We start from the raw sequence: 288,358 nt of genomic DNA, 5'->3' as shown, positions 1-288,358 counted from the left end.
TACTGGTAGTAGTATAAATATAATAAGTGATAAACTGTATAAACTATTATTAGAGAATAAGATTGTAAAGTGTTACCAGTTATCTAACCTGACATGTATGAGTGCTGAAAATAAAAAAATGTCCGTAATCGGCAGTGTAAATATAAAAATTAAAATAGATATGTTCACCTGGAAAGTGGAATTTCTTATAGTGAAGGACTTAGTCCAAAAGGCAATTTTAGGAGCGAACTTTATAAAACATTCTGGTTTGTTAATAGACTTGAAAAATAATTGTTGTCGATTTGACTTTAATGTAGAGAAGTGTATAAAATTTGTGCAAAGTATTACAGTAGCGTGTATGAACACCAATCACACTTATAAAATAGGATGCGAAGAGGCCAGTAATGAAATAATAAAAATTATAAAGGAATTTCTAACGGTATTTATCGACAAAATTGGTAAAACTCTAGATTATGAGTATAAATTAAAAGTTAAAGATCATGAACCCGTAAAACTTAGACCATATCCATTGAATCCACCTAAACAATTAAAAATAAAAAAAATTATTGACGAATTATTGGAACAGGACATTATTCAACCAAGTGTGAGTCAGTACTCGAGTCCAGCCTTTTTAGTAGGTAAGGAAGATGGAAAATCGGAAAGATTAGTAGTTAATTACAAGGAGTTAAACAAGAAGTTGGAAGGAGTGAGTTATCCTATAGGCGACATGCACGAACTATATTACCATTTGAAGGGAAACAATTATTACTCAGTAATAGACTTAACCAAAAGTTTTTATCAAATAAGTTTAGCGAAGGAAAGCCAGGAGTTAACTACGTTCTCGGTACCTTTCGGAAGTTACAGCTTTTAAACAATTCCTTTTGGATTATTAATTGGAAGTGGGGTCTTGTCGTCATTTATGAATAAAATCTTAGGAGAATTGAGATTTACTTGCACTCTCGCCTTTTTGGGACGATATTATTGTGTATTCGAAGACATTGGAGGAACATTATATACATTTGAAACACGTGTTAGAGTGTTTAAAGAAAAATAATCTTACTGTGAATCCGGAGAAAGTAAAATTTTGTTATAATGAAATTAAATTTCTGGGACATTTGGTTTCCAAAGACACTATAAGAATGGACCCTGACCGTACACGGACGTTATTAGAATCTCCGAGACCCCGGGACAAGAAGGGTATTGCGAGGTTCATAGGGATGACTAGTTATTTCTCTAAGTTTATTCCAAATTATGCGGAAATAGCTCATCCACTCAATGAAATGAGGAAGAAGTCGCCCAAAATTATGTGGGACCAAAAATGTCAGGAATCGTTCGATAAACTGAAACGAGCGGTTAACCGTCCCCCCGTGTTAGCCATCCCTGACTTCAACAAGGAGTTCACAGTCCAATGCGACGCGAGTGATAAGGCCCTCGGTTCCTGTTTATTACAGGAAGCGGATAATGGACATTTAAAACCGGTGGCCTATTATTCGAGGAAATTTAATGAAAGTGAGGTGAAACTTACTACCTATCAAAAGGAAGCTTTGGCAGTAGTCTGTTCAATAAATAAGTTCCGTAATTTCCTAGAAATGAGACCATTCAACTTAGTGACCGACAACTCAGCATTGGCTTGGGTATTGTCCCACTTTCATAAGTTAGGAAAATTAGGGCGCTGGGTGGAGGTTATATTGTCTCTACCATTTAAAATTTCGCATGTTAAAGGTAATCAGAACCCAGTAGTGGACTATTTATCTAGATTATTTTAAGATAGTGAAGTTGACAACAATGTGTTTACATGAACTAGAAAAATTAGTGAATAAGGACAAGATGAACGATAACTCTTTAAAAATGAACAATGAAACTGTAAATAATAAGGACTTAGTAATAAGAAAGGAAACAGTGTCTATAAATAGTATAAGTACGATGCCTTTTAGCTTTATGGACTTAAAAACGCATCAGAAGCAGGATGTAAATATAACTAAAATTATGGAGGGTGTATTGAACTATACCAATAGTGATGTTTACAGTGTGGAAAAAGGGGTATTGTTTTATGTGAACAATAAAAACAATTCGAAAAGGATCTATTTACCTGAGCACTTATTCAAGGTTGTATACGAGTATTATCACAACTCATTGTCTGGCTGTCACTTCGGCATTTTTAAAAACACAACAGAAAATAAATTAAAGGTTTTATCACCCTAAACTAAGTGATTATGTGAAGAATAATATAAAATGTTGTGAAGTATGTTTGAAAGCAAAAGGTAGCAACTGGAGGGACCAAGGACCTTTGAACAGCAATCTGAGCAGTCGTCCAATGCAGAAGTTATATATGGATATTTATGGGCCATTACCTGCATCTTCCAATCGAATGCAATACATCCTGATAGCAGTAGATGACTTCGCCAAATATAATTGGATAATGCCACTCAGGAAATGCACCTCAGGTAATGTAATTAATGCATTAGAAAATAATATTTTCAAAAATTTTTCTTTGCCTGAAGAATTCGTGACGGATAATGGAACATATTTTGTCAGCGAGGAATTCAAAAATTATTTGTTTAATTTGGGCATAAAACAAAGGACCATTATACCTTATACTCCTCAAGGAAATAAAAGTGAAAGGCAAATTCGAAATTTAAATCAAATTCTGACAGCTTATTATCATGACTGTAAAAAGAATTGGGACAAGGATTTGTGCCATGTGCAAATGGCCCTAAATACTTGTCACAATGAAAGCATAAAGTCGTCTGCATTTGAATAAATATTCAGTTTCAAAGCAAATGATGGTTTGTCACTAAAATGGCAAATTAAAGATATTTGTGATGAAAAATGGAGCAAAGATAAGAATGCAAAGATGGTTGAAGCTATTCAAAATTTAAAAAGACAAAATGAGCTGAATTCGAGAAGAAACCGATACAACCGAAATCACTGGCAATTAAAAATGTATGATGTAGTCTATTGTAGAATTACAAATCAGCGATATAAGCTAGATCTGAAATATGAGGGACCATTCAGAATAATTTCAATTATTAGCTCCAACTCATATGTAGTTCAGAATTTAAAAGAATTGAATGAGTTCCGTAGAATACACTTGCAGGATGTGAAACCCACTGGGGAAAGAAGAATGCATGTTTGAATATAACAAAACAAAATAATTACCGAGGGGTAAATAATTTGAATTACAAAAAAAAAATTAAAAAAGGAACTGATTAAAAATTATGACGAATTAAATTAGTTGTAAGAATGAAGAAAAACTATATTAGATGTACGCTGTATGTATGTATGTTTGATTTGAGAAATTTCAGTGACAAGGAAGGTTAAATTAAAATATATTGAACAATTGAGGAAATTCTACAGCCCTGTTAAATTGTAAATATTAACTTGAATTGTAATCTTGTAAAAATGTATTTTAAACATGAAGAAACCTCAAGAGGAATAAAAAGTTTATAATTTGGATAAAAGGGCACAGGTGAAGTAAACAGTTGCGATAACTACATGGTTTGGGAGAGGAGGAGTGTATTAAAACAATTCAGTATTTATTTTTCTGAATAATGCACAAATCCGAAACTCATGGTCCGTAATTAATGTTATTAACATGTGTTATTTATGTTTGTATGTGAATTAATAACTAACACGAATGTTGGAATATTAATTTAAACTTGTTAGTCTGATAAAATTTATGCCAAGGAAGAGGGGAACAAAAAAAGACTGTTATGTCTATGATAAACAATGGTATAGGTAAAAATAATAAAATAAGAACTAACACCCCCGTCTGGGGATATGTTTTAATTCTATATGAAGCTGCGTCAACCAGTGAATGGGCGAGCCAAGGACACACAGTCGTGCAGGGCGAAGGTTCCAAGGACGACCCAACTGATAACAGACCGGACCTGCAATAAACATCCCAGAACAACAATCACCGTCTTCCTCGTTCGACCCATTGTGAAGGATTATCTGGATGGACTATCTTTGTGGTAGGACTTAGAATTGTAAAAAGGTAGGTGGCAATTGGACTCTTAATATTTGCCATAGTTTAGGTCAAGGTTTCTATTGGGGAAACTTAATTGTTTAAGTTTTCAAAAACAATCTGATAATGTATGGACTCTTTTAAAAAGAATTTATAATAATTAACGCTTGGTTAAAATAACTTGACAACTAGTATGCTGCCTCTTCTTACAACTATTTATAAAAAATAAATTAAAACAAATATTATAAATAAAAAAAAAAGGTTTTGTAGATTTTATGATGCATGTTAAGGCTAGGTGGAAATGCAATTTCTAAAGGATGTGAGATAAATTCTTAGATTTAAGTATAAAACTTGGCAGATACCAAGCGCTTTAAGGGGGAGTGTGTATACCAATTACATGGTATACTTTAAATAAAAATAAAAATTTAATAAATAAAATTTCAAATTAAAAATATTAGCAAAAAAAAGGACAAAAATCTTATTTTAGAATTGTAAATGGATAGGGAATAAAAAGGTAAATTTATATTGTAATCCAGCGGCAGGCACAACGCGCTTGGAATCTGGTCTAGACCTGACTTGATGGCAGTGAATGCTAAACAATAGTTTACAGTGGACTCAATCTTTTGTTAGGGGGCGAACCTGCGTTGAGAGAGATTTAAACAGGCCTGCAGGAACAGGAGCGTAGTCGGTGCAGGCCGAGAAACCACGCTCTGCTACCATTCCGAGTTGAGAAGCGATAGAGTAAAGTCTTTTAGTGCGAGTTTAAAACTAGTGTCGGGCGTAGGATCCGTCGGTATAAATTATTTTAATACCGAACTCCAAGACCTTCACGACCAAAGAGCTAAGTACTTTTGACTGAATTATTAAAATTTTCTAAATTTGAAATTTGCAAAATTAAGAAATGAATTAAATTGAAATTGGAATTGAAACTTTGAAATTAACGATCCAATTCTGTTGAGTGAGGACTATAATATATATAAATTGTAAAGGAGTAATTTATTTAAAGTCGAACGTAAAATTTCATTGAAATTAAAGGGATTGTAGTAAAAAATTAAGAGCTGCAGGTGCTGCACCATATCCTGTAGGAACTTGTGAAAAATTCCTGTTGAGAACTGTTTAGTTTGTTTGAGAATTTTATTTGAAAGAAGTTTATAATTATTATTTTATTAGTTTTGAGAAGAAGCCTATTAATTTATTTCATTCAAATTTATTCAAGAATATTATTTTACTTTATATTTTATACACACGTATTTAGCGGACAGTGAGCCCATATTAAATCGAAAGTGCCATGCCAAAGGAAGTAGTAATTTTAACCTGTTGTTCTAAACATTGATTTGGTGGAATACAAGGTTAATAATTGACATTTGAGTTGATTTAATATAAACCTGAATAAAAAAAGGGGTGCAGTTTTAATTTCCACCAGTATCTAATTAAATCTTATGTGTTCGAGACTATTTAGGGTCATCATAATAAAAAAAAAAAATTTTGTATATTAACATTCAGTATATTTATCTAAGCAAAACCCCTTCGAATGTCATAGTTATTGTGCATTGTCATTGCGTTTAGGTTTGATATTTAATTTTAAGAAGGGATTTATAAAAACCCAAAATTTTTCTTTTAAGAAACAATGAAATAAAGTCTGGAAATGTTTTGTAGAAGAAGGGCCGTAGCTGCAGTTTATGTAGAAAACTTAATCTACCTTTGAGATAAATGTAGCCTAATGATAACCCATTAATGAAATAATGGAGTTGTAAAACTATTATAATTTAAAACGTATTTCGCACTCTATAAGCAAAATGATTTTCATAACTCAGTTAATTAATAGAATAATTTGAATTCTATAAAGTTAGGAGTACTCCATTCCAATAACAGTCTTTAACAGTAGTCACATAACAGGCTTCGTTCGCTTCGACAATCCGAAAAGTTTTAATTATATAAATAAGGTGCCTTGCATGTTTCCAGATGTTTAATCTTTTATTCCGATAGATAATCTTGAGATTCAAGAAGATCAAGATAAGTTATAGCTCTTTCGATTAACTTAGAAGTTATCTATCTAGAATTTATATATGGTAAACATTTGTATAATCGAATAACGAAAGTTCCTCTGAAAACCAGTAGCACTAGACTTATGCTAGAAAAGTAAAAATTGCTGAATCGCATTCTTTGTTATTTTAAAAGTTCGAAGGATTTTTTACACTGTAGTACCACGATGGTCGAGTGGATAACCGATTTTGAGTTTGGGTATCAATGGGTTTTCTACTTGGCAGAGGGTGCAAAGAAAGAGTTGTATCACATCCAGTATTTACAGGGGTTTCCCATTCCGAATAAATAATTAATACTGTTGAAAATAACAATTAATCAAAGAATATAGCTTCAAAATGAATTAGATATTAAAAAAACCTTTTCTCGTAAATTTCATTAAATTTATTAATGAGATAAAAAAGGTTGCATGACGTGTTTCTTAAATAACATTTTACCAATTATAGTTCTATTTTGTAGTATATGGCGGATTGTATAGTACCAAGAAACTGAATACCGTATGCGTAGGTAGACAAGAGAGATTGTTCTTAGGAATTCATAGCTAAATAGGCCTGTTTGTTTTCGGGAAGAAGCCAATATGAAACTGCTTAAAAATCCATCGTCCCTTGCTTGACTTCTCACATTGAATACATCCGAAAAAACCTATTCCTACAATATGTTGTACAAAGATAACAAAGGAATTTAATGTTCAGTGTTGAACCAGTTGGTATGTATCGGTTACTGATGTACATGTTATAGTAAGTCGTCACAGGACGCCTGGTGATCATGATAAGAGTCAGAATATACTATTTAACATATTTTTAGATGCTATTTGGACTTCTAGACGCCTATATGAATAAAATATATTCCCCAAATGCTGGGTGCAATGCTCCGGAGATATTGGTCTACTGGGGACAGTATTTTACTTCAGAGAAACTCCATGCGGACTGACCGACTTCATAGAAACTCAACGATTCTAGTTGATGATTAGTTATTTCGGCTATTCATCTTAAAACAAAGAAAGACCATTGACATAGTAGAAGAGGTTGAAGACCTGCAGGGTTTTTTAAGAAACGATTCGCCGCACCGGTCATATTGGTGATGAAACGTTTATAACGGTATAAAGGTTCAAACAGATGTGTCGTCGCTGCGGTCCGCCCTGTCACTACGTCACGGCTGTGGTAGGGCTATCTCTCTCATGTGAATTTAGTTCAGATGGAAACAAGATGATCAGCCCAGTTGCAGGAAATTTGAGGTAGCACAGTCACATGCTAAATTCAAGAGAGTTAGAAAGGTTATTCCTTTTCTCTTCTCTTCCGTTTATTTACATTTTTATTGGTAGATACATTAAAAAAATGAACTAGGAATATGTATGCAAAGTTCAAATCAGGTAGTGCCAAACATATCTTGTCACATACGTATGGAATTTAAAATTACATAAAATTCATAAATTGTCATAAACTATACTCCGCGGTCCCAATTTAATTTTTTATTTTATATTAAATTAGATCCTTTAAATTATTTGAAATGGTTTATTTGCCAGTAAATATCCGCGGTTACACTTTAAGTACATAACATAGGTAAAGGAAAGTAAAGAAATCACAATTAAGTGGTGCATTAATTATAAAACCTTAGACAGAGAAAAAGAGTGTTTAGTCGGAATCTTACACAGCGCAAGAGTCTCTCTCTATCTTTCTCTTTCCCGCCCGCATTCACTAACGTCGTCATAACTCAATCCTCCTTATTGCAGAGTAAACTCCTTTCCTTCTGAAATAATGTCTTGAAATAAAGTAAGGTAGGATAGGTTAGACAGTGACCATCTTTTGAAAACAAATAAAGTACTTCCTTATTGTCGCATTTTTTATAACATACCGACCAAACAATGAGCTTCCCTGAATAGATCCTTATAGTTTTCGTTTGATTACATATATAGGTTTCATTGCTCTATTTGATAATAAGTTCAGTTATTAACAAACATTTTGAGTTATTTGTCCTAATATCATAAGGAAATCAATAAAAACTCGAAAGACACGCTATTGTAGTAAAATTTTAAACTCAATGACGTATTTTTATAGTTTATTGAAATAATTGTCCTTTTCATGTTTGATATAAAAGGAAAAGTTGATCCCGTTATCTCTAACTCAGACTCAAAAAGACTGTTCTATATATGGTTGCATTGTAATGTGTAGTTTGGATTGTAAGTTTAGATGTTTTACACACAACAAAACGTTTACGTACTTTTTGTCTTTTTTTTTCATTTCAATTTTTTATTTTGTATTGAGCATGCCAATTGTTTATCTTCCTCCAACTACATTTTAAGCTGAATTCATGATACTGACTTTATCATGGTGCTCACAAGGTGCTTTCCTATAGCTAAAATGTAGCTCAATCTACGTCTTATTATAACTCTCAAAACACCTGATTCTTCCTGCTTGAAGCATGAGTTTATTGGAGGGGACGTAATATTTTAAAGTTATAATTTTACTATATCCTACCCATGACTACATCTATAAACACTAAAACTTTAATACACTATAAGGTATACATGTGAATTTATTAAATATGTTGAATTTAGAACAACATAAAATCTGCGTTTAAAATATTAATCCGACGGCAAGTGGAAGCCGAAATCGAGTTTTCATAAAAGTGCCAAGATTTATGACTTTTAACCCGGATTCTAAAACTTATGACATGATGTTAATGAGTGGAAATTTATATTTTAATAAAAATTCCAGTTCATACATTCTGATAAAATGAGAGACAAAAAGCTCTGCTCTGCTATGTCATTGCACTTGGACGTATAGAAAGTAAGCATTCGTCAATTGATACAAACAAACATGGAATCTTGATGAGTTTTTGACACCCACACGCTTTTAGAATCAGAAAATAATCATACAAAACCTAGAACACTAAGGATCTGCCCCCCATCAAAGAAACACGTTGTCTAAAATATTTAAAGTTTTCCCAATTACAGTGATCTGGAACAGGCATATTTTTCTACGGAATGAACTGTGGCTGATAAAAATTGCTCCAACTTAGTATATTTGGAAGATGATGTGTATATGGCAGTAAAAGCAATATCCATCCTAACATAAATACCTTTGATATCAACATAAAATGCTTATTTGTCACATTTTTCAATGTGTAAATATTTATTAATTACAATTTGCACACATTTTGGAAAAGGTGCCTCTGCCTATGACAATTATAGTGATGCAAGTATCAGTACCGATCTCGCTCTTAACAAATTGCAGTGTCCATTAGCAGATTCCAAGGTTTGGAGTTAAACTCAAAATAATAATTAATGTTGGAAATACACACGCTTTGTTCCTCAACTAAACCAATTAAAGTTTACATTAAACAGGTTGTATGTCTATTTTGTTTTTCTATACTGAATTTTAAATAAATTATAATCTAGGTTTATTATTCACTACTATCTGATAAATATTTTATTATATGCACTGAGGCACTTAATACACAGTCCAAACAGTTTTTTTGTGATTTACACAGTTCTCAGTGATTTTTGTTCTGATGAGTACTAAGAAAATTGTTTTTACTTTTCTCATCTTTTTTAAAGCACGCAACGTTGATTTGTTGATAAAAGCCTACTTTACTGAACTCACTTGAACATTAAGAATATGTTAAAATAACGAATTTTCCATTAAAGATAATTCAAACAAATCAGTATATGAAAGTAAAATTATTTCACGTGAAGTATCTATTATAGTTCACAGGAATAAAGCTCGTAGAAAGCCCGACGATAAAGTGATAGAGATGTGATTAATTATGCCGCCCTTGATAAGGTACGAAAATGGATGATTCTTCGGTATTGATTAAGCGTTGAAGTACAATAAAGTAATTGATTACGGAATCGTTCAAACTTCTTCAATGGGGTTTACAGACTAAAAATATTCTCTTGTAAACAAAACTTTATCTTTTTATTCCGACGTAATTACAAGTAACAAATTGTATACTTCAGCTGAAGTTAACACCGAAGGGTCAGATTACTTCTGTAGTTTGGAAACAAAATTGGCTTACTCATGAACTATGTTTTTTCATATAGAAAATAATTTTAAAAATTAGTACAGAATGTAGAATCTCCTAAAATGTGACGTATTTAAGCGTTTGTGGTGGAATAACCACGAGGGTTCGAGAAGATTGATGATATATTCGTTTCAGCTTTTATTCCACTAGTTATTAGTAGTTGAAATGTTCTTATTGACTTCATATTTGTCGATATCTCAAAAATAGTTAAAGAAACAAAAGATTTAGGTTCAGTTTAGATTAGTCTAGGAATATGTTTTTCTTTAGGTTCATAAATAACGTAGGTATTTTAAAAGTTTAACAACCTTTATAATGAAATCTAATGTCGTACTGGATTGGTCAATGCATCACGGCGAGATATTAATAAGGTGCTTTTGTACGATCAGGTTTGAACGTTTCTGGAAAAATGTGTGTAATGTAAACGAACCATTCACATGCATTCGGTTTTATTTATTTAAGTTATGCAATGCTATTGTGAGTTCACTTCTCTTAGTGCAGCGTTTGGAATGTGAGGCTGCCACAGACTAAATTCCTGGGATCTGGAGTTATGTTCGTCTGAAGGATTTAAACAGATCGGTGACGAAGAAGCTCAACAAAATGAAAGCTCTTTACATCTTTTCGATGTCAGAGCACGTATACTCAAAATATAATGTAACCTAGGTGAAGATATATTCTTTTTGTTTCTCGTGAATGAAGAAAATCTGACGCTCTAGAAAGACAGAGTTTGTAAAAACGAATAGGACTCTCTTATCGACCATAAGTACATGTAATAATGTAATATAGTCTGTATCACGTTATTACGGTTGTATCGCAATGGTCGAGAGACTATCACCGGTCAAATGGAAGCCATTATACGCGAACTGGGTCACCGAGCCTAAACGTTATGTGTAAGAATAACTATGTTATAATGGCCTAATAACTGGGAGACAGCATAAATATTACAAGTGTCCTGGCAACCACATCTTAAAGTCTGTAGTCTATTGTTGTCAATGTGTTTTATAACAAAATCTCATGAGGAAATTATTATAATGCTCATTTCCCCCCTCGCTACAACAGTGTAGACAATTTTTGGACTAAAAGAATCCTGCCCCTCTTTCTTCTTCCACTAACTACCCTTAAAGGTCCTGACTGCAGGTATTTGTTTGATAACTGATATATTTGTAATCATTAATTGTTGATGTAACTGTTTTTTTAAATGTATATAACTTATATTTTAATTTAAACAAACTCTCCAATAATATAAAGTTTTTATTTTTGTGAGGCCTTTCGTACTCAATAACAATGACTATTGTTATTATTACTTTTATTCAGTTGTGTGAGTCCGAAGATGTACTTATTGAGTACGAAAGATCTCACAAAAATAAAAACTTTATATTATTGGAGAGTTTGTTTAAATTAATATATAATTTCCAATATGACAAGAGCTTCAAGAATGTATATAACTTGTTAAATTTTTCTATAAGTTCGGATATGTGACATACAGTAATCTAGTAAGCTCGATAGCTTAACAAATAACTACCAACACCGGTAACGTATTTTCGTTTTCAAGTAGGGTTTTACACAAGTTTTCTTTTCAATCATTTCTTAAATTTTTTAAATGATTCTTGCGGAACAATTTGCAAGCTCTCCATAAATATAATACACGTTTCTATATTATATTTTTTAGATAAATCTTTAGGTTTAATAGCAGCTAGCGAGCAAATAAAGCACGCATTCGACGTTCAACCCCAAGTCTGACCGGGCGCAGCCCTTGTGTATCCAAACAACGGTCACTTTTGATGGTCATGAATTTGTTATGGTTAAATGTAATATTTTGAACTTATAATTCAAAAATCCTACAAAAAATATGGTATCGAATGAAAAGAAGACTTAAACCTATAAAGTTTTATAGCATTAACAAGAAAGATGTTTGTAAATTAGTAATAAGTAATGAAATATAACGGAAAGTAACACACAAAAATGTTACAACTTTCAAATAGATATATAAAGAACTTCTTTCGGCGTTAAGTTTTGAGGAATGCATTCAAATGTTCGAACATGAACACAGATTACCCACCATTGATTTTTAATAGTGCTTGTTCTATTGATCCAGCAACGGGTACTATTAACAGAACATATTGTTCTGAATGAGATAATTAAGGCTAATTCTGTGCAGTAGATATATTTACGTATTGGTAATGGGAAAAGAGTTATAGTAATATTAATGTTAGTAATACTATATAGTTGTAAATTCTAAAACTGGTTCCTTGTTCACGAAGCCGAACAACGTATCATGTGACGATGTCTGCTCCAATGAACTGATTTGTTCTGCCCCGGCGCGAACCTGTCACTCGTCTCAGAGATATTCTCGCTCCGAGTGGTATTAGCTGGTTTCACCAGAATATAATTCCAGATTTTATAATATAATTAAGGTTCAATTCCGTAATTTTCAGACAATTTTCTATTTGAAACATATTAAACCTCCCTGCATATTTAAGAAATACAATTAGACGTAAAAAAAAGTTGTCTTGTAATATATCGACCTAACCAATTAAATTTTTATTAGTAATAAGAATTCCATTGGATTTGAAGATTCGCATTGTTAAGTTATGCATTTCATATAATGACGTCTTTCCAATAAAAATAAATTAATGTTTATATAATTATTCCGCTGTAGTATGTCGTAACCTCCTGGACACCGCAACTCTAATTTAGTTGGCGTAAAAAGTAGTTGTACATGCGTACAAATGTAACTGGCTAAAATTGATCAGATATATAAATGTAAAAGCACGTTAATTACGCCTACTTATGGCAGGGAAGACAATAATTCTAAGACATCTGACAGACGAATTACCCTCTTTATAAATGAAGGCTTTACAAGCCCCAACTCAATTCTCAAGCGTTCTTTCGTCGAGTATTAAAAAAGAGCTATGTTTATTCGGACAGTTGAAAGTTAATTATTTCGGATTATGGTTCTTATAAATTTATTTTACAACTCTTTAAACACAAGAGAGATAAATGTATGCACAGTAAAACGTAAAGTAATATATTATAAGGAAAATGTGTTATATGCAGTAAAGTTGAGATACGCCGCAGAAAAGTTTGTAATTAATTACTTGTAAACTAAATTCTAGGTCAATAAAAATCATTAAAATTGATTTCTTAACCAATGCTGAAAACCAAATTAAAAAAATAAACAATGGTTCAAGAAGTCACACACATCAACACAAAACAGTCGAGTAGATGAATGTACACTATAATAAATAACACCCGCCTGACAGTGCAAGCCGTATAACATGGTAATAAGTCCCCTAGGGCTGCAGCGCAGTTGTTACACCTGACAAGCTTTCCCGATACTTCCAACTGTGTTTCATGCCATCCTTTGTTCAGTATAAACGTAATCGATCAAAGAGGTCTCTTAGAATTAAAATATATAGTTAAATATTCCTATTTCGTAACAAGGAAAAAAGTATACTTGATCTAAAACTACAGTGGCTGTACAAAAAAGTATACGATAATACTACAAGTAGCAAATCTAGACAAGTTCCTTCGTACTGATATTTATAACAATTTTAGAATGCTCTGTGCTCACAGCACTTTCATTTCATTTCCTCATCAACCTCCTCCTTTATAGTAGCCTAACAAGATTGACCGATTTTAGAAAAAGTTTCATTTTTAGTAATAGTTTCAACCCAGGGAAACGATATCATTTTAGAGCAAAATTATCCACAGTCTTATACCATTTGAATGCCTAGATCGGAGCAGGTAAAAAGCCAAATATTATACTTAATACATACATGAAAATATCTTGAATGTTAGGATTGCCAAATTTAAAATTTAATATATATCATTAAATTTAATCCAAGTGTATTTATTATTTATTAAATTATAATGTAGTATTGCTTCTTGAAATGTACCGTGCTTGCAATGGTATATTATTAGTTATGTCAGAATTTATATTAAAAATTAGTTGTGATAGACAGAAAATATATATTTTATTTAACAAACGTCAAAGTATTCCAGATGACGCAGCGTTGAAACTTTATTCATAATTATAATTAGAACGTAGGAGTTCGTAAGATAATTATTGTGTAAGCAAAGTTCTGACACGTTGTGAACTGAAAGACTTTGATGTTTGTTACGACATCGGCCGTGTTGGCCTAGTGATGTATTTGTTATTACATGTTATTGTACTGGTAAACAGTACTTACATAAAGGGATACCTATAAAATTATGTATTATATTTAGAGTACATTTAAAAACAACTATGCTTTCATCATGCAGATGTAAAAAACAAGCACATTCGGCTAATATGGTTAATCGAGAGATGCTTCAAGTCCTTATACATTTGCTTGAACGATATCATTACAAATATGGATACAGATAATGCCATTTTACAGTTTAACACCTCTTAACTCTATTGGAATGTGATATCCTAACTAATAATAGACGGAGATATTAATTATGACCAGAATTAGAATTAATCAGATCTCGTGATGAAGAATCCAATTACACCATTTGTATAAACGGTATGTGTAGATAATTTTTGTAATGCTTCTTATCTGAGGTTTAAGACGTACTTCAATACTGAAAGGGTTACTTGGAATTCCGGTGTTTGGGTGGTATTTTGTTTTTTTTGCAATAAGTTGGGATAGAGTTCGGGACGCGATTCACCATTATCTGCTCGGTTATTTAACAACAGGTACCGCTGTTTCTCTTCTTTTGTAGGGTATTGGTAAATAGTATTAAAATTCCTATTGTGATTTTAATTAGTTTTCTTATCTTACCAAAAAATAGAGAACTAGTAATTAGAACGTATTCTTGAAAGAACACATTTATAACATTTTCGTCAATCCAAATCCAAGAGTGTCACTTCATCTCGGTGCGACGACGATGTCAAGCTATTGTTTTTAAAACAACTGCATTCAATTATATAATAAAATTTCATAATCATACCATATCAATATGTCCAATGCGCCTTTGCAACCGTATGTTTTTACACCTATTAAAATACTTGTTTAACATCCATTTGTTTTAATGGGTAAAGTTTCCAGTAACAACATGATTTTACTATTGTGTTGATCGCTGATGCAGTATTAGTTTTCCTGGCAGCATCTGGTTTGAGGCTCGTGCAGATGGAGACAGTAACATTTTTATTTTCTTGCAATTTCTTCTCTCCTTCAGTTCACCCTAAATGTCGTCGACACTTATCTCGAGACGCTGCTGGGGAAAATTGAGTTGAAGAAATATAGCTTTGTAATGCGCAACGTTAATCTCCGGGCTATTGCTGGTATGAAGTCTTCCTTCATTCATTTGGTAAAGGTTTTATTTCAGGCATAGAATAGGTTTTATCACCTATGAACAGTTTGAATCTGTCAGTTATATCTAGATGTAACATGGCCCAAAATATGGATATAACATATGTACAAAGTTTCGCATCTTATATCCTCACAACAATCTGACTTCTAGGTAAGTTTATTTGACTGCAATTCTTTAATGTATTGAAAGTGTGTTTCCCACCCGTTGAGCGAAAAAAGGACTTAAGCGAATTTTATAATGAAAAGAGTTAAAATATGAGTAACTTGCGTTGAGAATATTTTTTTTTATATTGAAGAACCATCTGTTACGAAAAGGAAACCGAATAGTGTACTTAATGTCAAAGGAGTTGGCTAAAGTTATATTCAGGAGTTTTGCTCTTAATGCAAAATTCTAAAGACAGTTTCATACAGCTGCAGGAGCGCGTAAGGTTGAAGTATTGAACACTGACATAATGGATGAGTGGCAAATGGGGGCTGTTTTATATTAACTACTTAAAAAAAGGTAGTTTTAAGAAGATACTTTTAACTTATTGGAGAGCCCAAGAAAACCGTGAGTATGCGCGGGGTTATACAAGGTATGGTCGCAGTGACCGTTCTGTAGCTGGGTTGTTTTTAAAAAAATAGCTGAGTGCTTTAAAGCTTAAAAAACTATTCTTTATAAAGAAAATTAGATTAAATTTTTAACGGAGTTAATCATGTAGTAGTTTACATTAACAGTTCACGTGCATTGATTCTGTAGTAAAAGAATGGAACGAAATCAGCAAACCAGTGGCAGCTACGTTTACTCCGAAAACGAGCCCTCATTATTTTTTTATGATATAGCGGTGGGAGAATGAAAGTAATGTAACATCGTACAGGTTATTAGTGTTTTTCAACGAATAGCTCAGTTCAGTTAATCCTATCTGAATTTGTATGCAGTGTTGTTTCGTAAAAACTAGTAGTAAATTGATTCCTGATAATAGGATCTTTGAATGTCTCTTTAAAAAAATCCTGCTTTATAGATAATTTATTTACTGAAATTATAGTATCTAGAACGATTCGTCGTTATCTGTGACCCACGATTAAACTAATGTAGATGCCGAAAGACATTTCAACGTATTCTCATGTATTTAGTCTTACTGTGGTAGATTTGTTTTTCAAATAGTTTACGTTACATGGTAGCGATTTATCAAATAATAAAGGATAAGTCTGAGTTTTAGAATATGCATTTCTATATGAGAGAATGCCTGATTTCTCAATATTAGAATATATATCCCGATCCGATCATTAGGAGTACTTGTATTGCGAAAATAGTTGCATTAATTTGAAAAGTTTCAATAAATGATTTGGCAATTTTTCATGGAATATAAAATTTTCATTGAGCTAGTATTGGGTATAAAGGCTTATATTTAATTCGGCTTATTTTCAGAGAGTCTCATATTTTTTCAACTGTGGCATAGGGAGGCAAAAAAAACTATTTTACAAAATTTTAACTGATTATTTGCTTCTCACAGTAAAATTATAAACGGATTTTTTCTATTATTATAAAAACTTATATTTAGTTCTGATTAACCCCCACTAAAATATCAAATATGAAAAACAGAAACGATATGAATTGAAATTAATAGTGTCAGCAAATAAATTGTGTAAATATTGTGAGCTTCCCTATATAATATCGACAAAGGATTCTTATTTATAACCTAGAAATGTATAGGAGCATAGAAAATACTTTTATATCGGCAGTATATTCATTACATTAAAATTAGTAATTGTCTTGTTACATTAACAATTTCAGTACAATTTGTATTCAGATCTGAGTCATTAGTTCAGATTGGACGAAACACTTGAATGGAAGCTGCGTTTTATATAACCCGCAGTACATTTTAGATGAGAGACATTGTATTTTAGCCATGCTTTGGAAGTTAGTGGATTGTCAATATTATCTAGAACATCATCTACGATGTTTATTTACACAATTCGTTTATATTTCATAATGCTATAAAGATGTTAGTTAAAGGATGACAATGAAATGGTAGAATAAAAAGAATATAACAATAAAATTCAGAATGAACAATACGTGCATTACTGTTACAACATTCAAATAAATGTATATACGTAGTGGAAAAGCCAACAAGATGAATAATATGAATGACACGTTTAGATGTAAGGCTATATTTTAAAATGGATACTTATACCGAATTTTTATATTAATTCACCCATTGAATAATTGAAACCACTGCTTCAATATCAGTGTAAAAATATGTGTTTATGGTAAAATACAAACAAAAAAATATTAAAAATGAGATATTAATCGACTAATAATATAAACTGTTATACAAGACGTATTAATAGTTAAAAAACTACCGTATATTTATAATAATTATATAAGTTATTGAAAGTGCTTTTGACTCATAATGATCCCACCAAGGTATGTAATAATAAAAAAAAATACGTAAATGGGTTTACTATATTATTTTGTTAACGTATTTGATGTATTTTATAGGAATAGTGCTATTAGCAAACTGTAATTTAACAGGAGAATAGAGTACTTGGATAACTCAATACCCAGTGTATTACACTTTATCCATGTAAACAGTGTTAACAGTGGGACATATTTCTTGTTTAAGGTCCATATATGTTCAGCCAGTTCGCAATATATCTGTCACGTTTACGTGTTTTTGCAAATTGAGATTTACAATTTCCGTAACACTGTAAAACCCTGCTTTATAAAGGTATACACCGAATCTTGTGTTGATTTATTTTTTTTGTTGTTGGTGTGTAACATGACATTTAATAATACATATTACCAATAATTGTAAAACGATCATACTATATAGGCATCTAAAATGAATAAACACTGTATTCAATTAAAATAGAAATATTTTATAATAGTAATAAAGCTTTACTGCAGGAAGAAAATGTATAAAAAACATACTAGCGTCAAAGGAACAATGGTATATGTGCCGTTATCAAATTCTAACGTTTATAACACAATACATTCATTCTCTCAGTTTATTATTATTAGGATTCAGATTTATGTTGAGTAGCCATTTTATTCAACGGTGTTTGGTTAGGTAGTCATCAACAGAGTAACTCACATCTGAAATTAAAGTAGTGGAATCGGTCTTCTGTTTGAATAATTTGTTTCAATTTTAAAAAAAATAGTCATAGTTTTTTACGATACCATTTAAGAAAACAGGAAATGCAGAAAAGCTTTAAAAAGAGACGAACTTTGTATAATATGATGAGATCATGATGAGAGGTTACATGTTTTTTTATTAAAATATTACCATATTAATTTAAAATAAAATAACTACAGTATTTTTTAAATGGTACAAAACTATAAATATATAGTTCCTTCATCAATGTACGTAATTCGTCGTAGAAAGTAAAACAACATATTTATATTGTTCATGTCTTGAAGAATGGTTATATTTAAAAGGGTTGAGGACTTTAAAATAAAAATAATGTATTGTCCTAAAAAACATTTATTGTAAGGGGCAACTTTGAAGGCGTTTTTGGACTAGACTAGCCTGCTAACTGATATTTCCAATGTTTCTATTCCATTGATGATCTGACATCACCGATCCGCTTAAGACGTTGTACTCGTACTACTCGTACTAAGGATATTCTGTCATTGTAATCTTACAGCTATTCCTACTTATTTTCTGTAACTATGACTCGTCAATACCCAATCGTGCCAATAATCCTGTAAACAAAATGTATTCGAGAAGCAGTAACTCTGAATCCCGGAGCATTGAGAAGCCCGTAACACCAAATCACCGGAGCATTTCCGAAGGTATCACAATTATCTGAAACGCAATCTTGAAATGATAATAGCAGTTTTTCGTCGTCTTTTAAATAATTTAATTTAAATATATTTCTGTTGTAAATTGCCTTCATCACTGCTCATCAGATCGAATTTCATATGAAAAGTGAGGGGTAATAAAAAAGGTAAAAAGTGGCCCAGATTTAAAGAGTGTTATGTTTTTTTTTTTTAAGAGGTATTGTTTTTTAAGATTCCAACCTTCGGAGGATGCCTCACATCGTATCCTTCATGTTAAATAGTTATAAATCTAGGTATGTATTACCAATGATGTAGTGGATTTTTTCAAGAACCACATCGTCTAAGAATATAAAAATGTTCTGACTATTTTTCTTTCATTTCATGCTGGGTCAAGAGAGAAATTTAATGATATTTAATATTCACTCCAATGTTCTAGATTGATCTCAGAAAACACAAAATTGAGCACAAGAGATTACTATTAAGCAGGAGTTTTTTTTTAATATTGAGAAACCTTTTAAGGAAATACAGTTAGAACATCAGCGCGCTGATTCACTTGTTCGATTGGATTGCATGAGTTTACATTTCATTTTAAATAAATTAGTAATAATAGCCGTTGAAAATAAAAATAATCCATAAGAAGCATTGTAAAAATAATAACTTTATTGACTACTTCAAATGTATGAAGTATTAGTAATTTGTAGGGAAAAAACCATATACAATTCGTGTGTAACTTATACAACAGTGTGTTCATCATGACGCACACCATCAGAGTGTTTAGACAGGTTTATACCTGTACATGATCTTAGTACATGTTCCTGTACACAGTGTATGTCGACAATGTCTAACAAGTTGTATAATTGTATATAATTTGGTTTTATTCCTCCTAATCCAAAACTGATCAAAACTGATCGGAACTTCGGACTTATAAAAGTTTTCAAAAATAGCACCACCCAATTCTGTTCCAGAACCACTTTCTTGTATAAATTCGATCTTTTCGAAGTTCTAAAGCTAAATATTAGCAATATTTATAATTGATGAAAAACAATACTTTTTTTGAATTCAAAGTTTATATATTTTGAACTATAGATAGATTGCTACTGTTAAAGCAATAATAAATAATTGTGTTTGGAAAATTTTTTAAACCCAAAAAGTAGTTATCAGACCTGCTCTGCAGCTGCATTACATAATTGCTTGATTATTGGAATTGTCAATATCATGAGCTATCTTAACAAATCAGTCTATTCTAGTAACATTAATGTAAATAAAATAATAAAAAATATGTATAGTTTTAAGAAATGCATATTTGTAAATTGTATAGCTTAGCTACAAATAAATGTTAGATCACTGCTGTTAATAATACTACGGGTTGAGTTCCGAATAACAGATGTGGTTAACATTCCCAATAGCCTAATTAACTATCCAGTATATGAATATACAATATAACTAGTTATGGCACCACAGTGAATTTCCCTAGTTTATTGTGCTTAATTAGTGAATTTCCCTGATATTGGGTGCATAATCAATATTAAAATTAGATAATTAACCAGCCAGATCATATTAGGTAATTATACGCTATTATCGCCTACCTACTTGTTTATTATTGTGAAAACAATAATAGTTTAATTACACTACAATTCATCAACACTTATGACATCAACATATCGATGAATCTGGAGAGAATGTTACCTAACTTAAAATACAGTAAAATACACGTATAACGGTAGCAGGAAAAGTTAAAAATCAAATTTATAAATATAAAATATAGATATATATAGTATATATATATATAGAAATAAGTTATCGATATTTTACATATTATTATATACAGTAACAGGCTATATTTATAAATAATATATACTGACGAGAAGACATGAATAACTTATAAGATCCCATTATATACACTACACTGAATGTAATACGCTACTTTTAACTAAAAAGTACCCTATTAATGATTGTCTACACAATATCATGCGAGTGTGTTAAGTAATGTATATCAATGCATTCATCAATAAAATATATAGAAACTGTTTTGGAGCTCATTCTAATATGTAAAAGTCATGAAAAAAGTTTATATAAATATGGAATTGGAAATGCTACATTACGGCTAGCGAAAGATTTTCGCGGGTTTCTACTTACCATGAAAACGATATCTTCCTGAAAATCTGGTAAGGTAGATTTAAAGAAGCGATTTCAATAATTTATTATGGTTTTTGACCTGATTAGTCGAGCGAATAATAAAACAGATCCCTAACAGCAAATTAAAAGTAGTGTTTGAGAAAACCAGTGTATAAATGAAAAATATGGAGTGAAGAAAACACATTTTTCAAATTTGGGTAACAAATAAATTTGTTATTTCACCAAGAAAAATACCATAAAAAGTTTAAGTAAGTAAACTTTGTAGAAAATGTTATTATATAATGAAAAAATATTTAAATAAAGTTAAAAAAAAGCGATAGATAGATGTTTGATACATTAACAATAACAGCAGCATTTACATCCAGGTGACCAATGCCCATTGCTTGGATGTATGTTGAATTTAGTTAAAAACTTAATAACGACATTTTTTAAGTAAATTTAATTTACCGATGAGTCACAGTTCACTCGTGATAGTATCAACAATTTTCGAAAACAACATTCTCACACTCGTGGGCCTGGGAGATCCCACATGCATCACAATTTTTGAACGTAACTTTCAACAGCTTTTTGCATTAACGTATGTATTAATTATTCATGAATCAGCTGATTAGGCAGTTTATTTTTTCAAGAGCACTGAGCACTTAACAAGTCAGACACACTTACAGTTCATTAAGAAGAACTTTAATAACTTTGCATGAAGATGTTCCTCTTGCAACGCGAAACCAGCTGTACTTTAAACGTAATGGCGCTTTGCCACATTTTTGAAAAATTGTTTCCACCAACCGAAATCGAATACTTAAATCAATACCCAAATAAATGGACTAATCGTAGAGTTTCTAGATGCTGGCCACCCAGGTACCAGAATCAGATATACGCCGTATACATTTTTGCAATGGGGATGGAGGAAGAAGAAAGTTTTCGAGGTCAAAGTATAATTCCCGTCAGTGTGCTACTTAAACGTATATGACATCATAATATGACATTACTGACCACCACGAGGTGTGTTAAACATTGTTAATTAATGTCAGATCGAGACGCAACGATGTTGTGCCAGCGGAAGAATTTAGTTTTTAACTTTCTCTCGATACCTCTGATGAGCATTTTATGATTAATATTGATATTTGCACTGTTTTAATAATAAAAATAAAGTGTAATTATCTTGTCCACACTAGTACTTGATTAAAGAAATGACAGAAGCTAGACAAGTCCAATCAACAATAGGCCACTCCATAAAATCATCGTTGACTCAGTTAACATAAATTTGAAAATAATTTTCAACGTTATGAAAAGTGTAAAGGATATAATGTAAATTATTTAGAAATTATACTTCTTAGCAGTTCGATACCTCCTCGGTTATGATGAGGGAGTAAGTTGCAACGAGCAGTCAGTAAACACCTATTCACCACGACCATCTGAGCCCGACTTTACAGATAAATACGACATTTACTCAATGAAATACTCTTAGCGGTCGTACTGTCCTACTCCCAGCCCTATTTATGACGTTGGAGCAGAAAAATAACTGGTATATACAGGAATGGTGGGAAGTTGCTGGCGCCACAATTCCTGCATTTAAATACCAGTTTGGGATAGAATAGAAAATAAATGAAAAAACAACCGTTTTGTAAGTCACTATTAAGAATTTGGTTAATTTTCCTTCGTATGTGCAATGTTTTTGTTATTTATAATTATGAAGTTCGTTCGTTTTTTTACTATATTGTATGTTAAAACAATGTTCATACGATCCAACGCATCATGTTTTGGACACTTGAGTTCTGGATATGTGAAATAAACAATACTTCCTCTGAAACTACACAATAATTTTGACATTTGAGTGGAGATTAAAGTATAAATCAAACCATGTAACCTAATCAAACCTACAGAAACGTCAACGACTAAATCTAAGCTGTTAAGAGAAGATTTAAGGTTATTATCCTGTCTCAACGGTCTAGATGTCATCTTTGATTACTGTGCTGCCGCCGTTATAAACGTGAAATGGCTCCATAGAAAACGACAAACAAGTACCATTACCCTTTAAACTTAACTTCCGGTTTACGACGCTTCACACTCTTTATTACTAATAAGACCGGATGTATGTAGTCATTGTTACTGCTTGTTGTTTTAAATCAATTTATCATGGAATAGTATGAATATGAAATGAGATCACTTCTCTGTTTATCCGATAATATTTAAACCAAGAAGACTGTCAAACTTTACTTTAAAATATTCAGTATGCAAATAATGTTCACTGTATAGCATAATACTATATTTTTTCTGTTGACTACTTGTTTCATTGTGAAATCTCTGTAAATAAAATGAAATATAACGTAAAAATGTAAAATGTGTCCCCAAAAGTGGTCCAGGTTGGCATATTAATCTACCTATAGAATATACGAGGACCGTTTTTTTCAATCTCCAATCTCACGCTACGACGGCTAGACACATGGCAGGTTCCGCAGATTATCGATCTTCCCCGAACAACATTTAATATGTCGAATTCAAGTAGTCGATTTGGACTGAGTTGAAGTCGCATAAACATAGACGCCCCTATTGATTTTCACGATTTACACGCCAAATTTAAAATTTAGAAGTATTATTTGTTTTCTCCAAGGCCGAAGGGATTAGTGCAGCAGAAATCCATTGAAACTATATACAGTGATTTACGGAGACGTACGGTCGTGAGTGATGGTGTGCGTGAATCGCGTCAAAAGCCTTAAAATTCCGATTGTAAAATTCAAGGATTAATTCGAGAAATGTTAAAGCTGATAAAAGCGGCAAAATTCTCCTAGTTTCACTGTAAAACACCTTAAATCTTCACTATTCGGTGCGAGAAATTAAAAGAAGCGGCAATGTTTTTATGCGAACTGTAGCTCGGCAGAAACTGGCACTGAACAAATGTTGTTGCCGGAATATTTGCGCGGATCGAATGCCCACTCGAGCGGACCTGCCACATATCTGGCTATCATTGCGTGGGATCCGGAGGTGAGGTTGATAAAAACGGCCCTCGTATTATTTATACTGAACTAATTGTTGTTTAAGATTAATATATTTACCTACTTTAATTTAATTACTGCTGACTCCTATTAAGTAAATTTAAGTAAATTTAAATTTAAGATCTTATTTTAAAAAAATCAATTATTTGACGAATTGACGATATATTTTTATTTTTTGTTAAACATAGTATTGGCTGGCAAATGAAAATTATTATTAACGTTATAATATATTAAATGTTTATAACTATGCTCCCACTTATAAATGCTTGTCTGAAAATCTGAAAGAGTATAATAATTAACAGAAAAAGTTGAGTATTGTAGCTAGCAACATCCAACTAAGGGTTCCTCACTAACTAGTCGACAATTTATTAATTGTCAGAGTGTCAACTCTTGCTGATGGTGTTGTAGATCTGCAATGTTGATATAATCAAGTTGTCCGGTCCCGGGTTCACAAATCGAAGACAGAACAGTTTGCAAACGAACCGCAAGAAACACTGCCTACTACCCAAGAGTTCACTGGCTTTACTTTCTTTATTGTTGAATGCATTAGATTGTCTTGCTGGTTTAAAACTAAAACTGAATGTTACTTTTTATTCAATCCACATACATGTCTGTCTACATCAGTTGAGAACTTACAGAGGGATTGCTGCTTGATATTGTAACGATTATAAACGTGTGAAGAATTATATAAGTAAATTTATCTAGTGATGCGAAAAGTGAGTTATTAATTTGATAGTCAATAACTTGTTTAATATAAGGCAGGAGTAAGCCAGACTTACGTGTCGCGTACAAGCCTAGCTGAGTTGCAAAATATCAAAAATCAATAGTTCTTTTCATTCCTTCGTGATGATGTCCTTCAGACAGGTAGACATATGTTAACATATAAACAATCATAAGAAAAAAGAGGTTTTTGCCACATCCTGTCAGACAATAAAGGATTGATTTAACGACGGACGCTGTGCCATATTCCATCGTTCGATATATGTCACCATTGCACTCATCATTCTTTTATATGATATGTAATAAATTAATATTCTTGCAAACATTTAAAATCTAAAAAACAAAATATTTTTCAACAAATATCATACTACGTGACATGTTCAAATTTTGTATTTTAAGTGAAGTTTAATTGTCGTGTTTAAATAATTACAGTTCAGTTGAGCTTAGGAAAGATACTGCAATGTAAAAGGCACTAATGTTTTAAAACAACCGACTTTTAAATTACTTACATTAAGAACATAAAACCAATATTTAAAATACTTTTATTATTTTGTGAGGCTTTATTCCGATATCAAGGATATCTTCTTCAGACACATGACAAAAGATGTGTCTGAAAGAAGATATCCTTGATATCGAAAGGCCTCACAAAAATAATAAAAGAATTAAATATTGGTTTTTATGTTTTAATGTAAGTTAAGTTATCAGTACCAATATAAGCTCCATCTACAAAACCGACTTTTAAACTCATATTTGTTCTGTTTACTGTATGCATAAGGTACATGTTAAATTCAGTTCCATTTCACCTTCCGCTTTGTTCAGTGTTAAATATCTGGCGCTGTTACAGAATAGGTTTTATAGTGAATCTGGTGTTGTCGTCCATATGAAAAGATCCAAAAAAGTCGGCCGTTGAGGAAGCTCAAAAACTCTTAACTATGATCACACCAATAATTAATATGTACCTAAATTCTACGTTTTAATTCAGATTAAAGATTCCAAAAAGCCTCATCCTTTATTATATTATTAAGCGAGATTGAAACTGAGAAAACACTTAAGGACTTTGGTTTTAGGATTACTCTCACACTGGACTAAACTAGTTTTAGTTGTTATTGAAATGTTTTGAAAGCTTACTACATAAAAATAATTATAGAATAATGGAGACATAGTTTCCGGTTTTCACGGGTACTAATAAGCAAGATTCCACTCTCTAACCAAGTCTCAAAAATCAGCTTTAAATATGTAAACCTTAATAAAAACACAAATTCACAAGGTTGGACTATCTTTCAGTGACTAATCGACTTATCTTAGGAGAATAACGAATATAATTCAAAAGAAATATTTCCTTACGATGTCCTTTTTGTCAATACGAAATTGCGTGCGAAGCCCACGAGTAACTCCTAGTGTATATAATTTTCAATAAACATTTGAATCACAAAAATTGTACTTGCTCCGCCGGGAGTTCGAACACGGATCTCTCACTTGCCGGGTGAATGTGCTAACCATTATACCCACCAGAGCGCATTTTACTTTTTCCGATTCCAGTTATTTTGGTATTTGGCCGTATCTGTTCAACATATGTGTTTAAATGAGGAAACTAAAATGTGATTGTGGAAGACACAAATACCTGTACAAACGCCTTTTATTTAAATTAAATTGTATAAATGGCAATAGCCTTATTTAAGTTTTCAATAAAATTAATCTTAATTTTCAATAGCCTGCAACGTTCTCCCCCTAGGGGAATTTGTGCAAATGTCCGGTATCACTCAGTGGAGAAAGGGGGTGGTCCCTTGACAGCGCGCCGTAAGTGTAAAGGGTAACCTACGAATTAAGTAACTTCTTCTTCTTTAAGGTTGCTCGGTGAGGGAAAGGGCGCCACCTTGTTGTAGACAGGTAACAGGCAGGGCTCCAACACAGGAAGAGTACCCCTGCTCCAAGGAAAGTACCAATCAGGCTCCCTACTACCATCAACACCTAAAGCTATTTTTTTTTTGTCAACCAGGCCTTTGGATTACACAGATAGTTGTATTGAAATATTCTGAATATAAGGTTAAATATAGGGACCGCCCTAATACTTATGCGAGGTTATCTAAATCCCAGTTACTAGGACTGAACAAAAGAAAAACAAAACACTCAAATGTTTGTAATTAAACTAATTATTTATGTGCAGGAAATTGTATGACATTATCACAAAGTAATCCAGCCTTACAGTAATGTAAAATGCTTTAGACAGAAAATAATCCAACAACAAACATAGCGAAGATACAATTGTTACCCACTTATTAGAGAGAATTACAAATGGCTAAATGAACTCTATTTATGGTAGAGGGAGCGCTCCAACTTCCTCAAAATCAACATTCAACATACAATAAATAAATACAAATAAACACATGCAATAAAATGGCCTAGACATGTAAAATAAATAGACTACGACAAGTAAGTAAATATACTAAAGATACACTATATACATGCCCACTAAGGTGTGCAGGTATAACGTCTGGAGGGTAGCGTTGAACCAAAATTTTTAAGGGGCTCCTTCCACAAATACAAAGGCTCCTGGTCCAGAATTAGACATCAGTCCGCGTCCGACTCACTGAATCCATAAGAGCACTCTTGTGAAATAATCCCAAGTCTGTTAACTCACCAACTGGGATGTCACAAACACAAAAGGCCCTACTACGTCCGGTTCCAGAGACCGTGGCTCCGGAAGAGAGCGGATTCCGCGGTGCGGATAGTGGTAGGTGTAAGGCGGCACGGGCTAGGAATGCAGTTCCCAGTGTCAGGGTTAGTGCTTAGAGCCTGTGAGTACCCACATTAGCGGCTCGGGCCAATAAGTCCACCAGTGCTCCGGGCGAGTGTCAGTCCAGAAGTGTACCCATACCAAATCCCAAAAAAGCCCTGATTAATATGAGATTTCATAAGCCAACAGAGAACAACATCCGATAACAACAGTTCTCAGTCAGCAATTGAAATGGACATTTACATTCAAATGAAAAACAACAATGAAAAACATTTATAAAAAATAAACACATTACGGTATTTAGTTTAGTCGTTTGAAGCAAATGAAATGAATCTGTTGATGCTAGAATGTCCTCTTCTCCAGCTTGATTAAAGCAACAATACTCTAAGGTTAATGAATCCACCTGTAATTTATCGCAACTTCTTCCGCTATAGAAATCCATAGAGGGATATCTGTAAGCTTGACTGTTCATATTCAAAGGGCTAATAAAACACAGTCGAAAATTATATAAACAGTTAAAGTAGTACCCTACAATGTTACACAATATGATTTAACATAATAGCAAGTATAATTAAACAAAAATTGAATTTATAAATTTAATGTGATAGTCAAAGGGACTAATTATTAATAGCTTGAGGTGAATAATTTTTACCTTGACTTTTTTTATATTACAGCAATAAACATTGATAACAACATTAAGAAGAAAAACGGTTGAAACTACTTATTGTTAACATGAAACTGTGACACATCAAAATTAGGACTGTTACAACGGTCTGTTTACAAAATATAAAAAAAAAAATGTCAATCATGGGTTGTTATTTATCATAGCCGACTTAGTAATGTTATCTTTATTGATAATTAAATTACTTACTTTACTATAAAAAAGAAATTAATTTTCTTTCTTCTTCGATTAAAACATTTTAAAACATTGTGCAGTTATAACAGTATCAGAGTTGTGACATTAATTCTCAACTATTATGTACTATTTATAAGTTTACCTCTTTTCTCTTAAGAAATGTTGTCAACATAGGTTAAGCGTAATTGGTTTTGGATAACAAATACTTTTAAAACAAATTATTAGGTAAGATGGTATTAAACTATTAAAGAGTATATGCCACGTTTATTAGCTTTACACAGTTTCAACTTCAAACCCTAAACAGTTTTTCCAAAGGCTCAGTTTGAGATTGATTTCTATACATTCTCGAGTAGTGTTTTTAAACTATTAAAAATTAGTATATTGAATTCACTTTAAGAGTGACGAGTAACTAAGGAAAATATATGGTAGTAGTTTCACCCTTGGCCAATTTATTAGTCGGCTTCCCGACAATCCAGCGAAGATATGAAGGGCTCCGTAGACACACACAGCACTCGACGCAATCCAGTCACTCGCATAGCTTCACTCCCACTAAATCAAATCCCCCCACCAGCTGTTTGTTTATAAGATTCACCTGCCGCAGCGTGGTCGTCCCGGGTCGATGTCGGTGAACAGTTCCAACACGGAGATAAAAGGTTTACTCAATGGGCTATTCTTTTAATGCATGAACCAGGCAAGAGTGGGAACGTACGGGCAATTGGTATAATTGGTACAATTGTGCGCGCGCGCTACGACATTGATGAAATTGAAATTATTTATATAATGATTAGAGTGATCAGTTCTACATTATTAATACCATATGGAACCTCACCATAAACTGCCATACTACGTCACAAAATACCCCCCATGCCTGTAGAAAATTTCCCAAATTTTCATTCACTTGATGGAACCTTTTGAGGTCAGCCCACATGCCAATTATTCCCGATGACGTTTACACTATTCATATCAGCCAGGGTGTGAATACCAAAAGGAGATACTTTCCTCAGCCACCAAAAAGGAGTCCTAACATATATTTAGTTGTTGGCTAGCAGTTGGTTCGCTGAGAAAATTACTTTGTTGCTCGTCCGACTGTGTGGGTAATTCCTTTTGAGGGACGACCATCACCCACATTCGGTAGTGTACAGGGTCTATCTCTACGAAGGTTATAGCGACGAGCTCATCCGTCCATGGCGCATGTCTTTAACCTATCAGCAACCTCTTGATAAATGGTGCTTTCAGCTCTTGTAAGCTTTGTCACCATTAATGCCTTGAATCTTTCTGGAGAAGGTCACCCGGACAGAGAGCCATCCTACAAGAACCTCAAATCCTGCACCAGCAGTGGGCGGAGTTTCTCAGCCCGAAGTTCCAGTGAAACGCTGGCGAATACTGTGTAGTCTCGTGGTACGACTGTTCCTAAGAGCAAAATCCTAGCTTAGGTATGTACTTGTCCCTTATTCTCGGTGGTTGTCTTTTCATGACGTATTGCCACTTAACATAGTAACAATGTCCCGATTCACCTCTACCTACGTGCCCGGATTGGCTTGGGGATGGCGACTGGCGTATTAAAAATAAAGGATCTTTGATGTCTATTACTGGTTTTTGCAAGGTTGGTCATCGGCTTTCCGATGAATTCTGAGCACATTATCGCATATAAATGTAAGGCCGGAGACGCCATAAACCATGAAAATAATCATCCTCTAAGTGTTTGGAGACCAACTCTCGCTGTAACAGCATCGCAATGGGACGCAAAACAGAATACTTAGTGAAAAGTCAAAATCGGTGATGACTAACAGATACACTTTAAATCCCGTTCAATGACCGAGGTAATTGGTCCCTATTTAAGTCATGCAAAGCAATTCATTAGCCAGGGAGCGTTCACAACCACGTTGTGTTCCCTATCACACCAGAACAGTTGGAGTTGTTGTGGTCGTATTTTTATGCGCTGACAGACATCACATAGAGCAAACGTAGATAATAAGCGCCACATCCTTCCGACCAATCTTGGGCCCCAGTATATAACGCTGCTGCATCCGGTTTTGTAGGTTTTCAGAAGACGCCCATTGGTGGCCTATGCGGTTGGTTATAATCGTGTACCATTCGGCCGAGAGTTTGAGAGACGAAGATCTTTCGGATAACCAATCTTGGGGGGGGGGTGGGGGGGGGGGGGGGTGGGGGGGGGGGGGGGTGGGGGGGGGGGGGGGTGGGGGGGGGGGGGGGTGGGGGGGGGGGGGGGTGGGGGGGGATGAGATGGTGGGGAGTTCAAAATTTTTAAATATAAAGACCCATTAAGTGACACCTCATTTGAAAGGTATTGATAGAATAAGAATGCTTGCACAAGTCTGTATCTCAATTCTACGAAGAAATACTCTTCACAATGATACTGACTTAAGCCATTCTTTGTCACAGGTATGGAAGCACTAGTTGGAGTCTAGCTCTTCAGCACTAAGCTCAGTCTGTCCAACCTGTTGATGGTCACAATGTTTTCACTCCTCACTCATTCAGATTTATATGATAGCTGCTCAAGTCTGGATCTCAATTCTACAAGGGAACACTCTTCACAATGATACTGACTTAAGCCATTCTTTGTCACAGGTCTGGGAACACTAGTTGGAGTCTGGCTCCTCAGCACTGTGCTGGGTCTGTCTAATATGTTAGCAGTCACACTGCTGTTTACTTCCTACTCTCTTCGATCTTTCTTGATGGCTGAGTCAACCAATAGCGCTGAATTCTACATGGCAGCTACTGTGGGCAGCTTCGTTTGGTGCCATTCTCCTCTCATACGTGCCGAGCTTAGCTGCTTGGTGCCCAAGCATGATATAGGTGACAACTTGTATTTAATAAATGAGTAATTAACAACAAACAATCTGGTTGTTATTTTATAAGAGAAAAACAAAAGGTTTGAAGTTGTATTATAGTTTGAATAGTAGTTTCAAAAAACTAAGATTTAATTTCCTATTTTACTTTTTATAAAAACATTTTTTTGCAAATCGAGTTATAAAGAGCATTAAAACTAATTTCTACTAACTAAATCTATATCCGGTTGTTGCGTGTTAACAATCATATACATTATAATCTGTTAAATTAAGAATTTAATAGTGAGGTGAATCATCATTAATAAAACTAAAATAAACTGAATAAAACACACAATATCAGCTATGTGCACTTAATTATGCCTCATAGCCATTTTCCATTCATAACTTTATTGAAGAAAGGCTATAATGCAGCTAGGAAAAATTAAAATATGCATATTGGAAGAGTATCAAATCAAAACCTTTTTACTGAAAGATATTATTTGACAATTAAAATTTGTAGGTACAGAAAACCATATTCTGCCTTGTTGCTGAAATGAGGAGATCGAATTTTATCTACTTTGCATTAAGAGATTAATCTAATTTTTTTCCTTAAAAATTACTAAGTATTCTTGTCACAGGAAAAAAGTTTCTATATTATTAATTATCTATGGGAGTTCCATACGGCCTAGATATTGTATATAGATATTAAGAAGCAAATATTTTCCTAAACACTAATTGTAGTATATTATGGAACAAAATTCTATAACGCTTCTCCTTTAATGTGATTAAAGTATTGTAAGTAATAAAATCTTTTAATTTAGAGAGAAAATGTTATAGAGCCTTAGTGGTTCGATCTGACAAGCCACCTCACATAATCTTTTGTGGTTTATAGTAATTTCTTCATGGATTTTTGTTTTGTTTTCATCAGGTGGAGTATAAATTATGAAATATTAGTTCTTTCCAGGAGTACAAATATGTTTATTGGTAGTCAAAATACACAGTTTCACATATGGCTTAGGTTTCACATTTGCCACACACCTGACAATATCTGGCCCACAAAGCGACCTCCAAAGGACAAATGATTACCATTTGTCAATTTCTATATAAAGATATAGAACCTTCAAAATTAACTTATTCAAAAAGTATTGTGTATAAAGATGGACTCACAGAAAGAAAAAAATCTATTTTTGTTCTCACCTAATGGAAGAGACTCCGATAAACTCTCAGCCAATTAAATCTCACTAACCTAAATTTTATAAATAATAATTTTATTACAATATTTTCTTTTAAATCTTCTATGTACAAACATACAATAACAACGAGCGTGGCTGCTGCTTGGATGGGTGACTGCTGAGCGATCCTGTCCTTGCAAGCAGCCCGTCTGCCTCTGCCCAACCATTGGTGGTGGTTCGGAAGTCACCTTTAAGCCGTTGGTGCCCAGGTTAAGTGTTAGAGAGGGCTTCTTAGCCCTAACTTCACCTGGTAAAATAAGACATCTTTACTTTACAATAACTTGTGTCTTCAAAACCAAGTAGATAAAAAAAACTGCATTATCCAATGACAAACATCTATTGACTTTCAGATGGCAGAAGATATTTCCACTGTTTAACACCAAATACTTGTATAGGTAAAACTGAGAGTTTACAATATTATAATGCTGTATACTGCATATTATATCACTGTTATCCAGTTCTGAGCTATTTTCCAAATTTCAACATTTTTGGTCTTCATAAAGCTAGTTGAAAAAGCAATAAAATATTTGCATTTAACAGACAAGGGAGAGAGTTAAAAGTGACATTTGAAACTTTTGAACTACCTTACATGAGATTCAACCTCCAACCACTCATCAGTAATTTGAGCAACAAAAAATAGTAATATAGATTCCTTTACCATTTCACTAGCTATCAAGGTGACACAGTTTAAACTAAAATATCCAAACTTTGTATAAGACCAATCCAACACAATAAGTTTATCAGATGTGTTAATAAATTATTAGCGTTCAACATATATATACTCTATTTACATACTTTTGGTTTGTGTTTTTTTCTCGTAACCAAAATGGCTACCCATAAGATCAATGTAACTAGATTCATTTTTTGAGAGTAATTAATCAATACTTCTAATTCTAGAGAACGTAGAGATATAGCTTTTCACATCACATTTCAACCCTAGGTCAACTCGTTCAACACTTCTCATGCGTAAAGACACAAAAATTGAATTTCAGTCATCAGCAACTGGCGGGAGAGGCTTCGCTGTATTCTCAGCCAATAATACAAAATTCAAATCAAAAATTACTTATGACAGTTGTTTTATATATAAAGCAATTTTGTATTATATTATATATATATATATATATTTATATATATATATATATATATATATATATATATATATATATATATATATATATATATATATATATATATATATATATATATATATGGCATACTGACCATCATCTGCTTTGAAGCCATACATTTCATTGCTTGAAGAATGCTGAGTAATTATCTGTGATGGCATCCAAATTTTATGTTTCAAAATAATATGCAGCTTGACAAATTCTGACATTTTAACAGTGACAATTTCCTCAGTTCTTAGCCTAGCCATGTTCCTTACAATGAAATGGGTAAAATTAATAAATTAAGACTGTTTGAGCCCCCCACTTCCTTGTTTCATTTAAAAACTAATAAATAAGTCCATTTATATTTTTGTAAGTAAAGAAATGAATTCTTTATACTTTATAATGATCCACATTATATAATTCTATTCTAAATTACAGGTAAGATGTTTGCAGTAGCAGCATTCTTGCAGTCTCTGTCCCCGATGGCATCTACACCTCTCTACACCTCAATATACGAGCTTACATTCCGGAACAAACCCGGAGCAGTGTTTATGTTCTCTTGTTTTCTCTCTGCTGTCAATTCAATGCTAACTGCGTAAGTTATTTTAAACTTAATAAATTCTCTGTTTACTTCTGTTATAATTTTCTTGTTAGATAATAAATAATAAACAATATCAGGATACTCCTTCTGGCACAACCAAGAGTAAGGAAGATTTCATGCAAGATGTTATGTAGGAATATTATATAAATGTTTATTAATCATATCACTTGTGATTTAATACTGAATTTATCATCTGAATATACATTAACAGTGCACTCAATAAAAATTCATTCCTATGAGTATTAATGGCTGGCACGATGACATAATAACATTTTTTTAAACGGCTTCAAATCTTGAAAAAATGTATTTTTGGCATATATAGTTAGGCATTACGTAAAACTGCAGCAACTTTCACTCCTATTTTTTTCTCTTAAGAGAGTATTTATAGAAACAATCTGCTGCAGATAACACACAAGTAAAGGGTATTGCCAGTAAATCATCTTAGATTGTATAAGTAGAGTTTGGTTAACAAAATATATTAAAACAAATTAAATTGAAAAGTAAACTATTTCTTTGCATCATATTCATAAACAGTAATTTTATTTGTTAATCATAAATTACCCTTTAATTTATGTGTGAATCACATAGCAGTACTTTTCATTTTTTCTAAGATTTTTATTTTAAGATGATGGACTAAAAAATTATTTATACATATGAATTCATAGTTCATTCAGCTGGTTACATTTGTATTTGATCGCTTGTAAAACATTTATTAGCGATGATTAACTGACATTAGTACAATGATAAGCAAACTCATATTGCACCACATGTAGAACTATACTCATACTTCTATCTTTGAGATAAGTACCACAATAATTAGAGGTTGCATTGAAGTTAATAGAAGTGTACTTAAATCATGTAAATGTTACAGTAGAGTAACCACTTTATCTCCCTTACTAATAATATTAATCCACAGCCAAAGATGAAATTTCCGTAATAAAATACTTAAGTTGATAAATATTATGTATTGCTTTAATTTTAAGTATTATCACAATATTAAATACTATGGTTTTATAAAATAAACATAATGATGTTATAACTTTAATGATAAATAAATAGGTACTGTGATATGTTTTTATGTATGGATTTTATTTTATGCATATTGAAAAATTAGATTTTAACAAAAAGGAATATGTGTTTACAAAGAAAGATATCTGCTAATAACAATTATTCCCCTCTCTCAATCAAAGCTGCTTGACTTTAGTCTCGTAGTTCTCATAGCATGAATTTCAGTCATTTAGAAAAAGTTGCAGACTTGTTTTTTGGTCTGAGATTGGTATTTCAGATGAGTATTTCAACAGCAAACCTTTCAAAACCAGTTTCTATTGTTATAGTCTAGTGTGTCTTGGTTATAAGGTTCCAAGATTAGTATACACTAAAAATATGGTACTCTACTTTGTCAAAAGAGTTCTAAATGTTGTAGGATTTTTTTTTAGTTCTAAATGTTGTAGGATTTTACTACATGTTTTGGAACAAAAGTTCCATTATCAGGTGGTTTAAAAATTGTTCACCTGGTCATGATCATGTGTGTGTGGTAGGTCTGCCGTCTTGATGTTTGTTTGTTGTTTTCTATCTAATTATTTTGTTGTTGTGTGTATAATATATTACTGTAGCTTTTGACTTTGACAACACCATGTGGAACTCTATCACATTTTTAACCACCTGATGAAGAAACTTTTATTCTGAAACCTAGTAGTGGATACCTATAACATTCATAAATGTTTGTCAAGGCATAGCACCATATTTTTAGTTAATTATACAGCTATAACATTACTGTCCTCAAGAACTTTCAAAGGCTGATTCTCTTGTTACAGATTTGTGTTTATCGGTCAAAAACTAGTAGGTGATGAATGTTACAACACCGAATCTCCACCAGAACAAATTATTGAAAATGTTGATTGATTGATCTGTGATATTTAAGTACATATGTATTAGTAGTAATGTATTATTGTTATGTTACTGTGATGTTAAATTATGAATTATACTAGACTATTTATTTTCATACAAATATTTTTAATGTATGTCGACTGTTTTTGTATTTCTTACCTTTCCTTTTCCTTTCTACGAAATACTACTAATATATAAGCAGTTTGAATTCAGTGTTTTAATTATTGGCTGAGCTTTAGCAAAACCTATCACTCGTGGGAATAGAAAAATTTCTGCCTGTCTGTCCACATGATACCTCGAAAACGAACTGTCCTATAGAGTTGAAGCTTCATTTGTATTTGAGAAACACTGAGTTCGATGATGGCATGTGTCACTCTATGGGATTGGGTTGAGTATTGGCCAATATTTTCATATTGGTCTTATAAGTAAACATGATGGCAACAAGGAATAGCAGAGTAATTAAATTTGTAAACAAGCTCAATAATACACCCACAAGAGACACACTCATGTGACATATTATTAGCACATGTAGCCTATCACAACAGTACAGTATCATTTTATAATGACAGTGAGTAAACTTTTTTATTTAAAACATTTTTATAAAACCAAATTAAATAAAACAATCTGAAAATATCATCTTGCAAGATAATGTCGAGTAGGATTTTATACCCTATGTAGACTTTAAATGTTGCATGAAACTTCATTTCTACAAGAAGAGTTCTATGATGCATAATTTTTTAGTCAACTTCTTTTTTTATGATTGCATATCTGTATACCTGTTTGCAGGACAACTCAAGAATGAAATGAGTTATAGATTTTAAATTTTGCATGTAATCTCAGCGAACCCTGTTACAACACATGGTAAAGTAAATTACCTTGCTTTAATTTAAATTGTATACTACAAAATTATTGTACACATTTTTTTTATTTTTTCTAATTTGTAACAGCGATTCGATTCATACCATTGCATCTTTAAGATTTACAGCAAGGCATTTTTAACAATACTGTGTTTTATGACGAATTTCAAGCTTTAGGATTAAAATGTTTTAAACACAGTTAATACTAAGGATTTTTTACTAACAAATAATTTAATTCACTGGATTTCCATAAACTTTTTAAATTATGGATATTTGCTATATATACTCTTGTTGTAAAGCACCAATTGTCCATCATCCCAAATAGGCAGAGTAGAGTGGATCTAATTGCATCATCATAAGTGAATTATTACGCTTATTGCATGGGTAGACAAGCTGCAAGTACATTCAGTGCTCCAGAGATAGAGGAGCAAGGAAATGTTTCAACAAAAATAGTAACTGAAGTTTCAGATAGACTCAGCATGGAGTCTATACTAACTGACTATACAAATTATAGCATGTCACAATGTGTTGCCCAAGTCACATAGTACTAAGAAAATTAGTAAAGCATATTACAGTACTTTCAGGATATTTTAATTTTCTCACAACTCATAGAAACGGAATTTCTAGCAATGTGAAGATACTCCAACACACGCAATGTTTGATCTAATATCAGTAATCAAATGCATAAAATTATACAATGATCCATCAAAATACAATTTCACATCTCCATTCCTTCAACTTCAATCACATTCTCCTCTCTTAGAATTTGTCTGCAAATTTCTCAATTTTATTGTTGCCACATAAGCCTATCTTAGATTTTATAGGTTATGCTTTTTGAATCAACCTTATTTCTCTATTGTTATATTTCAAAGCCCAGGATACATGTTTCTCAATTACCCAAAATTCCCCAATTACAATTTTGATATTTTAAAGGGTTATTTTTACTTATTCCTACATCTCAGTGAAAATTCAACTAAAGAATGAAAACAACCGGAAGAACATTTGCAGATTTGTCTACAGCAACAGCTCTAATGAACAAGCTAACGAAATAAGGTCTTCAAACAAGGAAAGAATCTAATAAGCCACTTTCGTGTAATGCAAAACAGTTCTAAACATTGTACATGCTGAACGTTTTGCGACGGCTTTATATCTCATTACTGGATTAAAGATAACCGATGTCATTCTGTTATGGATTTTTAGAATACTCCTGGCATAACCTTACTTGGCTAAATAGACGATCCGAGAAGGGTACAGAATTGTCTTTCCTCTGAGTATATCTATGAACAGAGGTGATGTTTTTGTACGTATGGTTTCATTTTCTCACACCTTTTAATATATTCTGTAAGCAATTCTTTCCTTTAGTAAATTAGTAAAAAATTCTAAAATAATTAATGCAAATACAAAAGAGAAAAAAGAAACCCCTTCTCACACTTAAGTCTATTTATGATCTTGGTGCTACAACACATATTCCCCAGGTTAAGTGTTAGAGAGGGCTTCTTAGCCCTAACTTCGCCTGGTAAAATAAGACATTCTTTACTTTTTTTACATATCAATAACACCCCAAGAAAGGCTTCTCCTCAATTTATGTATATTTTTGAATGTTTGGTTTTATGTAGTTATTTATGTAATTTGTGTGGTTTCTCTGCCATGCAACGTGAAACCCGATATTCGTTTTTAGAATGCGCCTGCTTGCATATGCAAATATAGATTTAGTTCTAACTTGATTGCTCGCTCCCCTAAGAGGGTGGATAGAGTATATATGTGTGTAGGCTTTGCTGCAGGATGTTGGATCTAAAAAGAGACACAATAAACTTTGAGGTTCCAACTGAGAGTAATATAGCAGACCCTGGACAGTAAAAGGGACAAGGTCGCTGCCGTGAACAAGCCGACTAAAGATGTGCTGAGCTCTAGAGCTTCGGTGCGAAGTTAACGACACTGACAGGGATGCAGAAAGTTCCTCAAACCAAGGAATCCTCAAAGCAATCTATACTATTATATAAACATTTAATAGTGTCTCTTTGTATGACATACATTGCATGTGTATGTGTGTGTTACTCAATCTTGCAAAAACTACTGGACCCATTGTATTGAAATGTTATATGGACTTTCTTATAGTGTCCCTGATAACACAAATTTCTATTTTAAAAATCCCTCCGGCGGTTTTTTCCCACTGGCCTTATAATTCCCTTAACACTCCATTACCCATTATATTTATACACTTTTGGCTTCATCAGTAGATATTAAATGAGTGTTTTAATCACCTGGCAAAGTCATGAATAATAAGTATAATAATAGTAATAGGGTACTGAACGTTTGTTGTTCTTCATCTGTCAAAGTCAGTTACACTTTACAAATATCATGTTACCTGCAGAAGCTTTTCTTTTTCTGTTTCTGGATTTTAATCGACATCACTATAATTACATCATATTTATTTATCTCATCATAATTATCGACATAATGTATTACATCATAAGTGTGTTAACTGAAAAACTAAGGACTTCGACATCAATTTTTTTCTGTTACTCTGGATTTCTCCACTCTGGCCTAAAATAGTTCAATTCGTTGGAGCTATTCAATTAAATATTATGAAAATATTAAATCATTTCAAGAAATTTCAGATGTACTTATAAAATCCAATTTCACTTTTCTAGTACAGGTGCTCATCTTTAAACTTAAATTTAAAATGGATCAAGAGATTGAAATATCTTTTAGTGACTAATTTTCAGAAGCAGTTTTAGGAGATTAGAAAGATTAGCAGAAACTTGAAGGAAGATTAGCAAAAGTAGTTTCTGCAACAGTCCGAGCCAAATTCGTTATCTGCGGAATCCAGTAGAAAGTATAAAAGGCTTCAGTCACCGTCACATCCAAGTGTGACTGACTACAGAGGAATGGGATTGAATCCACTTTTTATGTGCCGGCAGGTAAGCTAGAGTGGCTACAGGCAGAAGTCATTCGTTGCTTGTACCTGATGCCAAATATTTCACTATATAATATAAGACGTATTCTTGCCACGAGAAAATGTTCCCTTTGTGGGAGGGTCAGAACTAAGCCAGAAAATTGTTAAAGAATAAGGCTCCTCTAAATCGTTTACCAAAGTTAACCTCTTTTCCATGAGTTTTTTTATGAGATTATTTGTTTATCATCACTGTGTAGGATCCTGACTTAGAAAGGTCAGATGTATGTTCCGATACTTTAGTTCCACTATTATTTCATTACCAAACACAAATAAGCTCACCATGTGTTACGGATGCATTTGAGTGAGCTGCAGCGAGGAAATCTTTAACAGCTGCAATTTATTACAATACAAAAGCATGGCCGATTTCCAGGATGAACTAGACAATACAGAGTACTTTTTTCGCCCTATAGTCAGAGAGTTGATCGTCACCGGTGATTCAATGTTCAGGGATCGACTTTAAAATGCAGATGACGAACGCAGGTTGTGGGACCATCCTCACTTTGAGGTTATTATTTTGGATATCATTACTGTGGTGGTAAACCAAAAAACCTTTCTCGTATAGGTGAACACTGATTGATTCCTACTACCATACTGACCATCATGTATCACCTTCGTTCTCGCAGCAAAAAATGTATATATTCAATCGGCGTTGCACACCTTTCCTGACTTAAGAGCTTGAGTATTTCAGGTTCAATGAGGTCCTTCTGGCGGACTTTATCATAAGTAAAAATATTTTTGCTAAATCATGTATTTTAATCGGCGATAGTATTCCAAATATTTCAGTAAGTTGTTCGAGTTTTAATCTTTACTCCATAAAACTAAGAAAGTGTTAGGAGGAGTTTTTCACCGTGGGGGATATTTGTGGAAAAACTTAACATATCGAAACTCCGTCTACATTCATACAAACACATGGTTTAAAGTTTTTAGAAACGAAATTTTAACTCGTATGCGTCATCTATTTAATTATATGGGCAATTTTAAAAGATACAAGATATATGTTTTTTGTTTAAGATAGAAATCTATTTTTCACTGTGTTTCCCTTAAACATGGGGAAAATTTATCTTTCAAATACCGGAAGATTTACGTGTAAACTCAAGATAATGTAAGTTATCCCTTAGATGTTTACTTTTTAAATTTAAAGCCTCAGTGCCTATAACCATTCGATAGAATAAATATGTACGCGTTACAAGAGGAACAAGAAACATCCCTTGATATGGTACATATCATAATTCTAGATCACGAATAAAAGGAAGAAATTCCATATAAAACGAACTGGGATGATAACACAGGTTTAGGGGATATGACTAAATACCGTACTGTGTGTTAGTATGTTATTCAACATAATGTGGACCCCGATCTAGGTAGCGTTTAAGTAGAAACTTATCAAGGCTTCAAAAATATTAGTTCAAAGTAGTGTAAGTTGTTCATATTTTTCATAATGTTCGCGAGTAGTCCAATCAGCTGAATACGAGTCCAATCAGCTGCATAGTTCAGCTGTTTATCATTTAATGGTTTAAAACGCAGTCCGAGTCCGTAAGTTTGTATCAAAAATTATCTATTTAGTGGTTCACTTTAGCAGAAAGCAAAAAGTAGTGAAAGAACGTAAATCTGTGGTATAGGATACATAGTAGAGATATTTTAAAGTTTTCTAAATTGTAAAATAGAAGTGTAATTTTGTTAATTTTTAAATATACACAAGGAATCTAAATTGTATCCATTACATTGCCTCACAGTGAGAAATGGAAGAGGAAGATAAGGTAAAATAAAACACCGGGGTACTATAAACTAAAACATGTTAGGCCTAGGCTAGCTTATAAAATTATATCAATGTTTTAAAAAGACACATATCATGGTTACCAAAAGTCAATGGAATATATTATTGAGACTATTTTAATTAATTGTTCAATATATTTTTCTTGTGTTGTGTAATAACTTGCAAAAGACAGTATATTTTTACCTGTGAGAATATACCTAAAGAATATCCTTAAATATAAAAGTAGCTTAACCAAACATTACCTTTGATTAGTTGTGTTAAGAAATTCACTGTTCGTTCAAGGAATACATTCCAACTAAACTCTCAGCAATAAGAAAATAATCATTTTGTATATATCATATCCGTATCAATTACAGATGTAAACAATTGTATGTGTTCCCTCTTTTCATTCTTTGATATAAAAACCCGGTTCCGCTTATCGTACCCTACCCAAATATAACTAAAGTATTATTATTTCCTATAATCTTAATGACGTATGTTTATTTTAGATATAAAAAGTATATTATCACTATAATACAATTACTGCAGTATTATTATTAGCGGCCACTACCACAATCGAATCATGATGATCAAATCATTGATATCCATGAGTATTGATCCTAGATATTCATGACTATCTAAAAATAGAAAAAACAAAGTATCAAACCAAATTACTTAATAGATATTTCAAATCACAATATAGTTCCATTGCAGATGAGCAGTATAAGTTTCAGTAACAGGTTATTCAGTGGTAATCTATTACTGGGATAGTGTTGTTTCAGTAACAGCCAGGCTGATTGATTTGGTGTTCTCATAACGACTTTCTGGTTTTATGTTATTTGATAACCAGTACAAGCCACGGCCATTTTGTACAAGCAATGAGACTAGGAATGGAAATATGACACTAAGGAATGTTATTATGCAATATAAGTAGGTTTAGATTAGCTTATCATAAATATTTTACTAGTAGTACCAAAGTTAAAGATAACTTTTACAAGCGCTCACGTGATCTGAGCTTGAATTTGGGTACTATTTCAAGAGATGTTTTTCTTTTTTTGTCAGAAGTGCAGGGTAGACCCCACCGAAGCCGGTCAGTACTTTCCCGACCTCATATCATGTCCCAGAGCTGCAGTATAATAAGCAGCCACTAACACAATCAGGTCATGATTATCGAATGACATCAAATCATCGATAATCGTGACCATTTAAGGTCTGAAAGCAAAATGTCAACCAAATAACGTAATAGATATTTCAAAGAACAATATAGTTGTGATAGTGAAAACTATTTTAGAAATTAATGTCTAAATATAAATATAATTTATAAAATTACAACAAAACAAAACAATTACAGTACTTACCGATATCTTATATATTTTCAAGGATAAATGTGACTGCTTGTTAATCAAAGAAGATGTGTATGTCACTGTTCTTGCCGTCATTAGTCAACACATGATTTTAATTTTGAATTTATTTCCAAAAATGTTTGAATAAATTTTGAACTATGATGTCCAATTGAATACAGTTTTAGGTTTTTAAAATGTTAATATAGAGAAACTGTATTTTTATATGTAAGAGAAATAAATTTGTTTTTTAAATTGTAGCCTATAAAATAATTAAACGTTATTTAAAGTACTCTTGAGCTGTGTAGTACTAACTATTTCTTTACAGGGTAGACGTGTTTGAAAGCATTTAAGAAATACTCGAATAGATCACAAGCAGTAATCATAATTTCTCGTCAAAACATTCACAACATTATAATATAATGAATATCGATGATTCGATTGTCGTGGTGGCCGCTTATTATTCTGCAGCACAACTAGACCTAAAAGATTGAGTATTAACCAAACGAGAACAAAATATTATTGATTTTATTTAATAAACCTTACAAATCTCAATTAAATTTATTGCTCTGGTTGTTATCTTACTAAGTTTTTAGGTTAGAGTACAGTACAGGCTTTTATATCATAGCCTATTTTAATTAGTACCATTGATATTTTAAACCATGTATTTAGGCTACTTAATTTTAACAAATGCCATGGGCCTAACTAAATGCAATTTTAAACACTTACGTAAACATTAGCTAACATTTGATTTGAATGTAAATTTCATATAAAAATAATTGCAGTTACTGTTTTGTAATAAAATTAGATGTATTTGCTTTGAAATAATTTAAACTATATCTTACTTGGCTTCAATATGTTAGACTTATTGTCAAAATGCTTGGTATGCTATACACTAAGCTTAACATGTACATAGTAGCTATTTCCTATTTTTTGTTTTAATTATTTAAAACAAGAAACAATTCTCCTGTTTTAGGATGTTAAAAGCCGAAATGCTTAAGCGGCTTTTAATACTGGATTGCACAAAGTACATGTAATCGTATAATTGTTGTAATTTTGCAATCTGGGCATCCAAAATGAATTTAAATTAATTTTTTAGTTAGGCTACAATATAATTGGCCACCAAAACCATTGAATCATTAATATTTCCGATTAATGTAACAAACAATAAAAACTCAAAATAACGAACCGAATCACATTATAGATACAAGTTATAGTATAGGTCAGATATGCTGTTATATCTAAAAAAATATCAGTTCAGCCGCTATACATTGCAGATGGGTGGTCTGCCTCACTCTGTATATATGGCCTATAAATGTGTTTTTCTTTTTTTTAGGATTAAAACTGAATCATATTTAATACATCTATGTATCTGAGTCTCTGCAACATTCAAGTAATAGATTACATTTTTAGAATTATGTAAGTTTGAATAATTTTTACTCCCATTATGTTTATACTATGATCTGCGGTGATTTTAGGAAGTGCAACAAGTAATAAAAATCTTAGAACCTGTTATATATAATTTTAATGCTGTTTTAACATTGCTAATAACATTTTTCTATACTACTGAATTTGAAATTACATAAACCTATGTGGAAAACTATTTAAGTCAGAGATTATCATTTATAGGCTGTTTTATCAAAAACCATATATCATATATGGAAATGTTATATATCTGTTGATTAACCTTGTGATAAAGTATTGGTGATAGAGTGTTTCAAAGGAGGTCATGTGTGTACATTTTAGATTCTATTGAATTAATAAATTCTTAATTTCAAATATAAGAAACTGCATTTAAAGATTTTCTGAGAAAACACTTACAAATTTCATGCATACAGCATTATTAATTCAGTCCTAAGCATTTGCCTTGGTTTTTATTTTGCCTAATACATCACTATATTTTCAGAAATTAAACTTCTTTGGCCGAGACTTGTCCAAGATCCCATGTTTCCGCAGTAGTTGGTTGTATGGCATTTCCGGGGGCATTGGCACAGGCCTCCTGTACTTCCTGTTTACTAGCAAACCGAGAATCGCATCTCACGTGGGTTTCTCTGCAATGGTTGGCATCACTATGTCATATTGGTGAGTTACCAACCTACTGGTAATATATTAACTTTTATTTTGATGTTGGTTGTTGCACAAGAATAGGTGAGCTAATGCAACATTTATTTGATTCTGATCATTTTCAGTAACAAAACGTGACAGAAATATTTTTTAAGGGCTAATCTAAATTACATTGATTTATTTATTCCTGTAACACTCCAATAAAGGGCTTAATTTATGCAAGTTGGACCCAACTGCAGTAATTTTTTTCCAAATCACACCTTATTTTTGCAAGCTTTTACAAAAACTTCTTCCGAGTCTAGATAATACTTCATCAACATAATTCTTTTATTAAATTTAAAAAAGTAATTACACTAAAAAAAAACACCGGCCTGTACCTTTTACAATCACAACAACGTGTAGGTTTACATTCTTTATAACACATAATACAATCTTCAACTAGTCATTAGACACTACAGTTATGAACTTGGCACTAAAAACTATTTAACATTTTACACAAAGACATATCATCAAAACCACAATTATGGAAAAATAAAACTATATCAGACCGTATTGCATTGTAACAATTAACATGGGGACAAACCTTAAACAAACTGAGCCAATGTCAGTGATGCTCAATTATTTTGTAAATGATATCTCTGCCACACACACTTTAAATGACAGAGAGGTGTAAAAGATAGGCAACATACTCCATGAAGTGCTAATTCGTAATATTTCACCAAAATGCCAACAAGTTTCACCAACTAGGTGATGTCGGTGCAATCAATGAAATTCTACGTACCGCCACTGATGATATTTTTGGCACAGATAGTGTTCAAGGATCCATTATAAAAGGTTGACATCGGAATTCAAGTTATGAATGAATATGACCTGAATGACATGTACATTGAGTGAGAATGTTCTATGTATTGTGTTGTTACTGTTTAAGGTAATCTTTAGAAATTTACATAGCGATTAAATATGGGCTCTACTTAACTTTAGGTATTGGTCTCATTGTATTTACTGATTGATAAAGAAGACCACAAATTCTCACATTGTAATTAATGTTCCTTAACCTTCCAGCTGACAGGCATTCAAGCGTTGGTTAGCACACCATTATGACACTTTGCGCAAATTATTTGAGTTTTATAGTGTACAATTATAGGAATTGAACAAAATCTTAGAATGATACACCAGATTACTCAGAAGAATAAGCAAAATAATTAAAATGTGATTTACATAAATAATGATGATTAAAAATCAAAACGTTGTTATTCAGAAAATAGTTTTTAATATTATGTTGCTGTAAGTAATATACATAGGAATAATTTAAATGAGCTAAAAAACCTAGGAAATAATAAGATATAAATATTAACATGTAATACAAGGGCTGTCCGGAAACTATCCGATATTTGATGATTACTCCTTATATACTATTATCAGATTCAGCATACACTATCCTTCATTTCTACCTTTAATAAGTGGGCTGTCAATGTTCAATGTTTGTGTTTCTCCAGCCTTTATCAGATTATTTTTTCTAAGAAATTACAAAAGATGAAGATCAGCGTATTTGCATAAGCTTGTTTTCTCAGGAAAACGTGTGGAGATAATGTAAGTGATCAAGCAAGTCTTTGAGAGGGGAAGCTATATCCCTGACTGAATGTGCGGTTTAATCGTTTAAAAAAAAATGAGGTCTGATTTGGATGAAATTAATTCACGTTCTTTTCAGTCTTAATCAACGCGAACCACTGAAAACATTGAACTTGTGTGGTTAGCAAGCAACGAGGACTATCGCTTACCAATGTGCGAGTTGGGGGAAGATTTGGACATACCGTTGTTCTGTCCAAGGAAAAATAGATCCCAGGATGAACCTTGGTATTATATATAATGCACCGGCTTATTCCTATCACATGATTCAAAAATTTTTGGCTGAGCACCATACCACCCAGGTTCCACATCCTCTGTTTAGTCCAAATATGGCACCATGTAATTTCTTGTTGTTCCCGATATTAAAAAGGTTGTTTAAAGATACCAGATTTCAAACAGTTGAAGAGATAAAACTGAATGTGATGTGTCCGATGGAGAGTACTTTGAAGAAAATTAAAGTTTGGTTGTGATTGATAAGTTAGGCTTTTAGTTATATCCAAGTATTGGATACTTTCCAGACAGCCCTTGAATGTGCTATTCATAAATCTAGGAGAGGTACTCATTTAAACGTCGTAGAAGACATAGGGTGTGAAATTATAAAACTCGATTAAGTTAAAAGTAAGTTATAATCAATTATTTTGTTCACAAAATAAATTACAATTTAAACAATTTTTCAACTACACTGCAACTTTAAAAATTCATAACTTGGAAACTTGAGATTCAATTGAGACAAACATTTTTATACAAGATAGCCATAAATTACTGTTTTGGAGTATACCGTTTTAAAATGATATAAAAAAGTTATTAAATTACAATTTTAACCTTTATTCATGACCAAAATTTTTAATAATTAGACATCTGCCTCGTTAAAGTTGTTTTCTGGGGTGTTTAATTTTTAACACTGATTTCACTAAGAAGGTTTTGTTAGTATACTGTGGCTAGTGCCTGCTCATTTGAGCACGCAAACTGCCAGACTCCCCCGGGCAGCATGCCTAGTATTCCAAGATAAATATAGTTCATAGATGCAAATCATCCCAAGACCATATTTTTTAAAGTGTAAGAATGAATTTCTTTATTTGTTATTTTTATTTCCTTTGTTTAATGTATCATGTACAGAATGAATAAAAAGTCAGGACTCCGCCCTCTATTTTTGTCTAAAGTTTATATAAGATGTCCTTTGGGTTGTGGTGCAATGTGGAAAGAAAGTTTCATTTCATGATTTGGAACATTTTTGTGTCTCCCAAAAATGCAAGATTTTGGAGGCAACTCAACAATTTTAAATGTAAACCTCTCTTAAGTGACCCCTCATTTTGAAGAACATAAACAAACAAAAATAGTGAAGATCAAAGATTGCTATCTCTTTCCCATCCAAAATAAAAGTGAGTGTTACTAGAACAATATTTTTAATAACTCACACATGTTGCCAAGTTAAGTCAAATGTTCAAACTGTAGCCCTCCTACTACTTGCAGTGAGACAAGCGAAGTGTGAGCTCCTCTTTCACGTTTTGAAAAGTTTGAAGTGGTATTTGGTTGCAGGCTTAAAAAATCCTGTTTTTTAAATCTTCAACGTTTTCTACTGGTGTTTTGTGTTAATTATGGATTTAATGTGATCCTATGGAAAGAAGTCTTCTGTAGACCGCTCAGGCGATTCTATTAGATCACATCTACCAGTCTACTGACCACATAGTTGAGTTCCCAGGAAATGTCGTACAGCACGGTAAAAAATATGCTGGGGCACTATCCTACTGGAAGTGAATGATATCTTTTGTCAAATTAACCTTCATTTTCCCTAATAACAATAGTTATTGCGGAAAAATTTATTTTTGTAAGATTTGCAAATAAAGTTTTCCATTAAGACGCCCATTAATACAAAAATTGTCCCAGAATGTGATTTCCATAAATCCCAGCCCACACATTTACTTTTTCTGGATATTGGGTGCAGGATTCACAGGAAACATGGGAATTTTCTGTGTCCCAGTACCTGCAGCTGTGTTTGTTTAAAACCCCAATGACAAAAAACTGCGTTCATCACTAAACACGTTTTGAACACAGTGGATGAGCAGAAATTTTTATTCCCATATCCTCACAAAATTGTAGACGATGGTCTGGATCATCTTCATTTAATTCATGTACAAGCTATATTTTATAAGGGTGAAATTTACTTTTCTTCAGTAAGTGTACAACAGATCCTTGGGAAACATGATAAAGATCTGCTACTTGTGATGTGGTGGACTGCTGCAGGACTTCAATAAATTATGCAACAGTGTCAAACTGTTTGTTTTTACTTGAAGGAAGCCAACCTGATCATGAAGCGTTTGAGATGGATCCAGATACTTGAAACTTATTTACTAAAGATGTGCAACATCAAACCGCCTTTCTACCTCATGATAATTTTCATTCGAACCCCCGATAATGAATATCATTTCTACTTTAGCGTCTTGACTACGGGGTATTATTACTCATAGGCAGTAATAATTAAAGAAAATTATTTAAAACTAAGAATGACAAAGTTTTTGAGTGACACAAAAAATCATCAACTTAAACTTCCTTTCCACATTGCACCACTACCCAAAGGATATCTCCTTATATAAACTTTAGAAAGAAATAGAGGGGGGTCCTAACTTTTTACTCACCCTGTATAATAAGTTTTACATATGTATTTAAATATCCTGTGTAATTTAATGTAAATCTGGTTGGTTATCTGCAGGTTTGTCTGCCGGTATGAATGGTCTCGCAGGGTCCTGGAGCTCCAGAAGATGCAGGATTATGTGGAAAAGAGGGTGCTGATTGATGGGACTGAAATGGAAAAGTTGTATGAAGCAGAGGTAGCCAACGTTGGTCACTCCACCCAGAAGAACGTATAAATAAGTTCTCTGAAAGTCGTCACATCTAGTATTTCAATAGATTTATAGTGTATAGATCTTACGGATTGCAATTTGTGATATTCCAGATAATTATTGATTGCAAGAAGGATTTCCCTACAAAATATGTAGTTTGGACTACTTGGTAAAAAGTTGAAAAATGATAATTTTACAATATTTCACAAGCTTTGAACAAAAAATAAAGTGTAAAATCTAGTGCTTTTATTTTCAAAATTACTCTGTAATAAACATAATTATTTACCAAAAATGCATTAACTTCTCAAGTTTGTGTTTGATATTTAACTACTGAATGGGAAATAAAATGTGTTAAATGATACACATTTGACTTTTGTCAGTTAATATGTTAATTTGCTTTATAATATTTAAATCTAGTCCAAACTACAGTATAATTTTAGTTAAATTTCTCTTATCATATCAAGCAAAAAGTGCATTATTAATCAAATTTTAATAAATTTTGTAAAACACATTTTAATCAAATTTTATGAATATGATCTTTATAAAATATCAAACATAAGTCATTCAGAGTTAGTTGCAGTACGGGTATCTTCAAATATTTATTTTGGAGTTAATTTAGGGACATATACTTTTTTATAATAATGGTTGTGCTAATTGTTTTTTTCTGCATGAAAAAAGACTATCAATAATAAGGATGTATGGTACGTTGTGATAGGGTGGAAATTCTACCACGTTTTAAGAAAAATAACCCTGTAAAAGATGTGCAAATTATATAAAAACTAACTAAAGTCTTTTTTGAATGTTTTAATATCTTTCAAGTTTTTGTAACAAAATACAAATTTAAGTCAAAACCTTTGTTCAATTTCATATAAAAAAATTACAGTTGTGTTAGCTGAGACATACTGATATCAGAAGAATTCCATTTGTTTTGCAGGGCCTAGTTGAGTTTAGGTTGTATGCTATTAAAGTTTACTACTTGTGAGAAGTTACCATTAAAGTTGACATATTGATTGTTTGATATCTAGATCTAGATCATTCCAAAAATATTAGAAATAGAAAATTCTTCATTTCAAACCAGAAATGAATTGATGACTGATGCAGAATTAATAACAATATACTTTTCGTATAAATCATTGGTCTACAAATAGCTGAAAGACAACTTATAAAAAAGCCTTGTAATCTACATAACATTCATTGTTCATCAGTAAGTAGTTTATGTAGACTGATTAATCTTTACTTATGTAAGTGTTACTTGTATATCAACTAAACTACTGACAATACTTTGGATGGAAGTTTTTATAAAAAGTAATATATCCCTTTCTTATTCCGCATCAGTTGTTGTAAAATACTCATGTATTCTTAAAGGAAAGTAAGTTTTATAAATAAGTAGGAATAACCCTCCTCCAACCATTGTTGGTGTCTACTTCAATTTAATTATTCATATTCTTAGAATTTAAAGATATTTGTGAAAGATAATTTCAAAATACAGTACTTTATTTACAAAGTCTAGTAATTATATTTTGTGTGTGCTGTTTCAAATCTTCTGTATTTTTATGTTCATACTTACACTGCCACTGCCCGATACCAAGATCTCATTGGAACAGTTTGAATCTCCTTCATTCCCAAACACGAAATTCAAAGAGTTGATGAAGTAAATATTGGAATAATAATAATAATAAAATACTTTTTAAATATATTAAATAATATTATTATAATTAAATATATTTTAATTCTGTATTTTAATTGTTATTTGAATTGTAAGTATGATGTAATAAATTTTATATCACTTGGAGATGGTAAATATTGATAAAAATATATATTTTAAATAATTACATTAACATTTTCATGGAAAAAAATAATAGCCAAAAAGTATGTGTTTGAACTAAAGTAGATATAACAGTGTTACTCCAAAATGATTGATATGTAATCATGTACAGCTTGTGGTGCAATTTTTCCTAACCTTTTAAATAACTATTGCTTATATTGTAGTTGGAAAGTTCTATACTTATAAGAAGCTTGTGAAGGTCATACAGTTGTAGTGGGTTGACCAATTCATTATTAGTTAGTAAACATTGAATATGATGAGAACTGATAATGTTTACTAAAGTAGATGTGTATATTAAAATATAGTTGTCAGTAACACCTCAATTTAGATTTCATTATAAGATTAAACTTAACAGGTTGCACTGATCCTCACTCTGAATTCTATGATAATCATCAACTCGTGGGTATTTATTGCAGTTTACAAGAATAATAAATAGATTATCGAAGTTTCAAAACATTTTGTAATTCTTTTTTTGAAGTTTTAACTATAGATAATTTTTGAAAGAATAACAGATTTTCGATATTTGTCAATGTTATACATTACAAAAATAGTACACTATGTTTCAAAGATTAAAATGTACCTTTTCCATGTAAAAAACTATTTAAGACATATCAGGTCTGTAAAAATACCCAAACTCTCTTTGCTGGCTGATTATTACATGCTACTGAACATCTCAGACCACATATGAGGATATAATAGGGAGCTTTCCGAGACTACTACCAGGAATTTGCTGCGCTATGCTCAGTCAGTGAGTTACAGCACTCAGTATTTTATAGGTTATTACATATGCTTGCATCGCATTTCACTATGGCTGGTCTTGAGCAAACTGCCAAATCTAAAGACTTAATGGCCTTATGGTTGGTTATGAGGTTTGTATTTTGTGATATTAGATTAAATTGTGTTTAAAACAGGTTTAATTTTAAAATTTTTTAAATCGAAATCGTTGGACTGACTGACAGAAGTAACTGCTTCATATAACGGGCTGTGTTATATTTACATATAACATATATATACATAATTTATCAAGTATATGTATATATATATATATATATATATATATATATATATATATATATATATATAATTTCAATAAACATTGAATCACAAAAAGTACTTGCTCCGCCGGGACTCGAACCCGGATCTCTCACTTGCCGGGTGAATGTGCTACCATATATATATCTTGAAAAAGTATGTTTGCTAATTATTAAATGGTTATTTTTTATATTTTAAATAATATGAGACACTGTATTCCATTAAAATATGTATTAATTTTATACATATTTTTGTAATATTTTTAACATTTCGTATATTACAATGATCACTGACAAAGTAATATTTATACATTTTCATTACTATTTGTTTCTATAATTTTATCAGTATAATTTTCGTTACAATCTTGTATTACTAAAATAATTACTTAATTTTTATTGCCATGTTACTAAAAACTAAAAATGAAATGATGCGTTTATAATAATTGAAATAAGAAATTCTGAAATAAAATCTTGCGAATTATCTTGTAAACACAGCACCTATTGTTGTTCCATACCTCGTTGTACTTATTTTTGCTGTTTGACATTGTTAAATTTAATTTATCTTTTAAACAGTCAATTAATGGTTTTGACTTTCTTCAGCAAAATTTGCATTCAAATCTATTTTTAAGTCATTTGTTTTGTAAGGGAAGGCCTAATGTAATTCAGTAAAGGTTATAGTTATATTCAACAGAAGGACTGATATTCTTTCGGGACTAAATTACACTATGGCTTTGCTAGAAAATATGTAATCAATTTATTTTTAATCCTTTTTTAAATCTCGTCAGGACAAAACTAGTTGTGCACTGGAATAGGAATTAATAATGCTGAAATTCAATTTAGAAATCAATGATTTTTAAATACTGCTATTAACAGATGCAGTAAGTTAATAAATTTTATATTGGGTTCATTAATAAATAAATTAGTAGTTAGTAGATTATTCAAACCGATATTATACCATATATTTTAGTCTCTTTGCAATGACTGTTTGGCAGTGGAAGTTTTTTAGTGTGTTAAAGTTAACATAGCTACTAAAATCAGAGTATGAATTGATTATGTAAATTTTGGCAGCTTTTAAATAGGAGCTTAAGTAACCTAACCTGAAAAATTCTATAATGAAGGAAAACGGATAGATTTAGACGATACAATATTTCGGACAACATTTATGTCAATTATAATATGAGTATGTAGATCGAATAGTTGGAAAACAAATCATTGTAAAACACTACTAGATGAGAGAAGGGCCTCGTTATTTTCCTTACCGTATATAATGTTGCGTTATTGTTGATACATTTCTCTTACAGATTTTTCATTAACATCAACTTTTGTTAGTTCAGATCAGATGTTTATAAAACAGTTTGCTTATGTTTTCGTAAAGCTGTTATTTTACTTTGAAAGCATTTGGTAAACATAAGTATGCGTGACAGGAAACAAGGAGCGACAGTAACCTCTCACTTGCATGCCTGGAACGGAGAAACGCACTTCCTAATATCAAAATGATAGCCCCTAGCGGCTACAGAGCGAACAAGCGTGACATTCCGTGAAGCTAAACAAAGGTTTTTTCCCCCATGTAAAACATACATCCATAGCCATTTCAAAAATACTTTTGATTGAACTTGTTCTATGCAGAAACCCATTAAATGCTTATAAAAATATTAGCAACAAACTACATCTCTATAACATTTTTCGGTCAAATTTTATGAATGATAAATGTTTAATTTTAGGTACTATGCAATTGAAAATCACAAAAAAGATCTGATTTTGATAAATGCAGGATAAAGTCTACTTTATAAATATCTCTATAAAACCTTTTACATTTTCTAACATGTTTAATTTTAGATTTTTAAATCAAGTAAATTATGTAATTACATAACAAAAGGTTGTGTATTTTTTTCAATAAACAAAATGTTATGGATGCTGTACAAATTTTGATTACGTTTTAAACATTTGGAACAAAAGCTGTAGAAAAACATTTTTCATTTAAATGTTATTTAAAAATACTGTGTAAACTGTGAGCTGTCCTGTGGTAGTGAAGAAACAGCACAATACAATATTAAGTATCTAAAGGGAATATGTTTTGTTCTACTTTAGTGCTAGTTTTGAGTTTATGTATTAGATATAAGTTCAACCTTCCCTACAGTTCTTTTACAAAGATGATTTAATGGAATTTATTATTTACAGTTTACACACTTCTTTATTTCTTTGAAAAATTTGCAAATTTTTTCAAGTTAAAATTTGTCTTATACAATATGTTTTATATTAACATTTACAGTTACTCGATATAAAATTAATGTCAAATAAAAAATGTTCATTCATGGCATTTAATAAACATAGTATATATTGAATAATCCTAGTCCTACTCTGCTTATGCAAATTATTTTCCTTCTAAAATATTATCAAGTACATAGTTTTTCTCTAAAATATACTATATTGAAATAAATAATGGTTGTATCAGGTTGAAATAAAAGTTACTGGTCCTTCAATAATTTAAAATTATTGTACTAAATGTTTTAAATTGTAATTTATTTAGGTTATAAAGATCAGTTATATTGATCTTTATCTAATTATAAACGGTTTTTTTTTTTTTTTATTTGTTGTGTCAACTGTGTACAATTCAAGTGTTGAAAAGAAATGTGTATGCCTTTACAACGTGACTTTCATTTTAGTGTGTGTTGTCATTGTATAGTTTATGTATATATTATGTAGAATTTGTTATACAGTTGTAGTCTGAAATAAATGATTAATTGTTTTATGAATTTCTTCTCTAATTCACCTTAGTTTCAAACATGAATAAACTATATAATCATGAGCTAGGAATTCAAGATATATAAGTTCATCAAAGAAATTGATGTTAGTTGCATTCATTTGAATTTCTTCCTCCTGTACCAAACTGTAGAATGATTAACCAATTATTATAATATACATGGATTCTGACTCAACATCTATTTCGATCAGTACCACACTTGTAGAATTCATAGCTCACATTAACCCTTTTATTTGGTCGTCAAATTGTTTGTAATATTTTCTTGTAAATTTTTTAAAGTGACTGCTTTTTTCGTAAGGGTATACTGAAGAAGACGGAGGTGAAAATAGGGAAAATGCAAACTTTTATGAATATGTTATAAGTTAAGTATTAAATATAAATAAATTTAATGTTTTATTCTATTTACAATAAAATTGTCTACCATATAACATTATTTAATAGTCATTTCATTGGGTGTAAAATAAAAAACAATATTTTACTTTGTAATATTTTATTTTTTTTGTTTTTGTTTTCCATTAGTTTACTTTAAGAACAAAAAATAATTTTGCTGTCGGAAAAGGAAATATTTTACTTAAGTTTTAAATTGTATGTTGATTGGTTGAGAAAGGAGAGGAAAATTCACAAGAATACAGAATACAATCGCCTGTATACATCTGGATTAATGTGATGCGACAGCTGTTACGCGATTTGAAAAAGATGTGGATGATTTATAATATAACATGACGACAGAAATATTTGTATAACTGTCGTAGGATGTACTTTAGCATAGAAAATCATGATATTACTATGTTTTGTGGCTCTTAAACATTAAAACAAAAAGTGGGAAACTGATTCCCCATCCTTCTTTTTTGGCATGTCTAGTGTGGGCTACATGTAAGTATCTTAAAGACAAACTAATGGGTGCAACAAGAATTCAGTTTAAAACAAAGGAGAATGTTCATCAGTTTACAATTGAAAAGTCAAAAGTATTATGTGAAGCTTTGTTCACGTTTTGAAACGGAAATTAAAAAACCAACTCTGCTCAGGATTTTAATTGTAAAATAATTCTATTTACTAAATTCTAATAATTTTAATAACACAAAGTCTCAAATTTCTGTAACATAACACTAGTTATGTTATAACATATCCAAGCCTATATTTGTACTCATGGTGAACATAGATAGGGGGTGTAGTGTTCTGGAAGTGGTCATATCAATCAATCAACTATCCTTTATTTCCAAACAGACATATAACATGCATTGGATTGCGTCATAAATATTAAAAAAATACAAGTACAGTTTACATCTATACATATAGACTATTTACCAATAAATTCACTGCGGGTGTAGAAACATTGTTCTATTAAAAAAGCCTTCAGTGTTCTCTTAAAGACCATTTCATCATGTACATTCTTTAGGTCCACAGGAAGAGAATTATAAAAAATTACAGCATTATAAAAACAGTGATGTTTGAAAAAAGAGGTCGCATGGGACGGAATATTTAATTTGTTGCTATTTCTGAGGTAATGTCTGGACTGTGGAATTAGTGACTCGAAAATACCCTGGTTTTGCTTAAAAAATACCAATGTGTGGTAAATATATATATACTTGGAAAAGTAAGCAGATTGAACTTCTTAAAATGTGATTTGCAGGATTCTGATTGACGGATGCCAGCAATAGCTCTCACCGCTTTCTTCTGCAAAAGAAAGACATGTTTTGTTCTGCAATTTTCAAAACCCGAAATCTCAACAGCGTATGAAAGGTAGGGATAAACCAATGCAAAATATGACGTCAGAAGCACATCGGTTCCCGTGAAAGATGAAAGTCTACGAAGAACAAAAATACCAGCACAGACTACGTGCGACATGATTTACGTGAAAGGAGAAGGTAAGATTCCTATCAACAATTAGGCCTAAAAACTTGACCATCCGCTCAGAACAAACCTCTGCATCGCCAACCCAAACACTCAAAGAGTCATTGCGTCTTGATGAAATCGAAAAGTCTAGCAATGTAGTTTTATCAGCATTCACGGCCAAACCATTACTCTGAAACCACTGGACTATTGAATTACACTGAACAAACGTATTCATCTCCATATTGAAACGGCAAGACTCATCAATTACAAGTGATGTGTTGTCAGCAAACAAACACAACAAGCCCCTCGAAACACAACAGCTGAGGTCATTCACGTACAAAATAAAGAGGAAGGGTCCAAGTATGGAGCCCTGTGGCACACCCGTCTTGACAATCTGCTCGTCAGAAAAGCATCTTTTCCTAGTATTTACGTCAACGTATGGAATTTCCACAACTTGTCTACGCTGACTCAAGAAAGATTACAGCCATTGATTTGCCAAACCATGCACACCCACTCTGTCAAGCTTTTGCAAAATAAGTTCATGCGAAACCATGTCAAATGCTTTTCTCAAATCAAAAAAGATACCAGCATAAAAACTTTCCCTCATCAAGAGCTTTAACAACTTTATCCAAGAGAGCAAACGTTGCCTTCACAGTTGAGCCTCCCTTGACAAAACCAAACTGTTTGTCAAACAAAACGTTGTTACTCTCCAGGAAAGCCTTTAACCTTATCAAAACTGCCTTCTCAAACACCTTAGAAAATGTCGATCCGATTGAAATAGGCCTGAAATTATCAAGTTCCTCAACCAGCCCCCTTTTATGCAATGGCTTCACTATAGACAACTTTAAAATGTCAGGAAACACGACATTTTCAAACGAAAAATTTATCAAATGGGCAAGTGGCCTAACAAAATACTGTAAGTACATGATTTAAGAAGCTTCGATGATATATTGTCGAAGCCAGAAGAAGCCTTTGCTTTTATAGATCTGATGATGTCAGATACTTCCACTTCAGAAACAGGTGAAAAGAAAAATGAAGACACCCTTGCACTTGATTGTTGTTGAAGAAGAGACCACGATGTGGAAGATGAACTTGCATTCGACACATTAATGAAGAAATCATTGAATAAGTTGGAAACGTCTTTCGGATCCCTAACAATGCCTCCATTACTATTTTTGATGGTTCGAGGGATATCTGCTGAAACTCTTGCCTTACCTCTATACTCGTTCACTATGTCCCACACAGTCTTAACTTTATTTGAGGAAGTCTGCAGTAAATGTTTAACTTTAGATGACTTAGCTTCCCTCACACTAGCCCTAAATTGCCTCTTGAAAGAAATGTAGTGCTTCTCTCATCAGAAGAACTCAGGTCTTTACTTTTATAATACCAATGCACAACCAAATCACGTAGCTCAATTTGCTCCTGGGTTAAAGACACTGGCATTTGGAGAACGCCCACGAATCCGAACTCTTTTCTCAGGAAAAGCCTCAATGAAATAAAACTCTATAGAGGACATAAACAAGCTCATTTTATCATCCATTGTTCTAGCCGCATAAACATCATGCCATGTTTCCCCACCCAGAAGATGTCTAAAAATACGAAGATTTTCCTCTACAAATGATCGCTTAAGCATAAACTTAGGGCAACCAGGACCAGATAAACACCTGACATGTGAGATTTGTGCATGGTGATCGGACAAGGCATTTATCACGACAGAGCAACTGAAAATGTCTTCAGAAAGATCAGTATATACATGATCGATTAGGGACCGGGAGTTTTTAAATTCCCTCGTAAATGAAGTTACTTTATTGCTTAAATCGTGAGATGCCATCATGGATAAAAGCTTATCTACTTTTATGTCAGGAACAGAGAGATTAACATTTAACATAAGTTGAGCATAACAATCATGAATTTCAGGACTTCAGATAACCTACATGTGATAGGTTATCTTGGAAATCTTCTTTTCGAGAAATCCTTTGGACATATAGTCTGGCAGAAATGAAATATTTTCATGTCCTTGAGTAACAGACTTCATTATATTCAGCTAATTATTTTGGAAAACAGTTTTAAGTTACATAGCATGTTAGATAACTATGCCCCAGTTATCCAGAACACCATATTTACTGTTAAAAACATTTTTCGGAGGATCGCAGACTGAAAGGTTACTATAATAGTTCTAACCACATGTCACCTTGACTGTGATAGCATCAAATCAAGGAACTTGTTCTGGGCCCACTGTCTGTCTCGAGGGGGGAATGTTTCCAATTTCAGTGAAAATTATAGGAAAGATTTCATCATAAGGGGATGGATTCCAAGCATTTTGTTCTAGGAAAAGTATACATTGCTGTATTTTAGTATGATGCTTGACTGTAAGCTCTCTATTTATTATTTTTTATAAATTATTGATAATTTTAAAAATAACAAGATTGTAGACATTTTTCATTGTTGTACTAAAAAAAACCTAAACATTCTGAGAGCCAGTATCTGCTTTCTTCTTCAAATGATAGAATCCAAAACATAAGTTGAAGCATGCATAAAATTAAAAAAATAAAGAAACAGTTTTGAATGTGCCTCCCTCAATGGTCAAACTTTATTATAGGTATGTGGTATATCAAGAGATCTGAAACTTAAACTAAGGGGGGAAATCATTATTATACACATTATGTAACACTCATTGTAAAATGATCGCAATAAAGCTATTAAGAAGAAGAGATGTGCATTCTACCTTCCACTGTACCTGAAAGATCATTTATACCTTTAGAATAACATCTTTCAATATGCTCTTCAATAGAGAAGTATTTATGTGATGTTTATCCACAGAATATGTTTCTCTGACAAAGTATATGTATTCTGATCTTCATGGTTTAGAGTATTGTTATGGCACTGATTCAAGAATCCTAGGATGATAAGATAGGGTTACAGATTGTTTTGGACCGGATTTAATTAATATGTGATCCTGTCCCAAATTCTAATATATATACATATATATCTTTAGTAATATATAGAACACATATTTGTCCCAAATTAATGTTTCAGGGACCGAACCACAGTAGACTACTTGGATCTAATACTGATCCAGGTAGTATTTAACATTAATTATATCCAATACTAGCCTAGTTCCCTAAATTCAAGGAATGAGTAATAAAATATGGAAAATGTAAAGAAAACACAATATATAAACTGTATTTAAACGAGCCAAAAAATTGATAACTGCTTGAAACCAGTGAAGGACACAATTCCACTGTGTACGCCAGGAGTCTACAAAAACCATGTATGGATGTGGCTTAATCTACATTGGAAAGACAAATTTAGTTGTCCTAGATCAATATTCCAGAGACTGAACCACACTAGACTACTTGGATCAATCACTGATTGGCCTCTCATCTTTCAGGGATTTAGCAGCTCTAGTAGACTGCTGAAATGGTGTTGGCTCTGATCAGGGGTTTAATAGTGCCAGAATACCATTGTGCACTGTTTTTAGACAACCTGTCAATTGGACGCTTGTGTCTCAATAGCCAGAATAAATTAGTCATAGAATTGAACATGATAGTCTGAGTGTTAGTGTTTAACTACACAAAAACATCCAAATATTCTTTTATGATGGATTGCATAAATATATAATTTATTTATTTTACATTGTTTTATTCTGAAATGTAAAAAAAAAAAAAAAACAATAACTAATTCTTTTATCACTATCTCATTTATGTTAATTCCCTTTTCAGATCATAAAGAGAGTTTGAGGCGTCCATGGAAGGGGCTCTTTTTATTTGAATACAATCTCTTTTTATAGCTAGATCTGAAGTAAATCAAGTGGCACTGCTTAGCACTAGCTGATGTGGTGAATAAAGCAAGCATTAGTTGCAAAACTGATGGTTCTGGGTATCTTTTTAAATATCAGAGTGGCCTCTAATAATATAGACATGGGTTAGATAGCCATTGCGGTCCTAGACCATGACATTGATATCAGATCAGTGAGAAAATGAAGGTTCTATTATCTGGCAAAATGGCACTACCAGGCTCTTGTGCTTACTTTCAGTGCGAGTGTGTCCAAGAATTGCCATACAGTTGAAATTCTCTCGCGATATCTGCTATGGAACAGGTTTTAGACAATTTAGTCCTCAACAATTAATTGTTTTACTTGCTTTTTTTGGAATTAACCAAGAAGTCTTTGAGGCTAGCAGGAAAGATTGCTTTTACAGAAAGGCAATGACTGTTGGAGGGGGGGGGGAATAATGTCCCTTCCTACTGAAATAATCTGTAATTCAGGAAAGGACAATGGAAAAATATCTAATTTAATTCTACCATGTAGAAAAATCACTTGGACAGAATCATCTGTCAAGGCAAGTAGTTAATCGTCTCTGAGAACATGCTTGTGTGTATATATGATATTTAGGTATGATACCAAAGCTTTTAAGTAGTCTTTATGTCTCTGTGTTCAGGCATGTTCTTTGATTTGGAAACTTAAATTGGTAATACAGAGTGGCTGGTAGAGTAGTTATAAAGAGATAGCCAATTTGATCATTAGAGGTATTTTTGAGTTTTGAGCTGCTCTTGACAGTTGTGGACATTGTGGTCAGGAGGAATGTCTATAGTCTTCAACAGGAAAGATACTGGAATACTTCTGAATATGGTAATAAGTATCATAGGTAAATCATGGATATTGTAAGAGAAATGCATAACTCAAGACTGTTTTGGGCTGCTCTACAACAGGTTTCATGCAACTTCCAAGAGGGACCATAAGGAATTGTGACATAAATGGAAAGTGCCCTAGCATCACCAAGGTCTGCTATAGCAATTTTAAGAAATCCCAATCTATATACAATACTCTGTCTAATTGATCTAGGGACCTATATGACCTCCAACGGGGATATTACACATAACGTAATCATGATTGTAACATGAACATTGAAATGTTCCCTACCACCCAGACCAGTATGTGCCAGTGATTGTCATTTTCTTTTCTACTGTTATTTAAAAGAAAGAAAACGTACTTAAACAAACTAATATCCTTAATATGTGTTTTGACTGAATCTTCATTTACAGCAAATGCGTTATCGTTAGTTCTAAAAGTAAGATATCTTGATGTTGTAAGTCAAGTGAAAATTTATTATTAAAGGAGTGAAAATATCAATATCTTACCACCAAGTCACTCATTTTGTATGAGAAGTGTTTTATAGGTAACACACTGTACAGAAGCTTCAAGTTTAATTTTAAAATCCTGTAAGATTCCTACTTTGATTTGAACGTATCTTAAGTTTTAGATAACTTACTACTAACTTTTTTAATAGTGACTTCAATTCACTAACTTTTAATGTTTGTTGTTTAAGTTTATTTTCAAGGTCCTTGATATTATTAAGCAACAATACAGATAAAATGAAAATGAACTATGGTTCAATTGGGTGAAATCTTGTAGTCTAGAATCTTCACACTCATACAGCTCCTCCCTTAGGGATATGATTTTTTTTCTGAACTTCAGCTTCAAACTTCATTTTCATATTTGCAAAAATTATTTTCCAATACTGCATAATTTTATATGTATAATTAATTTTAACGAATAATTATTTCATAAATCATATACTGTACCAATATTCTGAACAATATTTTGCAAATTATCTACTCCAAACTGATCACTGAATTTTACATTTATTTCTGCAATTCTAGGATCAATTTGATTAATTTCCATATTAAAAAATAGGTTAAGATAATTGTTTCATGCAATTTATAACTAGCTGTTCCCTGCGGCTTCGCACGTTTTTTGTAAGCTTTGCTCGTGTATGAGCACTTCTGGTTCAAGTGAATTATATTGTCAACGCCGATGTAGAGTTTACCTTGTTGACACTATCAAGAAAATCTGCCAAAAGTGTATGTTTATAGCCATTGTATACGTACATGTACTTAATAATAAAGTGGTCTAACATTCAAGCTATAAGGCCAAACAGAAATTCATTTGAAAGACAAATATCCATAAAAACTTAGCGCCTTCACATACAGTACCGCTCAAATTAATTGGAACACAAGGTAAATGACTACGATTCTTAAATGAAACAATTTATTGACCACAAAAAATAAAAACAGCTCCCTAAGAATTAATATGTCCTCCTTTGTTTTTTATAACCTCTTCACATAGTTTTGGCATTGATTCTATGAGTTTTTTGCATATATTTTTTATTTCGTCATTATGGAACCATATTTAGATTATAGCAGTAATCGTGGATGCTTTTGCTGTACAATCTTCTTTAGCAATCCTTTTTTACAAATAGCCCATAGATTTTCGATTGGGTTTAAATCAGGTGAATTACCAGGTCCTAGACCATTATAGGACATACAGCCCCAACAATTTTTTTTTAGGTGGATGTTTGGGTTTTTGAAGGATGTGAGCTGATGTCTCAGCTTCATTCCCACTTCTACGGACAAAGTTAACTTTATGTCCCTGAACGAAAAAATGTGTTTCATCAGAGAAAAGGACGTTTTTCCACTGTTCAACAGAGAACTTCTTGTAGGTTATAGCCCACTGCATGCATTTCTTCTTCATTGCCACAGTAAGAAGCTGTTTTTCTTTGGTCGGTATGCTTTTCACCCAACTTCTACCAACCTTCTTTTAACAGTACTAACATGAATATTAACTCCACTTTTTTTTATTTCTTCAGCTATCTTCCTCTGAGACATACTTCCATACTGATGTAGCGTAATAATCTTGCTACGTGTTCTAGATGTGGTATCCATTAATTGAGTTATTGTAAAACTAAAATAAGTTTGTTAAACTAACACACAAACTTGCAACAATAATAAAAACTACAAATACTTCACTGAAAATTTGTACTCGTACACAAAGAATCAGATGTGCACTAATTGTTTGTGAGGTTAGGATGTAGTAAAACAAAATAAAAGTGCTATAGCAGTGATGCCAACTGTCGCATGATGAAAAGAGTGAAATTCCCTGTGTGTTCTAATTAATTTGAGCGGTACTGTAGTGTGTGGTTATTATACACAACTATCGCGTAATTGTAGTTAACAATGTGCAGGCGCTTTGATAACTTATATATTTTGCAGCCCCTCCTGGTGGTGAGTTACATCAATGGGCATAGCATATAAACCTTCTACATGGAAAAATACATATACATACAAATTTTCATAATGATCTGTCAAATAGTTTCTGAGTCTATAAAGGACAAAAACACAAACATTCATTTATATATATATATATATATATATATATATATATATATATATATATATATATATATATATATATATGTAGATTAATTAGTTACAATGATTGCAATAAGTTCACATTTGCATTGGTCAGAAGTAAATATTATTATAATTGTCTCTCAGGAATACAAGTAAGTTATACTATATTCTGTCAACTACATTGAACACTTGAAATCAGTGACATTGATAAGAATGAATACAGCCAAGGTTATGAACAGTTGAAGTCCAAAGATACCAGTCCAGTGGTAGCAAGGACAAAGTCACAACACATCTCAGGAGGTTAGCTCACTCAGACTCCTTTACTATCCTTATGTTTTGACCATCTTACCTCAGTTCTTACAGACCAGATTAAAAATAACCCAGATGTTATAGGAATATTTTTGTCAAAACGAAAGACAAACTATAGTAGTAAAAATTTTTGTTATAAGAAGCAACAACTGAACACACCTACACTTACAGGGGTTTCATTTATTGTAGTTATATTTTTGTGAAAGATGAGATGATCTCACTTAAAACTATGGTTTAGGCCAAATCTTATTCTGTTGAAAGAATAATAGGATTTCGGATATATGCCATCATTATATGTTACAAAATGTTAAACTACATTTTGAGGATTTATATTTACCCTCATCGACTGGTGTAAGAAATGTAATAAATAACAAAGAAATTTAATACTTAAAACCTTCAACTTGTGGCAATGGAACCCCCACTAAAAAAATGTAAAAAATCATACTCAACTACAGTTTGAAGTGCAGAGAGGAGAAAATGAACCCAGGCGTTATCACTGCACAAGATGCCATTCATGAGCACAAGTTACGAGCACGAGAAATCCAGAGTACTATCACATGTCACACCAGAACAGGAGAATGCATGAGACTACTTGGAATTAGGGTTTAGATAGCTTTTTCTATTGGTAGAGTGGATATTCCTTGCAAGTCTCTGGGTCATTATCAAACAAGTCTAATAACTTTAGTTTCAAGGAACTGCACCCACCACTAGCAACCAGCTTACAAAAAGTACTCAATGCTTGCAACAGACACAAATAAAAATCAACTTGATTCATACAAGCCTGCTATACCGGTGCCCTTGTAAGTGTTATGGTGACTACATCAGTGACCACGGAATAATGAAACTTAAAGAAATGTTTGATCCTGATTAAAGTTGGATTTCAAAATAACACAAATTTGTTTATTTAACTTTTTTGCTCAGTGAAAGTTTAGTAATTTTAGCAATTGTTTCTTTATGCCACCCCTGTTACAGTCGTCCTAGGCGGCCACAAAGTCTGCTTAATGGATCTGTTGTTCCTGTAAATTGAAAACATTTTACTTTCTTTTATGGGCTCAGGGTTATGGGAGATCTCCCATTTTAAACATATACTTATATGTGGTTTAAAATTTTAAAATGAGATTATTTAAGGATTTTGTACATTTACCATTATCAATTATTAAATGTTATAAAAATTAAAATTTTATGTTTTACAATCTGTTATTTATCCTCTCTTTCAGCGTTAATGTTAAAAATTAACAAATCAACTAAATATGGTGTTAGACACAACAAATTTATACTTGACAACAAGTAAGTTGTATGTCTAAAATTCAAAGTATACCTGAGACCCAGCACTAAAGTCAGTTGAAGTGCAAAGAAAATACCTCTTCATCATGGTGATATTGGGTGATATTGCAGCATCATGACATATCAGCACACTGCAGCAATACATGATACCCACATCACAGCATGTGAGTGGAGACCATGCTAGTGGCTACAGAAAAGTACATACAGATAGATCAAATATAAATCATCCATTTTACTTCTATCCATAAAATTCTACCTTCATTTGTTATACTCTTAATCAATAGAGTGTGTAATATGAAATTAATCACTACTATTAATTTATTATTAACTCAAATCAGCTATGGAGGAAATGACTAAAGAATCTCTATTAACAAATTCTCCAGTTTTCTCCATAAAATTGGAAGGCTGCCTTTCCAAAATCTCTCCAGTGCTTTCCTACATACGCCTGATCACTGCACAATGGAAATTTTACAGACAATAACAAATTTTAAGACCATAACAATATAAAAATATAGTTACATTATGAATATAATAAAGTTTTACTCGGTGATTAAAATTCAAAACCCACATCAAAATGTTCTGTAAGCGATTCACGAGATGACCCCTGGCCCAATACACAGTGCAGCTTTATATTGTAGCCTACTTGTATCACCTTATTTTCCATGCACTTAAGTCAGTAATTACGTCTGCAACATTAGTACACATAATTATAGTAGAGTCTCCAGACAGGTGACTAGAGCCTTGAATTTGCCGGTATGCAAAGAGACCAGGGATCGTTTCTTGACATAGTTAACTGTTGATAATCTTCAATTATTTGTTTGTACTTTCCATGAACACTTTTTTTTTTTTCCAGTAACATAAACAGGAATGAGGACTTTAAATCTCACTCATGAAAATATTTAGGTGGACTACTTGACTCTTTACAGCCCCTGTAGCTCTTATTTTACCTACTCATGATTTTATATACATGTATGGCTCTCTAAAAAAACTTAAAAAATGTATAATTTCCCTAAGTAGCCGAAATACTTGACCCAAACAAATTCGCCAAAACTGAGCATTCAGAGATAACCAAATCCATGCCAAATTATATGTACAAGTAAACTTGAATTTAAATTTTATATTCCAAGTTAAAAATATTTTATATTGCCCCATCTAAGGTAGAAAAAGTTGTAAAGTTAAATTAAAATCACATATTGAAAAGGCTGAAATGCTGTTTATAGGTATTTGAAGAAATTTATGAAATTGATGCCTAATGAGCAGAAATGGGATCACTATGTCACATCCAGGAAATTCTGAAAGAAAATGAATTCAGTTGTGGTAATCTTGGTCTACCAGTGCCATCTGAATACAGTTTAGAAATTTCACACACTCTAGATCAGTGGTTTCCAAACTTTTATGGTGCTGTACCATATAATATATTTTGAAACCGTTATGTACCATTGATATACCTTACAAATATACAACAGTAAACCATATATCTGTAAAAATATGCTATTTTTATTTCAATATTTTTTACTTGGATTTGGACTAGGGCATGGATTGATTGACTTATAATGATTGTGTTTATTTGTAATGTCTGATGAAATGGCGCTCAGTTTTAAACGCAAGTCATTCGCAACAGATGCCAGTCTATTTCTGTACTTGTTTTACAGATATATTAAGAAAGATAATTCAGCTTCACACAATTACAAAGTCGTGAAGGGTAGCAAATATTTTATTGCTCTATTTGCGATCTCACAGTAGCGTTTTTTAATCTAAAAGTCAATGAGAGTAGTTTGGTTAACAACTTCTTTCAGATTTGAATTGTTTAATTCAAACAATTTATCTTTTTTAGTTGTTTAAAAATGTCACTGATTACTATTTCGTGATATCACAAAATGTGTTTTTAATCCACAAATCAACATTGAAGTTTTCTGGGACATACGAGGTCCAATCAAAAAGTATCCTACCTTTTGGTGCAACGTAAAACTGAAGTTACCTGAAAAAAGCTGGCGTTAATTTTCTTCAAAATAAGCACCCTGAGAAGCAACACAACGATTCCAGCGACGTTTCCACTTCTGGAAGCAGTCTTGAAAATCACTTTTCGGCATCGCCATGAGATCAGCCGTCGTTTCTTTCATAATTGCTTCTCGACTTTCAAATCTGGTGCCTTTCAATGGTTTTTTGAGGTGGGGGAAGAGCCAAAAATCGCATGGAGCCATATCTGGAGAGTACGGAGGCTGAGGAGTGCCGTGTTTCGCCAAAAAAGTTTGAATGAGCTGGGAAGAATGAGCTGGCGCATTGTCGTGGTGTAGCCGCCAATTTTGAGACGCCCACAAGTCAGGTCTTTTGCGGCGAATCGCATCTCGGAGACGACGTTGGACACTTAAATAGTACTATGCATTCACAGTTTGACCCTCAGGGTGCAGTTTTGATTCATGGTGCACAACTCCACGGTGGTCGAAAAAAACAGTAAGCATCACTTTGACATTGCTTCGAACTTGCCTTGCTTTTTTTAGCCGAGGATCCTGGAGAGACTGCCATTGTGATGACTGAAATTTGGTCTCAGGGTCATATCCATAGACCCAACTTTCGTCTCCAGTTATTATCGATGTCAAAAAGTCCGCATCATCCTCACAACATTGCAGCATGTCCTCGGCAACATCCAATCGCCGTTGCTTGTGCTCGTCTGTCAGCAATTTTGGCACAAATTTTGCGGCTACCCGGCGCAATCCCAAGTCATCCGTTAAAATTGCTTCAGCTGATCCGAAACTGACATCTAACTCAGTACTTACTTCCTCCACAGTCATTCGACGATTTTCACAGATCAAAACTTTTGCTTTCTCGATGATTTCCGGAGTTCGACTTGTTTTTGGTCGGCCCGACCCGAACGCGCGTCACTTTCTGCCGAGGTTCGACCACTTTTGAAACGGTTATACCACTCTTTAATCTGCGTAACACTCATTGCCTCATTTTCGAATGCTAGCTGAATTTTCCGAATGGTCTCACTTTGTTTTTCCTCCGAGTTTCACGCAAAATTTAATGCAATAACGTTGTTCCACTTTTTTCCGTCATCTTCACAGTTAGAGAAAACCGATACGCGCACTTGACTTATCAGTACATACTGATCCGTCTCCGGCGAACCAGTCGGGGGATCAAGATAAGACTTTGTACCTTTCCTTATCATAGTAGGAACTATTGTGGCAACAAATCTTATCTCATTATTGGCAGCAGAAGCTGCGATACACGACGAGGTCGGATACTTTTTGATTGGACCTCGTACTTGCACAAATTTTGTTTGAACTCTTTACAATGTGCATTGATGTCACATAACAGTGTGTTACTAAAAACTACTAAAAAAGCTCTTTTCTTCTATAAAGGTTTCAAGTGAAGAGAATAATGAAACCTTTCCATTCTTATCTTCATCATCTGTAAAACTGATTTTTTTCAAAACATTAATCTTATCACATACTTAAAGTGGAGTATTGTATGTTCCTTAAAGGCTCCGGTTAAATCATTGAGCTTAGAGAAAATATCAGCCAAGTAAGCCAGTCTACAAAACCATAGTTCATCATTGAAACGATCTCGAAGCTCAAAATCTGTATCTGAAAATAAAATCAGTATCTCATGCAGTTATTCTAAAATTTTAGTCAAGACTTTACCTCTTGTCAGCCATCTGATTTCTGTGTGAAGCAGTAGTTGTTTGTGAAGACTGCTCATTTCTTCACATAAACTGTGAAAAGGGCATGAATTTAGAGCTCTACTCTTAATAAAGTTTACTGTCTTTACAGCCTCATTCAGGACATTTTTCTGTGATTCGTGCACAGTGTTGCCACTTTAGTATTTAATATTAATTTCCCTTTACAATAAAATTTCCCTTTTTCACCACACTTCAAAATGTGTGTCTTCACCAGTGCTTGTATCACTGGCCATGACTTGGCGTACCACCAGTGGTAACTGTACCGCAGTTTGGGAACCACTGCTCTAAATGAACAAGCTGCTTTGGGCCTGTACATGTTAATCGAGCTTAATTTTAAGCAAAAGGTAGCCTTTGATGGATCCTCTATGCAATATCAGGTGATATAGAAGCGAGTTGTTCTTTTTAGAAGCTGTGGGGGATGTGGAAAGGTTTTTGTATACTGATGTATTTAGTGAATAATCCAAGGACGAAGCCAGATTGTCTAACTGAATGCTTTAACTGGAATAGCAGCATCGCTTTTAGTTGGAGGCACCACACAACAGTGCTTATTTGGTCTTTCTGTAACTTTACTACCATCATCAGTCTCTTCAGTGAAGGCTATTTACTGTACAATAAATCTTCACCCGTAGTGCTTGAGTGTGTGTTTATGTTCCATCTGACGCCTTTAGCATTCCCTGCCATGCTTTTCTGCTTTCCTGGCACTTCTTTTAGTTATTTATTTCTTTATTTCTGGTCTTTCTCTTTAAGTCCAATGATGACTCTTATTACTCATACGAGTATTTTTGTCATACTGCATTATTTATTGTATTATCAATTGCTTGATTACATTTGAGTTGTGCTATTACATTACTTGTACACTACTATATTATTATTATTACCACCTAGAAAAAGCCATCTCTTACCAAAACTATACACACTGCAAAAATTATATATTATATGAAGGGATAAGCTGGGCACCTCAAAGTCTTACTGTAAGATATCACACATGCATTGTGTTGATATGCGCAAGACATTGTGTCATATTGACAACTTATTTCTCAGTGTTACATATGGCATATTTGCCCTTCAGGGGCCTGGAAAAATTCTGCTCTCTTGAGGTCTTAACAATGGCATACTTTGGCCTCATCTATCCACATTTTGTGTATGGAGTGAGTCTGTGGGAGGGAGCCTGTGCCAAACATGGAACGAAATGGAACGAGTTTTCAAGCTTCGGGAAAAAGCAGTAAGAATAATTGCAAAGTGCATCACCGAGAGTCATGTAAGGATTATTTTAGAGTTTGGATTACTGTCCTTGCCCTGTCTGTATAGAGTATGTTTGAAATGATCTTGTGTTGTTATTGGATGTGCGCTTTGGTTTGAGTCAGGGACCTTCATTAGTATGAGACTAGAGGTAGGGACAAATTTAGACGATACAACTACAAACAGTATCTCAGCACTTACCACAACAAGTCGGTGTCGGTCCGATGAATAAACATTCTGAAAATATAAAAATGCAAACAAAACTAATTCAAAACTCGCCTAAAATACCTTTTGTTGTCTAAAGTGTTTTATTTTGCAGAGGTGGTCATAATGAAACTGCTGGCACATCTACAAGTAAAGGATCAAAAAACAGTGTGAAGTAGTATTAATTAGTGTATAAAATAAAAGTCTGATAGTGTGCGTGAATATGTATAGTATTTGCTGTTTTAATACTTATGTTGACAATTGTGATGCATTATAAAAAAATATTAAATGCAATTTTTTTTAAAATAAGGAACAAACTTTTTAAAATATTGGCATTTACTATGTCTCCTATTTTAACAAAAAGCCAGCAGTGTGTTGTCTAGCCGAATTAACGCCCTTCAAGAAGTAAAAATAGTAATCTAACCAACCAGTGACCAGGAAATACAGTTGTGGTTATTACACAAAAATGCCATTTTAAAAGATATGTTACTGTGATAGACAAGTACAGTAAGAACACAAGATAGTTGTTTTTAAAGACGTTTTTGTTTTACTACAATAGTTTCTTTTTAATGAAATATTCTACGATTACAGTAGTCTAGTCGTATGCTATGTAATACAGAAATAATTCGAAATCAATAGTGAGATTTCCTCCAAGCTACTAGTAACTGTCTAAATATTATAATTATTGCTTCTTAGTTTCTTAGAAACACTCAGATCCAGATGCCAGGAAAGTGAATAGAGCAGCGCAGCGCCGCGCTGACACATTGTCACGGCAATCTCAGTACCGCGCTGACTGTAGGACTGATCGCACACATTCGTAGGCGCTCAGTTGCTTCCCTTCGACGCGTCGCGATGTTACAAATTTGAATTTATTTTTAATATTTGTTCAACTACTTAGGGGTTGAACAGTTTTCGTCATAAGTTTTATTTACAGACTAAATAAATTGATAATCGTTTGACTAAAACAGCTTTCCTATTCATAAAATATGTTTATTTATTTAGACATCGTAATTCTTGGCGTCTTTGGTAAGTTTATTCATTATTCTTAGAGATTGGCTAAGGTAATTATTTACTATCTAAGTTTTATAACCATATTTTACAGATTATTCACGATCTCAATGTTATAATGTGAATTATTTTCTGTCGCTGTAGTAGTGAGTTTTAGTACTTAATTGTGCCGTCTTACGTACGAGAAACGCTTCATGTAAATAAATTAGCTGTCAGTGATTAAATCGTTATTTTAACCAAGTCTTTGAACTATTTACAAATAATAATAAAATGTAAAAATATTTTAAATTATTTTTGAAATTAAGTTACCGTATCTATGTAATCTGAGTTTCTCGAATATGACACCTACAAATGCACATTGAAGTATTAATACTCAAGATATTGATTCATTTGTGGTCATTTCAGTTTGTCCTAATAATTAATTGATTTTCCGTTTTTTATTTTGAAAACTGATGAAATACTTTTTTTGATTACAAAAGAGTGTTATTGCAATTGCATATACCAAGTCCCAATAATGAAAAAGTGAAAATGTACTATATTTCTTTACATAATTAAAGATTGAAAATGGAGAACACCAGTTATTATATCTCTTGAAAGTGCTTAGCTATTGTAATAGAACATTTCAGTAGTTATAGAATTAAATAGTTTCATTGGTTTTGGATGAATTATTTTCTTGAATTTATTGAAATAATGTAATTAAGTTATCGCAAATATTATATAAATATTATATCGCATTTACCTATAAATTCTATAACTACATTTTATATATATATATATATATATATATATATATATATATATATATATATATTCACGAATTGCTTATGAAAAAATGTGTTATGAATATCCAATAACTTTAAACAATAAATAGTTTATTATTACACAAATTATCTTTGTAGTACTTAACGCTCAACATTTTAGCAAAGAAATTAAACATGTTTAAATAATAATTGAACTTTAACAAATCCAGCTATATTTACAGAATCCATTTTCTCTCTAAACTTTCAAGTACTCCTTAGCGCTGAAAAAATGTCTTTAAAACATCCAACGCGATGTGTCATTCCATAACAAATTGTCCAGTGACTTTATCAGAACATCGCACACGAATGTGAAAGTTTTACGCTAAACATTAAAGTAATTGAAAAATTGTATTAAGATGCTCGTATTAAGAGTGGTATAACGGTAGAATACTGAGCGACGAAGTGTTAATGATGCAACTCAATATCAGCGTAATCTCGAAGATAAAAACATACTCCTATTAACAGAATATTTTATGTATGGTATTCTGCAACAATTTCGTGTCAAACGTTGCCTTTTTCAATTTAATAAATAATATTGTTAAGGTATGTAATTGATAATTTATTATGTAACTAGCTTGAGAAAATGTCCATTGCATTTTTATTTATTAAGCTATTTTAATAAAAAGTAACGTTGATTTTAGCAGAACACTTATAACATTGCTGTCCTTGTAGATTTTTATTCAGAGTTAGGTTTAGTGGAATATACAATTAAAGTTTTAACAAGCCGTCATTTCGAAAACTGTCGAGAACATATTTTTAATAATAGATTAGTACATTAATTATAGTACTCGCCTTCGGCTCGCTCAGGCCCCCTTTTGTGTGTTGACCAAATTCGAGGATAAGCGGAATTCGGGGATCGGTTAAGTCCGAGCATTAGATTAGGGATCTGGGAGTTTAAATTAGACCAATTTGATAGAATTTTCCAGTTTTAATCAAATTTTTAACTTAAAGGGCGTTTTATGGCTTAACCGTTAAAGATACGAGAAAAAGTGACTGGACCTTTCTTGTTGAAAATTTAATTTTGTCTTCCGATTTTGCCCTTGGATTTTAAGTAGGACCTTTGGTTTAGCCGGTACAGAGCTTTGGACATAAGATTGCACCGGTCAAGTATTATACATTGTTTAGTGTAAATAAAATAAGTAAGTAAGTATGTTTTTAGTTCATTAGGGGGTTTAATTTGCTCAGTGGTTTATCTGGTCTTACCGTGAAATTTCCGGGGGGAGGGGGTTAATTTTACAGGGGGTTAAGACATCAGGGGGTTTAATTATTCAGGAGATTATCTGGCCATACCAGGAAACTCTGGAGGGTGGGGAGGGGGGTTACTGTTACCGGGGGGTTAAGACACACGTGGGCCTCTTTTGGAGTGTGTTGTGTTTGTGAGCATAAATGAAACTCACTCTGTCCCTAATTACTATTGACCTCCGCTAATGCTCATCTCGTTCGCGATGTGCTCCAGTAGACGTATACTAGTCAGTCTTTTACCTAGTAATGCAAACTTAATCTGGAACATTATGAATTGCGCAAATTTTAGTCGGAAAAAATCAAAAACCCCTAAAATTGCTAATTAACGACAATGATTTTGCCATTAGAAGCGTTATTCGGACTTACGCAAGGATATACGACAAAAAGCTAGTTGTCCTTTTTTGTATATCTAATTATTTTCTGGTTATAAAAAATCTAATATTTAAGGTACGGCTAATGGATCGGCCGCTATCGACTCCAAAAACAAATTTTCACGTAAAAATCACAAATTGTTTGCATCTAAACGCGTTTCCTGCCAAACCATTGAGGATGGGGAAAAAAGTCACTGGACCTTTTTTATAGATCACGTCATTTGCTAAATCGCTCCTTGTTTTGTTTCGACCTCTGAACAGTGGTTACGCCGCTATCGACCTCAAAAACAAAATTTTCACATGAAAATTACAAAACAATTGCACATACTCGCGTATTGCGGTCATACCGATGGAGACAGGGCAAAAAGTCACTGGACCTTTTTTATAGATCACGTCATTTGCTAAATCGCTCCTTGTTTTGTTTCGACCTCTGAACAGTGGTTACGCCGCTATCGACCTCAAAAACAAAATTTTCACATGAAAATTACAAAACAATTGCACATGCTCGCGTATTGCGGTCATACCGATGGACACAGGGCAAAAAGTCACTGGACCTTTTCTGTATATCGCGTAATTTGCTAATTTGATGGGTCAATCAGATTTGAGCTATGACCTACCGTTCGGCCGCTATCGGGCTCCAAACATTCTTTAAAGCAAAACATCTCTGGAATGTCAAATATTCCCGCGTTTTGTCGCTTAACCACATGAGATAGGACAAAAAGTCACGGGACCATTATTGTATTTCACTTCATTCCTGACATATTTCGTCAGATCCGAGCTAGCTCCAATGGTTCGCCCGCTATCGGGCTTACAAAAACGGCCTGCAAGGGTGAAAAATGTGCGATTTTTTTAGGGGTTTAAAAGTAAAAATTCCCGGTTTTCAGACTTTTCATGTGGGTTATATTTCAAAAGGTACCTGTATGACAAATTTCAAGTTTCTAGCACTTCTAGAAGTATGTTAGGATATGTATCTATATGTCAGTCAGTCAGTCAATCAGTCAGTCAGTTTCACATGCGGCTGTATATCATATGGAATATATCTAGAATTGCAACTTTATAGTTGCAAGGGTTATTTAAAAAACGCTACAATAAAAATTACAGACAGGCAGAAAATAATCAGTTTAGGAAATGCAGACTATTTAAACTCTTTCTATTTTATTTTATTTTTACTGTTTCCCGACTGTGAATGTTGAGTTTTGCTTCATTTCACCTTCCGTTTAGCGCAGTGTCTTAAATCTGCCACTGTCAGAAAGAGTCCACATATAAATAGATACAAAACAGTCGGCGACGAAGATGTTCAAAAACGAACTGTTTGCATCGTTTGGACTTCAGAGACACCTGGACTACGAAAAGTTTTCCAGCAGACAATGAAAATAATCCAGGTGAAGAGGTGTTGTCTCACTGTCTCATCATAACTGTTAGGTGCACAATTGAGTGCACTTCCATGTTTCAGACACGATCCCAAATTAAACTTCGTCACCTATTTTTAAACTCTGTAGACATAAACTCTAGAGTTCGGGATTTAAGTCCCTGAGTGTTAGATTTCAGACGCTGCACTGAGCGGAACGTGAGATGGAGCAAAAGTTCTCCAGGGTGTCCATAAACTAATATTTTGTAATAAATTCACCACTTGTTTTGTCAAGTTTAAATAATTAAGAAATATGTACTACTAAATAAAAATTGTATGGTTTGTGTGTGTGTGTGTGTGTGTGTGTGTGTGTGTGTGTGTGTGTGTGTGTGTGTGTGTGTGTGTGTGTGTTTACTAATCAATCACATATAAACTACTGCACCGATTGTCTTTAAATTTTACATGTACATTCTTAGGACCATTGGTTAACATATATGCCCACTCCCATTTCAAAAACCCTTCGGACTACGCCCCATTGGTCTTGAAACCTTTCTTTTTGGCGTAATCAGCAGTTAGTAAATGTGTTTTTATAATCAACTGTGTAGGTTTTTGATTGAAGTAGGTCTTTAAGACAAACTAAACTATGGCACCAGAAATACCTTGGTGATAGATCGTTGCTTTTCTTTTCCTCAAACATTTTTATGTATTAACAAGTCTTTCCTTACTAAGTAGGTGTTTTAGTTTTCTTCAGCCTCTTTTTAAAGGGTGATGTGTAATCCAAAAACAAATTTAAACAAATATATTTTGCAATGTGAATGGCTAATGGAATTCATCACACAATACATTCAAAGGTGAAATAAGAAATAGTGGACAGATATTATGGAAACCTTGTATGTTAACTAAAAATTACATAAGCTTTAAAATGTCATTATTGGTGGAAATGGTATGGTTGGTAATACGGAAAGGATTTATAGGACTAAATAGTAATCTGGGAAGGAGTTTAATAAACTGAATGTTGTGGAAAAGTTCTTCTAGGCAGTCCGGGGAGATGAGGCATTTGGACAAGATTAAAAATAAAATTCCTGTTTTGGACATCTTGTTAAACATTTTTCAAAACTCTAAGGACGATCCGTCAGTTAATTCTGACAATATGTTTTCTAATTGGTTCAAGACCTAATTAAGTGGTTTAGCTGGTGGGTGCCCGGAAGGTGGAGGGTGGAGCAATATTGGTATATTGGCACTGCGGTACCGAGGTGTCAGGTATTGCCAATAATACGCTATCCACGGTTCCTCCCTCTACAATATGTAATGATGAGCAAAACGATGTCATACTAATGCATGTTTTATATGCTTTTGTAATATTGCATGTAGTTCTCATTAACTTTAAATGATTAAGAACCACAAGGAGGACAAATATTTACAATTTATTAACATTTTAGAAGAAAAGTGATAGAAGGGCTAAAAATAAAGGTGATGTATCGAACTGTAAATGTCCTCAAATGTTCCATTTATACTCGTCATTTTAAGCTCCTGTATTTTATGATATATTTTAAGCAATTATACTACTTATTTTTTCGAATGATAATATTATTCTCTTATTCGGTTTTAATCAGAATAAAAATTGTGGTCTTAATCAATAAATAGGCTGCTTTTTAATGCTGTTTTAATAACAATTCAATAATCAATCATTGTAATGTACAAGGTGAAGTCCGCCACACCACGTGTCACGTAACTTCGCAGAGTTTGCATGCAAAATTTCATTTAGCTCATTTCATTAGACTTCATGTGCAACTATGTTACGCGTTAAAATACCATATCTGAGTACAATTACTCATGTGATTTCAAATTTATCCATTCTGAAATTTTCTCGTTGTCATAAAACCAATGTAAATACGTATGTTCACTAATGTTCAGCCAAATCCCATGAATAGAAATGCACCATCATCCCACTCGATGCGGCTTGTCTAGAAATAAACCTTCATGCAAGAATTGCATGAGGTCAATCCTTTCTCAAGATATTGTGCGGACAGACAGACAGAAATAAAATTTATCCAGCCCCTTGAGTGACAGATTTCGCTAAGAGTCAGCCAATAATAAGATATTATAATTTTACAGGCTGAGTAAAATTTATTTTGTATTTTAATCAACTTTACCTGCTTATTTCTTAATTAATCCAAAAATATTTCTGTATTAATTAGAAATGTTATAAATCATTTACCCCTTTAGTGCTACTTGCTATTTCTACTGTGGTGTTCAAAAGTTACCAAGTCATTTCAGAAAACCCTTAGGTTGTATCTTAAAAAATGCTAATAGTTTATTGTTCACTGTTTAAAGTTATATTTTTATTTGTTTTGAAATATGGGACTTTTTAGAAAAAACACTGTTTAATTACACAATATAATAAGATGCTTCGCTAACGCTCAGCCAATTAGCCTACTTAACGTGGGTATAACCTCCGAGTACAGGATTTACCCCTTTGTTGTTCACTGAAATCCAACAAAATATTGAAATAAATTCTATGATATACTGTACATTGTCATGCTACCGCAGAGATAAATGACTAGAGTCCTAAACCTAAGGCTTCGCCTTGCTGTTTTAAAAGAAATTCTGAAATAAAACAAACTGCACTTAGTAAGTTTTAAATACATGGCCATGTAAAATTCCACGACTTCTGAATCGTTGTTCTTAAAATTTACTCAACAAACAAACATGTCACAGTTGAAAGGTATCGGCTATGTGTTGCTCCAGGCTAAAGTGGTGGTACTCGCTAATATGTTGACGGATTCCATTGAAAAATGTACTGTTTAAATTGTTAGATAATTATAAAAAAAAATATCATCTTGTAATTTTTGTATCATTGATGCAGCTGATACCTCCCAACTGACCAAATCTGTGTGAGACTAACAATGTATGTGTGTGAGACTAACATACATTTCCACTATCAAACTTTTTAATTTAATTATCACTATGGCAAAATTATTTAACGTGGCAAAAATAATTAATTAGTCAAAGGGTAAATTGATAATTTTCAATTGGAGAGTGAGTACATTAATCTCGTACTGTACTTAACCGTTCGCTTCCATATTAATTTCTTCATCTATGACAACAAATTCAAAAAAATGTTGTTTTAGTATAAAATTTATAGGGTAAAGGATTTAAATTACCTGTACATGTGTTAATAAGAATTTTTTATTACAAGCTCATAAAAATCAACTCTCCTTTTCCCTCGTCGCGCAGTTATGATGTTTTATATCTGAGCCTTATCTTAGACCTGAATTGCACAAGCAATCTATGAGTGATAACATGTCCTATTCGAGTTAAAGCAAACATTTATGTACTACTTGATTGGTTTAAAATATATATGGTATTATTATTGCTTATTGAAACATTTTCCTAATTTTGTGTTGGCAATTTGTTCTCTCTATACGTTTCAGTAAAATACCAACTAAGGAAAAGGACAGCGATTGGACAGCTGCAGTATCTTTATTCTCCGCCACAAACGGGGTTGTCTGTGATTGACCCTGATGTAATAAATAAACGTTACAAAGTGAGTCACCATTTCCCCCGACCACCGCGGGCGATCTAGGGACGTGTGATAGAGAGGGTGGTGTTCCGGCGCGACGTCCTGTTGTGACCGAGCCATTTATTCTGTCTTACTCAGTACTATGTACTGTGCAGGCCATTACAAATCGACGTTTGTAAACTGTCTGTAACTAGTGTCATTGGCAGTTACACTGAGCAGGTTCTCATGGAAGTAAAACTTCCGAGTATGAAAATATAACATATAACTAATGAACATCTTGTTGCCTCTATCTACATTGGTAGCTTTGTTGCAACTGTACAAAAAGTGTTGCCAGTTACTTATATTGCCAACATAGCTCACTGAAATTATTATATCATTGGAATAAGTAATTGTTTATTTGCATGTCTTTACTTTCTTATATTCTCTGTTGGTGTTGCTTCGCAAATTCGGCAACTGTCACCAGTTTTTTTTCCGGTTTACATGTAAAACAAGGTAAAAGTACGCCTTCGTGTTCGTTAAGGTTGCATGCAAAAGTTCAAGTCTATAGCTCATTTCATTATCGATCTGTCCAGCAGAAAGTTAGACATCACACAGAAAGGAAATGTTTACCTTTTAGGATACAGAAGAGAATTTGTGTCAGTCTACTGAGTAATAGGCTTCAATGAATCTCCGCCAAATCTCATGGTTGAGCATGCACCATCATAAAACTTATTCTTGTCTATGTAGAAATGAAGTTTCATGCCAAATTTAAACCTACAGATGAAATCATCCTCAGATATCTTGCCATACGATACATTTTTGTTTATTGAGTTATGTTTCATTGCAGCGTTTAAATAATAAAAGTTCCGGAGAACTAGTGAGGATACTTTAATGCAAGAGTGCGCTAAAATCAAATTTTGTCAACGACTTTTAATATTAAATTTCCACTCTATTATTTATTTTTGTTACTATACTGTACAGGGTGTCCAAAAAGTCCCGGGTCGGTTGAATATTTTTTTAAATATTTAAAATAGAGCTACAAAACATTACACAAAGTAACTGGACATAAAAATCTATTTTATCACATATTCAGTGATCGGCTACTTCCTCAGGGGGGCGGCCCGCTAGGAGTCAGAAGAAAATCTTAAATGTAAGCATAGGTTGATATGCATATCAAATTACAGGTCTATATTAGTAGAGTACAGAGCCACAAACCCGACCTCAAACGGATAACCGAGTCAAAAATGGCAGCCGTTCAAAGATGGCAAGAGTTTGGGTCCAAAAAGTCCCGGGTCGGTTGAATATTTTTCAAAATATTTAAAATAGAGCTACAAACCCTTACACAAAGTTACTGGACATAAAAATCTATTTTATCACATATTCAGTCATCCGCTACTTCCTCAGGGGGGCGGCCCGCTAGGAGTCAGAAGGAAATCTTAAATGTAAGCATAGGTTGATATGCATATCAAATTAAAGGTCTATATTAGTAGAGTACAGAGCTTCAAACCCGACCTCAAACGGATGACCGAGTCAAAAATGACAGCCGTTCAAAGATGGCTAGAGTTTGCAACTTAGGTTAATGTAACAAAATACACTGATGAGATTTTTGACTTTAACTTTCCTAACATTAAAAATGGACTTGAGGTGTTTGAGGGTCATTTGAATAACTCATTAAATTGTAAACAGTTTTGGGTTAGTAAAGTTAAAATCAAAAAGCTCATCAGTGTATTTTGTTACATTAACCTAAGTTGCAAACTCTTAGCCATCTTTGAACAGCTGTCATTTTTGACTCGGTTGTCCGTTTGAGGTCGGGTTTGCGGCTCTGTACTCTACTAATATAGACCTTTAATTTGATATGCATATCAACCTATGCTTACATTTAAGATTTTCTTCTGACTCCTAGCGGGCCGCCCCCCTGAGGAAGTAGCGGATCACTGAATATGTGATAAAATAGATTTTTATGTCCAGTAACTTTGTGTAAGGTTTTGTAGCTCTATTTAAAATATTTTGACAAATATTTAACCGACCCGGGACTTTTTGGACACCCTGTATAAGTAAACTAGATGTTGAATATTAATATGTTACATGCTTAAATCGCATATGACTACTTATCTTGTTTACAAATTTATTTTTTTTGCTATTTTCTCGTAGTACTTCTAGTTACCCATAAGACCAATGTAAAATATTGCTAACACTCAGTCCATAGAGTGACAGCACCATCATCGAGTTCAGTGTTTCCGATATAGAAATGAAGCTTCATGCAAAATTCCAAAACTATAGGTCATTTCGTTTTCGAGATTGTCTAATATGTCAGGGAATGGTGATCAGGGAACGCAGGTATAAAAATTTATATCCTAAATCTACAAATTAACTTAGAGTACGAACAATGCAAGTTTTGGTCTAATTGTATTGGCTAGTTGATAAGGCAGATTTTCAACTACTATATTTATTGTTCTTTATTACTACTATACTAATACAACCAACTTTATTTAGAGTTAGCGATTTTTCAATATCCGAGTTCAGCGATCGACATCGCTATTCACTTTGTCCAAAGTAGCGAGCAATGTTTACAGTGGGGTGGTGACAGTCGGTGGGGGAGGGAGGTTGTAGAACATGATGTATTAAGTAATACGACCCTCTATCAATTGGTGTCCTGAAACAATAGCACACTCGAGGGCTCTAATAGGATGATTCATGGGATAAGATTCTTGGCCAAATCCGCCCCTTGGAAATGGACGGAACTTGAGTCGAAGAGTATAGTTCTAGCAAAACAATAGCTTTTACGGATATATAAGACTTAAGTATGGTAATTGAACTATGCTACAATTATTTTGAAGCATGTCTCGTGACATTTATTTCAGAATCCTAAGACCGTTGTTGGGTGATGACTATATCTATGCTCTCAGGTATCACAATTTCACATGTCTGTATTCACAGTGTATCTGATGCCAAAAATCGAATGGTCAAAAATAGGCTCCGTTTAAGTTCTGAATAGAAAACATAATCCAACCAGTTTTATTTGTTAGGACTTTTTAATTACTATGCTACAATTGTACAACAAATTATGTAATAGAAACTCTTGTTTTATATACTCAGAGTTAAGAAGCCTCTCTAATACAATCTCAAATAAATTGATGTCTTACGAACCATCAGAGGTAGTTGTTCCGCTTGTAGAGATGGAATCGCTCACATTCAGTCTTAGACTAGAGAGACATGCTCATACAGAAGAGTATCTCTGATCTATCAACTCTTATTAGGTAGATTCTTAGTATACATCCTTCTGAAAGTATATTTCGGCTTTCAAGTGTTTGGTTAAATGGTGGGGAGTTGACTAAGAAACGTAGTTCTGAATAAAAACATATTTTTAGGCAGTATGTAAAAACTCCGATTTATTATTCTCATTTCAAATACAATTTATCAATCGAGAAAATGAATCTGTGTTATCTTTGTTTGTAAACTCCACATTGATTAACTACCTCCTATGCCACCCTCGGTGTTAGCTGGTCGTGTGCTTAAATTCCTTTAATTTTCCATCTTTTTGTTTTTGAATAGTTGGATGTAAGGTGAAAGAGTCAAATGATGCAATTACCCATGGGTTTATTTTTAGTAAATTTCACTGTCATAAAGTCAACAAAACAGGCGTAGTACAAGGACAATAACCTCGACGACAGAAAGTATTTGCCAGATCTCCATCGCCTAATTTCGATCCCCTTTCCCGCCAAGGAATGGTAATTGTCCAAGCAGGCGGTCGCATGGGGATCTGGTCAGTATCAGTGGAAAAAATAAGGATTCTAGATTTTGTGTTCCCTCCTTCTTAGTTAATAATTTGTCTTTCATTTACACTTATTGAAACCTTTCCGAGACAATAAGTTAAGCTAATTAAATTTTATGAAGAATCTGGCTCTATGGACAGTTACAAAATTCATTAATAACGGTGATTTCAAATGATAACTGGCCTAATCTCCACCTTTGTTTGATACAAATAGGTTAAACACGGTGTTTTGAGAGCTGAGAAATTTACGTTTTTGGTAGAAACCAAAATAATAAAATTAATGCAAATGATGATATAATACAGAAAACAGAAAAATAAGTAAAGAGAGCACGTCAAAATCAAAATGCACTGTAATAAAGTAGTGTCTCAAACTATTGCCTGTGACCAAGCACCAAAATTAGAGTAAAGTACAAAGCACCCATAACAAAACACAACACAGACCACGGTCTTCATGCTCGGCTGCCCAAAGGTGGTCGTCGTATTGTGTTAACTTTGGTTTCCGGAGTTGAACTTGAAGAATGGAGTAAATTACTGCGTTGTTTATCAGTCTTTTGTACAATACACTATAGCAAATGTCCGGAACTTCCAGTACATAAATACAATTTTTATTATTTTTATTTTTTCAATAAAGTAATCAATTTATCAACAGAATTTACTTCAACTCTCTTATTTCTGCGTTTTTCTTAACCTCGTCAATGTAAAAAAATTACTTATAAAGTTATTTATACATTTAATTATTTCATTATATTAAAAATTTTTTTAATCAAATGACATTCAACGTTTGATAATACATTACAATTTGTTTAAATTATTTTAATTATGGTGGGATCCTAATATATTCTACCTATTACATACTTTAGCGTCATTGATAACATCTGTTGTTCTGTAATAACTATTAATAGTTTTGTTCTATAAGAAGGTATAAATATTACTCTGGTAATTTAAACAATGATTGTAATTCACTTGCAATAAATTGCTTTGCCAAATTCATTTTTATTTTTATACAGAACACATAAGCAACCAGATACAAGTGAAAGTAGCCCACGAAAACCATTCAACAACAGAGAGAAGGAGAGAAAGCAGGGAAATTTGATATTACACAGAAGCTTTTGTTGGCAGTGGCGACTTAATTCTGTGGAAATCCTGAAACTCGATGTGGGAAGCTTCCTGTTTGGTCAAAGGAAGATCAATAGGTCGGCACATTAGGGCACTTAGGTTGCTGGATCTGCCCGGGGGAGTGCTTTCCAGGGGTGTGTTCGGAGAACATCGATAGAACAAGATATGCCGTACTGGCCATTACATTTCATTTAGTCGGGGCCTTACGGACCGTTTGTCAAACATTGCAACTAACTAGTGACTCAGATCCAACAATCCTGCATTCGGTAATAGATTTCAACGTAGCCTACATACATTCACAGTGTACATTTAACTGCGCCACCATTACTAACTCAAAAACGATCAAATTTTGTAGTAAATTTTAAATGGCCGCTTGACTTAATTTTTTAACAATGAAAAAGCTTCAAAATTTCTTTTAGAAAATCCTTCATTCATTTTTTTAAACATTTGATATAAAATTGTATTTTAGAACTTTAAATTCTTAATTTTTTTAACCTGCTCGTTTAGGGGTTATAAGGGTATCAAAGGTTATTCAAATGCTCCGTATTCCATAGGCTCAACTGTAATAAAAACGAATTCAGTATCGTGTCCTAAATCTGTAATAAAAAGTTAGTTCAGTTAATATAACACCAACCTGATTATCAAAATGGAATATTGGAATCTACTAGTATCAAAAGGAGTGATCTCTACAGGTTTTGGTATATTTAGTTATATACCACTAATGTCTTCTGTTGGTTCTCTATTACAAATCGCCAACAGATCTGGATTGTTTCACTTGCATCTGTGTACAAAGGATCAATAACAAAAATCACTAAATATTTATTAAAAAAACACACAGATTACTGTAATATAATGCATATTGCCTATGAGATAATTCAACTGTATTTCATTTATATGTAAATTCAAAGAAAATGCTTGATGGTGGGATAATGCTAATCGCCTGTCAGCGTATTCCACTGGTGTGTGGGATCCGCACCCACTAAAACCCTACCGAACCATGCATCACTACGCGAACACTACGCGCAGGGCCCACACGGCGGCAGTACGCGGCCGCGATACTTTCACAAAATCGTATACCAAAAAATGCAGCCCTTCATAAAATGGCAAATAACTTACCGAAATATGTTTTCGAATAGACGGACTCGTTGCCCCTCGATGGTATTCATGACCCTCAAAAGTAGCACTTTGTGTCTGGTGCATTGCTTTGTAACGGTTACGGGCTTGCTGAACTGCGTTTCCTGCTGCGGATTGTAGTCACGGAGGGAGTGGCTTGATGAGTCCATCTGTGAATAAAAATACATCATGTACTCGTAGTTATTATACATCGATAGATGGATTAGTCGTGTTAGATATAGAGTAGAAAAAATAATAGAGCAAAGAGTCAATACTAAAAGTCGGAAATTTGATTTCAACGCATCCCCGCATTGTAGTACTCACCTTAGCTCACCGGAAACTGGTTTCCCTAGTTTCTGGTATCTTACTTCTGCCACAAATTTCAAATTTATTAAAGCAATATTGATATAAAAAACTGTTATATCGACTTTGAGTTGTAAACATTTCGCTCTGATTGTTCAATTGTTTAAAACTGTATATATCATAAAGATGTAATATTAATTTCTGTACAACATAGAAGGTGTTAATAAGGTAAAAGAAATGAGAAAACTGAGTCTGTGAATATCATAAATATAGTTTTTAATAAATTAAACTAATTATGAATAAATATTGCAATGTGAATAAACTATGCTAATTGTTGTATCTCTACAACAAGACCTGTAAAACGCGTTAAAATAATGAATAATCCCACAAATTTATTTTGACATTTGATATTTTGATACCAATACTGCAGTATAAACCCTTGGCCAATCAGAAACGAGGTGCCATGACTAGTGCTCATTTCTGTGTGTACCCAACTAGCGCCCATGATCAAAGAACAAGATATGAATAATGCCGCAGTTTACCATGACCTATACAGGTATTAGTGTCCTGTCTTTCTGTTTCATTCCTTCAGTTTCTATAGACAGTGTTGTAGGAACTAAATTTCGAGTACCTTATTTATATACAATTTTGTCATTGCATTTCCGATTTTATCTTTTAAAATTCAACTTCTTGAACTGGTGTCTTTATGTACTATGATTTTAAAAGTTAAACAAAGTTAATTTCAAATATTGTCTCTTTTACGTATTTGTTTTATATATATATGTGTGTGTGTGTGTGTGTGTGTGTGTGTGTGTGTGTGTGTGTGTGTGTGTGTGTGTGTGTGTGTGTGTGTGTGTGTGTGTGTGTGTGTGTGTGTGTGTGTGTGTGTGTGTGTGTGTGTGTGTGTGTGTGTGTGTGTGTGTGTGTGTGTGTGTGTGTGTGTTGAGTATTCATGAATCATTTAAAATACTTTTAACTCATAAAACCTGTTTTCGGCTAAATAGCTTTGAGATTTGTTGTTGCTATAACTTAAGTGGAAACCGAAAATACAAACATGCATAAAGATACCCTATATAACGTGGAAGAGAGGCTGGAAAAGTAAAGTATTCATTCATGGAAAGTAAAATATTATGCATTCCATTTTGTACACACTTTTCAAAACCACGCCTTCATGCATTTGTTTATGTTATAGATACGTTTGCAATCTAAATTATTTCTGATTTTTATTGTGTATAATGGATCGAAAACGTATGTTTTATTGTTATAATAATTGAATATACTGAGAAAATTGTTCATTTATAAAATAACCTATAACTTCTCATATAAAGGTATGTAGGTTTCACTTAGTTTATACAAAACATTACCACCGCCTGGTGGAGGTAGGCAAGATGTATATACATGTTGTAGGGAGGAGCTGATTACGCAGAACTGCTAATCTGCCCTGAGTACGTTTGAATATGTTAAATTACTGTCTGACACTGTCCAAACAAGCATTGTATTAGCGCTGGTCTTCCCTTTGTTTGTATGAGTATTAAAATATCTACAGAGCCAAACTTTCACTTCATAAATTATTATAACAAACATTGATAGAATAAATTTTGAATTTACACTTTATAGTCTATTTCAAATTACTTTAAATCCAGGGTTTTATTGTTCATATTTTTTTTAGTTTCATATAGTATACTGGTCTAAATATCCTTAAACCTAAAAAAGGAATAAAAGTATTATTTATGTAATTAAGTGTGATTGCAAATATTATGTAGCAGTCATCGTATAAACCTATTTATTACTAACCAATACTGTACAAATAAATTTATTTTAATTTCCAGTGATATCATGTTTTTTCTGTCTCTTTAAGTAGTATGCAGTAAGCGCACAAAGTTTGAATAGAATTCAGAGTCACGCCAGAATCCGTCCCATGTGGCTCTTTACTCTTATTGTAATGTGTGATTACAAAGAAATAAATATTTCCTGATTTTTATTCTGGAACATCTATATACTATAAATACGGATTTTATGTATTATAATCGCCTTCAACCGAACTAATGTTTAAACCTAGGATAAAATGTATGTACATATATATTTGTAACAATATTATTGGAAAGCGTATCAAAATTAGTTTATATATCAAACCAACCTAGTGAAACTACATAGAAAGAAACTTTCGTTTCGGATTTTCGTTCCAATTTGCTACAACATTAAGTTTCAATCTCATTTAATAATTCTTGGAACAATGCCTGTTTATGCATATGTGCCCTAAATCAGTCGTTAAATCTTTTCGGGCCACTTTCTTATTTAGTGACGCTACAAATTATTTTAATTGTGCTCGTAGAATTAAAAGCAACGGCGCTATACTTACATAATTAGAATGGAAAAATGAGGTACTATATTCGACTTACTTTATATGTCAAACGTCAAAGTAAAACCAACAGAAATAGTTAATGTATGTAATGTTAGTTTATATTACAGCAACTGTTCTGTTTGATACTTTTCTTTGAAGTTATATTTTTAGCGCGGATATTCTACAAAATTAATTTTATTTGCCAGATATAGATTAAAATATTGGTAAATTAAAAAAATATTAATTTTCTGCTCATTTTGATGCATTAATATTCCCTTGCATGACATTATATATTGCAGCTAATACTTTGATCACACCTTATTTGAACCTCCATAAATACACTTTTTAACGCCTCTAAGCTACTACCACGTAATAATTCGTGAAATGAAAGCAAAGATTGTCGTCCATCAGCGAAGGGTGACACAGCTGTGCCCATTGTCGCACCTAATGGTGACAGTACAGGTCTGCTAAGCGGATTCGTGATAAAAGCCGAACACGACCGTAAATTCCCGAAGAGGGTGACGGGGGGGGGGTTGTTGTCGAGGTGAAGCGAGATGAGGAGACAGGAAAACAAGGGGTGATCGCTGTCTGGCGCCCCCTCCTCCCATCACCCCCCCCCCTCACAGACAATAATATTAAAAAGTGGCCGTAATAGCGCGCAACATAAATTTCAGAGCTGTAACTTTATCGGAAAACTCAGCTTGTAAAATGGGATCGACCTCTATGACATCAATTCAAAAAGTTTGGTCGTGTCAGAAATATTATGGAGTAAATAGATTCTTCCAGAACTGTTTGAATCACCAAGATGCCGGGTTTTATTGCAAAGAGATCTGTTTGTCTCAGTCGTATTGATTTTGCAATACAAGAGAACGGTTTAATCTACAAAAAGGTTGATTTGGTATACAAGCCTCCCAAGCCGAGCACTTTTCATAACGAAGCGCCTTCAAGTCTCGGAAACAATAACCAGTAGACTCCTAATTCGCGTCACTAGTCTCGTAATAACATAATTACGACAGTCAAGCTCTCAATCAAGAAGCATACAATAAGAACGAATTGCTTCAAATTTCAATGACGATATACTTACTCTTAAGCCTTCACATATTTTCATATAACTTATCCTATAGCTATACTATATATCATACATTCAACGTTTGAGGAGATATTTGGATGTTTGATACTCAATCATACAAAACCTAGTGGGCAGATTTAGACCAAATGTGGCATGTACACTGCTTACATAGAAGAACAAAACAAACACGTCAATTAGAAAATATTACTCATAAATATTCAATTTAAAGAAAATGTATTTATTGTAAAGATAGGCAATATTGTTAACAACTGATAGAGTTGCAGAACGCAACATGCCACGCAGTGTCCCATAATTTTGTATTTATACAAATGAAAATCAAATTACTCATTATTTTTAAATATATAATAACTACAAATCCGAACATACAAAACTGCAAATACCACCCATGAGCCGAAGCCTGTGCGTGACGGCGAGCTCTCATTTAAAATAATATTACCTTTATTAAGTTATACAATAAATATTAATAATAACACATTTTTAGTGAGGACGGTTACTAATTTTCCATATTTTGACAAATATTTATTAGTAATGTTAGTCTTCTAAATGAAGGAAACATTCGCATTAGCAGATGAAAGCTATAACTATACAAACAGGTATATAGTAATGTAGATATAAAGCATTTTTTGGCCTGTGTTGTGTGGTAATGTGGTGGTAAGAGGGGGAGGTATGCCTAAAGCAACATGCAGAAATCTTACCATCCTGGCTCTGTCGCTGACTCCAGACGAAGTATCTGAATGAGTAGCGTTTTAAGCGTTTATCATTAGTGATGTTGTCCTGTAACATTTCCAATATAATGGCTATCGGATGTGATGGAACTATATTTTACTAATACCGGTGTTATTCCTGGTTTTGCCACCACAGTGGCTGATTTGTTTGTTTCATTGCAATTAATTGCTTTTTTGTCATGTGTTTTGTGCATTAGATGGAAAACAACAGATCCCAATAAATTAATACGTACAGAGGTGATCAGTGCCGTCCAGCAAGCCGAAACACCTTGTCACCAGGCTCGACCGATTGTGCCGTTGGTCACCCTTGACGTAAAGAACGCGTTTAACTCTGCTCGGTGGGAGGACATGCTGGAGGCGTTGCAGCGGGACTTCAGCGTGCCCGACTATCTCCTGGTCGTTGTGCAGGACTACCTGAAGAACCGTCGGCTGTTGTATGAAACCAAAGACGGAATGAGAACGAAAGAGGTCACTGCCGGTGCGGCTCAAGGGTCTATTCTCGGCCCAGACCTATGGAATGTTTCATAAGATGGTTTGCTTCACCTCGAGATGCCCCACGACGTCTTCCTCGTGGGTTATGCCGATGACGTAGCTGCAGTCATCACGGCGAGGACGCCGGACTTGGTACAGTTACGCCTTAATCAGGTAATGATTCGGGTCAATTCCTAGATGACGAGCTACGGACTTGTTCTGGCGGTCGCCAAGACCGAAATCGTTATGCTCACTCGACGGAAAATCCCCATCTGATCTCTATGAATGTGGGGGGTGTCGAGGTTCGGACAAGGACTGCGGTGAAATACCTGGGTGTGTTACTCGACTGCCGTCTTCGGTATTGGGAGCACATTCAGGCGGTGTGCGACGAAGCCTCTAAGGTGGTTATGTCTCTCGGCAGGCTGATGGCTAACGTAGGAAGCCCAAGGTCAAGTAAGAGACGTCTGCTCATGTCTACTGTAAACTCAACCCTTCTGTATGGCACAGAGGTTTGGGCGGGTGTCATGAGGATAAGGTGATACAGTCAAAGGCTGTTATCGGTACAGAGAAGAGCGGCATTTACGATCGCCTGCACCTATCGCACCGTTTCCGGTTCGGCCGTGGTGGTCGTGGCTGGGGTGATTCCTATTGATCTGCTGGCCATCGAGAGACAGACTGGCTTTCGGGAGGCTGCCGAGCGGGGTAGAGAGGATGCCTTGGCTGCTGCTAGGGTGGAAACTCTGCAGCGGAGGTGGACGGAAGGATCGGACGGTCGCTGGACCGACATTCGAGAGCTTCAACCCTGGATAGATCGTGGCCACGGGGAGATAGATTTCTACCTGTGTCAGTTCCTGACGGGGCACGGTTACTTTAGGAAGTACCTCTACAGGATGGGAAAAGTCAGGTCGCCTCGGTGTGCTTACTGCCCGGAGGAAGATGATGATGTTCATCACACCTTCTTCGCCTACGGGCGCTTCACCGAGGCCAGGCGAACGCTCGCCACCACAGTTGGCGATGTTTCGGCAGACACCATTGTGGAGCTGATGCTGCAGAGTGAAGACGCATGGAATGCAGTCACCACTCTTGTACATGCGATCCTTCATCAGAAGCGTGAAGCGGATGCCTGGCTGACCCCTAGCTTCCGAAACAAGTAGTTTTGTCCTGGATGGGACATAAGACACACGGACCAGGCAAAATAATTAATACGTATTTTGGGTAAACAACTTGAAAATTGTAACCAGCTTCCTCTTTACTATCACTGGTAAATAAATACAAATTTTCCTATATTTATTTTATTATTGCAGAACCTTTCGGAATCAATGATTCCATCATCAGACACTTCAGGCATTTGTTTTGTGCATTAGATGAAAAACAAAAGATCCTAATAAATTAATAGGTGTTTTGAGTAAACTACTTGAAAATTGTAACCAGCTTCCTGTTTACTATCACTGGTAAATAAATTTGTGAAGTGCCTGAAGATATTATTGATTCTGAAAAGCTTTGCAATAATAAAATATTGGAAAATTTGTATTTATTTACCAGTGATAGTAAATAAAACTTTTTTCCAATGTTCCAAGATTCTTCGTTCAGCTTCCTGTTGTTAACTTTTCTCTTGTACAAAAAAATTCTTAGAAATTAAGGATCAAATGGTGTATGCTCTGTTGATCTTTCTTTAAAAACCCAAGATAATAGTACATTCACGATGGCTTACATAGGCAAGTCACATCATTGAGGAAAATCTGTAAATAATGGCAGGAGGACGTGTAGTCCCGTATCTTACCTGCATTGATATGATTTACTTAAGGAAGCAAAAATCGTTGAAAACAAAACAAACAACCGAGGAGGACTTAAAAGTTTATGTATATCAAACAAAAGACCCTAGTTATCAGATGTCATGTATGGATTTCCCATGTTTCCCTGACATTCATAGACAGTTGAAAGAGTCATAAGGCCTGCAACAGTGTGGTCCGTGGTCTTTAGCAAAAAACGGCTTTGTAAAAGCAAAAATTGATTCGCAACAGATTGTGCCCAAAATTTAAACAAAATTCTTTATTTTAGCATTAAGACGTAAATAAGAGGAATTAACTACTTTAGTGGAATATTTTTCATAATCTTTTATAATTACTTCGATTTAATAGCTTTTCTCGACTAGTAATCATCTATTAATTACTATTAATCAACAATTAATCATCATCATCATTATATCACAAAAATTGTTTCTCTTTACCTAGATACAGTGAGTTGATACCACAAAATTTTTAACTTTTGAGTATAATTCCAAATAATCCCCTTTATTATATGGTTTGTATTGACATATGTATTAGTAGGTGGCACAATGTTGTTTTATATTGGCTACTACTACGATAAACGTTTTCAAATAAAACTCATATGAAAAAAGATTAATCAGATTTAAAATTTGAGCTGAAATGCTATTGAACTTAGTTGGTAGATCGTGGCATAACCTTAAAGTAACAAAATTATATAAATTGTTCTTATAACAAAGGAGCATCTTTTAACTGTTAATATAAAGAATATTTAATGGGAAATAATAAGCAAATAATAATAGCAAAAATATTTAAAATCTTTAAAAGAAATCAAATTTTATGGTAAATATCAATATTTTCAAGCCTCTTGCGGTACTTAAAGATGTAAATATGCAAGAAAATTATTTTACAGATTTATTGTGGACATAAAAATGTAAATTTTAAACGCTATTATAAAGTGTTTTTATTTAATAATATGTTGTCCTATCCTTTCATTCAACCCTAATGCATATATCTTGTTTGATTAATGCAAGAAAGCAAACTCTACATTGACACCGTAAATATATTATACGGAATAGATTACTAAATTAGACGATGTTTAACATTAGAAGGCTTCTCAGTCCTACATATATATGTATATATTTCCCTTTACGGGGCAACAACGTTCACCATCTATGGCACCGGATTAATTTCGACCTGAAAGTAGACCAAAAGAGTACTTTTGAGATCATATACCTTATGTACATATCTTCTTCGTCGGGACACAATGGAAGTCATCAGTGGTGCAGTAAATATAATTAAATCGAACGAGAAGTGCTCATTAGCCACAAAGCCTGAACTAGGAGTTACTTACAATTTCGTTTAACTTCTGATCCTCTTAAACATTAACACTATAAAATATATACCTAACACATGATATATTAATACTTAAAATACAAATACATCATAGGACTCCATCAGAATACATTATAAGTGCTTTTACTAAAACAGCTACGGAAGTCGACTATAGGATTTCTCCATATTAGTCTAAACTAGCCTACTTTGGTAGTAACTGTTTCACCCTCCATCTTCAGGGCCTCAAAACACTGCCCTTTGAATGTAAAACCCATTTATTCTGAAATGGGTCAGGAGACGGGAATATTTTTTGTCACTATCACTTATCTCAGGAGTGTTTGATGTGTCATATGAAAAGGACATTCTTATTGCGTTCCTTTCAGTCAACAGGAAATTGCGTGCAAATCCGCGAATAAATGCTAGTATACTCATAACGTGATTGAAAACAGGCGTAAATTGTTATTTTTATGACAAATTCCTAGGATTGAGTACACTATAAGCTCAGGAGTACTTTTAAGAGTCAACTCTTAGTTTTTTAAGTGTTTAATTCGCTTGTTGACTTTACTTGCCCGTTAGTTTCACATCTCTTATCGACAGTTTTACGCTGATGGTGTAAATATATCGAGAGATGTAATACGCATGTGCATGCTTCAGTGCCGAAGAAGGATCTAGATGTATTACCGATTTCAGTGTAAAATTAACTTCACACACTAGATTAACATACTTTTACATTTCACGTTTATATTAAAGAATTTATTCATACATAGCGTCATTTAAAACTGGTGAATTCTATCGAGTGTGCTTCAAAATTTCTATTGAAAAAGAAAAGGAGTCAAAGTTTGATTGCTTAAAAATATTGATTCAAAATTTAAACGTCAGGTAACTTTTTTAACTAATGGAAAATATTCCAAATTTTCCAAATTTCTTTTTTAACTATTTTGTGTTATAAGTTACAAACATATATTGTACAATTGAGTGCACTACGATGTTTCTGACACAATTTCTAAGCACAATGGAGCAACCGAGTTCTTTACACATAACGCAGCTATGGTAGGAAAGATCGATTAGATTTGATTGTTGAGTTCAGCTCCAGTTTACCTTCCTTTTATTGCAGCACTTAATTGTGCGCCTGGTGAGGCAATGAAACTGCCACTTCATATATTTATAGGAGGTGTCTCTGATGTCGAAACGATGTATAGGTTCCTCTTCGTCACCGACTTTCTTTGGGTCTCTTCAGACGAACATGACTCCAGTTTCCAGGAGTCAAGTCTGAGACAGCATCAGATACCAAACACTGCAATAAAAGGAAGAACAGGAGTTAAACTCAAGATTCAAACTTCAATCTTTATTAATTATGTCTAACAGTTAGTTCTAACCTTGAGTTGTTTTATCTGTAAGTAAATTAAAGTATATAGGCCTAATTAAGATTATATTAAAATTATATTCCTTTTATAATTCCAGAGCTCTTTTCCAAATCAGTCTTAGTCCACTTTTACAGTAAACTGGGTTTACATAAAAATCCATATTCATTAATACATTTGTTAAAAAGGTTTTTCCAATATACACCTTAGTCAATATGAACACTTTTTTAAATTTATAGTTTTTCAAAACTATCGTTTCTGTTTCTTTATGAACAACCCTTTTTATCAATTAAACAATAAACCAAACAAAGTATTTTTACATATTTTTGAGTTTTATATGTATATAGGGGCAACAAATCTTTGTAGCAATCAATCTGACTTCTATAACTACATAAACAGACTGTCCAATGTACTTTTTGAAAGGGGGTATCCAAAACATCTTGTTGATAGAAAAATCAGAGCATCTAAAAACAATTCCATTGCTATTAATCCTAATGATCCTAAATGTATTACTCAATATTTTCCTGGCCTTCATAAAATCAACAATATTCTAAAGGTTTCTTTTCTTATTTTGGAATCTTCCCCTGAAACTATAAATTTATTTTCTAAGCCCCCTAAAGTAATTTTTAAAAAGACCTCCAAATTACAAAACATTCTCTCTAGACCGAAATTAGACTATGAGGGTAATCCAAAAAGTAATAACATTAAATGTAACGTGTACAATCCTTGTAAGAAGCCAAGATGCGGCATTTGTAAGATGTTAATAAATTCTAAATCGTTTAAAAGTAGTACAACTGAAAAAGAATATCCTATTAAATGTAACATCGATTGCACTACAAAAAACGTAATATTTATTAGCTAACCTATAAATACTGTCCCAAAGACTATATTGGAAAAACTATGAGAGACCATTCATGCGATTCAACACAATCAAAATAAATTAGAAAATTGGTTCAGCCTAAAAGTAATTTACCATTTCGAGCCATATCCCAATCAAAATACTAATCCGATAAATTAAGAAATGTTGAAATCACACATCAATTAATTTAAAATGAAGGCTACCTGATGGGTTGAACCAAGGATGATTCTCTTTTACTTCTTATAAAAAAACTGTTTAGTTCTATGTAAACATTTGCAAACATTCTACATACAGCTGATTGGAATCTTGTTGCTTATGGTATTTATTTGTTAAAATTTTATTTTGGTTGTGTTTTTAATTCTTGGTTTGAGTCCTGTTAGTATGTCCAGTGTGTTTCTGATGAAGGGTTCTGAGAACTGGAAAATTAAAACATGGGCACTGGATTTCTGTGTTTGGCTAAACTATATATATAAACTATATATATATATATATATATATATATATATATATATATATATATATATATATATATATATATGATTCCTGAAGCTCTAAATGTCCTAAAATATTGAAAAACTTTAACTATAAGTTTAAAGCTGATATAAAACCCATCTTTATTCTCTTTTGACAGAAGTAGGCTTTCTGATCTGTGATATATATTTTATTGATCGGGAAACAAAACAAAACCAAGTATGGAACAACAACATACTAAGAACGAAGTAAATCACAATGGCCATAACTATAAACTTTTTGACGTATTTGCTTGATCGTGGCAACAAGTCAAACTCAATATTGGTGTTGAAAATATAATTCACTCAAACTAGCAGTGGTCATAAACGTGCAAAGCCTACTAAATTGCGTGTAAAGCAGCGGGTAGCTGCTAGAAGTTCTGATATAAGAGACAATGTAATCTAATTCTAAAATATATTTTAACAAACGTAAGTTTCTCAGAGTTTCGTGTGTGTGTTGTGTGTGTGTGTGTGTTTGTGTGTGTGTGTGTGTGTGTGTGTGTGTGGTGTGTGTGTGTGTGTGTGTGTGTGTGTGTGTGTGTGTGTGTGTGTGTGTGTGTGTGTGTGTGTGTGTTTTGTAATGTAAATGTAAACTCTTTTAATTTAAAGTGTAAACTTTATGAATATTTCAAAGACCAAGGTTAATATTTTTATACAGCTTATAAAATGTCTAAAAAACGTTCGGATAAACATTAATTATATACTTAAAATGAGACACCACCCATGATTCTAAGACTAAAATAAGTCCATAAAAGTCCATGATAAGACTACAATCAAGTACAGCCGGTTCTTATGTCGTTGCTCATGCTGACGAAATTTAATTTTTATGAGGTAAATCGGAAACAAAACCGTTTTTTCCTACTACTATCCTTATCCCCATTTCTCTCCGTTTCCGCTTATGTTATATGCGATCTAAAAAATATACGCGCATATGGTAGGCCTATTGTCTACAAATTTTTAAAAAACTAGTAAAATTGCAATATGTACGTGCGCTTCATGAGGAGTTTTGAAAGCAGAATGTATAATCTTCAACTCTTCAAATTCAGCCCAATGTTTCGTTATTGAATCGACATTGCCCAGAAAAATACAACATCTGATCCATTATTATTGGATTTGAATACTGCTACAAATATTGAATTTTAACTATATTTGCCAAGTGACTACGTATGTTACATAATATAAGAGTTACTTAGAGGTTTCATGTTATTAAATATGTCACTAATCCTCCACGATCAAAAATCTCTTTCATTTTCCTAGTTGTCTAGTTGCAAAACAGACGATTCTATTTTATTGATTTCATTTTATTTTAAAATTCATGTTTTTGTGTACTTATTTATTGTAGGGATTTCATCATTCCATTTAGAAGACTATAAAAATATAACTGCAGAATATTCATGATTCAATCGGAATTTTTAAGGAAAGTTTGTATCCTTAAATCAATGCGTCTCAAGTTATGTTTATGGACATCAACTTCATACATGCAACAGCTGCAGAGGTTAGAGTTTATTCAATTAGGAATTAAATATTTATGTCTTTAAATCCAAGCGTTTTTTTCGCATATGGACATGAACTTCGTACATACGATATTTGTAGTTGTAAGTAACCCAGCTACTTTACCCTTAAAAACTTTATCTCTAAGATTCATGTTGTTTATTTTTTTCGATATTTAACTCACTGTGAACCTTAAAAGGACTAAGGAGTCATGTTTTGTAATTCCCTATTAGGTATCTTAAAATTTCAATGTTATATTTAGGTTTATATTGATATAAGTTCCACCAAATACGTTTTCCACACAATTTCTATCTATACTGAGAAATACAAGTTTATCTAAACTCTCAACCCAGTCTGAAGTAGTGTCTTTACCCTGTCAGTTTGAGTAGAGAGGATGGAATATTCTGTCTTCCCCCAAGATGGTCCCAAGTGGTTTATGTAATAGCTGCAAGTGTTTGTACAGCGAAACGCACATATGAGTAGTTATGACAGCGGGCCCGCTGGCGCCTCGACGCTACCACCCAGGCCGCCCCGCGCCGCGCCGCCTGCCCGTCGTCCTGGAAACGCCCTCGCGGGAAAATTTCGGGGAGGGCTCTGACAACTTGACAAAGTTCGCACGGGAGAGGTCGGCAAGGTTAACTTGGAAAATTGATACTGTCTGGAAAGTTTGCGGTAAACAATTGCATTAATTATGCATATTTATTGTAGACATTTATGGACTTTCTTCGTGACAGGACTCTTTTCCAAGAACTAATCATAATTCCTGATGGTTGTAAAAAATACTTATTCTCAATGCATAAATAGTCGCAAAAACGTTTTCCTGTAGTTCTTTTTCAACTCAATGTGTTCCGTAATGAAAATTAAACTATAGATTCCAATTTTGTCCTCATGACTAAAAGGGCTTAACTACGGTGTGTAAGCAGAATTGAGTTGGTGTAATTTTATGTTTGTTGTCACGGCCATTTAACATACCTTTATTAAATGAAAAAATGTAAATAAATGTTTTGTCATTCCACAAGGATGTATCCAGTGATACGTCCAGATCTATTTATTTAAATTTTTACAATAAGTAAAAACTAAACTATTGAAATTAAAAATGCATAATTAGTTTATGGCCCATTAAGCAAGATTTAATTATTTCAAAAGTAAAAAATACAATTTAAATGGAAAAATAAATCTACACTTCTAGACGATTATTGAACAATCCAGTATACAAATTTGAACTATAGTACAGTATGTGACTCGCCATAACATAAAAATATGCCAAAAATCTTTAAACTTATATTATGTTATGGGAATTTATTATGTGCCAAAATTCTTTGATTGGTGTTTCTCAACATATCTCCAAAATTTAAACTGCCTAGTTAACAACCATTACAACAGGAGCAAATCTACATGCAGCAGATATGCAGCCGACTTGGAGCTAAATATTAAACTTGACATTTGGGACATTAAAAAATAGCGACTTGCAGCAGATATGCAGCCGACTTGGAACTAAATCTTAAACTCGACATTTTGAACATTAAAAATAGCGACTTGCAGCAGATATGCAGCCAACTTGGAACTAAATCTTAAACTCGACATTTTGGACATTAAAAATAGCGACTTGCAGCAGATATGCAGCCGACTTGGAACTAAATCTTAAACTTGACATTTTGGACATTAAAAATAGCGACTTGCAGCAGATATGCAGCCGACTTGGAACTAAATCTTAAACTTGACATTTTGGACATTAAAAATAGCGACTTGCAGCAGATATGCAGCCGACTTGGAACTAAATCTTAAACCGACATATAAACTGGCATATGTGAGTTGTATATGTTTACTTGTCTCTCTTCTCTTCTGAATAATAAAAAATCTTAAAAGCCAACGATGGATATGTTGTATATCAAGGCAATCTATTATATCATTTATAGTACAGTGAATTATGTTATAGTCTTATGGGCGATAAAGGTTTCCGATTAGCATGATAGCATTCATATTATTTATATTATATTTCCAATAACATATTTCAGGCCTTCAATATTACCCTACGATCCTATGATATCGTTTATTAACACACAAGTTTTTTATCATAAAATTGTGTCCTTCTCAAACACATCGAAGTATTTGATATTTATCACTTGATTCATTTATCCGTATTATTGTTATATCATATTTAAATCGGTTGACAGGTTACTTTTTAGCATATTATAGCTTTATATTTTAGGACTAAAATTACAAAAACTTTATTTTTTATGTTATTTTGTTGCGATAACTCTTGTGATACAATTATAACGGTATCCATATAGTCTACAAACTTTAACCATTTATCCTTCTAGCATCTGTTTAATCTAACACTATGTTGACAAAATAATACAACAGACCTATAGCTGGCAATATCGGTGTAAGAGTTCAAAATATAATCATCCATCTTGTCTAATATGACTTTACTTGAATATTACATCACAAGAAGTGGCTGGGCATGCAAGCCGGTCGTGTACGCATTTTAAACGACTGCAGTCGTTGTTTTGTTAATGCACTCACATGGGCGACCGATTGTCTAAATAGTCCAAGTTTGCACAGCTAATGTGTTCCCAACAAACTCACATTTGCTTTTCACATTGCCGTTATGATGAACATTTTGCAAGTACCGATCGATGTCTGGCGTTGTTTAAATATGACGTTCCGCAAAAATCACGATATTTTCTTTTTCATTATTACCGAAATAGATTTCTGAATTTGTGGGAATTAATGTGAGTACTATAAATTTCGCTTTTGTGGATAATTTCAAAATTTGTTTTATAAATTCCTCCTTCGTTGTTTCCATATGTTAGAATAGCTATTCTTTCAAAAACTCTCTGGTTGAATAAGTTAAAATTAAAAATACACATTAGCCTATGTACAGGTAAACTTTAGTATGACTTCAACAATAACTGCTATGTGACACTTTCATCGCATGGTTTCAATCAATATAATTATATATATATATATATATATTTATTTATTTATTATTTTTATTAATTATAAGATAAGTGAAATATTCCTTATACCATTATAATAGTTAGTTGTAAAAACTTACAAGAAAAAAATCGTTTTTACATCATGTGAAGCAAAAGTGCTACAGAACAGGATACATGCGGTCTCTAATATGAAGTGACATCGTTTACATAAATCATCCCATCGCCAAGGTTAGTAAAACTTGACAGTGACATCCAATTGCAACTATTGTAATTAAAAGTATAGAATATTCCAGTAACAAATCTTTTTTATTACAACGATAACCACTCATATTATGTATTTAACTCACAGTGAATTTAAAGTCAGTCATGTTCATTCAAAACTACTCTAAACTCTACACATTATGATAGGAAGAGTTGATTCAATATGAATTTTGAGTTCAGCTCAATGTCACCTTCCACTTAATGCGGAGCCTGAAATCTGACGCTGTCACGTACTTTACTCCTGAAATCTGGAGTCAGCTTCCGTCTGAAGAGATCCAAGAAACTGCGGCTACGAAGAAGCTCAAAATGAACTCTTCATCGTCTCGACATCACATACGCCTAGACTAAAAGAATATGTAATTTAGATGAAGAGATGTTCTTATTGTCTCATCAGGTGCACAATTCATTGCTCTATGATTTTTCAGACATAATCCCAAATCATCATGGAGCAATCGAGTTTTCTACATATAAACCACCGGTAGGAAGGGGTTATTCTTCCATTTTGGAGTTTCTCCAGATTTCAAACGCTGCACTAAGAGGATGGTGAAATGGAGCTGAACTCAACATTCGTATCCAATCCAAATCTTTGAATAAATTCAAATTGGCACTCAACAGAGACCCTGAAAATACCCCCGGAGGCACCGAAATTCTAAAAGGCGGCGGATTTTCCGTATCGATGATATAAGTCGTGTCATTTCTATAAATATAACAAAGCAACTTATCCTGTTTCGTATTCCATGGACTCTCAGTACAAAAAAATGAACAATAGGATCAAGATAATATACTTCAAGTACAATCTCGGTGTTTCCATATTTTAATAATCTCTGAATATGTAAGCAGTTTTGTTTCCCAAGCAAGAATGAACTCGGAGTGTGATGTGAATCGCCCGATTGTTCAAAGATAAAAATCTTAAGTTGCTTGGTTTTGTCCAAAGTTATCTTAAGTATGTCATCAGTATGTGGCATAGAGGCCTAGGTTCAATATGTACAGCAGTCGGGGCTGTACAGAGAAAATTCTACATACTACTGTTGTAAACATGCATATCAACATAAGTTAAATGTTTTGATAACGACTTTGCACTGAAGACCAGCATCGCCTGGAATTCTGACATAAAAACATACTATCACCCCTAGCGTCACTCAAGTAAGTCACTGCCATTGAAAATAGTCCCATTTCTGCAAACCAACTTGTACATCGTTATCAGAACAAGGGCATGCCAATTCTTTACATATTTATTATACTATGCAAAAATACTTTCCTAATTTTTCTAACTTCGTTACACTCGAATACATTCATCCGTAAATAATATAAAGTTGTTCCAATAACCGTACTCCTGTTTTACTTTTTGCAACCCGTGTTGGTTCTGTTACGATTAAAAATGTATTAGTACCCTGCTATGGCGTTCTAAGATAGTATGAAACAGTTTATCTCAATATCTAACTTAGATAGACTAGACATGAGAAATGACAAATAGTTACATTTTTTTTAATTAGCTGTTTCACTCTTTAAATATCATAGTTCACAAAAACTGACGTTTGGAAAAATATTAATCTTTTTTTAACTCTCAGACCTCAGACAGTACAACAAATTTTACATCTTATTTCTAGCATCGATACAAATTTACTGAGTGCATTATTACTGCCGTGATTGAGAAACCCATTAAAGCGCTGCAATCGGCTTTGGGTAGGAATTAATATTTATTTAATTCTAAACAAAGTTTTAGTCACAGCCAATTGAACCATAATTTAGAGGCATCTTATAAACTCATAGTCGAGCCCAAAGTAATCCGCTTGAAGAGTACTAGTATGAAGTCATAAGTATATAAATTGTACAGTAAAAATATAAAAGATTATTGGAGTTAATGACATGATTTTATGTAAAATTTAATTTAATTAAGAAAAAGTTATTTGACGTCACAATATTATCTTAAATTGTATTTTATTAAAAAAATGTAATTTACTGTGTAAACAACTATAATTTACATTTATTATAAAATTGTTAATAAACGAATTTTACTATACAATTATTGAATAATAATCTTTAATAACTTATAAATCGTTAAACACTTGACACTTCATTAATAATTAAACTCTACTATTATTAAACTAAGAACCGTTAACACCGTGTAATATTAACAGGTAAAATCTTTTCTTCCTATGTCTCCTTAGTAATCAAGGTGTTATAAATTAATTTCTACTTACTTTACATCCATTGCAGCTTGCTTTTCTACGATAAAAAATACTAAAAAAGGTGTCTTCACTTTTATTTACATGAGAATTTAGCATCTTATCACAATAATAGCTCTTCAAGATACGTCATTTGTATGTCAACAATTTGTCGTCGTTTCTGCCTTGATTTCAAAAACATTTGTGGTGTTTTCCCTATCACTTTCTTTTCAGGAAAGCTTTCTGTTTTTTTATAATATTTAATATTAGTATAAAATAAAAATTATATTAGCAAATCTATTTTAATAAAAAATCAGCAAGAATGGCACCAAATGTTACGTGGATATACTTCATCCAAATGCGTCGTAAATAATAATGTTCTCAGAAATCCATCCTAAACCAAAGAATGGTAGGGAGAATAAAGCCATGTTTACATGAGCCACTCGAATGTTATGGATCGTTTGGGCTCTTGTGTGGTTTACTCTCACTCTATTTGTAACTCTATCGTCTCGCTTTTTGTAACAGTGCCTTATCGTTATTTCAGCATGCTGTCATTTGAGCCATTCGTTTACTATTTTATCTTCTTTGTTTCTATCTTATTATAAAAAGTATCACATTTACATACACTATTAAATTAAATTATAAATCATATATCCAGTCAGTAACTGCGTGAATGTTTGTTTTCTAATATGTTACTCACTACGTAAATAATAAATTAGCAAAACAATGGATATATGATTTCTTAGTGTGTATTTTTTTTATTGCATATTTATATTTCTAACATATAATAGGGAGTGTCTGGTCACGCAATACTAAAAATAGGATAAACGACCGAATCCATTGCCATGGTTTTGGTGTCATATACTCGTATTTCCTGATTCAACTCATACTTACTTTACTTTATCCGACGACACAGCCTTCTGTCGTGTTTTGTCACCATCACAATTTTGTTCCATTCTCATCTGTCCTCTTACATGCATTCTTGTTAAGTCCGCTTCGAGTTGATCCACCTATCTTGATTCAGCTAATACTTACTTACGTTATCCGAAGACACAGCCTTCTGTCGTGTTTTGTCACCATCACAATCTTGTTCCATTCTCATCTGTCTTCTTACATGCATTCTTGTTAGGTCCGCTTCGAGTTGATCCACCCATCTTGATTCAGCTAATACTTACATTACTTTATTCGACGACACAGCTTTCTGTCAGGTTTGGATTCAATCACAATCTTACTCCATTCTCATCTGTCCTCTCATATGCATTCTTGTTAGGTCTGCTTCGAGTTTAACCACCCACCTTGATTCAGCTAATACTTACATTACTTTATAAGACGACACAGCTTTCTGTCAGGTTTGGATTCAATCACAATCTTACTCCATTCTCATCTGTCCTCTCATATGCATTCTTGTTAGGTCTGCTTCGAGTTTAACCACCCATCTTGATTCAGCTAATACTTACATTACTTTATAAGACGACACAGCTTTCTGTCAGGTTTGGATTCAATCACAATCTTACTCCATTCTCATCTGTCCTCTCATATGCATTCTTGTTAGGTCTGCTTCGAGTTTAACCACCCATCTTGATTCAGCTAATACTTACATTACTTTATAAGACGACACAGCTTTCTGTCAGGTTTGGATTCAATCACAATCTTACTCCATTCTCATCTGTCCTCTCATATGCATTCTTGTTAGGTCTGCTTCGAGTTTAACCACCCATCTTGATACAGCTAATGCTTGCTTTACTTTATCCAACAACACAGCTTTATGTCGGGTTTAGTCTCCATCATAATCTTACTACATTTTCATCTGTCCTCTCACATGCATTTTTTTAGGTCTGCTTTGGGTTCATCCATCCATCTTGAACGTAAATCTTAGCTTATCTTGTTCTAAACCTTCTTTCTTTTCCAACTCTTGGGTACCATATTATCTGACATGGTTATTAAATTGCCTAGCTAGTTCATAGCTAGGCCGTTCCACCTCCGTCACTTCATAAATCTTACATTGTTTTGTAATTATGTGTTATCTTTTATGCCATAACTTTACCATATCCAGCATTATCCACCTTTCTGTATCGGTGGTTTTATTTGCTTTAATATTATTCTTTTAAACAAAACTCTTCGGAGTCTTTTCATGTGCCATGATTCAGCTTTTTCAACTCGAATTATTCTTCTGTATATTTTTATCTTTGCACCTATACTTATAAATCGGCTCTTTTAAATGTTTAAATTCGCATACAAAGCTCAATTTACGACTATTCATTTTCCTAAGTGTTTCCTAAAATATTGTTTACAGATTCATAGAACAACGAAAGCACCTATAATAATATGTGTCGGTCTTAAAGGGAGGGGAGTAAGAACAAAAAAAAGTAATCGTACTGACACATTAGGATAAGATTGGTATTCAAAACGTATCTTTTAATTATTGTGTTTATTTATTATTGTAAAATAATTATAGCGATTTATAACATTCAAATTATACAATTTAAAACTGTCGTCTGTAAATCTAACTTTTTCAACGCACACATGCGAAAAATTCGAAATTGTGGTACATTGGGTAATTAAAGAGAGAGTTTTATGCGTATATTGACGGTAATTAGATTTCATTCGCCTGAGCATAATCGCGTAATATTTAATTACAATATCAAGAAGGGTCTGTGTATATATTTTTATATTTAATTAAAAGGACCACATCCTTGAATAGGGCACCATCTGCATATACATTAACATAAATCTTGTAAGACGACCCACCAAGCCTTATAAAAATCGAAAATACAATCAAATTTTTCATATAATTCCCTAAATATAAAATATGTCCGTAATGTATAGAGAGTAAGTTTTATAGATAGCATATAAATATGGTATAACATTTTAAAAATTAATCCAATTCATTTTGCAAACGACGCACCTTCAAAACAATATACGTTACTTTGTATTGTCTCGTGTTACGTTTGTTTAAGCAGTGTCCAAAAACAAATACTGTCATATTGAAGCTTAAGCATTTGTGATGAAATATTTGCATGGAACATAATGGGGCATTTCTACACATAGTGATAACTATTAGTTGATGTCTTTAAAAGATTATATTTATGTTAAGAAAGGTAGAATTGTAAGTAATGCTACTGAAGTATTACATTATGCTTATGGGGTTTGTCAAGTTTTACTCGTGAATTTCTACTACTCGGAGAAGTGAAATTTACCAAAGCGGAAACATAAAGAAGGAACATCAGAAATAATAGTTCTGAGAAGTTTGCTCCATAACAGTGCAGTGCTGACAAAACACAATCGTAAGTTAGCGAAGCACCGCAAGTTGCTATAATCTAGCTCAGGAACTTAATAATCATGAAGCGATGTTCACAGCCGACTCTCCGTCTCACCGTCTCATTTGGTTTCTATTCCACAGCCCAAATCAGAACAAAACAGTCTCTGATATTGTTACAGGATTGTTTTGAACAAGTTCACTTTTTATACTTTACAGTGTTTCATACATTCAAAACTGGCAAGGATAAGAGGACCCTTTTGTAAGGGTTTATTTAATTCCTAAAACTCGTTTTAAAATATCTGAATAATTATATGAATTAATAAACTATATTTTGCTTTGTCAAGAAACGAATAGGTAGTTTGTGATTGAAATGAATTTCGTGTCAGGTGGTGCAGTTAGTCTATAGTTTAGTTATGATCACAGCCCAGAGTTTTTTAGTGTGTGTGTGTGTGTGTGTGTGTGTGTGTGTGTGTGTGTGTGTGTGTGTGTGTGTGTGTGTGTGTGTGTGTGTGTGTGTGTGTGTGTGTGTGTGTGTGTGTGTGTGTGTGTGTGTGTGTGTGTGTGTGTGAAAAATTGATAATGAGAATATTATATATATATATATATATATATATATATATATATATATATATATATATATATATATAAGTACAAAACATAAATAAAATGTTTAAAACACTTTGAATTCCAAGATTTGTGATGTTCTCTAATCCTGATGCGTTCGTAGGAATATACTTTTACTAATTCACTTAATATTACCTTGTTGAAAAAACAAATATTATATAACCTGTAGTTGGAGTGTTAACAAAAGTTTGAGTTCTTCCAGATTGCCAATTAAGTAATTATGTTATTAAATATCATTCTTGACGATGTTTTAAACACGTTCTTGTCAAAGTGTTTTTCAAGGTCACTAATTTAACCAACAAAACTAAAAAAAAGTATTTTTCAGGATGAGTTTGATCAAATTTGATACCATATTCATAACACTTTGACAAGAACGTGTTTAAAACTTTTGTTGGATTACGAGTAAAGACGTTATTCATCCACGCGTCACTTAAAGAGTGCTGAGGAAAAGTTGCACAATAGATTACCCTGAGACGTAAACAAGCCTGGAGGGATAGAACAGCTGAGAGAAGATGGAAAAAGGGAACGGCGCCAAGCTACAGGGCAGGGGGGGGAGATAACGAGATATAGAGTAATGATTTGGAAAAGCTGCAAAGCATGTTGAAGGTACAATAGAGCTCAACGATGTGCAATCATGGGAGCAGATCTGGGCAACGACAATGACGATGTCAACGATGTCGTAAACGTGTACTGGGCTTAACACTAGAATAGATTTACTTCTGTGAATACATCTTTTATGATGTCTCATTCGTATTTACTGTAATTCTAAGACTTATATTTACTCTTTTAATTTATCATCACAATATATAGAAATATTTTCTCCACATATATTTTTTTTATAATGTTGTTTTTATATAATGTTTATAAGTTTTTTTTATAATTATGACTCAGTAATATTTACTAGAAGGTCCAAGTCTACCAAAGTTTACATACACACCTTTGTCAACTACGCATAAATCTACAGTTTGTCCCAGAACTCTCTACCAACATTTTCAGGTATTATTCGTGGGTCAAAGACGAACTAACTATAATAATCAAACTTTCTAAAACTTTATAATGACATAAATAGCAACCATTTTTTCACTTAAATGTTTTAATTTGAGTACAGCTTGTTGTAATAAGTTGGGACTTGTTATATTGCTTTATAACATAAAACTCTAATTATATAAAAAATAATAATTTTATAAAGGTTTCATTTTTAAATGGCTTCTTAAACGTTATAAACGTTAATATATTAAAATCCTCAAATAAAAAAAAACTATATTTAGTATATTCATTTAGACGATTTAATTACAAGAAACCCTAACTTAAGAAAATCGATTGATAAATAAGAGAGACAATTCACTTTTAAAAATCGGAGTACTAAACATATATACATATCTTCATATATATGTGACTACATTGCTTGTGAGCAACTATAATTATTTGTTTTAATTTCTGCTGATTATAACACTACATTGTTGTATTGTGATCATAACAGCCTTACCTATTGTAGAATTTAAGTTTCTTTTGTATTAGTTTTATAATAAAGTGACAAACGTATTTTTTTCTAAAAAACATCAACAACTCAAATGACACTATATGCTCAAATCGGGAAACAAATAACTGGCTTATTGCATGTTTGATCATGCACGTCAAATCTCGTTTTTTCATAATACGGCTCGTTTCAGCAATAAAACACAACACATAATACATTATTTTTATTATGTTAATTTATTTACATTTCATTTTTTAACTGTTTTGTTACACCCTGAATAGTTGATTAATAGAGCTATCTTTAATTTCGTTTTCCCAAATAAATATTACCACAGATATCCAAACCAAGAACCATTTTCATTATATTTGCAGTGCATATCTGTTTGATTCTCTTCAAAGGCACCTTCATTATCTGTTTCTGAGATACACAAGCGCAACCCTTCAAAGGGACGTATACTGAAACGAATCTCTGTGAAAAGGTTGGCTAGAGCAAATACATGAACAGCGTTCATAAGCCCTCAAATTAATGTTCTTATTTTATTCATCTTTTGCTATCTTAAAGGAACTTGTCTTATTCGATAATACTGCATCTCTGATGTATTTATTTTAGGGAAGTAACATAACAATGTGGAATGTTGACTCTCTAATATGCTTAATAACATAATACATTTGGATTAAAACGTCATCCATTTTTAATAATAATATCTACAAGGTATTGTATACATCTTTGACGTCCAAAATAGAGGTTAGGATAAATAATATCCAATATAAAAATGTTTTGTTTTATTCCACTTCGATTTGACAATTTATTGAAGTTTATTGGAAGCACTAAACATGTAGATGATTAGAAATGAATAGAAATTTGAATAGATTACTGTATTTGTAAAATTTCTTCAATAGTCACCAATTGAAGAGTATATATATATATATATATATATATATATATATATATATATATATATATATATATATATATTTACAATTGTAGTTTTCTTTTGAAACTGCTCTAAGCGATTATATATATATATATATATATATATATATATATATATATATATATATATATATATATATATATATATATATATATATATATATATATATATATATATATATATATATATAATCGCTTAGAGCAGTTTCAAAAGAAAACTACAATTGTTTTCTGTACAATATTTCGTTGTGATTACAACTTTATCAAGTACACTTTAAAAACATACACAGAATAAAATAAACAAACAAAAGAAGAAGCACCTGATAATTAAATTTCCTACATGTAAATATAATTTTGACATGTAAACAAGTTTTTATTAGTTGTTAATTTAAAAATAATAACATAATGTAATATAATTTTGAATGTAGGTACATTTGTAAATCAGAATCTAATGGTATTATAGATATTAAGGATATATAAACATGTGTGTGTGTGTGTGTGTGTGTGTGTGTGTGTGTGTGTGTGTGTGTGTGTGTGTGTGTGTGTGTGTGTGTGTGTGTGTGTGTGTGTGTGTGTGTGTGTGTGTGTGTGTGTGTGTGTAAATATATATATATATATATATTTTTTGGGAAAAACTAAATGCGCTGAGGCTTCTTATAACAATAAAAGAAAAAGACTTCGTACAATCATTTAATATTTCGACAGAATGTCGTTCTCAAAAAGTATATAACAATAGTGTATACAAACAAAGAATAAAAGTAAACATACCAACAATGCTATTAAAAAATATCATTCAAACTAGTGATATAACGGTAAGTAAATTAATATACATGTATTAGACATATGATAAGAAATTTAATACTTAAAATACACTCTTAACAAGAGTTTTATGTAATGTATTATACTTTTTTGCAGTATACAACATGTATTATTGTATTTAACTACTATTAAAAGTACAAATTAAAGGGACTAATTTGCATTGACAGTTTGTCTTTAAAATAGTGAAAGTGATCATTATTTTCTAGAAACAAACTATGAAGACTTCCGTCTAAAACGCCATCCATTACGATATGCATTTCCATACAATGAGCCGTTTGCGTATGTACGCATTTACGGTTAATTTTTAAAAATATCAGCGATAAATAACCATTCTGGCTGGTTTCTAAATGGTATAGATTCATTGGTTCTGTAAATGTCGGTATGACTTAGATAACAGCCGCTCTTACCGCTAGTCGCTCAATGCACATTGTTACATATGAATGCCTACAGCGCACACATCAGTTAAACTATGATATACCTGTATTTGATTCTGCAGAGACGTTTTCCTTGGAAAAACTTTACATTCATACATAACTGTTCAATTAAGCCGACTTCACTACATGTGGGAGATAACATGCAAGCACACTCCAGCTCTTGTGGTCGTGTTATTCAACTTAATGAACTTCATCTGACTGTCCCAGAAAACGTTATAGTGGATTCATCGAGTGTTGAGAGTGATGTGCCACCAACAACTGCCGTGACGTATGACAGGCTGGTTCACATGTGGTCTTCAGTAGTGCCAACTCACTGCTTCAGCAGTTACATTGTTAATACATTTTTCATAACTGATATTTCATGTGGACACTTAAATAATAAACAGATACTGATTTTCACCTATTAAACTGTTATACCCATGGCAATAGTCTGCTTTTTTCTGTCTGTGAGCAATTTGTCCATATTTGTTTTTACTCACTGGAGAAATAACTTAAAACACAATCAACACACTGTTATCATTGGAACACAATTCCAATATAATTGAATTGTGAACACAAATCACTCATGTTATTATCACTGGAACTGATACTGACCAACTAAAACTTTACCTTACTAAGTAACTGATTTTACCTTACTGATTAAGTAAAACAGACAATTACCATATAATACCAACATAATGAGACGTGTTTCGGACATACAGCATCGTGCTAGTGGTAGTTGTGAACTCTGTGCCGATATTCTAGTAGGAATTCACACAGCCCACGTGAACTCTTTGTATGCTCTTCCCAATTGGTCACACCTCCAGACGTTCACCGCTCTCAAACACAAGATGAATCCACTTTAGTCATGATTCTCAAGCTGTCGCAAAGTTAGGTTTGAACTCCCCAAGAAATTTGCGCTGTGAGACGAAAAATTCTGTATCAAGTAATCGTGGACGACGAGATGATGTTATTGGTTTCAATGTTGTTCTGTTGAGATAGACACAGCCTTTCTGGCTAGCTATGGTGATATACAAGTCGTAAACCTGTTTACTAACCACATCGAACATTATACTTTACAAGTTGGTAGATTAGTTTGCGTTACAAATTATGTACCATGCGCTCGAAAACACTAGATTGTATTGTATTCTTCTAATTTTTAGTTATCTTATTACTGATATCATCCGGTGTTTCCTTAAAGAAGAAAAACATGACAAGATTGTATTAAGACAAAAAGTAATAGAAAACTTTGTTTCTTTTTCAACCCCAAGTTTTTACCGATGTAAGTCGGCGCCATACCCTTCTCCACCCACTCACGTGCCTCCCCCCTCCCCAGCCCACCCATAACACACCGTCAACAACATGTTTACGTTCCATGATGGATGTTGAACTATGCTGCTGCAAACCGCTGTATGTTTATCAGATACTTTTATGTTGATCGCTGTTTTTACAGAGTAAACTAAAGTACAGTGTGTAAACCAGCGATGATGCCAAACATATAACTCTCTTTCATAGTTGTTTCGTGATGTAAAAAACAATGTAAAACTTACTTTCTGTTTGACGATACGTCACTGTTTAATAATAGAAAAACTGAAATATTACAAGAAGGCGCTGATTAATAAAAGTCCTCATGGAGATCAAATTGTGCTTGTCAATTTAATATTCATACACATTGATGTAGTAAAATCAAATGTTCGGAAAACATTAAATACTTAATTAAAACATTACAAATTATTAACCTATAGAAAAAAGTTTCTTTATCGAGTACATGAAATAAATTTAGTTTCATGTATGTACGAAAAAAGACATAACATGTTTCTTTCTCGTAAGAGAGCACGAAAAATTAAGTTTTCGTTATATATATTTTATGTAAATCTATGGGGTTATTTTAATTTTCATTAAACTTAGTCATTAAGACCTTATATATATAGTTCTTCTCTGGGACAATAAAAACTAAACTTTAGCACTAGAAACATTACTGACAGAAAATAGATTACAAGGTCTGAAATTAGGTGCTTTTTTATTAAATTTATTTATATATTTATACTAGCAGTTATCCGCGGCGAGTTCTCAAGCAATATCGTAGGTGCTGCATCTGTATGAGCACTTCTGGTTCGAATCATGACTTCTGGTTAATTATATTTTCGCCAATGTTGAATTTGCCTTCTACCCAAGATCAAGAATAATGTTCATTTACTCCAGTCTTAGTATTTTTTCGCTCCAAAGCCAATTTTGCCTCCCTCCCGATCAAGAATATATATATAGAAAAATGACAGCTAAGATAGATTTCATAACAGTCTTTAAAATTATAGTAAAAGATAGACTACATTGTCTCTTGTATCTGTATTGCTTGCACGCAATTAAGTAGGCGTTATCTGCACGTTTATTAGTGAATTATTAACTTCCGGCGCCAATGTTGAGTTTGCCTTGGCAAGAAAGATCATTTATACGTTTCAAAGTGAAACGTCTTAAGCATTTATCTGTAATAAACAGTTGGATGTCTTACGACATTGTTAATAACGTGGTTAGGTAATAAGGTGGTATAAATTATTTGTCTCTAGTGTTGGGGTTTATAGACCACTTAAGTGTGAGTTTTTTAATATTTCCCTGTTTACAAAGTGACTTTCATGTTTATAATATTAAAGAAATAATTGTTTCACTGTCGGTATAGTAGAACATTCTTCCATTGCGTGGATATACCTACTTTTCCAATATTATTCATTTTTGTTTGTAGTAATTTAACAAATTATTTATTTATAAAATGTATCGACTAGTCTAAAAACACTCTTCCACGACCCCTAGTTGCTGATATAGGTAACTATAAAAAGGGCCGTGATGCCCTAACTTCGCCTTTTTGTCTATTGTAAAAAGATGGAAATAAAGAACTGTATATTCTATTCTATTTATTACTCGGTCCGTTTCATTGTAGCCCTGATTTGTAAATAAAAACTGCTCTTAAATTATTTTCCAAACACGTACGTATTATAGACGATTACTATTTTACTGCCGTTTCCTTCAAAAACTGTTTATTAATTATATAAATTACTGCCCGAGTTTCAGGAACATAAAGGTAGTGTCTTGATTTCCTTAAGAGGATGAAATATTCAAATATTTACTTCTACTTTAAACAACAGATTAATATCCAAGAGATAGCGGGTCTTGAGAGATTTAATAAACTAGATTATTACAGCATCAAGTTTAATTAATCCGCTTTATGCCTTATCTGCGTATAAAAACAAGAAGAAAATGCGTGTACTTTCTTTGTTTTAAAGTTTTTTAAGTGATAATAAACCTTTCTTTTGCTTGTTCTTTATAACCTGGAGTTCAAACCAAAGTTTCAAGATAGTTTATAGCCTACTGGTTTTACAAAAATACGGCTAATCAAATTCATTTTATTAAAAATTAAACGTTTTTAAGGTATGGAATATTGTTTTTCTATTGCTATATATGCTATAGTTTAGCAAAGCAATCAGTGAAACTGTAGACCTCGAATGTTTTTATATATTTATAATCTACCCATACCAGGATATTGTTGTAAAATCTCTATCTGAGGATTATCAGGATGACGGCCACAATTCTTAACGGATCTTAGCAAAAAGTTAGATGAATGTTTTTGAAATAAATAAGGTGGGGAGTATGCCACATCATTGTCGCGTAACAGGCTTCTCTGAGGTTGCCTGCAACATTTCAAGTCTATATAGCTACATGTGTTACTATGTCGCATGTTACAATGACATAGCATTGTACTCAGTTTGTTAACAAGTTTATTTATTCAGAGATTTCCCCGTTTCCACTATGGTTAGCCTTAAGAACAATCTAAAAATGTCTGCAAACACTCATTCAAATCTCATAGAATGACATACACCATCGAACTCGTGTTACATATAAATGAAGATTCATACAAAGGTTCAAGTCTATAAGTATGCTCGTTCTAAAGATATCTTGCAGATAAAAAACTTTTCGAATTCCTCGAGTGAATATCTTCACTAACGCTCAGACAGTGACAAGGAAACGCTCGTTGTTGGGCTAATCATGCAGTCGTGGGCACAGCTCCAGAGTACTCTATCTGAGTACTCTTCTAGATACCCTATGTGTGGATGGATTTCATCGAAATTTGCATGAACGTTTTATGGAACAAATTTGCCAAAGATACCTTTATAGCCAATAGGGCTTTGTCAAAAAGACGGTCAACAATCCTTGGCATTCTAGTGAACCATGCGTGGATTTCAAAGAAATGAGTATGAGTTGATACCAAATTTTGAACCAGTGGATAAAACTTATATACTTCCACAAATGTAAAATTGTAAATTGATAAACTTACCTAATGTAAATAATTTGTACATAGGCTTACCTTGATTGGTTTATTAAGTAAAACAGAGTAGCAATAGCTATGCATTATTGTAATAATGGTTAAAGCTGTGAGAGGAATCACAATCTTTGGAAACTAAAACAAGTCAACACTCAGTACTTACAACGTTCTTAAAACAAAATCCAAGAGTTAAAGAATTCTTAATAAGTAGGCTGATGTTATACTAAACTTGAATTTAACCTGGTACTTGAGTTGTTAATGATAACTTAATGCACCTTAAATGCGATAAGTTATATTTTAATAAATAAATTAAACCATTAGCTTCATAACAATACATTATTGCGAACGTATGTACGCTACATTTTATTAGCTTTCAAATTTGTAACACTAGATGGTTGTTTCTTTTAAAAACATCAACCTCACAACATTAAAACTAATATTCACGTTTCTCTACGCATTAGCTAGTAAAACATAATTTAACTAAACTTTATATTAAAGTTATATTAATTGATTTAATAATATAAAATGTATATGTCTATATTAAAATTGCAAGTCGATGAAATTATTTATTTTTCAAATTAATGATTTAATTGTGACCTAATTCCAATAGTGTAATATAAAGACATAGGTCAGGTCGTGACATCTACTCTACGGTACTTGTCCTAGAATCTTTTGATTATAGTTTTCTGTACAGCGAAAATATAGAACACAGTAGTCTCTCTGAAACCTAAGAACTACATTGCCGGGACACAGTTCTTCACTAGCGAATTCTTCTGACCGATTCTACCGAATTGAGAAACTTCTGAGAGTTACTAAGCGAAGTGAGGCGTATGTCTGTTGAAATTATCTATGATTCTGTAGCTTGAACTTTATTCCTCCATTCATGGAAAGTTTTGTAAATACTAAACATGTGTATAAACTTTGAACATGACGAAACAAAATGTGTTATGAAAGTATGTTAGGTTTCAAAAATATTTACGTTACATTACTTCAAAATCAATATGTACACATTTAAATATTCAAGCAAGTGAATTTTCCCTTTACAAAATCTAGTATAAATTTATAACTTACAAAGTTCATCATCCAGTTATTTGTTACCTGTATTTTTATCAACATACACATTGAAAATTGAAGAATATCACGTTCTTTCAAGTACTGACTCATCAAGAACTTTAAGGCAATGTTGACATAAACAATCAATATGAATCCAGCAGTTGTATCTGTAATAAATCACTCGAATCGACCGAGAAACAAACGGATCAGAGCCGACGTAAACAAGGTGTCAGTGGTGGGGAGGCGGCGCCAAGTCTTTCAGGATAGTTGAAAATGTGATAAAAACAACGTTAATTTATAACGTCATCATCTGCTCCGTTAACGCTAGGCGGCTGATGGGAGTCAAGTGGATTATTCATTCTTGTCCAAAATTGAGGGAAAGCAATATGCTTACCTGTATGTTGTTTTGAGTTAATTACATTTTTAATTAAATGTACATGCATTACATAGCATATTTTGGTTTGTCATAAAAACCAATCGATACCCAAACCCATAATACGAGCTTTGTTTCTCTGTGTGTCTGGATCTCTGATTAAAAAAAACCCCTTCTAGTTCTTTTACTTCATGGTCCTGAAGGACACGTGCCTTGGATATCTAAATCTTCCCAGCATATGAGATTTATTGTCTCTTCGAGCTTCAAAAGCTTCTTGACACCAGGATCTCTAGTACCACTCTTACTCCCGTTTTATTCTGATTTTCAATCAGGTCGTCCTTGGCCCGTGGTCTTCCCATAAGAAAGGCTATACACCGTGGGTCTCCCAAGTCTCTGTGTCTTCTCGGCGTCTAGATTTTTTACAAATGGGATTCTTTACATCCTAGAGTTTCCTTCAGATATATTTATCAGGTTTCAAATAAGAAATAATGATATTAATTTTAAACTTCGTATTTTACTTTTTCAGTTGTAGTGTGGTTTTATTGATTCTGTCTTAGAACGACTTGGAAGTAAAAAACACAAAAACTCTTAATGAAATTCAGAAAGTAATTGGTTGACACAGCTTTACAACTGGGTTAATAAATTATTCCCCAACTTTAGTAGGATGAAATTTAATGACTATAAACTTTTTAAAGTATCACAATCGAGAGCAAAAGGTGTAATCGATCTGTAAACATTGTGTTATGTCTCCTGTAAGTTATGGACTGCTCTGTTCCCTCAGTTTCGAGACACATTTTCTTTGTTTAAAGTTTATTACTAACGATGGACAATTTGAAAGGATAGCGTAGTTATAGATATTTGCTATTGTTTTGTCTTACATCAACAGAAACACCTTGCTTCAAGAACCTAGAATCTAACCTTTTCTTCGAGGTGTAAAATCTTATACCATAAAGTTAAGCATGTATAAAAGATAAACAATTAAAAAACAACAAGACATGGTGATCTCACTGATCTGAAAATCATTATATGTAGTGATGATGAAGCAAGTATAATACATCGTGAAGAGGTTTTCCAATATAAAATTCTCATAGATGGATTTGAGAGTTCGTCCCCACATTCAACACACAATTCTACTCTTTTGATTACCAACCAACTTAGATTACTACACTACAACAGTAGGCATTACATTCTGTGGAATATGAGCGTAATGTTTTATATTGAAAATTAAATTACAGTTTATGACCGTTTTCATATACAGGCTCTTATTAAAATAACTCTTATGTTTCTCTATTATTCCTAATTTAATTCATAAAAGGTTATATGTTTGTTGCAGCTACAGACACACTAGCCCTGAACCATATCCGAGTGACAGTACCCAGCGCTGTTCTCCGTGGCGATTCTGCGATCCTTCGCTGCCATTTTGATCTTGAGGGTGACAACCTTTACTCGGTCAAGTGGTACAAAGGTGGTCGGGAGTTCTATAGATATACTCCTAAAGAAACTCCTCCTTCCAAAGTGTTTGCAGTGCCAGGTCTGTCCTCACAACTACAGGTGGAGGTAGGTTCTAGAAATAATTTGAATAATGATAGCTTTCAATGTGACCTGATTTGATCATGATTTTCAAAATTAATGGAAAGTATTGGAACTGATGAAAATATGATAAAATGATTTAAAAAATCTGATCTTATATGGTCAATCAAGTATAATATAACTGTAATTTTTTCATATTATTTATATTGTTATGTTTGTTCTTCTCTGTCCTATTTCCTACTGCCATTCTTCGCCACCACCTGAATGGTGCATAGCTCACTGCAAAATAGTGCTGTGGTTTGTAAGAGTTATATGTTTAAAAAACAATTGTAAAAAAGTTTCAAAATTCATAACTTTTTAGTACAATTCTCAAACTTTTCAGGGGTGAGCTGGACCCCTCTTTTTGTTGGAATAACCCCCCCTCCGCGCACCCACCAAAATCCCTGATATGTCATGCACCTCCAAATCATAAGCCCTGCGTACGCCTATGATTAAGTATTTTTTCAACATGATATAATATATATATATATATATATATATATATATATATATATATATATATGTAGGATGTTAAGGTAAAGGAGTTAACAAGTTCATTGTACGAGTACAAATATTTTATAGCTTCATTATGATGTTCTAAATTTCTCTTAGTGGTCAAAATTTACCGCAAAACAGTATAACTATGGAAGTTAAAGCAAATCATTTCAAAATGACATTGACTCACTCAATCGGTTTCAAACTTTGAAGGTTTTAGACAGTAACTCGCATGAGCTTTTATTTTACAAAAGCTTTTTTATGTGATTGTTTCACATAACAGTATGAAATAAGGCATTTTCTTTGTATGTTATCGTTTTAACCCAAATTGGTTTACTGTCAGTTCATAAAAACAAAAATCTATTTATCAAATTCAAAACATATTATATATACTAGCAGTAACTTACACCTTTGTATGCGATTTCATAGGTTTTGCACGTATACAGTCTTTCTGGTTTGAGTGAATTATATATCCGACATCAATGATCAGTTTGCCTTCTTATCACTACCAAAAGATATGTTAAAAATGTATATTTATGGCCATTTTAATTTACTCCAGCCTTAGTGTTTTTTTGTTCCATAGCCAATTTTGTCTTGTTTTCCCGATCAAGAAAATAAATATCACAGATCGGAGAAGCCTAATTCTGTCAAAAGAGAATAAAGATGGGTTTTATTATCAGCTTTAAACTTATAGTTAAAGTTTTTCAATATTTTAGGACATTTAGAGCTTCAGGAATCAATACTTTATATATATATATATAGTTTAGCCAAAAACAGAAATCCAGTGATCATGTTTTAATTTTCCAATTCTCAGAACCCTTCATCAGAAACACACTGAAACATACTAACAGAACTCAAACCAAGATGAGATTTATAAGTTTTTAATTGTATAGTGAAAAATAGATAGTAACTTTGTCTTTTATATCTAGTACTTAATATTTGATAAAAATGTTCAGTTAAAAGTACATTAACGCTATTTACGTATTTGTTTATTTTAAAACTTAAATTATTTTTTATATTTTATAACATTTAGAGCTGAAATTGGTACATTACTTCAAAAGCATAGTCCAACAAACTTTTATCTAGCAGTTTTATTGCCGATTGCTTCAAAGGGAGTCTTCAGAGTCAATTTCTAACCATCTTATGTTTTACGACATTTTCTGTGGTAGATGAGTACTTACCTAATCTCTGAAATCAAAAATCAGCGTGAAAACTAATGGTTACTCTTTTTAATTAATATGTCACAACTTTAGAGACCAAGACAGAATTTTTGCTACTTTAAAGACCTGTGGGGCATAGCACAGAAGGATTCTCGAAATAAGAATAGGCCTAAATTCATACCAGGAACCATAAACATGTCTGTGTAAAATTTCAGTACAATTGGTTGAATAGTTCACGCGTGAAAGCAAAAGCAAACAAAGGCACATTTGCATCATTACTAAATGAGTACTAAGTTTCGAATATTGGAATCCATCCTTTTTCTAAGGTGATAAGAAATCTTTAGACGTAAGCTTAAACACACACATAGGAATTTAAGACACACAAAATATGTGCCAATGAACTCGTCAGAGTCTAACTTGAAAAGTGGAACAAGTTAGTTGTAAAACCCCTGGGTGTGTTACTCAACTGCCGTCTTCGGTATTGGGAGCACATTCAGGCGGTGTGCGACGAAGCCTCCAGGGTGGTTATGTCTCTCGACAGGCTGATAGCTAACGTAGGAAGCCCTAGGTCAAGTAAGAGACGCCTCCTCATGTCTACTGTAAACTCAACCCTTCTGTATGGCGCAGAGGTTTGGGCGGGTGTCATGAGGATAAGGCGATACAGTCAAAGACTGTTATCGGTACAGACAAGAGCGGCACTTAGGGTCGCATGCGCCTACCGCACCGTTTCCGGTTCGGCCGTGGTGGTCGTGGCTGGGGTGATTCCTATTGATCTGCTGGCCATCGAGAGACAGACCGTCTTTCGGGAGGCTGCCGAGCTGGATAGAGAGGATGCCTTGGCTGCTGCCAAGGTGGAGACTCTGCAGGTTTGGCAGCGGAGGTGGACGGAAGGATCGGACGGTCGCTGGACCTTCCGTCTCATTCGACAGCTTTAACCCTGGATAGATCGTGGCCACGGGGAGATAGATTTCTACCTGTGTCAGTTCCTGACGGGGCACGGTTACTTTAGGAAGTACCTCTACAGGATGGGAAAAGTCAGGTTACCTCGGTGTGCTTACTGCCCGGGGTAGGATGATGATGTTCAACACACCTTCTTCGCTTGCGGGCGCTTCACCGAGGCCAGGCGAACGCTCACCACCACAGTTGGCGATGTTTCGGCAGACATCATTGTGGAGCTGATGCTGCAGAGTGAGGACGCATGGAATGCAGTCACCACTCATGTTCATGCGATCCTTCATCAGAAGCTTGAAGACGGATGCCTGGCTGACCCCTAGCTTCCGAAACAAGTAGTTTTGTCCTGGATGGGACATAAGACATAAGGTCCGTGTGACCAGGCAAGATGTCATCCGAAAGGGTTTCGACCTGGGCCCTCCGTGGCCTGTAGGGGGTTTAATGGGTAGTCCGCAAGGGAGTCCCACACTCCGTGCGCAAATGCATTCCCCCTACGTAGAAAAAAAATGTTGTAAAACCCCAATCTTTCCCTGGTGCATGCGACGTGTTAGGAAGTGTTCTTGGTACTGTGCAGTGATATTGCTTGGGTTGATTCTCACTAATCTAGACTTACAGGTATTAATCTTGGTTTTTTTTTAAAAGTACTTGTTCTGTTGTAGAGTTAGACTCTGGCAATTTCATTGCCAAATATTTTAGTCTTTATTATTTTTGTGTATGCTTAAACTTATCTTACCACCCGAAGAAGAGGATGGATTTCAATCCTCAAAACGTAGTGTATTGTTTTTGTTTTACATATAACAATGACAAATATCCAAAATCATATTACCCTTTTTAATGATCTATTGTCTATAACAAACTTAAAAAAAGTTCTAAGCTGTTTTGATATACCATATGTTGTGTAGATGTCCATGTCTAATGCCACACACCTGACTCTGAAGGAAGTGGTTCCTGCTATCTCTGGCAAATACAGCTGTGAAGTATCTGCTGACGCTCCTTCCTTCCAGACCGCTTTATACACAGGGCAAATGGATGTTGTCAGTAAGTGTGTCTCAACATCGGATATTACTGTTAGATGAGCTTTATAAGAGATCTCACAGTATGTACTCTATCACAAGTCTAAGCACCACACTGTTGCAGCTGCTCCCAAAAATCGTCCCTTACTTCAAGGGCTGAGGGCTCGTTATCGGGTGGGCGAAACTCTGAGAGCCAACTGTACCTCTGCAGACTCCAGTCCAGCAGCAAACTTGTCATGGCTTCTCAATGGTCATCAGGTAATGTCAAAATTATGTAAAAATGGTTTGATCCACAAGCCCTCTTCGATACTCAATTTTGGGAATAAAAGCTTAATGGTGACGTTTGAATTGCCATCAGTGGATGGACAGACCTGCAGTGAAGTATTACTTAAGACCAGTGTTGGCTTCACTGGTATAAGTTGTCTAGGCATTGATTCTTCTTGTGATTCACCACAGGCTCCTGATCATACAAACGTTAGTCAATAGAATCAATAGTCCTGAGGTTAACTAAATATATAATACTGTACTTTGTCAAAACAGTTCCAAATGTTGTAGGTGCCACTAAATGTTTTGGAACTGAAGTTCCATCATGTGTGATCAAAACACACATGAACATGATTTAACAATATTATCCATGAATAGTACATGAATAGTCTATCATCAGTTGATAAACAAATTGACAAGAACACCACAGGAAGCACAGGAAGAGGAGTGAGATAACACCTGCACACTTTACCCTGTCTACCATTTGCCCAGTTATTATCGCACGTGCACGTGTGTGTGTCTACCGGATTGATGGTTGTTTGTCGCTTTTGTCCCTACATATTTATTGCTGTGTGTATATGTTATTTCAATTTTTTAGTTTTTGACAAACCCATGTAAAACATTACTAAAGTTATTTAACCACCTGATGATGGAATTTTTGTTCCAAAACATGTAGTAAACCAGAACTGTTGTCACAAGATTTAGTACCATATTTCTAGTTTATTACGCACTTCCATAGCTATAAATCATAACTTTTTATTCTGAGGTTAAAGAGCACTGATTCGTTACATTATCAAGTAGTTCAGCATATTTAGTCAGTTTATAGAGTCAATTTACATATAGATTTGAAAATTTTCCTTCCATATGTTCTTCTAAACACATCTTGTAGTCTTGACCATTCATCTGATAATGCGCAAAATATCACCTGTTTACTTTTTGAGCGCACTTACAAAACAAACCTTTTGCCTACTGAAATATTTGAATGGAGCAAATTTACCATTTACCATTGTTAGTGTTGGATGTTGGGTATTGATTTGTATTGCTATACATAAACATAAAATATTTCCAAAGATTAAAGGAAAGATATTTTGTTACTTAACCCCCAAAGTACTATCATTATACTTTGCAATGTAATTGAACCACTTTAAAGTGTTAGCATCTCAATGTGTTTCGTCCTGTTACAAACGGTTTATTCAATACTTGTGTTCTTCATAAAATAAAATGTAGGAAATATTCCTTAATGCACTAATGAAACTAGAAGTACTAATTCAAAAGTTTGTATGACATATAACAGTCAGTTGACACAGTGCATGTTGCATGCGTCAGCTGATTCAGACAGCTTTTTTGTGCTACATATAACCAATTTTGCTGTTTATTTTTAAGCAATAAATATCCATTATCCAAATACTTATTTAATAATTAACATTATTTGATAATTTTGGCAAACAAAACATGGCAGATTAAAAAATGTATCTGTGTAATTTTTGTTCAAAAAACTTATATACAACATTTATGTTATTCAGCACTTCATTCCCAAATATTTGTTTTATATCTACAATTAATATACTACAATAGACAGTCATTGTTCAAACACAATACCTATAGCCATACAAACATTGTTTTATATCTCACTTACCCATTCCACATTTTCAGGTGGACAGACGTTATGTCACAGTTTACTATGTAGTAAGAGAGAACGGAGATGACCTGGAGACTGCATCAAGTATACTAGAGAAGGTCCTAGTTCCTCAAGACTTTAACAGCAACAGCAGGCTCAAAGTAAGAACTTTCACAATACAAAACATTTCTGACATAATATGTAAAATTTAAAAAAATCCATTTATCAGACATTTTGAGACAAAAACATAGAGATGAAATACAAATTTTACTGTAAAACAATTATTGACTTTCTAGGTTCTTCTAGTTGCTTTCTAATTTTTCAAAAACCAATTTAGCTGTTTCTATTGAGAATACAAAATCTATAATAAAGCTTTTAATGTGAGATATGCATAGTTTAAAACTCAGTAAAACCATTTAAGACATTCATATTCAAGCTCATTTTACTAAATGTGCAACTATTTAGTTTAGACTCAAGTCTAGAACTTAAAAGCTTTAAAACAAAGACATTTCTGCAGATAAAAAATTATCAACATCATTAGTTAATTTTTTTATTGACATTGATTTTCAAATTTGAAATTCATGAACAATAGAATGAGTTGAAAAATGAAAGTATGTAGATGATTAAAACTTACCCAAACTAGATAAATCAATAATTATAATGTGCATTTCCCAGTGTGGCCTTGTCTATGTCCACAGTCTTATTACTGACAGGAGAAGTAAGTCCTGATGTAATTTTACATACCGTACTGTTGGTGTAACACTTATACTAAAATACACTGCAGTAGATATCTCTGTTATCCCACAGGAGGTTAATCTAACATGAACCTTTGCTAGACATGAAACCAGGAATCTAAAGTTTGTATAGTTATCCTAGGTATTATCTTCTTTTATTTAACAACAGTTCCGACAATAAGGACCACATAAAGTGATTTTTTAAAGGATGAGTCAATCTCCATCATAGCCTTATTTTGTCGTTTTCAAGTAACACCTTACTGGCCTGTGCAAGCATGTTATTTAATAGAACAAGAAGGAGAGCCAGCACAATACAAGTTCAACGATGATTAAAAATTACAATAGTCAGACAGGATTTGAACTGCGTTATCATATCATTAACTCAGATCCAAAGTGCTATGCCTTAGACCATGTGGACACTGACTCTTCCAAACTAACCAGCTTTATTTTGTTAAAAACCACTTGAGACTTGGATGGTGCAATATAATAGGCCTATCCAAATATGAAAAACTGCTGTGTCGCTGAAACTGTGTCAACCACTGAAACAAAATACTGTAAGTTTTATTTCTCTAGACATTTGTGCAACCTCCACACTCCTTTAATTCAATTCTTCCCTTAGTTAAATTCTTCATCAATGTCTGTTCATTTAATTGCAACTCTTTATATTTGTATATTTTCAACAAACAAGTATAGCTTATTTTACATTAATATCTATCAGATGTAATACTCTTTGTTCACTTTCTCATCAGATTTTAAAACTGCATATGATTGGAGTTGAATTTGTCCTACCATCAACCTACCTACTTATAGAGACTTGAATACTCTTGCCAAACATCTTACACGTGAATTTAACACATCAAACTAGGATAGAGATATATCACTCCCAAATATCCCACTCGTCCACCAGATGTAGCTGGATATTTATTTATCAGCCACAGAATATATATATATATATATATATATATCACTATACCCTTACCCTTATGTGAAATGAGGGTATGAACAACAACTCTAGGTAGCACCTAATTCATTCTTATCAATTTGAACATTCTATAAATTTCTTTTGTAAGTCACAGAATACAAAGTTATTGGTGATTTGTAAAAGAATCATGATTGAAATAAGTATATGTTTGCTGTATTGTATTTTTATATTAAATATAAACATAATTCATAAAAACGGTTGAGTAATAATTTTAATATTGAGCCTGTCCCACAGATCAAGTGTACTGCCAGCATACTGAGTGTCTACTGGCAGACCACGGAGAAGAGTGTGGAGTTGGAGCGACCCAGAGGCCACTTCAACGATTACCAGTCGAGACCTACTGTTCTGCTCAATCTCAAAACAGATGTGGAGTCAGTGTCCATAGCGAAAGGTAAAATATCTTTACAACACAAATCTATAGTTTATATTATGAATGCAGCGCTTCTGATGTAATATTTGCACTAATAAAAAGTATAAAAATTACGTAAGATGTACTGACACTGTTAGTTCCATATTGTTAAAACTTTTACTAATCAGATTCAATGTAGATTGGTTGATAATAGCACATATTCCTAATAAGTTTGATTAGAAAAAACACACACACATATATATGTATACATATATTTATTTTTTTATTTTTTTTTATTTGTATAAATGGCAATAGCCTAATTTAATTTATATAGTTTTATATATATATATATATATATATATATATATATATATATATATAATACAAAACATTTCAAAATATAAAACACATTATTTTTTTTATTTTATCTACCATAGTTTTGTAAAAAATAATGAAAATATGGATATTAATTTAACAATGACTACAGATCACACACATGTTAATGCACACGTTTTTATATTCTTAGTAGTTTTTGTATGATGAACTAACTGTGTTATCTTTGAGCTCTGTTTAGATCAGTTGGTTATGTTAACATTTGCAACCTCAAAACGGGCTCTGCCTTGAGGTGCAATATTGCTTCTTCCACAAAAAACTTTGTCATGGCAACATAATATATATATATATATATATATATATATATATATATATATATATATATATGCATTGTTTGTTTTATTGTAATTGTGATGGACTGTATGTTTTGTGTTTGCATATAAATATGTATGTGTTATCGTAACTAAATGTATTGTATATTTTGGAAGAGCAATAAATTATTATTATTATTATTATTATTATTTTAGATCTATACACTAAACATTTTAAAACATGAGGTATTTGAAAGAAAAAGAATACTGATTAAAGCCATAAATTTCATTTTAATAAAGCTAAAAATAATCCTGTAATAAATAATGAAATCTTATTTAAATTTTAAATTTCTAGGACTACATACAACACAAATTTGAAACTGTGCGAATACAGTGTCCTAAATTCAATTAGTGGAGGATACTTTCACAAATTTGATTTTCATTCAGTCAACTATTCTTCAGTAATAAATAACCCAAACATGTCTTCTTAAGTAAAAAAAAAAAATGCTTATGAAACTAAAGCTAAAAGCACATTTAGTCACAATTTTGAAAATTATTTGGTTAATCATGCCTGTGTAATAATTCATTCTAAAATGTTAAAAAAAAGAGCCTATAGAGAATTAAAATGAATGAATAGGATGTGGTGAATTCAGTTAATCTTTGCAAGCAGCACTAAACAAAGTAAAGAATGTATTACAATTTGTGTTATATTTGTTTTCACAACATGTTTTAAAGAAAAAGGTAAAATAATATTAATTAGTTCTCAGAGGTTGAAACCAAGTTTTAAAACAGTAAATCCGAGTGTCCAAAAATACCAAACTAAAAAATTATACTTCCATTGTAAATCCTGGATTACTTTTCATTTCCTTGAATATTTCACTGGTCTCATCCTGTTTTCTTCCTTAATTTTTCAGAATTGAAATAATATAGTTCTTAGTATATAAAATTAAGGAGATTGTGATTGCAAGATTCTTTTAAGAATTATATTGCAATAATTGTAACATTACATTATGTTTTAATTATAATCACACTTGCTTGTAAAGTAAATCATTGTGTCACACATTTGATCATGTGTACATATGTAAAACTATTACAACCTTTAGACACATAGGTAAAACTATTACAACCATTAGACACCTGTTCTTAACATACACATATTAATATTACAATACGTACTTTTGTGTGCAATGAATTGTCTATTGTCATCACAACACTAAAGTTTGCAGTTAATTGATTACTGATAAGAATTTTTTTATTACAGACGATGAGCCTACCAAAGTAACGTCCCCAGTGAGGTCTGGAGGCTCCAGTGCTCTGTTCCAGCTACCATCACCTATGCTCTGCTGGAGATTGATGTTGTTCCAGCTCAGTTTTGCCTTGACATAGCTCCAGATATGAGCTACCATGATAATGGAACCTGTGATGTAGATTAGAATTCTTGAAAGTATCAGAATGTTGTCAACTGGGCTTGCTTTGCCTTGTTTTAATTTCAGTAAAGGCTAAAAGTAGGAAACAACATGGATGTGTAGGATTAGACCAAAATGTGAATTTAGTTGACCTTGTTGTTATAAGCTTAATAATTTCTCTTAGACAAAACTACATGGAAAAATGTTGTGTGTTGTAATAATTGTTCAATGAATGACTCAGAACTGGAAGAAGTATTTTTGGTAGACTTAATGTCTAAACATTTCTTCACTGAACAGCAGTGAACTCTGTATACCATCAGAAGAGTTTAACAATTATTAAAAAAAAAAAACATACTCTATGTTAATTAGCTGAGATATAGCATAGAATAGGTTATTTCTTTTCAATGTTCATTATTTGTTTGTATGTTTCCAATAATATTTAATAACAAAAATAATCATTTCAGAAAGCAGTATAACACTTGTAACAAAATTTCTAACTTTAACTAAACAAACTTGTACCTGTATCCTTATGAAGAACTATAATAAAAACTTCTTAACAGTGGAACTAACTTAAATGCTTAAGCTGTAAAGGATAATCTTAAAATAATCTGTCAGATGTTTTACGTTTACTGTGTTATGTGAAAGTTAGAATAAAAAATGTATAAGGAAAGTCTGAGTAATATATGATGATTGAATTTTGTATTTCATGTTTCAAAAGTGCTCCTTATTTTGTAAATGGACTATTCAATGTATATGCACTGTCAATTAAATAAATGTTGATATTTTCAAATAATTAGTATTGTATATAAAATCCATTTTTTTACCTTGATAGATTAACTATTGGAAAGTTATAGTGAAATACTGTGGAAACTATAGCCGGTGATACAAAACAAGCATTGGGGAAAACGGAACTAAAAAATGTTGTTTCTTCATGACGATGCAAATCCACACACAGCCACGTCCTTGATAGCACTTGATTTTGGATGGGAGATGTTTCATCTTCCTCCATAATAATAATATATTTATAGGTATAATTGAAGATGCATACATGTTTTCTCCACACATCATCTGATATATATATATATATATATAATAAAAACATGATGTAGGATTTAATATCATCAAGTAACAATAAACTTAAGTGGTCTTCATGAATCTGCCGGCCCATAAAATCTCTAATGTCATAAAAAGCCTTGTCAATCAGAAAATCATAAAGAACTTTCTTAAATTATTTGAAAATTTGGCTGTTTTAATGCGAATTAAAACAAAATAAAAAAGGGAATTTTTGACGAATGATAATTTTCATTTGTCTACAGTAATATTTTTTTGTTACACTTATGATAAGTACGGTTTAGTGTGGTGAACATATTCTAATTTTTAAATACAATAATAACAGTGTGATATATTAATACGCTGGGTAGAGTGAAAATCCTTCCTGACTGAAACCGCTCTCTACAGCTTTCTCTTGGTTGTAAGACACATGGTTCACAACACTCTTTTTTGTGCAGAGGAAATTCTGTTGAAGTTTGTGACACTACAGAAATCCCAGAATGTTAAGCTGTAACTCATCTTTGATTCACATGTGCCAGAATATCCCAGCCTGATGTTTCCTCAGAGTTAAAACTAATGACTTGACTTTAAAGGCATATTCTATTGCGAGATCTTCACAGAAAATATGATATGAAAGATTATATGTGGCTTGGACATGAAACTCCATTATCTCAGTTTTAGAGAGATTTATGAAAAGGTTGTTACATTGGAATCAATTATTCAATTCAATCATAGTTTGGGAGATACAATCAGAAAGATGGTGAAAAATTATACTAAAATCATCTGCACAAAGTGATAACTTTGTGTTGTTTGTATCATGCTTATTAGCGAACAAAGTGAACATAGGTAAGTCTTGAGAATCTGAGATATAATTCTTTCCACGATATTTGAGCTGAACATATTGAACTCTGAGAGATATGATGTAAACCATGAAATAATGTTGCCTCGCATTACATATGTTTGCAAGTTATTGGGAAGTATGTGATGGTTGACAACATCAAACACTTTGCTCAAATCACAGAAGTCCTAGAATGTGCTTGCTAGAGTCAAGGGAGGAAAGAACAGTCTTGAGACATATGTCACTGAAGTTTCGGTGGTATAATTCATGGAAACCATGCTGATTAAGTATGAGAATGTTGTGCGATTTAAGGAAATTGTAAAATCTGCTTTATACATTTTTTTCTAATTGGCTTTTACCAGAGTTAAGGCAATTGGACAGAAGGAATTTATATCTTGTTTGTTTTTGATCATGGGTATAACTTTGACGACTATTAGATCAGTAGGAAAAACTGCCTCTGAAATTATAAATTAAATAGATATGAACTACAGGCTCTATTGAGAATTTTTTAATTAAAGCTGATGAAAAATCAAAAATATCTCTAAATTTTCTTTTACTGATTGATGACATGACTTGCAGTGTTCCTTGTGCCAACATTGAGTGAAAGAAAAATCATTGACTGATGAATGATATCATGAAATTTAAATATTGTTTGTGTTTATCAAACAGTTGAGTTAAGAAAGTCTCTCTGGTGCATTAATAAATGAGATAGAATACTTAAAATAGATGTTATAGACCACTGATCGGTGATTACATTTCCCTCATACACTTTTTCGCTCAACTCCTTCAGTGAATATTTGCTCGATGGTCTGAATCTATTTATAACCTCCTAGGTAGCCTTGGCTGGGAAGCAGCTGTTCTTTATAGTTTTCTCTGCATGCTTAGACGTAGCTTATTTAATAAGACTGTGGAATTGATTCCTCAGATGCTGGTGAAACGCGAGTCCAAGTGAACCAACAAGCTGCTGGACATGTACACTCTGCAGCAGCCTTTGCCAGCTCTCTCAGGCCTGCCCCTCATTCTCTTATACGTCTTTTTAAAATAAATGATTATGTAAAGTGGTGGGTGAAAATATCAACAAACTTTGAAAACATATTTTCTAGAGGATTATTATTCATAACTGTGGTCCAAGATTTATTCAGTAGGGTTCTAAACTTTTCCTTATTGGCCCAACTATAGCAGATAAAATTATTCTTGAGGCTCATTAGTGTGATTGAATCTTGGAAGTAGAACCTTATCAACTAACCCTTGTGATCACCTTTATTTTTGTACAAAGTAGTCACAATCGGTTTCCTTCAATTTGTCTCACTGTTAATTAGAAATAACACTCGATGAGTCATTCATTTAAAATCTTTGTAAACACCCTTTCGGTTGAGAGGGGTAATTTTTTAATTCATTAAAAACATCTTCAGGTGGTATTATTGCACCATTTCCAAAGGAGATTTAAAAATTCTCAACCATACAGCTAGGTAGGAGAAGCTAGGATAACTGAGCCGGTCTTGAACCCAGTTATCTCCCCAGCTCATGTATGAGTGTCTTTATATAATACATGTAAGTTTTGTTCATTGTGACTGCAGAAGGGCACTGACTGTACTGATTCTGAGCACTCTGCATGTCCTTTTCAGAGTGGCAAGGAACTTCTGAAATTCTTGTATGTTAGAGGAAGAAATCTTTCCTTTTCAAGTTATTTTTTGTTAATTCTGTTTTATTTTCCCACTGACATGCTGGTGTAAGTTCTACATTTCTCACTGACGAGGTCCAGGAGAGGAACTCTTGCCTCCTGCTGCCATCATGGGTGGTCGCAGAGACATTCGATTCCAGGGTTTTCCTGCTCTGTCGGAAAACTGGCCTCCATGATGTGAGGAATAAAATACCACTAGTCAAACAACTGTGATACCCTGCTATTTGTTTAATTTATTTATTTTGTTATTGTTGCCAGTTATTATACATATTTTGTTACTTAGTTTCTAAGTTTAGTTTAAATGCTATTTAGCTTTATTTCTTGGTTTTCATTAGGAGACAAGAAATAAATTTTTTAAAGTTTAACAGTTCGCCCTTAGTCGAAGGATACTGGGTGGAATTGGCAGATCTTGATTTAAATTATGGCTGTTCCTATTTTTTTCATTTATCCAGGTGCACCTGAGACAAATAACAGAAATTTTGGGTTAACTGTAGTTATGAGTTTTTTTTTTTAATTTGTCAGGCCAATAGTTGTTAAATTGACAGGAAGGTTCTTATCTTGGTTGAAGATGTCTTTGATTTTTTTTTCAATCTGTGTTTTGGTGGTGACTCAAACTAGTGAATGAATCTGAGCACGCTATCCACGGTGTTCTTTTTTTCCCTTCTAGGTTTAGTTCTGATCCACCATCCCGTTCGCCACCATGGGTGCTCATTACCTAATTGTCTACTTTGAGTGTGCGAATGGGGATGTGCAGTTTCATAACAACTGGTATAATCACAAATATTGTGGTGGCTTAAGATTCCACTCTGTATATAATAATATACAAGAAACATGCATGATAATGCAGGTTCACACAACGGTTATCCAAGTTTACTGTTACTGACATTTATCATATAGCAATGAAGTTATGAGTGATAAATCAAAGCCATTCTAAAGAGAAAAAGTCTAATAAATATTTTTCTCTCGCCGACAAAAATCAAGATCAAATGTAAAAATGGTCTCAACAAAACTAAACTACAATTGAACACATTAAATTGTAATAAGGTAAGGGCAAAAGTTTTGAAATACACAATTAAAAATTACATTTGTGTTTATTACAAAGTATACCACAAAATTAATTACATAAATGTGAGTTTACTTATTTGAAATATAACATAAAAATTCAATAGTGTTCAAAAAAAGTGTTATAACATCAGTGAATTAGTGAATGTGAGATCGCTTTGACTAGAAACATCACTAAGTGGATTATAAATCACACAATGGATGGGGTGAGCTCACTCTGCAGCAAGTCCTTATCTCGCAGTCGAGCTTGTGTGATGCAATACTCCAGCACTCCGATGCGAACATTCATCGCTGTGATGTCACCCTTCAGCCTACTCATGGCCTTCTTGATATTCACCAATGGAGCTACACAGTTAGCATGTAATAAACTTTAGCTCTCTGTTAACAATGTTTGCAATAAACTACCTTTTATTATTGTTTTAAGTTAACAAAACCCTAATTCAAAAGAAAAATTTTAATTTTATAGTACAGTTTGAGACATTTCAAAGGGACCAACTAATAAAAATACAACTCTTAAAAATAGAACACTGGAAAGTCACAAATAAAATAAACCCAATAGCAATGACTTTCCCAGGACCTTTCAGGATGATTTTGTGGCCTTTTTCAGTGTTCCCCTTAAGAGCTAGCTATACTGGTGGCTATTATGGTATTTTAATCCCACAAGAACAATGTAAAAATGTAACCACTTTATCCCCATATTTTTAGTAATTGAATTATGAGAGGTGTTTCAATTTAAAGGTGTTATCAATTCACATTATTTTTTTAGATTTTTTAGAATTTGTATTGATTATTTTTTACACATCAAGATCTTTTATATTTAATCGTTTGAATATTCAAAAAAAATATATTATCCAAAAATAACTAAATCTAATCATTGTTTTCGTCTAATAATAAAAACTAATTGATGGGATGTGAATTAATTATATCATTAAAATAAGACACCTGCCATATTTGTATGACAAAAAACAATTGTGTAATTGTGTTTGAAGCTTACATTGTTCTTGCTGTAGGAGTGAAATGCTTAGGTCTCAATAGTCCTGTTATAATTTACCTCTAGTCTTTCTATCAACAGTTTTTCTTTGATTTAATTTTCAATAATTAATTGTACATATAATGAATGTACGTAATGAATTTACCAAACTGCATAAAACATCCTTAAAAAAAAGAAACTGTTTTTGGGGGGACTTGTTTATTTATAACACAGTATTTTTAGTAATGACAATCCATTGGAAATCATCTCACAGCCACTGGTAACAAAGAACTGGGACAAATGTTCATTTCTCAAACAGATGCTAACTTAGTAGGCCATTTGTGGTTATATGGCTTGGATAATAGATGGATAATTTTGATAAATGTTAACAATTTAATAGAAGAGCTTTTAACAAGTACATTTAAAACTTAAAAAAAAACTTCTTTAAAGCTCTTGAAAAGTAGAAAAAATAGTGGGAAACTTAAGGCTTATCAACTTATTAGTGTTTCTGTGATCATAAGCACATACATTTTGCCTATTTTAATACAGACTAACAGGAAAATATGAATAGAAGTTTATTTGAAATATTACAGACACTTATTATGGTAGATTGATTTACAAAGGTAATTTTGTTAGTACAGGCCAATCCTCTTCAAGCCTTATTCTGCCTCCTCATAGGCTACAGGTCTATGCAAGGATCTTATCAAACAGAATAAGGAGGAGAGTGATACAGTGCAAGGTCAATGGTACTGATAAAAAAATGCTATAGTTAGGATTTCAGCTCTATCTCAGATCCAATGTCAGTCATAGACCTTGTGACCACTAGCTTTTCCCCCAAAAATAAAACAGATAAAAATGAATAGTAACTTTACAATATTTGTAGGATTACAACTAATAAGTTATAACACTAAAATTTTGATGAAAGTTTATTTCTAAAATTTCTGAGTTAAATGTACATAATACTTACTCACAAAGTCCTTAATAACAAAATTGAAAAACTTACATCCATCAGTCATGCTGGAGCCTCGTTCTTCCATCTCCTGTTTGACTGATTCCAGCTCATCCGTGAGTCGGGCCAGCGTCTTCTGACGCTCTGTCACACCACCACTCACCTCCCTGTACTGCTCAGAGATCTTGGCCAACTCATCCTACACACATCACTACCACTGAGCTTCTCTATGTCATTTTCTTGGATTTGGAGAATTATTTTATTTATAACTATAATAAGGAAGATCAGAGCATGTAAAAAGTTCTATAAACTAGTGTGTCTTTTTGTATACACTTTGCAAGAGACAATTTTACTATTCAAATCCTTTTCAGGCAATTATTTAAGTGAGAATTTTAAGAAGCCTTCCTTACCAAAAAAATAATACCAAGCTAGAAGTCAAAACCAATGAATTATAATTTCTGTATGGTTACAATGAATTCCTAGAAAGTTTAATCCTCCTGTGAAAATAAGCATATACTCAAAAATATTGTCATTTGATTTGACTGTGAGGTATATTTAAAAACAAAGTAAACCAGAATAGCTTAACCAAAAAACCTATAGGTAATAGGTTATAGGTTAGGTTTTTAATAGTTTATAACCAGATCTTGCACAAAAATACCTATACAAATGTACAGAGCCTAAGTTCCTAGACAAGTTGTCAGAAGTTATTATAAGATATAGTAACTAACGTAGTAAACAGTAAATAAAGGAAAGTAGAAAAAAAATAACAAGTTGATACCCAAATCAGCTATAGTAAGTGAAAAGATAACATAAAAATAAGAGTTTCTATTAGAACACCCACTCCACTACCCCTCAGTACATGGTTGGAGTTGGCACATACTTTTTTCAGTTTTAAACACTAGTTTACCGTTTTTATTGTACATAAAACATAATACCTCCTCCCCAACATTAAACATTTCAAATAATTTGCTTTGCTAAACTATAGTTACTTTTTTAAATTTAAACACTAAATAAAAAAAGGGAAATATATAAAATGACTTTCTTCATTTTCACCTTGGGTGATTTGGTAATACATTATTACTTGTAGTGCCTATATGAGCCAAACCAAAGAGAAAGTTTTGATATCAAAGGTACAAAATTTTATGGGGACAATCTACATTTGGTCTGGATCATAATACTTGCTTAATTATAGTACAAACCTGTAATATTACAATGAAAAGGTCATACCTGTATAGTCCTATACTGGTAGAGGAGAGGCTCCAGCTGACTGTTAAGGAACTTCTCCCTGCTCTGTATCTTGCTGAGTGTGTTGTCCACATCTGCTGCTAGTCTCTCCAGTTGACTGGACGCTGAGCAAAGAGACTCCTGAAGTCCTCCTCGGTGCTGTTTCATCTGCTCCAAGTGAGCCCTCCAATCCCTGGAGTCTGGAAAAGCAAAGTGGCATTGTATGGATTCAAAAAGTAAAAAAAATAGAAAACATAGCCATGCACCAGAAAGTGTTCACTTATTATATTATATTTATTGTATTATATTATAAGTTATTGTATAAACAACTAATCATGTAATACTTAACTCCTTTTGAGTGAAATTCAAGATGTAACTTGTTGACTTTGTCCACATTTTAGGAACAAGCCAAAATCAAACAATTGTACTCAAAATCAATGTACGTTCACTAAGTATCTTACAGATTGAATCTTGTATTGTCATCAGCTTTAAGTGAAAAGAACGTAAAAAACTGTCTTGGCACCATGACAGAAATTTGTAACTTACTCAGAAATAATGCGTATGCAGGGGACTTGCTCAAATCAAATATCAAAACGTATCTTCTTCTGGAAGTAAGAAAAACAAGTTGCTCGGTGTTTGTGAAACTAGATTTATTGAAAGACATGACACAGTCAATGTGTTTGTTGAACTTTATGAGGCCATTGTCCCTAGTTTGTTCAAGCTATTAGAGTGTAACCATTCCATATCATCACGTGCAAGTTGAAAGTTGCTGCTATCGAGAAAAGTGACTTTTTGATGTCCATCTTGACTTGTGAAAAATTGTTCACTTATACATTGCCTCTTTTAAAGTATTTACAGAGTCCAGATGTTGATTTAAGCTCAGTATACAGATATGCTACTTCTATCATTGAAACATAGCAGGTATTGAGAGATAACATTGATGTTGAGTTTCTCAAGTTGTTTGAGTCAGCTTTTAAGACTCATAAACTCTATTTTGATGTTGAATGAAAGTACATAGACCAGCAGGAAAGCAAACTAATAGAGAGAAAACTAAACTCATAATGGTAGTGTTGAGGAATATTTCAGAAGAACTACTTTTGTCCCATCATTGGATGACCTATTAGTCCAACTCAAAAGCAGATTCAGCAATGGCCAGGATGATGTGTTAAATCATTTAAAATTTATACTTCTAATCTATGAATCTAGGAATGACATTGATGAAATTGAAAATCATTCCTTTATTTAGAAGAAGGGGCTTCTGTTGCATCAGAAGTAAAATCAGAGAACCTAATATAGTGCAACAAGTGGGAGAAAGAAGAGCTGGTCATAAAAAATATCCAACTATTTCCGATTGGATAACTGCAACAAGGCATTTTCCTCACATATTCACCATATGCTTATAATCTTAGCAAGTTCATTTAATACATATTTTAATACCAACCTTCCAACCTACTTACCTATTCACCCACTGATATTACAAGTACCATTTATTACATAAATATCCATTTTTCATATGTTATGCTTTTTAACTTGAGTTATCTTTTTTGCTCGTCTCTATTTATAAATTTACAGAAGGAAGACGCAAACTCTTATTAGTCAAAAAAACCATTTTATGAAGGCTATTCTTTTATTAGTAAGAAAAATATTGATGTTATGAAGCCTAGCCTGAAGTCTTCATTAGGTAATCATTTGGTTCATTTGGTTTGTTTTCAGTTTCAATGTGCACAGCTAACCGATCATTTTCGACAATGAAAAGAATTTAAAACTATCTAAGAAACAGGATGAATAATGAAAGATTAACTGATCTTGCACTATTCTCTGTTCAATATGGGAATGTCAATGTTTCACCAGAAGTACTGGATGTAATGGCGAGCGTGCCTAGAAAGCTAGTTATCTTGTAGTTTTGAAGAAATCTTAACTTTAAATGATCTATTATATTGTAATAAGCTTTCTGTTCGCTGCAAAACAATTATAAAACTAAAAATTTTTGTCTTTTGCTCTTTTAATTTTTTTCTAGTTGTTGTCCCCCCCCTCACAGCTAAGTCCTGAGTGTATAACTGTGCAGCACCCTCCAAAATAAAATCCTGGCTACATCCTTGTCAGTCCAGTAGTTTTTATGTGATTGAGTAACACATGTAGACACACAAACAGACACTATTATATTTTTATGTGATATAGACATAGATAATCAATTCAGTAAAATGAATTGTGGTACCTACCAGTTTTTATAGTAACTTTCAGCAAAGGCAAGACTCGCTCTATTTCTAGCCTCCATTCCTCAGTGTTAGTATTTGATTCCAGAATCTCTTCCTGTTTTTGGGACTCCAATAAACTCTAAAAATCAAAGGAAATGTTCACGAAATTCATAAACAATACTTTTAACTAGATGTTAAAATTGAAATTTTGTATGGTTGAAATCAGTAACTGTCAACTGTCAATTGAGTGTTAAAAACTTTGTCAGTCAGTACACAAGGAACATCAATATTTTGTGTACTAGAGACTTTGATATTCAAGTAGCACAATTACTATTGTGAAAAACAAATTTTCACTCACTGAACTATATACTTCAGTACTAATGACTATATTTATTGTTATTTTGATGTATATTACAATAGTGAAAAAAGATTGTACATAGGTACATGACAAGTAAAAATATAACCTATGGTAGTGTGACTAATTACTGCAGTAATAAATTAACAAAACTTAATTAAAGTGTATACAATTTCAGGAATTGAACACTTGAGTAAGACAGTGACCAGCCGTCAGATGGTTGGGTCATAATGCCCAGTTTGTCCAGAGATGGTGCAGAAGTAGAAACAATAAATGTTTTGTTTGTGTGCAATGGCTGTTTCGGCAATATTTTTATAGCGCATGCGATGGACCGATCCCTAATCGCAGATCAATATAATCTTGGGTGACTGCATTTCACATAATAGGGTCTGTAATGAATTTGAAACCTATCAGGCATCCCGGTTCAGTGGCAATTCTAAAGAACATAGAGAATTTTTTATCGTCAACGTTTCAAAGTCGTCAGTTCACGTGGCAGCACGCTGCAACATTGGATCTTAGACTTTACTCCCTGCAACGAATTTCACATAAGTTGACGTTTCACTCATTTAAATAATTATTACTCAGTAGTTTTATGAAAGTGATTATGAGCACCAAAAACTGTTTTGTGAAATAATACTAGATGTGTTGCACTCTGAAATGTTGTGCTCATGATGTCGCATGAGATTAATTTTTATTTGGATGGATACTCAACAAACAGAACTGCAGGTACAGGGCAGCGAAAAATCAAAATTAATTACAGAAAGTTGATAGTTAATTACAATTAATGAAAGTTAGGGAGGATTTAGAAGCATGACTTCTGATGTGCATGAAAGAAGGACACCATCTTCTAGAAGTTATTTTTCACAAGTAAATGAACATTGCAACATCAGTTCTTTTCTGTAATTGGTTTAAATGTATATTGTATAAATGTAAATAAATAAGAATTATTTTTATATTATAACATTTATACTTATTTCAAAAGTGACCATTCTTTTACCCCTCCATATACTAGGAACAATTTACAGTTATAATCTACTATTTTTAGAGTAACTTAAATAAATCCTTAAATAGTACTTGAAATGTTACACTTAAACACTAGTAAACACTGTGATGTGAAGGTAATATTTAACTACACATTCATTTCCACCAGTTTCATGTAAATCTATCATTAGAACTTTGGCTATCATATAGTTTAGGAATGAGATACCAATCTCTGGTTTAAAAGAGATTTACATTAGGACATTTTTAAGTGATATTCTAATTTTTCTGCCGTTTAATTGACTTTTGTCAATATAAAAGGCAATTAATACTTGTATGGTCATAACACCACCCAAAGAGCATTTGTTTATTTTAAAATAGTAAAAATTAGAAAGGGGTCCAGATTCAATTTGCACACTGCAGAATGGAGCTCAAACATTGCAGTAAAAAACAAATAAGTAATTAATCTCCTTATACAGACAGACCTACCTTGTTAATGTTTGTGATGTTCTGGAGATCATCAATATGCAGCAAATTGTCCTCATCCTCTTCAGAGTCTTCAGCTGCCATTTCTTCTTCAATTTTTTCCAATAGCAACTCTGCTTCGTCATCTATAGGCTGTTCCTCTACTTCCAACTCCACTGGAGGTTTTGGCCTGTAACAAATTAATTGCTGCATAACTCTACCCTAATAGCTTACACTGATAGATGCTTTGCAAAAGGCCATTTGTTAGTTTTAAGTCACAAGACTTCCTGTACAAGTTTACAACTTTATCCCACGTAGCAAGACCAATCAAATATTAAGTATACAACAGTATAATATATGAAATAATGATCAGTTCAGTAATGCAACAATAGTGAACTAAACATTGCTTATATTTGTTTATGAATTAAAAGTTACAAACTAAGAAGAAAAAACTAATGTTGTAAAATATTTCTTACTTATTCCAGATAAACTTTACGTGCTCCATCGCTTTGTCGGCAAGGCAGTTTAGGATGTATATAGCATGTCTACCATACCCTTGCTTCAACTTATTGGGAGCAAAGTCAATAGTGATGCCCTGCAATCACATTTTTCTGTTAATTTACATCACTTAACTAATTCATTGTGTTAAATTGGCCAACTAATTCAAGTATTTTAGGTGGTTTACTTGCTGGAATTTTAAACATTTTCACCAATCTTGTTAAATATCAAAATACCAGTTGAGTATTCACACAACCACTGGTATCAAATAAAAAAATTATTTTTCACCCTATACATGTTATCATCATGTACTGAGTACTAGTAACCAGAAATTTTAGAAAACAACAATATTTAGAATATTACTTATAAACTTATTAGAATAATCATACTTAATATTTATTCAACAATACACACTAAAGGACACAAAAATAATTAAAATAGAATATTTAATCCATTCAGAACAGAATACTGAATAGCCATGGATGATTAATAAAAGCATTGCTACTGTCTGAATCCAAATCAGGGATGGAACAATTTCTCTATGAATTTCAGAATATCAATTAAAACAACTGAATCATTTATAAAAAATGCAACTTTTATATGTAACTAGCGTGTATGGGCACTTCTGGTTCAAGTGAACTATATTGTCAACGCCGATGTAGAGTTTACCTTGTTGACACTATCAAGAAAATCTGCCAAAAGTGTATGTTTAAAACCATTGTACACTTACATGTACTTAATAATAAAGTGGTCTAACATTCAAGCTATAAGGCCAAACAGAAATTCATTTAAAAGACAAATATCCATAAAAACTTAGCACCTTCACATAGTGTGTGGTTATTATACACAACTATCTCGTAATTGAAGTTTACAATGTGCAGGCGCTTTGATAACTTATATATTTTGCAGCGCCTCCTGGTGGTGAGTTACATCAATGGGCATAGCATATAAACCTTCTACGTGGAAAAATACATATACATACAAATTTTCATAATGATCGGTCAAATAGTTTCTGAGTCTATAAAGGACAAACACACAAACATTCAGTTTTATATATATATATATATAGATAGATTGGTGAAAAGAGCAAAAATAATATAAAAAGGTTGCAATTAATTGTAAGGGCTAATGATTTCTCATACTGTTGAAACATTAATGTTAATTGCAGTAAGCACCCCTTTCAGCCTGCAAAAGTTAATGAGACTGTAAATTACAATTACATAATATGCACTACTAACTGAGACCATGCTATGAGTCACATCATGTGATCATGAATTTTCAGTGATCAATAGAAACAGAATGGAGAAAAGCTCACAAGATCTCGTGTAGCATCCAGTACTGTGGCTATTGTAGAATTAGGATCATCGTACTCCTGAGGCTGCTCAAATGGCCGCCCCATTTTACGCACCAGCCACGCTGCCAAGGAGGTGAACAAGAAAAACTGCTCCCCTGGGTTGGTTTGTATTGCAAAGTAATACCTGTAATCAATTATTTTCTAATGAACATTTAGATTTGCTTTTTCCTCAAGACTGATATTGCCTTTTTTTAACGGAGGTGTTGTAATCAACTGGGGGCTGATTGGCTAGTGACAAAAGGAATGCTAGCCAAAGAACTTTGTTTTTCATTACTGAGAGTTTGATACATTATTAATTTTAAAGTACACACATTTCATCAAATATGATCCAACCAAGGAGACTCAGTTAAAACGAAAATTGGATCAATAATACAGAATAAACCAAATTTCCCCTTTCATGAGCCTATAGATTCTTGATACTACTTTGAGCTTTGTTTTATGCTGCATTTTATAATACAGCTAGTAATAGGTAGATCTTGTACACAAAATCGGCCTAATACAATTTTGTTCTCATGGAAAATTTCATAACTTCACAGAACAAGCCTTTTAAAGCCTGAAATGAATGCATGTAATACTAGCTCGTAATATATGAAACTTATTAAGTTTTTGGCAATTCGACACTGCTGTTTAACAGTGAGAATAGATGTCGCTCTTTACTAACAGCTGGGAGAGGAAATCTTATTTTAAGTTGTAATTTATATAGACAACATTCAAGGTTTTAAACCTTCAAACCCAATGCCTAACACAGATAAATGTTAAATTGTCTCAAAATGAACAACAAAACAAGAAACTACTTGTTTGAATAAAAAGGAGAGCCTGCTCCCTTTACAGCCTTATTCTGCTCATTCTCATAAGGCCACTGGATTTACCTTATTTCTGGATTTATTATTTAAAACAGAAAAAGGGGAGTCTGTAAAAAACAAGGTGAGTATTACTGATAAAAATAGCAATGGTCACAGACAGGAGTCAAAAATAAAGTGGCTTTAACACAAATTATATATTCTCACACCCTAGAATGCGAGACTCACCTACTTGCTTCTACTTTACTCCTCAATTATTCAAATACTATAAACTGAATCTATCAATTCCTAATACAATTCATACAATTCCAACACAGTTGAGATAGTCTTACCTGCTGAAAGGTCTCATTTTCAGTGCCTTTATAAACTCATCATCATAATTCAACACTTTTAGTTTATCCATCAAGTCGTCCATCAACATGAAAGGTTGGTAGGCCTGAGAAGGATCTGTTGGGTCCTCTAGTGTTGAACCCCTTGAAGACAATTGGTCTAGAGCCATTATGTTCCTATTGAACAGAGTATTATGCGAATTTGAGAATATAGATCCCAGATAAATATTTATAACACTGAACAGACTTTGAATTTAGATGTGCTTTAGACTAGTTTTATTATTAAGGTTTGAACATTAACAAGATTACGGTATTTAAAACTCAAAATTAATCCGGGCCCATTTTACAAAAATAACTTACATACAGTATGTAAAAGTTTACCCAATTTACAAATAGAATAACAATTTACAAATAGAATAACATTTAGGTAAACTGTGAAAAGTAGTATAGTACAACAGCAAAAATTTCACAAACCACTTATGCTGTTAAAATTAAATTCAACATTTGTTGAAAAACAAAAGTTTATTGGTACTTAAAATTAGTATATCATCTGATAAGGAGAAGAGTTTTTAAAGAAAGTTTGAGAAGCAACATATATTATTTAAATGTCTTGCTTCACAAACTTGTGTATCAATAGATATTTTCAATAACTTCTTGTAATTTCTAAAAGTTGGAAATTTTCTTTTAAGTATAACATATAATACCAAAGTATTATTAATGCCAATGCTCAATATAACACCCAACTAAACCTAATCAGCCCATAAATAATAAATGTTAATGTTAATAAATAATAAATAAATAAATCATGAATTGCTGTAATCTGTAATGTGAGCATAATAACACACAATGAAGTCTCATTCACTTGTAACACATACTTACTTACACTGAATTTCAGGATTTAATTAAAAGTATCTGTCAATGCAATGATAACTTTTTTAATACACTCAGTTAACATTTACTGGTCACAAATCTCTTAAAGTTTTTTGAAACAGAGTCTATACTTTTTTTATTAAACATCACTGGTGAATAGGTAACTCATTACTGTCAAGGAATAGAACCCTGTACTATCAGTTTCTAGATAGTAGTTCTAAATAGAGTTCAGTAACATCAGTAATCAATATGTTTCAGAAATAAGCAATGGTGTGAGTTCATCTCAATATAAATAAGATATGGTTTAATTAACTAATTTTATAGGTCTTGTAATCTTATCAAAAGATTTCTGTAACCATACGACACCTTAAATTAATTAGTTTCAGTCAGAAATTGTTTATTTAAAAAAGGCCAATTTTTATATTGAAATAGATTTACCACACACAAATGTTTATTGGAACAGTGCTAATTTCCATTGTAGTCAAGCTTATTGGGTCCCTGGTATAGGTGATGTTTACTCCACATTTCTTAACTCAGGACTACAATTAGTTCCTTATTAAGGAAGGAACAAATACCTAACTTAAAAATCATATTTGGTTTACATACATTACTACTACAAATGTATGTGAACACTAATTAAATTAGGGAAAATAAAATAGAACATCAATTAACACAACATTATTTATTCAGAAGTATTTTATTACAATACTACATTTTATTACAATAATTGTACATACATATATGCAGTATAAAATATTATTTAATTTTTGGTTTACATAATTTTGCTTTAACTAACTTAAGTGTACTCCAGAAATTTGCTACGATAATTGCTATGAATTAATCTTGAAATATACTGCATATATATCCAAAAAGGTTCAGTATTAGCAACTTCTTTATTTACATGGAAATTATGTATCTAATTAATTTACAAGATTTACATTTAAAATACAATAACATTGTACATTACAATTAATAACTGTATTTTTTGTGAGCTCATACATATTGTCTATAACTTAAATTATACACTAGGTACATGCAATTATTTACAGTAAAGAAATCTAGCCAATCCAGATTCTTTGCAAACAGACCCTGTCCAACCAAAGAAAATCAAAATTATACTAATACAACATGAAAATGTGTGTTGAAGAGGTTTAAATGAAAAAACTTTAAGTTAAAAACATATTATGTTTTGGTCTTTAACTCAAAATAAGCCTAATTAATTAGCCCAAGGATAAAAAGCGTGGTGAAAACAAAACTATTGAATGTACATTTCCCAATATGAGATCATATCAAACAACATTCCGTGGACTATGGTTGCCACCATTTTTAAGAGTATACTATACAAAATTCAATTAACCAGAGTTTCTAACTGAAAGAATTAATTAATTTTAAAATCATGTATTTGATAACAACTGGTACCCTACTCCAAGTGACATTTGTTTAAAAATCCAAAGCAGACTAGTATTTTTTTGAAAATTCCAGAAATTATTAAGACTAGAGTAGTATATAAGTACCGAGATTATTCAACTTGAAAGAATCTAAATACAAGGTAGGTTATTTAAACAAAATCTAAATTTGTCCATAGTCATAAGTAATCTGCATATGAGAATACAACTCAATAAGTTTAATGCCTGCAGTATAAGTTACAATCACCAAAATCGAACTATTAATTTTGAAATATTTTTTACTGAAATATTAATTAATATTTCTAATTACAATATAGCTCAGCTGTTTTTATATCTAAAAAAAGTAATATTTGCATTAACAATAAAAAAGTATTTGGGCTGTTTGTATTTGGAAAAGGTAACAAACAAAACAGGGTAACATTTGTTACCTTTTCATTATTTTGGAGGATAAACATGTCTGAGAGCTGGTGACACAAATAACACATGTAAATCACCATTGTACTTGCGACCATTACTCTAATACAATACAAATGATTTTACACTTGCAGTATAATATGCAGCCACCACAGCAATTAAATCAACCATTGAAAAAGTAAACTATCGAGTATGAAAATATTTTACCTATGACACAAATAGTTTCAATGGCATTTTTACCAAACCGAAAACAAAATTTCACAGCTGCATGCTGTTCATTTGAATTTACCATAATAAAAAAGGAAAAGAGCACAAAACAATAGACAGCAAAAACTGGCTCTACAGAAGAAAAGGACAAACCACGTTGGTTGACGATCCAGGCAGCACTAAAATGGTGATGAGTTGCACTACCAAGATATAGCGGCAGAAGTTTGTACTGCACAAACCCTGCCCACAGCAGAGCTATTCCGGAAACTTTTGGGTACCCCCTTGTACATGTGCTATTTGTGTCACAAGGAGTCAAGACACATTTATCCTTCAAAACAGTAAAATTAACTAAATGTTAAACTGTTTTGTTTGTTTACATTTTATAAATATACATAGCCTAGATAGATTTTTATTCATCATTAAATTATTATCTTTTAAGATATAAAAACAGCCAAACTATACTGTATTTGGGTACGGTCCAATAAGCGGACCCGGTTTTTTATATCGAAGAATATAATCATCGATACCTAATATTCGCATATCGAATCATAGACTATCAATCTAAATAAAAGTAATAACAATCATATGTTTAAATTAAAATGTGAATTTAATGATAACAAATAATAAATGAACATAACCAAAATCAGGGAAACTCATAACTTTAACTAAATGAAACAGAACGAAAACGTTTTTACTAAAGTTGTGTCCACCATTACCTTCTTTTTTTGCATCTGAAGACGACCATGTTAGCTCCTCTGACAGTTACATTTGTTACCTTTCCACAAAATATCACATAATGGATTCTTAGATACTAACCCAACATCTTGAAGCCATATAAAACATATTTTATCGTCTTTTAAAGCAATTTCGTGAAGCTTCCTAAGATTGACGGCCATTTTAATACACAATGTTACGTGAAATTAAAAATATTACCTTAATAATTGTATTATTTGAAAGTGTTTACAGCTGTTCATATAGATTATTTAAGTTGTTAAAAATAATTCATCAGTATCGATTGATTATATCGATGGTTATGATTAAGTAATATCGTTTGCCAATTTCGATATAAAAAACCGGGTCCGCTTATTGGACCCTACCCCTGTATTTTGAAACACCTATAATGTAATTTTATTTCAAGTTATACATTGTCTTGGTGGCCGCTTATTATACTGCAGTCTAAATAACTATAAATAGAATTTTTTTTATTCAATGGTTTAGATAAGTCTAATTGATAATTTTGTTCCCTGATTCGGTTGTGATAGTGACCACTTATTATGTTGTAGTCAATAAACTTATTGAGCCGTATACTCATGTTTAATACTGCAGCTAGTTTATTTTAAATGGATTAGGTCTAGTACTAATAAAATAAATAATTAAACTATGAAACATTTCAAATAAGTAAAAAGTACAGTTACCAGCCTAGCGAAAAATTGATTTGATGACTAAATTTAATTCTAGGTATTAATCCCCATGTTTTATAACAACCCTAGGCCTAATTTACTCAAGACATCTATTACTTATTTTAAAAGAATTTGAGATGCAATATAGTCTACCTACATTGTAGATTAATTATGTCATGCTCATACTGCTATGTCAGACTTTAAAAATTTGGGTAGGATACGATAAGCGGACCCGGTTTTTTTATATCGAAGAATATAATCATCGATTCCTAATATTCGCATATCGAATCCTAGACTATCAATTGATATAAAAGTATCTATAATCCTAAATAACAATCATATGTTTTAAATTAAAATATGAGTACTGGTATATAGGAAAACTCATAAATAATTAAGAAATCACATAAATAATAAACGAAACAGAACGAGATCGATCAAACTGGAAAACTCATAAATAATTATAAGCCACAATTCATATGGTTTATGTCATAATTATTGAATTGTTCATAATTATACACATGTAATTATATATTATTACGTATATGTATAATAATAACTATTATTGTAACTAATGTATAATAATACGATTACGTGTATTATTTGAAAGTGTTTACAGATTATATTACAGAAGTGTTGATATAGATTAAGTTAATTGTTCAAAATAATTAATCATTATCGATTGGTTGTATCGATGGTTATGATTAAGTAATATTGTTTGCCAATTTCGATATAAAAAAACCAGGTCCGCTTATCGTACCCTACCCAAAAATTTTAGTACAATTTTAAAAGTAGCCTAAATAGGATATAACTTAGCCAAACACAATGAGGTGTACAAATTCAATAAGCCTAAGAATCTCTTAAAACTCGAATCATATGTATTTGTGTCATTAGCTATTTAAAACAAAATGGTCTATAAATTGAGTGTGACCCTGAATTTCAAAATTTAACCTAAATGAAATGGATTAGTTCCCCAAATATTTTATCTTTAAATCATTCAGAATCAGAATCTGACTGCAGTTCACTTTTAGTTTTAGCATTTTTTAGTTTATTGATAATTTCTTTTGCTGGATTAAATACTCCATGAGTTTGTTTGCTACAAATGTAACAACGGGCAGATTTCTTGTAGTGAGATAAAGCACACTTTTCACAAAAATAATGTTTACATTTAGTAACAATGGGATCAGTAAAAGAATTCCTACAAATAAAACACTTAAATGGTAGGTTATCGTCATCATCATCAATTTCATATTTAGTGTCATCTTCATCATCAACAACTCCAGATGCCGCATCTGTTTCAATTTGCCATCCAAATTTATAATCTGAACGGTCATGCAAAAACTTACAACTATCACCAAACCCACAATACCCAGTTTCTTTGAAGTCCTTGCAAATGTCAGGTTGGTAATCCCAACGTACAGTACTTCTCAGGTGAGCTGGAGCTCGTATTGGTCCTTTCCGAACCATACCACTTGAAGCATTTCCTTGAGCAGTGTCTCTTTTTTCATAGAACTGTGTATAGTTTGCCATACCTCTGTAAACACTATCATCTTCTTTACCTTTGAGTTCCTTATTAATTTTGAGGGAGCGCTCAAATATTGCTTGAGCATCTCTGTCCACTTCAGTTTCAATTTCAAGCACTGCTGTAGCTCCTTGATCAGATGGACCTTCCGGACCTGCAGTACGCTTAGACCGATATGACACAGTAACACCTTCATCTTCACTAGAAGAGGCATCACAGATTTCATCACGTTTCACTGTGTTCTTTAAGTTAGATTTTTGAATTAATGGATTAGACAGATTTGACTTTTTTTCTTTCTTTACAACAGTTGTTTCATCTTCACTACTACTTGACTGAGCAGTTCTGGCACTTCTAGATCTTACATTAATTTTTCTTTTGAGGAAACCACAAGTCTGAGGAGCTGATTTGTCAGGAGCCTCCATGATAAAACCCCAATTAACTAGTTCTAAAAGGCCAGTGATAACTAAACCTACTTTATAAGGTATTTGGTGCAAGTTCAGAGAGTGTCATTAACTTCAACTAAGTTTAGGCTACTCACCAAAATTACTGAACACAAATACAAAATTATATCATAGGTTAAGTAAATCTTTATACATTCAACACAAGTTACTTTCAAAAATATAATTCCCAAACACGTATCCCTCGTATCACATAAAATTATAAATCAGTCTAAAATAAACAATTTAACCAATTGAGACACAATAATATGTTCTTCTCAATATAAAATAGGCTTAATCCCACACGACACGATTTATTTACAAGACACAAACAACAATAATTAATACCACTCCGCCACTCCAAAAATAACAAGCACAAAAAAAAAGACTCCTAGATTAACCAACTACGAAACAGATCTTATCTACAGCGAGTACAGTGGCAAAACTACATGAATTTGACATCCCTAAAGAAGGGAACTTATTCTTCCTATTTTTGGGTAGCAGCCATTATATTGTGTAGCTTTTTAGCTTTATTATATGTGACTAATATAATAGTTTATTAAGCAGTATATGTTATAAGTGTGATTATTTAATTTCAATATGTATTTTCCTGGGCACTGGAATATCTTGAAATAGTTTAATACTTTTTTACAGTGCCAGTCATGCTGACTGATGAGCTTATCTCTGATGTTTTGTGGCAGTTATTTTAAATAAGTTAAATCTATGCAAAGCATATTATTAAAAATTGAATATATTGATATTGTTATTTTCTTTAACGTTCAACAGTAAAATGTATAACTGAAAGTTCTGCTCTAGAGCTCAATAATACCAATGATGTAGCTCAAAAATGGTCGTACTTTAAATGTTATCTTCTATAATACACCACCAAAATGGGGTAACTAGAAACACCAAATATACCACAAGCATATGTGAGTTGTTATGTATTGTAATATATAAGAATTTAGTTTAAGATAGTTTATAATATGTTTACTCGTATACTAAGGACTGGACTGTCTGGAACTTGTAAGAAAATATGTCATGCAAAAACACCGGAGCATCAAAGATTATAGAAGGAGAAGAAGAAAATTTCTTGACGAGCCCCAAGTCAAGCCGAACCAAAGCGTTGAGATAAATGTTATAAACGATAAATATTAAAAAACAAACAAAAAAACAAACAAACAAACAAAGTAGAGCAAATAAGCGAAAAGTAGTTATGATAACATGACATAGGAAATAACCTAAAATTTAATTCCTCTAAACTGGAAGTAGAATCAAAAGTTTATTTTCATGGAAATTCTTCTGATCTACCCAATCTAAATGAAGATAATTAATTTCATTGTTGTGTAGCATACAACAAGAGGGAAAAAGAAACAACGAAATATTTTAAGGCTAAATTGTTTGTGACGTTAGTGGAAAAACTCTATCAAGTTGTGCGAAAAAACAGTAAAAATTTATTTTTCCTAGCGTAAAAGATAATATTTGTATAGTCATGAAATATAATGTTATATGTAGTATTACACAATCTTTTGGAAAGCCACTATTTTTCCATTCGAAATTTAAACCGTGAAAGTTAAAAAAATGTCTTTATTAAAAAGGTAGAGTTAGGGCTATCAAGCCCTCTCTGGTACGGCAATTTATTAATTTATATATATTAAATCAAGAATAAAAAAATATATATATAAAACGTTTGAATATAACGTGTGTGTGTGTGTGTGTGTGTGTGTGTGTGTGTGTGTGTGTGTGTGTGTGTGTGTGTGTGTGTGTGTGTGTGTGTGTGTGTGTGTGTGTGTGTGTGTGTGTGTGTGTGTGTGTGTGTGTGTGTGTGGTGTGTGTGTGTGTGTGTGTGTGTGTGTGTGTGTGTGTGTTGTGTGTGTGTGTGTGTGTGTGTGTGTGTGTGTGTGTGTGTGTGTGTGTGTGTGTGTGTGTGTGTGTGTGTGTGTGTGTGTGTGTGGTGTGTGTGTGTGTGTGTGTGTGTGTGTGTGTGTGTGTGTGTGTGTGTGTGTGTGTGGTGTGTGTGTGTGTGTGTGTGTGTGTGTGTGTGTGTGTGTGTGTGGAAAAAAATACAAGAAACATGTAGGACGAGAAGCAAAAACACATTCAACCTCTCTAAAATACCAGTTAACCTAAATTGTTAAAATGTAACACCAGTTAAATGGTTAAATTAAAAATATATAGGAGGCCAAGAACTCCTAAACGTTGAGATTAATAAGAGGTCTAGGGCTTCCAAATGCCGAGTGCTGCTAGAAACTGGGAGCTCCCTGAGGCCGGAAGGTAGAGGATGTTGAGTGCTCCCATAGTTTCAATGTTGCCACGTGACGACAGTTACTAGAGGCCGTGTTCGAATGCTCCTAGAGCCAGATACCTGTCAGAGGTCAGGAGTTCCTAGAGCCTAAAAATTATCGGAGTCTAAGAAGTCACAAAAACATAGAACTGTAGAGGCCGGAAGTTCTCAGAAGACGGGAGCTTAGAATGTTTCAGAGTTAGTTGAACATTCTTGTGGCGTTTACGAAATCCTGTGGCTCAATAAGTTTCAATGTACAAGCCTTATTAATTGTACTGGAAATGTACCTAAATATTGTGGCTGGTGACCCAAAAATCTTATTTCAATTCAACAGTATAGAAAATGTTAAATTTAACTAGTGTAGTCTTTAGTCTTTGTTAAAGACCAAACTGATGGTTAAAAAGCAGCATTGATATAAGAAGATTTTGGGATGGCAATTATGAAGTTAACACTATTTCATGTCGCCCCAGTGTATAGTAAATGCCGTGTGATTAATAAGAAGCAAGGTCATTTTTCGAGTAGCATGCTGAACGAACTCATAACAAACAAAGTATTAGTAATAAGTTAAAAGAAAACTACACAATAAACTGTATTTCTTGGTCTATAAGCATATTGAACAAAACATCACACTATTTAGTTTCCCCTAAATATTGTCATAGCTCATATTTCGTGGATATGAGCCTTATACAATTTTATGAATGGTTTTATTGCAACTGCAATTTCGTATCAATTCATCACAAAATCTTCGTAAATACTGGTTGCTGAGGCTTGAAATAAGAAAAGTAGTTTAACCTTGAGTCATACTTCCTCACTAAGAAAATATTTCAAACATTTCAAGAATTGATCCCGAACATTCGCGAACCCGTTTTAGGTACTGTAATTGACAATTTTTATCACACTGAGAAGTGTTAAAAGAATAAAAATAACGAATAAGGATCTCGATGAACTCATTACATATTAGAATCTCTGCCATTTTTGGAAGCTGACGCTAAAAATGTAAACTTATTTACAAACTAACTGGGACATAAGTAATCACTAACAAATAATGTTTACATTTTCCTAATGACATATGCGAAACCCTACTTACATTTTTTAGTATTTGTTGGCATTTTTATAAATTTAAAATACATTATGATATTACATGAGTTCAATAATTGATAAGGGTAGTCTGCACCGTAACATGTGTTGCTAAGCGCTAATCTCGAGAACGGTAAATTATTCGTTGAAATCCGAGGAATGTTTATGTGAAGAGAAAGATTGTAAAGTTACCTGGAATATTTTGAAGTTCGGGAAAAAATGGTGATATATGTTTCATAATCCAAATTAATTTAACTGAAACTAAACACCTGTTGACATTTTCAAAATAGTTCAACAAAGTGGTTGAAACATCTGTTTACGTTTAAATGTTATTAAATATTACGTACCGTACAAATTGTTTGATCAGTAGTGTAATCCAGATAGCAAAGACAAAGCTTGAACTAACATTTTACTGCACATGCGTCAGTGATTAATTTTAAACACCCAACGCATTGTAAATACCATTTAAACACCATTATAAAACCAATTTTAATTTCTTTAACACTGAGAATGTTTTTACAAAGTTACTCTGGTGAGCTTCTTTGGCATTTTAATATGGCATTTTAACAGTGATTAGGGAAAATGGTAAAATGAACACTAACATGCCTCCTTCAACGTTCCATTCTTCCCAGACGACATTCCGAGTACAACAAGACTTCTACAACGCAAAACCTTATAAACGATTATTTTGAAATGTAACATCAACATGAACTTAATAAGTAGGATCTCCCCCCTATACCATAAATGTATAGAAGTTAGGTAGGATTTCCCTTTATACCCGAACAATCTTATTTCACCCTTTTGTATTGAATACATTAATGACAAACAGTTATAGAAAAAAGGGATAGGCTTATTTAATATTTAGTCAAAAACCGACGGGTTATTTACCAAAAAAGATTTAAACGAAACTATATATAAGGAGTGTTTAGAATAAGGTAGAGGTAGAGGTCGGGTAGAGGTAGAGGTAGAGGTCGGACCCTCTAAATCCCTCATATCTACGGCACATCTACGCCGCATGTGCTTTATAGCACGTCTGTTAGTAATTGCATTAGAAGTGTTTCTCTGTCTTAGTATAGAAAGCACGGTGCTTATCTATGCTCAAATATATTTTCTAGCTCTTTATGCCTTTTGCTTAATTATTTCTCAATTTTATCACAGGGATACGTTACTGAGAATTGTTCTACCCTGTACGTAAACATTGGGAAACCTAGCAGCTGTATCACGCGTATGGCCGATACGTGAATATACAGTAGTTTAAAAAACTGTTGTTTATTTGTCATTGTTCCGTTGTTCCGCCCGGTAATATTGAAGGTCTCTTAAATCTGTTTAAACACTTACAACAATTTTTAAACCTTCATTATACCAATAAATTCATACTCTGACTGCCATTAAGTTGAACTTCTAATTTAATCTCTATTAATATCACACAATAATATACACCAAATCTAAGATTACATTAATCCTTTTGGTATGTGTTTTGCAGAACATAGAACATTATTTTCCACAATTTTGATTCGACTGATTTCAATTCAAATTCTATACAACAATATGCATACAAATTAAAATAATAATATCATAAAAATATATCTTATAAATAAAATATCTTCAAATACATTAGGTTATATTAAGTTATTTAATTAATTTAGCCACTCGTTCACTCACTCACTTATCACTGATTCTCCAACAACCCGATATACCTGAAAGTTTAAATTTTGCTTAGAAAATTTACATAGTCTTACATAGAAAAACTAAAGCATTTTCATAAAACTCAAACATACATACTACTATTATTATACTGTTATTTCTTTGCCGAAGAAAGGTGGAATTTGTCACACGCATTTCCCTTGTCTTATAAAGATTTTGAACGTAGACCAACCACCCATAAGGTTTAAATGGGGGTTGTGACCCCAACAAGAACTATATTTTTGTTTTTGTTTTTCCAACTTCCCAAAGCACTGGAAATACCTTAGTCTAGAATGAAATTATAATGGCAGAAGTAGTCACTTTTTGACCGAAGTAAATCTTCCAGACCTGTGTACTCGTATGAATATATACTTTCTTGGTCGAGACAACAATGCAAACGCTATCACGGTACCGAAAATGCATTAGACCGGAAGTAGATTGCAATGGCCGGAAGAAGTCGCTTTTTGATCGAAATTAACATGTAAAGGTCTGTATGTATGTGCTTTCTTGATAGGCACAACAAAGCAAACTATGGCGCCGGAAATAACTTAGACCGCAATTCGATTTAAATAACCGGAAGTAAATGCTTTTCGATCGATGTTTACTTTTCACGATCAGGATAACAAAACAATGCCATAAATACCTTAGACTAAGTAGATTTCAATAGTAGGAAAGAGACACTTTTTTACCAAACAGCTCTTATCAGACTCACAATATATGTATATATGTTTTTGATGGAGGCAGCAATGCAAACGCTACTCTGTCACCGGGAATAACTTAAACTAAAAGAATACTACAAGGGCCTATAGTAGAAATGTTTTCATTAGAGTAGGCTTCTCAGACTGAGTATGTATATAGTTTTCGTGGCAACAAAGCAATCTCTATGATTGCGTATGAAAAATAATTTATTAGAACAAGAAATGCTTCTATAAGCGCTAAACCTAACAAGACTTAGTCGCCATTGTGTTTAACAGTGAAAACCGAAATAATATGTACCTTACTACTGTACTTTCAATTCAAATTCATCAAACGGCTCAATTATATGACTTTATAAGTGCCTTCACTAAGATTTCTACGAACTAGTTACTACGGTTACTGCTAAAATAATTTGTATATTTTATTGGTACTCATAGAAATTGTTTCACTCTTCGACTTCAGGACCAAAAAACATTTGCTCTTTAAACTTAAAGTCCAAGTATTTTGAAATGGATCAGGGCATTTGGAATATCTCCAGTAACGTTCACTTATGTTCAGAAGTGTTAATTATGCCACTTAAAAAGGATATGCCTATGACGTAGGACATGTTATTTATTCAATAGTAAATGGCGTGTTAACCCGCGGTTAACTGCAAGTTTATTACTAAAGCTATTAAAAAGAATACAGAGCTTTGTTGACATGAAAGTTTTTAAGTTTTTTTCTGGATTACGATTGATAAGTTATTACCGTAATATCCTTAATGAGTTCTTTTCTATAACCTTAAACAAATGTATTTTGGTGTGTTGGAGTACAATACTAATCTTTGGAGATGTAACGCAATATCTCCTCTACCAATAGAACTACCTGTATAATTATGGTTAGTGGTTTACTTAACCTCTTAGTGATAAAACAGTTCCATAAACATAAAAGTCATATATTGCCATTATGTTTAATGATACGAGTGTTCTTTCGTTAGTGTTCTTGAATTAAGTTTAAGGATGATTCTTACGTCTTTTTGATGTTTGGAAATAGGAATCAGATTTTCATTGATGATAATGAATGATTCATTATAAAATAAAAAGTATTCCATTTTGAAGAACCGTCTGCTTACGTTTATACATTTTTTAATGATAAATTGATTCAAAGTCTTTGAACGTAGAATATAAATAGTAGGTTTAAACGTGCGTAATGCGATACAATCATTATAAAATTTCCACCTGAATATCTAAATAATGCAACTCCAGGCTATTTGCATTTTTGAAAAATGAATTTCAACTAATAAAATTTTAAACAATTTTACAAACTTTCTGTGGTATGAGATTGAAGTTATGGGATGTATTTTGTTTTCTTGACAATGAACGTGATTTCATGCCTCACTAAAATTCAGATTTTTTCTTCTCATAACTCCCCCAACGTAATTAAGCCCTTTCAGGCTCGCTATGTAATACGGAACTATGTTCCTCAACATTCTAAAGAAACTGCATCTCAATACGCAAAAGAATACACTTAAATTCTGTCTAATATTTTAGATATACACTATCTACATAAAATGTATGCCAGATATAAACTCTTATAACTCTATTGAAGTCTCTTGTATGAATATTACAAGCTTTCGACAGCGTAAACCACAAGTTATTGTTAGCTAAATTAAGGGTAGTAGGGTTTTCTGATCATGCTCTTAATTGGCTGAGATCATATCTGTCAGAAAGAAGGCAGTGTGTCAAGGTTGCTGACATGACTTCGGACTGGGGGTGTGTTACTTGTGGGGTGCCTCAGGGTTCTATCCTGGGTCCCCTACTCTTTGTACTGTATGGAAATGACATTCACAGAGTTCTCAAATACTGCAGGTATCACATGTACGCTGATGACCTACAAATTTACTTGCACTTTGACGTTAACTCCATTAATGACTGCATCAACAGGATCAATGACAACATTAAAAATATTGTTTTATGGTGTGGAAACCATGGGCTTACACTAAACCATGCAAAAACCAAACCAATACTTATATGCCACACACGTTTACGGAACTTTCTGGACCCGAACACTATTGAATCCTTAATTATTGACGGAACTACTCTACCATACTACGAAACAGTGAAAAATCTTGGTTTGACATTTAACTCGAATTTGACTTGGACTGAAGCGGTGAGGGATATATGTAAAAAAGTCTTTGCATCTGTCCACTCACTGAAACGCTTACAAAGATTTCTACCTGAACGGATCAAACTACTGTTGACAAAATCACTAGTACTTCCACACTTAAATTACTGCAACTCTGTGATGAATGACATGACGGTAGCACTTAGTGAGAAGCTGCAAAGGACTGAAAACTACTGTTTACGTTACGTTTATGATGTGAGACGAGACCAACACATTACACCGTACTATATTCAGGGAAATATTTTGAAATTAAAAGAACAACGATCAATCAAAATACTAAATTTAGTTCATTCAATTTTACAATCTGGATTTCCAAAATATTTTTCAAACTATTTCCAATTTATATCTCATGATAGTGTAAGAAGCACTCGCTCTGGTTCTCGTACCTTAAGAATGCCCCAACACAGGACTGTAGTATTTGATAGATCTTTTCAAGTGATGGGTTGTCGTCTGTGGAACTCCCTCTCCCCAGAAATCACTTCCATTGAGGGAGATCGGCGGTTTGTGGCGGCACTGAGACGTTTGTACCATGAACGGTTGGTCGGGGCGGGTCCGTCCTAGGGGTCTGTGGGTGTGGTGCTGGCATTGTGTGTGAGGAGTGTGTGAGTCAAAACTGCATATATATTATTTATTTCAAAAATATTCTTATTATATATTTATAATATTATTGTTATTATGTATTAATTATATTTTTTGGTTCTTATTAAAAATGGAAGTTGTAATATTATTTTGTGTTATGATTGTATAATTATATTTGTATTTATTTTTATTTAGAAGTATCATATTTATAATTTTTTAGTGTTTAGATTAATGTTTAATTTAATGTATTTAGTAAGGTAAATTAGTTAATATTAATTTGGTTAATATTTGTTAATAATTATTGATCAGACAGGTTAAGTGTAAGAAAGGGCCATGAGGCCCTAACTTTGCCTGTTTAAATAAAGGAATTTTCATTTCATTTCATTTCATTTCAATATTAATATTTGATACAAGATGATGCTTCTTAGTAGGTAGCTAATTACCTAATGAACTTTTGCTACAGACTTTCTCTAATATTTATTATAATTTCTTTATTTTTTAACTATCTACAAATTTATACATTTTATATAATAAGTTCTTATTGACAAGGTTAAAAGCACGCCAGACTTTGGGTCAGCGTGGAAGGCTTTGCGTTCACCTCTCAGTGGGCAACATCCTGGTCATGGGAGCGACTTCCTAATGCACCGACGTTTACCATCTATAATAACAACGTAGACATGGTCAACAATAAAGGGTTTGACAAATCAGAATATAACAAATGTAATTTTTTGTGTATAGTTGTGGCCAGAAATACAAATTTTACGTATAGTTCATTTTCTGTATAACATGCTATCTTTCTCGTGGTTTAAAGAAGTGCGTAAAGAGTGTAGATGTCAATAAAGACATATCTTCTATTGTCACCTTTTTCACCGATTTCATCTCCCCTGTCTGCTCTTTTCGCATTATATTCTCTTCAAACTGTAAACAATTTACTATCCAAATAATCATTGCAACTTCGGTAAGGATTGATATGTGCCACTAGTAATCCTTCGCTCTAATTATGTGCTGCTAGAAGAAACAGAACACCTGCTGCTGCAGGACTGTGAGCTCGGTTCAGCAGCAGCAGCAGCAGCTGAGTGCCAGTGGCTGTGGCTGAGGTCCGGAGTCCGGACGCTCAGGAATGCGCTCGCGGTGAAACTCCAAGGCCGGGCTTGTCCTCACGCTCAGGCATCCATCCTCCTTCGGGCCGCTAGTAGCCAGCCTCTGGATCCGGGGAGGACCTGTGATTGATCATCAAGGAACTCTCCAGTCGCCAACGATTGTGAGACTCGGTGAGGTTTAAGGCGAACACGAAATTCCCCGGAATTGATAGAGATCAAGCATATTCCAGAAACACCCAACTGCTTAAGCAAAAAAATGTTAGAAGTTCTTTTTTCCGAATTATACGCTAAAGTCCATCAGTTTTTTTAATTCAGTGTTATTTTACTAAGTGAAATTAATTTGATTTCCACGTGTTTAGTTTCTGACAAAAAGACAATTTTAAGAAACTGATGAGCTTGACATTAATACATGTATGCGGTGAAGTTTAATTAACATATCGGTAATTTAAATATTACTCGTATTTTAAAAACTCCAAGAGACAATTTCATTCGAAGCCCTTAGATACACTTACACTACCGGTACTAGATTAACATCTTAATCTTAAAAATATTATAAATACAAAAATGCCTTTGTTCGTTTGTTTTGCTTTCACACGTAAACTATGTATTCAACAGATTGTACTGATATATTACATGGACATTCTTAACGTCCCTGGTATGAATATAAATAGGCCTATTCTTATTCGAAAATCCATCCAGACTACGGCCGACTAGTCTCTCAAATAGCAAAAAAAAACCCATCTTCGTCTCTTAAGTTGCGAAATGTTAATTGAAAGAGCCTGTTAAATGTAATCAACTCTTCTGTGTATAAACACTATTATATGACAGTATATGTTTAATTAATTTAACATTATTTTTGATTTTGCTTATATTTATTGCGTAAAAGCATAGCGTATTTTTGTCTATTATACCAACTTTATTTCTTTATGTTTTGATCAAAAGAAACATGCCGGTACATAAGGTATAATCACAATATATCAGGATGCGAAACTGATGTTCTCAAGTAATTTTAAATAGGATATATTATTAGCCAAATTTAAATAACTCAAAATGTAAAGTTCGCGAACTTTGCTTGAGGAATTGCAAACAGCGAGACACTGGGAGTATTCCAGATTGCCAAGGAAAGCGTACGAAGCAAGGTAAGTTATAATTTACTGCACAGGCGTTTCCTAGTTCATCAGTAGAGGTAAGGAGAAATTGATTAATCGTAAATTTTATCTCACCTAACGTTTTATCAGACCATTGCTATTGAATCTATAGTATGCTGTTTTATAAGAAAATTCAATTTTTGTTTTGTTTTAAATATTGTATTTGTTACAATTAATGCCAAAAGTCATATCTAAGTGTCTAATAATTATGTCTATAGATAAATTATGAACAAGTCATTCCATTGTGTTAAGTATTAGCGATCAGCGCAATGTGTATCAGAAATGATAAATACCCCTATGTTGCTAGTTGGAACTGGTGTGTCATTTAACTTGTGACACATCAGTTTCTAGTTTGATCATACGTATCAAAATTGACCTCTCTCAGAACGGCCCTACCGTCAACATTTACTTGATTGATACTTACTGGCCGACTTGTATTATTTTTGGACACACATGAAGAAATTACGTTTGACCAATATTGTTTTTTTTAATTAACAAAGGTCTTAATGATCTTAAAACGCACTAGATACCTGGTGGTTAAAGTAAAAATATTATCTTGGTCCTTACCTAAAAAGGTTATGTGTAACCATAAATGATACACATGGGCTGTAAGAGTAATTAATACAGTTGTAGATATATACGCAATTTTAGGAAGATTATTTCTATCAAAAGATAACTAAGATGGGTCTTATAACAGTTTTTAAATTTATAGCACAAATTAGATAGTCACTTTGTCTGTTATATACGCACTGCTAGCAGGAATCATAAAACAGGAACACTAAGAATATCCATGTAACATATCAGTACAAACCGTTGAATAGTTTACGTGTGAAAGCAAAACGAACAAACAAAAGCTCTTAATGTATAGGCCTATAGGACTTATAATGAATTTACAAAAGTTTTATATTCTAATAGGTTACAAAGTAATATTGAATTAAAAGAGCAATATATGCTCCAGGATGAACAGCTTCAGTCGAATATTCAACAATCGATGTTCAATATTCCAACAGCCAGTTTACCTAATAATTATGTTTGTATATTAGGCACATTATTACGCATTTGATTCGCAGTTAGAAACTTTGAAAGACTTTACAACAGCTATAGATATCTACTGTGATATGGTATTATTGTTAGTGTATCCTATATTTTTATTCATGATACACAATTTATAAGAGAAGGAGTACTGTATTATACGCGCGCGCGCGCGCGCGCGTGTGTGTGTGTGTGTGTGTGTGTGTGTGTTCACAGTTCACACACAGTTCACAGTTCACAAAAATCTTTATTTACCAGAAAGTTTACAAAAAAAATACAATTCCATGTGCTACACAAAGCACGTGTGGAAAAGGAAAACAAGTTCTTTTTTTAATATATTGGCATTATATATATACATTTTACATACAGTTGGCAAAGTACATTTAAAGCCTATTCAGTCTCTTTTGGCAGAAGGTGAACTTAAATTTCAATAATTTGCATGTTTCAACGTTTTTAGATATTATAAGTATATAAACTATTACACAAATCAAACAAAACCAAATAATAGTAAAAACTTAACAAACATAAGGACTAATTAGGCAGATTATATACATATATTCATATACATAAAATATACATATACATATATATACATACCCATAAATATTATATACATATACACACACATCAGTAGTACATGATTAAATACAAAAATTAATCAACTGTTACAAATATATTAAGTTATTTAACAATAATTCCAACAATAACAGGATTTAATATAAAATATATATACATACACATACATAACAATAACAAATGCAGCAATATAGATCTAACAAACAATTTCAACAATAACAGCTTTAACAACAGACATTGATAACAAACTTAAAACATAACAATTTTTAAACTATGAGATAAACTATATTTAATGTGACACAACAATAACAATAAAATTATTAAGAATTTAGGTTTTTGACATATTCTCTACTTTTCATCTTAAATTTTGGTTTGGATTCATACAATAGACTGTCACCATAGTTCATTATGAATGCATTGAAATGTTTAATGGCTGTATAAGTGAATTGCTTTCTTGCCAACTCCTTGGTGTAGTTTGGCATTGAAATTTGCTTTACTTGCGATGATCTTGTATTAACTACATTTTTTTAATGTCGAAACTGTCTAAGAATTTATAGATGTAATTTAAACAATGATAAACATAAAGTTGATTAAAAGTTAAAATGTTGTCTTCCTTAAATAAATGTGAAATTCTATCATATTTCTTTAAATTATAAATATTTCTCACAGCAAATCTTTGTGAATTTTTTATTGGTATTAAAATAGACTCGTAGGTACCTCCATAGTGGATTATTCCATACTGCAAAGTGCCTTCAAACCAAGAGGTATATAGTTGTCTTAGCAGATTGGGTTTCAAAAAACCTCTCATATGATATATAGCATAATTAATTTTTCTTAGTTTAGTGCTTAATGTGTTTATAAAGACATTCCATTTTAGATCTCTATCAATAGTTAGACCTAAGTATTTTACATTATCCACTATTTCTATTACATCACAGTTGCAACCATAGATACATTGCATGTGTGTGTGTGTGTGTGTGTGTGTGTGTGTGTGTACAGTATGTAGTTTAGATAATATACTTTTATCAATTTTACCATTCTTCGAAGAAGTTTCCGTCCATACTTTCCTGGCTCATAAAACAGAACAATGTTGTAGTTTTACAGACTCAATTAAATAGCTAAGTCATTGTTTAACAAAATCTAGTAATAATCGTCTCTTTTAGATTACTACACATCAACAAAATAAATGAATATCTGAAGGAAATTCGTAATATACGAGTATTTCCAAGTCGAGTTTTGAAATAATTATTAATAATCTCGAAAAAAGTCATTATATCCAAACAATATTAAATTGTTTTCATATACCACCTCTGTACACTACACTCTTATTTAATATACTTAATTATCACTATTAACATCGCTATTTGCATCTACTATACCTCTATCAGTAGATAGTATTGGAATGTACTGCGTATAGCCTACGCCTACTGTCCAGTACTATTGATTACTCACTCCAAAGTATTGCATGTAACGCGCAAGAAATGTAAGGCGCTCTACATGCAGCTACATCGTGAGTTGTTCTTCACGCCAAGACGTATCCTACCCTACTCTTATAATCTACGAATAATGTTGTCTGTTCACAGTACGTATAAGATCAACCTACATCCGGACGATATGTTTTGTATATTTTTTTAACATCCCAAATATTCATAACGACAAATAACGAAAACCAAGTAGTTAATTTTGTTATTTTTCTAGGATTTAGTCACGGCACGGCGTTAAAAACCCCGTCAACAGAACACAGTATAAAGTAAGTTCAACTTTAGGTCTTGGACTGTTTACTTGGCAGTACATAGAAAGGAAACAGTAATAAACCCCCATTGAGCTTATACACCATTTGGATTTTGCATATAAATGGATACACGCTATGTAAAGGATTATCCAGTTGCTGTACTGGCTAGTTGAACTCTTTACGTGGCAATATAGAATGAGTGGATTACACCACTGAGATTATACACTGTTAGGATTTTGCATCTAAATGGACACACACTATGTAAAGGGTTAACCAATTATTGTGCTAGCTAGTTTAACTTTTTACTTGGCAGAATATAGTCAGTGTATTACTCCTCTAAGATTATACACTGTTAGGACGATACATCTAAATGACAACACGCTTTGTAAAGAAATAAAGTAATCAAAGTCAACTTTTCTTCAATCACTTGTTATTACAACAAAGTAAAGTCTTTCCCAATAATTCAGTAGTTTTCAGTGTGAAAATATTACAAAAAATTAACATCCTAATCTCGCTAGGATCATGGCGGATTAGTAATTAACTAACTTCGCTGGCACCCTATCTTGTCAGGCTCATGAGCACGACGTTCAATGCATCAGCTTCACCGGCACTGTATTTCGAGAGGCTCATGACGAGATTTTCAATGCACCAGCTTCGCTGGCACTGTATCTCGAGAGGCTAATGACGAGATTTTCAATGCACGGGCTTTGTCGGTACTGCGTCTCAGGGTGGTATTGAAATGCATTAGCTTCACTGGCACCACATGTCACTAGCCTTAGTGCACGATTTTCAATATACTTTCTACGTCGAACTCAATCACGTCAGGCTTATAACGGGATTTGCAATACAACGGCTTCGGTCACAATCATAATATGATGTCACAGTCATAAAGCATAGCACTACGTTTATTACATACTACATTGTGTATAATCCTGCTTCCTTTAGTTCTTTCCTTAAAATGGTGTGGAGATCTGATTCTGTATTATAACTTACTTAATGTCCGAATTGATTAAATAATAATTTTTCAGATTGAAAAAATATCAGACTGATGATTTATGTACCGGCCACAAAATGTTATATTCAAAAGTATAATTTTAATAATCTCTTTCATTTAATTAAAATCGATTTATTTAATCATTCAACTATTTTGCAATATTCATTGACTGGGAACATGGATTTATAAATTTAATTTTACATATCAATATTTATTATTAAGTACAAGTTACTTTTAGACGTGGAATGCAATTAATGCGTAACTGTTAGGGTTTTGATGACGAGAACCTTCCTTCCTATAAAGGGACAGTTCGTTTCACTCGAGATTTTACATATATTGTTTTGTAAATATAATGACTGCATAAACGAAGACATCAGCGAATAGAACACCCATCTAAGTATCAGCCTCGATGGTCCTCGATGCTCGGTTATAGTTTATTGGTCATTTTGCTATGATCACATCACGTATTAAACGTATTAAAGTTATTGGCTATTGGCATAATGAAGATGTGTAAATTTGATATTTTATGTACTGACAATACAAAAATTAAAATATGTAATAAGCTTACCACTTAGCAGCTTTTCGGTTAGTGGTACAGCACGTGTCTAATTGTCTTAGGCACTTATAGGGTTACTTGTTTATACAGTACTTCACTTTTTATTAAAGAATATGCACAGGCGAGAAGCATAAAATGGTGACCACTTCAGGACTCTAAAATATTGTCATGTGTAGGTATATATGCAATAAATTGTGTATTTGTACGATTTTACCTTCCTCCTTTCTATTCCAATACCTTAGTAAAGACAATATCCGATTTAGTCCTCAAGTTTCTTTTTTACAGAACCATTTATAATGGTCGACCATTATTTTTTAGGAAATTATACCATTATAGAACTATAAATACATTTGGACAGCAACATTTTAAATTGTAGATGAAAACCGTCATTTCAGGTCGTTTACCATTTCCAATCCTTCATCAGTTTATAAGAGCACATAAGTATATGCAAGTGGTTGTTTATCTTGAACATTCACATCTGAAAACAATGTAGAGGGAAATTCTATTCTCAAAGCACGTTGTCCTTCTAAGACCATCATTTTGCAGCGCTGTGAAGGTCTAACATATTATCATTGTTTGCGTTTTCTCGCGCATAAAATTATAGCCCAGCAGAGGCTCGACGGCATGGGATTTCCGCACGCACCGCATATTCTCGTGGACGCCGAGTGTTTGCCGTTCTACACAAGTACAGCTGTACAATATACGGTCACGACAGACCAAATGCCGGTTATTCGCAGATTTATCGTGTAATCAAGAATAAGTTGTGATCTATTCTTGTAAAACGGGAATATTGAGTAGGCCTACTGTTTAGCCTCTAGACATAAAGCGTTAGTAGTCCCGAGTTCGAATCTCTTGAAAATGATAGTACAAAGATTAAGTTACAAATCGTATAAAACAAAGTACTGAATCTTTTAGAATGGAAAAGTTCTTATAAGCAGTTACGAATCTCTAGTGTTCGTTCAGTGCAAAATCGCTGTGAAGTAGGTGAATTATTAGTAAATGTTACTGCTATATAGACCCACTAAGTGTTGCGTAACAATGTATGTCACGTTATCAACATGCATGCAAAACGTTGACACTAAACCTTCATATGTTACGATGTCACATGCTAAGATGTTATCGCTGTCCAATCTTATGGAGTGACATGCACTATAATCGAACTAGAAGTTGTCTATCTAGAAACAAAGTTTCGTGCAAATTTTCAAGTCTATATTTCAGTTTGTTTTCGAGATATCATCCGGACGGACAGACAGAAATTAAATTTGTCCAGCTCCTCGAGTGATAGGTTTCGCTAATACAAATCACTGAGCAACTCATTAAAAACTTTTAACCTGCTTCGGATATATTGTATAGTAACAAAACAAGAGTTTCGGGAATGTAATGTCTATTCAGTTTCACATAGGTTTATGCTTATTGTAGGGACTGCAGTGTATATATTACATGGAGAAGCGCTGGTAATACTGTTCCAATCTTAAATTGTTATAACTGCTTCAACAGAGACTTCTCATGATACATACAGTTTCCTCAGCAATGTTGGCTAATAGGGAAGGTTTGGCGCGAGAATAAGTATACCAATTAAACAATCTGCAAGCAAATTAACCTGATTTATTCAGTAAATTGAAACAATTAATAATATGGAGCTACTTGCTTTAGGAAACGCCAAAGCAAAAAAATAGTAGGACCTACTTGTATTATAACAACTCACTACCTTTATATTTCCAAACATGTAAAAATGGGGAAAAGTGTACGAGTCAGGTAGGAAAATTAAATAAGCATATACTGAACAATCATAAACAGTTTAATAAGACAACTTACAAATTTGCACACTTGAAAGACTGTGAGTAAACAACAATGTTGGACTGGCACTATTGGTTGTATGTAGATACAAAATTAGAAAGAAGTTATGGTTAGGTTAGTTGGTTTTTTTATGTAGTTAAATGAAGTTATGGATGATTGTTTAAATTAATTTTCAAAAGTCTAGAGAGTCTGGTTATGAATGCCTGCGACCATCAGTGTGCATGCTGGAAAAACACGAGAGATCAAACAAATATTGTACATCCACCTAACCACAACTTTATACAGCTGTGATACAGAATTTAATAAAAAACTATAACTGTCATTAATGATATAAATGAACAATATTTTGTTTAAATTTTCTTCTATTCAAATGAAGTCCGGCATATTCCAACTGACACAATTGGATTGTAATACTCACAATCAAAACAACAATACCCAAGTCGTCACAATGATCTAAAAGATTTAGGTTTTCTTACATGCTGTGAAAACTGAATGCTAAAGTAATGTTGGATTAACTTTACTAAGAATCGTGAATAGATTTGAAGACATCGTGTGACATCTGCAAACTGCATGAGTACATTCCAATATCTTGAGAAAGATGATGCACAGCCAATAGCAGGAACTAAAAAGGAAGGTACTACATTCCTAAAAGTCACAAAACATCACCACGTGATCATTCATAATAATTAAATGAGTTTTAGTTTCGCTTTAGTGTTTTTTATCTTATGGGCATGGCCTGTATTGAAAAGCTTCTCTCGTGATTTAAAAATGAAACATTGTTTTGTTACAATCCTATAACTTACACGTGACTCAAACGCACTAGGAATCTGTGATTGAATATAGTTAAACTCTCCAGACCGGGAAATCCCGAGGAACCGCTTCAATCAATGAGTGACCTCCCTCGTAAAAATGACACGAACTGGACCTTGACTTCGTCCCAATTCACGTCGTGGTTGATGCAAGATGTGAGAGGAGCGGCGGCGTGCCGCGTGGCGTTCGAACCATCGCTATTGGTTCGTTTTGTGGCCGCACTTCAGGAATGTCATGTTGAATGATTAAATGTAGTAGAGTGGGGAAAAGGTATGTTATGTGAGTGGACCCTGTGCGAGGCTCGAGGACGCAACGGCCGACGTGTTTACCGGAGGAATGTAGCCTCGCCACCGAGCCCGCTGTGGAATGCAGCCGACTATCTCGCTTGTCCCCCACCGGCCACGGGAGCGCTAGCGTCGCAGTGCGGCGTACAGTAGCTCGGACTCGGAACTCTCAGACGCAAGCGTGCAGTGCCGGTAGTAATAGGCGATTTTCGATCCAGTGGAATGCGGTAGTTGAAATTTACAAGGGTTCCTAGCGTTACTCTGTGTCAGTGCAGTACACGCGATGTTGTACGAGCGGCGTGGGAGGTTGAAGTGAATCTGACAACGCTACGATTGCGGAGTGTTTCCTCTTACATTTATGTGAGCTGTGATTCAGTGATCGGTTACGATGAAGTGGGTTTTACTGATAAGGCCTAGTGATTGAAATTTTCTCATAGTTTATTGTGCCAATCTTGGATGTATTGTCTGTGATATTTGTCAACATGCAGCTACACCTGAATCGCTTCTTTAGACCCCCGGAACGGAGTGATACAATATAAAAGGTAGGATTTGGAAAGTTTTTAGCAATTTCTTACCTTCTTCTTTGGTATTAGTTTGTGTTTCACTTATTCTATCTTAAAATGTGAGATGTTTATCAATGTCAATATCATTCTCAATGACGCTGACCTACTAACAATAAAAAGTATTAAATTTTTTGATTGTTGATAAAACACGTAAAGTATATGGGTTTAGATTTGTTATTTGGTGGGATTGTTGTTTAATTACAATCACTGCTTACACGTATAATAAATTATTTACTAAATCCATCATTTCCCCCAGAAAGTATTAGAAAGTAATAAAAAAAACAATGGGAAATAATTGTCAAATTTCACTCCTACTGTCAGTCTTTCAAATTTTTGAAAGACTGATAATGGGATCAGTACCTACTACAGTCTGGAAGCTTGGGAAACAATACTCAAACAGAAGTTGTTATTGATATAGGCAAAAATAATAAGATAAACAAAATGAGCTCTTGTAAATAGTGATTATAGGTAGGCTATATCAAATAAATTGTTGTGGTATCAATTGAAGACAGCTCCAACGTTATAATTGACTACTTTTCAGGCCACTTTAAAGTCTGATTGATTTGATCCCGTAATGATTAATACATTAGTGAGGTTTAGGACTAAGAAGTTCTGTCCTACAATAGCTAACTTCATAGGTGGGGAAACTTCAATTCATGAATTATAAGAACAGTTCAGAGTTAAAATTCCAAATTACAGGTCCAAGTTATGGAATTCCACATGGATCAATTTTGTAGTCACAGGTGTTTTAGCTGTCTATGACATTGTATACAATATATTTAAACTTTTAAAAATCTACTCCTTATATTTTGCAGATAATGCTCTTGGATTCTTCCCTAAATACCAACTTTTAAGGAGTACCTAATGTTATTAACATCCTTTAAAGTTCACTTTCCAAGAATATTTGGTCCTGTGAGGCGAAGTATGTTATGCATCACCTTTCGGTCCATCTCCAAGGAAGCACTATGAAGCAAAGTACAAAGTAGAAGCGGAGCAAAGTGATAAAGTTAGTATGTAGTATGGGAGGAGTGATTTAAGAAGTAGGCTATTCATGATTTGTACTAAACAAATTGTATAAAAGGAAATACCATATGCTGACTCTAGGTTGCATCAATCTCTACAGTACAATGTTGAATCATTATGAAGTAAAATTCAAAATAAAGTAAGAAATGTGGTTTTCTTTTAAGACACGATTTTTTTATATCACAAATTGTATTAGTCACGTGACATTTCATATTTGTAATTCCAATCCCTAGCTGGAATGGAGTGGTCCATATTGAGAAAGCCTATGGACTTGAAAGGAAGCAAGAAATGCTCTATGATTTTATTCTGACCAACATTATAGCACTAAAACTCATATTTTGTTTACTAGACATTTTATGTTCTACTTCCTCATTACTACAGCCACCTATATGACTATTCTAGACTTAATCAGAATAGAGTTCTAGAAAATGTAAACATGCTCTATTCTGCAAAAATTGCATTTTACAAAAAGTAGATTTTTAATCTTCTTTTAAAAGATGTTTGAAAGAACAAAGTTGCTTCATGCAATTCTTAACAGGTGAACATAGGCCATGAATGGTGGACATTTAATAAAAATTAGTAGAGCCTTGAAAACTTTGCTTTCTAAACAGTGTTTAATAACTTATAACATGCAGTTATTGGATGAAAATTACTGTAATTAGAATTAGAATGATACAATTGTAAAATAGAGTAAAACAACTTGATCTGTAAAGTGAATATGTTTTTATTTAAAAAGAAAAGGCTCTCTGGGAAATAAATGTAATTGCATCAAAATCGTTGGCAATAAATAGTACATTTTTCCAAAACATGTTTTTTACCTCATATTAAATGTTCAATAAATGCTAAAATGTTATAAATCGAGTGTATAGTCCACAAACTACAACTGGGTTGATATAAGTTACTGTGCCTAAAAATAGTGGCCTAAGTACCTACAGTAGGCATTGAATTTCTTAAAAAGTTTTAAGAGAATGACACTGTCCAAATGTTGACAATGTATAGAGATGGAGAAACATTTAATACCAATGCTATATACGATTTGGAAGTTGCCAATCGATCTAACAATGTTTCTCCCAGTAAAAAACACATTGGGGTGGGTTAGAAATGGAATATACAGCTTGACTTGCTATTGTTTAGCTTATAACTAGCTGAATGTTGCTGTTAAGAAAGGTAACAAGAAACTTTGCAATAGTTTGAATAACACATTGGGGTGGGTTAGAAATGGAATATACAGCTTGACTTGCTATTGTTTAGCTTTAACTAGCTGAATGTTGCTGTTAGGAAAGGTAACAAGAAACTTTGCAATAGTTTGAATAACACATTGGGGTGGGTTAGAAATGGAATATACAGCTTGACTTGCTATTGTTTAGCTTTAACTAGCTGAATGTTGCTGTTAGGAAAGGTAACAAGAAACTTTGCAATAGTTTGAATAACACATTGGGGTGGGTTAGAAATGGAATATACAGCTTGACTTGCTATTGTTTAGCTTTAACTAGCTGAATGTTGCTGTTAGGAAAGGTAACAAGAAACTTTGCAATAGTTTGAATAACACATTGGGGTGGGTTAGAAATGGAATATACAGCTTGACTTGCTATTGTTTAGCTTATAACTAGCTGAATGTTGCTGTTAAGAAAGGTAACAAGAAACTTTGCAATAGTTTGAATAACACATTCGTTTCCGTGCATTGTACAGACACAGTCAGGATAGGCATTTCTTGATGAATGCATAAGAACACACATCTTACATGCAAATTATGTGGTTTCTACATAAAACAATTCTTCATTATATTTTTCGGGTTTGTAACAGATATAAACTACATTTCTGTGAAAATAAATTTCTTAAAATCCTGTTTAAGGTATGAGAAGTATATTTTTCTCTTGAAATTTCGCATTACAGTTATTCTAATCTTGGTTTTTGGAATAGTCACAGTATATTGCGATCCTAAAATACAAAATTGTTAAAAAATAATTTTTAACATTTGCCTAGTAGAATAGAGCTTCATATGCAAGGAATTGTCGTATGTACTGTAAGCAAAACCTTAACTTTGAAAAAAATAGCAACACTTGTAGACCTTTTGCAAAGAAATACTTTAAAAACTGCGTGTATAAAACGAGTGTGTGTATGACTTCCTTTTGGTTTGATTGAGGAAAAATTTTGAGTCTGGTTAATACACTTGTTCCTAAATAACAAAAAAAAGGTTTGTAAACTAAATCAGAGTTGTACTCAACAAAACAATGGTAAAACAAACCTACGGTTATAATGACTTTACACTGGTAAGATTCCCCTTTAGTTAAGAAATACTGACTATTCTTGGTCATTAGTACTTTAAAATGTGACCATTTCAAGATCTGAACTCACGTGTATTTAACATACTGCTTAGTTAAAACATAGGCGTTTTTAATTTAAATTTTTATCAGTTCCTTGTTATAGCACTCGCTTTCATTAGTATAAGTTATCATCACTCAGTATAGACCAACAGTGAAAGTTTTAATGTATTATTTGTTCATATTTTCGTGCCATAGTCTCCATAATTTTGGACTTTTCTTAGTAATTTTGTGTTTATTCAGACTTAGCAAGAACAATTCTTTAATTAGATATCTCTGTTAAACGTTAGAGAAAGATATATAATTTTATTCTTAATGTCGATAAATCCTAAATGTCTCCGTTTGTGGACGCAGATGAAAATGCAGAAATGTACTTATCTCCCAAAACTGACCTATATTTAGTAGACAATGTTTGAATTTTCTCTTTAGGTTTGAGCCAGGGGACCAACTGTATAAACTCTGCATTAAATTATTCTGATATATCAATAAACTGGTGTAGTAACAATTAGCCTATGGTGTTATTAACCAAGACTCTTCGTTTAACTTAAAGAGTTTTTTAAGTTAAATTCTTTGGTAACCAAGTAATTGCTATGAACTATTATTGCAAACAATGACGCCTTATGTGATAATCCGTACAAATGGTACTGGTCAAGAAATCGTAAAAGACTGAACAGTAACAATAAAAATAGCCCAATTTTGTTTTAATATCCAATACATAGCAATCGAATCGCCAGAAAGACCACTTACTTTAAACTTGTTTTTGAACGAGTTTTTAACGAGCCAGCGGCTTCTTTGTAAGCGCACGTTCAATTAAAGTAGTAAATGTCTTAGTAACATAGTAGTGCTCATAAAAACTGCAAACATTAACATAACTGTCCAATAGGAGAGGTTTTTGCGTGAAAGTAACACTTCACAAGAAGTAGAATACGTAACATGGTTGGTGGGTCATTAGAATTTGGCATTTCGTTTACTTGTGTACAAGAGCGTCTGTTTGATGCAAGTTTTCTGTCTCACCATTTACTGAGCGTTATCGAACATTAATTATTGAACAGTTTCCTATAATATCCGTACATTAAGGGCACAATGTACTATTTTCAAAATTTATGTTAGCGTGTGTGAATTGTTATGAAATAAAAATAAGTTCCATTATTTTTGCTTATAGAAGTAAACGTACTATTTAATCTAGGATGTGTATTTTAACTTGGTGACTGGCTATTAAATTGTCACGTTTTTCTTACAGTATTTCCCTATTTCTAAAATTGAGAATTAAATTGTGCAGTGGCCAATTACTTTAAAAGAGCTGTTTAAGATATTTTAGCATTTATTTTTTTAGATCCTGATTCATTCATATTTGGATTATTTAAAATGTGCCTGGATTTATTCTCTGAACAACCAGAAACTTACTTTGAAGAAAAGGTGAAGAAATAAGACAAAAATTACTTTTGTTAGTGTTTGTGACACTCCAAACAAAAATTAGTCAAAAATAAGGAAATCTTAATCTGAAAAATAATTAAAGCAAAAGAAACTTCTGCTGAGAAGGAGAAGAAAGTCAGGTAGTCAGAGCTAACATCACGTGCCACGATGATCGCCAAGATGTCCTTGCTTGTCCAGCATTTAAATCTCCGCTGTATTTTGTACATCGTGACCCCAGTCTAAGTCAAGGACACGGTCGGGAATTCTCTTTCTACATTGTTACAAAATTCGTTATTGTTTTTTACAATTTTGTGTAGAGTACATGGTATTGGTTATGATCGCATAAAAAATATTAACAATAATAAAGCAGGTTTACACTGTTTTAAGTAGTCTATCCCATTTTAATTACCATGTCCTCCTTCGATTTCTGGGTTTGAATGGATGATATTTGAATGAACTCAATACCTCCACAATAAATGTATATTTATTTTATTATTCGTCTATGAACCAGGATATTTAATTCGTATAGGCACTTAGGAAATTGCCCAGTGGCGTAACTACGGGAGGATGAGTGGGATAGAATCTTCTCTCACAAGAGCCCTTAAATGAAAAAATAAATTTTTTAACAGCATTTTAAAAATTCAGAAGATACATTTTTTACTTTGAATTTAGGCCTGTCAAATTTATTTAAATTTATATTTATTCTGATGTATTCCATATCCCTTAAGTAGTGTGCTATTCAATCAGATTCCCTCCGTATCCACCATCATGGTATTCATCCTTTCTATTTTGAAATGAAGTTTCAATGAAGTCAAAACGTAACGTCTGCAAATGAAATGTTTTTCAATATACCTGGTCACATGATAAATTCAACTTTTTTTATTGTTAGATTTTATAGATGTGTTCAAATAAACAAAAAGTTGTGGTGAGTTGTAGAGGGTACAACAAACCAAGAGTGCAGTAAATTCAAATCTTGAAACTGACTTTTAACATCGACTTTTTTGTTCTTACTCGGTGAATAAAATCATCACGTGTATAAAAATCTTATATCAATGTAATCAGTAACAAATTTATTCTTATTCTGCTATTTTCTCGTTGTTATGATCATTAGCCATTAAGACCAATAGATATACAAATATTTGGTAACATTCAGCCAAATCCCATGGTGTGACATGCACCACCACATCGAACTCAGCCAGTGTTGCTAATATAGAGAGGAAGCTTCATACAAACTTTCAAGTCTATAGATAATTTCGTTTCCGAGATGCCATTCGGACAGACAGAGCATTTTTCCAGCACCTCGAGTGATAAGCTTCGCTGTCGCTCAGCCAATAACAGCTCTAGAATGCCTCTTATTTTAAGACACATCTCTTACACGGTGCAGTGAAAGAGTTGATCAGTACTACCAAATTATTAGCTGAACAGCTGATGGAATACAAGCAGTTGTTTATACAGAGTGCACTACTGTCTGCCAACTACTTTCTCGCTTGTGTTCTGGATACAACAGAAGGTGGAAGAGTACGCCACACGACGTACAAATTTCACATCTATAGCTCATTCCATTCTCTAGATGTCCTGAGAACTGACAGGCAAACATTCTGAGGTTGACAGCAAAATTACTTATCATAGAATTCATTCTTGTGAAAACATATTATGTAAAATTTAGACTACGTATGAAATCTTTTCGGTATCATATTTTGTTCATTAAATTATTTTTCATATCAGTGTTTGAATAATAAACTCTACACACAAAGTCACTATAAAATGGTGCATGTGTTGATAGCTAGGCTACATGTGTAAATGTCACATGTTTTAATCTCTTACGGGTGTATTGAGTTTACAAATTTATTCTCATATTTTCAAGTCAGAATATTTTTCGATCTGGACTGTTACATAATACGTTACAATACAAACGAATACTTGTAATCTATACAATTATTGTTGTTAGAAATCAACCCTGAGGAGTGGGAAATACTTTCCGGTCTAGACTACCGCATAACACGTTACAATACAAACAAATACTTGTACTCTATACAATTATTGTTGTTAATAAACCAACCCTGAGGAGTGGGAAATACTTTCCGGTCTAGACTACCGCATAACAAGTTACAATACAAACAAACACTTGTACTCTATACAATTATTGTTGTTAGAAATCAACCCTGAGGAGTGGGAAATACTTTCCGGTCTAGACTACCGCATAACACGTTACAATACAAACAAATACTTGTACTCTATACAATTATTGTTGTTAGAAATCAACCCTGAGGAGTGGGAAATACTTTCCGGTCTAGACTACCGCATAACAAGTTACAATACAAACAAATACTTGTACTCTATACAATTATTGTTGTTAGAAATCAACCCTGAGGAGTGGGAAATATTTTCCGGTCTAGACTAGCGCATAACAAGTTACAATACAAACAAATACTTGTACTCTATACAATTATTGTTGTTAGAAATCAACCCTGAGGAGTGGGAAATATTTTCCGGTCTAGACTAGCGCATAACAAGTTACAATACAAACAAATACTTGTACTCTATACAATTATTGTTGTTAGAAATCAACCCTGAGGAGTGGGAAATACTTTCCGGTCTAGACTACCGCATAACAAGTTACAATATAAACAAATACTTGTACTCTATACAATTATTGTTGCTAGAAATCAACCCTGAGGAGTGGGAAATATTTTCCGGTCTAGACTAGCGCATAACAAGTTACAATACAAACAAACACTTGTACTCTATACAATTATTGTTGTTAGAAATCAACCCTGAGGAGTGGGAAATGTTCTCCGATCTGGACTATCACATAACACGTTACAATACAAACAAATACTTGTACTCTATACAATTATTGTTGTTAGAAATCAACCCTGAGGAGTGGGAAATATTTTCCGATCTGGACTATCACATAACACGTTACAATACAAACAAATACTTGTACTCTATACAATTGATGTTGTTGTTAGAAATCAACCCTGGGGAGTGGGAAATATTTTCCGATCTGGACTACCACATAACACGTTATAATACAAACACATACTTGTTCTGTATACAATTGTTTTTAATACAAATATGTTTTAATATTTTCAAGGTTCCTTTTAAATAATTAAATGTATGATGTAGGTAAGATTGGATAAATTGAAAATAACTAGGTCTAAGTAGTAACAGGTATTTTCGCTAGGTTTAAAGTATCTTGTATACTGTATGTAGTATCTTGCAAAACTGTAAATGTTTATGACATTTTTTCTGTAAGAATTTCATATTTGTGTTATATGGTATACATAGTGTTTTGTTCAATTGTAAGGGTTATTATTTCATTCTATTTTAAGTTCTTTCTAACATAAAGATATTCTTGTTATTGTTAAACGAATATATTTCTCTTGTAAACTGGTGGGTTCATTAATTGTTGACAAACTAGGGTTTGTTGAACCTGACACATACATGAATATTTCCGTGTTTGTTCCTTCTAATGTTTAGCCGAGATAACATACAAACACATTGGTGGGCCAAACAAATCATTAGGCAACAAGTTATCGCAAAGGTGCTCAGTCAATACTAATCTTGCTTCAAGTTATAAATTAGTATTTGTTTATTTAATTATTATTTATTATTATTGGGGAATAGAAGAAAATCACAATGTGTTTTGTTTTCGCAAAGAGATTTTAAACATTTTAGGATTTATTGTCGGATACTTTATTTTTCCGTTTTTAAGGGTGGTCTCTTTAGAGTAAGTCTTATCTTTTTTCTAGAGAAGAATAAGATTAGTCCAAGATTTTTTGTTAAATGTACGGGAAAAATTAAAGAAGTTCAGATTAGTAAATTACAACAGCTAAAACGAGTTTAAAGACTATTTATTATTGTGTAACATTCAAGATATTCTGAAATTATAATAATCTTAAACCATCCCATTAATTAATTTTGTAGATGAATCACTTAGGCGACATCTCTCTGATTATGGTGATTAGTAATAGTTAACAGTGGTTACAAATTAAATTATACTCGCGCATGTTGAAGTCCGAGGTTATCCAACCAATCTAGTCTAACCGGGTGCTTCTGATTTCTGACTGGATTGATCGAGGACGGTACAGAAGTGTACTGGCCGAACCTCATCTTCCTCATCTCCAGCATAACTTCACATAACTGCTTGTGTTCTGGACCAATCTTCGAAATTTCAAAAACATTTAACAGGTTTGAACTCTATTTAAAACATCGGCAATCAGGTTACATTTCGCGATTGTGCATATTGTAGTCAGTATCTGTTCAAGCAATGTCAAATATTTTCGAACCATTTCCAGTATTAGAAATTAGGGATTACGGGCCGAAGGGTTGTTCGCAGAGGTTGGGGTCCTAGCCTAGCACCCACTGTTTTCCATCCGGGCTTATTCAGTGGCAATACTCTCAATACTCTTTGACAATTTCAGTATTTTGTACATTGTTTGGTACTGTTTTCTTGTTATAATGTTTACAATCTGTGTATACTAATTAAATACAAATTACAAAAATCTTGGTTTGATTACGCAGGTGCACTAAAGTAAACTACAGGGCTGAAATGCGCGCGTGTGTCTGTGTGTACGTTGGTGTAAAACTACCCAGACCCCTGCCAAAGCCACTAATTTGCTAGCACTCTAGTAGTATTCGGTTTTCTGTTGCGAGTTACTTGAGTTAGACACTGGTGGCAGCGGTGTTGACGACCATGAATTCTAGTTATGCATATTCAAATGGCGAATCGTCCCAAATAACTGGTTTGTGCCTTGCGTGGCGCCCAAGCTCGGATATTTGGTCGTACGGTAGAACCGGAGGCTAGAAGACCGGCCGGGGGCTGTGCCGTTTCTTTTCGCGATTACATATATTGGAGTAATTTATTTTGTAGCTCATGAACGTCTAGAGCGCAACTTGAAGTTTGATATTAAGCTAAATTTAGATTGAAATCAATTCAAACTTGTTTGGTGATTTGGGCTTGGATTCCACGAGCGCCGGGATCCCGTATAAATGGGAGGTATTGCAGAGACAATTTATAGTTCATAGTCTTTATACTTTAGCACGCTGTTAACTCTGTTTTATTAATAGGTTTCATTTGGAGAAAGTTTGACTAAGTATCGGCCATCAATACTAAAGCAAAAATTAATAAAATTGCAATGGTTATAAAGTTTCTTACTAGGCAGAGAAATGTTCAATATCATTATTTCTTTTGCACACAAATCTTAGATAATTATGGTTGTAAAGGCTTCAAGAAACAACCAGGCGTGTTTTGGAATTTACAGAGAACATAAACACTCGTAACTATAATTCTTAGTAACTTGCGAAGTGGAGGTAAATAGTCTGAATCCGAATTACGTCAGCAAAAACTGTTAAGATACTGGGAAATCGGCGGCTAGACAAGGCATTACACATCGTCAGTGGTATAAAAACCTGTTGACCTTTTAATCGTGTGAGTGGTGAGTTTTATATGGGCGCGCAACGCGGCATTCTCGCTTCACGTCTAAGTACGAAACTTCTAAAGACCGCGGTTCTAGGGAAACGCTATTTAGCGACACTGCCTAGTCATTTCTTGCCATTTCCCGATTATTTACATCTTCTAGTCCTGCAAGCAGTTGGACGGCATTCCGTTATTTAATTTTGTAACATAATTACACTCCTTATAAACATTGATTGTGCAGAATAGCACCTATTGTTAATTCAGATTTGTCGCTAAGAACTTGCACCAGTCAACATTATACGATAAGCTTTCTTAATCGTCAAACGTAAACTTTGAGTAACGCAAAGTAATTAAATCTAACAGATGAAGTATAGTTTCTCAGAATGCAATTTATGTAAGTTTCTTAATAGATATTTCTAACTTAAGTTGAAATAATTTTTGCGCAATTACTGTGCCTTCCTCATTGCTGAGTAATCTGTAGTAGAACCTGAGCATCTCCCTAGTTTTACGGGAATTTTATTTACCTGAACAAGCGCACATCTCCGTGACGTAGGCCTGCTTGAGATTTCAAGTCTTTTTGAGTCCCAAAAATCTTAAACTACTAGATCGCCAAACTAAAGGTACATGACTGGATTGTATATTACAGATGTATTCATGTGTCACTATCTCGTCCTACCAGATCACCAAACTAAAGGTACATGAATATAATGTATATTACAGATGTATTCATTTGTCACTATCTCGCCCTACCAGATCACCAAACTAAAGGTACATGAATATAATGTATATTACAGATGTATTCATGTGTCACTATCTCGCCCTACCAGATCACCAAACTAAAGGTACATGAATATAATGTATATTGCAGATGTATTCATGTGTCACTATCTCGCCCTACCAGATCACCAAACTAAAGGTACATGAATATACTGTATATTATAGATGTATTCATGTGTCACTATCTCGCTCTACCAGATCACTAAACTAAAGTTACATGAATATACTGTATATTATAGATGTATCCATGTGTTCCTATCTCGGCCTACCAGTTCACCAAACTAAAGGTACATGAATATACTGTATATTATAGATGTATCCATGTGTTCCTATCTCGGCCTACTAGATCGCCAAACTAAAGGTACATGAATATACTGTATATTATAGATGTATCCATGTGTTCCTATCTCGCCCTACCAGATAACCAAACTAAAGGTACATGAATATACTGTATATTATAGATGTATCCATGTGTTCCTATCTCGGCCTACCAGATAACTAAACTAAAAGGTACATGAATATACTGTATATTATAGATGTATCCATGTGTTCCTATCTCGGCCTACCAGATAACTAAACTAAAAGGTACATGAATATACTGTATATTATAGATGTATTCATGTGTTCCTATTTCGCTTTATTTGACCGCCAAACTAAAGGGAAACGACTGGACTGTTATTATCGATGCATATAAATTATGTATCCCTAGCACGCTCAACGTAGATAAATCCAGAGATTATTTCCCCCATTTTTTTGAGTATTTAAAGTAGGACTCGTCAGCCGATTGGCGATGTTCAGGAATTATGTTTGTTTTATCGATATTGATAAATGCAACAAAACACAATGGGTTATGTCGTGGGTTGTTATGTGATTTATCGTATTGTTGTGTCATTATATTTAAATGTAATTCATTTGTTAATTTCCGAGATCTTTTTTATATATTTCTTGTGTGCTATTTGGTTGTCTAACGGAAAATAATGTGGAACAATATAAATCAAATTCTTCATTTCTTACCTTGAGGAATAAATGCAAGAGGATTGAACTTTGTACATTTAGACATTATATGTTTTAAAAAAACCGTCCTAATCATCCACTGATAAGTACTTTCTATAGATGAGCCGTGGATGAGTATACAATTTTTAATATTGGTACGTGGTTCTAAAAACAGACTTAATGTAAATCTCAGTAAAGAATCTGAAATGATATTCTGAAACAACAATGCCCCGGTCGATGGTCGACGTGAGATTAAAAGGAGGTCTGACTGAACTGAGATCATCGCGGTGTACTACGGCCTCCACTCCGCTGAATGTGGGCGCGTATCATGGCAGCAGCCGGCCCGAGAGGAGAGGATGGCTGAACTGAGATCATCGCGGTGTACTACGGCCTCCACTCCGCTGAATGTGGGCGCGTATCATGGCAGCAGCCGGCCCGAGAGGAGAGGATGGCTGAACTGAGATCATCGCGGTGTACTACGGCCTCCACTCCGCTGAATGTGGGCGCGTATCATGGCAGCAGCCGGCCCGAGAGGAGAGGATGGCTGAACTGAGATCATCGCGGTGTACTACGGCCTCCACTCCGCTGAATGTGGGCGCGTATCATGGCAGCAGCCGGCCCGAGAGGAGAGGATGGCTGAACTGAGATCATCGCGGTGTACTACGGCCTCCACTCCGCTGAATGTGGGCGCGTATCATGGCAGCAGCCGGCCCGAGAGGAGAGGATGGCTGAACTGAGATCATCGCGGTGTACTACGGCCTCCACTCCGCTGAATGTGGGCGCGTATCATGGCAGCAGCCGGCCCGAGAGGAGAGGATGGCTGAACTGAGATCATCGCGGTGTACTACGGCCTCCACTCCGCTGAATGTGGGCGCGTATCATGGCAGCAGCCGGCCCGAGAGGAGAGGATGGCTGAACTGAGATCATCGCGGTGTACTACGGCCTCCACTCCGCTGAATGTGGGCGCGTATCATGGCAGCAGCCGGCCCGAGAGGAGAGGATGGCTGAACTGAGATCATCGCGGTGTACTACGGCCTCCACTCCGCTGAATGTGGGCGCGTATCATGGCAGCAGCCGGCCCGAGAGGAGAGGATGGCTGAACTGAGATCATCGCGGTGTACTACGGCCTCCACTCCGCTGAATGTGGGCGCGTATCATGGCAGCAGCCGGCCCGAGAGGAGAGGATGGCTGAACTGAGATCATCGCGGTGTACTACGGCCTCCACTCCGCTGAATGTGGACGCGTATCATGGCAGCAGCCGGCCCGAGAGGAGAGGATGGCTGCAGGAATGCGAACCCAGAGAAAGTACGAGGAGTGAGCGAGGCGTGCTGTGGGAGGGGGAAGGGTAGCCTACTTGCCAGTGTCAACGGCCTGGCAGGGTTGTGCGGTCGAAGATGAAAGTGAGGCCCGGAATGTGGCCCGTGACGCGGCTCTGGAGTGGGAGCAGCTTTGACAATAGTGATCACATTCAATGTCAGCCTCCGAAGGGATCCAGGGATTCTGTTTCTGCAAACTGTGTAATTTACAGTAATGTCAATGCGTTTTCTTTGGGGAATCTCGTTGTTTTCATATGACGAACCGTAATTGAACAGAATTGACCGTCCCTGTAATAAAACACAATTTCTTTTTAATGAAATACGAAGATTAAAAGGTTACAATTTTACAATATATTACAAACGCCCAATGAAAGTGGCAGACTACTAAAATCATGCATTATTTCCATTCTTTACCATACAGTGAGTATTAAGTATTTTAATTCAACGTTTGCTTAGTATGGTGGCTAGTCGATAAATTTTGCCCCAATTCCTAATAATAACAAACATTAATCATTATCATGATCAGAATATAAACATTATGCTTTATTGAAATGGGTTATTGTATTAAGAATGGATTATTTTCACAATCGAATAATCGAATCCATGTAGGTAGTTTACTCTCGATAGAGTATTTTTTTTCAATGGCAAACTAAAAATTACGTGAATGTGGGCTTTAAAAAAGCAATGATTGCAATTACCATCTAGAACAGCTCACGTAGCTAATAAAATTCTTACCACCAAAGTAGCGTCACTCTCTAACCCCACTACATGTACTGAATAGTAATCGCCCTTGATGCGGCAAGTCGAGTCGAATGGACTGCGAACTACCGACCAATCACTATTCTAAATTTTCTTTCGAAAGTTTTAAAATGTTATTGTAGAAATTAACAATAACAGTCTTTGAGGGGATGGTATATTAGTCGTCTTTGTCTGTACCTTTTTTTAGAATAAATCAGTTTTGATTTGTTATTTCTTTACTTACACTTCCACCACCAAACTACATAACATATATTATAACATGTATTATAACATTATAATATATTTTATATAGTAAATATATGATAATAAAAGGTAATTATTTGTATTGTTAATAATAAAACATAATATTTTCTACATTTATTCAATGGTTTTGTTCTATATTGCAATGGCTGTATTGAAAACTGTGCAGTGTTTTAATTCTGAGTTAACCTAGCATTTTATTGTAAAACCTATAGATTTCGATACGTGTGAACATTCATAAATACTTTTCCTCAGACATTTAAATGCGAGATATTTGAAAAAGTGTTAATTCAGTTGGTTTGTAAATTATATGTTTACTTTAGGCTTATGTTAGCTGAATCCTTTGAATCACTTTAGGGGTATTTAGTCATTAATATTTTTCCAAAATCGCGCTTATTCAATACTAAAAAATTGACGAAAAATTCTTATATAATTGTGAATAGAGGTGGCTGTCTGTATTTAAACTATGTACACTCGATAGTATTTAGCTTGCTTAAATACTGTTTAAATTATTGAAGCGAAATGTATAGGAGACATTATAAACTCTACACTACAAGTAGTGAAAGGGCTATATTTACTTTAGCGATAATGGAAATAATTATCCAAGTAATAATTGTCAGATAAAGACTAATCATCTTGTGTAAAGGTGGAGTATGTAATTTAACCTAGAATAATCTGAAGTGATAGAAAATAATTAGAAACTTGAATATGCTCTCAACTGTGCATTGTAAATTTTGAACTACGAGCCTGCTCGATGTGTACTGTGCAGTCCACGATGCTGTCTGTATACGACACGGGTGCTGCGATTTTATCTGATGCTGGTTCGAATGTAGCTTACTAAGCAATTTACGACATGGAATCACGTCGTAAACCCATGATCTGTACAAGAGACGAGAATATGTATCGTTAACAATAGGAATATAACACTCAGGCCAATACAGGAAGAGTTCTTGTGTTTCGCTGTTACTTGCATGCTGAGAAAGTGGCAAAGTATAGACATTCATTAAACTGAGTCAGTCATAGAAGTATATGTTGTTGGCAATAAAAACGTTCCCTCTTTATTACACAGTCACTGAGCGAATTTTGTATTATCACAGAGTGCAAACTCAGGATTAGTTTGATTCTAACATCTCAGATGCTTTGGGTAACCGGAATTAAGTTTTCTGGATATCATGTAAGCTTACTGAGATGAAATGTTCACCATAATACCAGGCAATTAGGTGGGTGAGGAGATCCGTCTTTTTTGTGACATTAAATCTTAAATGTATAGTCTACTGTCTAAAACGCATAATAATTTAGTTAGTTATTATTTGAAATTTGCCACAGCATCTTCTTATCGCTGGTTGGCACATATTACTAGATGAATTAAAAGGCTCTTTTTTGAAAATCTTGATTTTATTTTGATATTTTTGTACACAACATCAGAGTTTATTATAATTGGTGACCTCCACATTAACTCCTCAGTCAAAAATACTCCCCATTTTCACTGTTCTAGCGAAAATTGCTCCTTGACTTCTGCCTCAAGAGCAACCTCGACAACAAGAATGGCCATCAACAAAATCACAAATGCATTGTATTGGCAAATCCAAATCAGTCCAAACCTTGCTAAAAACAATTTTGTGTATCGAAGTTCATTAAAATCTCTAATTTTACTGTTTAGATTATGAAAACATTTATGTTTTTCCAATACGTCGTTTAGTTAATTCTTTTATTTAGTTTTCAGCCAATATTACTAGGCTTATTAAAATGTTATTTAAAAATCTGACTGGAAATTCGGACGCTGCCAAAAGAAAATGCACAACTGAACATTACATCATAAATTTATTCGTAGTTAGCATCTAATTGTAATTTTTTACTCACATCTTCCAGTAAAGTATTACTATAATGCGGACTACAGACAGTTAATTCACCATACCGAGGTGGCCTAAGAAAGAATAAATGTGTAATGTCGGTTATATACTGTTGTCACACACTATTATAAAGTTAATATTTCATGTATTTGACGTATTGACGTTTTCAATTTCATTGCAACATTGTTCATATAAAATGAAGAAATGCTTACCTCTACGAAACGCGAGTTAACTGAATTAAACTTGGATCAGTATTCAGGGAAGGCTGATTGTATTAGATACACAGGAGATAACTCATCCAATGCTATAAATTGAGGCATGGCGGAGAGAGCACAGAGAAACGAATCCTATACGTACATCGATACATCGATTGTGTGAGTGAGAAGCTCAGGTAACAAATATTTGAACTGTAACAATCAAAGTTATGTGGTGCAGCCTAGCGTTGGACGTCAGAACTGAAATAATCACAAGAACCCAGCACACCTTGTCGTTATGTATGAATAATTCTCAGTGTAACTAATACTCTGTCAGGCCTAACAGCTATAGTCCAATCACATTTCCAGTATACATTGCAGAGAGAAGAGAAGATGGGCTAGTTTATGTATAGACGAAATTAATTGGTAGTAGGAAGAAGCTATAAATAAAAAAGGTGATAGAAGATGCTTTGCAGGAAATATCCAAGAATATTTATAGGATCCTAAAATATGTAAGTAACTCTTTAAAGATTTAGTGACTGGATATGAAGATCATTTGGACTCGGACCAACTCTGTACCTTGAGAAATATCCCCCATAGGTATTCGCTGGAAGAAAGATGCGCTGCAGGGGAATAGTTGTAGGCCTCGATTTGAATACAAATGAGGTGGGTAGATGAGGCGTCAAGGACGGTTGCTAGACACATTCCACAGGAGATGGAGGTCGACTTAGACTAGGATGTCCTTGGAGGGGGGGGGGAAGCTGCGGGCTTCGATTTGGGCCGATGCAAAATAATAATGCTAGGCCGGCGCCCCGCTAGTGGCAGTCCTGAAAACATTGGACAGATGTAATTAATTCTGGAGGCGCCATGTCGTTAGGAAATACCGCTTCTGGCTGGGGGCACCTGTGCTTTGGAAGGCCTGGATGTGGTGGCCAACTTTGGATGTGGACGAGGCTTTCGTGATCATCAGTTAGTATTTTGGTTGAATATGTTAAACTTGGTCCTTGTTTATAGCTGTAGCTCAGCTTTTTTTGTATTATTCCATATTCACTTCTCAAATGTTATTTAAGTCGTACAAACACGAAAACACGAATGTCAATTAAATTTCTTTTTTAATTGTTTGTGAGTGAGTTTTATTGCGTCCATATCAAGAGATAACATAAATGATTTTTTTATCAATCGCCTTTTCACTTCATGTTCTATTTTAAAACGTAAGTTGACATTTATTAAGTGCTAGAATGTCACACAAAGATTGAAATTCTTAAAGATCAATCTAGTTTTTTACAAATTAAAGTTGTAGATATATATTTTTAAGACATATAATTTCTATAGATTTGATTTGTGATGTTTATAACAGTAACAAGGGGGAATAATAAATAATTCAGAAACGATCAATAACTAAAACAGAACTAGACCTAAGCTGGTTTTCAGGTTGTCACTGCTCTAATACCTTATCGGTGACATAATCTTACTGTATTAATTGAATATGAGTGAATTTGAAACTATTCACTGCATCTTGATGACATCATTGATAAGTGTTCCAACATTTGAAAGGTCGCTGCTAAGCCAATTAATGCACATTTCTGTGTTCCATAACCCGAACTGTTATGTTTACGTGGGGAAAAGTCACATTTTCGACATTAAATTTATAGCTATGTCGGCTAGCTCAGATCGTACATGCATTGCATGTACTGACGGTCGCACATCCATTTGCCATGATGTTGTTGCCTTTTGCCTTGATTCTAACATCACTTACATCCGATCACCATCTACGTATCTTGTCGGGTTTTACGTTCACACTTAAGCCTTATTTTCTTACTAGAAAGTGAAGATGCCAATCCTTTGAATATTATTCAATAGATATTCTGAGTCAGAAAGCGCTTTCCTAATGTGTAAATCGTCGATGGTACTTTTAGGCAAAAAAACACGACACCGCTCCTCTGTCGCTGGCCCTGAGCCCAGAATATAATCGCCAAGAAGCGTCTAAAATCAGTGGGTCTGACAGCGTCTGGACAGTTCTAGGAAGTCCGTTGGTGCAATTGAACCTTCCCAGAAAGGATCTCTTCCATTATATTTTGGATCCGGGTGCGCAATATCATTAGTTCGAGTTCCCAAAAGCGAGATGTTATTTTGCGTGACTTCCTGGAATCACAATATCCTTTTTAAGCCTTTTAAAATTAATATTCCGAGTTTTTGGATTATATAACTACAAGTAGCTACTCTTTACTGTTGAGCGCAAACCTTTATAATAAAACACGTTTAAATTCTATCTCGATTTTTCTTAAAATTGTTGGAGCTATATATAATATAATATATATTATAATATATATATATATATATATATATATATATATATATATATATTATATTTTATTGTATACCGTTATAGAACATGGAAAGTGCCGATAGCAGATGTTTCAGGTACGCTACTGGAATTTAAATACGAACATTTCTTGCTAAGCCAAACTAAGTGACTAGATAAACTAATCTTCATATTACAAGAGTATGTATAATAATTTAATAATATAGAAAACTGTAAAACTTATAAAAACCCATGAATTTTAGATTCGTCTAGTTTAGTGTAAACCGTGGAACATTGGTTCCTTTCTCTCATAATCGTAATATATTTAAATGTTCAACGATCTTAGCAAGACCGCAGCCGAAAGCGAAATAATTTCAAGGAGGTCGAGTTATTGGTACGTACATGTGTACGTAAAAAGATACATGATAATTTTTAGCTACATTCATTATCAACCATACCGGAACGGGTTTTTTACGCATTTCGAGATATAATTCAATCCGTGTTGCTAGTTTCATTTATTTGGAATGAATAATGAGTAAATCAGTGTATTTAAGCTGTAACGTGCCTAAACAATTACAACTACTATTCATTATATCATTGTCCACGTAGGACACAGCATTTACTAGAATCATATTAATAATTTATTCTTCGAATTGTAAATATTCTATTAATAGGACCAATTCTGTATACCTATTTTCTGACCAATCCACGTCCAAAAAATACCTTTGAGGTGATGCAATTGTATTAATAGTGTGTTTCGTAATATTACAAGATAGATCTTTCACTTGGAAATTTCGCACTGGGTGCGAATATAAGCAGATAGCGTTTCCTCAACCATGTTTTTACGTGGAAACCTTGCCTACAACTGGAGAGGCCGATGACCTGAACCCTCGAAAGAGTTTATCCCCCTGCAGCTTGTCGCGGCACGACCCTAGGCTCGGGACTTCCGCACCCCGAGATGTTGGAATGCGACTGGAGTGAGGTGAACCCCGGCCCCCGAAACAAAGCGGCCCGGTGACGGAGACGCGAGGCGGGCGAGCGGTGTTCTGACCGGGGAGTAGGCGGGCCGGGCCGGGCCTGGCCTGGCAGCCTCAGGAATGTATGTTCCATCTGGGCACCCGAACCATTTAATGGGACGGTCTGGTATGTGCTACGCCACGCCACGCGGGGCCGGGGCCTCTCCAGCCACGGTTCATCCATCAAAAGTCTTCTTTATTTCAACCCAAATTCAAAAGCCATTCTTCAACATTTTTGCCTTTTACGGCATCAACAAAAAATTCCAGATCCATCCATCAGATATTGATTACTTTCCAAGGTCGGCATTTTTGTGGTGTAATCAGCGATCGCTGGGTGTAATGAACTGTTTGGGAAACATTTCAGACGCCTTTGTGCCGATCTTGATGATGTTAAACGTAGAAGTCTGACAAATCTCGAGAGGACTTAGGGAAGCAATTCGGGTTGATAGCTGAGTCAGTTGCAACACAACATAAAGAAAATGTTTTGAAAATAATTAATGTCCCAATTTTCTTTTCCTGGTCATGAATTTTTATCCTTGGAAGATAAGTGAAAATTACATTAAAGAATACACTAATATAAGGGCGAGCTGGATAACTCTAGGACTGGCCATCTATTGTTCCTGTGCTGACATGCCTATTGTGATCGATTTGCAAAGGTTTTTAACTGCTTTCAGGCGCTTTGATTTGCAAAGGTTTTTCAACAACTTTCAGACGCTTTTTTGTTTGCTCAAAGGTATGTATGCTTTTGTTGTATACGGTTTCTTTCAGAAAAAGATTGCAATAACTAATTACAAAAAATTCCCTCGTTTTTACCAAAAAGGTATATAGCATAGATCAGATCACCAAAAATGGCTAGTCTATCTTTCATTAAATAATTGTAACACATTTTATTGAATTATCAAATACATATAAATAAATAAATATATATATATATATACACTGGGAATTTGCCAAAGTTGTAAGAGTTATTTCACTGGTCAACAAAAGGTAGGCCTCTTTAACACTTTCAACCAACCTAGAGAGACCAACGCCTTCCGAACCAACACTATGGCAGGCGTGCAAGGACAGGATCGCACTCACGGAAAACAATTTAACAGATTAACTGTAATTTCTACTTTAATAATACGGGCAGTAATGCGGTTTAAAAGTACTTAAAAGTAAATTGTTATGGATCAATAATAACTATGCAAATTATGAAATCAAAACGTCAAGAAAAAGGAAAGATATTATCACATAAGTTTTAAAACGAGTACAATGGCTTAATAGTCTTGATTGTAAGTGAAAATTAGTTAATGTACACTTTTTATGAACACGAAGTGTGTTTTGGACTTAATTTTTCAAAGAATGATATAAATTGCAAAATTTAGACTATTAATTACAATCATTTTGACACCTAGGCCATAATAAAATATTGCAAAAACGTTTATGTAAGCTATTCAATTTTATAATTTATTGACTCATTATAATGATTTACATATTTATGACTTCATGAACTATGCATTACAACAGTTAAAAGCTGATTTATGCATAATTTTAAACTTACATATTTTTATGTTGTGTGTGTCAATATATTTGTAACTAAATTTAGCACATTTTTTATTCTAAAAAAATAATGCGCATGATACAGATGAAAGTCAATTGTTGCAAACTTAACGTAAATTTTACCAACGCCCGCTTGTTAACAGCTGGCTAGCCTTAATCTCGGGGTTAATTTCTGTAATCGTACCTATGTCATAAAAAATATTCTTTTATTTACAGTGCACATATCGCTACGAATAGTATCTGCTAACAGAAGCAGCTCGATGTTTTCATCAGCATTCACAGTGGAGCGGAATCTATTATTGAAATGTAACCACTTCTTCAAATGTAAAAACCCGTAAACAAGAAGATTAAGCGTGCATGAAAATTAAAAATATTATTTTGCGATGTCCTATGTAGCTTTAATCATGTTGACAATAGAATTCTACGTACAAACTAAACTGAATCATATACCTAAGGGTTCATGGTGGTTAAAGCAATTATCAGCGATTTCATTTTATTTACAGAACGAGCGCGCTGAAGAATAAACCCGCACACATCCGGTGAGAATTCTGCGGAATTATCTTAAAAAGCCGTCACTACCAAATTAAACAAATACCCTACCAAACCTAATTGCTTAAAACTTAAAACATTTTTAGTTTGGTATATATTGCTGTTACGGTGCTTTGGTTTTATCCGGAGGCCACTATTTTGGAAGAGTATTTCTTACCGGGAACCTAAATACTACATAATTAGAAAGAACAGACTTGAATTGACTTATTGTTAAAATTACAGGTTTTATGACGATCGATCTTGGTTTCTCAAAAGGAAGCGATGTCATAGAGAAGGAGGTCACTCTGAACCTACCTTACTTACACGTTGTTATTAGGTAACTTAAGTAAGTTTAGGTTATGATATCATAAATATGTTATTAGTAGTAACAAAGTGAAAGATAACCTTTAAGGGCGCTAACGTGATTTGAGCTTGAATTTGGGTACTTTCTGTAGGGATGTTTTTCTTGTTTTGCCAGAAGTGCGGGGAAGCACCCATGGGGTCTGAGATCGTTCAACTTTTTCCCATGTCGGATCACGTTGGACGGTCATCGGAGATTATGAAAGTACCGATCGGCAATACCCCTGGGCATAAGTGCGGAGTTCGACCGCCTGCACTTCTGGTGAGAAAAGGATAGCATCCCTCGAGATAGTACCTAACTTAACCTCAGTTCACTTGAGCGCACGTAAAATTTTCATATTTACGAGTATAATACGCACGTATTTATTTACCTACCTGTATAGTCTAATATCAAATAGTCACTATGTAGTGACAGAAACAATCCTGTTTGTGCAATACTCAATGTTCAGTTACCTTATTGCTAATATAAACACATGCAATATATATGTACAGGCAATCGTAAAAAAACAAGAATTCTAAAAAGTTAAATTTATTGGCTGACAATAAATAAGATTTATTTAACATGAATTATTGATATATTCCTACATACTATCACACAATTGTATTTTTAAAGTGTAAATTCTTTACAACAAGTCAAAAATACATTTAATCAGGAATAGTTCATAAATTGATTTAAGGAACTCGTGTAGTAAATTTGTTAAAAATAATTTTGGTACTAGGTGGTATCAGATTGCTTCTAAAAAAGAAAGGGTATTAACTATGTATATAAAGTGACAGGGAAAATAAAGGCGATTTTTTACAGAGTAGTATATATATATATATATATATATATATATATATATATATTCAAGGATGCAAATGATATTTAAATATGACACTATTGGTAAATACGTTTTTAAAGGATTAAGGGATACATTATTTTAACTTTTTAGTCCAAAGGGTATGGGAATGTTTGTGATGTCAAATTCCAAGATATATTATGGTACTTTGCAAATGATGACATAGTTGTATCATATAAGTGAAAGACTGTCTTGCGAAGAGAATAATTTTATAGTAAAACAAGAATGGTTACTTAGGTACTTAGCTGAGTGTCAGAGAAGCCTACCACTGGAGGATTTATATTATTTAATGAATGCCCATTTCTAATGAAAAGGCTAAAATGGAGTAAAATATTACCTCATGACAGCCAAACCCATTTTACGTAGACATTTAAAAAATATGTATTAAGAGTGGAAACTTTATAGTTTCTTTTAAATATAAATAATATAACGGTTAGTCGAAAAGAGATAAGTCAAATAACCGATAGCTTTAAAACTTGAAAAACGCTTTTCCCACATTCAAATTATTACGAGTAATCGATTTTCAGATAAGTTCAACTAAAAATATATCAGCACAAATCTTTGTAATTTTACAAAGATGTGCGTTTATAATACATCGTTTAAATTCTGTTCCCTGTCTGATTATTTTATTGGGTGCAATTATTATATGATTGAATTGTTGTTAAATGAGTATATTTTAAGCAAACGGATATTTTAACTAGCCTACCTTGAGTTTAACGACTAGAATTATATTGCGCGATAGCCTTCAGTAACCATCGCCGAATTATTGAGATGGAATGAGGTTGACCTTGACAGAGTCATTAAGGAAAATAAAACAATTTTCCCATGTAACTCTCATCTTCAAGGCCTTTCAACATTTTAAATCAAAGCATTTCCCAGTGCTAATTCACGTGTTATGCTAATCCATTATGCTAATCCATCACGCTCACCGTCTGTTCGTTGTATGTTTGTTTGGGTATTTTACTTGAGTTATGAAATGTAAGCGATGCTGTTATTGAAGAGGCTCTGGTGATATGAACTAGTGTAATGTCAAAACTATCTCAAAGGGTGTTTATCTGCTTAGAAACAGTGTTGATTAGGGTGTAATAACAGTATTTGTGTATAGTCATCTGTAGTTTTAAATCTAAATTTTTTATTGATATTGGAACGGATTGACACAAATGTTCCGCAAGTATACATTCAGAATCGTATAACATGATCGCCATATTGTATAACTAGTTAGATATTGACGTATAAAATAATCTTTAACAAAATATTTCTTCAAATACAGCAGTTTATCATGAACGCAAGAAAAAGCATGTAAAAACATATATATATATATATATATATATATATATATATATATATATTGAGCAATGAGGAATCCTAATATTGTATATAAATACAGCCAGTTTTTAGGAAACCTTACGTAACACATTTGTGTTGTTTCTCCGTTTTAGGAAAACTGCTACTCAGCGAGTGTTTCCGGGGATCACTTAGCCCCTAAATCAAAGCCTTTATGTCGAATATTTAGGCCTGCAAAGAGTACGTGATGATTTTTTTGTATAAGTAAATTAAATCGCACTTTTCTAAGAATTCCCACGTTTGGTGATGAAGAAACGTTTTTGGTTACAAAATTCGTGCTGTAGCACTAAATATTTTAAAACCCCAGAATGTAACGAAAAATATCAAGAATATTTGCAAATCTTCGTTGTTAGGTTGCGAAATTGTTAGCAAGAACATACGGGAAATATTTTCCACATTTGGAGCCTCTGCATATAATAAATTCACGAAGTGTTAGCGACGAGATAATGCACAATTAGTATTGTGGTTTTACACGTTTTCTTGCGATTGATTTAATAGAGTAAGTGTCTAAAAAAGTCTACAGCATCAAGTTTTTATGTAAATAACTGAAGTCGGCAAAAGAACTGAGAACTCCGCCTTATTTCACATGTATAACATTAGAAAAACCTGTTGTTAGTTAGTATTGTCGTAACAGTCATAAAATAAGCGTTTTTTTTTATTTTTATATACGTGTGAACGTGTTTTTATGATTGGCATAGCAACTTAGATGCATTAGATTTATCAAATAGTTACACTATACATTTATTCTGATTTAATTAATTTAAATTTTTGAAACCTTGTCAATAATACGAAATTGAGGTGTATTGAACGTTGAACATTGCACACCTCAAATTGATTGATCCACGGCGAAGCGGAGTAATTGTTCATCTATTCCGATTTCATAAATTTAAAATTTGCACAATTTGTCAATAATACGAAATTGAGCTATATCGTACGTGTCTTTGAAACTGAATTAGATAGCCCCTTCCATGGTAATTCGAAGTATTCACAGTTTAAATTGATTGATCCACGGCGAAGCGGAGTAATTGTTCATCTATTCCGATTTCATAAATTTAAAATTTGCACAATTTGTCAATAATACGAAATTGAGCTATATCGTACGTGTCTTTGAAACTGAATTAGATAGCCCCTTCCATGGTAATTCGAAGTATTCACAGTTTAAATTGATTGATCCACGGCGAAGCGGAGTAATTGTTCATATATTCCGATTTCATAAATTTAAAATTTGCACAATTTGTCAATAATACGAAATTGAGCTATATCGTACGTGTCTTTGAAACTGAATTGGATAGCCCCTTCCATGGTAATTCGAAGTATTCACAGTTTAAATTGATTGATCCACGGCGAAGCGGAGTAATCGTTCATCTATTCCGATTTCATAAATTTAAAATTTGCACAATTTGTCAATAATACGAAATTGAGCTATATCGTACGTGTCTTTGAAACTGAATTGGATAGCCCCGTCCATGGTAATTCGAAGTATTCACAGTTTAAATTGATTGATCCACGGCGAAGCGGAGTAATCGTTCATCTATTCCGATTTCATAAATTTAAAATTTGCACAATTTGTCAATAATACGAAATTGAGCTATATCGTACGTGTCTTTGAAACTGAATTAGATAGCCCCTTCCATGGTAATTCGAAGTATTCACAGTTTAAATTGATTGATCCACGGCGAAGCGGAGTAATCGTTCATCTATTCCGATTTCATAAATTTAAAATTTGCACAATTTGTCAATAATACGAAATTGAGATTTATCGTACGTTAGTCTTTGAAACAGAATTGGATAGCTCCTTCCATGGTAATTCGAAGTATTCACAGTTCAAATTGATTGATCCACGGCGAAGAGGAGTAGTTGTGGTTCATTCAAGTAGGGCGAGCGCTCAGGAGACGAGCTCGCGAGAGCGGGCAGGGACAGCGCTCAGGCATTCCTCGGGCACTACAGTGAAGGTGATGTGCGTAGTTGTGGGTAGGGGGGCTTGAAGGCCGTCCGCATTCCTGTGCTAGGAGCGGGGCGCGGGCATGGCATTGTTGTCATTCGCCAATCCGGCCGGCCCGCCGCGCCGCACCACTTCGCGCTACTCCCCGGCCATTCTCGTCAGTCGTCATTGTCATTCAGGGCAGCCTTGGTAGGTCATTGTTTACCGTCAAAGGTTATCTTAGAGGTAGTGAGAATTTGGGCCTTCCAACCACCGGCCACCGAACTAACTGGAGATCCCGGTTAGTAATATTCGGGGTGCAGGAATGTCATCACATTCTATTTGTATCTATACAAGACACTGATTTACCCACTGCATACTCTCCTACTTCTTCTCGTGCATTTTGAGGGATGGTATTTGCAAACAAATATTTTGAGGATGACAAAAGTAATACAGAACGATTTGAATTTATTTTTTATTTTATTAAGTACCATTTACGTGGGTCAAATATTTTATTTTTACTGCCCATATGGGTAACTAAAGATAATTTGTAATAAAAATTATGTAAAACAAATTATGAAAAAAAAACTAATACGTCTACATAAAGTACTCATGGTACTGTGCAAGGTGCATAGCAACTAACTGCTAGTGCTAAACAGCAAAGTTCGTTTTCAGTACCCTAACAATAATAATTCATGAGAAGAAAGAGCCCAAAGAGAAAGGCGGGCTTGAAGAAGGTGGTAACTCCCAATGACCACAGTGTACCAGGACTACTTCATGAGAAACGTAGAATTCCTCTGCAATGAGAATTTTCAATGGCACTCGTTCAACAAAATGAAGAGAATCTGATCCGAAGAGAAAGACACGGGTTCGAAGAAAGGTGGTTTCTCCCAATGGCCGTAGTGTTCCAGGTTTAATCATTGAGACAAGTAGAATTCCTGTGCAATGATAGTTTTCAATGGCACTCTAGTTGTAAGGCAAGGCAAGACTAAATTTTCTTTTCTCAAGTTACAAATAGATTCTTTTCTTCTTCTGCTAATAGTAAGTGATCTTCAACCATAAGGGAGTATCACATCTCCTATAAACAAGACATTTTAGGATTACTCTATGCGATATAATGACAGTTTATACTTTTTCCATCTATCCGTGGCTCCTGAAGGATTTTATATTCTTCCTTTACACATACACACACTCACTGCCCGTGTACTATCGCAACCTGTACTATCTGGCTGCTGTTACTCATCAACTGTGGTATCATGGCATGCAGAGAGTATTTATTACTTGTTAATGTATTTATTTAATTTTACGAAATATGTACATGAAGATAATGAGTCTAAACACGGAATAAATATGATATGTTATAGTAGGAAGGATGATTTTAATATACCCTAATATTTAAACTTTAGTTTCGATATTCCACAAGTGCAATGTATTACGATCTATATTACTTTATGTACAAAATTACATTAATTAAGAATTAGTCTACGATTGATAAAGCAGTAGTACTATTACTGCACGGGATGAAAGCGCTTGGTCCATAATTCTTCAGGAGCGAGGATTCTCTGGACAGTGTATTCATTTCCAAAGTAATAATCGATGAGGATGTTCCAAAACAATTCAGAGAAATCCAGCGTTGTTACTTCAAGACAGTTTTCGCTTTGTAGCAATTGTCATATTGGCCATAGAACCTAAGGCACAAAATGATAACAGCAGACCGTCTTCTGAAACGAGAAGCGGTTATCTTGTGATAAGACTGGTATGTTATCACCACCAGATAGTCGATGCTAGGTGACAGACGTGACAGCTTGGAGACCCAAGTGCCTACACAGCCTCTCCGTACTCCACTAAAAAGGTATCTGTGAAATACTTACCTTACTGACCGTAGAATTCTTGCATCACAGTTTGCTCGTGGAGCGTGAATCTGTGTCGTGACAATTCAAGGTCTATATGGACCTCGATGACAGTTACCTTAGTTTTTATTAATTTTGGCTAAAGCCAATGTTGGCGTTGGTGTACGATTTTGGGTTCAGTTATACTTCTGTTAGTTTTAGTAGTATTTTTGCAACCCTTTAAACAGTTTACATATCAACGTAAATATTATTCGGTACATGCGTTTCAAAATTCTTTAGCGTACTATCGATAATTTGCATCTAAATTACTAACTTGTCAATTGATATACTTGATTTGAAATTAATATCACTTGGTTTAAACCTAGAAGTCGTGTATAATAATAATTTCTAAGATGACACACTAGTTAAGTGGCATTTTTAAGCTATAACTCATATTTGCGTGTTTTAGTTCCTAATCGAGACAAGGCACTTCAAAGCTGAATGTAACCTTGAGCAAGGTCGATGAATCATTGTTATCTCCGACCAGGCCAAAATCTTGCAACATTTCCCTCCCGCCCAAGGAGATTGGGCAACCTGAAGGCTTATATCTTTCGTGGAATTCGAGATAAGTTAGTGTTGCCTATAGGTGCATTGCACTATGATAGCATGATTCATTGGTTACAAATGTAATCCCAGTGTTTCGAGTTATGACTGTACTTTTTTCTGTTCCAGAAATGTGATAAATTACATAACGTTCATAGTAGTGTTTTGAAAACGTTCTGTACATTTATTCATTCTGTAGTAAAGTCAGATATACCTTTTCTTACTCCTCTTAATATAGTATTGGACTAAGCTTTTCATAGCCATTACAGATGTCCAGTCATATCTGAAATGAGAATGGGTGATGAATCTGCTGAAAAATACGCTTGTTTTTGTATTTTGCAGTAAGACAATTGGAGCTTCCAGAAAAATGCTCGTATGATCACAAAATTTCAGAAAAAGACACAATTCACGTGGCAAAATATCGTATTTTTTTATTGGACGTTATAATATGATAGACTATTAACATGTCATACTTACTTTGGGTGAAATGTGTATTAGTTGCCTCAAATATAAAAAGTATAGAAGACAGAAATGTAAGAACTAATCCTCTATTTTCATTATTTTTCTGACTGAATCTTGTGCTCTATGTACTTGTTTCTTATAAAATAAATGCACTTATATTATTTTTTATTCTTTGAGATTAAAATATAAATTGTATTAATAATTTTAAAAGTCTAAATTTTATTTGATTACATATGTAATCTTTATAACAATATACAGAAATCAAATGACAACTATTGACGAGGAAGGGGTAAGTAGGACGTGTTCAGAGCCTATGCAAAAAAGATTTGTGAGACCAATGGAGTGGGGCTACTCGAACGTTGCTTCAGCTATATTGAAACTGCTCACATAATTAATAAATTTTTCTTTTGAAACCGAAGTTTTTTATCTCCTATGTTAAAAGTCATTCAAATCTTCAAAAAGGATGTGTATTAGAGCAATTATCGTCCAATTTCAATTCTTCCAGCAATAGTTATGAAAACTCTGATGAAATCATAAAGGTTTTATAGAAAAATAACGAGATTATGGGCTCTCACGTTTTACTTCTTACTTGTAGGGTTTGTAGACAACGTTGTCAGAAACAAAATCAAGACTACTGATGCTGTCCCGCACTGTGTTATCGCTGGGCCTTTTTATTCCTAATTTATGATAGCGGATTAAAATGATTCAGTTGTCCAACATTAAAATTCATTCAATATGGCACTCTGTATTAAAACAAATCATAAAGAGATTTGGAAATCTCTTGATAGACCTATCTCGTGTTCCATACTTCACCAAAACGAATTTGAAAATAAATCAGTCGGAAGCCAATTTTAAATTTCCCTGTGCTTTGCCCTTTGCCAAAATATGTATACAAAGGAATGGCTGCTTTTGTGGATGGCTTCTAGAGGAAAACATTGTCAAAAAACATCCTAGAGGTGTTTTTTAAACAAGAATATTCTACGATGATGATGTTAACAATATTCGCTAGAATTTCCTTATCTATTTTGCTTATGGAGTGAAACTGTCGTAAAGGAGTGCCAAGAGCAAAATGGATCGTGTGTTCAGACTTTACAAATGCCAGAATTATTAGTAAATTAAATTATAAAGTTGTGCAGGAATGTGTACCAAAAACTTTCGCCATATTGACACTACTAGTAGAGGCAGGGACAACTTTATACTTTTAACAGCTCATATTGACGTTGTCTAAACATCTACTGCAACAAGTTGTTAGATTAATCAACAAGCTCACGAAAAGTATAAACAATTGCCACAACCCAAATCAAATCAAAATACGTCTTTGGTGCGTAGTTTTACTTTGTTTGACAAGTTCATTCTGAACCGTTTGAATTTATGATTTACGAAAAAGCTGAATCTGTAGCCTAGTCAGTTCGGTAAAATGTAAATTTGACAGTAAGCATATGTAAAGGATACAAACATTTGAAAGTTAACGATTGGAATACAACGTGAATAGAACAAAATCAATAAACAGATCATTACTACCATTACTGTCAATATCCCCGTACAATCTTGTGTTGTTGGCATCACCGCTCTCTACAACTCTAATGGTGTTGTTTGTATGTGTGCAGGGTCGGCAGTACCCCCGGGATGTATCACTGTCAAAACCCCCGTACAATTTTGTGTTGTTGGCCAAACTGCTCCCAACAACACTAATACTTTTGTTTGTATGTGTGCAGGTTCGGCAGTACCCTCGGGATGTATCACTGTCATCACCCCCGTACAATCTTGTGTTGTTGGCCAAACTGCTCCCAACAACACTAATACTTTTGTTTGTATGTGTGCAGGTTCGGCAGTACCCTCGGGATGTATCACTGTCAATCACCCCCGTACAATCTTGTGTTGTTGGCATCACCGCTCCCAACAACACTAATACTTTTGTTTGTATGTGTGCAGGTTCGGCAGTACCCTCGGGATGTATCACTGTCATCACCCCCGTACAATCTTGTGTTGTTGGCCAAACTGCTCCCAACAACACTAATACTTTTGTTTGTATGTGTGCAGGTTCGGCAGTACCCTCGGGATGTATCACTGTCATCACCCCCGTACAATCTTGTGTTGTTGGCATCACCGCTCCCAACAACACTAATACTTTTTTTTGTATGTGTGCAGGTTCGGCAGTAACCCCCGGGATGTAGCACAGCATGTGCAGTAGCACTGTCAGTGCCCCCGTGCAATCTTGTGTTTTTGGCCTCATCACCTCCTTCATGTCTAATGTTTTTGTTTGTATGTGTGCAGGGTCGGCAGTAACCCCGGGATGTAGCACAGCATGCGCAGTAGCACTGTCAGTGCCCTCGTACCATCTTGTGTTTTTGGCCTCATCACCTCCTTCATGTCTAATGTTTTTGTTTGTATGTGTGCAGGTTCGGCAGTACCCTCGGATTGTATCACTGTTAATACCCCCGTGCCATCTTGTGTTTTTGGCCTCATCACCTCCTTCATGTCTAATGTTTTTGATTGTATGTGTGCAGGTTCGGCAATAATCCTTGGATGTATCACTGTTAATTAATACCCCCGTACCATCTTGTGTTTTTGGCCTCATCGCTCCCTTCATGACTAATGTTTTAGTTTGTATATGTGCAGGGTCGGCAATAATCCTTGAATGTATCACTGTTAATACCCCCGTACCATCTTGTGTTTTTGGCCTCATCACCTCCTTCATGTCTAATGTTTTTGATTGTATATGTGCAGGGTCGGCAATAATCCTTGAATGTATCACTGTTAATACCCCCGTGCCATCTTGTGTTTTTGGCCTCATCACCTCCTTCATGTCTAATGTTTTTGATTGTATGTGTGCAGGGTCGGCAATAATCCTTGGATGTATCACTGTTAATTAATACCCCCGTACCATCTTGTGTTTTTGGCCTCATCGCTCCCTTCATGACTAATGCTTTAGTTTGTATATGTGCAGGGTCGGCAGTAACCCCCGGGATGTAGCACAGCATGCGCAGTAGCACTGTCAGTGCCCCCGTACCATCTTGTGTTTTTGGCCTCATCACCTCCTTCATGTCTAATGTTTTTGATTGTATGTGTGCAGGGTCGGCAATAATCCTTGGATGTATCACTGTTAATACCCCCATACCATGTTGTGTTTTTGGCCTCATCGCTTCCTTCATGACTAATGCTTTAGTTTGTATATGTGCAGGGTCGGCAATAATCCTTGAATGTATCACTGTTAATACCCCCGTACCATCTTGTGTTGTTGGCCTCATCACCTCCTTCATGTCTAATGTTTTTGTTTGTATGTGTGCAGGGTCGGCAGTAACCCCCGGGATGTAGCACAGCATGCGCAGTAGCACTGTCAGTGCCCCCGTGCAATCTTGTGTTTTTGGCCTCACCGCTCCCAACGCACGTTACGCCGCCGTTCAGCTTCTTACCAACCAGTTTTTATATTTTATTGTTGAGGTAAGTACCTTTTAGTACATTTAATCTCATTAATTACCATTTTGACAAATTGAATTGTAGTAGTGAACACTGTATGCATGTATTTATGTGTTGTGTTAGTCATTGCAGGGGCGGGGTATTTATGTTTTTATAACGGGGGTTTTATTAACGTGATTTATGGTTTTTTTTTATTTAAACGCATTATGCAGACATATTTTAAGAGTTTTTAAAAGTTTACTACGTAATTTAAATGCAGAATTGTATTTACTATTATCCGTATAGTTAATTTCTATATCTCACAAATATTTCTAAAAAGCATTGCTTACTTTTGCAGTCCCATGGTTTTAGCAAAATTGAGAATGTGAAATGTGTTTTATCAGTCAATAATGTATGAGCGAAATTGATGTGTCAGGTGACATAAATGTTTCGTGTGAAACGCAATGTGATGCTAGGGATCCGTTACCGCTGAGGATGTTTTGCATCCGTGCTCCGAGATTACACAGCTTGTGAAGTCTTCATCCCCAGTCGTTGTAGCAGGTTCGTGTACTGAAGGCGTTGAGAAGTCAATCGCTTGGACTCGAAATATCCTTACTTCCTATGACGAGAACAAATATTTATCAAGTATCTGCGGGGAAAGTGAGAGTTTGGATAATTTAGAAAAGGGCAGAAGTTTTCAATATTTAAATACGTTTCAGCCAGAGGACATTCTACCTCAATTTATAGTAGCAGCCCATAATCAAAAGTAATTTTGATACTATGATTAGTACGAAGTGAAACTGCAATTTTATTTAGGGATTTATTGATAATTTAATATTTAGATTAGGAGTTCTTGAAACCGGCACAGCTCATTTTGAACAACTTTGCTCCTATTTTTAAATTTAAATCCATCCGAGGAAACATTTCGGTCTCACAACATATTGTGTTGAAACTTTCTATCTATGTTGTACATGTATTCTTTACCAGCAATTTTTATGATTGCGAGTACGGCTAACTTTATTGTATTGCGGTTGTATTTCACAAGTGAAGTTTACTAGCAACTTACTTTCATTCTTCTTCTTATGTATTGTTCTTGTTGTGGTGTTTTATTTTAATGATTTTTTCCAACAAATTGACTATTATAATTATAGCTTTTAAAAATTTAAATCTTTATTATTAAAAGGCTGTTGCAAGCAATAGGCGTTTTTTGAACTGTTAGAAGTATTCATTTTGTTCCCATATTTTATATTGGCAGGCCATTGTACTACAGAAGGTTACATTTTGCAGTGACTTATAGTTAGTTCTTTAATAAGTTTTGAACTCCTCAAATATGAGTAAGTTTTTCAAAACAATTTATTATATTTGTCAATGAGCAATACTTAAATAACAAGAATTTTTGGTTTAGTATAATTATAAAAAACAGAAAGCAGGAGATGTTCACGACTTGCACCTGTAACTTTTTCAATGGAAAACCATTCAACAGATCAACTGAAATTAGTACAATAATATAACAAAATTACATACGTCGCTTCGTGTTGCTAGTAAAAACACAGCCACAAAAGTGTATTAATAAAAATACGTAGTGTGCTATAAACATAAAATTATGAACTATATAAATATATTTCCTGTGGTTCCCAACATGAAATATATTTATAGGCATATCTTTATATTTAATGTATTCAAGAATTTCAATATTTAAATTAGAAACCTACAGCCTTTATAAATAAATGTACACTGCTGACAGCAAAGAATTTGAAGAAATTCAGAAAGTAATACGTTTGCACAGAGTTACAATGTTGCCAATAACTTTTAGAGAAAACATATACTGTACAAAGCCAACATCTAAACTTTTGTTTTTCTTGGTATATCACTTTGTCGGAAGAAACCAGTGTTGGAAAGGAGTTCAGGCATCTCAAACAAAATAACATAATACCAATTTTGTATCCTGCGACAAGTTTCGTGGAGTACTCCTGTTTAAGGACCGGAAGCAGGACCTGTCTCGATATCGGTCAGCAGCGCCACCGCCAATTTGGCCAATGAAATTGCCGTAACGAGAAACGAGATTTGTTATCATCCTATAATTAGCTCGTTGATTCCCACCCCATCTTGTTCTCTGATTGGTCTAAATTTATGAATGAGTTTCGAATACTTTCTTTCCTTTCATTTTCTCTTTTCGTCGATTTACATTTGGGAATGAATTAGTAATAGGGTAAATTACTGTGAAACAAATATCGTAAATGTAATGTTAGTAAGACTTTCTTTATACTTTTATTCTTTCGCTGTTAAAATTCGAATGATCGGTTTTACGACCCTCTTGAGTACATCCGGGAAATGATTTTGTACTTCTAAAAACCTTTCTTGTTGTGGTCAAGAGACAGTTTCATTAACCAACTGCAATCGCAACAAATGTGTTGTATTCCAATACACTGCGTAGATATTCTTTGAGCTCAGGGTAGTCTCAGAATATACATGTAAACGTGGTCAAAATGACATTTATTAAATCAGATACAGTTGTCGGACTATGGTCCATTTTTTATGTAAATGACTCTTAATGTAATACTATCTGAGTCCTAAATAAAACACAACGGCGTTTATTTATTGAAGGTCCTGCAGTCGAGTTTCGATTGGGTTATAACTTTTGTCAGTCGTTAAGTCACAGACCTTTATGATAACTGTTCAGCAAACATGTAAACTCCCCACAGAAATATAAACTCATGATATGATTTGAGGCTTCGAGAAGTAAGTCATTTGTAAAGATCACTTTCCCCCAAACACTAAATATGGTTGAAAATTCTGATTGTGGAACACTGTATCATTTATAGTTTCCACCACTTTCTTAAATTATAGTTATTTTTATTCTGATTGTGTTGCCGCACTGACGTCACTGGCCTACATCATAGGCTCCAGACGCACTCAACTTATCAATTAATTTATCAAACAATTTATCCGGCCTGTGTTGGCCGGGAGCGACAAACGCCGACACGATTTCTATCCAACACCATCAGCTTGTGGAGAAACGAACGGAGCGGGAAACATAAAACTATGTGGCCTAATGGTGTCGGAATTCTTGGGATGCCTGGAGTCCAGATGAGTTACAAAATAGCAGGCCAATAAAATGGCATCGAGATAAGCAGAAACAGGCAGATGAGGGAACCGGTCCTGGGCAGGGCGGAAGGTGGGGCAATGGGGAGGTTATATTGCGGCCTCACTGTGGACCAAGGAACCCGAAAACGTGGATCTCAAGAAAGGTCCATACTTAATTACAGTGATAATAATCAGCTGTGGAATCAACCAAAGTCTCTATTATAAACTTAATACGCATAATTAGAACATTCATCCAATGTACTTTTTATTTGACACCTAAAGGAAGAAACTAAATTTTTGAAACGTCGTGTTTCTTTTGTAGCGCATAACGTCATATGAATCCTTTCAATCCTATTAACTGAGAAAGTAGGAGCTAAAAAGAAGAATTTAGAATAAAATGTGTTTTTAATCTGTTAATATTGTTACTATCTTTGAAAATAGAAATTATTCCATGAACAAATTCCTTTAATGGCATGAATTTAGTTTTTGTGTGACATTTATTATTTAAAAGCATTTTATCAATGTAAGTTGTTGCCGAAAGATAAATAAAATAACTAAATTTAGAAACAATTATTGTTAGTAAGTCGTACAGTTGATTCTCCACATCCTAAAAAACACTAACATAGAACTTAGTGTCGTAATTAATAAACATGGTTAAGCCAACTTCTCGGGTATATTGTTAGTGGCATTCAAATTGGTACAATAGTAGAGGGAGACCTCCGTTTACGTTAAAGTATGTACTAAAACACTACACCTTCGTTTACAATAGAGCTGCCTTCTAAAGTTAATACTTATTAAATGTAACTAATCAAACTGCACAACAAAACACGTTTTACAAAATACTATAGGGCACGAACGGATGGACTGGGTTGTTAATTTTCTGGACTTTCAGTCCAGTGAATCTAGCGTAGTGTAGTAGGGCTCGTCACGACTATTGTACAGAAGGCCCGGAAAACCATGGCATTCCTTCTCAATACTTTTGAAGCAAAATACTTATTTTAAGAATAAAACTGTTGATAATAAAACTCTAAATGTTAGTGTTATAATGCCAACAGGAATAGAATTGACCATATTTTTTCCCTAGAAACGGTTTGTACTTCTTAAACTGCCATAAATAGTACTATCAGAAGTAATACAAAACAAATAAAAGTAATATTTTTAAGTATTTAAAAAAATGTAACTTACGTTCACTTTGTGTTTTATATATATATATATATATATATATATATATATATATATATATATATATATATATAAAACCGTAGTTCTAGTAAATAATAATATACACTACTAATATATTCTTATATACTGTGTTAGGGTTCTTAATCATTCTTTCATGTAACTATAAACGTTTTGTTGAGTTTTTAGCTTTCGATTTATAATTACAGCCATTATTTATAATTAATAATGTACAAAAAAACTCGTACACATAGTTTACTATATTTGTATACATTATCATGTACTTTTACCAATTGCACATGGTAAAAGTAAAAAAGTAATAGTTATGGAATAGTAAGCTATACTCAAGCGACTTTATTATTATTTGAACACAATGTGTGCTCAATGCTCTCAAATGAGAGGAAAACTACAGAATTTAGAAGGTAAGTATATTTGATGGTTCTGTATAGGTAGTTCTTGGGGTTTTAATAAATTTAGGTGAATTATATTTCATCATTATTGTCAAAAGTTGTCTTTTTCATTACGGTATCATGGAAATTTTGTCTTGTCCGGAAGAACAATTAGGCACAAGTTATGAACGTTATTTTCAACAAATTGTAAATAATAATAATGATAATAAACCAAAAATAAATTATTAACGTATTGTAATTAATACAAAAAACATAATTTATTTTAAGAACATTAAAATTTATAAAATATCATTTAATATTTTATTGGCCTGTTAACAATTTACTCATGGATAAAAGCTTATATGATTTTCTGGAAGCAGTTGATTGTGTAAGGTTTCGCTTGTTACATATAATACAAATATAATTTACAACTACAATAAACCATGTAAATCTTCATTAGGCATTTAATCAGGATTGCACAGTAATATTGGTCGCGACGTAATGGCAACAATAATGTTTACGTTGTTATTTAGTTTGTACTGCTATCTAGATTAATAAGAACAGCTTACTTTTCTGGCTACGGAAAAGTAATAAGGTTACTACCGCAACTGGGTTTAGAGTACATAACTACTAGCAGTAGGGAGAAAACTGCTGTTTCCTCGAGTTAAACTGGGAAAAATCCCACCATCAATGCTCATACCTACTGCGATATACTATAAAACTCTTAAGTAGCCTACAGTGCGAAGCTTTTCTGCCAACAGTACAAAAGGAATAGAATAAGAACATTGTAAATTCATGGTGACGTATGGTAACACTTTGATGATTACCTAGAATTGGTCGATGATGAAATTAATTATTTCAAGATCCCATCTCTGATGACAGCATTAGTTGTATATATCCTCTGATTGCACTGCGTAATGTGGGTTTAGTCTGAAAGAATCGTCTACTATTTCATAATATTTTATCCTTAAAAGATTCCGCCATATCTTATGGACGATGTACAATGTGATTTGCATTGCCGTTATTTGTTACATAAGATCGACTCAGTATCGTTAATCGTTAGTTAACTATCGTTATCGTAATGGCAATTCTTAATTTGACGGGCTTGTTGGTTACTTACCTTATGAATGGATTAGTTGCAAAGTTTTCAGGGAAATCAAGATATTTTCGATTGATTCCAAAAAATAGAGTATTGGTCTGGATGAGCGGTATCTGATATTGAATCAACCTCAGCACATTATCATCAGATTTGTGTCTACATACGAGCGAGCTTGAACAATAATCCAACATAAAAACTTTGTAATCGAACAATATCCTTTCAAATTCCCCAAAATGCCCGTGTTGTGTTGCCGCAAGTACTTGCCGTATTCGAACACAGGCTCCACAACACCAGGTTGGGCAGGTGCACCTCGGCGACCTTATGGATTGAGACCAAGGTAACAACGTGAAGGTCCCTCGGCGCACATCTGGATAAACATTTACTATTTGTAGGTCACTGACTGTCGTTGTCCTATCACAATCTCGAGGTCTTGAGGGGAAGCCTGCGAATATCACCCTTAAGTGGGAAAAAACTTTACCGTCATTTGGGATCTCATCATTTATATTTCTCTCTTGTTTTATTGACTTCCTTGGAGGTTTCGTTTTTATCACTTCTGGGCTATAACATCGAGGAAGTCAAGCCAATTAAGCCTAATTTCGTGTTGCCCAGACGGAAATCGCCCGTTTTATTGCAATGTAGGTTAATCATGCAACATTTTTTCTTAATTAAAACAACAATTATGTAACAAACAGCAAGTTGAGAATTTGCTGTCTGTTTTTTTTTTAATTTTTTAAGAATTTGGTGGTTTCGTAACACATTTGTAATATTAGTAGCCTTTACCAAATATGAATTTGTTCGTGGTCAAAGCTAATTAAATGCCTTTAATAATAAAAACACAGCACATATTGTACATTTTCCTAACTCGCCGACAGTATTTGTATTTTATATAAGCCTATACCAGATAGGAATTTGTTCGTGGTTAAAGTTAAAGTAATGCCTTCAATAAAAAAACACCGTACACATTGTCCCTTCTCCTGACTCGCTGACAGTATTTGTGATATGCTCGGCTCATCCTCCTTTCATACTATTACATGAATTTTCGAAATACCCATAGAAAGCATGTTGACCAACTATGTTAATTGAGTCGAGTAACATTACTTTAAGTAAGAATTTCACATTTAAGAATTCTCTTAGACTTCTTTTCTTATACTATTACTCTTTCTGTTGTAACCTTCTTACAACCCTTTTCAGGTTTTCCACGTTTTACCACAACTTTAGCTTTTTATTAACTGTTTAGTTATCCAGGAGGCGTCCATTTTGGTACTCTTACACTATTATTTTGCAATCTTTATATAAATAGGTCGTGGTGTTACTCTCGATTCCTTCCTCTACTTTTAGTTATCGGGATTTTAATAGTAGGAACTCAAGTAATGAAGGAATTTCCTATATATGCTCCTTGGAATTTTTTCGTCGGTCTGCCGCTTCGCCTAAGAATCCATCTTGTCTAGTCCTTGAAGAATATTATTTTATGTTACATGTAAGGCCAACGAAACCCAAAAGTTACATCAGAATGTTCTTTGATTTGAGACTCAAAAGGTGATTGATCCAATAATTAGAAACAGGGCAGATATTGGTTCTGGTGTTACGATAAGTTGAAAGTTGGCCCCCTAAGGAATGATGTTTTTTGTTAATTTTGAGCTTAATATTATTATCCTACAGTTGTGGAACGTTCAGCGTCTGTTGATGCCATTATTTTATAAAATTCTTTTCTACGGTTATATCTTGAACAATATCTACTAGGACGGAAATAAAAACATCTGAACAACCCTATTAATGGAGATCCGTTTTCAAAAAATCGTTACGTGCCAGATTTGGTCAGTCCCAGAGGTTGCTTAAATTGTAGGAAGATAAATTGTTTTACTTTCTTAACATCACAATACTAAGAAAGTAAAATACGTTGTTAGTATTGTACAGATTTCTCGTCGCAGATACATTCATTAATTCCATGCATTCCATTAACAAACAAATAATTTCATAATAATTAGTTCTATTGTTTAATCTTTATAATTTGTATTCGTGATAATTTTCTTAAATTCTTACCATTCCTTAAATAGAATGTGAATGTTTGGTGAAGAAATTGACGAAAGTGAGATTGGTTGATTGTTTTATATTTGATGTCAGAGCTTTTTATTACGTCTAACGTTGTATTTGTTATATTTGTTCTCATGATGATAACATTGACTCCAAATATTTTTGTATGGTGGAGATGTTGGTATTTTGATGATTTCGACATTGTTGCAGCCCAAATCTCGCACGAGGGAGCTGTACCAAGAGACATGCCGACACTTGGCAGCAAGCGGTATGCAAGACACCGAACTGTTCGGCCTGGCAACCGCGTCCGGTAAGTTAATCCCTTATCAACTGTTAATTCTGGACCTTTCTGAAAAATGAAAGATGCGTTCTATACGATTAGAAGTTTATAACGAACATTTATTGATAAATGTTAGTAAAATAAATATATACAAATTATTTCTTTATACATAATTAGTTGGTGTATGAGTCTTCGTCACTAGTAAAATAGTATTTGTTAAAATAACTAGTTCATCAAGTTTATATGAAAGTTCGGTAGCAGCAACAAGTTTCAATTATAAGTTCTCAGCAGTTTGAGTGTTTTATGTGATCTATTTATCAACGTTTCTGTGTACGAATAAACCTACGGAGAAGGCTATTTTAATTTATTGAATATCGAAAAATCGTGTAGTTAATGAAAAGGTGATTGGTAAATATTCATCCATATATCAAAAGCTTAAGTGTAAGCAAACATTGTTTAAGCCGTAAAGATGGAGATCAAATGTCGAAATCAACAACTGTTTGGACTGTAAAATAATAATGTTATGTCTTGGCCATACTTTATGGCGTGTTTATTGCGAACAGAACCGCGTCTGTAGTTTTTCTCGGTCATTCGCTACCCAAGTTCATCTAACGCAGCTGCTCTACGCCGATCGACCCACACAAAGTCGAGGGCGAGGGGAGTGGATGCACGGCTCGCAAGGCGCGTGCGCGTGCGCGTTCCCGTGCGTGTGTGCAGCGCAGGTGCACTGCGGCCCATGACACAAGGCCGGTCCGAGGTCGCCCCGAGTTTTGGTATGGGGGGAAGGGAAGGGGTAGAGTAGGTTCTCTTAAATTTCGCCCACGGACACGAAGAAGTAGAAGCCCCTCCGCTATCTGATAGACTGACGACTGTAAATTTCTCCCGCGCCCGGCGAGCCCAACACCTCCGGTTGTCTTATGGGAATTCCTCTAGAGTATTTATTGCTTTTGATTGAAATCGGCTGTTTTTTGTTCCGGACATTTGCATAGTTATGCCCATCTCGGTGTCGAGGGTTAGGTGCTGAAGGAATGTGGACTTCAGTATACGCACCGTTTCAAGCCCGATTCCTCGTTTCGGTCGGGTTTAGTGGTTTGAATTACTGCCAAAATACTTATTTGTTCCGGATTATACAGAGGTCTGTTGTCTGTGGCATCATTGATGTCTTGTGAACTTTGAGAGGGTATCTCAATTTTAGATGGAAATCTTCACTATATTTTGGAAATACTGTACCTATTTCAAAATATATACTACAAATTCGACAATTCTTCCCGCCGTTTTGCAATAGGGTGGTTAACTTGAACCTATTAATATTTCTCCCTATTCAACAGTTGAGGTCTTTCTAATTTAATTTCAATGTTTAAACAACTTATTTATTTACACAAGTCTATTTTTTTCTTGGAGCCTTATATGTAAATTACTGAACGTAATCTCATGTATTGTGTAAAACTACAATTTTTTAATTGATTATATACTACAAACGGTCGAAAGCCATTTGCAAATTCATAGTGATGTTTTCAGTAAATGAACATGGGGGAACTCTCGGTTAGTGATTTGCCTAGGCTACGATGCAGGTTATATTGGTTTCAATATTTTATAAGTCTTATATTCAATTATTATCTGGAATCTGTTTGGTTTTAGTGTAGGAAATGTAAGCTTCTGTAGCAGTGTCAATTTGATTAATGCTACTATTTAATACTGGTCTACACGTTTTCTGCATAAAATGCCACAGTCAAGACGTACAGCTATGCAGCATACGTCGCTGTCGCTGCTAACTACGGAAGCTTATCTGCGGAATTCGCCCCGATTGGACTTCTACTATGGAATGTGGAATAACCTATCTGTGGTTCCGCTATTGAGCAAACCTGTGACAAGACTTGGGTGGCGATTTGTACAAGTACAGCTATGCAGCATACGTCGCTGTCGCTGCTAACTACGGAAGCTTATCTGCGGAATTAGCCCCGATTGGACTTCTACTATGGAATGTGGAATAACCTATCTGTGGTTCCGCTATTGAGCAAACCTGTAACAAGAGTTGGGTGGCGATTTGTACAAGTACAGCTATGCAGCATACGTCGCTGTCGCTGCTAACTACGGAAGCTTATCTGCGGAATTAGCCCCGATTGGACTTCTACTATGGAATGTGGAATAACCTATCTGTGGTTCCGCTATTGAGCAAACCTGTGACAAGAGTTGGGTGGCGATTTGTACAAGTACAGCTATGCAGCATACGTCGCTGTCGCTGCTAACTACGGAAGCTTATCTGCGGAATTAGCCCCGATTGGACTTCTACTATGGAATGTGGAATAACCTATCTGTGGTTCCGCTATTGAGCAAACCTGTAACAAGAGTTGGGTGGCGATTTGTACAAGTACAGCTATGCAGCATACGTCGCTGTCGCTGCTAACTACGGAAGCTTATCTGCGGAATTAGCCCCGATTGGACTTCTACTATGGAATGTGGAATAACCTATCTGTGGTTCCGCTATTGAGCAAACCTGTGACAAGAGTTGGGTGGCGATTTGTACAAGTACAGCTATGCAGCATACGTCGCTGTCGCTGCTAACTACGGAAGCTTATCTGCGGAATTAGCCCCGATTGGACTTCTACTATGGAATGTGGAATAACCTATCTGTGGTTCCGCTATTGAGCAAACCTGAGACAAGAGAGTTGGGTGGCGATTTGTACAAGTACAGCTATGCAGCATACGTCGCTGTCGCTGCTAACTACGGAAGCTTATCTGCGGAATTAGCCCCGATTGGACTTCTACTATGGAATGTGGAATAACCTATCTGTGGTTCCGCTATTGAGCAAACCTGAGACAAGAGTTGGGTGGCGATTTGTACAAGTACAGCTATGCAGCATACGTCGCTGTCGCTGCTAACTACGGAAGCTTATCTGCGGAATTAGCCCCGATTGGACTTCTACTATGCAATGTGGAATAACCTATCTGTGGTTCCGCTATTGAGCAAACCTGTGACAAGAGTTGGGTGGCGATTTGTACAAGTACAGCTATGCAGCATACGTCGCTGTCGCTGCTAACTACGGAAGCTTATCTGCGGAATTAGCCCCGATTGGACTTCTACTATGCAATGTGGAATAACCTATCTGTGGTTCCGCTATTGAGCAAACCTGTGACAAGAGTTGGGTGGCGATTTGTACAAGTACAGCTATGCAGCATACGTCGCTGTCGCTGCTAACTACGGAAGCTTATCTGCGGAATTAGCCCCGATTGGACTTCTACTATGCAATGTGGAATAACCTATCTGTGGTTCCGCTATTGAGCAAACCTGTGACTCAAGAGTTCGGGTGGCGGCTTGTACAAGTACACCGCGTGCATGTAGAATACTGGCCGCCTCTATCATAATAGACACATGTACTAATTAACGGTCATTACAGATTTAATGTCTGCATCTATTATTTATTATTATATGTCTTCAGCCATAACTTTAGTTATTTAATCAGTTTATGGATCTTAAAATGTATCATGGGAATTAAATTACGTTTCTAGTGATAATGTACTTTGTAACCTTACGCATTTAGGTGCACACATTTATTCATTTTTTATGTAATAGTTAAGTATCTCGTCAAAACCTAATTTAAACCGTTGCATCGGTATGCAATTGTTCAGGATATGGTGAGAGAAGAATAAGGGGAGTTTTATGTTACAAACTGTTTTAACAATTTTCCAGTTTTTTCCCTTGGTTAGTGGTAATTTGCCTATCAAAAAACTGAGACAACACTTGAATAAAATGTTGAATGTCGTTTTCCGGCGCCCTGTTTGTTGCAGTTTGTTATTTGTATGTCTTGTTTTGATCGCATAATTTTCAGGCAGTGCACCTAATGACGTGAATTTACCCAAATCAGAAATTAGATTTTAATTTTAATTAAAGATGAATTAATTTTGATAAATATAAGCACAATGAGAAATAACGAAACGAAATTTCCCAACTTTTAGATTTGAATTTGGTATACAGTATATTGGAGAATTCATTATCATACCATTTTATAATGTACTTATAGATAACATTTTCTCGATTGTTCCAGCACATTTTAAGAAAAAAAGAAAACAAATTTGCTCTCTCCTACGAGCTTTATGTATACTCGATCTATGGTTTATAAAGTTAGAAAATTCAGGTCATACGGACGCCATACACACGGTACACACCGTATAACGTAGACAGTTTAGTTATTCAAAACGAAATTAAATGAAAAATGCCTTTATTAAGGAGGCGGTTAGAGCTGTAAAGCCCTGTCTATCACTGAACCGTCGTCTACAGTAAATTTACAATAATTGAATACAGAAACATGTAATCTATTAACATACTTTTACTTAATAATAAAATGTGAATTGTAAATGTAATTTAATTAGTTCTTTACTTATTTTAGAAATATTTTAATTATTTAAAGAAAAGTCTAAGTAAAAAAACTGTTTATTTCGATGAACATCAAAGTGTACACGTTTACTATTTATTGAAATCACTTATTATAGAACAAATACGATCAAGAATATTAATTAAATCATTATTTTTAATAAATAATGTATAAATTATGGTTTCAGAACCGTTATAAAAGTTCGTAATAAATATGAAATTTGTAGTAGAATGTCCAGTGGTACTGTATATTAGACAAAGTTAAAAAGATAATATTTTGTTTTGTAATCTTACAGTTTAAAATAATTAAAATGCTCTTTTTATATTTAAGTGTACTTTAAGAGATATTTCCAGTCCAGTGAGACGAAACCGTTAGAAAATAATTGTTGTTCCAACTCTCTCGATAAATAAGGTTTGTATTTAATGTATATCTAAAATAAACGTTACTTCTTAGTATAGATTATTAGAACTGTTTTTAGAGATACAAGGAGCCAACTATTAATTCCATTTTCTAATAAATTCACTAATATAGCCTAGTAAATACTCAAATTTGCACAGAAATTAAACAACAAAAAACCAAATAGGTTGTTTTACGAAATACATTGATAGGTGTATTGAACCCACATCAAAAATGTATGTTACTAAGCTGTCAGTCCATTTCGTAACAGTAAACTATCTGCGGTTGTTAACTTTTCACCTCGTGGTTAACAAGCTAAGAAACACAATAATGTGTATGATTTAGCAGCAATTGTTGTAGATCCATTATGAGGCAACAATTCGTCTAAGTCCATTGAGTCGAAACATGTAAATGGGCCGAGTCCGGCAGCGCCCACTGTTGGACCGGACTGTACTATGTCAGCCTTCTAATAGACCTGAGAGTCGGAATGGAGGGGAGAGATTGTATTTTATAATATGCCCGGCTACCGGGCTTGAGAGTGGGCCGGCGGGCCGGGCTGGCGCGCGCCGCGACCCGAGAGCCTTTTGTTCCCGGTTTTGGCTCCGTTCTGGGGTCACCGATCCCCTCTACTCACATTCTTATTTTGTTTTTGCCTTCTGACAGTTTTTATGGAATAATCAATGTCCTATCGGCTTCGTCCGGCCGAGTGATTCGTTCTGGGCCGCCGCGCGCCGTTCCGAGTTCCCTTCGTCCACATCGCCACTGATAAATTAACTGGATGTCCTTTATGACGATGACTAATATATGAAGTAGAATAAGCTGCAGCGAGCCGTTGGTAGCTAGAAAGTACATACTTGCACTATAACCCGGTTATTTGCTGTTTTCAACGGTTTTAAACAATTTATAATGGTTTTAATTACTTATGTCGAGTTTGATGATAGGAGGACATTATTGAAAATAAAAATCCTACACTAATCTTCTGCCTAAATCAGTTTTAGTATGTTGAAGAAAATACAGATTTTTCACGGAGATGAAGTATTCCTTGCTGGCCCACGTGTCTGCTATTTATCTCGGAAGATTCGAGGAATGTGGATCCCCATGCGAGCATATCCTTGAGTCTTTCAACATTAATTTGAGCCTCACCTTGAATTAATTTAAAGTTCTAATCACTACAGTTGATAAGAATTTTGAACTCCCTATAGTTAAACCTATTAATATTCTGGTGACGTTCAGATACAGATGCCAACTTCTTCTCTATTGGAATTCCACCTCTACGCTCATCTACATGGGCATCTTACAATTGTGATTAAGCCCGATATTAGGTGTTAAGATATTTTTTGTACGCAGTAATACTAAAAATCTGCAAGGAGCAAAAACTTTCTTTCCCTCTTCAAGGTATTTTGGTTGTCTGCCTAAAGACCACGGATTCGGTTGCGGATTGGATTGGAGTGTGGACATTACGCCATCAATGTAGTTATCAAAAAGGAAGCATATGGCCTTCCTTGTCCTCTTTGGCTACTTCCGCAAAATGCAAATTACAAGATCTCATAGCTATTTAAGATAATTTCCCTCAACACAGAAGAGGCATTCTTGTAGCACTCCAAGTGAAATTACAAGCATTTAACATAGGCAATTTACCATTTTGTTATCAGGCCTAAATGGTTGAAGATTAAAATGTTACATTTTACAATACTACACTAGATATTATATAGTGAGTGACATGTTTTAATTTATTTAGGACTTGAGAAAATTATATATTTTTTAAATGAAATATAATGTAAGAAAGGAAATTCTATGTTTTTAAATAGGTTGATTATACTCATCGGCACCCTGTGTTAGGGAACAATTCTCTACCGACAACCTCTCCTGTAAAGCCAGTTCCTCGACATTTCTTCTCTCCATTAAAAAATTAGAGACAAAGATACTCGGATTCCTTCCAACTCATTGTTTTCGGCACAGGTTTCGATCAGTTACATGAGTTCTAACTAATTCCAGAATTGTCGTAAGACTGGGCGATATTAAACGGGATATGAAGGACGTCCTACAGTCGTTTTTACGATAGGTTAGCTCTTAAATAGGACCAGCACAGTCAAATCAGTAATCAGTCATCTGTTATAGAAATAATACCTCCCATCCATGATCCGAGAAGCCTTTATTGCAGGCAACAAGCACTTTCAATATTTCTCCATTTAAGGGTCATCGGCCTTTCCATTAGCAAGTGCTCTGTCTATACAGTTAACTATTGGTGGCGCCCCAGATATCACCGAAGGGTATCGTGCTTTTTCAGACTGAGGATTAGAGAGAATGTCACATCCTCAATTTAAGCCTATTGAAAGAAATTCGTGCATGCTCTTTACCATTTATTTAAAATGGTTCACATTTAGATCTGAAAAGGTATTTTGGACCCATATCAAATATTGAAGTTTCGTTTACCAAGCTGATTCCCAATGATTGTATTATTAGTTGGGAAACTAGTTCCGGTGGTTAAGTGTACTTATCTGAATTTTTCAAGAGCCTGTGTAAAGGTTGAGATGGGAATGAGTGACCAGAGGAAGAGAGGAGACACCAAGGCTGCAGCCCGCCATCTTGGAATGCCAGAGAAAGCATGAGCGGAGCGTTGTAGTGCGTGTTTACAGCCACGCGTGTCGAGCGTGCGTGCTTACTTCAGTCGCTCGCGGCATTGGGCGTTTTGCTTCCGTTCGGGTATCTGGGTATGCTAAAACGAAGAGTTAAAACTTTCCAACTCGTTGGCCAACAGATTTGTTTCTTAATGATGGACGAAGAGTTTGGGTGGGTTCTTTTATTGTTTCTTATGACTGTTGCTTTGTGTTGTAGTAGACCAGTCTACCCACTCAGAAATTTAACTCATTTAGATTCAAATGACTGATATGTAATCAAATTAGTATACACTCGAATATTTGGGAAATGGGAAGGCTAGACTTAAGAGGACTAAATACTCCCTATTTGTATAAACTTTTTAAGTTATTCGGATATCATTGCGTACATAAAAAATTTTTAGTATTCAAAAGCAAGCGAGTTTTCCTATAAATACAACAGATATACTGGTATTGTTAAAATACATTGGCGGTTAGATATTTACAAACATTGCATTTAAGGATCTATTGACACTGTATGTGACGTAAACGCGATGATAATGTCCATAATGTCACGAGGATCTCTTGAATTGCCTGCGTCATTCTTTTTATTATCAAATTTTTAAGCATGGGTGGGTTAACGCTGAATTGAATACAGCTAGTCTACATAAAGTGAATTAGCACATGAGTTGTCTTTTTGGAGATATTCTCTTTAATGGAGACTTGTGAAGTATTAAGGTAAATAAATGGTGGGTTGCAAAAATTAAGAATTTTGGATTAGAAATAAAATTTTGCAGTCTAATAATAAAGGCAAGATATTATTTTCAAATTATATATTTTCCGTCATTATGTAGACTCAATTTACTTTAAAAGGTGACGGGTCTTTTACACTACTAATCGTTGACTCAAACGACCCTTTCTGAGAAAATAACAAATAAGACAGGGTCATTTAGTCTACAGGTCGTTGAGACAACGACCCCATTTTGATATTTAAGATTTTCTACATAGGTTCGTTGTGACAACGAACCAGTAAAACGAATGAAAAGGGTCAATTACTCAACTGGGTTCGTAGCAACAACGCCACTTTTTGCCCTGTTTAGTTGAATATTTCAAAAGATGGGTCGTTGTCTCAACGACCCTAAATTATATTAAATGCTTATATTGAGAGAACCAGGTCTTTTACTCAACCATTCTTTTTGTCAACGGACCAAAATGGAGAAATGTATAAGCAATGTGAAGAAGGGTCGTAGCGACAACAACCCATTTTTCAACTCAATGGTAAAATATAGTAAGAGGGTCGTTGAGACAACGACCTACTTTAAACTGTTCAGAGGTTCTTTTAGTCTAACTAGGGTCTTTGTGTCAACTGCGTGCAGCCGGATAATGTGGCGAGATGTTGCCGCGCACCAGTCGTACGACGCTGAATGTTGCGCTCGTATTGATGTGGCGTACATTATTCTCTTGCCACTATAAATTTACAAATGTAATAATTTGTTTTGTATTAATTTAAAACTATATTAATATAAACCTCTTTTACCGGATAAAGATATACTTTATAAGCAGTAATGATAAGACATTACCAAGTAAGAGTGATAAAAAATGGAATACAAATAAATATTAAAAATGGAAATTGTAACGATAAATAGCAATTCTAAATATCAAGAATATAGATCAAATTAATAATAGTAAAAAAAAATACATACAATTTTGAAAGTAATCAGTAATTTAGCTTATATAACAATGAATTATTAAAACGTAAATGTTCATTATTTAAAACTTACATTTTACGAATTAGTTTGATTCTCTGTATAAACTATGCAATTCATGCCAAATAAATATATAATTTTATAAAATTAGTTTATTTGTAATATTTAATAAAAAAAAATTTAATTAAATTAATAGAATTTTAGTGCTGTTCACAGCAAAATTGTACTTTAATTTTTCGTTCACTCTTCTTCTAATTTCAATATGTTATTAACTCTATCTATATCTCTTAATTTATAAATAATTTACTTTTTGGATTGAATAAAGTTGATACTTGACAGGTTTTAATAAATGCTTCTAATACCTGCACGGAATATTTATATATTCATGTTCATACACATTTATGCTTATCAATAATGTTTTGAGGTGAAAAAGAAGTCATGGAGAGTTTTCTTTAGAGGATAAAGATTTAATATATTAAGATATAATCGTATCTAGTAGTCTAAGGAGAATCTTAACTGTAAGAATAGGTTAAGTGGCTACCATCATTTAACCATTCTTCATTATAGAAAATTAATTAAATGAGGAGAATTACATTTCGACTAATGCCGACAAAACGTGTCGTCAATACATCTTTTAAAAAGGAGAATTGAAAATAATCCCTATGAAGTTATATGCTAAATGTATTAGAATGTGACTAATAATAACTAAAAATAAATTATGGAAGCTAAAATGTGTAAATAGTTATATCATAAAACTTCTTTTTCCGTTTCAAACCACCATATGTGGTACAAAATGTTATTATAATTTTAAAATGCCCCTTCTAGCATTTTTTTATTATTCTTTGCTAGTTTGTGATTCTAGCATTAGCTCTTAAAATTATGATTCGATCTAATCCTTGGGGTTTGTTATTTGATTTGTCAGTTTATAGTTAAATTAAAAGATATAAATACTAAATACTATTTATTATTTTCAAATCACCAGAGATCTAACCATATACTTAGTCTAAAGGAACAAATCATTAAAGAATTACGACATGTTATATTAACGTTCCAGCTCTCTAAGGTCTCTATACTACAAAGAGTCCACTGCAAAAGGGCTATGGACTTAGACCTCAGTATTCTACCAATTGATCTAAAATTATTTATTAACAATTCATTAATATTGGAATCTTTGAAACTGTTCAAGCAAGCAAAATTTCAGTTATTTAGTGCAAATAGAAATGTTTCACATCCGACTTCAGAATTCTAAAACATCTTTAACTGTCATATTTAATTAGTGGAAAATGGATTTATAAGTGGAATTTTCTTTCATAACCACCATTTATGTCGGAAATGCCTGCTTTGCCATTAAAAAGGATTTTCCGAACGCATCTGTCATGCGAGCAAAATTGAGTGTGAAGCTAAGGGTATCAGTGAGGGTAGCTAGTGTTACATGAAACCAATTGTACTCATATTTTAATAACAGCCACTAAAAGTGAAAATTGTTAAAAGATAACTAGCATAAATAACAAATAAAATATATTAATTGATAACAACAATTAACATTGAGTATTGATACAATTGTATCACTTAAATTATTGAAAAATGCAGTAATAAGTATTGAGCCTTTTTAAAACCGTTACATACATATGCGGTTATTTTAGTAATTGAGCAGTAAAAACACGTTTTGGATGTATAATTTTAATCAGTAGGTTATTTCAGTCAATGCATTTAGTAATACAAATAAAGCGAATTTTCTCTCCCCATCAACTACGAAGTAGACAAATGTCTGGATATATCTCGCCCATACCAGTATTCGACCAGCTTCCCGACTTTAATATTAATTTTTAGAAGTACGATTTTCAATCAATATTTTTCTAATTACATTCTTTTTTAAATTAGATTATGTTTTACTTCCCTTGATGCACTCGTCAGTTCCATACACAATCACCAAAATGTTAAAATTTGTATTTGTAAAAGTTATAATTTTATGTTTTTGTACTTTAATTATTTTATTTTTTACGAATTGAAAAACACTACATATATACAGCGTGTTTTGCACATTTTATGAAAATGTTTTAAATATAATTAAACCCTATAGTATTATGTAAAGAAAAGAACTTGGAAAATGGCTAGAAAACGAAAATATACCCAATAACATAAAATTTAAAATTATTACCTTTAACAGTTAACTTACCCTCTGCAGTTCCCTCGACAATAGTAAAAAAAGTTGATTAAATAGAGTAACATTTCAAATATTTTTGTTTTAATGTTGCAATGTTAAAGGCGTTTTTAATAAATAACTTTTCCTTTCTTAAAAAGGTTTACTGTTAATAACTATATAAACTAATTATGTCAGATAGTATATATAAATTATTTTGTATTTTAATATTTAATCGAAAATAACATGTGTTTGTTTATAAAAAAGCTCATGCTAATAGCTAGTTTGTGAAAATGCTTATGTCTGCAGTTTGGAAAAAAGTTGGAAAAGTATTTATGTGTTTTCGGATAATGTTTCGCTATTTAGAGTTGGATCTATTAGTATAGATGAAATAAAATAGTCTTCAAAATATTTAATAATGCTTACACCTGTTTCATAAATAAGCAATTAAAGTAATAAAGGTTTCTATTGGCCGAACGCAGTAAAGCCTATGAGGGTTGGAAAGATATAATTTATTTCTGTTCACGGGACATCTTGAGAACAAACTGACATTATATTATATATAATAGATATATACATTATAGGATTATATAGCCCAAAATATATAAAACGCTGCAATAAATATAAGATATACATACTCGTATTACGGGTAACTACGAACTAGTTGTGCAAAGAAAAAAAAACCATTCTTTTAGACACTTTTAATAGAACAATATATTTACAGTTACATTGTTTTAAAAACGGTAAAGATATGATTAAAATGGTTTTACAAAAGCACCAACAATTGCTCTACAAATAGGAAATGTTAGTGGCAGGCGTATATGTGTTGTAAATAGTTCCATCGCCATTTGTGACCTGATGAAATATTTCATCCTCGGTCATAGAGACGGCGCACGGCCTGCACACTACATTGTGTCCACAAGGTGTGGCCACCCTGGTTGCCTTCATCGTAAGACACACGTTGCAACGCGTGTCTCCACTTCCTGGTTCTGAAGCCCCTTCGTCGTTTAAAGCGAGGCCCATTTTTATTTCGCTAATCTGCCGCTCGATTTCATGAGATGTCACAAATTCAGTAGTGTCATTGATGGTCGGGACGAGCCTGTAATTTTATATACCTCGATGGTCTTACGTCGGATTGTGCTCGCTGCATCTTTTAAATGACGTTGCCTCTTATATCCAAGAAAATAGTAAGTAAAATTTGTAGGCTAATTAATAATATATTTTTTCTAACCTCACATATATTTAAAAAAACAAATTATTTTAAATTTCATTCATTATTTTGCATTCAGTTTATTTCTGTTTTTATCTGCAACAATTTATTTTCAAATGTGTCATCAATTTTTTTACTATTGTAAAGTTTTTAACTATTGTTGAGGGTTTTTTGTAATCACTGAATCTTATTTAGAGTTATTATATCGCAGGGTTGTATTGTATTTAAATGTCGTGTGATATAGGATATTAGGGTTCCCTAATTTCATATAGGATATTAGGTTCCCTAATTTCTGCTAATTTTTCAGTGTCAGATGTGGTTGAGGCTTGAGAAATTTATCTTATTGCTGACACCTGGTAGGTAGGAGCAGATGTTATATGTTATATGGAAGAAAGGCTATTATGCAGACTTATCTCTTTACCCAATACCCCTCACGGAATTTCTGAGAATAGTTTTATAACCCCTTCCTAATAATTTCATTAGACCCATTCAGAAGGGACACGTAAACTAGAGACCCGGTTGCAATAAAACTATTTGCATTGTCTGCTAACGACACCATTTTGAGGAAGGAACCACCTCACCCGAGCCTTTACCTGAGACTACCTTACTGTTGTTTCTGTAGTTGTAGTTAGAATATTAAGTTTCATTCCATTGATATTTGACCATAGATTAATTTAAACTGTTAAAACTATCCAACGCTAAAGAACCTCTTTTAACAACTTATACACGTAATTAACAAATCGATTACATGGTATAGTTGATACACTAAATATTCTAAAGTTACACGATGGGATTAGCTACTGAGTGGTAAGAAAGGTTTGATAACAGATGATGTATATAGTGTCGACTACAGTAACTCGCCTAGACTTATAAATGAACTCAATCAGATATAATAAAAATAACACACGGGTAGTGGAGCGCACAGAATTCAAATACGTATATGTTACAATATACCTAATATATTATGCTCAGCCGAAAAGCATGAGTATACAATGCGCAAAAATGGAGCTCCTTCTTGTCTATGTATAAATAAGAGATTCTTATATAAAATTGAAAAGCATACAAAAAAAGACATTTTAGAAAAATATCTTGCGGATAGAAAGGGTACTTGTGTTACCATGCCACATCTAAAAATGTCATATGACTGTATACAGTTTGCTTACAAATTTATTTCTTCTGCGATTTTCCCGTCACTGTACGGTTAACCGCAATAGTAATTTGAAAGTGTTCGCTATAAATCAATAACCATATATAAGTCAATTCGTTTTTCGATATATTGTGCGGTCATACAGACATACAGAAATTAAATCTTTCGTCCTTCTCAGATGAGTGGCTTCGGCACTGTCAATCGAATTCCTCATAGTGCATGTTTGGAGTTGTAGTTGTAAAAAATCTAGTATTAGTGTTTTCATTTGTTTGCAACGTTTTCATTTTAACTTTAATTTTAACGTTGGGTACTGTTTGATTAACCATTTAATAATAATTAGAAACCTCAACCTGTTTTCCGACTGAAGTAGAAATATGAATGGACAGTTACATTATTTCAGTTTATGTACATGAGTGAAATATATTTTGAATACATAAACAAGAAATGGGAATCATAACAAGAAATGTATGTCTTTAAAATATTTCTTATATTTTATAAATACAACTGTTACCAGACTTTAAATCTAGTTCAATAATATACACGTATAATAAACAAAATATTTACATATTAATACTTATACAAAGTATTTACCCTTATATCAGATGTTAGGACTAAACTCGGCACAGACGCAGCGCCTTCATGCCTACCGGGCTAGGAGTTGACTGATTGACCCTGTTTCGTTTGAAAGCGCTTGTTTGGGACGGAGGGGCGTTGAGACAACGATCAGTTGAGTAAAAAGCCCTAGAATGTATTATTTGAGGTTAGATGCATTATAGGGTCTTTGAGTCAACGACCCCTTAATACATATATTTCAACTTATTCTGAAACTAGGTTGTTGATTCTACGAACCTTTTTCTACTTTTCAACTTTTTAATTTATATTTGGGCCGTTGACACAAAGATCCGTAGTGTAAAACGGCCCAATTTAATGAATTAGATAAAAAATATGGAAAAAGGGTCGTTGTGTCAACGAACCCACTTGTAGTTCTATTCTTATATTCGGTATATGGGTCGTTGTGACAAAGAACCATTGGATTGAACTTTTAGTTTTCTTAGTAAATCGGTGTCGTTGTCAACAACGCTTCGTAGAGTAAAAGACCCCCTGTTATTTGTTATTTTTCAGAAAGGGTCGTTGAGTCAACGATTAGTAGTGTAAAAGACCCAACACTAATATTGCAAATACAAAAATAGGGTCGTTGAGGACAACGATTCGTAGAGTAAAAGAGCTGCCCCCCTTTAAAAATATTGGGTTTTCCTTCGGTTGAGTTATTCTTGCTAAAATCAGGTAGTATTATTAACGAAAGGTTATATCTAGTTCATTCGTTACATTACCCTTCATCAAAATTAGGTATCAAAAAACTATTTCTGTAAAGGAATGAAATAACAAGATATGGTTTGGGATGTTCCGAAAACGTTGTAATATTCTACTCACGTAAAACGTAAATAACTACCAATACGTTCATGTCACGGTTACAGTATGTCTGGAGACCTTAACGCCAGCAACAGCTAAGGCGACCAACAGAAGAGCTCTAGAACATATAAGCCGGCTTACCTCGGTGAGTCCAGAGTCTGGAGCGGCCGACCAAGAGACCATCTGGACCTCGTCCGGTCATATTTGGAATTCCTCCCGACAGCAACACCCGGAATGCAGGTGCAGGCCCAGTTGATAAGATATCTGGCCACGACTGCTGCATTCTTCTCTCGCTCGGCCCGCTGCCCCTCGCCCGTAGCTACGTTCTAACAAGGCTTGGACTTACGCAATCCGACATTCCGACACACCACATTTTTCTAGATAAATAATCGCTCTGTGTTTTTATTCAACTCGACTGATTGGCGCGTTTTGCAAGTTTTTCCTCGAGTTGTGCTAACGGCTGACCGGTTTTTCGGACTTAACTATTGTCATAATTAGGTGTGCCATTACAAATTTTGGTTCTTATGCATTATACCGACCAAGTCTTTATATATGTTTTCGGTGAAAAAACTTAAATATAGAAACATATATCGAACAAGAATAAATATGTTATATCAATGTTGTACTGTTGTGTCGTGTTATCTTATCTCAATCGGCGAATGCCAATCTGAGGATCTATCACGTGGTATTCTTGTGTGCAACGCGGCAGTGGACTTCGCTATAGGGTAGGCTAGGTTGGGCACGACAGTTATGTAGGTTAGGTAAGTTGTTGTTCTTTTTTTCTCAATACCACTGCGTTTACCTTGGATTAGATAGGTTTCAGACACGCATATAGAAAAAGGATAAATGTTGTTATGTTAAAATATGTGTGGGGTAGAATACATGATTGAGTCAGTTATGATCGGTAAGTTTTTATTTCTTTTAACCGAGACCATACAAAAAGTAAGTTTAGGTCGTTCTAATACATAAGTACTTAACTTTTTGTAAATTGCTCAAAACGATGCATTTTATTGCCATATTATATCGGCAAAATATGCTTCAGCCTAAACCCACTTCCATCGTACTAGTTAATATAATTTACTTGTACGGTGTACTAAACGTAAGATTTCTATAATATTGGGAAACTTTTAGATTGCACACACAATTTAAGATTGCAACTCGAGGTGATTGAGCTCCCTTCTGTGACTACGACAACGGAAAGCGTAAATTTCAATGGTAAGCTTACTTCGGCTACACCAAATTCTAAAATCCTATTACATATTAAAAGTCTTTTTGAAAAGTACAATTCCAGAATTCTTTACAAGATATATCAATGTTGAATGAATTATAGGATGAATGTGATGTAAGTCTTTAAAATTGAACAGGTGTTCAGTATGAGATAACAATCATTGATGGCGAAGTGAACTGAAAACAAAAGTAATAGATTCACATTGGTCATGTTTATGATCAATTTAGCAATTCTAGTAATCCGTATTTTTAGTGGTGTCCAAATCGATTTCATATAAATGACACATACAAGTGATTTAACATTACACACATTTTTATTTAACATTAAAAATCAGTTTACTTCTCTTCTGCGTTCACAATGGAGCCTGTACAGTAAGCAGGCACAAACTGCTTGAAGCATATAATATAATACTTCTGTGAAAATGCAATACTCCAGGTGTATTAGTACTTATTCGTTCTCTTCACATCGGCCAAACAAGGGAGGTCGCAGTCGGTTTCACCACCAAAGATGCCAAGGACTCCACAGGCGCTGGAATGTGACCCATACGCGGTGTCGCCAAGGTGAACACATCTTCTAGCGTGTGAAGGAATGCGCATTTCAATATATGTGGACACATTCAATTTCTGTTTCTACATACTTGCGTCAGTAAATTCTAGGTGTTAACAGTTACCACCAGCCTTACCAAACTAGTACATCCGGAAAGTACATCAGGATTATGAACAATTGAAATCGTTATGTGTATAACAGCATAACACAACGTTTCGAGAACTTGTATCCGCTCTCTTTATTAGATGAAAATAGTGTTTCTGTTCTTGAGAATTATGTATATTCTTAAAATATTTATGCAATTTATTCATTCGCAATGTCAATTAAATATACTTATAAATCACTGTATTCAATTTGCGTTCAGGTAGGTAGGTTTCATCATTAGCGTGGGCTTGTCATTTTGTTTTTGTATTATTATTATTCACTTAAAACACAATCTAGCCCATTTATTAAATCAAATTTCATAACGAAAAATTATATTCGATCTTGTTGTGCTGTCGGTATGGAAACTTCTGATCCTGTTTTGAAATGATCAAAATTGTTGTTTGTTATCAGAAACTGAATGTCAAAAACCTTTAAAAAATATATTTGAAACCGAAATTGTCGTGATTTATTCTGAACATGTAAATTTTTGCAAGGGATTTAACTCATTTGGTCCTATGAAATACTGAATTTGATGATACAAGACACAATACGTCTACTCACGTGTCTTGTACAGCTACTAATAGGGCAATGTGAAATAGTACGAACACTTGTTTTAAGGTAATTGGTTACCTCCATGCACGATGATAATATTTACTTTTCACTCTGTAATGAGATTTGAAAGATATAGACTTTTTTATTGAGTTTCTGTTGATCTGTATTCCAGAGGAGTTTATTTCACATTAATTTAAATCGGAAATCTTAACGTTCACTTGTAAGAAAGTGAGAATCTTCAACTTTGAAATGCCGCATTGCCATATTACATCAAAGAACATGTATATTTTCTTTACAAATCAGCAGAAAATTGTCTGCCTAGTTTGTGTGATGATATTAGAAGGAGAAGCAGGGCAAGTGCCTGCAGACCTGGGATGGATGAAGATTATTAGTTGGGCCTGGCACGGTTTATAGAATACTCTGTAATCACTCCTCCCCTCCCTTCCCCTCCTTAGATAGCCACTCACCACAAAAACGCTACCGTGCGCCCCGATCAAAAATAAATCAAGTGCACAGATGTGTTCCAGGTATAATGTGGCGGCTCACTGCTCTGACTTGGTATCACGTGGTAAGCGCCGATCTTAGATGTTGTAGGGTTGCGTGATAACTGGTCTGCTCTGTTCCGCCTACCGTTTTTGTTACACCCCGCGCCAGTTCAACTTAACCCCAGGTTTAGCGGTTTTAATTATAGATTTTACTTCTAATTATATATATTCTTGCCATCCCCTCTCCAGGGATGTGTGTTATTACAACACGAAAGTATCGTTTAACCGGATTTGATGGCACCGAGTTAATTAGATTGAACGAACATTCTGTTAGTTCTGAATAATGTATAAAGTTACTTGCAGTTATCTGATTTTATCATAGCTGCTATGGAGTGCGCCTGCAGACCAATGATACTACATTTGAAATACATTGAACGTTGGTTATTGCTGAATTTAAATTATACTGTCGTTATTTATTCATGAAAAAGAAATATACAAAATTGTGTATATCGTGCACTCAGTTTATCCGGAAATTCGGTTAATCAAGCACTATGCATGATGCCTGCCGCAGAGATAAAATAAAGCTCAAAAACATGTGAAAATTAGAATTCATATTGATAATGTGAATGTCTCGTGTTTTTTATATCGGAATTTGATTCGTAATCAAGGTATAAAGGTAAAGTATGAATTTATGTACGTATTGAGTCAACTCAATACGTACTTAATCAGTTATAAAAAAACTCTAGTTGGTTTTAATAATTCGCTTACGAAATAAAATGTTATTCCCCAAGTCTAGGAATCAGTTGTTAATTTACACACATAATACAAGTAACCTTGGCTCCTCTGGTAATGGAGTAATCGTTTATAGTTACAATTCCTTCTATGGGGGAAATGATGCAGAAAAGTTGGTTTTGCTATTGATAACAATATAATAGTTAATTTTCAAACTTTGTTAAGCCACTCTTGAAGACAGTTGTCACAAAATAAATGTCCTATAGTATCATCAAATAATATATAATCATATTTTTTATTTTCCGATTAAAATTATTGACTAAGGTCAATTTTCTGCGTGATTTGATTAGAAATATTTGCATCATAAAACAAACTTACGAGTGAAGATAACCTTCTATGAGGGAAGAGTATATATAAAATAAATTGTGCATATAATTAATGTTAAGACGCTCTGTGTGGTATTGACAACTGGTTCTAAACTATTCTACTTTGTGTATACATATGTACAGAGTTCCTGATCGTACTTAAGGCTGAAATGAAACCTCTAGTATCAATATCATATTATCCACGTATAACAAACAAGAAATATTTGTAGAATGTTTAATAATAACAAGGCTTTTCTGATTATGCATGCCATATTGTATTTTTACAGCTCATTCAATTGTGATAGTTACGCTATAATATGTGTCACTGTGTCATATGTTAAAATCTTGTGTTATTGTTCTCAGTTAGTTTACATATTTATTTATTCTGAAATTGTCTTGTTCTTACCATAGTTACCTATAAAACCAATGTAAAATATTTTGCTAATGCCCAACTAAATCCTTTGGAGTGATAAGCCCCGTCATCCAACTCGAACCATATAAAGAAGCTTCATGCAAAACTTTAAGTCTATAGGACAGTTCGTTCTCGAGCTATAGTGTAGATAGTTAGGCATAAATGATATTTTTCTCGGTCCTCGAGTGATAGAATTCGGTAAAGGTCAGACAATTGCTCAATTATTGCAAGTGTGCCTCTCATTGTTATTATAGTTACTTTTTACTGTTGCAGATGGCGAGTACCTATTTGCTGACCTGGACTACAAGCTGTCCAAGTATGCCCCCAAGAACTGGCGATCCTCCTCTACCAATGTGAGTACGAAACTGATCCTGTGTAAACTCTTCTGATATTTGTATTTAGAAGTCGATTCAACGTTTGTTAAAAGGCATTATTGAGGCATTATTAATTATCAGTTAAAAGCAAGTATTAAAATAATACTCAACTTCCTTTCTACAAAATACGTATCACAATGGAATCCAGTTTTTTATATGACCGGTGCAGTACAATACAAAGCTGCCACCGGACGCATGGTGATCGAATGGTGATCGAATTAAGCTTCATGACTGTGTGCCATACCGTGGATGGCTGATCGTGGCAGAGACACGAGGGCAGTTGTTTGGCACTGTGTTGTAGCACTGTGGCCTGAGGGATGAGGAGACGTTCTGTGTGATATTGATACTCAGGTTCTCGTGATGAGAACGTGACGCGTGTAGGTAGTTAAGTATCGGGATGACCAGACTTTGAGTCTAATTGACACATCAAATCAACTTAACAAGGGATTCGGTCGCCTAAGAGCACACTAAGTTTCACGTCTTGACTGTTAAATCACCACTACAGTTCCCTGAGGCAGCCATACGATTTTTTTGTGAAACAAGATGGCCACTAGAACTGGACTTGTGAGGTGTCAAGTTAGGTTACTTAAGTTAGGTACTTTGTTTACTCGCCCCGGGATTTGTGTGAATAATACACCAGCGCTCCCTTTATTGCTTCTTTCCTTATATTATCATATCCCCTATAAAAACATAATGAGAGTTCAGTGTTATCCTTCAAAGATGTTTCACTGCAACAGTAAACTCAAAGAGAAGGTGACGTTGGACTATTACTCCCGCAGATTGAAAACAGAGATCTTTTAAAACTAGTCTATTCAAATTGAAGAAAATTTTCAGCAAGAACTAGAAATAATATTTGCAAGGTACGTCAACAAAATAGTATAAAATCGGCAAATCTTCAGTGGCAATAGTCTATCTGATCTTCACATGTAATATAAAATACTATTATTGTACGGAATAAATACTCGAAACTACCAGATAAATACAAGAATCTAAGAAGATTTAAAAAATGAATTTTGCTTTAGTTTGTTGGAGACATGAATATTTATAAATCAAATCAAGTTATATTGACAAATTTTATTCCGTAACAATCTTCCGAGTTAAAAGACAGTAAAATGCATCTTCTACGCCCAGGTTATTAGTTCAGAACGAAAACAAATTATCTATCTACCGGCATTTCTAAAGGGGAAATACAATATTTCAAGATATTGGGAAATAAACTGTCTATTTAATGTGTTTGCTTTTTGTGGTGGCGATACATCGTGAGGCCGGAGTATCAAATGGAGAACTTTGTAACGGTGGACGGAATCTCACAATATGGCACATACTAGAGATGCTTTCTTGTTGTACAAGAAACCCCTTTGCTAAAGAATAAATTGAAGTTGATGAAACAATAGCACTTTTTCACCAGCCAAGGAAATGTTCTTTAGATGCGAGCGGCGAAGCGAAACTCTCTTGGCGAATGAAGGATTTTGCAATCCCCCCTCGCCTCGACGCAGAGGTGAATGGGCGGCTTTGTCCCCCATATTTGGAAACTGCCGCGCCCTGACGACTGGTTTCTTATCACTTACGCACGCACATGTGCGCTCGCACACACTTTTTATTAATCAACTGCCAATCTCAGGTCTTTTTTCTGTGATCCTCAGTCGGTGTGGATGAAGAACCCGACGACACCATAATATAGTTCAGTGCCAGGCGACATACAGACAATGTCATGATCCCATTGGCGACGGCGTTGTCGTTTTTGTGGAGTTCTTCCAACGCTAGTAGCATTTTAATTGGTATTATGAAGCGTTTTCTGAAAGTGGTGCTATCGGTTTTTGTTTGGGTTTAGTTCTTTATATCATAGTCACGACGATTAAAAATACCTTCCATGAAGACAGGAAAAATAGACCAATCCGTAATTATATTGCTGTAGTAGAACAGGATTTATTTTTTGTTAGTTGGAAGTTAAATTTAAACAAAGCAACATTTCTAAGTTAATGACCCCATGGACACTTTGTGATTGTACAATGGTGTCTCAAACATTTTTAAGTTAACGAATTTGTGAACTACACCGATGAAGCCTTTATACTCTATACTTGTGTCTGCTACACCTGAAAAGCTAGAAATAAATATTAGAGGTAGGGATATTAGATAATTTAACACTTTTATCGGATAGAGAAGAATTGAGTTATAAATGCTTGTGCTGCACACCACTATTCACTTGTTTAGTGATAACGATAATGCGTCCTGTGTTAACTATAATTTATTTTAAATGTCTTCTACCGTGGACAAACAATTTCTTCTATCTAAAAATTAGTTAAATATACTAAAGTGTATTGATCGATGTTCCAGGGATTGGACAGCAATGGCAAGCCTCTGCTCATACTGCACTTCCGAGTCAAATTCTACTTGGACAGCCCTCTCCTCCTGCGGTAATTTACGCAGAATTAATTGCCTGTTCAAACATGTATTCAGGATCGCAATTCACTTTTAAAATTGTTGTTTATTCAATTATATAGTTTCTTATCCTATTACAAGGAGGCTTTCTAATTCTATAGATTGAATTGGATTCTGGGTTTAAAAAACCTACAATCACAATAATAACATTACATGCATAATTGGTCACTTAATAAAATGTTTGATGTAGAACATGGATATTGTACATAATTTTATGTAGCACATTTTAGATATTCCTCAAAATCATCAACTGCAAATTTTGTTATTTTTTTAGTTTTGATAAAAAGAATGATTAACTATATATTTTAGCTTTCTTTTTTTTTCTTATGGAATTTATAGATCATTTTTTTAGATTTGACTCTGAACATACCAGTAATCATGAAGTTAATAAACAGTAAAAAAAATCAAATTCAATGCAGTTAATAGTTTTGTAGTGGTTCAACCTCAAACAGCAATCAAATGTAGATTTCTAGGGTTAAAAACCAAGAAAAAACTCAATAACTTCAAATGCAATTTTCTGACACGTAAAAAAATCTTTGTATAAAAATAATGGATTTGAAATTATGCATTTTATAAAATGTTATCTTGTGACTTTTTTAGCATTAAATAATATGATTGTGTAAATGTACCAGCAGCTCAATTTGTAAAGAATGCTAGTGTTTGACTTTTTCACAAAACTCAGAATTTTAGTTTGAATTAATGGTAAATTTGCTGATTTGCAGGGATGAGGCATCGCGACATCATTACTATCGTCAGCTACGGTACAATGTGGTGGCACGAGGACTCCTGCACGCATGCGCCTCCGAGGAGGTCCTGTACCTGCTGGCGGGTCTGGCGCTCCAGGCAGACTTCGGGGACTTCAGTGCTCTCCCACCCACCACCACTCAAACCTACTTCGACCCTGGCGACTATTTCCCACAACAGGTCAGTCTGTACTTCACTGATCTATATAGTGCTGTAGACATTTTGCAAGAGAAAGACTGAGTACCAAGAAGATTACTAGATAAGGAAGTGATAGCTTTTGAAGGATGAACAGGTTTAAATCTTCCAAACATAGGAAACTAAATCAAGTGGACATGATTTTGAAAGTTATTATTACAAAAATGTTCTTAGTACTCATCCCTTTGAGGATAAGGATTAGGACTCAAATTTTGCTTCTCTTGTAAGACTGGCTTATATAGTGCTACAGTGATCTGGTTTAACATTACAAATCGAGCCTGATAATATAACTGAATGGACTAAGCTTTTTCTTCAGTAATTTTTAACAAAACACAACTGCTACATATTTTAATGCTAAAAATATTACAAAATAGAATTCTATTTTTATTGTTAATAATGAACACTATATGTTAAAAAGTAATAGTAGAAATGCAATTGAGATTAAATTTTATACACTAGGCCCAATTTTAAGTTGTCACATAATTCAATTATCTTCCTTTTCTTTCCTTTGAGATAACAATAACCTCCACAGAATAGACTCACTCTCCACGTTTTACATACCTAAAACTCCATCTTATTTAAGATTTATACTTTAACTCAAGCAAAAAGCAAAGAGGAGAGGGTGGATGGAGGAAGAGAAGTGGATGGTCTGTTTACTAAAAAATTATTTTGTAAGTTTATAACAAAAGACTAAATGTGTGTATGACCAGTTAACCATAAACCCTTTCCAACTGCCAAAGAAGATAGCATGCTTGATGTGCATGAGCTGTTTGCTAGGACCTCTCATGGGTTTTCTATTTCCATAAATGGAGTGACACAGTATTCAAGACTTGGGTAGAGACACACCTTGTAAATATCCTATGTTATATCCACAATGAAGATTTAGCGGGCATAATCTCAGTCATGTCACTTAGGAAGAAGAGATGGTTAGCTCTGTTTCAATCTTCCATTCAAAATGGGCGATACCCCCTCATGTTTGACCTTGAAACAATCCTTTTAGCTCCACCATTCAAAATGGGCGGTACCCCCCTCATGTTTAACTTTGCAAAAATCTTTTTAACTCCAAGGAACGCCTCACCCATTACTACAACAGTCATCCTCTAGACCTATCAACCAACCCTTTTACCCAATATACCCAATATTTGTTGTTAGTTCGCTCCTGGGCGGACATCTGTTAGGTTGTCCAGATGTGAGTGAAAATTTTGTTTTAGTTATAACCAATGTAGCTTCAACTGACATGATTAAATCAGTAAGATGTCAACTTACTGGACAGCCAATGGCCAAGTGGTCTAAGTCGGCCTAGTGGTCTGGACTTTTGGTCTGAGTTGGAGATAGCTCAGTTGCAAATCCTGTATGTGACCCTTGCTCTTTTTATCAGTATCAACCTTGTACTCTATGGACTCTCCCCCTTATTCTGTTTGATAAGATCTTTGCACAGGCCAGTGGCCCATGAGGAGGGACAGAATAAGACTAAAAAGAAGATCGACCTCTCCTGGGGAATATTGAGTGTTATGTAAATGTGCTGAAAACTGAAGAATTTGATTGATGGGGGAAATGCAGTGTTTATTTTCTGAAGATTTATAAGTACAGCAAGTTAACATGCCATATCTACTCTCAATTTGTTCAGTTATATTTGACGTTAGAAGAACACTGTTTACAAACAATAAACATTACATTAAATGTAGTTCTTAATACTTGGATTACATTTCACTATAGATTGTGTACACCTTATCTTATCCTCTTTGACTGTTTGTTCACAGATGGTATCCAGTGGCAGTGAGCCCCGTATCGTGCAGACGGCGTCCAGCCTGCACCGCGCGTACCGAGGCCTCACGCAAGCCGAGGCTGAGAGCCAGTTTATTCGTGAGGCCTCATCGCCAGATACCTCACCCCTCACACACAACTCCCACCTTTACCGCCTGAAGCAGCGCAAGCAAGACTCAGGCCCAGGCTCTGTGCTACTTGCCATCTGTACCCGAGGCATAGAGCTCTATCAGGTCAGCTACTTGCTGCATACTATGTTACACGTTATACTATAGGGAACATATGCTCATTTATAAAATCTGTACAGGGGTTCTGGCAAAAGTATGCATGTCTAACTTCCAATTATTAAATCTGATTCAGTTCAAATTTTACAACATTGAGCTTCATGCTTGACATACGAAAAAAATAATAGTGAGTTATTATGGCACAATACATGTTTTGGCAATGTGAATGCTAACCTGTAAACAGTGTCTAAAAATCAGTTCAATGCAATACTGGTGTACTATTTAGATGGTAAATACAGGGAAAGACTTCTTGTGTTAAATACTACTCATTTTAAAGTTTATTTATATTAATAAAACTAACCAACTATCTAATATTTGGTGTATTTCCCATAAACTAGAATCATTAACCACTAGTCAAGAGTCTTAATATCCTCCGTCATGTATATATGTCACAAATAATCGAGACTACTTTGTTTAAGTCTCCTGTACACTGGACTTAAGAGCAAAAGTCAGTCTTCTACACAAGTAGTGTCAACACCGAACTAGAATTTGACTTGTATCTTGCTTTAACTTTTGATGAACCTGTACACTTCCATTCACAGGTGAAGTTTACTTATGGGTGTATTTTACTATAACAACATACAGTATCTTACAGCTTTATTCCAATTTCATGTTTACACTATAACCAAGATAAAATTCTAATATTATATAGAACCAAATAATTGTGAAGAATGCAATTGTTATACAGTGTGCCTATTTCTTACTATCAAACTTTTATGAAAAACATATATATTAACATATATGACTGAGTATAAAAGTCTATCTGTAATTAACTTAAATTTTGAAGGACCTAATCCAAATCATCACTTATATAACTAAATAATGTACTGTTCAAAAATTTACAAAGTGCGATAACACTCACTCTATACAAGGGTCGCCCTGAAAGTTTTGAGATACATGAAGAGTTTTTGTAGTAGACTTACCAGACATTAAGCATGTTCAAAGTAATTCTCTTGAGCGTTGGATTTTCCACTTTTTGAAAACACCCAGCTAACAGAGTTATTTTGGAGTGGAGTCAAAATATCTACGAATTTCATGGTCAATTTTGGTTTTTGGAGAAAAGTGATGACCATACAAATATTTCTTTAGACTGAAAAATAACTAGTAATCGCACATACAAGATCAGGTGAATAAGACAGGTGCTTCAACAGTTTGATGGTAATTTTCTGCCAAAAACTCCAAAGTTATTGCAGCAGTTTGAGGAGAGCTGTGAAGAGAGTCATTGTCATAGTGCAAAATTAAATCCTTAATATTAAAAAACTGAAGAACTTTTGGCAAGCATTTCTTTGTCTCTACAGCTTAATAGTCTTCACCAGTTCTGTACTTAGAATACAGGTTACATTATTTTCTTTACCAATTGTTGCTTCTTGACCAATGTATGGAATGGTTCATCTTTAAACACCCATATGCAACACTCTCCTTAAGTTGGATTGTCAAAAAAATGATATGTACATCTTATCACCAGTGACAATTGTGGGAATAATCCGATGACCACCATTATCAAGCAGTTGGAGGGCTGATTTTCTCATTCTCAGTTTTTTTCTATCTGTAGAATTGTGAGTTATCCATTGAGGATCTGTTTTTCTGACTTTTTAAAAGTCATGCAAGATTATTCGTGCTGAGCCCATCCCTAACGAAACTACAATTATAAATAAGTGTAGCGTCTGTCCTCTTGGATTGTAGGTCACACCCAATCAAGTTGTCTGAGTGATGGTGGAATGCGGACACTGGTTATCTTCAAAGTAAAATACGGTACCTTCAAAATTACAAATATCACATAAAAACAATAGAAAATGTTATAAACATGGCCTATTATGGACTAGTATACCTACACTTTTTTAATGGAGTAAGATTGCGGGGTGGTTATGCAAAATACAAATTTCAGAAAGCCTTTCGCTCCCTAGAAGGCAGTCAGAGTCATTGCAAATTGCCTCTGTATCCTGGAGGTGGGTTTGTATTCTCGATATAAATGTGAGTTGACCCTGGTCAGTGATGACCACAGATTTAATATGAGAGGAAGGGACAAGTTGAAAATTCAGTCTCACAGAACAGTGGCTCATGAACAACTATTGGTGTCAAAGTGATCAACAGACTCCTGAACTGCGTAAAAGAGTTCGCAACAAAGAAATGTTTCAAAGCTCAATTAAAAGATGTTTTAGTGTCAAATGCATTTAATCTTTTGCTAATTGTTGCTGTAATGAATTAAATTTTCATGTTGATGATTGTATAAAAATGTGTTGCAATTAATGTAATGAGTCAAAATTATTTATTTAATTCTTAATACCAATAATCATAATTATGCAATATATAAGTATATGAATGATTCTTGCAGTACTATTAATTGATTATATTTATATATTTAATTTACATTTAAATTTAGGTTAGGTGTTTCAACAAATTGACACGTCATCTAAGATAAGGTAATTACTGTACATGGTGAAAACATGAAAGAAATAAAACATTTACATAAATAAAACCACATGTTTATCATAATTCTTAAGCAACTTAATTCCATTGCATTAATTTACCGGAAGCAAAACTGGTGCAAGTTTGATTAAAAATGGAGCAGTCACATCAGTACAGTTATAGTTCAGTTTAGGAATAACTTTGAGCAGGGTAAATTAACAAACCTATTATGCCAACTAACACTATTTATAATGGGAGATCTTATATCTTGTATTAATAATATTATTAAGCTTTTTGTTAGCATTCTGTAATATAAAAATTGTTTATAGGAAAACTCCACCAAAGCACTAAGCGGTACCTTCCTGTGGAATGATATAGGGAAGTTGTGTTTTGATGTAAGTATTTATATATATATATTTTACCTCTTTTATTAACCTGCTTTTACACAAACATCATATACTCATTACAACAAATACAGTGATTGGAGAGAATTAGTATTAATAAAAAAATTTAAAAAAATGCTCAACACAAAATATATATTAACTTTTAAAAACATACCTTACAAAGTGAAAACCTTAGCTGCCTTGAGCACTCTTTTAATAAACTTATCTTCAACCATAACTTTTAATAAATTAGTTATGGTTAGTATTTATATATTTTTTTAATATTAATACATATTAAATACTGAGGAATCATGCCTTTGTTGTTTTATACATTTTGTCTGGTGAGGTTTTATGGATATTTACTTATACAATAATAGTACATGTGAGGATATTACCAAGCAATGTATACTTTCAGTTTCCCTCTTTGCCAATTTAGAATCAACTCATCAGAGTAATTTTCAATGTGTCAGACCTTGACTGGTTTACAACCAATTTATGTAATTGCCATAATTTATGTAATTGGATTTATGTAAATCCATCTTTTATCCAGTATGAAACTAATACAAACGGCTGAGCGAGTGACTGTATTCAGGTTAGGCTATGAATCGTACATCATTGATAAGCAAACATTTTGATTTGTATGGTATGCGGTCACATAAATCAGGCCAACCAATGAGCTCGTAGATCCTGTGCTGTATATGATTGGTCGGCTGACTTACAATCTGTCGTTACCACCACCTCGAGCGAGCGGCTAACGCCCCTCACCAGATAATTAATTCCCTCACCAATTTAATTGAGGCCCGAATCCAAAGCCTCTAATCGTTATGTATATCGAGCGTAATTTATGTAAATTAATGTATGAGAGTTAGTCAGGCTCTGTTGTCGTCATTACTGGAATGTTATTCATAACATTTATTCATTAACATTCTTTTTTGCGAGTTGCACATTTTTTATGGCTGGAACCGGATTCTCAGGAGGTTGCTTCTCACAGTTTTATTATCTATACTACAGACTTTAATTACTGTCCAGCCGTATTTATTGTTCTCTATTTCTGCATCTGGTTTGAATTCTTATCTTTGTGTTGTTTTGCTAATGTAGGATTAGACTTTGTGATTTTATATTTTCTCCATGAAGGTAAAAAATGCTACCGTATAAAAGACAGTCATACATTTTAAAGGAACATGTTTAATTAGAATTACTAATAGTAACCAAGTACAATTACTACGTGAAAGTGCATTAACCCTCCATTGGTCACATCAAAAAATTGTGATATTGATCACACTGTATCTGACATACTTTTTGATTCAAAGAACTTCTACTTGTATTAAGAAGTCATTTTTGCTTTTGTTAAATAACAATAACAAAACTGTAACTCCTTACCTTGAAAAACCAATGTTTGATCCTTCTAAAATACACATGGTTAAAATGAAAAATATGTATTTTTGTATTCACTACATTTTTATAGCAAACAAATCTAGTGGCAATGGTCGCTAATATATGTATATATATATATATATATACAGGGTGTATATTATGTCTGGAAACACCCAAATATATCCTTTAATAATTGAAATATAAATTTGAAAACCTCTTACAATCGTGATAGAGATTGGGCATCTACTTTTTGGAACAATGTTTTGTTATGTCACACCAACGGGGGACGTCCTGCCGAGGGTATCGTGAATATTCTTAATGGAAGCCTATACCTTGTGATACATAAATTTTAAAGGTAATAGCTTACTGAATTGAATGCCACAAACCGCATCTCAAGGGAATTATTCTATCAGAAAATAGAGCATTTTTAGTATTGAAAATTTACTGATGTTCAACAATGTAATTTTTAACATGGTTCTTGCCACAAAATGTGTTACACTAATTTTTTAGCATTTTTTAAATGTTCAATTAAATAAAACAAAAATTTCATTTTAAGCTGGTTCTATTAGCACAAATTTGCCAGTTTTTATTACAGTACAATTATGGAAATACTTATGTTATTGATTTCTTATTACAAATAAAAAATAATGTATGCTGTTAGAAAAGTCTTACAACAAAACGTTTTACCTGCATTTGGTGTCAAAGCAATTGTTCGAACTGTGTTCCTTCTACGGTTTGACAATGAAGCAAATCTTGTGTAAAATGATTCGACAGAGTTGCCTAACATTTCTTCAGTTATCAAAGCAATCTCCTCTATAATCCTGTTTCTTAGGTCTTCCAAATTATGAGGCTTTCTTCTATAAACATTGGATTTTAAATGACCCCATAGGAAATAATCGATTGGTGACAAATCCGGAGATCTTGGAGGCCATTCGATTTCTCCTCTTTCGGCCAATCCATTTAATGAGGAAACCTTAAATCCAAATACTCTCTTACCTGTCTCCCATAATGGGGTGGAGCACCATCCTGCTGAAAACCATACATTATCAAAGTATTCTCCTGATGCAATTTGAATAGCTGGGATTATTTCATTTTGGAGCATATTGTAGTAAAGTTCGGCATTTAAATTTCCATTGATGAAAAATGGGTCCAACAATTTTGTTACCTAAAATTCCACACCATACGTTCAGTTTTTGTGGTTTGCTGTGAATGGGACTCAGTAATCCAATGTGGGTTTTCACTAGCCCAGTAACGGGCAATTGTGCCTGTTAACATTGCCATTTAGGAAAAAAGTTGCCTCATCAGAAAATAGTATGTTGGTCAGAAAAATCTCTATTGTCATCACATTTGCGCATCACAAGTTCACAAAAACTCAACTCTTCTGTCGTAATCATCCTCACTTAACTGTTGGACTAAATGAACTTTAAATGGTTTGTATTTATTAATTTTCAAAATCTTACTCACAGACATAGGGTGCATATCATGTTGCTGTGCAGCTTTTCTGAGCGATGTATGTGGGTCTTCAATAAATGTTTGCAAAACATCTAGTGCATGTTCTTCATCTGTTGCAGATTGTATCCTACCCCGACTTTGGCCGATTACGTACACTCCCTGTCATTTCAAAACGCTCAATAGTTTTTGATATTGTTGAAACACTTATGGGATTCCTTTCTGGGAAAGTGTCATTAAACAAATTACAAACTTCCCGATAAGATCTTTGACGATCGCCATATCCTCGCGTCATCAACAGAGTAATTCGTTCTCTTTCAGACAATTCCATTAAAATGCCAAATAAAAAACTGAACTACTGTAATTAGATAGATAACTTGTTGACAGCAATGCTTCAGAGACACTGATTAACTCGACAGGAATGATATGACCTTTGTCCATTTGTAATTCCCAAGCTTAGACCTGTCTAGTGAAAGCTCCATGCTCAACAAACTGAAACCTGTAGACCAGATGATTAATAACACAATAATTTTTCTCATAGGCTAGTGACCTTTTGTCTCTTTAAAACCTTCCTGCTGACTGGAAAACACCAAGTACAGATTCATAAGTAATCAGAGAAAGTGACTCATAAGTTTTATTCATTGTAATAAAAAACTGGTAAAATTTGTACTAATGAAACCAGCTTAAAAATAAATTGTTTATTTTATTTTAATTGAACATTTAAAAAATGCTAAAAAATTAGTATAACACATTTTGTGACAAGAACCATGTTAAAATTACATTGTTTGAACATCAGTAAATTTTCAATACTAAAAATGCTCTATTTTTCTGATAGAATAATTCCCTTGAGATGCGGTTTGTGGCATTCAATTCAGTAAGCTATTACCTTTAAAATTATGGTATCACAAGGTATTAAGGCTTCCATTAAGAATATTCACGATACCCTCGGCAGGACGTCCCCCGTTGGTGTGACATAACAAAACATTGTTCCAAAAAAGTAGATGCCCAATCTCTATCACGATTGTAAGAGGTTTCAAATTTATATTTCAATTATTAAAGGATATATTTGGGTGTTTCCAGACATTAATATACACCCTGTATATATATATATATATATATATATATATATATATATATATATATATATGATAAAGAGATACTTAGTAGATTATCTCAAGTCTAAACAAGTATCCTATTTCGGTACATTGAAGGAAAATAGGATTGGCATTCTTGAACCAATAGACCAGTTGGTTCTTCTTTTTTAATTTTTAAAGATAACAGGTCTATGGTGTCTTATGTACCTTTCCTCACTACACCATGATTAGAAATGAATGAAACAGCAGTAAGTCATAAGTTATAATCAATTATAATAAAACCAACTTTAGTGTAGACAAGCTTTGTTCAACTTAAAATGTTGCATGAAACAAAACAACGGCCAATTACTTTTGATGGCCCACAGGGTTGTTTGTACAGTAAATTCAAGATTAATACTGTACAAAGCTTTTGAATCGGACAAATCAAAAATCTTTATTTCATACATAGCTGGTTTTTATGGCATATTTTGTTTAAATGTACAGCAACCTCTGAAGGCCTCTTAACTTCTCACCAAGAGTAACATTTTTGCCTAGTGAATATGATCTTTTGCAGTTGCTTACATAGTTGCTTACAAAGTTTGAAAAAATCTCTCTTGCTGCTGATATTGTGTCAGTTTGTCTGCGGACATATCTTCTAGTCTGATGTAAGCCAAATTTGATGAGATGTCAATTTTGATGAGGACCCCTCGTTGCTGCGCCTATTGATGTAGGTCAAATTTGATGCGAGTGTAAATTTGATGAGAGTCCCAGGTTATGACACCAATTTGCTATGTGTCACTCCCACGTTGGTTACGATAATTTGCTGAAAGTCAGTTCTTTAGAATTATTCACTCACCATGTAGTTGTACGCGCCTTGTCACCAATGGCACGTTGTTATACCATGTTGTTCATCATAGTATCGGTCGCCATCTTGCCCAATGCTAGCTGTATTTCCTCGTATTACTCAAAAATTATTAGATTTGAATGTCTCTGGTGTTATCACCAGAGACAAGTCTGTGTGTATGTCAGGGTTCCAAAATATATTAAGTAATAATTACAAAATTTAACATCACTCCACACTTTTTGTAAAAGGGATATTTAAAGAAAGTCAAAGCAAGTGACCACGAGATTAGTTTATTAAATGTCACACTCTCAACAATATTATAAACTCACTCACCTTGCAGTGCTTTGATAATTTTAAAAATCTAAACAATATCCCATCCTTGATTAAATTTCAATATACTATACAACAGATCATTACTTTCCCAGGAGAACTAACACAACCTCCTTGCTTCGAGTCTGATGGTAGAAGAAGGAATCTCCGTATAATACGACGGATACTGATTCAAAACAACACTCATCACTTCTCTGGTTCAAATCAGCGTCTTCACGAATAAATTTAATTTAATTCTTTCTTATAATTGTCGAAATTTATCACGTTTACTATAATTAATCAATTTAAGTATTTCTATTTTCTTTTTATTAATTTTTCAAAGCTTTTTATTTAAATTTTTAGCAACATGTGCTTTATGACGTCATAAATTTACAAGTCATTCATACCACAATTGGCTCTTCTGCGTAATTCTATTTAATGTTTTTGTAAAACACGAATTTTGGTTATGTTTACTTCATTTTAATTAATCAAATCTTTTCCCGTATAAAGTTCAATAAATGTCTTCGTTATTAAATAAATCTCAATTCCGACAACATGTGATTCAGTGATGTCACAGTCTGCCGATTCATTGACGTCACAGTCTGCCAATTCCCCGCGAATATTCAAATGTCGTAATTTGACCTGTTACAAGTCAGGTCATCAAATTAAGGACACTGGATCAAGAACTTAGGATCTGAGACTCTCGTGGTCAATGTAAACTTTTCTATACATAGCCTTCTGAGGTTGAACTGAATTGAAAAAGAAAATAAATGAAATTATTCTTAGTAAGTGGTGTATTCATCTCATCATAAGATCTCACAAAGTTTCAGCATTTACATTTAAATTCGTTTCATCTCTAAGCAATAGACACATAACTGTAGAAAAAGCTAACTGTCTTATCCATTTTTTATTAACACAATTTTAATAATCTGTCAGCTGTTATACTAATAAAAAAACAAGAACATTTGTTTTTTTTAATGGTCAAGATTGAATTGGTGTAAGAAGACTAAATAGGGTAATTTTACAAAATTAACAAATCTTAAACAATTTTAATTTGATCTTTAAGCATATATTGTTAACAAATTTCCATTTATTTTATGTTTTTTTATTGAGGACGATAATAATTAATCTGTAGTCTTAAATTATTTAATGTATTTGTTTAATATAGTTTTTATTTATTGTGTTTAGGCACTTATTTTAAAATTGAAAGAGATATAGAAAATTGAAGAGAAAGGTTTCATTATATTTTTGTACTGAGTGCTTTGTGAATTCTTTCAGCGCAAGAAGTTTGAGATTCGAGGACTGAACTGGCCAGTGTCAGGGGAGAAGTTGACTTATTACACCAGCAGTGATGAGAAAGCCAAACATCTTCTAGCGTTATGTCGAGAGAGCCACCAGTTCAGCATGGCACTGGCGCCACGACTCGGAGACATAAGGCGCAAGGAAGAGGAGGGTAAGAGACAATAGTATAGTTTTGACAATGACAAAACTTATTACAAAATAAGTTTGTAGGGTAATTGTTTTTGGTATTGCTTGATTTATTATGACCTAAGTGATCAGACGTAATAGCTATTTAATGTCTTTTTCTGAAAAAGTCACTAGGATTAAGCCCCCATTTCTACTCCTAGTATTATGTTTTTATGTAGACAGTATGAACAGAACCAAAATATAAGCAAAGTATCAATTTAAATATTTATTTTTTGAAACTTTTGCCAATCTTGTTAAAGTTAATCCATCCTTGTTACCCATTTGATCTGTAGAGATGATTATATAATGTATCACATTCCTTCATTGCCTGTAATTATTATAGAGCGGAAGAGGTATCGTGACTGGGGTCTCAGTAATAGTGTTGTGTGCCACCGTGGGGACCAGAGAATCTCTGTGATCTCCAGCACTTCCAGTAACACAACCAGTGGCATTGTGTCAGACCGTGTTCATAGTCTGGATGAGAGTGAAGGTAAAGCAACCTTTTTCTTAGCATTTCTCATTTCTGTTTTGGGTTTTAATTTATTCATTTTAACTTTCCTTCTGCCACTTTGCTACCTTTATGTTTCCACTAATTTTTTCACCTTTATGTTTCCACTAATTTATTTCCTTCACAATGGTCTTTCTTATCCAAACAGAGGCATAAATTTAGAAGCATGTCAGACCCTGTTGCTAGCAGACTTCAAAAAGACTTTCTTGAGGCTCTTGAGCAAGAAAAATTAAGACCTGGGGTTGAGGCAAAAAGATTAACAGCAGAAAGGAAAAAAGCATACGATTTGAGATTGAAATTTTGTAGAAGACAAGCAACTGCCGACTTTATTAACAATGCTGATAACAAGCCTAAAGCGATCTGGGACACCATAAACAGTGAACGACAAAAAAATGCACGGAATCAGCAATTGAACTGGAAGTTGACGGAAAGAAAACTCAGAATCCACTCCAAATAGCAGAACACCTAAATACTTATTTCACAACTGTAGCGGAGAAAACACTGAAAGAAGCCGGTCAAAATCTTGACCTCACTGACAACCAAATGGACATAATCAACAATATTTCTGATTTTAAGTTCGAAATGACAAATCTAACCGAGGTTGAAAAAACTATTCTTTCACTGAAATCAAAACCCTCAGCTGGAATTGACGATATATCATCCACTGTATTGAAATATATAGTCGAAGAAATCAGGCTTCCATTGACAAACATAATTAACAAGTCTCTCTTACAAGGCATTTTTCCAGACGATCTTAAAGTAGCTAAGGTTATCCCGATAAATAAACAAAAGACATGCAAAGTTGCAAGTGATTATAGACCTATATCTCTTATTCCTACGATTTCTAAAATAATTGAAAAAATTGTTTTAACAAGATTGATGAGACACCTCTCTGCTAACAATCTCTTATCTGAACACCAACACGGCTTCCTACCTGGAAGATCCACCACTACAGCCATCATAAGTTTTGTTGAAGGTGTAATAGACCAGTTGGAAGAAGGAAACTTGACCACAGCTTTGTTCTTAGATTTTTCTAAAGCATTTGACAGTCTGGGACATAACTTACTTATTAAAAAGCTTAAAACATTGGGAATTCACAATACAGAAGAAAGCTGGTTTTCAAGCTACTTGAAAAATAGAACTCAATTGGTTGAGATCAAATATACAGTGAACAACACAACTTACCATGCAAGATCTGATCAACTTCCTATCAGTAGAGGGGTTCCTCAAGGATCCGTCCTTGGACCAGTACTCTATATACTGTTTACTAATGACTTACCCAATCACCTCAGTGAGTATGCCTCTTCTACAATGTATGCAGACGATACTGCTTTGATTTTGGCAGAAAAGCAACCTCATAATTTAAACTGTAAGGCCTTCATTGCTTTAAATGTAGCCAAACAATACTGTCATGTTAACAACTTGGCACTAAACGAAGAAAAAACAAAGCAAGTACTGTTTAGTAGAGCACAAAATGAAAATGTTGGACTCCCGATGTTAGAGGTGGAGGATGAAACTAAGTACTAGGGAATTATTGTAGACAGTGCTCTATCTTGGACACCTCATGTTGATTTGGTCTGCAGCAAATTGAGTACTGCCCTGTATGTGCTCAAAAGAGTTAGAGCTGTCACAGGCCTCGCAACAGCTAAAGTTGCTTATTTCTCAATATTTGAATCCCACATAAGATATGGACTGCTTGTTTGGGGTGGATCAACTGCAGGAAATCTGAATAGAGTCCTAATAATGCAGAAAAAGGCTGTGAGAGTGCTAGCAAGCTTGGGACCAAGAGACACTTGTAGAAGTGCCTTTAAAGACCTTGGTATCCAAACTGTTACTGCCTTGTTTATCTTTCAGTCCATCATTCACATTCTCACAAGCAATGCTGAACGATTCATCGACATCCATACCCACAACACCAGAAACGCAGTAAATTTCAACCTTCAATCTCACAGACTTGCAATGTTTGCCAAAAAACCTTCCTATGCAGGAGCAAAATTTTTCAATCTACTGCCAAGACATCTCAAAGAAGAGAAGAGACTATTGCCATTCAGGACACGTCTCACAACCTGGCTGGCCGACAAGACATTCTACTCCATTGAAGAATTTTCAAACTGGAGAGATTTGTCAACCTAATTTATAATTACTTTTATGTATTGACACATATTCTGTACTCTACGTTCACGAATAAAGTTTGCTTTGACTTTGACTTGACTGGTAACAAGATTGTTCATGTTAGGTTATGCTATATTGTTTTCAGGGAGATGTTAAAGTAGTAACATTAAATTGAAGACTCAGAGCAATTGGAAAAAAACATTTTAAAATAGTAGTAAATGTTAGTAAAACAATACTTTTCCAATATAGTTAATTTTTTAGGACGAAAAATAAACTATATTGGAAAAGTATTGTTTTAATAACATTTTCTATTATAGTAACATTAAATGCCAAGTAATTTATGATAAGAATGAACAATTTAATCTTTTTTGAGAAAATATTGTTCTATGTATTTTTTGTGCTTATTATACCAATTCTCTATACAGTATTAATCTGACTGGAGAAATCAACAAGCAGAGTATGAGACAGGGTGACAGTACAATAAAGATGAGCAATAGTGATAAAACTTCACGTCATGAGGATAAGTTTTGAACCCATGATATCTGTGCCTTTAAGTCTACCGTTCATACAGTTCAATATTTGTTTGGTCATAAAGAGTTAAAGTTTACTTACAATTATTGATTAAAATTGCATAGCAATCTGCCAGCCTGTTTTTGCTTATGTTAAATTTCTTGTTTTTACTGTCATAATTTAGTGATATAATATATATTGTTAAAATGGCTTTAATGGCATATGTTTATTCTTTAGCTATCATGTAAAACTTTAATAAATAAATAATTGATTGGCCACTGAATCTTCCTAATAGTTTATACAATTTTAGTATGCCCAAGGTGTAGCTAGATAATAAGCAATACTGAGGTTGAAAACAAATTTAATTTACAGATATTTGCAATTTGATGTAATCCTATTCATTGTACTCCTCTTCCTCAATCTATACACTGCTTCATGCAAATTTTCCTTTGTGTGCAACAATGAAGCAGATTATTTTCTGTAACTTTGTTCATGACTTACATTGCTTTTCTTTTACTGCTTCAGCAGTCTCAAATCTTGTTCCCTTCAAAGCTGACTTTTTTTAGGGATTTTAGAGAACAAAAAAAGCCACTGGGGGCCAGGTCAGGTGAGTAGGGTGGATAAGGATGTCGTGTTTTGCCAAAATGGTCTTCACTGACAAAGCTTTTGTGACATGGAGCGTTGTTCTGGTGGAGGATCCATGAATTGTTTTTCCACAACTTGTTCCGTTTTCTCCGCACACGCTCATGTAGGACATCAGGACATTTAATGCAGTAATTCTGATTCACTGTCTGCCATTCCAGTACCCAGTCAATGTGCCCAATCCCTTTGATATAAAAAAAAACAATCATCATGGCATTAAATTTGGATTTTGACATTCATTCTTTTTTCCATGGAGAAACAGGGGGATTTCTGATGCATTGATTGTCAGTCGTCACTGTAACTTGTAACATTACAAATGTTTCACTTGCAAAGTTTGAGAAGAAATTTGTTCTCATGCTGTTCTTTCTGGATATTCAACATTTTCCTGACACAGAGACAAAAGGTTAACTGCTTCTAACTGGTGCAACTGGCAGAATAAGTATGGGAGCGAGACGAAACTTGAAGAGGAGTGGGAAAGGGAATCACGTGACTGGCCATGCGGTATTCAGCCGTACTGTTTGTTCTATAGCTCGAACAATACTAATCCAGTTATTATCTAGCCACACCTCGTATAACATGCAAAAGCTTAAGCTAGTAAAATTCCATTTTTGTCATTTTAACTTTCCTTTTCAAATCTTAAAATGTAGTTTTGAAAATCACAAAAAAATAGGAAATGGGACCAAGCTGTATTATTAAATTGTTACGCACTGATAAACAATAATTACATTTTCATCTTAATGCCCACAGACGACCTTGAGCTGGAGATAATGATCAACACTCCCCCTGCACCCTCTGTGGAGTCACTTGCCCTTGCTCACCTTCAAGACAGTGTGACAGTAGTCACTCCCTCCTCTCCTCGACCATGCTTCGATACCCAGGGTAACTATTTAACAGCCTTGAACTACACTATATATGAATAACTTACCCTCGTTCACCTTGAAGCCAATGTGACAGTTGCCAAAGCCTCTTCTTTTCGGCCCTGCTTCGACACCTAGGGTAATTATTGAACAGCTATGAACTTCACTATAAATGAATCACTTACCCTTGCTCACCTTCAAGACAGTGTGTCAGTAGCCTTGTCAATCCTTCGACACCCTGGGTAACTACACTATAGTCAGGCCTGTACTCAGACCAGTTTTTTTGGACAGTTGTACCGGGGCCCAGGCCCTTAGAGAGTCCGGAATGGGTCTCGCCACACGCCTATTTTAAGAGACCTTGGTAGGACATGACGGGGCCCAGCTGAATATATTTTCCAGAGCCCGGCAAAGCTCAATACAGCCCTGACTATTGTATATGAATCACTTCAAAAAGATTGACTGCAAGCATATTTTGCAAATTATTCTATTCTGAAGGAAACAGGATTTTTCTGGACATTTAGTGTTACTGATTTATTGTTTCACTGAACGATGGCAATTGTCTGGAAAAATCCTGTTTCCTTCACAATCCTTTCATCGTCAAAAATAACCTTCAAACAAAGAATATTTATTGTGTTAGATGTTTTACCGCCAGCTACTTATTACTGTGGTTTGCTAAACATTTCAAGGTATTTAATAAAAAAACCATAAGCTTTTAAAAAATTTGCCATTCTCTAATTTAAAAAAATGTTTAAGTTAACTTTTATTTTCTTTGGAAATAAACGGATTTTTCAGAAAAAGACTTGTTTGCTGACAAATATAATTAAATTTTTATAGAAATATACGTAAAAAAGTTTTACGTTCAAAAACTTAATACATAATTATATGATTGATAAAAATCCTTTGGCTAAAATAATGGTTGTTTATGATATATGGGTGTATTGTATTCTATTGTATATATCAGTATAAAAAAAAGAAAGAATAGGGTACCCTTATTACTAAGGTTTGTATTGTTGTTTTTGTTCAAAAATAGTAAACTTCTAACTTTGTAATATTCATAATACTATTCCTACAAGAAATTTATGCAAAAGTATTTATTCTAAAATATGCTTAAAATTTATAGACAGAATCATTGATTACTGGAGAATTAACGTCCTCATGATAGATTCTATACATTAAAAATCTGTATACTTTAATAAAATTGTTTATAATAGATATATTTCTATTTTTATTCTTTTTATTAAAAGCTTGAAATGTATTTCTTGTTGGACATTCTTTGTTTCAATTTTGTACATGATTTTGTGCATGTATAACAAATTTCACACACATTTAGAAAAAAAATCAGCTTTAGCCACATTCTTACTGTGTTGCAGATCACTATTCCAAGTTGTTGGCAAGATTGTGGAGAAACTTTTACTTTCTGTATGGTCATTTTTCTCTCCAATTCATTTAAATTTTAAAATTATGGTATTGACTGTTCACAGACTAATACAATGACCTGACACACCAGAAGTGCACTATACTCATTATGTAACAAAATCTCCAAAAGTTTATCATCTTGAACATTAGCAATACAGTATATTGTTGAATGTGGTCTCTAAAGGAAAGAAAGAATAATATTATATTTATTTTTCAACGTCACAACATATCAGGATAAATAGATATTTTTCATATGTCAATTTATTACTTCTTTTCCTGTTTGCTTTCTTTCATTACTCAGCTTTGCTTCGCACATAGAACAATAAAAAACTTCTGTAGAAATGTACATGCAATATACAATACTGTCTGTTTACTACAAATCTTTCTTTCCAGTAGAATACACAACACATTTAGATTCACCAGTTCATGTTTCACAGTATTACTCTTTGAAAACTCCAAGAAATAGTAGATGACTGTAAGTTTGTAAACAGGGGGTGACTGCGTGGACAGTGTGAGTGGAGGTGTTGGGGCCAAGGCAGGTGGAGCAGCTACTCCTGCCACTACAGATGGCAGTCAGTGCTCCTCTTCTTGTTCTACTGTGGTTGTGGCAGGAACCACATCCGAAACCATTACGGTGAGTCAGCAGTTGCAGTCTTACTTAACATCTCATGTGTGCCAATGTAGTCAAGTAATGAATGAGTTTTACAAGAAAGGACTTTTAAAACTATGAGGCTCTCCATGACATTATGTTATATTATGGAAACAGTTCTTGTAATAGTTAAATATTATATTTAATTAAAATGTTTATGGTTTTTTTTTGTAAATCTCATTAAATGAAACAACCTTCACACAATTAACTAAATTTTATTAAAATGACTAGCTTATAATTTAGAATTAGCATCATCTGTTTACATGTTTGCTGGTTAATTGAATGAAAAATGAAAGCAAATATATTTTTAGATAGCCCTTTTAACCCCGACATCCGTACTATACGGACGTCGTAAAAATGGCGTCAACTCCCAACATCCGTATAGTGCGGACGTGCACTTTTTATTACTTTACTGGCCACCTATTTCACCAAATGCTTTGAAATTTCACAGACTTGTGCACAAAGATATTTTGCATCGAAATATATTAGTTTGTAATGGTTTGACTTCGTATTTTGTCAGTCTGTGACTGAGCAATTGCAGTTCGTCTCGACTGACTGCTCACGCTTGTTGCAGACAGCTGTATATCACGTGGTTGTGAATATTCCGTTTTCTTCACAGTTTTAGGTTAAAGCAGTGTAAAGTACGGCAGTTAAAGTTTAGTTTATTATTTGTTTGATTTCAAAATGAGTAAAAGACATCGTTCAAAGTCTCCCGTAAGTGAAAATACACTAATTAGTAACCTAGTTGCAAATGGTGTGGATGTGATTGGAATTCACCCCAATTGTTTTGGTGACCACAAGTGCTAAAACATTTTGTAGTGATGTAAATATTGTTTTAAAACTTTTTTAAAATTTAGTTTATGAACAGTTTTAGTTATTTTGTCAGAAATAACTTTGGTTTTATGTTTATTTTAAGTACTGTGAATTTCAAAGGTCTTGTTACATTGCCTTGCCCAGAAATGGCAAAAAGAAAAATTTACACAGCTTTACAAAAATTGATGTTACTCCACTTGTAAATAAGGTAGGCCTATAATTTTTGTTTCCTTTTATTAAGGATTAAATATATCATAAAGTAAATGTGTATTTTTGTGTCAAATATTTTTTTTATCTATATGGTTTCCATGATCAAACTTGAAATTTTTTCTTTTATATTTATTTTTATATATGTATATGTATGTAAAAAAATTACTTTCAAAATAATAATTTGTATATTTCTGTAAGCTACATGTATAAAGAAGTAAAACAAAAAAAGAATTACCTAAATATCTTAAAAATAACTGAGTTATGAATTTTTTACAAAACCCTTACATTTTGTCTGAAAATGGCTTGGGATTTCTGGCACATCACTTGATTTAATGGCCGGGGTTAAAAGGGTTAATAGCTTTATCACATCAAAAGTTACTATATTTGTAATGTTAATGAAATAAACCAAGTTACCAGAATCTAAGAGTATAAGTGTACACTAAATTTACAATAAAAATAATGTGACCAAGGGCAGAGCTCTATGTGTCTGTTACCTCAGGAGTTTCAGACCGAAGTGACTCTCTCCTGAAGGGATTAGGGTGGGTGTCTTACATTACCATTTTTTAGTTTTGTAATTACTGGAAACAATTTACAAGACCTTCATTACTTAGCATTTTCCATAACTAATGTTTCATCTCAGTGCGTGGTCACTAGTAATTTGTCTGTATTTTCAGAGGGAGAGTAAGCAGCTTGTAACATCTAGACGCAGAGCAAGTACAAGCTCAAGTCTTGAACTAGGTTACTCACACACAGCTCAGAATTCTGCACTAAGTGACACCAGTGCTAGCCTCGAACTCGACTACAGCGTTCAGTCTGCGCACACCAGCAGTGGCGTGTACACATTGCGCAGTAGCACAGCTGCACATACTCTAGCGTGCTCCAGTCAGACCTCTGGGATCGTCCTGGACCAGTCAGATGGTACATATTAACATACTTATATTTCAGATATTAAGTTTTTAATATAATCAAAAAGATGCTTTAATTGTCTTTTTAAGATTTTTCATAACTGAGTATTTCCATTTTTAAAATTTGAAATTTTTGTACTGGAATGACTGATAATACAATTAAAAAATTAAAAGGCATGTTTATAAGCCGTGCCTTTGAAATGAATGAACTCACAAGAACCAATAAACCAATAGAATGGACTAATGAAGGACCTGACAGGCCATAAAGAGAATCGTACCAACCAATGCAATGAAGTAACTTCACGTGTTTACTGATATCACAGTATAAAATGTCATATTACCATACAAAGTTTGCTTACAAATGTTGTTATTCTGTGATTTTCTCGGCGATCATGGTTACCCATAAGACCAATGTAAGAAGAATTTATTTTATTGTTACATTATTTTGGATTTTTTAACCCCGAAATCAATACATATATTCTATTTTGTATAAATAGGAATATATGTACCAACTTTGATGTTTCTACAACCTTTCTATAAGTACAGATGGATAGACAGATAGGTGGACAAAGACATTATTTTAATAAACCCCTGTTGTGTCCTTAACAATGAGGAAGTAAAATGGTGTATTGTGTATTTTTTATTGTGTTCCTACATAATAAAAGTAGATATTACCACCAATGTAACCTCTTTAAGTATACATTTTGTTATATTTAGTACAAATTAATCACTTTTTTATTTAGTATTAATTTTCTTATGTTGGTATGACTTATCATGATAACAATTCTATTTATTACTTATTCCCTTTTTGTAGGTCAGAGAACACGCAGTGGCTCTCTAGTAAGTGCCTCAGGTAGCTTTCACGGTGATGGCAGTGATCCCTCAGATGCAGGACGTGGTGCTCTCCTAACGGCTGAAGAATTGTCTGATCTAATTGTTGGAAGGAGTCCTAAGCCTCGCAGGGGAATATACCCTTCACGCGCCACCGTGAGCTCTACTCTTGACTCGGACTCTGACTACGTAACTCTACCTCCACCACCCCTCCCACCTCCTCGATCAGATTCTGAGAGGCCATCATCTAGCTACGCTATTCTTGATCTAGCATCAGCACTGTCTTCACCAGAAGAAACACTCGCCTCACCCCTTAGACTGGACGATTCTCTATCTAACCTGAGTCTTTCTTCAAGAAAATCAATGGAAGAATCCATATTACAACAGCAAATCCAGTTTCAACATCTAGCTTCAAGTTTTTCTCCACAAAAACAGTGTTCACAACATTTCCCACCAGCACAAGTGCAGTTAAATCATACTGTTTCAAAGACTGCAGTTTCGACATCCAGCACTGCTGTGCAGACTTCGGACCTGCACCAATACCTGTCTCAGCCTCTGACTGTCCAGTCTTCAGCAGCTAGTCAGTTTCAACCATCCTATGTTTTACAAAGCCAGAGTTCTCCCAAGTCTTCTACTGTATATACACCTTTACCCAACCTCCCATCTCCAACGGAAGAGGCAAGTGCCCGATTCATCACGACTAAGCCGCACATCAACATCCTGACTGCTCATACGAGTATGGTTGCATCGACAGCAGCCCCCAGTTTTGCTGCACCCACCCTGGCCTACCGCACCTCTCAGAGTACCTACCTCCCAGAGACCCGCAGTTACCCCATAGACCCTGCTTCCAGAATGAAGATCAAGCACCCACAGAATACGCAGAATTTGATTCCCATTGTCGGCAGCAACAATTACTTGGATGTGCGAGGAAGTGGAGCTGCCTTCCTTCAACATTTTCATCAAAAGTTCCCTCCACCACCACCTGTATTACATCCCCGTCAACCCCCACCTCCTCCACCCCCACCTCCACCGAGAACTGCTCTGCAGACTGTCTACACCAGCCAGGTTACACGGAGTCAGATAGAACAGTTCAAACAACAATTGTATTCAGATGTTGATTACGTCATCTATCCCATGCAAGATCCAGCTATAAGTAAGCAGGAATATATGGATTCCAAGATTGCTTTGGGCCACTACAATCAGGTCTACCCACCACCTCCTTACCCATCTTATTCCGGCAAGTCTCACATGGTTTACAGGAGTACTCCGAATGTTGCTGTGGCCAGTGGCTACATTCCTGTATCGTTCAAAAACCCATCGATTCCATCTCAAGTGAAATATGCTTCTAATCAGAATCTTTCTTCGGACTATACTGCTTATCCTGGGTCTTCATTTTCATTTTTGAACCACTACCCTTCTTCAACATCTCCCTTGTATTCAGCAGCTGCTTCTTATTCATCTTCCTCAACACAGAGTTTGCGCTACGATCCATTCTCACTTCAGATGGGAATGCCAAAGTTGATTTCACCAATTCTTAGTGGAGGAAGTTTTACTAGGACACAATCTGACGATAACATACTGAATTCGGCTTATGAAAAACCTCCTCTGGAAAGAAGAATACGCAGACCTCCTCCTCCCCTGCCACCTCCTTATGATATGCAGGTTTGTTTTCTTCCTTATTATTTTTAATACATACTAATTTATAATAAAAATATTGATGGTTAGTTATAATGAATAATTCCAAAATATTTTCTCATCTCTATAACTAGAGATAGATTACTTATTACTTCATTCATCAACTATCAGATTTCATACTTCATTCAATTCTGATATTGATTAGAGATTGTTATACAGTTTTTAACTCTGTAAAGATGTGTAATTTTTCATGGGACACTCTTCTACAAGCATGTTCAGTTTCATTACTTAGATTTACACCAAAAAGTAACCACATCTTGATTGAACAGTTTTGATTGTTTGAAGAAATAAATGAATAGCTTAGTACAAAAGGTTAATCTTTTCCACTTATATATTTTATTCTAAAAGTGATACCATTTACCATAAGTAATTTTCAAGCATGTTTTTTCCAGTGTTTTTATATACATTTTTATTAAAATAATTCTACATTAATTATAGCAACACATAACAAAATATTAAGAAGCTCTAGATACATTTCTTTCCAAATAGTTTTTAACCATGTTTCATGATTGGTGGTAAAAGAGTAAATAATAAGTGGGAAATTGAGTGGAAAAACGCATAATTGTACTTCTTTTTTATAAAATTTTTGTTATAGATTGTTAGATTATTGGTATTTTATAATAATAATAGCATTATAATTAAATAACATATTACAGTGAAATAACATTGGTTTTTAGTCACTTTCACAAAAGACTGATAATTCAAATGTTTATCATAAAAAATACATTGAACTAAGTATCATAATCGAAACATTGTATCCAACATGAAGATAAAAAACATTTGTTTACCAACAGTTAACAGCTGGTAAAAATTACAAAGTATCATACCATTACATATTTACCATTAAGACAGAAAAAATACACTATGAAAATGTCTCTGGACTCTTCAAGGATAATTCCAAATTTGACTCTTAGATTATTAAATGTAAGCTGATTTTATCAATCTCTTATGTTAGGATGTGATGAAGCGCCACTGGCCCATTAGGCAAAAGTATCTAATAATAAAAGTATCTTTTAATGTGAAAGAATTCTTTATTAATTTTGCCTCCAATATTCAATTCTGATTGAGAATTTAACTAACTACTAATAAAAACGGTGACAAATATTATCGAATAGACCATAACTCTATTTAGGAACAAAGTTTATTTATCACTAATGTACCACTGATTCCCATTTTAGAGTTGTGTGAATTTTGAAGAGTTGCAATTTATCGACTGACCATTTGTCAGGTGGTCATTTTCACATATGTTAATCGTGCCTTCAAAAACATATACAACCCACCAATGAGAACTTGTCGAAGAAATGATCTATTTGTATATTAGTCTATTTTGAAATTGGCCTCAACTTATTTTGAATACAAGATAGTTGTTATAAATTAATCAGCATGTAACCAGTAGCTCCAAAAATACGTATACAGCAAAAAAAGGGGAAAGAATTGGATTCAGATAGTGCTGCAACAATTTTTTATAGCAAAATAAGTTTTGAAATTTGGATACTTATAATATACATAAATAAATAGCATATTCAATATGTTTGCAGAGAGAAGTAGATGTCCACAAGAAGCAGCTTCCGACTGTGACACACGCTCCCCGCCCAGCTCCTCTGCCTTTGGCAACAAAGGCAACTGGAGAAGACAAGTCTTTGGGAGACAAGGCAGCGGCAGACGGACTGCTAGACATCCGTACACTTCGAGAGAAGAGCCGGAATATGGACCTGCCCCTGATATCTGCGCTGTGTAACGACCGGTCGCTGCTGAAGCAGACCAATGCATTTGTCATGCCAAGACACCCCGGTGAGAAGAAGTGTGAGGGAAGACCGATAAGCTGGCACGTGGAGTCCTCTCCAAAGAAGTCGCCGGACACCAAGCTTTCACCCACTGACCCGGTAACTGAAGGAACACCCAAGAAGTCCTTCCTGTCCTCATTATTATCGTCCAAGTCTGTGAGTGATCCCAGTTCACCTGTGAAGCACTCGTACAGTACGGCCTCTAAGGTCAAGTATCCGGTCTCGGGACTGTCCACGACACAGATTGTCAAGCCCGGGCGTAAGGCCATGAGCCGCCACACGCACCCTCAAGAAACCAAGGCCACAAAAGTGGGTCGGAGCAAGAGTACAAGCAGTGCGACCACCAGTAGTGCCAATGTTACAGATACGATTTTACCTCAATGAAAAGATATCTGTGTATAGATGTAGAATTAGGTAGAAAACACAAGCTTCACAAGTACCCATAGAGATTCAAACCATGACATGATACTCAATTTTAAAACTAAGTAAGGGAAATGCAATAATTTAAGCTCTGATCTGTGATTATTTGTTGATTCGTTTTAAACTCTTTGTTTTAATGGTTGTTTACAAAAATATAGTTTTTCTGTATAAAAGACATAGTTTGTAGCGGCTAAAAGTCTTCCTTACGACATAACTGAGATTTAAATATCTCGAATTTTAATTTTAAGCACAGTAACAATTGCTCAATTTAAATTTGATTTATTTATTTATGTTAAATACCATCAATGAATCTCAGAAATGGTATTATTTTAAGATTTTTTATTTTTATTTTTTATACGTTTTGTTTTTTTATTCGACATTTGTTTTAGATGATGTAGAGTAGAAAATTCATTATAGGTTGGTTATTTTTTTATATGAAACATCAATTTTCATTTTTTATAAGTGCTATATTTTAAATCTATAAACAAGTGTATTCTTTTAGTGAGAACAGTTATTGAAAATTAAACTACTTAGATTATTTAAAATTCTAATAAGTGTGTTAATTTGGATTCCAAATATATTTTAAATTAAACTTTACTTTGCACACTTCCCTTACATTAAAATTGATTATCATTCTATCTCTATGGTTGCTGTAAAGCTGTTATAGTATAGATAAATTCAATTAATTATTGTATAATCTTTATTATTATTGTATTGCAATATTATTTTAATTATTAACTGTAAAATTGCAGAGTGATTTGGTAGCCAAAAGATTTTACATTACAAAGCTTTTTATTTAACACGTGTAGTTTGAAATATGTGTAATCAAGTTTTTTTATTGCATATTAGGAAAAATCTTTAAAAGTTTGAAAATGAAATGTTTATAAGTGGTTTATAACTGTGTATGTGTTTTATCACTGAATTTAAAAATAACTTAAATAACTAAACAACATAACTGGGTGATAATGTTATATTTTTAGATATTTCTATCACACCACTACCACTATGACATAAAAATAATGTTTTATTGTTTTTGGAACTGTATTGATTATCTTGTTTATTTGTTGTTCTTTGTAAGGGAAGTATTGTAATTTTCTGTACTGTTAACGGTAGTGTACTGTTATAGTAAACTAAAAATTTCACTTATGTTTTATTTTTGTTTTAAAACTGCATTTTATTATATTTTTAGTGTAAAGAGATAATGAAGAAGTGTGTTTATAGCATGTGCTAAGAATACAGTATTTCATATTGTCCGGCAGTACATAGATTAGGTTAGCAAGCCTAGTGCCAGTCAGATGGAGTGCCTTAATGTATAGCCACACATTATTTTATGTAAAGGGAAGTGAAGATTCCACAAAATAAGTATTAGTTTAAGTATTGCCCAATAAAGTTAATATTGGGTTATCATTTTTGGTGCTATTCTTTAACTTTCTTTATAGAGAAACTTAAATACTTGATTATTTTTCACCGGTGAAGTTGAATCATGTTTTTTAAGTACAGTACATTTCCAAATTAAAGTACAGTAAGTGTAGTGTTATGAAAAATGAGCTGTTCAGTAGATGGTAGACATGTATAATATATAAACAAATTGTATTATTTTACAACGACTGAGAATGAAATGCATTACCTAACATGTGTAAGCAAGCCTTCCTTACATATTATTTCTACATGTCAATAATGTCATAATTAAATCATACATATTAAGTTTTACCCAAATCAAATGTTTGTAACATTTTAACAATTCTCCTCATTCTATAAACTGTATTCTTATAATTATCATTATCAAATAAAATTGTATTTTATTGTGAATCTCCCCAGGCCGAATAAAATCCACCAAATTGACACTTTTGACAAATGAATGTCAAGATTTAAAAACTACATGAAACTTACTTTGACCAACAGCTATTGTTTGAGATTTGTATATATAGTTCAATAATAAACATAACAATCAGGACATTTTTATTATACAACAATAATTTTTTTTTATTAGTGTTTAATCAAACATCATTCACCACTGCCACTCATATTGTTTTCCAACAGTTTGATCAGTAATGTCAAATGAATTAAATTAATTGATATCATCATTAAAAAATTACTGAGAAACTATTTCGCTTTGTTTACATATAAAAACTACAAGAATTGAGCAAAATAGAGAATAGTTATTGTGTCAGCTGACACCCCTCACAGAAACCAATACACTCACTGATGCAACACAAGCAGGAAAAATGAAATCACTGCTGTATCTTCCAAACAATCTACTGTGATATTATTCAAAAGGCTTGTGTATATGTGAGCATGGGAAGATTATTCTACCACTTACACGTGTTAGTGTTTATATTAAGAGTTCCATTAGCCACTATAAGAAATATTTACTTTAAATAATTAAATCTTAGAAATCACACAATGCCTTAAGCTTGTTTATATGATATACAATCAACGGACAAAATTTCCAACAGTTGAATTAAACGTAGATTTAACTTCAGTGAGGTCATTAATATTTTATTGCTTCCTAATTCACTCTGAATTCTAATTCTGACATTCTGTTTACAATTCTAAGTGATATTTATAAATAATCTATAAGTAACATTTAGAAATAGTGTTTTTGTGTTCAGAATATTTCATGTTTATAGATTTTGGATCAACATTAAGCGTATAGTAAATAAAAATAAATTAAGTAGCACTTAACATTTTGTTTCTAAGGTATGTTATTGCTGATATGTGTTATAGCGATGTCTATGTTATTTGCACTCAAATATTTATCATTTGTCTAAAGTTTATATTGTGCCGTTTTTAATTATTTAAACAAACTCACACGAGTTTTTTACTTCATACTTTGTTGAATATAATAAGTGCCAATTCCTTATTATTTGTTAGTTTTATCTAATTTTAGACCCATTACATTTCCTAAAACATTTATTGCTTGGTAATATTGACAGAGTAATCGTTTTTATTCATTTATGTAGCGCTGTTGATATATATATATATATATATATATATATATATATATTATATATATATATATATATATTTATCTTTCATATATATATATATGAAAGAATATAATAATGTTTTAAATTGGTATTATGTCAGCTCTACTTTAAAAAATGCAAGAAAGCAGCGTAGTGAAGTTTTAGTAGTATGTAATTAATGAAACACAATATCATGATTGTCGCATCTCAACTAAACCGGTGAAAACTTTTCAAGCTCAATGTTTAATAAGTAGCTATCACAGATTGAATTCTTATCAGTCACTCAGGGTGCCATTTAGTTTTTTGTAATGGAGTTGTGCAGATATACTTGTTGCTCACTATTATTTCTTGTGTTAATAATATTGTTGTTAATATTTAGGAAATTTGGTTTTTATTTCAAAAGACCAACTCGTTGTTATTATTCATTGTTTCCAATCTGAAAACTTTTAACATTCCAATTTCTTTTCTGCTCTTAGACAATGCTCAATTATTGTTAAGCAAGATCCCGTTATCTCTTGTTAGGTTAAGCCTTGTTTCTTGTTGATTGTTTTATCTTTGTTGATTGCTGCATTTACATTTCTCTAAGACTATGAATATGTACATACTAAAAGTGAAATTCATTTTAAAACATCTTAAATTGTTAAAAAATAATGTCTATATTATTAATTTTATAAGAAATTTACTTTGGATTGAATTTGGTGACTATTAAAGACTCAGTTCTCTAAAATGTACCACAACTTAAAATTTAATTATTTTATTTTATTTTGCAGTAGTTTAAACATTGTGCAAAGAAAATAGAGACTGTTTTAAGCTGTGTAAAATGTTTTCAAATTGCTTTAAATGTTGGTATTGATTGTTGCTTTATTCTATTTGTATATGTTGAAAAAAACTACCTCATTTAATCAGAAATATGAAATATTACAAAATGTAAAAGCAAGTAATGAAGTAACGGTTCATAATATACACTTGTATGAACAACATTTACTTAATATTAAACTAGAACTTCATTTTAGTACAAAATTAAAGCTATTTAATTATAACAACCATGTAAATAAAATAGTATTGCACTGAAGATTAAAATTAATTGTTTTATTTTGTAAGTTATTGTTTATTATAAACACAATTTTATTTTTGTTCAAAACTAGACCAAAATATAAAAATACAAACTTGACAATCTAAAAGTTAGTTAAGAAAAGTAAGTAAACATAATATAGCATTATTGACAACATATATTGACTTTAGTATTAGTGATGAGTTATTCAGAAATAAATCGGTCCATTATTTAATTTGTGTTTTTTAAAGATTACTAAATGAACTATATTTCAAAACAACTTTGTCTTGATATGGTCTCTAAACTTCACATTCCTGTACATTTTTAATGTAAGAGACTGTATTGAAATAAAGTTGGATAATAGACAAGTACATTGATTCTTAATATTCATAAAATTCAATCCAAATATGGTGCAAAACAAGGCTTTAGGGAAATTTTCAAAATGTTGGATAAGATGTTATAGATTAAAATAACATAAATTAGAAAATATTTTGTATAATCTTATATGAAAAATGTAAATAAATAACAAATCTATGTCTTCTTAATTAAATAAAATACATTTACGTTAAGATCATGTGTTTATTACTTTTACTTATATTCCAGATTAAAACACTGTGGTGACACACGCACTTACTTTATCCCATAGCATAACTAGTATCTAGGTGCTCCCACAGTGAGTATGTTATTTTTAATATCTCTCTAAGTAGAGTATATGATGTTGATAATACAATGACTGTGATGACACTCCCATGGTAAACCAAGATATGCAGAAAATAAAATCCTATAAAACAGCTGATGAGATGATAAAAAAATGTCAAAAGTAGCAGCAACAACTAAGAAGAGAAAGCTGAAACACTGGCTTTATAGACCTGGAATTGATGATGTCTGAGTAAACACAATATTTCCTCTCTTGGTTTGATTTCGCAAAAAGTAAAAAATTTCGATTTATGTACAGTTTTTTTTTTCAAAATACGCTTAATTTTCACCACATATCTCTTTCAAACTCCGTTATATGATATACCTGGATTCACTCAATAATAACCATTAAAAAGTTTAAATTTCAAAAATATTCAAGTTTTTAATGTTATTTTTATTCATAACCTATGTATATGTGCGTGTGTGTGTGTATATATATATATGTATATATATATAAACATATATAAATTATTATATAAAATTAATTCTGAAAGTATAAAAGCTTAAATTTGAAGTATGACAGTTAGTTAAAAAACCATTACTACAGTAGTTTAGCTTTCCTGGCTACAGTAATTTTTAAATAACTGGTACTGATATATGACAAATTTAACATTGAGACGACAGATTCCCTCGAAACAATCATCCAAACTTTATATAAACTTAATTTCTTGCAGAAGATTACCCAGTAAAAGCTTACTGGTAATTGGTAGTAAAGTGATTTTAGTGCAACTTTATACACACTGACCTTCCACTTTGTCCTCCTTTTATTAGATCAAAAGTACTATAAAATAATGATTTTAGGAATTAATATTTCAAAGATTTCCCAGGGGAGTGCCCCGGCCCCACTACTGGTCTGGGGGTTTTCCATACTCCCAATTCAACAGTGTACTGGACACCCCCAGAGAAAATTTCATACTGGGTGCACCACTGTGTTTATACAGTAGTATATAAACTAGTTTTTCATTGATTCGGTTGTAGCTATTGAAAATATAATAGGCACCTCTTTTCGCAGCCTTGAGCAACTGATTAAATCTACAAATACAGCTGTTCCTCGTGTACTTTGAACACTGTAACAACCTAGATATTATAAACACCACTAAAAGAAAATAAATTTAAAGGCAATAAATATTTATTTATTTGTATCAAATAAACATATTATTGACAAAATATTTATTAGAAGGAATGCCTACATAGGCTGTGAAGGCATTAGCTATAATTTATGTAGATATGATTAACATCACAATATAGACAGCAAAAGATGATAACGGAATAACAAGATGTTCCGACCGAACCAATAGTGGCAGGAGGTAAAGAGGTATGTTAGGTATGCCCCCCACTAATCAAAATCAGTATGAATCATCCAATCAGTGACACGAGTCTTAAATTTTAAAATCAATGGAGAATCAGAGAGTTTAAAGAAAGAGGACAGATATTAGTGTAGATGGTACAAGAAATATAAAATACTTTAGTAGTTGAGAATGATTTAGTTGAAGATTGGTAACTCCTAAGTTTTTAGTGTATGTCTAGTGCTGTGTGTGTGAGAAGATAGATAAAAATGTTTATAGATATATATTAACACATTTTTTTTTAAATGGTTGAATAATTATAACGGACAGTTTACGAAACATTTTGTCAGTAGAGTAACGTTTTGATTTTCTGAAACCCACTTTTAGCAATGTTTTTGTGTTATAGAAAGTGATAGAAGGATGGACTTAGATGCGCCCATTCAATAATTCTAAAACAAAGAATTGATTTCACCTGAGCAAAATAAGCCAATTTAATATCCTTATTTTCTAAGTTTCGTAAATGCATAAACTGACCATTTCATTCGAAAATACTCGTAAAAAATTAAGCCTTTATATTTTTAACAATTTACTTTATGGATTCAAAATTATAACACAAATTAAGATCAATATTGCACCTTGCAACTATAGATTAATACATCTTGAAGCATGTAGTCGCTTTTGATTATTTATGAAATTGGCATAAAATTTGTTCTAGTTATGTTAAGAGGCAGATAGGTTTGATTTTACAGTCATTCCAGTTCTCTCTCTTAAAAGAATTAATTTGTCATCTCTGAAAAGAAACAATTCCAATTAAAATTAGTCTACTAATGTTGTTAATATTAATTAGAGTCCAAAAGTACTGCTTTGGATTACTCTGTAGTCCACTGGTAATGATTCAATTCACCACGTTTATTGTGACTACCAAGCAGAGCATGCTTGTTCTCCGAAAAGCTGTAATTAATTTCTTTATTATTATCAAATAAGTTATCAGAGATGGTCTTACCCTGCCAAAATCCATATTGACACTCAGAAAAAATATTGTCTTCTTGAATAAATGCTACCAGCTGTTTTTTTACAACCTTTTTGGAAAAAATACTTAGCAAAGAAATTGGGTGGAAGTTTTTCCGCTGGGGTTAAATGTAGGGGTTGCTCCAATTAACTTACAGGGGAAAGAGGGGAACAGAAACTAACAGGATCAGAAAAGAGAGGTGAGAATATCTCAGCAGTAGGTGACAAGAAAGATGATTTACAGAAACAGATTTACTTCTACATTACCCAGTTTTAACTGGACATAGGAGCTTTGGCATCTAGCCACCTAGAGAGTGTATTTGACAAATAACATTGGTTGTTGTTATTGTGGTGAAGTTAACATCGCAAACCATACATTCTTTGAATGCCAACAGTGGGAAGTGAACAGAGAATTTTTGAGCATTGGGGACCACTTTACAGCAAACAATATTCTAGGGCATATGTTAAGAAGAAATGACAATAATTGTCATAATAAAATTATTTCCAATTATTGCAAGGTCACTTGGAGCTTTTTTGAAACATCTTTCAGAATAAGATAGATAATTAAAGGCTGAAGGGAGTCCAGTGCATACCCTCACAAGATACCTGTATTGATGAGCCTTATGAGATTACACTTCTAAGTTGAAGTAATACTAAAAGTAGTTCCAACTTGGAAAAAAGTTGAGTAGGGTGGGTTTTAGCTGGTAAAAACCTGGCACAATCAGAAGTATTGGGTTCTGGGTACTCATGATAATTTTTCTTGATAATCCACAGCATTCAGGAAAAAAGAAAAAAAGGTTTCTGACACCCATACGCCATGTACTGTAAACCCAACTGTGGTCGGAGAGTCTGTTTATGTTACTAACTGTACTGTGTGTGTAGAACCTCGTGTTGCTGTGCAACATTTTATCACCAATGTTGTGAACTTTTTCTTAACTCACCTGTTCTGAGGAAGTCATTTTTAAACAAGTAAATATCGGTTTTTAGTTTCATTCTGATTTTATCTGAGATTATATCCAGTGCTCCATTTAAGTGAGATTTTTTTCCCCTTTCAACTTATCTAAATATTATAATCTAGAGCTGTCCTTAAGCACGTTTTATAGTTATAAATAATTCCTACACATGAACAAACAGAAAGTTTTTTAGTCAAAACATACAATTGTTAAAAACATCAAGCTGAGGTGTTTATTTTGTCTTTAATTTCTTTAGAAGATTCTCTCTCAGTTATGTTCATATCTTCTTCATCTTCCTTGAATTCTACAGTTGGTTTCTCTTCGCTGGTTTTCACACTGACTGCCAATGAGGACTTCTCTTTAATAATTGGTGCATAAATCTGAAATTAAACCATACCCTTATAATTGATGCTTTGACCATTACAATTTACCAGATTGTAAGTGTACTATTTATCGTTATTACAAACAAGTTGCCATTATCATTATCATTCACTATTAACCTAAACTGACAGGGTCTACTAAACCAGATGTGCGAATATTTTAGAGCATGATGTTTGAGTTGCCTCTACGACACCTAGGAGCGCCGGTCCACCCCGGTCTTCTTCCGCTGTCCGGGTTGGGAAAGGCTCCGCCTGGAGGCCACAAGAAAACTTGGTGTTTTTTTGGTGGATACGGTCTGCGAAAAGATAATGGAGGATGAGGGGAACTGGGATTGTTTGTCACAGTTCGTCCTCCTGGAAAAGAAACCCGATCTGGACCACGAAGTGGCCCAGATCCCTTGACCGAGCGGCTGGATAAGAAGCGAGCCCCACGGGCTTAAGCCAAATTTAGGCCTAGCCTGAAGTAATGTGATAAACAATCCCAGGTTAGAATCCTAAAGAGTAGAGGAGGTTTTTTAGTGGGTAAACCTGTTTTTAGGGGAGTCCCACACTACAGGATGGCCACCTGCGTGCATAATTACATTTTTCCTGCCTCTCCCTCAAACAAAAAACAAAAAAATACCTGACAGGGTTATCTATTCCAGTACCTGAGTCATGAATGGAATATCTAGATTGCGTTGGCCAGCACCGATGTACACAAATCCATGTTCTGGTGTGGTCAGGTGATGGAAGAATGAAAACCCAGGCCAGTGAAGATTTCGTAGGATGATTGCTCGATCTCCCTCCACCAGTTGAGCAGTCCAGCAATCTATTGACCACAGCATAGTGGTGGTTAAAGAAAGCTTTAAATAATATGTTTAGCTTTAAAATACATATGTGTTAATTTGTAATTAAAGTCATAACTTTACTAAATGTATAAGTACATAATTGGTGACCTTTTTTATCATAACATGAATCAGAATCAGAATTTTATTGCCGTTACAAATGTGGTATGCATGGCATCGTCATCACATACAAAACAAATTGTATTATAAAAGTAAAAATATTCATAACTAGGCTATGTTAGCTTCAATATGATCTATAACTTCATCTAATCTGTATGCTGCTAGATTTACTAAGATATTTTTTAAGCATTTCTTAAACCTAATAAAATCTAGACATTTAATATGATTTGGTAACATGTTATAAATTTTAATACCTATCTCTCCAAAAACTATTTTTGGTACACTGGTAGGTACAGTAGTTTACTCTAAGATTAGAACAATTTCTAGTAAAGTAATTATGTATAGAGCTATTTACTGTTATTGTCTGCAAGTTATTTTTAACCATACAGTAATACATCCAGAACAAATATAGAAGGCACAGTCAAACACCTCTAATTGTCTAAACAAAGGTTTGCAATGGGTTTTATTGTTTACATTACACATTATCCTAATAGCTCTCTTCTGCAATATCAAAAGTCTTTTAGGTGTTAGGATCATTGCCCCATACAATAACTCCATAGGACAAATGACTCTGGATGTGTGCATAGTATACTGCAGTTAATGTTTCAATATTTACAATTAATCTCAATCTTAACAACACAAAAAATGCCTTTTGCTAATTTTTTACATAAAACTTCTATATGCTGTTCCATTTCAGATTCTCTTGGAGGTGAACACCTAGAAACTTTACATTATCATGGTTTGGTTTATGTTGTAAATTAAAATTAATCTCCTGAGTTTTCTCAATGGTTTACACAGAGGACGTTCGCCGCACACCAATCATTCACAATTGAGTTAGCGGACTAGTAGAGAATCATTTACTACATTAAGATTTTTACAATTCAGTAAGATTGCTAGGTCGTCTGCAAACATGTATGATCTTGTCACATTGTTATTTATGGAGGCTGGCAGGTAAATTTACATAAATTATAAATAATACAGGTCCCAAAATGGATCCTTGTGGAACCCCTGCTGTAACTGCATTGTATTGAGAAGAGCTTCCATTAAAAGCAACCATTTGATATCTCTCTTTGAGATATGATTTAAAAAATTGTAAAGACAGATCATCAAAACCATAATACTTAAGTTTATCTAACAAAATTTCATGATTTACCGTGTCGAAGGCTTTAGACATGTCGAAGAACTTGCCTATGACCACTTTTTTATCATCTACACCATGAATTACAGTTCTTCATAAATTTTACAATAGCATTTAGTGTTCCTCTCTTAGGCCTAAAACCAAACTGACTATCTGATAACAATAGGTTACTTTCAAAATACTGAATTACTTGCCTATTTATTATTACCTCAAAACACTTTTGAAACAATTGGAATTATCGAGACAGGTCTAAAAACTGTTATGTTCTTTCCGTGTACCTTTTTTTATACAGTGGTATAACCTTTGCCAGCTTAAGGCACCTTGGAAATGTACCATTATTAATACAAAAGATTCAAGAGATAGGCTAGACCTTCGGCAATAAAAGGTGCAGCAAGTTTCAACAGCTCAGAATTTAAAACCATACACATCCAGACATGAACTATTACTTAACAAATTAAATAGCATTCATACATCTGTTCAACCTTTACTTCAGTAATACTAAATTCACAGTTAGACACATTACAACTTAACTTACTTAAATAGTATGACATAGACTGGACTAGAAAAAAGGCACATTAGCAATGAGATCTTTTACACTATTCACAAAAAAGTTATTGAAATCACAAGCTGTTAGACTACTTCCAACTTCTGTACTTTTTAGACCTATCACTATTACTTATATTTTCATTAATAATAGACCACATAATTTTAGGTTTATTTTTAGCAGATGACACCCTCTCACAATTAAAACGTAGCTTACAACTTCTAACATCGCTTTTATATTTCTTCTTTAATTTCATATAACATTCTTTAAAGTAGGTTATGCCTGTAGACTTATACTGAGCATACATATATAAACAACTTTCCTTAAGTTCTTTGAGGTCTGTAGTTTATTCCAAGAGGGAAGTTTACAATAATCCCTAACAGCTGGTACATACTTAATAGGAAAAGCAATATTCACAATGTTCATAAATTTATTTAAAAAATAGTCAAATTTATCATCTATGCTATTTAACTCATACAGAAGCAACCAGTTAATTTTACTAATTAGAGTGACAAAATACAATGAATTGATATAATCAATTGTTCTGACAATTTTAAAATCTTTTTGCTTAGAACTATTTACATTGGTTAGCCTACTATATTACATGGACTGGTAACGTAAACATGCCATGAAATGAGGAATCGTGTTCTGTCATTCTACCAATCTGATGTCAGGAATAAAAAAGGGTTGGAATTGAATATTTTTTATAACTGTTATTGTTATTGTATAACAGATAATTGTGAGATATATTATAATCATAATGTAACTATTTTTCAAACAAAATCATTGAGCTTAATTTAATTTGTAGTGGGTTTTAGTTTTTAAGAGTGTATTTTAGCACATTTGTACAGTAAGGAATTTTAGTAATTTTATACTGTAACATTTCTTCAGATTAATTAATTAATATAGAATAGTATTTACTATGAGTCCCCCCCAAATGCAATTATGTTGACTGATGTATTTTCAGTAATGTATCTAAAAAAGGATTATGGGGGTTACACAATCCACCGTAAGGTTTATTAACACATTCACTGCAGCTGGCCCCATATGGGGACGGCGGACCTGCGTGCGTGGAATGGACGTCCCCAAATGGGGCCGCCTTGCTGCTCTACACACAAAGCCTTAGTGTGATTTAGCCATTCTTTGTAGACTGTTGAATCTTTGCCGCATTTTAGGTTCTTTTTCAATAGGAGCCTGTTGTAATCTTTGAGTGTTCAGTGTGTTGTTTCTGAGTATATCAACTGTGTTATTCTTTCTCTACATTATTTGTATGTTTTTTTTATAAAAATGGATCCTGCAGTGCCAGGTACCTCTGGTCAGACTAACTTTCACTCCAGCAATGAACAAAACTACGACAGTGATGGCTCTGTGGATATCATACAAAGAGTTGTTGACGACTCTTCCTCAGACAATTCATCTGCTTGTTCTGAAAGTGATGATGAGGCTAATGTTATTGAGGTTCCAACTTGGAGTATTACAACAACAGGTATGAGGCCTATTGAATTCGTCAGAACCGAATCTTTGTTAGTATTAGTCCCGGGGGTTGGTTCCTCAATAGATTTTTTCACACTCCTACTTGACAATGTTTTCCTAGAAAATATTTGCAAATTTACAAATGCTTATGCATTCAATTGTGTATACAGTAAACCAACCTTGATACCGAAATCAAGAATAAATGCGTGGAAAGAGAGCATCAGGGATTTATTCTTAGATTCCTCATGTACACGGGCAAATCAGATACTACCGTAGGTGGTGTAGGGCATACTTAGAGGGTTGTCCTACACCTTTTGAAGGATTATTTGGGGCAAAGCTATTCAGTGTATATGGACTTACAATGAAACAAGTAAGTGATATCAGCAGCAGAGCGCTCGTAACAACTTTCGACAGTATGGGACCAGCACAATATGTGGCCGGCCCCAGTAGGGGCCAAAAATTATGACGTCACAGTTCCAGGAAACTCGGCTGGAAACGTCATTTAGACCTTCAATCCTGCCTTTCCACCATACAAGGGAAGTTTTTTCTACATAAACATTTTTCAGTATCCGGTAACTCTAATTATGCTTTTTGCTGTAGCGAATGTATTAAGGAGAGCCCGTAATCTAAGAGAACAATAAGTATTAAAACAATCATCCATGTCATAACATTCAAACAGAAATAAACCAGCCAATTTATACATGACACAATACAATAAACAAGGATATTAACTCAGGTTGTTTCTATGTACATATATATATAAACTCGAAACCTCTCTCTTTTGAAAATTACTTACTCTAAATGCACAATAATAATTTTTCATATCACAAATGTTTCATATGATGCGAAACTCAAAATGATTTTACCTGAGGGTATATCCTTGTCGATGGTGTCGAGGAAATCAATTGCATAATTGTAGTCAGTCCTGCTCATCAGGTTGCAGTTCCAATCCTGTTGAGGTCTTCTGTAATGCTGGAAGCTACAGAGTTCATCAGCATCCTCCAGCTGGAGTCCTTCAAAAGCTTTACTGTGAATTGTGAATCCATCTGTCTGCTTAAATAACCCTCCTCGAGGGGCTAGAGAGGTCTCTTCGGAAATAATGTGTATTATAGCAGCCAAGCGGTCTTCTTCCTTCAGTTCCCCACTAGTTATTGGTGGCTGCAGCAAATAACTTTGAGATTAGTGAACTTTCATCCAACTATAATAAAGCTCGGCCCCTTCACTCTCCTTGTAAGTGGATGTGATTACTAATCCTGTCAATTTTGTTTTATCATCTGTTCGTTGAAGATGGCTCTTCATGTTGAGGTCGAAATATGTCATGATTTTAATTGTTAGCAATATTTCAAAACAGTGTGAACCAGAAGTATAAATGTTAGTTATATTTATATCTTTTATATTTTTGCCATGAACTCTATTTCAATGTACATAATAAAGATGTATAAGTACATAGTTTATAGAAATTGATTATAGATTGCTCAATTGTGTTCTCTGGAGTTCAAGTTAATGTAAACTTGATAAAACTTTATATATTATTGTAAATAACTAGACTTGTATTTAGAGCTCATTAATAATATAGTAATTTTTGATCGTAAAGTTTTAAACTTATGACTTGTTTTGGACCAAAGTGCAACATTTGTTTGTGTTTTATGAGCAAGAGACACATTATTTAAACTTAAATCTTTAGGCCTCACCATCAAATTGCTATAATTTTTAATTCATACTGTAATTATTATCAGATCCGTCAATACCATTACATATTTTAGATATTTATTTTTACAAAGAAAGTATTTGTCTATTTATAGATAGAATGTTTTATGGAATTTGGGCATAACAAACTTAATATGGCAGTAGCCATAGTATGATAATTTATGTTGTAGGCTCAATTAAGTATAACACTTTTATCTTGTTTCATGATTAAAGCATTAGCAAATAACTCAAAGATATGTTAATATAATTTTAAGCTTCATTCAACAGTTCAAGTGTTCATACAAAATTAAAAATCAGGCCTAACTTGCTGTTAAATTACATCAATCTAAGAACTAGTATTAACACGTTCAAGCCAAACTCTATCTCGTGGTATAGCACCTCAAATCCCAAAGTTAGTTGTTTAGCCTATAGTATTAATTTAGCATTATTATTACGGAATATAATCACTTTTATGGAAAAACCGTTTTTTCTTAAATAAAAAGTACTCTGATGTCATCGGTACTAACAGTGTTGACATACTTAATAATAATAGTGAAACATGTGAGAAAAAATTGGGAATCTGAGTCTGCTAAAGGTAATAGCAACATGTGAGAGACTGGTGGGAATTGAGTCAATCAGAACAGCTGATTACAAATCAGCAGAAATTCAGGTTGTAAACATTAAAAAATAATTAATACTTTGAAGACTGATTTCTGGAAACCAAGGTGAATTTGGTACTATCAGACACATTTAAATAAACATATAGTATAGTGATAATCAGGATTTATTATTTAATAGTAAACAATTTGGCAGCTTAAAAGTACCTCTGTACTCAACGTCAAATGCACACGGCATCACCAGGCTTGAACGTGTTAGTACTGATGTGTAAGTGATCTTCATTCTTCAATTAAGGTATCATTGCATATTACTTACAAGTTCTTCTGTAGTACCAATTGGTTTGTTTTCATCTTGTGATAATTTTGGATTATTTTGATTACTATTATCATCAGGTTTTTCATCTTCCTTTGTTTCCCCAGCTTCCTTTTCTGCTTCAGATTTGTTTCCCAGTTCTGCCTCCCCAACTTCAGATTTACTTCCTTTACCAACTACAGGTTTGTCTTCTACAATAGAATTTTTTACTTCATCTTGTTTTTCTTGATTTGACTTTCGTGTTTCCTCTTTATCTTTCTGATCTGCTTGTTCGCTCCCAAGTTCTTTTGTTTCTATTTGTTCATCTTCTTTTAATTCGGATGCAAACAGATCCTCAGAAGGAGAATCATCCACAATCTCTATAACTAAACCAGGATCTCCTTTAAAAGGCTTTGTGCACAGCTCAGTAAGAATGAGATGTTCCCTTTGAGGAATGGGCAGCAGTTTCCAATTCTGGCAGTCATCACTGTACAATTACACTAATTTATTATTTGTAAAAAAAATTGGAAGTTATTTTAAATTTTTTAAATTAGATTTATCTAAAAACTTTAAAGTTATCATCCATATCAAGAAACAAAGTAAATATTTATAATCTGGAGATAAAATAGCTTCTTTAAAATTCTCCTTAAAAATGTTTTCAAATTTAAAACTAGAGTTATTTTAATCTTTGATATAATAATATATAGTCTTTAAATAGTTTTTTTAAGGAATATTAAATATACAACAACGTTAAAACTGAACTGGCTGTTTACCATGCTTATTTCTCCTGGCACATGAATTGTTGTTTATTAGTAAGGGGTATCTCTAGGCTTACTGTTAATATACTTATTCTCCAAAAGTACACAGTGAGAATACTAGCAGGCATTCCACCGCATGGTCATTGCAAAACCTGTTTCATTAATATAAAAATGTTAACAGTTTACAGCAGTGCTTAATTTCTAAAATTTTAGGTGTGGGAACTCTTAAAGCGGGAAGCTCAGACCGGTGGGTATGGAATACACCCCAGGAAGGAGGGGGGCCTTCACCCAGGAAAACTTTTGAAAAATTATAACTGTAAACCTTTGTTTTTAGGCCACCCAGACATAATAATACATTCATTTTTATAAAATACCAAGTGATATTTTAATGCTGTTTATTTTCTTTAAGGTGCTTGATTAGGATGTAAAAAAATAAAAAACATGAATTTAAATTATTGAGTTTACTCTCTACTCTACTCTACTCCATTAACACCTTGTTGCCTACTTTTAAAATTTTCCAGAAATATTTGGTTTGATTTCATTGACCATTTTTGTTTGAATCAATGAAGCTCGCCAATATTAATTTTTTAATGAATGTTAAAAATAAAAACTCAATTGAGCTTTATTCACAGTTTTATTTTATACACATTACAGTAGTAATAATAATACATATTAATATGTAAATGGATGTTTGTTAATATAACAGCTTTTTTACAAGTTTGCATATTTTACAAAAAAATTGCATACCTTATGGGTACAAATACAATATTAATACATTCAAAATAAACCAACTTCTTGGAAAGGAAAGGAAGCGTTTAATTACACACAAAATAAATTACACACAGAGTGGAGTAACACGGTTTCATTTTTTTAAATTTAGTGTAGTTTTAAAAAGTTAAGGTTGATTATTTTTATTTGCTTATTAGTTATTATAACAAATATGTACGGGATTTGTAGTATAATATTGTAAGGCAATGCCAAGACTGTTGGTAAACTTAGTTTTAGTTGTTTGTTAATATTTTAAAGTGAATAACTACAAAAGAAACAAAACAACAATACACAAAAACTAACTGTAAGTACAAAAAAGAACTCAGAAACTTGAGTTCAGAACACAACTATAAGTTAGGCATAGGCTAGTTATTTTAATGAAAACTTAATGTTCTGAAATTCTAAAAGATATTTAAAAAACAGATTTAGGAAAAAAGTTCCCACAATGCAATGCTGTCTTCATGGTAAGTTTTCTGCCCTCGTTGTTTTGACTTGCTTGGTGTCAAGTGCAGAATGGTGTCCCTTTGCCAGCCAGGTTTTGACGTGTCGCTCGGGATTGTATCTAGCCACAGGAGGTCCTAGGAGCCTGATCCGCAATAAATCGCAAACAGTTGCTAATGTAGAGTGAAGATCTAAGAGGAGACATAATTAGATTCATTGCAGAAAACCCACGTTCACATTCAGCACTAGACACTGCAATACTATTTATGATGGAAATCAGTTAAATATATTCTAGAGCAACCGACGGCGGTTTGCTCTAGAATAGTAGGTTTCTCTCCACTTAACATAGGCTTCAGTCCTGCTTGAAGTGTCTGAAGTCTCTAATTATATCCTGAGAACTGCTAATCTTAAATCTATCGCAGATTCGCTGGATCTCACATTCTCCGTAGGTGATGGATAAGTCTTTTGGCCAATACATGGGGTGGATCACTTTGATGTCATTCATGATTTTGGTTGTAGTGTTCAGCCCGCATTTGAAGATGATGATAACAACCTTGAAGTCAAGTTGTTTAGCGAGGCTCCGATAGAACTGTTTTTCTGGAATACTGGGTATCTTGGATCTTACACAAAGTTTAACATCTTGAAACATCAAATCGTCAATAGCAATTTTAGCTTCCACTGAACGTTCTACCCATGTTTTCAACTCGGTTTTCAAACACTTTGATTAACAGTGTTACATCACTGTGGGCTTGGATAAGGTTGAGGCTTGATTTTTTGAAGCTGTAAGGACAAATCCGATAACTCTTCTAGAGCATCGAACATCAATGCCAGGTTCTTTGTTGAAGGTTACACAAAGGTCAATGCCAGGTTGTGTACAAAAGTTGTAGAAGATAATGTACTACAAAGCCCTTTGTAGTTGAACGTTGCTTCGAGAGTCCCTTTGTTTGTCTTCAGATGCTTCAATGAAATGATTGTACAAAGCTTTATAAAATCTGTCCAAACTGCTTTCACCGCCATTAAGCTGGAGGCTACCCAACGAGTATCTAAAAACACGGCCGATTTTCAACATTTGCTCCTCTAGTCCTTTAGCAACTTCTGCCAACTCCCTGCTGTTTTTCGGTGAACAACTAAACATGTTTCTAATTTTATCCATGAATATCTTAAAATGATTGATTCCAAGCTACTTCTTCTATGGAATCGTGCACGGCAAAGCTCTAACGATGGTTTCAAACAATGCCAAATGAACAAGTTGGGGAACGTTTCAGTAAGCTGGTATAGCAAGGCCAGATTTCTTGCCTAGTAGCACTGAAGCACCATCACAAGTTAGAGCAATCATATGGTCTTTCATGAATTCAAAGCTTAGACCTAATGCTTGTAACTGATTTAAAAAGTTCTTGTAATATACCAGCTGAATATAGCACTTGTTGTGCTATTTAGCTCAAAAAAGTGTTAAGAACACTGTCATAGGGTTTTGCATTCCCTTTAGAACAGTTCTGATATAAACCACCAAAGCATTTTGTTTGAAACTGAAGTGGCTTCATCCAAAAGCAGGGAAAATTTATTTAGAGTCTGACTTGATTTAGGCCATTTATCAAGTCTGATTTCATTTCATCAGAAATATGATGAATTATATTGGAGCAAGCAACATTTGAATGTAGGATTCGCCCCATATCTAAGCCATTCATTATTTGAAGATCAATTTCAGTTTCAAACTCAAAAAATGGCCTATTTAGTTTAGCTTGCTTATAAGCCGTGCGGAAAATGCGCTCAGTTACAATCTGCTGCTCTTTATGCATAGAAGCAACAGCTTTTTTCATTGTATCTTTCTTAGCTTCAATGAGTATTTTTTCAGCTAAAGAATGAGCTCGAGACCCACGGTGTAAAAAATATCTTTTTCCTAAGAGAGGATTGCTGGTCTTTTTTATTGTTTCCATAAGCGAGGTAAACAGTTCCTAAAACCCACTCTTCGCTAATCTTTAGGCCCTTCGTTTTCTCTGCAACCTAGAGTACTCACACTACGGCAAACGTTGCAAACCTAGTTCTCTGTTCACAATTAACCATGGATTTTTAGCTTTAAATTCAACAATTTGTTCTTCAGACCAACAAACTGGCTGTTCACCCCTATTAACAAAATCATTATTTTCATTACTAACCTTAGCTTCGTCTGCATCAGATCCCAAACCCACCAACCTGGATACTATTTTGACCAACGAGGAAGTCGAAGGGGGAATGGTAATCGCAATTATCCTCATTGATCCCGATTGCGTCTTCTTTTTTATCTTGATCAACAATTGAAGGTTGTAGTCAATGCTTCCGAACTGCAGTTCTCATTATTCGCATAACCTTTTTGTTTCTTAGGGTTAGGTTTAAAAGAAATCAACAATTTTTCTGGTAGTCATAGTCAATTAGGAAACTATTTAACTGCACCAGCACTAATAAGCATAAAACACGAAACACAATCAACGACCTGCACCTCAAAAAACGAACTTAAGCGTGATGGGATGCGATGCAACTTGTAACTTAAACGCGAAACACACCAAGGTCAAGTCAAGCTAGTCAACACACTTGTGATCACTGGGGCGGTGGCGCGGTGAAGGAATGGAGGGGGAAAGGAAGGGGGTGGGGTGGGTATTGCTTTGTTATTGAGAGGCGCAGCCGCGCATGCGCGAACTAGGATGACTCGCCCGTCACCTTCCTCCTGCCTGATTCCGTGCAAGACTCAGCACAGCACAGCTCACAACTGCTTGTACGGGCGCTTACTATCTGCTTTACGAGTCACTCGCAAAACAAAGCATAGCCTAATATTGATCCTACCTACATTTTTTTTTAACTAAAACTTGTACTCGTAGTTTTAAAGCGTTCCCTTGCGTTCCGGCACTCTTGGGAGGTAAGGGAACGCCGTTCCCTTGCGTTCCCACTGAAATTAACCACTGGTTTACAGCCATTATATCTTGCGACATAGCATGTTCAGTAAAGTCAAAACTAGACACACATTCATGGAGAGTCAAACAGTCCACAGCTATAAAACAAGAGACATAAACACCATAACAACATATTATAAAACCTGTACAGATTAGACTAATTTTGTTTGTACAACAAGTTACCTATGTATCTCCAAGACATTACTTGCCCAAGTAAATTCAGAAAACATCTACTTCAGTGGCTTGAGCAAGGGCACTGAAAGAATATATTTTTTATATTCTTTGAAACAATATTTACAATATTAATAGGAATATTATCTTATACAATATAATTAATAGACCTATATTTTTAAAGATCTGTTTTATTTACTATACTTATTTTTGTATGTATTTATTTTTCTATTGTATTGTTTAACCCAACAAACAAATGTATTACATATAAAGCAATTAATATAATTTATAGTCTTTTTTTAATCTATCATTCTCTCGTAAAATATATACCAGATTTTAAAATTGTTGTTATATTTATTATATGTATTGTTATTTGATATTAATCTGTATTTTCAGTATTTAAATTTAGTTGTCTTTTTTTAAGTTTAATGAAAAATTACCCGTCATCAAATTATGATGTAATGTGATGCTTAAGAATAAATAAATAAATAGGTTGCTATTAGTTATTTATTTAACATATTTTACTACTATTTTATCTTATATTTCTTTGAATATGGTAAAGTAAAAAGTTCGTTAAATATTAATATACCATTTCAGTGTTGTAAATTTAGGTGATATCAAAGTCAAAGTATCTTTATTACATGATCATTAAGAACAGTAATTTGTCACATTATAATACAAAGTTATTATTATACAATTGTAATATAATAGTTGTGAGTTAAAAGTTGGTTTTTAAATGTTGAAGGTCATGTAGTTCTTGCATTTACAAATTAGTAAAAGTGGAAATATTTCCAAAACAAGTAACTAAAAGTTAAGAATTATAAATAAACCATTACAACAGAGTCTCAAAGGACCCAACAGAACATAACAAAAGAATTATTTCACGGACCGCCTTTTACCTTTTTGACCCCCAAATCAATAAATCAGCAATGTACAGGATGTGTATCTTAATTGACACTATTTGTATTTAAAAAATTACTAATTTTACAACAAAATTCGAGTACTTCACTGTCTGTTTACTGTTCATTAGAAATATAAAATATTCCAAATTTTAAAATTTAGCCACAATATTCTAATATGGTGCCTAAATTAAAAACTTTGTTTTGAAACACATACTTTTTTGCAAACTTTGGATTTAAATAACATTCTCAAACATTTTAATTATTTACAATGTTTTTTAGCATATTTTGTTCTCTCAAGACAAGAAGATGAGAAAACTCTTGTTGCATTTATTCCTTAAAGGATTTATGCAGTGCTTTCGGAGTGACAGGATATTCAGGATAGGTAAGGTTGAGGAGTAGGATCCACCTCCTGTTGAGATGCATGAGAAAGGATTGTGGGCATTATCTCAGTTATGTCATCTTGGAAGAAGGGGAAGTTAGCTCTGTACCAGACTCCAGTCAAAGCTGAGGTAGCACGCCTTTCTGTCTAGGCTAACAACTGCTTTTCACACGTAGGGAGTCTCACAACACCAACAGTCATCCTCTGTAGTAGACTAGACCTAAAGACTACTTTTGTACCATTCTTTTTAACTTACTCACTTAGAAGCTAAAGCTTATTAAAGTTTTTAAAACTGGCATGTTTAAGAACAATTGCGTGTTTAATTTTGAACGTAATAAAAAAGCAAATTACATTATTGCCAAATGAACTGTTAGTATCATGTCTAAAATCAATAATAAACTACTAAAATAAGTATAAAAATATAATAGTAAGAAATTAACGTCTGTCCTAGTCAACAAACAAGTCAGGTCATATGGCAGTCCTCTAAGGCATTATATTTTTTGAACCACTGTCATTTTTTGAACCTAAATATATTTATCCATTGAATCAAATATCCTACTTTTCGTCATGTTACAGGAGACAGCCTACATGAAATGAAGAAAATCTTAAGTAAGAGTATAGGTTGAGCAGTAAATAAAATTAAAGGTTCTATTAGGGAAAAACAAAGCTGCAAATCTGACCTCAGATGGTGGACTTAACTTTCTAGTAAATTTAATCATTTTAAAAATAACAATATTGTCACAGTTAAGATGGACATTCTGTATAATGTTTTAGCAGCTTTTCAGTGAGGCCCATACATCATATACTATAATTAATATGAAGTGTAAATACAGGTGATTTTTAAACCATGAAATATAATGATTATTGTAATAATTATAATACTGTAAGAAAATTGGGAAAAAGAATTAGATAACTAACTTGGTTGGGTATTATAACTATCAAAATTTTCAAATCTTTGAAACTAGGTGTTAATATTTTATTTGGTTATAGGTCATTTTAACTATATGCATGATTTTGACTTTTATATCCAATGATATTAAAGCCTTCTAGAGTCACATAAGGAGTTTGATGAAAGATTCTCATAACCCAAAGAAATTATTCATAAAACAGAAGAACTAGCTACTCTAGGAAAGTTGTATAATCATTTTGCTCAGTTTTTTTACCAATAGTTGATAGGATAAATTTCACCTTCAGATTATGAATATATTAAAACCAATAATCTATTACAGTAGCATAACTAGACTTGGCTTTGGAGGGGTCTTAAATTTGATTGAAGAGTACATCACCCAGGGTGGTATGAAATAAATCTAAATTTAAATAAATTAGATATGCCTAATTCGAAGTAAAATATTTAACTGCTGTATTTTAAATAAGTTGGACCGCTGTTATATGTATATTTTTAAAGTATTTTAGGAGTTTAAGGGGAGGGTTCTATTCTCTTCATTCCCCCTCTTAGCCACTGATTAATAGTTATTTTGACAGTTTCTGAGGTGAAAAGGAAGGCTATTCTCTTTGGATAAGATCACTGGAACTGGTATATTTTACAGTGGTAATTCTAGTATTTACTTCATATCTTATGAGTAGTTTACTTTTATTAAAATTTTAAAGTCCGGAAGAAATGTGTAAATATATTTTTGTCCTCATAAACCTTTTTTGCCTACTTGCAGGCAGGGCCTTGGAAAAGACATTCGGCCCCAGTAAAACTATCTGTAAAAACTGGTCTGGGTATGGACCTGCTTGTAGGTGAACAATTTTGCCAGTCTCTTAGTATTTCTTATTTTGTTTATTTGTAATTCATAACTATTGATATAGTCGCTATAAAGGTAAAACTTATCAAATAAATTATGCTACTGATGAAGCAGTTTTACCTGTAGAAGAATTTTCTATCACTTATTGCATCAGTCTTGTATCCAAAAACTATATAATAATCTATTTCGGTACACTGTATAATACCCCAGAAAAACACTTTTTTTAAATGATTTTCATTTTGTAAAATTAATAATGAGTTAGTCAAAAGTGTGTAGTACTCAGAATTGAATATGAATGAAGAAAACTCCAACCAATGAACTGTGCTGTAAAGACTCTTCAAATCCATGCCACACACTACATGAAAACTGAAACTGATAATTAGGTATATTGTTATACTGTTTAATAACTATGTTTGAAAGGTAGTTCAAATTTTAAAAGTAATATTGTATTTAAGTTGCCTCAAATAACTTTTAAACACAACAATAATCTAAACTTTTAAATAGAAATCATATGTTTTTGTTATTTAATATTACAAACTTCTACAGTAGTGGATCTAGGAGTTTGTGAAAGAGGGACAGGAGAAAATATTGGCATAACATATGAAAATAATTCTTTCTTAATAGCTGGAAATTTGTTTCAAACAATTAGCTCTATATTTCAGAAAATATCGTATTCAAGTACAGAGATTGTATAAAATATATACAAGAAACAAAAATAATAGAAATAAAATAAATAATAAACAGTGAATACATATGAAATTAGAAAATATTTTTTCCAGATATAGTTATATGTAAATTTTGACTTCTTGGCTCAGTTATCCGATGTTGAGTACATGTGAAATATTGCTTTCAATGCCAATTGGTGTGCTTGTTCAAGTGTTCTGAAATTAGAGTACTTGAATTTTGATGGACTTGCCAAAAAGGATTTACAATCTTTTATTGTAATTTATATCTAACAATGCTAACTATATCAATGGTAGATATGTAATAATAATAATAAAATATTACCTAATAGCAAGAATAAGTAACAATATAACCTTAACAACAGCAACAATAATAGGGAACACAGCAATAATTAGTAACGGTATAGTATTATAAAAAAGCAATAGAATAGAATAATAAACAGCAATATAACGGTACACTAACTACATATGTATCAAACCAAACAAAACACAAATAAGTTACAAAACTGCAACTGGTGTTAATTTGCTTGCATATTTGTGTGTGTGTTGCTTCATGCTCAGACCCCCAGCATAAATAAAACTTCAACTGATTTTCTTCTCACTGTGTTGTGGCTGTCGGTGAAATCTTCATAGTCTGAGACAACTTTTCCAATGCAAGAATTTCTTGCCACAGAGTAGTGGAAATCATAAGTGGTAGTCCTGATTCAATGGTCAAAAAGTTTGGGAGATCACATTCTAGCGGGAACCTTGAAGACAAAAGCGTGGAGCAGTGAAGGACATTTATAATCTTGTATAGCAGAACTGTGTTAACCATATCTTGTTTTCAACGCAGTGAATGGAGTTTTAGCTCATTCACAACAAAATTATTAGACCTCACAGAATTAGTAACCCAACCTAACATCGACCAGCCTCAAGAACTTCTATGTACAGCTTCAAGTGGATCCTCTCATATGTTCTCTGTAATGTGAGGAGAGTAGGCAAGGGAAGTGTACTCTAAGTCCTATTGCATCAAGGAACAGTACAGAGTCCTTTGCACTGCAGGTTTGTTTATAACTGTAGTAGACCAAGAAATTAAGCTCAAAGTCCTATTAGCCCTTCTCTAAATGATGTGAACAAACCCTCTAAGGTTCAAACCACGGAAAAACTATGCAAAGGTCTCTGACAAAGGTGAATCTAGGTATAACTACCAACTCCAACATGTAATATAAAATCAAAGGAGAACTGGAGCGATGAAAAGTCATGATGGAACATTTCTTTGTTTATTACCAATCAGGGTCCTAGGACACATTCATTCACCTGGTTATCTGCAGACATCAGAGAATCTGGCTCCAGCATATCTAAAAATTTTTAAACAAATAAATAATCAAAAATCATCAGAAATCAGAATCTCTTTATTTACAAAATCACAAGGAAATGTAATGGCGTCAATTTTACAAAGTTTATGATCTTGAGGTTTCTTGCTTTACAGATCAAATCAAATCAAAAAATTCTTGAGTTCTATATATTGGTTGCTCTATCAGCCAGCTTTGTAGTTGTCTGTGAAGATCTTTCCCTCTTAGGCGTTTCAAGAAATCTGGCAGCGAGTTGTAGAATCTCTGCCCCGCATAAGATGGCTTTTTTGTGTACTTGGTGGTATGGTGCAAGGGAAGGTGGTAGTCCAAAGCTCTTCTTGTGTTGTAGGAGTGTATATCCTTACCCCTAGGGAGTCCCAGTTGGTCCCCATGCATAACCACTGCATGTATGTACATGGCTGTGACCGTTAGGATCTTCAACGATTTATAGGCTTCTCTGCAGCTCTCTGTTGGGCTTAAGTCAGCTAGTGCCCTTACTGCTTTTTTCTGGAGGACAAGAATTCTGTTTAGATTCTGTTCAGATGTCCCTCCCCACAGAGTTATCCCATAGCGGATGTGGGATTCTACTAGAGCGTGGTATGCTGCTTTAGCTGCAGCAAAACCTCCTATCCACTTCACTCTTCTAATAACATAGATTCCTGAGCTTAGCTTTTTACTCAGTAAATCCACATGATTAGTCCATGAGAGATCTGCATCTATTGTTAATCCTAGCAGTCTTGCTTGTTGGTCAGTAGAGATGTTAGGAATGTCGGGTATGTTATCTTGTCTGCGACTAAAATTTATATGTATCGTCTTTTTAGGGTTGATAGCTAAATCGTTCTGGAGACAATATTGAAGTGCTTTGTCAGTAGTTGAGGTAATGTTTGTGACCAGGTCTTGTGAATTGTTGCTTTTGATAATTAATGTAGTGTCATATGCATACATTGTTGACTCTATGTTGTCATTTTTAATAAAACTGGGAAAGTCATTTGTAAAAAGCACAAACAAGAAAGGACCAAGAACAGAGCCCTGGGGCACTCCTCTTTTTACTGGTAGTGCATTTGATCTGAATGTAGATTTTCTGCCAATAAATGTTTTTTGGACCTCCACAGACTGTCTACGGTCATTCAGATAGCTAGCTACCCAGTCTCTTGCCTTCCCTCGAAATCCCAAGCCAGTCAGTTTTTGCAGTATTAGATCGTGGCCCAAACAGTCGAATGCCTTGCTATAGTCCAATAACACTGTTGAAACAAGGTTGTTTACTTCCAGTTGATCTGTAATAGATTCAACTATGTCTGTTATTGCACTTATGGTTGATCTTCCTTTAAGGAAACCATGTTGGTTTTTGGTTAATAGATCATGCATTTCAAGGTGATTCAACATTCTTGTTAGAGCAATTTTTTCTATTATTTTAGAGAAGGTTGAAACCAGTGAAATAGGTCTGTAATTTTTTGGGTCTGTAGTAGATCCTTGTTTGAATTTCGGATAAATTTTTGAAATTTTGAGAGCAGAAGGAAATTGGCCTAAACTGAATGATTTGTTAATAATATAGACCAGTGGTGTTACTAATTGATTCGCACAGAGTTTTATAGCTTTAGCTGGAACTTCATCTATGCCAGAAGATAGTGTAGGTTTAAGGGTAGCTATTGTCTTCAGTACTTCATTTTCATCAGTTGGAGTTAAAGTAAGGGGTGTGATAATTGAGTTCTGGTTACTGTTCAGAGGAGTTACAATAACTGGGTTGTGTAGCTGATTTCGACTTTCTTTCAGTGTGGAGTCAGCAATTTCCACAAAATATTTGTTAAGGTGATTAGCAATGCGTGTCGGATCCTCTTCTATATTCCCATTCATTTCTAATCGAGTAAGGTGGTCCTGCTTTTTCTTACATTGCTTTTCTGCATTGATGACATTCCAAAGAGCCTTTGATTTGTTACTTGATTCATTTATGAGTTCTTCTGTGCTGTTTAGTTTGAGATGTCTGAGTTTGTTGTCATATTTTCTTTTAGCAGATACCATTGTATCCTTGTCACTTGGGTTTCTTGTCATCTCATACTTGTAAAAAGCTTTAAGATATTCACCTTTCAGCTGATTAGCCTCATCATCATAAACTAATTTTGGCTTAGAACTGTGTTTAAATCTGATTCTTTTCTTTGGGCATGCATAATCTAAAGTTCTTGTCACAGCCTTTAAAAATTCGTTGTAAGCTTCTTCAGCATCGTTAGCCTTGAGTACACAACTCCAGTCCTCATTTACAAACTCACTTTTGAAGCAGTCAAGGTTTTCTGTATTAAATTTTCGGTTAAAAGAACTAGGGTTTCTTCTGGTATTTTCTAGTGTAGTTGGAAGGCTGCATAATGACTAATAGGATAGATAATGACTGAAATGTGAACCTTGAGGCCTAAAAAGTCCTTTGACAGCTTTGAACCCCTGAATTTCTCTGATAGGATATTGTGGTAAACTATGTTGGATGTCTTTAAAAAATCGATGTACGCTGTGTCTAGGTGGCAACTTCTGAAGGTTTCGAGCACGCTTCCCTGCTGTAATAACAGATTAGTTGAGATGGACTTATTGCTGGAAAATCCATGCTGACTGGCATTTATAATATCTCCAAACAATGGCTTTATTCTATACCATACTAAAGTTTCAGACACTTTGACAAGAGCAGGAAGAATAGTTACAAGATGGTAATTTTTAATACCAGATGAATCACTGGATTTGTGTAGAGGAATGATGTTTTCAGTTGTTTCCTAAAACTCTAGGAAAGATCCCAGAGCTAAGCGACTTGTAAAGAACTTGATGCTGAGCTCTAGCAAGTACATAGCTGCAATGTCTGAGATGAACAAGTGATATTTCATCTGAAGCAGCCCTTTAAATGCATAAGATTCCCTAATTTTATTCAGAATTATTTCATGGAGGGAACAGATGAAGGTTAAAATAAAAAATAGGAACTACAGTTGATTTTGAAGATCATAGGCCCCAAAATATGCTGAAAAGAAATAACAATTTACCTTTTTTCCTCCGTATAGATGTAATTAGCCTTTAAGGATGCTTTATAAGGGGCACATCTCAAATTTTTCCTAATGACTTTGCTAAACTCCTAAATGCACAAGCTATATAGGATACTACCAGTTACCCGCGAGTTTGCACACAATTTCCTGGAGAGAGAGAGAGGAGAGAGAGAGAGAGAGAGAGAGAGAGAGAGAGAGAGAGAGAGAGAGAGAGTGAGAGAGAGAGAGAGAGAGAGAGAGAGAAGAGAGAGAGAGAGAGAGTGAGAGAGAGAGAGAGAGAGAGAGAGAGAGAGAGAGAGAGAGAGAGAGAGAGAGAGAGAGAGAGAGAGAGAGAGGAGAGAGAGAGAGAGAGAGAGAGAGAGAGAGAGAGAGAGAGAGAGAGAGAGAGAGAGAGAGAGAGAGAGAGAGAGAGAGAGAGAGAGAGAGAGACTTGCTGGGGCCAAAGCCCCTCGTTCCCACCTCCACCCCTGACACAAGTCTGTGACTTATTTGCCAGGCCTCTTGCTTTCTCCCCTTCTTCCTTCTCTTCGGGCTTCGCCCACTTAATCCTCTTCTCGACATTCTTGCATGTGTCTAGCCTAACAGCACGTCTCCTCTCGTCTCACCGCCCCTGTGCGATGAGAACAGGGTCTATCGGGACAGTCATCGGGATACTAATTTCTATCTTCCAAGCTTTTAGACTCTGTTTCCCTCTCTTTTTATTCCAATCCTTCTTGTTGTAGTTTTGAGCTCTTTAATAGTCTCTTCATCGAAGTCAAAGTTGGCTCTTCTCCATTGTAGATGCTTCGATGTCATCACCTGCCTGAGGTCTCTTCTTTCCTCCTCAAACAGTTCACACTCCATGAGCACATGGTTTGCGGTCTCCAGCTATCCGCACTCACACCTCTCCTCCTCCACCAAGTTAAATCTCTTGAGGTTCGCCTTGAAATTCCCGTGACCAGTAACGAACTGTGTCAGGTAATGGTCCATCTCCCACTTCTGCTGCAGTCTCCTTCTGATGTCCGGCATGTATTCGAAGGTCTCCCTGCCTTTTTCGTTATCCTGGCAGCGCCTCTGACATTCTTTCAGAGTCTCTTCCCGTCTCGCTGCATTGCTCTCAGCAGCGTACCATCCTTCTTCCTTATCCTCCCACCTCTTCACCTTCTCTTCTATTTGCAGGTCAATCGGTGTCACTCCTGCCAGCACTCTGATTGCGTCATGCGAGACCGTGTTGTATACCTTTGCTACCTTCAGTAGAACTCTTCTTTGCATACTCAGCAATTTCCTCTTCAGTGCAATCTTTCGGGCATTTTCTCCCCAGAACTCACATCCGTACAACATCGCCGGCTCCACGCAACCTTTGTATAGCATCATAAGGTGCCTCCCTGTCATACCCCTATTGGCTTTTGCCTGTCCTGCCAGTTTGGCGTAGACCCCTTTCATTTTCTCGCACACCTCCTCCACATGTTTCTTAAAACTCATGCTCTGTCCTACTACCACTCCTAAGTACTTTATTTCCTTTTTGCAACGTATATATTCTCCTTCCACTAACAGCCTAGGTGGTCTTACCAACTTTCCTTTCAACATCACTGTCACTGTCTTTGCTTTTGAAAACTTCAGCTTCCTTTGTTGTCCCCATTCTATTACCTTTTCTACGGTCTTACTACCTCTATCAGCCAACTGTTGTGTACTCTGTCCTCTGACTATCAGCAGTGCGTCGTCGGCATATGCAATGATTGTTACTCCTTCCCCTAGATCCAATCTCAGTAGGCTTTCGAACATCACATTCCACAGGAGTGGTCCAACAACTGATCCCTGTGGGCACCCTCGAGTCATCTTCTTCCCTGCCTCTCCATTTCCTACCCTGAAGAGAGAGAGAGAGAGAGAGAGAGAGAGAGAGAGAGAGAGAGAGAGAGATTCGTTAACTGAGTAAAAAGGCCGCTGCACAAACCACATCTTCTTCATATAACGTCTGAAGTTAAGGTAAAGTTAAGAATTTGGAACCTGCATAGGAAGGCTTCTTCTCAAACTGTGCTGTGCGATGGGAAGGAAGGTTGAAGTCATTTGCATGCATGGTTCGGTTCTGGTGTATAGTGGAATTTATCGGTGATTGCTAGTACATGCTACTATTATAGCTGTCAAGATGTAAGCTGACACCACGGTCAGGATTTCCCACTCACGGGAGGTCTTCCTACAGCTTTCATGAAATCCCAGTCCAGCCATTGCTCTAATCGCCCTCTTCTTGATGATTAGGACACTTTCCAAAGTTGAGCTGGACGGATCATCCCCACAGAGCGATCCCATAGGTCATATGACTATCAAATAAGGCATAGTAAGTCGCTCTGACTGCCTCATCAGTACCCAAAGCGATAATCCTTTTAATGGCATATGTGGCAGTGCTAAGTCTCTTGCAAAGACAATTGTGTCAATGTTCCAAGAGAGGTCAAATCCACAACAACACCCAAATGTTTGGTGTTGTCTGTGACCAAAAGGTCAGAAATACCAGTGATTAACTTTTTTATTTCCCCAAACAGCAACTGCTTTGTTTTCCCTCGTTAAGAATCAAGTCATTCCTGGAGCAGTACTCTGATGCCACACTCATAGCAATGAAGGAATTGACCTCAAATGAATCCATATTCTTTCCTGATGATAAAATGGCGGTATGATCGGCATACATATAGCAATTGCCATAGGGGCTGATAAAGATGGTAGGTCATTGGTAAATATTATAAACATGACGGCTCCCAAAACAGAACCCTGAGGCACACCTCTGCGTGTACGAAGAGGATAGGATCCTGACCTGCATAATTTCCCATCAGTGACGTGAGATATCTCCACAATTTGTGACCTGTCTTCCAGATAGTTGGAGAACCAGCTAAGAACCTTTCCATCTATTCCTAGGGAGTTCAGATTGGTTAGAATCAATTCGTGGCCCAGGTAACAAAAGGCCTTGCTCATGTCTACGAAGGTCCCAGAGACGGAGCATTTATTCTTTACGTTTTCGATGATATCTTCAAGAAGCCCCACCCATCCTGTCAGCGTCGACCTACCCTTCATGAAACCATGCTGACATTTGGTAAGAAGGCCATTGATGTTGGAGGTGATAAAATAGTCTTTTATGACGAGTTTCTCGTCGAGCTTTGAAAAAGTTGGGACCAACGATATTAGCCTATAATTGCCCCCGTCATCTTGTCTCCCTAGTTTATGGAGGGGAAACACCGTAGCCAAATTTAGTTTAGAAGGGAACGCCCCTGTCGAGAATAAAGATTGCAGATGTGTACAAGTGGTACCAGGAGCTCCTTCTTACAGAACTTAACAATTTTCGAAAAGATCTCGTCCAAGCCAACAGAAGGTTTTTGTTTCACAGAGCCGATTGTCTCAACCATCAATTCCTGCTCGTTTGTAGCTGTAAACTCTTTCAGTTTTAATAGGACTTTGTATTCCTTGACAGATGGAATAAGAGCTGAGTGACAAGGCAACATCAGAAGACTAAAGATTATTTCCGCAATATCGACAAAAAACTGGTTTAAAGCAGGAAGCGATTGATCAATGGTGTTTACTTCGTCAACTGACAAGGGTTTTATCTATGTTTGTGGGACTTTGTTAGGGTTTCGTTCGCAATTAATCACATCCCAGATGGCCTTGCTTTTATTATCAGATGTGTTGATGTAATTAGATTTAAAGGTGCGACGAAGGTCTTTTAGTTTTAAGTCATATGACTTTTTAAGATGTTCGCTATTACTTTTTCACCATGGTCTCCACTGAGAAGATACTGATTGTTGGCTTCTAAGAACCATCTCTTTAATTCTTTGACTTCTTCATTGCAGAAAACCTCTCTTTTGTTTCTCCCACTTCTAGATTTTGAGGAGGACAGGTAAGGTCAAGGATCAATGTGACTATTGCAATGAAATAATTACATGAATTGTTTGTATCATTGCAGCCTAAAACATGTTCCCAAGATTGCAGAGCCACATCTTTTAGCAGTGTTAAGTTGGTGAGGTTGGTGATTCTTCTGGATACAATGGTGGGCTTTTTGTGAGAGATCGGAATTTGCAAATGAACACAGCTGTCCAGTGTGATCAGAGATTTCAGTAGGAACCACCTGCACCGTTACTTGATCCAAGTTCAAGTCAGTACACACGGCATCGATGGACGTAGTCAAAGTTGGGGTGATCCTGGTAGGTAGAAGTTGTATTTTTGTCATGGAAAAGAGACCAGAAGTTCAATTTAACATGATTCTTTTAGAAGTTGACTCGAGATCACTAATGTTTACGTCTCCAATGAGTAAAAAATGCGAATCATTATTTGTAAGAAGTAGATCCAGGATCTCAGTTAAAATCTTAAGAGCTTGTCTGGTGTGGGTTAGACTGTTTAAGGGAGGCCGATAAATCGCTATTAAAAGTAACACTTTGGACTTGTTCAGCGTGGTTTTCATTCCAACAACCTTGCAAACAAGAGGAATACTATGATGTTCGAGTTCCAAATTAGATGTTTCATTTTTCAAGC

General features: G+C 33.7%; 7 protein-coding genes across 9 annotated transcripts; 4 read left to right on the top strand and 3 right to left on the bottom strand.

The window, feature by feature from the left end:
* Nucleotides 1-31,070: 31,070 nt before the first annotated feature.
* LOC124357259 lies at nucleotides 31,071-36,260 on the top strand. Its single transcript, XM_046808831.1, has 3 exons — nucleotides 31,071-31,325; nucleotides 34,077-34,233; nucleotides 36,054-36,260. The coding sequence occupies exons 1-3, from the start codon at nucleotides 31,154-31,156 to the stop codon at nucleotides 36,139-36,141; spliced, it is 417 nt and encodes a 138-aa protein (XP_046664787.1). The 5' UTR covers nucleotides 31,071-31,153; the 3' UTR covers nucleotides 36,142-36,260.
* A 5,170-nt stretch (nucleotides 36,261-41,430) lies between these two features.
* LOC124357258 (cytochrome c oxidase assembly protein COX20, mitochondrial) lies at nucleotides 41,431-51,703 on the top strand. The gene is made up of 3 exons (XM_046808830.1): nucleotides 41,431-41,696; nucleotides 44,939-45,114; nucleotides 49,430-51,703. The coding sequence occupies exons 1-3, from the start codon at nucleotides 41,679-41,681 to the stop codon at nucleotides 49,584-49,586; spliced, it is 351 nt and encodes a 116-aa protein (XP_046664786.1). The 5' UTR covers nucleotides 41,431-41,678; the 3' UTR covers nucleotides 49,587-51,703.
* Nucleotides 51,704-115,601: 63,898 nt separating this feature from the next.
* Nucleotides 115,602-128,035, top strand: LOC124358700. The gene is made up of 7 exons (XM_046811000.1): nucleotides 115,602-116,086; nucleotides 117,397-117,620; nucleotides 121,141-121,276; nucleotides 121,376-121,509; nucleotides 123,169-123,294; nucleotides 125,084-125,240; nucleotides 127,104-128,035. The coding sequence occupies exons 1-7, from the start codon at nucleotides 116,026-116,028 to the stop codon at nucleotides 127,226-127,228; spliced, it is 963 nt and encodes a 320-aa protein (XP_046666956.1). The 5' UTR covers nucleotides 115,602-116,025; the 3' UTR covers nucleotides 127,229-128,035.
* Nucleotides 128,036-131,889: 3,854 nt separating this feature from the next.
* On the bottom strand, nucleotides 131,890-151,897 carry LOC124357256 (intraflagellar transport protein 57 homolog). Of its 2 annotated transcripts, none has more exons than XM_046808828.1 (9): nucleotides 151,800-151,897; nucleotides 142,000-142,173; nucleotides 140,829-140,991; nucleotides 139,492-139,610; nucleotides 139,040-139,205; nucleotides 137,242-137,356; nucleotides 135,026-135,222; nucleotides 133,853-133,997; nucleotides 131,890-132,224 (listed from the first exon to the last, which is right to left on the bottom strand). In XM_046808828.1, exons 2-9 carry the CDS (start codon nucleotides 142,164-142,166, stop codon nucleotides 132,070-132,072), a joined length of 1,227 nt encoding a protein of 408 aa, XP_046664784.1. In that variant the 5' UTR covers nucleotides 142,167-142,173; nucleotides 151,800-151,897; the 3' UTR covers nucleotides 131,890-132,069. The 2 variants fall into 2 exon arrangements, with proteins under 2 accessions (XP_046664784.1, XP_046664783.1); XM_046808827.1 differs by lacking the exon at nucleotides 151,800-151,897 and adding an exon at nucleotides 148,351-148,598.
* On the bottom strand, nucleotides 147,007-148,356 carry LOC124357257 (E3 ubiquitin-protein ligase RNF113A). The gene has a single exon (XM_046808829.1). It carries the CDS (start codon nucleotides 148,232-148,234, stop codon nucleotides 147,284-147,286), a length of 951 nt encoding a protein of 316 aa, XP_046664785.1. The 5' UTR covers nucleotides 148,235-148,356; the 3' UTR covers nucleotides 147,007-147,283.
* Nucleotides 151,898-166,898: 15,001 nt separating the features above from the next.
* LOC124357255 (protein expanded) lies at nucleotides 166,899-258,589 on the top strand. 2 transcript variants are annotated; one of them, XM_046808824.1, is made up of 15 exons: nucleotides 166,899-167,299; nucleotides 199,664-199,815; nucleotides 207,763-207,862; nucleotides 227,543-227,622; nucleotides 229,978-230,057; nucleotides 230,805-231,006; nucleotides 232,782-233,018; nucleotides 235,805-235,870; nucleotides 242,186-242,360; nucleotides 242,718-242,864; nucleotides 246,894-247,025; nucleotides 248,911-249,053; nucleotides 250,766-251,009; nucleotides 251,811-253,489; nucleotides 255,061-258,589. In XM_046808824.1, exons 2-15 carry the CDS (start codon nucleotides 199,696-199,698, stop codon nucleotides 255,688-255,690), a joined length of 4,035 nt encoding a protein of 1,344 aa, XP_046664780.1. In that variant the 5' UTR covers nucleotides 166,899-167,299; nucleotides 199,664-199,695; the 3' UTR covers nucleotides 255,691-258,589. The 2 variants fall into 2 exon arrangements, with proteins under 2 accessions (XP_046664780.1, XP_046664781.1); XM_046808825.1 differs by lacking the exon at nucleotides 246,894-247,025.
* Nucleotides 258,590-263,859: 5,270 nt separating this feature from the next.
* On the bottom strand, nucleotides 263,860-279,352 carry LOC124357254 (radial spoke head protein 9 homolog). The gene is made up of 5 exons (XM_046808823.1): nucleotides 278,972-279,352; nucleotides 270,788-271,250; nucleotides 269,035-269,326; nucleotides 264,717-264,877; nucleotides 263,860-264,069 (listed from the first exon to the last, which is right to left on the bottom strand). Exons 1-5 carry the CDS (start codon nucleotides 279,196-279,198, stop codon nucleotides 263,908-263,910), a joined length of 1,305 nt encoding a protein of 434 aa, XP_046664779.1. The 5' UTR covers nucleotides 279,199-279,352; the 3' UTR covers nucleotides 263,860-263,907.
* Between the last annotated feature and the right edge of the window lie 9,006 nt (nucleotides 279,353-288,358).

The sequence above is a fragment of the Homalodisca vitripennis genome, chromosome 3, assembly GCF_021130785.1.
Source record: "Homalodisca vitripennis isolate AUS2020 chromosome 3, UT_GWSS_2.1, whole genome shotgun sequence".
In the NCBI taxonomy this organism is placed as follows: Eukaryota; Metazoa; Arthropoda; class Insecta; order Hemiptera; family Cicadellidae; genus Homalodisca; species Homalodisca vitripennis.
Note: the sequence above shows the minus strand (reverse complement) of the source record. Positions and strands in the feature narration are given on the sequence as shown.

Excerpts from the sequence above, each read along its gene's own strand:
- LOC124357256 (XM_046808828.1), bottom strand. The coding sequence starts at position 142,166 with ATGGCTCTAGACCAATTGTCTTCAAGGGGTTCAACACTAGAGGACCCA. Across the intron at positions 139,206-139,491 it reads GTAAAGTTTATCTGGAATAA|GCCAAAACCTCCAGTGGAGT; the intron begins GTAAGAAATATT and ends AATTTGTTACAG. Across the intron at positions 133,998-135,025 it reads ACCAGTATAGGACTATACAG|GATGAGTTGGCCAAGATCTC; the intron begins GTATGACCTTTT and ends TGATGTGTGTAG.
- LOC124357258 (XM_046808830.1), top strand. Across the intron at positions 45,115-49,429 it reads GGCATCACTATGTCATATTG|GTTTGTCTGCCGGTATGAAT; the intron begins GTGAGTTACCAA and ends GGTTATCTGCAG.
- LOC124357254 (XM_046808823.1), bottom strand. The coding sequence starts at position 279,198 with ATGGATTTGAAGAGTCTTTACAGCACAGTTCATTGGTTGGAGTTTTCT. Across the intron at positions 271,251-278,971 it reads GATAGAAAATTCTTCTACAG|TGATGACTGCCAGAATTGGA; the intron begins GTAAAACTGCTT and ends GTAATTGTACAG. Across the intron at positions 269,327-270,787 it reads TTGGTACTACAGAAGAACTT|CCACCAATAACTAGTGGGGA; the intron begins GTAAGTAATATG and ends TATTTGCTGCAG.
- LOC124358700 (XM_046811000.1), top strand. The coding sequence starts at position 116,026 with ATGGGAGTCAAGTGGATTATTCATTCTTGTCCAAAATTGAGGGAAAGC. Across the intron at positions 121,510-123,168 it reads GGCTTCTCAATGGTCATCAG|GTGGACAGACGTTATGTCAC; the intron begins GTAATGTCAAAA and ends CCACATTTTCAG. Across the intron at positions 123,295-125,083 it reads ACAGCAACAGCAGGCTCAAA|ATCAAGTGTACTGCCAGCAT; the intron begins GTAAGAACTTTC and ends CCTGTCCCACAG.
- LOC124357257 (XM_046808829.1), bottom strand. The coding sequence starts at position 148,234 with ATGGAGGCTCCTGACAAATCAGCTCCTCAGACTTGTGGTTTCCTCAAA.
- LOC124357259 (XM_046808831.1), top strand. The coding sequence starts at position 31,154 with ATGTTAGCAGTCACACTGCTGTTTACTTCCTACTCTCTTCGATCTTTC. Across the intron at positions 31,326-34,076 it reads GGTGCCCAAGCATGATATAG|GTAAGATGTTTGCAGTAGCA; the intron begins GTGACAACTTGT and ends TCTAAATTACAG. Across the intron at positions 34,234-36,053 it reads GTCAATTCAATGCTAACTGC|ATTTGTGTTTATCGGTCAAA; the intron begins GTAAGTTATTTT and ends CTCTTGTTACAG.
- LOC124357255 (XM_046808824.1), top strand. The coding sequence starts at position 199,696 with ATGCGCAGTAGCACTGTCAGTGCCCCCGTGCAATCTTGTGTTTTTGGC. Across the intron at positions 233,019-235,804 it reads GAGGCATAGAGCTCTATCAG|GAAAACTCCACCAAAGCACT; the intron begins GTCAGCTACTTG and ends AATTGTTTATAG. Across the intron at positions 235,871-242,185 it reads TAGGGAAGTTGTGTTTTGAT|CGCAAGAAGTTTGAGATTCG; the intron begins GTAAGTATTTAT and ends GAATTCTTTCAG.